This window comes from Sciurus carolinensis, chromosome 1 (genome assembly GCF_902686445.1).
Source record: "Sciurus carolinensis chromosome 1, mSciCar1.2, whole genome shotgun sequence".
In the NCBI taxonomy this organism is placed as follows: domain Eukaryota; kingdom Metazoa; phylum Chordata; class Mammalia; order Rodentia; family Sciuridae; genus Sciurus; species Sciurus carolinensis.
This window is the reverse complement of record NC_062213.1, coordinates 122,746,875-123,035,232: the sequence shown is the minus strand read 5'-3', so window position 1 is coordinate 123,035,232 and position 288,358 is coordinate 122,746,875. Positions and strand designations below refer to the sequence as shown.

The 288,358-nt window shown below is 36.9% G+C and overlaps 4 pseudogenes; 1 reads left to right on the top strand and 3 right to left on the bottom strand.

Annotated features, from left to right (window-relative positions):
- Positions 1-16,550: 16,550 nt before the first annotated feature.
- Positions 16,551-16,923, bottom strand: LOC124982537 (FH1/FH2 domain-containing protein 3-like; annotated as a pseudogene).
- Positions 16,924-53,855: 36,932 nt separating this feature from the next.
- Positions 53,856-161,384, bottom strand: LOC124995060 (NK1 transcription factor-related protein 2-like; annotated as a pseudogene).
- A 12,973-nt stretch (positions 161,385-174,357) lies between these two features.
- LOC124994998 (polyadenylate-binding protein 2-like) lies at positions 174,358-203,256 on the bottom strand (annotated as a pseudogene).
- Positions 203,257-284,129: 80,873 nt separating this feature from the next.
- Positions 284,130-286,064, top strand: LOC124994927 (disintegrin and metalloproteinase domain-containing protein 30-like; annotated as a pseudogene).
- Positions 286,065-288,358: the final 2,294 nt, after the last annotated feature.

Here is a 288,358-nt window from a genome sequence, read left to right as displayed (position 1 = left end):
TCAAAGTATTCCAGAAAATAGAAGAGGAGGGAACTCTCCCAAACTCATTCTATGAAGCCAATATTACCCTGATTCCTAAACCAGACAGAGACACATTGAGGAAAGAAAATTTCAGACCAATATCCTTAATGAACATCGACGCAAAAATTCTCAACAAAATTTTAGCAAATCGCATACAAAAACATATTAAAAAGATAGTGCACCATGATCAAGTGGGTTTCATCCCAGGGATGCAAGGTTGGTTCAACATCAGGAAATCAATAAATGTCATTCACCATATCAATAGACTTAAAGTCAAGAATCACATGATTATTTCGATAGATGCAGAAAAAGCATTTGATAAAATACAGCACCCCTTCATGCTCAAAACACTAGAAAAAATAGGGATAGTGGGAACATTCCTTAACATTGTAAAGGCCATCTATGCTAAACCCATGGCTAATATCATTCTTAATGGTGAAAAACTGAAAGCATTCCCTCTAAAAACTGGAACAAGGCAGGGATGCCCTCTTTCACCACTTCTATTCAATATCGTCCTTGAAACTCTAGCCAGAGCAATTAGACAGACCAAAGAAATTAAAGGGATACGAATAGGAAAAGAAGAACTCAAACTATCCCTATTTGCTGATGATATGATTATATACTTAGAGGAACCAGGAAATTCCACCAGAAAACTTTTAGATCTCATAAGTGAATTCAGTAAAGTAGCGGGATATAAGATCAATGCACATAAATCGAAGGCATTTTTATATATAAGCGATGAATCTTCAGAAAGAGAAATTAGGAAAACTACCCCATTCACAATAGCTTCGAAAAAAATAAAGTATTTGGGAATCAATCTCACAAAAGAGGTGAAAGACCTCTACAATGAGAACTACAGAACACTAAAGAAAGAAATTCAAGAAAACCTTAGAAGATGGAAAGATCTCCCATGTTCTTGGATAGGAAGAATTAATATTGTCAAAATGGCCATACTACCAAAAGTGCTATACAGATTCAATGCAATTCCAATTAAAATCCCAATGATGTACCTTACAGAAATAGAGCAAGCAATTATGAAATTCATCTGGAAGAATAAAAAACCCAGAATAGCTAAAGCAATCCTTGGCAGAAAGAGTGAAGCAGGGGGTATCGCAATACCAGATCTTCAACTCTACTACAAAGCAATAGTAACAAAAACGGCATGGTATTGGTACCAAAATAGAAAGGTGGATCAATGGTACAGAATAGAGGACACGGACACAAACCCAAATAAATACAATTTTCTCATACTAGACAAAGGGGCCGAAAATATGCAATGGAGAAAAGATAGCCTCTTCAACAAATGGTGCTGGGAGAATTGGAAATCCATATGCAACAGAATGAAACTAAACCCATATCTCTCACCATGCACAAAACTAAACTCAAAATGGATTAAGGATCTCGGAATCAGACCAGAGACCTTGCATCTTATAGAAGAAAAAGTAGGTCCAGAGCTTCAACATGTCGGCTTCGGACCAGACTTCCTCAACAGGACTCCCATAGCACAAGAAATAAAAGCAAGAATTAATAACTGGGATAGATTCAAACTAAAAAGCTTTCTCTCAGCAAAGGAAACTATCAGCAATGCAAAGAAAGAGCCTACAGAGTGGGAGAAAATCTTTGCCAATCATACTTCAGATAGAGCGCTAATCTCCAGAATCTATAAAGAACTCAAAAAACTCTACACCAAGAATGTAAATAATCCAATTGACAAATGGGCTAAGGAAATGAACAGACACTTCACAGAAGAAGATGTACAAGCAATCAACAAACATATGGAAAAATGTTCAACATCTCTAGTAATAAGAGAAATGCAAATCAAAACCACCCTAAGATTCCATCTCACCCCAATTAGAATGGCAATTATCAAGAATACAACCAACAACAGGTGTTGGCGAGGATGTGGGGAGAAAGGTACACTCTTACATTGCTGGTGGGGCTGCAAATTAGTGCAGCCACTCTGGAAAGCAGTGTGGAGATTCCTTAGAAAACTTGGAATGGAAGCACCATTTGACCCAGCTATCCCACTCCTTGGCCTATACCCAAAGGACTTAAAATCAGCATATTACAGAGATACAGCCACATCAATGTTCATAGCTGCTCAGTTCACAATAGCCAGATTGTGGAACCAACCTAGATGTCCTTCAATTGATGAATGGATAAAGAAAATGTGGTATATATATACAATGGAATATTACTCAGCCTTAAAGAATGATAAAATTATGGCATTTGCAGGCAAATGGATGAAACTGGAGAATATCATGCTAAGTGAGATAAGCCAATCTCAAAAAACCAAAGGAAGAATGATATCGCTAATAAGTGGATGATGACACATAATGGGGGTGGGAAGGGTTAGTGTTGGGGTTGGAGTTGGATTTAGGGAGGGGGGCAGGAATGGAGGAAGGAAGGACTGTATAGATGGAGGGGAGGGGAAGGGTGGGAGGGGAGGGGGGGAAGGGAAAAAATGGCAGAATGAATCAAACAACATTACCCTATGTAAATTTATGATTACACAAATGGTATGCCTTTACGCCATGTACAGACAGAGAAACAACATGTATCCCATTTGTTTACAATAAAAAGAAAAAAAAAATAAAAAAAAAATAAAATTAAATTAAATTAAAATTATAATGGATTTGTTTATTTATTATGCATTAGGTCACACGATTTCTTGTGAGTTTTATAACTTTGACCATGCTACTTTTCTTAGGTCTTATCATTGCTACTCTTTCAAATGATTTTTAAAAACTTTAGTTAATAAATTAACTTTTTTTTTTGTGGTGCTGAGGATCAAACCCAGTGCCTCACATGTGCTGGGCAAGTGCTCTACCACTGAGACACAACCTCAGCCCCTTCAAATGTTCTTATTAGTGCATTTCAGTTATGAGTATTAGTGGGGTTCATTTTGACCTAAGCATAAATGCATGATATATAATTTACTCCACTTCAGACCTAGTACTTCCTCTTTCTCATCACTCTGCCCTTCCTTCCTCTTTGTCTACTGGTCCTTCTATTTATTAATAATTTCCTTTTAATTTATTGTTCCTACTTTTAATACAATCTTTTAGAAATTATTTTGTGTCCTAAGCCATTGCTTGTGTAGAATACCAATAGCACATCAAGAATTCTTTAATAGGACACCTGATATAGACATAGAATTGAAAACCACAAATACATAAAGGCCGACTTTAATGTTCTGCTCACATCTTTCAAAAAATATCACAGTTAAGCCAAAAAAGGTTATCAAGAGTACTGACTTTTTATCATGGCAAAAAAACTTAGACAAAAGCTTTAGTTTCCTCCTTGAATAAAATTAACATGTCTACCAGCAAAGAAAAAGAAACCAAAGGAAGTAAATAGATATTAATAATGCTGAAAAGGAGATTCTTATCAAAACATGGACTCTAATGATTATTGTACACAATTACCATCACTTTGATATCCTTTAAATAATTATTTCTCATCATTTCTTCAAATAAGAACATGAATTTCAATATGAAGGATCAGAAAATTAGTGCATCCAAACTAAAACCTGCATGTGGTAGCTGCTAGTGGACTGCTTGAGAGGAAAGGTTAAATAATTTGCACCTGTGCACTGTGATACTCAGCATGTGATACTGTTTCTGACTCAAGCAGATGATGTGCTTGTGCCCAGCAGCTCTTAATGATCTTATCTGCCATAGCTAAAACAGAGTAGCCATTTAAAGGTTGAACAGTGAGATGTGCTTCATAATCTTAGACCGAGAACAATTCTATGAATATCTAAGCTTCCTTTCATATATATATGTATATATAAGTTATTGTGAATCTATCACTAAATTGTTTGAGAACAGAAGGGTAATTCAGGAGCACAGAGACAAAAATTGCATTTGTTATAAACTAATGATCATATCATAATTCTACCAGACCCATTATTTTATCTTTGTTTCTCCTAGTCTCCTAAATAACCAAAATATGCAAATAAGCAAGCAATAAAGAATATACAGTTTAACAATTTTGAAGAAAATATTAGTAAGTTCTGCTTAAACATGAAATTATCAACTAAAAGATGTTATATTTTCATAGGTTTATTTCTGTTAGATGCCTCAAGGTTAATGTCTGTTATTTTTACACATATTCTGAGATTTATTTACATTCGCTGCACTGTTAAACGGTGGCTACTATTCTTATGAATTAGTAGTTAAAATTATGAATCTCTTAAAATCGCGATTTGTACAGAAAGGCAAGCTTTGATAATAATTTAGAACACAGTATAAAATCACCTTATACTTTATCTCTGCACTTTCTAAAAATTTTTCTAAATATCTTCCAATAATGATATTTTATATTTGATTAGTGTCTAAATCTGAATAATGAAGAAAAGCTTGACATGCATTATTAATCATCATAAAATGCCCATGAAGGCAAAAATATTAGCCTTTTTTTCAGATTTTGATACTTGACAACCTTTAGAACCTGGTTTAAAGTTAAAATAATGAGACATTTATGGGTATATTTGTCTCTTTATCCACCAAAGTATTTGCCTTATTAAAACATTAATATAAAATACAATAATTATACTTTCCCTTTGTATTAAAATCTATTATTTAATATGAGGTAAAAGTAAAAGTTGATAATCAAGATAAATTTATATATTATTACAACTATCTTTCTGCCATATAAGCCTTTGCAATGTGTGACTAATGAAATAAAAGGAACAAAATGATAAACATTTTTATTTGTATTGTTTATTGACATTACAAATAATATTTTAATCAGAGAGAGAAGAATTGTTGTCTGTTCACTATAGTGTGGTTTTAATGAAATGCAATACTATACTACTTTATGAATTTTCCTTAAAAAGTGCCTCATATTTTCAAACTTATTGGATGAAAATTCTTCATATTTTTTTATTATTATTGTATACAAATGGGATACATGTTGTTTTTCTATTTCTACATGGAGTCAAGGCATACCATTTGTGTAATCATACATTTACATAGGGCAATGATGTTTGATTCATTATTTTTTTTCCCTTCCCCCCCACCCCTCCCACCCCTCTTTTCCCTCTATACAGTCCTTCTTCCCTTCATTCTTACCACACTCCTTATCCTTAACCCTAAACCTAACCCTAACCCTAATGCTAACCCCTCCCACCGCCCAATATATGTTCCTCATCCGCTTATCAGCGAGATCATTCGTCCTTTAGTTTTTTGAGATTGGCTTATCTCACTTAGCATGATATTCTCCAATTTCATCCATTTGCCTGCAAATGCCATAATTTTATCATTCTTCATTGCGGAGTAATATTCCATTGTATATATATGCCACAGTTTCTTTATCCATTCATCAACTGAAGGGCATCTAGGTTGGTTCCAAAATCTGGCTATGGTGAATTGAGCAGCAATGAACATTGATGTGGCTATATCTCTGTAGTATGCTGATTTTAAGTCCTTTGGGAATAGGCCAAGGAGTGGGATAGCTGGGTCAAATGGTGGTTCCATTCCAAGCTTTCTGAGGAATCTCTACACTGCTTTCCAGAGTGGCTGCACTAATCTGCAACCCCACCAGCAATGTATGAGTGTTCCTTTTTCCCCACATCCTCGCCAACACGTATTGTTGCTTGTATTCTTGATGATCATCATTCTAATTGGGATGAGATGAAATCTTTGTGTAGTTTTGATTTGCATTTCCTTTTTACTAGAGATGTTGAACATTTTTTCATATATCTGTTGATTGCTTGTACATCTTCTTCTGTGAAGCATCTGTTCCTATCCTTAGCCCATTTGGTGATTGGATTATTTGTATTCTTGGTGTAGAGTTTTTTGAGTTCTTTATAGATTCTGGAAATTAGTGCTCTATCTGAAGTATGAGTGGCAAAGATATTCTCCCACTCTGTAGGCTCTCTCTTCACATTGCTGATAGTTTCCTTTGCTGAGAGAAAGCTTTTTAGTTTCAATCTATCCCAGTTGTTGATTCTTGCTTTTATTTCTTGTGCTATGGGAGTCCTGTTAAGGAAGTCTGATCCTAAGGCAACGAGTTGAAGATTTGGACCTACTTTTTCTTCTGTAAGATGCAGGGTCTCTGGTCCGATTTTGAGGTCCTTGATCATTTTGAGTTGAGTTTTGTGCATGGTGAGAGATAGGGGTTTAATTTCATTCTGTTGCATATAGTTTTCCAGTTTTCCCAGCACCATTTGTTGAAGAGGCTATCTTTTCTCCATTGCATATTTTTGGACCCTTTGTCTAGTATGAGAAAATTGTATTTATTTGGGTTTGTGTCCATGTCCTCTATTCTGTACCATTGATCTACCTGTCTATTTTGGTACCAATACCATGCCGTTTTTGTTACTATTGCTTTGTAGTAGAGTTGAATATCTGGTATTGCAATACCCCCTGCTTTACTCTTTCTGCTAAGGATTGCTTTAGTTATTCTGGGTTTCTTATTCTTCCAGATGAATTTCAGAATTGCTTGCTCTATTTCTGTAAGGTACATCATTGGGATTTTAATTGGAATTGCAATGAATCTGTATAGCACTTTTGGTAGTATGGCCATTTTGACAATATTAATTCTGCCTATCCAAACATGGGAGATTTTTCCATCTTCTAAGGTTTTCTTTAATTTCTTTCGTTAGTGTTCTGTAGTTCTCATTGTAGAAGTCTTTCACCTCTTTTGTGAGATTGATTCCCAAGTATTTTATTTTTTTTGATGCTATTGTGAATGGGGTAGTTTTCCTAACTTCTCTTTCTGAAGATTCATCACTTATGTATAAAAATGCATTGGATTTATGAGCATTGATCTTGTAACCTGCTACTTTACTGAATTCACTTATGAGTTCTAAAAGTTTTCTGGTGGAATTTCCAGGTTCCTCTAAATATATAATCATGTCATCAGCGAACAGGGATAGTTTGAGTTCTTCTTTTCCTATTCGTATCCCTTTAATTTCTCTGGTTTGTCTAATTGCTCTGGCTAGAGTCTCAAGGATGATGTTGAATAGAAGTGGTGAAAGAGGGCATCCCTGCCTTGTTCCAGTTTTTAGGGGGAATGCTTTCAGTTTTTCACCATTTAGAATGATATTAGCCATGGGCTTAGCATAGATGGCCTTTATAATGTTTAGGAATGTTCCCACTACCCCAATTTTTTCTAGTGTTTTGAGCATGAAGGGATGCTGTATTTTATCAAATGCTTTTTCTGCATCTATTGAAATAATCATGTGATTCTTAACTTTAAGTCTGTTGAGATGGTGAATGACATTTATTGATTTCCGAATGTTGAACCAACCTTGCATCCCTGGGATGAAACCCACTTGATCATGGTGCACTATCTTTTTATATGCGATTTTTTTTTGTATGCAATTTGCTAAAATTTTGTTGAGAATTTTTGCATTGATGTCCATTAAGGATATTGGTCTGAAATTTTCTTTCCTCGATGTGTCTCTGTCTGGTTTAGGCATCAGGGTGATATTGGCTTCATAGAACGAGTTTGGGAGGGTTCCCTCCTCTTCTATTTCATGGAATACTTTGAGGAATATTGGAATGAGCTCTTCATTAAAGGTTTTGTAGAACTCGACTGAGAACCCAACTGGTCCTGGACTTTTCTTTGATGGTAGACTTTTGATGACCTCTTCTATTTCATTGCTTTAAATTGATTTATTTAAGTTGTGTATGTCCTCCTCGTTCAGTTTAGGTAATTCATATGTCTCTAGAAATTTGTTGATGTCTTTGAGGTTTTCTGTTTTGTTGGAGTATAGATTTTCAAAATAACTTCTAATTATGTGTTGTATTTCACTCGTGTCTTGTTTCACTCGTGTTTCCTTGTTCATTCCGAATTTTAGTAATTTGAGTTTTCTCCCTCTTTCTCTTTGTTAGTGTGGCTAAGGGTTTATCAATTTTGTTTATTTTTTCAAAGAACCAACTCTTTATTTTGTTAATATTTCCAATTGTTTCTTTTGTTTCGATTTCGTTGATTTCGGCTCTGATTTTAACTATTTCCTGTCTTCTACTACTTTTGGTGTTGGTCTGCTCTTCTTTTTCTAGTGCTTTGAGCTGTAGTGTTAAGTCGTTTATTTGTTGATTTCTACTCCTTTTGTTGAATGCGCCCCATGAAACAAATCTTCCTCTAAGTACTGCTTTCATAGTGTCCCAGAGATTTTGATATGATGTGTCTTTGTTCTCGTTTACTTCTAAGAATTTTTTTATTTCCCTCCTGATGTCTTCTGTTATCCATTTATCATATAATAGTGTATTATTTAATCTCCAGATATTGGAGAAGTTTCTGTTTTTTATTCTGTCATTTATTTCTAATTTCAATCCATTATGATCTGATAGAGTACAAGGTAATATCTCTATCTTCTTGTATTTGCTAACAGTAGCTTTGTGGCATAAAATATGGTCTATTTTAGAGAAGGATCCATGTGCTGCTGAGAAGAAAGTGTATTCGTTCTTTGTTGGATGGTATATTCTATATATGTTGGTTAAGTCTAAATTGTTGATTGTGTTATTGAGATCTATGGTTTCTTTATTCAATTTTTGTTTGGAAGATCTATCCAGTGGTGAGAGAGGTGTGTTAAAATCGCCTAGTATTATTGTGTTGTGGTCTATTTAATTTTTGGAATTGAGAAGGATTTGTTTGATGTACGTGGATGAGCCAATGTTTGGGGCATAGATATTTATGATTGTTATGTCTTGCTGATTTATGCTTCCCTTAAGCAGCATGTAATGTCCTTCTTTATCCCTTCTGACTAGTTTTGGCTTGAAGTCCACATTATCTGAAATGAGGATGGATACTCCAGCTTTTTTGCTGTGTCCGTGTGCATGATACGTTTCACCTTTAGTGAAACCATCCTTTCACCTTTAGTCTATGGGTATCTCTTTCTATGAGATGAGTCTCTTGCAGGCAGCATATTGTTGGATTTTTGTTTTTAATCCAATCTGTCAGTCTATGTGTTTTGATTGATGAGTTCAGGCCATTAACATTCAGGGTTATTATTGTGATATGATTTGTATTCCCAGTCAATTGACTCATATTTGTTTTTGACATGATTTGGTTTCTCCTTTATTTGGCTATTCCTTTAGGCTAGCGCCTCCTGTTGCTGATTTGCATCGTTGTTTTTCATCTCTTCCTCATGGAATATTTTTCTGAGAATGTTCTGTAATGCTGGCTTTCTTTTTGTAAATTCCTTTAGCTTTTGTTTATCATGGAAGGATCTTATTTCATCGTCAAATTTGAAGGTAAGTTTTGCTGGGTATAAGATTCTTGGTTGGCATCCGTTTTCTTTCAGGGCTTTGTAAATGTTGTTCCAGGCCCTTCTAGCTTTTAGGGTCTGGATTGAAAAATCTGCTGATATTCTTATTGGTTTCCCTCTGAATGTAATTTGATTCTTTTCTCTTGCGGCCTTTAAAATTCTGTCTTTATTTTGTATGTTAGGTATTTTCATAATAATGTGCCTTGGTGTGGGTCTGTTGTAATTTTGTATGTTTGGAGTCCTATAAGCCTCTTGTACTTGGTTTTCCATTTCATTCTTCAGATTTGGGAAATTTTCTGATATTATTTCATTGAATAGATTGTTCATTCCTTTGGTTTGTTTCTCTAAACCTTCCTCAATCCCAATAATTCTTAAATTTGGCCTTTTCATGATATCCCATAATTCTTATAGATTCTGTTCATGATTTCTTACCATCTTCTCTGTGTGTTCAACTTTGTTTTCAAGATTAAATAATTTGTCTTCAATGTCTGAGGTTCTGTCTTCCAGGTGTTCTATTCTATTGGTTATGCTTTCTATGGAGTTTTTAACTTGGTTTATTGTTTCCTTCATTTCAAGTATTTCAGTTTGCTTTTTTTTCAGTATCTCTCTTTATTGAAATGATCTCTTGCTTCCCGTATTTGGTCTTTTAACTGTTGATTGGTGCGATCATTTAATGCCTGCATTTGCTCTTTCATCTCCTCCTTCAATGCCTGCATTTGCTCTTTCATCTCATCATTTGCTTCCCTGATTGTTTTAATTATGTACATTCTGAAGTCCCTTTCTGACATTTCTTCTGCTGTGCTATCATTGGGTTTTATTGATGTAGTATCTAGGTTTGTTTGGGAGAAATCTTCCCTTGTTTTCTCATATTGGTCAGATTTCAGTGGGACCCTGAGATATTGCAGATTTCCTCTTATAGTGTCCCGGTAGATTTCCAGTGTATCACCTCCCAGCCTTCAGTAGCCTGAAGTCTTGGAGGAACTTGATAATGCAGTGCTTCTGACGAAAGCTGCCCCTACCCCCCTACTGGTTCCAGGGCTTGGAGCTGGCTCTGTGCAGAATGGCTCTCACAGGGGGCCTGCACCGTGCGGCTGGCCGTGTGTGAGGAGCCCACCGCCGGAGTGTGGAAGGCTACCTGGGGAAGACTCTAGTTGCCCTGCCCTGCTCTTATAAACCACCCCTATCTGTGCCTGCCGCCCAGGTCAAGTTTCGCCCAGTGGGGGAGACAACCCGTGACTCTATTTTTGTCCAAGTCTCTCAATGCCTCCCCTTCTTGAGTCCTGGTATCTGGAGTGACTGGAGATGCAGTCACCCTCTAGTCCGCCATCTTGGTTCACCCTGTGGAAATAGCCTGCGGCCGGGGTGGGCAGAGCTGCCTGGAGAAGTCTCTGACTGCCCTGCCCTGATCCCAGAGGCTACTTGCGGATGGAAGCTCTCCCTTGGCTCGGGGACTTGTGGCTGGCTCTATGTAGAAAGGCTCTCACTGGGCGGTCTGCTCCGAGAGGCTAGCCTTGAAAGGCACCTCCCTCAGCAGGGCGCCGGGCTGCTTGGGGAAGTCTCTGGCTGCCCTGTCCTGGTCCCTGAAGCCGCTTGCGGGCCAGAGCAAGCCGCGTTGGCTCTGGGACTTGGAGCTTGTTCTGATCAGAAAGGCTCTCACTAGGGGGCCTGCTCCGAGAACCTGGAGAAGCTGGCTGTGTGGGAGGGGCCCACCGCCAGGAGTGCGCAGGGCTGTCTGTGGCAGACTCTAGCTGCCCTGTCCTGCTTCGATAAGCCACCTCTATCTGGGCCTACCACCCGGGCCGAACTTTACCCAGTGGGCAGACTCACCTTGTGGCTCTATTTTAGTCCGAGTCTCTCAATGCCTCCCCTTCTTAACTCCTGGGTTCTGGAGCGACTGGAGATGCAGTCACCCTCTAGTCCGCCATCTTGGATCGCCCCCTTCTTATATTAATCTTTGTGAGGATGCTGAATAATTTGCCCTTGAATAGAGAGACAAATAGCCTCAGAAATGATTTTAGAAAGCCAGTCTGACTAGCTTCATGGTTTCTCGCCACAAGTAACAATTGTATTCAAATAAAATAACTACAAAAATTTTAGTATATTCTTGCTTTCATTATAAATCTTTATACTTTTGTTGAATTAAAAAAGTTGAGAATAATTTGGAGGTTTTATTCTTTTGTTAATTCAACCAAGTACCTCCTATACATCATTCTGAGGGGGAACATGATGAAAGTTGCTAGCCTAAGTGCTTTGGAAGTGAGTCTTTCAGAATAAAAACAACAAGAACAAAAAAACTGTATTTGTGGTCTGTACTATAAAAGATAAAATTTGTTCCCATAAAAGTACCAGTTAATTCTGAAAGCATTTTTCATCCATGCTGGAATCAAACAAATGGACAGAATACAGTCTTGAAAATAGCTTTCTCACTGTGGGAGTGGAAGGTTACACACAAGCAGGGAAGAGGCCCAAATGATCCTTGTAATAATGGATTAATATTGGAGATATCATTATGAACTTGTCTTTACCTAATTCAGATACAGATGATCACATACATTAATATTATAGACATACAAACTAACAAAGGTTAGTTTGTACATCTTTGTTTCCTGCTCTAAGAAGACCCAGAAACAAAAATGTTTGAGTAGCAACAGGTACTCCAAGCATCCAGATCTTGGATTCTTCAATATCATCTAGTTTCCTGTACAAATGGCTAATTCCAGGACTGTGGTAGGCCATTAACAACATACTTTTGCAGTCTATTGCAATACTAAAAATTAAGGAAGTTCTCTCTCTGTCAAACTCCATGTCACACACCACACACACACACACACAGACACACACACACACACACACATGCACACTGATAGGAAATATGTCAAAGGAACACAGGAGCCAAATGAAAAAGTGACTCATAGCCACAGTTGGACAATTACAGCAAAAAAAAAAAAAAAAAAAAAAAAAAAAAAAAACTTCAATTGTAGACCCATGCATAAGATGTATATTCATGAGTCCAAACCAAGATAAATAAAACTTTTAATTAAAGTAGTAATATTGAAGAGTAGACAGCTCTCTTCTTCAGAATAATCTGAAGCATTTTATGTAGGTACACTGCTCTTTAGAATGTAGGATGTAACTATATAGTTGAATATGGTATGGACACAGCATCTTCTTAAAAGCACACAATGATAGAATTTTAAGTATTGGGTAGATCTCCTTCAAGTTGTCAACTGTAAGCTGAAATTGAGAGTTAGCAAGACAGAACAAGGAAATAAGTGGAAGGGAAGATATTCCAGATGGAAGACAGTTATATCTTTGTATCAGTTGAAAAAAGAACCAAAGTTCAAGAGCTCAGTACTTGAAGGAATCAAACAAATCAGAAGTTTGAATCTTTAACAACAACAACAACAACAACAAGTTCAAGAAGGTGCAAAAAGCTGAGCTGAGAAAAGTCCTGTAAGTGCAATGGACATTGAATTTGTTTTACAGTAGCAATATAAGGCCATAAGTGAGTTTGGCACAGGAGAATTCATCTGATACAATTTTAGAAGAGCAGTAACTGGTCTTCACAGTATGAATTGGAGCAGAGCAAGAATGAATGTAATGTCCTACTGTGGGAGGGATCCAGGTGAGTGATAAGGATAATGCAAATGTTTTACTTATCTGTTTGTATACAGCAGTGTTTCTCAAACTTTAATGATCATCAGAAGATGAGCAGAAGCACAAATCACCAGGTACAAGGTCCAGAGTTTTTGATTCAATATATCTGGAATGAGGTCTAAGAGTTTGCGTGTCTCACAATTTCCCTGGGGATGTTGCAAATGTTGTTACTCCAAATGCACCATTTTCAGAACCACTGGCCAAGAGAATAAAAGTGAACTTGCCTTCAATTCACAGGTAACTGAATGATGTATGTTGACCCTTTGTGTTTCTGCTAGTCTTCTGATGCCTACTAAAGTTTGAGAAACACCACTGTATGAGAACAGATAAGTAAAACATTTGAGATATCAGCATCACTCACTTGGATCAGTGCCACAGTGTTACCTTGCATTCACCCTTGCTCCACTCTAGTCCATGCTGTGCAGGGCAGCTAGAGTGTTCCTTTAAAATTACATCAGATGAATTCTGGGTAAAGCCCTATAGTGTGATGTTGCTAGTATAGTAACAATTCAATGCTCATTACACTTGTGAGACTTCTCAGCCCAGTTTCCTGCAAATTCTTGAACTATTCTTACTGTCTTCGTTTTTATCCAAACTTCTACTTTTTTTGTTCAATTAGGAAAAAAAAATATTGCCAGCTATTTTTGAATCTTGGATAAACAAGCAGTACATTTTTAGTCTATGTCTCATGTATTATATGTATATTCTTATGCTGAAACAATTCTTGCTGTGTATTCCATCTTTGAATTTCATTTGGTCCTGTGTTTTATTTGGTTACCCTGCAGTCCTAATGGACCCATGGCCAAGTCTTCTGAAAAGTATACTCGGAGGTGTATTTCACTAAGAACTGCTAAACTGCTTTCCAAACAAATGAATTTATTCCTCCCAGATCAATATGCAAGTATTCTTTTCTGTTATAATCTCAGTGATTCTTTATATCACAAGGTTGGTATTCCTACTGTTGTTTGCTTTTATCAGGCTTTGGCATTTTTTCATTCCCAACCTTTAAATCTATAATTTACATGTAGACATCAATTCAACATTTTTATAACACAAGAACCTTTAATTATGAAGATATTGGTTATATTTTTAAAAGAAATATTGTAATTTCATCCTGTAATATTTAATAAATCATTCTCTAAGCACTCATGTGCCCATGATTAAATTGAGAAAAGTAAGCCTAAGGTACAATTGGTTGACTCTATGCATTCTCTCCCTGGAACAGGACATGCTGTTTGCAGAGTACAACAAGCATTATGGAATCAACGTATTTGCACTGAGCTCATTTATTCTCAAGTCCCACAGAGTAATATGAGATCCCAAATACCAAAAGAAGACCTTTATGTTTATAGGGTTTAATTTTTCATTTAATTTCTCATATCTTTACAGATGAGTATATATTTTCCCATTGTGACAAAGCCTTAAATATATTTATCTACTCAATCTCTTTCGTTGACTCAATTCTAGTTTAAAATATAAATTTCTAATAATATGTGTAGTTTTTTCATCATTCATTTACCATCCTTATATAGCTTCGTATGTATTGTTCAATAATTGATTGATTAATAGTGAAACTTTGAGGACATTTCAAATTTTTTTTTTGTACCAGGGATTGAACCCAGGGGCACTTGGACACTGAACCACATCCCTAGCCCTACCTTTTTTTTTTTTTTTTCCAACCATATCATGTTTATAGCAGCTCAATTCATAAGAGCTAAGCTATGGAACCAAACTAGATTCCATTCAATGGATGAATGGATAAGAAAAATGTGAAATAATGACTTCATGACTTTTGCCAGTAAATAGATGGATCTGGAGACTATCATGCTAAGTGAAATAAACCAATCCCCCCAAAACAAAGGCCAGTGTTCTGATATGCAGATGCTAATATGAAACAAGGGTGGGGGGCAGTGGGAGGGAAGAATAGAAGTTCAGTGGATTAGACAAAAGGGGAATAATGGGAATAGGAAAGACAAGAGAATGAATCACACATAACTTTCTTACGTTCATATATGAATACATGACCAGTGAAACTCCACACCATGTACAACCACAAGAACAGGATCTTAAGTTATACTTCATGCATATATAATATGTCAAAATACACTCTACTGTCATGTGTATCTGAAAAGAACAAATAAAAACAAACAAGGAAAGGAACCTCAACATGGAACTTGCACATTGCATGCCACTCTCAGGCCATGTCCTCCTACTCTCTGGGCAGCAGGTACCCAAAGGCATGGCCTGGTACATGCTCCATGTGACTCCATGAGGGCCAGGTCAAGCTGTGCTACCTCTTGGTAATGGAGATGGTGGAGTATTCCCTCAGAGATGGAGGGGGGCACGTCTTCATGGTAGACTTTCAGAAGTCCATGCAACTCTTCTGAGTTATTTTCTTCTTCACTTTGCTGCTGGGTGACCTGAATTTGTTTCCCAGGAATGTCTCCACAATGGGGGCAAAAGCTCTAGTCAAATGACATAAGCATGCTCCCACCCACCAGCAGCAGGAAGTGAATGGGTCAGTCAGCCCTGCAGACTGGTCCACAAAGCCCATCATACCAGTGAGTGGACAGCAGCTGCTTGGGGGTACACAACTCACCCAGATCCCAGGGATGTGACCATCCTTTCCTACACCCAAGTTTTTCAGAATCACTCTGGCCTTCCACAGATTTGATCAAACTTCAAGTTTTGAACTATGTAACTTCTTACTGGATTTTCAATCTCTTTATTTCTTCCTCCACCTTTCTTGTTCTTTCTCCCAGACCAGATGTGAGGTTCATAAAGACACAGATCACACCACTTCTAATTATGTATCTGCTTGCTTATCTTGACCTGCAGTGGACACTCTATGAAAATGTTTCACTGAATGACAGACTAAATAGAATTCGTGTTTAGTTCATTTACTGAAATATAAAGAAATAGATTTTTTAAACTTACACAGATTTATTCTACTTAAATAAAACAAATTTTGTGTATTGCCACAGGTCTCTCTCGAGTCTATCATTTTACACTTCTGTGGTGGCCTACTGTCTATTTCTAGTCCAAAGTTTAGTGTTTTGGATTCCTTTCCATTTTATAAAACATCTTTTCTGAATGGATATTATCTGAGATATTAAATAATATAAAAACACAGGTGGCTGAAGACAAGGTCACCAAATCTGCACACCACCAGGGCTTGCCTTGCAGGGGGAGTTTCCTGGTGATGGTGGTTTAATGGTAGAGAAAACGCAGGAGGTGGCCAGGGGCTCTTCTGCCTGGTGAGGGCAATGGTAGGCATCTGTGATTCATGGCCTCCCTCCCTCTTTTCTGCGGTACCACTCACCTCTCCCCACCACTGGGTTTAGCTTACTTTTCACAGAGGTCTCACACTTGGTTAGGCTTGAAGACAGCAGCTGACTGGGCACAGGGACTGGTGGGAGCAGACAGTGGGCTCTTGAGGCTCTGTACTGAGTGCCTGCGGCTCTTCTGAGGTCAATGCCCTGGTGCTTGTGTCTCCGCCCCCGGTTACCACCAGAACACACGGTGGCTCTCCTGCCATCCTGGAGCTCACTGGGGGGCGGTTCTGCTGTGTCATCACCATCCTCGTGCCTGAGTGCCACCTAATGAATGTTAAATTGCTCCACTAAGTCCTGGTCAGTTCCGGTCTTGTTCAAGTGCGTCTGGGACACAGCAGCAATGCCCAGCTCCTCCATGCAGTCCACCACCTCGTAGACGGAGTTTTGGTCTGGCAATCCTGACAACGTCTCATTCACTAGAGTCACTGCATAAACCAGCAGCTCCGTGTCTTTTTCTTCCAGGATTTCTGTGATATTTGACCAGGGCTTAATGCCTCTTTTTGTGTCAACAGCAGAGACAGCCCGAATGAGAAGAGGTGCATTGGACTCCGTGTACTCCACAAAGACCAGCAGCAGCTTCAGGGCAGTCCTCACCACCAGGCGGAACTTTGAGTCAACAAGAGTGTCCAGCCACTGAATGGTTCCATTCTGGTTTATTACTCCGTTCATCCCATCCACACACAACATAATCTGGCCCAAAGCCCTCAGGATGCAGTCCTGATAGTTCTGATCGGCCCCAGCTCCCACCTTGATCAAACACCTCAGACCTTCAGCCACGACAAATTCATGCACCAAATCTTTGTCATCCTGAAATACCTGCTTCAAGGAGAAAAGGGTCCTTCTGAAATCTCGTCCAGTAGATTTGTACAGTTTTTCAATGCAGGCATGGACCCTCAGGACAGCTGTGTCCTCGAGATGACGCTGTGCTTCTTGCCCCGCCCAGCGTCATCCTGGAAGCCTTTCAACGCATCCAGCTGCTCTGCCAGTGTGGCCTCCAGGTCCAGGTAGGTGCCCTTGTGGGAGAGCTGCAGCGTACAGTCGTCCACTTGTGCGGCGCCCGCAGCCCCCCAGGTACTCCAGCCTGCTGGGTGCCGAACGGGAGGTTCTCGCAGAATGTGAACAGTGGTGGACCGCTGGGAACAAGGGACCAGGGTCAGTGGGGGTGCGGCCCAGGACGCCTGGTCGCTTGACTTAGGGGAGGTCGCAGCTGCCGATCGCTGACTGATGGGCTCGCAGGCTACAGCGCGCAGGGCTGCAGCCCGGGCTCTGGTTACTGGGGCCCCTGCCCTATTTTGTAATTTATTTAGAGACAGGGCCTCACCGAGTTGCTTAGCCCCTGGCTGTTGCTGAGGCTGGCTTTGAACTCCTGAGATCCTCCTACCCCAGCCTCCTGAGCCACTAGAATCACAAGCCTGCGCCACTACACCTGACCTGTTTCAGTTTTTTTAGTGTGACAACATAGTCAGAAGAATTTTTATAAATGTTGCCTTTTGAGTAATGTCTCTAAAATATGTGCCAAGAAATGATATTGCTTGGTGATAAGGTTTGTTATTTCATTGTTTCCAAATTGTTCTCCAAAGAAAGGTAAAACATTCTTAAAGTCCAGAGTCACATGTTTTCTCTCATCTGTGAAAGCTAGAACAAAATAAGCAGGAAAAGATAGCAGGGGTGGGGAGGTTGAATTTCGTGAAAATAGAAGGGAATTCAGTGGAGCAAAGGAAGGAGGTTAATGAAGAGGGAAGAGGGATGGGAAAGGAGAGGAACTGTAAAATGAATTGACCTAATTATGCTGTGAACATATATGAGTATCAAAAGTGAAGTTCACCTTTATGTATTTCTAAAAAGCACTAATAAAAAAATAAATAAATAGAAGGAAGACCAGTAGAGTAAAGAAAGGGGAATGAGACAGGGAGGAAGGAAGGGCTAGCAGAAGTTCAGGTGACAGAGGTGAACAAATTATATTCCATGCTTGTATAATTATGTCAGAATGAACTCCAATTTTATGTGGAACTATAATGCAATAATAAAACATTTTTTAAAAATAGAAGAATAAAACATTCTTCCTGTTATTAAATTCTGGTCAGTTTCTATCATATAGAACATATTTTGCATAATTTCAATTGTTTGACATTTGTTTAACTGTCAGATGTGTTCTACTTTAGGGAAAAATACTGTGTGCACTTGAAAAGAGTGTGTATCATGCTCATTTGGTGTTGAGTGTTCTATTCATGCCATTGCATACAGTTGGTAAATAAACTTTTAGACTTGCAAAAATTATTTTTCTTTCTCCTTGTGTTGAAATCTATGGCTATCCAGCTAGAATTAAGTTGTAAAATTAATTGTTATTAATAATTAAGCTCTAAAACCTTACCACATATTAGTCCCTTTTTCCTTCCATCTTTCAGTGGTCATTGTCAGATATGTGTCCATGTTTGCTTAAAGTGCATCAGACAATGCTTCAATTATTCTTTCCCTTTCAATAATTATGCATATTTTAAAGAACTTAAATAGGAAAAATATATCTACCCAGAGGTTTACTGTTTCTTCAAACATTTTAAATGTATTTTACTTTACTGTTGTGTCATTAGACTCAACAATTTTTTTTTTTTAAGATTTAGAAGGATTTTTTGCCTTCAAGAGATTCTTACATTGCTGTCTTTATCTTGAATGTTTTTTTTTTTTATTTTTATTTTTTGTGGTACTGGGGATCAAACTCAGGGCCTTGTGTTTGTGAGGCAAGCACTCTACCAGCTGAGCTATCTCCCCAGCCCTTATCTTGAATGTTTTAGTTTCACCTGTAATACGTAGGTCTGCAAATTCTGGAATATTATGATTAATATAATCTTCAAATTAATTTTTGTGCATAGCATCAGTTAAAGGTCTAACTTGACCTTCATGTATGTTCAAACATGTTAGAAAATATTGATGATTCACCTTTACCAATTGTACTAAAATTGTCATCTTCATCATATTTAAGCATCTTACAAATGAACATTTATATGCTTTTCCTTTGTCCATTGATGAAATCATCTTCTAACCCCATACTAGAATTATTCATTACATTTTAATAATCAATCCTGATATTAAATGGAAAGTCTCCAAACTTTCCTACTTCTTCAGGAGTGTTTATATATATGGTTCTTGCACTTCATAATTTCTCAGAATCACATCAAAAGTTTATTCTAAGAACTTTGAAATTTTGGTAAATGTCATTGAATTTGGAGATACATTTTAAGTGCATTGATATTTTACATTATTATCTCTTCTTATCTAAGACCATAATATATATCTTCACTCATTTAGATATTTGTTACTTTAAATATTTTATAATTTTATAAATAAAAATTTTTCATATATTGGTATTTTTGCAGCAGTTGATGACAAAATTTGGATATTTATTCCAACATTAGGTCATTTAAAAAATATTTTATCTTCTTGGATCTTATACATTCCACTATTTTTTTTCTTACTGACACTTATTAGAGCACGTGCTATAATGCTGACTAGAAATTCTGATAGCTGGTATGCGTGTCTTATTTTTTAATTCAATGGGAATATTTCTCCTAAAATATAGTTATAAATTATCTAGATAGGATTTATCAGATTAAGAAAATTCCTCTTTCTCGCTAAGAACTATTGATCTATGGACATAATTGAATACTACCAATTTTTTGGTCACTACTGAAATGACTTGTGCGTGTGTGTGTATGAGTGTATGTGTGTATTTGTGTGTGTGTAGTTATTTAGTTAGATAATATTGGATTTATGTTGATAAGATTTTTGAAAGGTCTCAGATATTTGCCCTACTTACTTGTTAACTGATACAGAGGTGATGGTCAAAGACCATCCTAAGGGTACAGCAAGCATTATGAAAACCATTATGAAAAATCAGTGTATTTGCACTAGTCTCACTTGTTCCCAAGTCCTACAAGGTAATATGAGAGATTCAGAAGAATTCTAACTATGCAAAAGGTTGTGTCACAAATTTAAAGACAGAGAGAGGGCCCAGTCCTTTTTGATAAAGGAGCAAATCTGATGGTAAGTAAAATACAAGCCACTCCTGCCCCCATGGAAGGAGCATTCACATGGTGGCTATGCTGTAATTGCCTTGAACTTATATTGTCTTTGTGTCAGGATAGAACCATTCCTCACTGTAAGTAATTAGAAAAACCTTGGATCCTGCTACATTCAGCAAAATATGTAGAGACACTAGGAAATTATGGTGAACTCTCTTATGTATAGCTTGAACTGCTTATAATGACAAATGATATTGGGTATATTTTTCTAATATGTTGTTCAGATTTTTGCAACTGTGCTAATCACTGAGATTAGCTTTTATCCCCATTTTACTCTTTCATATGGCATAGGTATTAAAATCAAATGTTCTGATTATCCTCATAAAGTGAGTTGAGTTTTAATTTCCCTACTTATATTTCCTGGTAGAAATGACATGAAATTGGACCATATATATATGTATATATATGTTAGGTCAGTGTAACAGCTCTTCTGATTGAAATTCTACATGACAATTTGCTCTTTCTTCTTCCTGTATATTTATTATATTTTAATATTGGTCAATTATAAATAATGTTTGTTAAGAAATATTCATCCTGTTCTTTGTTTAAAAATATCAATCTGAAAGCATAATATATATGCACAAGTAGGGAAAATATGAATTTATAATACAGAAAATATTTTATAAGTTTATAATTTTTTGACAGCAGCTCCCCTAACAAAGTTTACTTTTATTATCTATCTTATTTAGATAATTATTAGAAGGAGCTTTCTTTCAGTTGGATAAATAAAAACATTATATGTAGATTATGTGAAGACTTAATATAATAGAAAACATAATAATACAATTCTTTTACCTCTTAAGTTTTCAGTATTCCACAAAGACAAGGAATGCTTTCTTTGGAAGAGGAAGCCATTTTCAAGAATTATTCCTAAGTTTTCAGAAGTTCATCACAATCATTGGAATATGTTTCATCTGTGCAACTTCTTGATTATCTTGAGAGTTTCTACACTGGCTTAACTGAGCATAGCTAAAAATAAAATGAAAAATCAAAATTATACAAACAACTTGTGTTCATTTTATCTTTCTGGATGAAAAAACACTTTTAATAATACTTTGAGGAAATAATGGCCTATAATGATCAGGCCCATTTTATTTAGATATTCATAATAGTAACTTCAAAAGCACATTGATATCAGTTACACAAAGCAGAAAATCAACTAGATTATTGAATTTCTCCAGATATGTAGATAGTTTTTCCTCTGGACAATTACTAACAGTTTCTGAACCATAAATTCTCATAGAGTGCCAATCAGCATAAGATTTATGGTTAAGATTTACTTCTAATAGTCCTCCATGATATTTATCATATGAGGTAAATACCTTGGGAAGTACTGTATTTTTTCATTTGTTTGCAGCAACACACACACCTGTGCACACACACACCTGTGCATGCACACACACACACATGCAACAGTATGGAGGGAGGAGAACATTATGGTCAGTTTAAAAGTGACCCAGAGCTTGAGAATTACCATAACAATAAATTGATCCCCTGGATTATGTACCCAAGCCTCACAAAACACACAGTAATTATAGACTTCATTTTTTTTACAGCTTTCATAGGGCTGTTTTAGGATTGTACTTGCTAAAGACAACCCTCTAGTTGTATATTCAGATGTGCTGTTAAGGTCATGTACTAATCTCTCTTCATGACAACTTTCCCAAAAGACCACTTGGTTGCACTCCTTGGTGTCATTCTACTTATGATGTAGAGGAAGACAAGGCATCAAGGGTAAGAACAGCTCACCACAGGTGGGGAGGAAGCAGATGTAGGCAATGACAATCAGGGCAGGAGCAGTGAAGTGACCACAACCTCAACATTTAGCGTGAAATTGTCCCATGTCAGCCTCCCCAATCAAAAAAAAACCATGATCCTGGCCAGATTTGAACTTGTCTCAAGATATCTTTCTTCTTAGAGTTACCACATGGTTCCAAAATCTGGAACAGTCATACAATACCACTACTTTAAGCATAAGCTTTTATATTACCAAATACATTGACTCTTCAAAGCCATGCTTAAAGTCCAGGCATAGTGGTAGATGCCTGTTATCCCAGACACTTGGGAGGCTGAGGCTGGAAGGTGGTAATTTCCACTTTGAGGCCAGACTTGGCAAATTAAGTAGACAATGTCTTAAAAATAAAAGAATACATAAATAAAAGTACTAGTGTGTTGCTCAATAGTAATCACCCCTAGGTTCAATTCCCACTATTATAAACAAAAATAAAAACCAAAGTTTCTTTTTATAAATGTCTTTTAATTTTGCTTGTGTCCAAGAAAGTATTTTATATTATCTTTTCCTCCCAATATGTAGAAATCTGTTTGATTACCCACTATGTGGTGAGATTTTAATACATTCCATATATGCTAGTAAAGAATATGCATTCCATAACTGTTCAATAGAATAATCTAGATGTAACCTTCAGAACATACTATTGAATGTATGGTCCCAGAGTCTTATATTTTTTCTGATTTTACTTGCAGGATATTCAGTTACTGTGAGGTAGTAAAATACACATCAGTTTCTCCATGAAGGCATCTCAAATATAGATAATGATAGATAGAGATAGATGGAAAGATAGATGATAGATAATAGAGAAATACATATGTAGATGTATGTATGAATAGTATAGATAGATTCTTTAACTGTTCCATACACTACAGCTGCCTATAAAGAGAAATTTATGCTTAGAATTATTTTTTGGCAGGGATCTAGTGTCCTGAAAACTCAAATGTGCAATAATTGACCTCCAGTAGTAACAAGTTACAAGAAAATTTATACTAATACACATGTCTTCTCCATTCTGTGTTTAAAATTTAATGCAATTTCCTAGTGTACCAGGCTGTTCTCTGCAGGGCAGCAAAGACTCATTTTACTGAAACTAGGCAGACAAACTCTAGCAACTAAATAGGGCAAGATAGCTACTTAGGCTCTTTTTCCCTAAATTTATTTTTCAGATCACAACCCTGAAAACATTATCACTCCAATGAGAAGACCAGAACAAAAATGTGAGGATAATAAGGTAAAAGAAAAATGTTTATATTTTTCTTTTGAAAAATAATAGAAGTTGATGAATCCAATCCTCTAGGTCTTCTCAGAGAGGTGCCCCTTCATATTTGAGTAGGTCCTCATTTTGAACTAATTACTTGGGAGCCCAAGGCTCTAGTGTAATGAATCCCAAGAGTCTGCCACAGAAGAGAATGAGAGGGGCAAGAAATACAAACCGAGTTGGAGAAAACCTTTTCAACACGCACTTCAGATAGAGTACTTATCTCCAAAATTTATAAAGAACTCACAAAACTTTACACCAAAAATGCAAAGAACCCAATCAATAAATGGGCCTAGGAAATGGACAGATATTTTACAGAAGAAGACATACAGGCGATTAATAAATAGATGAAAAAGTGTTCAAACATCTCTAGTAATTAGAGGAATGCAAATTAAAACCAGTCTAAGATTTCATCTTACTCCAATTAGAATGACTATTATCAAGAACACAAACAATAATAGGTGTTGGTGTGGATGTGGGGAAAAAGGCACACTTTGACATTGCTGGTGGAGCTGCAAATTGGTGCAGCCACTCTGGAAAGCAGTGTGGAGAATCCTTAGAAAACTTGGAATGGACCCACATTTTGACCCAGTTATCCCACTCCTTGGTTTACACCCAAAGGACTTAAAATCAGCATACTATAGTAACATGGACACATCAATGTTTATAGCAACTCAGTTCACAATAGCTAGATTGTGGAACCAACCTAGATGCCCTTCAACAGATGAATGGATAAAGAAACTGGTATACATACACAATGGAATTTTACTCAGCCACAAAGAATAATAATATTATGGCATTTGTAAATAAATGGATGGAATTGGAGAATATCATGCTAAGTGAAATAAGCCAAGCCCAAAAAACCAAAGACTGAATGTTTTCCCTGATAAGTGAATGATGATATATAATGGGGGTGGGGGTGTAGGAGGCAAGAGAAGAAAGGAGGAATTTTAGATTATGTAGAGGTAAATGAGAGGGAGAACAGGTGAAGGTATGAAAAATAGAATGAGACAGACAACATTACCCTATGTACATGTATGATTACACAAATGGAATAAATCTACATCATGTACAATCATAGACGAAATGATGTGCCCCATTTGTGTACAATGAATCAAAATGCAGTCTGTAAAAAATTAAAAGATTAAAAAAAAAAAAGAAAGAAAGAAACAGAAACTTGGTCCTGGACCCTGGGCCTCCCCTATTCTGCTACTTCCCTCATCCTAGGAGAAGACACAGGATGGAGGAACCTGGAGCTCCTCCTTGTAGTGGATGTCTGCCACGAAGGAATCGTCTTTAAGTTTATAAGGAAACCATAAGTAAAGGGTTGAATTTCTTTGACTTAGACAATTGTGTCTTGAGGAAACTAAGCATTCAGACTGTGAAATGAAAGTCAAACTAGCCTTATCCATCTTTGAATAGTTTATCTAAATTCAAGCATCTAGCAGAACGTAATACTCTCAGGAAATTCAAATTTATAAACCCAAATCTATAATTAGTACTTGATATCATACATATTATTATCCTGTCTTTCAATTATCATACATATTATTTCTGATTTCTATACTCAACAAGTGATTTGAGCGTTGTCTTTTACAGTAGAGGAACTAATTTTAAAGGTATTTAAACAACCATCTGGAGGTCACAAAAAACAATAAGGATCATAATCAGGATTTAAACTGTGGCATATCTGATTCCAAAGCCCTATGCTCTTTTCTACTATGTCATATGGCTTCCACTAAACTATGACAAATGTCTCAATGTTGAAAATACTGAAAATATATCACTGGTGTTTCATATTTCCACATAGTTATCATTGTTGATGCTGTTACTATTCATGTGAGGATGGTTGAAAGGGGGAAAGATATGAATCACAGTATATACTTCTATTGCTAATGTAGTCACTGTCTCCAGAGTCTGTCACTGTTTATAACTCTGCCACTTTCTTTCACTTACTGTCCAGAGTTTTGCGCAAAATGATCTATTCCATATCTGATTGTAAAATTCCCAAGTTCCTTGTCTGCTCTTTCCCTTCAAGATTCTGCAGTTTCTACTCAGTGCTTCAGGGTGCCCACTGCACGACTGTAAATCTGTTTTGCATAGCCAGCACTGTTTCAGAGGCCACTGTTTGGTGCATTTAAACAGCACTTTGGGCAGAAGAATCAAGGCTACCTCAAAGATTTAATGTTCTAAAAGTGCCTGAAATTATTTGCACAAAAAAAATTTGGCTTGTTCTACAAAAATTCAATCCATGTATTATGGTACAGAAATAAATGCTCTATACATTTAAAACTAATCCTTTAATCCTTAAAAATATTTTCCCCCAGAGTGAGTTCAACAACTAGTGGGAGAGTCACAAATACGGCATGTATGATATGACAATTGAATGCTGCATTGAAGGCTTGAGTAATTATACTTGGTCATGTTCAAAGGTCATTCATTTGATTCTTACAGGGTGAGAAGAGAGGTAATGTGCCATGTGACAGTGCTGGAGGTGGGAGGAGGATTGTTTCTCCCAAATGACCCAGCTCTGTGATTTCTTGAAATTTAAGAGCAAACTCAAGAAAATTGATTCATTTGCATCATTGCACACTGTTTCAACAAGACACAGCTTGTCCTGTTCACTTGCAGTCTCTCGAACTGGAGGTCACATGTTGTCCTTTCCTCATGCATGCTATGCTCAAGTGAGGTCAGGGAGCGGCAGGGCAAAGAGACGTCAGAGAGCTTGGCAAGCCATACCACACCTGTGTGCCTCTGGTGGTAGTTGGTGTTCATCTGAAGCATCTGAACTGGAAGGGAATTAAAGCAGCAGCGCTGCTGGGCCTGGGAAACTTGTAATACTTGCTGTGAGATAGCTCAAACTGTTGAACTCCACTGTTGGTGGCAAAGGCTGCACTTTGCCTGAGTTATAAAAAGAATTGTATTGAGCCTTTTCAAATGCTGGTTTTTATGTGGACTCCTAAGTGTTAGGATTTTGTCAGTCTATCACAGAGTTCATCAAATGCTTCCTTTCTGGGACTTGCTTTGCACAGTGCTGGATGGAAAGATGTGGAGATTGATTTGAACTCTAATGAAAATCAGTTGTGCTGTTTTGTTTCCTGTTGTGATTGTCATCATGGAGGTCAGTGCTAATGATGTGTCAGGCTCTCTTTGACAGTGTGCATACAGTCACAGTTTACTCAGAGCTCAGGAATGCCATTCTCAGAAGATGAGGAGGTATTGAACTGTCACACTAGGACTGCACAGGTGACAGCTGATGCATTATAGATCACCTCCCTAGCAAAGTAAGCAGGATTTTCCTTCTTTCCTCCTCCTAAAATAATTTATTTGATCAAAGTCACTCTCTGTTTATGGTAAACATTGTCACACCAGATTTAAAAAAAAAATCTTCATGAAAAAAGAAAACATAATCATTGAAGAATCCTTTAGAAATTTTGTTTAATAAGTGATGAAATGCAATACTACACTGCAGTTTAATTTTATTAATGCTGCTTGTGAATGTAATTCATTTCTGTGGATATAATTGCTTTAGTTAAAAAAATATAAGTCCATACATATATTAGTAAGAGTGTATGTGTTTGTGAAATAATTCCATATTAATAGATTTTATAATTTGATGTGATTTAGACAAACTTATTTTATAATCCTTTGAATATTTAATAATTTGAAAACAAATACTACTTATGAAGTAGAATTGGGTTTCAGGTCAATTCTTCATGTTACCAAGAAAAATGATATGAAACAACTGAGAAACAATCAGTCACAAACACTTAAGTTTTATGCAATAAACTATCCAGATGGCAACCATTCCTGTTTTATGTACCTTATTTTTTAACCTCTATACATGACTCTCCAGGAGCTTTATTGAGTGATAATACCTTTTATGCACGGATTTCTAATTTAGTGTGTCATCTGAAAAATACTCTTGTGTCATTGGAAAATGAAGGTTTGTTTCTGGACTTTAATAAATAGCATTTCATTAGAGGAAATAGAAAGTCATATTCAGAATACAAACAGTTGTCTTTTAAAATATTTTAATAAGTGTTCATGTGCATACATAAAACTATTTTATGAATTCTATGTGATTTAATTTCTAAAAGATTTTTTAATTTTCATACATTTAATATATATTTGGAATTATTGGAACAGATCTGTGACTTCACAAATTTTATATTAACTAAATTATGAGACAATACACTTCCATTTGGACATAAATGAACATAACAGCATTTATGCTGAAGTCACTTCAATGGTGTTCTCTTTATCTGCAGGGCAGTAGGGAATGCAATACAACTAGAGATGATTGTCATTTTTCCTAATCTCTCTGTCCTTTCCTCATGAAAATGCTTAGCTACTTTTGGGAAGCACAGCTGTTGAACAAAGGACAGGGTCCAAGGCTGTGCCTTTGGGAGGATTAACAGAGTAATTCAGCCAATTGAGAGGCAGGCTAAAAAATGTCAGATCAGATACACCAATCGTCATGAAAAAGGTGACGAACTGAAGAGGTGATAGTGCTAACCTGATGCTCAACTCAATCCATAAAGTGCAATCCTCCAGCTACTGATTTCATTTTTTCCTTCTTTTTGGTATTAAAAGGAATATTTGCAGAAAGTATAAGATGATATATAGAATTCATGCCTTAAAAATGTTGGAAAACTTTCTCTGTGAAATAAAACTGAACATTCTTTTATCATAAGAAACACCTGAGTGCACACATATAAGTGAAAAAAGCTCAACCTTTTTTGTATAATTATTTCTGTGCAAGAAAATGTATTCATGTCATCTCCTGCCTTTAATACAGCAGTTATATCACATTGTCAGGACATAAAAAGATCTTTAACAAAGCGAGTAGAGACTTCTAAAAATATTCGAACATTGCCTTTTAGCCTAGAAGTAGTCACTAATTAATTCCAAATAAGCATTACTGTGCAATAAAGATAAAAATTAAAACACACATAGACACATGACAATGATTATTGGATTAACTAATCAATGTCTAATGAGAAGGTAGATGGATTTACTGCATATTATTAACTGAATTGTTTTGAATTTGCTTTTTCACTCTCATTTCCATTTTTTTTATAATAATCTCCCGTTGGTTTTTTTTGTTGTTGTTTATTTATTTTTAATGTTTACATAGGGTAATGATGTTTATTTTTTCCCCTCCCCCACCCCTCCCACCCCTCTTTTCCCACTATACAGTCCTTCTTTCCTTCATTCTTACCGCTCTCCTTAGCCTAACTCTAAACCTAACCCTAAACCTAATGCTAACCCCTCCCAACCCCCATTATATGTCCTCATCCGCTTATCAGCGAGATCATTCGTCCTTTAGTTTTTTGAGATTGGCTTATCTCACTTAGCATGATATTCTCCAATTTCGTCCATTTGACCATAATTTTATCATTCTTCATTGCGGAGTAATATTCCATTGTATAAATATGCCACAGTTTCTTTATCCATTCATCAACTGAAGGGCATCTAGGTTGGTTCCACAATCTGGCTATGGTGAATTGAGCAGCAATGAACATTGATGTGGCTGTATCTCTGTAGTATGCTGATTTTAAGTCCTTTGGGTATAGGCCAAGGAGTGGAATAGCTGGGTCAAATGGTGTTTCCATTCCAAGCTTTCTGAGGAATCTCCACACTGCTTTCCAGAGTGGCTGCACTAATTTGCAACCCCACCAGCAATGTATGAGTGTTCCTTTTTCACCACATCCTCGCCAACACCTATTGTTGCTTGTGTTCTTGATAATCGCCATTCTAATTGGGGTGAGATGAAATTTTAGGGTAGTTTTGATTTGCATTTCCCTTATTACTAGGGATGTTGAACATTTCTTCATATATCTGTTGATTACTTGTACATCTTCTTCTGTGAAGTGTCTGTTCATTTCCTTAGCCCATTTGTTGATTGGATTATTTGTATTCTTGGTGTAGAGTTTTTTGAGTTCTTTATAGATTCTGGAAATTAGCGCTCTATCTGAGGTATGGTTGGCAAAGATATTCTCCCACTCTGTAGGCTCTCTCTTCACATTGCTGATAGTTTCCTTTGCTGAGAGAAAGCTTTTTAGTTTGAATCTATCCCAGTTGTTGATTCTTGCTTTTATTTCTTGTGCTATGGGAGTCCTGTTAAGGAAGTCTGATCCTAAGCCAACAAGTTGAATATTTGGACCTACATTTTCTTCTATAAGATGCAGGGTCTCTGGTCTGATTCCGAGGTCCTTGATCCATTTTGAGTTGAGTTTTGTGTAGGGTGAGAGATAGGGGTTTAATTTCATTCTATAGCATATGGTTTTCCAGTTTTCCCAGCACCATTTGTTGAAGAGGCTATCTTTTCTCCATTGCATATTTTTGGACCCTTTGTCTAGTATGAGAAAATTGTATTTATTTGGGTTTGTGTCCATGTCCTCTATTCTGTACCATTGATCTACCTGTCTATTTTGGTACCAATACCATGCCGTTTTTGTTACTATTGCTTTGTAGTAGAGTTGAAGATCTGGTATTGCAATACCCCCTGCTTCGCTCTTGCTACTGAGGATTGCTTTAGCTATTCTAGGTTTTTTATTCTCCCAGATGAATTTCATAATTGCTTGCTCTATTTCTGCAAGGTACATCATTGGGATTTTAATTGGAATTGCATTGAATCTGTATAGCACTTTAGGTCGTATAGCCATTTTGACAATATTAATTCTGCCTATCCAGGAACATGGGAGATCTTTCCATCTTCTAAGGTTTTCTTGAATTTCTTTCTTTAGTGTTCTGTAGTTCTCATTGTAGAGGTCTTTCACCTCTTTTCTGAGATTGATTCCCAAGTATTTTATTTTTCTTGATGCTATTGTGAATGGGGTAGTTTTCCTAATTTCTCTTTCTGAAGATTCATCACTTATGTATAAAAATGCATTGGATTTATGAGCATTGATCTTGTAACCTGCTACTTTACTGAATTCACTTATGAGTTCTAAAAGTTTTCTGGTGGAATTTCCAGGTTCCTCTAAATATATAATCATGTCATCAGCGAACAGGGATAGTTTGAGTTCTTCTTTTCCTATTCGTATCCCTTTAATTTCTTTGGTTTGTCTGATTGCTCTGGCTAGAGTCTCAAGGATGATGTTGAATAGAAGCGGTGAAAGAGGGCATCCCTGCCTTGTTCCAGTTTTTAGGGGGAATGCTTTCAGTTTTTCACCATTTAGAATGATATTAGCCATGGGCTTAGCGTAGATTGCCTTTATAATGTTTAGGAATGTTCCCACTACCCCAATTTTTTCTAGTGTTTTGAGCATGAAGGGATGCTGTATTTTATCGAATGCTTTTTCTGCATCTATTGAAATAATCATGTGATTCTTAACTTTAAGTCTATTGATATGGTGAATGACATTTATTGATTTCTGGTTGTTGAACCAACCTTGCATCCCTGGGATAAAACCCACTTGATCGTGGTGCACTATCTTTTTAATATATGTATGTATGCGATTTGCTAAAATTTTGTTGAGAATTTTTGCGTCGATGTTCATTAAGGATATTGGTCTGAAATTTTCTTTCCTCGATGTGTCTCTGTCTGGTTTAGGTATCAGGGTGATATTGGCTTCATAGAACGAGTTTGGTAGGGTTCCCTCCTCTTCTATTTCATGGAATAGTTTGAGGAGTATTGGAATGAGCTCTTCTTTAAAGGTTTTGTAGAACTCGGCTGAGAACTCATCTGGTCCTGGACTTTTCTTTGTTGGTAGGCTTTTGATGACCTCTTCTATTTCATTGCTTGAAATTGGTTTATTTAAATTGTGTATGTCCTCCTCGTTCAGTTTAGGTAATTCATATGTCTCTAGAAATTTGTTGATGTCTTCGAGGTTTTCTTTTTTGTTGGAGTATAGATTTTCAAAATAGCTTCTAATTATGTTTTGTATTTCACTCGTGTCTGTTGTGATGTTTCCTTGTTCATTCCGAATTTTAGTAATTTGAGTTTTCTCCCTCTTTCTCTTTGTTAGTGTGGCTAAGGGTTTATCAATTTTATTTATTTTTTCAAAGAACCAACTCTTTATTTTGTTAATTTTTCCAATTGTTTCTTTTGTTTCGATTTCGTCTCTGATTTTAACTATTTCCTGTCTTCTACTACTTTTGGTATTGGTCTGCTCTTCTTTTTCTAGCGCTTTGAGCTGTAGTGTTAAGTCGTTTATTTGTTGATTTCTACTTCTTTTTTTGAATGCACCTCTTCCTCTAAGTACTGCTTTCATAGTGTCCCAGAGATTTTGATATGATGTGTCTTTGTTCTCGTTTACTTCTAAGAATTTTTTTATTTCCCTCCTGATGTCTTCTGTTATCCATCCATCATATAATAGTGCATTATTTAGTCTCCAGGTATTAGAGAAGTTTCTGTTTTTTATTCTGTCATTTGTTTCTAATTTCAATCCATTATGATCTGATAGAGTACAAGGTAGTATCTCTATCTTCTTGTATTTGCTAACAGTAGCTTTGTGGCATAAAATATGGTCTATTTTAGAGAAGGATCCATGTGCTGCTGAGAAGAAAGTGTATTCGTTCTTTGTTGGATGGTATATTCTATATATGTCTGTTAAGTCTAAATTGCTGATTGTGTTGTTGAGATCTATAGTTTCTTTATTCAATTTTTGCTTGGAAGATCTATCCAGTGGTGAGAGAGGTGTGTTAAAATCGCCTAGTATTATTGTGTTGTGGTCTATTTAATTTTTGGAATTGAGAAGGATTTGTTTGATGTACGTGGATGAGCCAATGTTCGGGGCATAGATATTTATGATTGTTATGTCTTGCTGATTTATGCTTCCCTTAAGCAGCATGTAATGTCCTTCTTTATCCCTTCTGACTAGTTTTGGGTTGAAGTCCACATTATCTGAGATGAGGATGGATACTCCAGCTTTTTTGCTGTGTCCGTGTGCATGGTATGTTTCCCCATCCTTTCACCTTTAGTCTATGGGTGTCTCTTTCTATTAGATGAGTCTCTTGCAGGCAGCATATTGTTGGATTTTTCTTTTTAATCCAATCTGCCAGTCTGTGTCTTTTGATTGATGAATTCAGGCCATTAACATTCAGGGTTATTATTGTGATATGATTTGTATTCCCAGTCAATTGACTCATATTTGTTTTTGACATGATTTGGTTTCTCCTTTATTTGGCTATTCCTTTAGGCTAGCACCTCCTGTTGCTGATTTGCATCATTGTTTTTCATCTCTTCCTCATGGAATATTTTTCTGAGAATGTTCTGTAATGCTGGCTTTCTTTTTGTAAATTCCTTTAGCTTTTGTTTATCATGGAAGGATCTTATTTCATCGTCCAATTTGAAGGTAAGTTTTGCTGGGTATAAGATTCTTGGTTGGCATCCGTTTTCTTTCAGGGCTTGGTATATGTTGTTCCAGGCCCTTCTGGCTTTTAGGGTCTGGATTGAAAAATCTGCTGATATTCTTATTGGTTTCCCTCTGAATGTAATTTGATTCTTTTATCTCACGGCCTTTAAAATTCCGTCTTTATTTTGTATGTTAGGTATTTTCATAATAATGTGCCTTGGTGTGGGTCTGTTGTAATTTTGTATGTTTGGAGTTCTATAAGCCTCTTGTACTTGGTTTTCCATTTCATTCTACAGATTTGGGAAATTTTCTGATATTATTTCATTGAATAGATTGTTCATTCCTTTGGTTTGTTTCTCTAAGCCTTCCTCAATCCCAATAATTCTTAAATTTGGCCTTTTCATGATATCCCATAATTCTTGTAGATTCTGTTCATGATTTCTTACCATCTTTTCTGTTTGGCCAACTTTGCTTTCAAGATTAAATAATTTGTCTTCAGTGTCTGAGGTTCTGTCTTCCAGGTGTTCTATCCTATTGGTTATGCTTTCTATGGAGTTTTTAACTTGGTTTATTGTTTCCTTCATTTCAAGTATTTCAGTTTGTTTTTTTTCAGTATCTCTAACTCTTTATTGAAATGATCTCTTGCATCCCGTATTTGGTGTTTTAACTGTTGATTGGTGCGATCATGTAATGCCTGCATTTGCTCTTTCATCTCCTCCTTCAATGCCTGCATTTGCTCTTTCATCTCCTCATTAGCTTCCCTGATCGTTTTAATTACGTACATTCTGAACTCCCTTTCTGACATTTCTTCTGCTCTGCTGTCATTGGGTTTTATTGATGTAGTATCTAGGTTTGTTTGGGACATTTTCTTCCCTTGTTTTCTCATAATGGTCAGTTGTCAGTGGGACCCTGAGATATTGCAGTTTTCCGCTATTGGCTTATAGTGTCCCGGTAGATTTCCAGTGTATCACCTCCCAGCCTTCAGTAGCCTGATGTCTTGGAGGAATCTGATAAAGCAGCGCATCCGAAGAAAACTGCCCCTAGCCCCCTACTGGTTCCACGGTTTGGAACTGGCTCTGTGCTGTAATGCTCTCACTGTGGGCCTGCACCGTGCAGCTGGCCGTGTGGGAGGAGCCCACTGCCGGAGTGTGGAAGGCTACCTTGGGAAGACTCTAACTGCCCTGCCTGGCTCCAATAAGCCACCTCTATCTGGGCCTGCCACCCAGGCCGAGCTTTACCCAGTGGGCAGACTCACCCGTGGCTCTATTTCAGTCCGAGTCTCTCAATGTCTCCCCTTCTTAACTCCTGGGTTCTGGAGCGACTGGGGGTGCAGTTTCCCTCTAGGCCGCCATCTTGGATCGCCCCGTGAAGAGAGCCTGCAGCTGGAGTGGGCAGAGCCACCTGAAGAGATCTCTGGCTGCCCTGCCCTGATCCCAGAGGCTGCTTGCGGATCGAGGCTCTCCGTTGGTTCGGGGGCTTGTGGCTGGTTCTATGTAGAAAGTCTCTCACTGGGCGGTCAGCTCCGAGAAACTAGCCTTGAACGGCACCTCCCACCGCAGGGGTCCAGAGTACTTGGGGAAGTCTCTGGCTGCCCTATCTGGTCCCTGAATCTGCTTGCGTGCCGGAGTACGCTGCGATGCGCTGGCTCCGGGGACTCGGAGCTTGTTCTGGTCAGAAAGGCTCTCACTAGCGGGCCAGTTCCGTTCCGAGAACCTGAAGAAGCTGGCTGTGTGGGCGGGGCCCACCGCCTGAGTGCGCAGGGCTGCCTGTGGATGACTGTAGCTGCCCTGCACGGCTCCGATAAGCCACCTCTATCTGGGCCTGCCACCCAGGCCGAGTTTTACCCAGTGGGCAGACTCACCCGTGGCTCTATTTCAGTCCGAGTCTCTCAATGCCTCCCCTTCTTAACTCCTGGGTTCTGGAGCGACAGGGGGTGCAGTCTCCCTCTAGGCCGCCATCTTGGATCGCCCTCATTTCCATTTTTTATTTGATTAAAAATACTAGAACTCATTGGTACTTACATTTTCTACTGAATTTACATTTCAATTACATCTTAACATTAGCTGCAAAACATACTTATTTGTAGTGTTACCAACTACACACTTAGTAGGTTATATAATCTGCTGGTTCAACCAGAAATAAATACCATGTGTTTCGATCCCAAGTTGATAAAATTGCAGGATGGGGTGGTGTAGGGGGTCTCTCCATCACATCCTGCGTGGATGAGAAAAGGGTTAACTGCTGGAGAATGGTGTTGGCTGTCAATCAATCAATTACCCATAAACTTATCCAACCAATAAACACACAACAGTCAATACTCTTTTTAAATGTGTGGGGGGGTGAGGGTTTGGCCATACCAGCTTTGGCCTCTAACAACAAGGAGTAGCTCAACTCTTTTTTATTTATAGACACACAGGTAAACGAGGCCAAGACTGGGAGAAGTTTCTTCTGTGAGTGATAGTGCAGGGTGGAGTTAGGGGAGCCATACTTTTAGGGGGAATAAAACAGAAGGAGACAGTGTGTGTGGGTGTGTGTGTGTGTTTACTGTGGGACTTTCCATTTGGGGCTGGTATTAATGACATCTTTCCCTTCCAGCTTTTCTAAACAATATGTTTAACAATTTAGGCTAGGTTTTATTAGTGTCTTTTTATTATCACTCTTGAATATGGAACTCACATTAATCAGTGTCCTTTGAACAATGCTTCATTATCCACCACCTCACTCTACACAATTCTCTGATTCTAAATCAGTATTAATTACAGAAATATTGCCATGAAAATAAACATGGTTCTTCAGTATTTAAAATTTCGGAATATCATGAAAAAAGAATTAACTGAAAATTGCTAAGAATTTAGTTACTGTGTACACATTAGTTTTGAATTTCCTCCTGTTTTCTTGTGTTTGTGATTTTACTATTGTGCACTCATATTTGCTGGAACTTTCTCTACAGAGAGATCCAGGCTTCAAGATGATCTCCACCTTTCCACCTAGGTGATATCATTCACCTCCATGTCTATATTAGAAGACATGTGTCTGATTTTTCCTAGAACACTTGGAAGTATCTCAAAAGGATAGTTTGGGGTGCAAACATTCAGGCCACAAGCACACATGGGGATGTAAATGCCTCTGAAATACTAGGCAGGAAGATCTTATCTGTTTATTAATCCCCTATCTGGTGTCCATAAGACCCTATCTATCCTTTCAGTTAATAATTTTCCTCAAGATATTTCTTATTCCCAGACTATAGGGGAGCAGTTTCTTTTCTGGTTCAGCACATAGCCCAAGTAAGAGATTTAGCCCATAGCCCTTCTCTCTACCTCTTCCTGCATATTTTGTACACAGAAAAGCTAACTAAACCCTCAAACATACTTCCATCAGGGTGTTTTGGCAATCCTCCAACCCCCACTGTCTTGGGGGATTTTCCTACTTTTTTTTGCAGTCTCCTTCACTCTTTAGAATGGTATTTTAATATGTTTTTAGCTTTTATTTTTGAAATTTAAACTACATTTCTATCTCCTTAAACATTTATCATTTCTTTATGGTGAAAATATTAGAAATTCTTCCTCCCAACACTTCTGGTAGCTACCATTCTACCCTTGACTTTTGTACAACTTTTTAGATTTCATGTATGAGTGAAACCATTCAGTGTTTGTCTTTCTGTGCCCAGTTTATTTCACTTAACAGTAATCTCCAGTGTCATCTATAATGCAGAAGGCAAGATTTCATTTTTTATGACTGAATAATATTCCATTATGTATATATGCCCCATTTTTTATCTTCTTAAAAGTTGTGGGCACTTTGGTTTCCACTTTTTGGCTACTCTGAATACTGAGTGCTGTGGTAGCATGGAACAGCAGATATTGCTTTGACATTTTGATTTCACTTCCTTTGGATATATACTGAGTAGTGTCATTGCTAGATCATATGGTGGTCCTATTTATAATTTTTCCATATTTTTATTGGTGTATTATAATTATACGTAATGGTGAAATTTTTATTATAAACGTGTACATGTACATGATTTAACATTATTTGGCCAATATCATACCCCAGTGTTTTCTGTTTTCCTCCCCTCTTCCCTTCCCCTGGTTCTTTTCCTCTACTCTACTGATATTCCTTTGATTTTCAGGATATATCCCCACCTTTCTTTTCCTTTTTCTCCTCTAGCTTCCACATATGATAGAAAGCATATGACCCTTGACTTTATGAATTGGGTTTATTTCGCTTAAACATGTTCTCAAGCTCCATCCATTTTTTTGCAAATGACATAATTTCATTCTTCTTTATAGGTGAATAAAATTTTATTATGCATATATTTCCATGTTCTTTTACCATTCATCCTTTGACAGACACCTATGCTGGTCCCATAATTTGGTTATTTTAAATCATGTTGCTATAAACATAGGTGGGCATGTATCACTATGTTATGTTGCCTTTGATCTTTAGGATAAATACTGAAGAGTGGTACAGGTAGGAGAGTCTAATGGTGGTTCTATTCCTAGTGTTTTGGGGAACCTCTTATACTGATAGCCAGAATAGTTGTACTAGTAGTGTAAAAGTGTTCCTTTATCTCCATGTCCTCTCCAGCATTTATTACTGTTTTTATGCTTAATGTTTCTCATTGTAACTGGTGTGAGATGAAATCTCAATATACTTTTTTTTTTTTTTTTTTTTTGGTGGTGCTGGAGGATTGAACCCAAGGCCTTGTGCTTACAAGGCAAGCACTCTACCAACTGAGCTATATCCCCAGCCCGAAATCTCCGTATACTTTTGATTTACATTTCGCTAACCACTACAGTTGTCGAATATTTTAAAATACATTTTAATATATTTGTTATTCAGTTGTATTTCTCCTTTTGAGGAATGTTCATTTGTCCACTTACTATTGAGTTATTTGTATTTTTTGGTGTTAAATTTTTGAATTATTTATACGTTCTGGATATCTGTCAGAAGAGTAGCTGGCAAAGATTTTCTCCCATTCTGTAGCTTCTTTCTCCACATACTTAATTTGTTATGCAGAAGCTTTTGCATCCAATGCCATTCTATTTATTAATTCTTTGTATTATTTCTTGAGTTTTAGAAGTTCCATTGAAGAAATCATTGTCTGCACCTGCATACTGGAATGTTGACCCTGTGTTTTCCTTATGGAGTTGCATAGTTTGTGGCCTAATTTCTAGGGCTTTGATTAATTTTGAGTTAACTTTTTTTTTTTGCAGGGTGAGAGAGATAAGGATCTAACCTCATTCTTCTAAAAACAGATTACCAGTTTCCCCAGCACCATTTGTTAAAGAGGCTGTCTTTCTCCAATATATGTTTTTGGCACCTTTGTCAGGCACCAGCTGACTAGATGTGTGGATTTGTCTCTGTGACTTTTCTTCTGTCCCATTGATCTAGGTATGTGTTTTTATGCCAGTACCATGCAGTTTTTGTTACCGTAACTGTGTAGTGTAATTTGAAGTGAGCTATTGTGATCCCTCCATCATTGCTTTTTTGGTTTAGAATTGTTTTGGCTTTTCTGGGTCTTTTGTTTTTCCAAATGAATTCCAGACTGCTTTTCTGCAGTTCTGTGAATATCATAATTGGTATTTTGATAGGAATTGCATTGAATTTGTATATTGCTCAAGGTCATATGACCTTTTAACAACATTTCTAATTCTAGTTATTAAAGGAAACTGCACAGTTTTCCATAATGGGTGTATAAATTTACATTTCCACCAACAGTGTGCAAGGACTCTTTTTTCTTCATGTCTTCACCAGCACTGTTACATCTGTCCTTTTGATAAGTCATTTTTATTGGATAATATCTCATTGTGGTTTTGATTTGTATTTCTCTGGTGTTTAATGATACTGAGTACTTTTTCATAGACCTGTTGATCACTTGTACATTTTCTTAGAGAAATATATATTTAGGTCTATTGCCCACTTTTAATCAGTTATTGTTGAGATTTTTAGTGTTTTACCTATTCTGGATATTAACCTCTTGCCATATGTATGTAATACAGTTTGCAAATATTTTCTCTCACTGCATAGTTTCTCTTTAGTGTGTTGGTTTGTCCTTTTACCATGTAGAACATTTTGGTTTGATAAAATTCCACTTTTTTTGTTGTTGATGGTTTTTTTTTTTTTTTTTTTTTTTGTGATGCTGGGGATTGAACTCAGGGCCTTGTGCTTGCAAGGCAAGCACTCTACCAACTGAGCTATCTCTCCAGCCCCAAGAGTTTTTTCTTTTCCTCTGAGGTGTCGGGGATTCGAACCTTGGCCCTTGAGCACCATTTGTCTATTTTTGCTTTTGTTTCCTGTGCTTTTGCTTTGGAGATTTCTTTCCCCCAAATTTCCTTGCTCATTTAATTGTGCTGAAACACTTCCCCATTTTTTCTTTTGTAGTTTCAAGCATTGTGTTTTAGATTTTAATCCATTTTGAGGTGACTTTTTTAACCATGAGAGATAGGAATGGATTCATTCTTCTACACATGGATGTTCAATTATCCCAGCACCTTTTATTAAAAAGACGAGTCTTTTTCCAATGCATCAACTTAGCACCTTTGTTGAAAATCAGTTGGTTGTAGGTAGTTGGATTTATTTTTAGGGTCTCTATTTTCTTATATTGTTTAATTTGTCTGTTTTCATGTCAAGACCATGTAGTTTTTTTTTTTTTTTACTACACCTTTGTAGAATATTTTGAAGTCAAGTAAAAACTCCTGCTTTTTTCTTTCTTTGAAAGATAACTTTGGCTAGTTTTTTTCTGGTTTCATATAGATTTTGTGATTTTTAAAAATTCTTGAATGAATATAATTGGTATTTTGTTAGGAATGACATTGAATTTGTAAATTACTTTGGGTAGAATAGAGAATTTTAACAATATTGGTACTTCCAATCCATATAAATGAGATATTTATCCATATTTTTTTTTCTTTTCAATTTCTTTTATTAACAATTTATAGTTTTCATTGTGGGCATCTTTCAGATGTTTGAATAAATTTATTCCTTTGCACTTTGTTCTACTTAATGTGTTGTAGCTATTTTAAATGAGGTTTTCTTGACATCTATTTCAGATAATTCACTATTGACATATCTCAGTGCTAATCATTCTTACATACTGATATTATGTACTGTTTTGGTGGAGTCTTTGGGGTATTCTAAATATAAAATCAAATTAAGTCATCTTCTAACAAGGACAATGTGATTGACTCTTCCAATTAGGATGCCCTTTATTTTTCTCTCTCTTGCCTACTTGTTTTTGTAGTACTTTCAGTAATATGTTGAATAAAAGTGTCAAAAGTGGGAATGTTTGTCTTCTTGCAGGTCTCAGAAAACTTTCAGGGTTATCTTATACACTTTGATGCTATTTGTTGGTTTATTTTGGCCTTTGTTATGTTGAGGTACATTCCTAGTACACCTAACTTGTTTAGTATTTTTATCAAGAAGGAATGTTGAATTTTATCAAATACCTTTCCTGCAACTATTAAGATGATCATATGATTTTTTTTGTCCTTCATTTGGTTGATGTATTGTATGGCATTTATTGATTTGAATAAGTTTGTGTCATCAAATCTCTGTGATGAATTGAACTTGATCATGATTAATAACCTTTGAAAATATGTTTTTGCATTTTGTCTGCTAGTATTTTATTAAGGATTTTTGCACTTATGTTCATCAAATTTATTGGACTGCAGTTTTTTGTTGTGTCCTTGTCTGGTTTTATTTTTATTTATTTATTTATTTATTTATTTTGCACTGCTGGGGATTGAACCCAGGGCCTTGTGCATGCAAGGCAAGCACTCTATCGACTGAGCTATCTCCCCAACCCTATTTATTTATTTTTAATAAGAATAATGATGACCTCATAGAATGAATTTGAAAGAATCCCTTCCTTTTACTTTCCTTTTTTTGAATAACTAAAAATAACTGGTATTAGTTATTCTTTAAGTGCCTGGCACATCTCAACAATAAAGACCTCATATCCTCAGCTTTTCTTTGATGGACAACTTTTTAAATTACTGATTCAATCTTGTCACTCATTATTTGTCTTTTTGCATTTTCTCTTTTATCATGATTCAATCTTTTTTTTTTTTTTCTTTTTATTGTAAACAAATGGGATACATGTTGTTTTTCTATTTGTACATGGTGTAAAGGCATACCATTTGTGTAATCATAAATTTACATAGGGTAATGTTGTTTGATTCATTCTGCCATTTTTTCCCTTCCCCCCCTCCCCTCCCACCCTTCCCCTCCATCTATACAGTCCTTCCTTCCTCCATTCCTGCCCCCCTCCCTAAACCCAACTCCAACCCCAACACTAACCCTTCCCACCCCCATTATGTGTCATCATCCACTTATTAGCGATATCATTCTTCCTTTGGTTTTTTGAGATTGGCTTATCTCACTTAGCATGATATTCTTCAGTTTCATCCATTTGCCTGCAAATGCCATAATTTTATCATTCTTTATGGCTGAGTAATATTCCATTGTATATATATACCACATTTTCTTTATCCATTCATCAATTGAAGGACATCTAGGTTGGTTCCACAATCTGGCTATTGTGAACTGAGCAGCTATGAACATTGATGTGGCTGTATCTCTGTAATATGCTGATTTTAAGTCCTTTGGGTATAGGCCAAGGAGCGGGATAGCTGGGTCAAATGGTGGGTCCATTCCAAGTTTTCTAAGGAATCTCCACACTGCTTTCCAGAGTGGCTGCACTAATTTGCAGCCCCACCAGCAATGTAAGAGTGTACCTTTCTCCCCACATCCTCGCCAACACCTGTTGTTGGTTGTATTCTTGATAATTGCCATTCTAATTGGGGTGAGATGGAATCTTAGGGTGGTTTTGATTTGCATTTCTCTTATTACTAGAGATGTTGAACATTTTTCCATATGTTTGTTGATTGCTTGTACATCTTCTTCTGTGAAGTGTCTATTCATTTCCTTAGCCCATTTGTCAATTGGATTGTTTACATTCTTGGTGTAGAGTTTTTTGAGTTCTTTATAGATTCTGGAGATTAGCGCTCTATCTGAAGTATGATTGGCAAAGATTTTCTCCCACTCTGTAGGCTCTTTCTTCGCATTGCTGATAGTTTCCTTTGCTGAGAGAAAGCTTTTTAGTTTGAATCTATCCCAGTTGTTTATTCTTGCTTTTATTTCTTGTGCTATGGGAGTCCTGTTGAGGAAGTCTGGTCCGAAGCCGACATGTTGAAGCTCTGGACCTACTTTTTCTTCTATAAGATGCAAGGTCTCTGGTCTGATTCCGAGATCCTTAATCCATTTTGAGTTTAGTTTTGTGCATGGTGAGAGATATGGGTTTAGTTTCATTCTGTTGCATATGGATTTCCAATTCTCCCAGCACCATTTGTTGAAGAGGCTATCTTTTCTCCATTGCATATTTTTGGCCCCTTTGTCTAGTATGAGAAAATTGTATTTATTTGGGTTTGTGTCCGTGTCCTCTATTCTGTACCATTGATCCACCTTTCTATTTTGGTACCAATACCATGCCGTTTTTGTTACTATTGCTTTGTAGTAAAGTTGAAGATCTGGTATTGCGATACCCCCTGCTTCACTCTTTCTGCCAAGGATTGCTTTAGCTATTCTGGGTTTTTTATTCTTCCAGATGAATTTCATAATTGCTTGCTCTATTTCTGTAAGGTACATCATTGGGATTTTAATTGGAATTGCATTGAATCTGTATAGCACTTTTGGTAGTATGGCCATTTTGACAATATTAATTCTTCCTATCCAAGAACATGGGAGATCTTTCCATCTTCTAAGGTTTTCTTGAATTTCTTTCTTTAGTGTTCTGTAGTTCTCATTGTAGAGGTCTTTCACCTCTTTTGTGAGATTGATTCCCAAATACTTTATTTTTTTCGAAGCTATTGTGAATGGGGTAGTTTTCCTAATTTCTCTTTCTGAAGATTCATCGCTTATATATAAAAATGCCTTCGATTTATGTGCATTGATCTTATATCCCGCTACTTTACTGAATTCACTTATGAGATCTAAAAGTTTTCTGGTGGAATTTCCTGGTTCCTCTAAGTATACAATCATATCATCAGCAAATAGGGATAGTTTGAGTTCTTCTTTTCCTATTCGTATCCCTTTAATTTCTTTGGTCTGTCTAATTGCTCTGGCTAGAGTTTCAAGGACGATATTGAATAGAAGTGGTGAAAGAGGGCATCCCTGCCTTGTTCCAGTTTTTAGAGGGAATGCTTTCAGTTTTTCACCATTAAGAATGATATTAGCCATGGGTTTAGCATAGATGGCCTTTACAATGTTAAGGAATGTTCCCACTATCCCTATTTTTTCTAGTGTTTTGAGCATGAAGGGGTGCTGTATTTTATCAAATGCTTTTTCTGCATCTATCGAAATAATCATGTGATTCTTGACTTTAAGTCTATTGATATGGTGAATGACATTTATTGATTTCCTGATGTTGAACCAACCTTGCATCCCTGGGATGAAACCCACTTGATCATGGTGCACTATCTTTTTAATATGTTTTTGTATGCGATTTGCTAAAATTTTGTTGAGAATTTTTGCGTCGATGTTCATTAAGGATATTGGTCTGAAATTTTCTTTCCTCGATGTGTCTCTGTCTGGTTTAGGAATCAGGGTAATATTGGCTTCATAGAATGAGTTTGGGAGAGTTCCCTCCTCTTCTATTTTCTGGAATACTTTGAGAAGTATTGGAATGAGTTCTTCTTTAAAAGTTTTGTAGAACTCGGCTGAGAACCCATCTGGTCCTGGACTTTTCTTTGTTGGAAGGCTTTTGATGACTTCTTCTATTTCATTACTTGAAATTGGTCTATTTAAATTGTGTATGTCCTCCTCGTTCAGTTTAGGCAATTCATATGTCTCTAGAAACCTGTTGATGTCTTCGAAATTTTCTATTTTGTTGGAGTATAGATTTTCAAAATAGCTTCTAATTATGTTTTGTATTTCGGTCGTGTCTGTTGTGATATTTCCTTGTTCATTCCGAATTTTAGTGATTTGGGTTTTCTCTCGTCTTCTCTTTGTTAGTGTGGCTAAAGGTTTATCAATTTTGTTTATTTTTTCGAAGAACCAACTATTTATTTTGTCAATTTTTTGTATTGTTTCTTTCGTTTCAATTTCGTTGATTTCAGCTCTCAGTTTAACTATTTCCTGTCTTCTACTACTTTTGGTGTTGGTCTGTTCTTCTTTTTCTAGGGCTTTGAGCTGTAGTGTTAGGTCATTTATTTTTTGAGTTTTACTTCTTTTATTAAATGCGCTCCATGAAATAAATCTTCCTCTAAGTACCGCTTTCATAGTGTCCCAGAGATTTTGATATGTTGTTTCTTTGTTCTCGTTTACCTCTAAGAATTTTTTAATTTCCTTCCTAATATCTTCTGTTATCCATTCATCATATAGTAGCATATTGTTTAATCTCCAGGTGTTGGAGTAGTTTCTGTTTTTTACTCTTTCATTAATTTGTAACTTCAATCCATTATGATCTGATAGAATACAAGGTAGTGTCTCTATCTTCTTGTATTTGCTGACATTGGCTTTGTGGCATAATATATGGTATATTTTAGAGAAGGATCCATGTGCTGCTGAGAAGAAAGTGTATTCGCTCTTGGTTGGATGGTATATTCTATAAATGTCTGTTAAGTCTAAATTATTGATTGTGTTATTGAGATCTATGGTTTCTTTGTTCAATTTTTGTTTGGAAGATCTGTCCAGTGGTGAAAGAGGCGTGTTAAAATCACCTAGTATTATTGTGTTATGGTCTATTTGGTTTCTAAAATTGAGAAGGATTTGTTTAACATATATGGATGAGCCACTGTTTGGGGCATAGATGTTTATGATTGTTATATCTTGCTGATTTATGCTTCCCTTAAGCAGTATGAAATGTCCTTCTTTATCCCTTCTAACTAACATTGGCTTGAAGTCCACTTTATCTGAAATGAGGATGGATACTCCAGCTTTTTTGCTGAGCCCATGTGCATGGTATGTTTTTCCCCATCCTTTCACCTTTAGTCTATGGGTATCTCTTTCTATGAGGTGAGTCTCTTGCAGGCAACATATTGTTGGATCTTTCTTTTTAATCCAATCTGCCAGTCTATGTCTTTTGATTGATGAATTCAGGCCATTAACATTCAGGGTTATTATTGAGATATGATTTGTATTCCCAGTCATTTGGTTCATATTTAAAATTTTTGACACATCTTGGTTCCTCCTTTATTTGACAGTTCCTTTAGGATAATTCCTCCCTTTGCTGATTTGCTTCTTTGTTTTTTATCTCTTCCTCATGGAATATTTTGCTGAGAATGTTCTGTAATGCTGGCTTTCTTTTTGTAAATTCTTTTAGCTTTTGTTTATCATGGAATGATCTTATTTCATCGTCAAATTTGAAGGTAAGTTTTGCTGGGTATAAGATTCTTGGTTGGCATCCATTTTCTTTCAGAGCTTGAAAAATGTTGTTCCAGGCCCTTCTAGCTTTTAAGGTCTGGATTGAAAAATCTGCTGATATCCGTATTGGCTTCCCCCTGAATGTAATTTGGTTCTTTTCTCTCACAGCCTTTAAAATTCTGTCTTTATTTTGTATGTTAGGTATTTTCATTATAATGTGCCTTGGTGTGGGTCTGTTGTAATTTTGTGTATTTGGAGTCCTATAAGCCTCTTGGACTTGATTTTCCATTTCATTCTTCAGATTTGGGAAATTTTCTGATATTATTTCTTCAAATAGATTGTTCATTCCTTTGGTTTGTTTCTCTAAGCCTTCCTCAATCCCAATAATTCTCAAATTTGGCCTTTTCATGATATCCCATAGTTCTTGGAGATTCTGTTCATGATTTCTCACCATCTTCTCTGTTTGTTCAACTTTGTTTTCGAGGTTAAATATTTTGTCTTCAATATCTGAAGTTCTGTCTTCCAGCTGTTCTATCCTATTGGTTGTGCTTTCTATGGAGTTCTTAATTTGGTTTATTGTTTCCTTCATTTCAAGGATTTCTGTTTGGTTTTTTTTCAATATCTCTAACTCTTTATTGAAATGATCTTTTGCTTCCTGAATTTGCTCTGTTAACTGTCGATTGGTGCGATCGTTCAATGCCTGCATTTGCTCTTTCATCTCATCGTTTGCTTCCCTAATCATTTTAATTATGTACATTCTGAACTCCCTTTCTGTCATTTCTTCTGGCATGCTGTCGTTGGATTTTATTGATGTAACATCTAGATTTGTTTGGGGCATTTTCTTCCCTTGTTTTCTCATATTGTTCAGGGATCAGTGGGTCATTAAGATATTGCAGATTTCCTCTATCAACTTATAATGTCCCTGAAGATTGTTAGTATATCCCCTCTTATCCTTCAGTAGCCTGAAGTCTTGGAGGAGGTTGATAATGCAGAGCTCCACGAAGAAGCTGCCTCTCTAGGGTGGTGACCCTCAGGTGGGGTATATTCCCTGCTAGTGGGCAGAGGTGTCTCCACTTGTTGACCAATGGTCATCCAACGGGGAAGTAGGCTGCGGGCTGAGGCAAGGCCTGTTTGTGCCTATGTCTCTGACTTTACTGTCCCTGTGGGAAAACCTCCCCTGGCCGGGAAGAGTCACTCGGTGTGGACGTCTCGCTAGTCAGTTGCCCTCCTAGAGGTTCCCCTCAATCTACAACTACCCCCTGGGCTGGGCTGTCTTCTTCTGCAACGATCCCAGGGGCCCGGACCTACGTCCTGGGCCTGGGAGCCTCACCCTTCGCAGGCGAGTCTCCTTAGGCTGCCTCTCCCAGAGAGTCTGCCCGCCGCCCTGGAAACTTCGCTCCGCCCCTAGGCGTGTCTCTGTGCGGCTCTTCCAGCAAGCAGCCACCTAGCTCCTGGGACCCTGCTCTGCACCAATCGCCTGGCTATGCAGCCCCTCCCCTGAGCCACCACCTGGAGCCCCGTACAATAGCTCCGAGACACAGAGACCCGCCACACACCTCCTCCTCCGGACAGCCGCCCGGTTTCCGACGCAGTCACTAGGAGTCCAAACAACTCACTTTGGGTCTCCTCCTCCCACCAACCACCCGTAGCCCTAGGCAGTCACTCCAAGTCCAAGTGACCCGCCCTGTTCCTCCTCCTTGGGGTAGCCGCCCGGGTGTTCAGGAGCGGTGGCTCCGAGACCAGGTGACTCACCACGCTCCTTCTCCAGGCAGGCCACCAGTGTTCCGGAGCGGTTGCTTTTAGTCCAATCAGCTCACCACTCGCCTCCTCCTCTGGCAACCGCCTGTGGTTCTGATGCAGTCACTCACAGACTAAGCGTCCCACCGCTCTCCTCCTCCAGGCAGGCCACCAGTGTTCTGGAGCAGCTGCTCCGAGTTCAAACAGCTCGTCACGCAGCTCCCCCTTCGGCAACCGCCCGCAGCTCTGATGCAGTCACTCCCAGGTCAAACAACAAGCCACGCTCCTCCTCCTCCTCCGGGCAACCTCCCGGCACTCAGGAGCGCTAACTCTGAGTTCAAACAGTTCACCACACAACTCCTCCTCTGGCAACCGCCTGTGGTTCTGATGCAGTCATTCCCAGACCAAGCGTCCCGCCGTGCTCCTCCTCCTCCTCCGGGCAGTCCCCCGGCGCTCAGGAGCGCCCACTCTGAGTTCAAACAGCTCACCACGCAGCTCCTCCCCTGGCAACCGCCCGTGGCTCTGATGCAGTCACTCCTAGACCCAAGCGACCCGCCGGGCCTCTCCTCCTCCTCCGGGCAACCCCCCCGGTGTTCGGAAGCGGTCACTCTGGGTCCAAACAGCTCACCACGCAGCTCCTCCCCAGGCAGCCGACCGGAGCCCCAGCGGCTGCTCGAGTCCAAGCGCTATGCTGAGCCGCCTCCTCCACGATGATCCCAGTCGTCCGTGTTTACCGCTCCAGTGGGGGGAGGGGCGTCTCGCCAAGCAACTCCACCTCACAAATTCCCCGCGTTCCGGGGCTACCACCCCACCCGGCAGCTTTGAGTTGGTCCCAAATCTCTCACTATCTCCTCTCTCGAATCCTGCGTCCTGGAGCAGCGCGAAACGCAGCCACCCTCTAGTCCGCCATCTTGGCCCGCTCCGGCAGTGTTCTTTTTCATGATTCAATCTTGATAAGATACATATGTCCAACAATCTGTGCTTTTCTTCTAGGTTGTCAAATTTGTTGCCATATAGCTGCTTATAATGATCTCTGATTTATTTTTATTTCTATTTCTGGGGTGTTAGCATAATGTCCCTTTTCATCTCTGATTTTGTTTTAGTTCTATTTTTACTAGTCTATCTAAATGTTTGCCAATTTCATGTTTTCTAAGAATCATCTCTTTATTTTAAAATAATTTTTGTATTGTTTTTAGTTTCTATTTAATTGATTTCTGCTCTTGTCTTTATTATTTCCTGCATCCTATTATTTTTGGGCTGAGTTTACTCTAATTTGTTCATTCTTTGAGATGCAGTAATAGGAGCTTCATCTGAGCTCTTTCTGCTTTTTTCAAAATAATTACTATAAACTTTCCTTTTAGTACTATTTTGCCATATCTTGTAAATTTTGGTATATTTTATTTCCATTGTCATTTGTTTTTAGAACTTTTATTTTAAATTCCCTTCTTAATTGCTTCCTTAACTTAACTGTTGTTTGAGAGTAAATGTTTAATTTCCATGTGTTTATATAATCCCATTTTTCTTATTTATTTCGAGTTGAATTGCATTGTTGCCAGAGAAGAAATTCAATATAATTTTAATTTTTAAATATTTATTAAACCTTGATTTGTGGTCTATCAAATGATCTAGAGGATGTTCCATGTGATGATGAGAAGAATGCAGATTGTGCAGCTGTTGGATGGAATGCTTTGTAGATACTCATCATGTCCATTTGGTCTAGGGTGCAACTGAACTTTGCCATTTCTTTGTTGATTCTTTTTGGATGCTGAAAAGGTGGCGATAAAGTCCCCAGTTATTATTGTATTGAAATCTATCTTTCCATATAGGTCTACAGAGATTTCAGTGTTCCCTGTGGGTGTGTATGTGTACACTTTTATTTATTTATTTTTTGCTCAATTGAACTCTTTATCATTATATAATAACATGTCTCATCTAATTTTATTGAAGTTAAAGTCTATTTTATGTGAGATATGTATGGCTACCCCCACATTTTTCTATGCCATTGACATAGATGATCTTATTCTACCTCTTCATTTTCAATCTGTGCATATTGTTCAAGGTGAAACAAATACAGTTGAGACTGGAGAAATAAGTTCATTTACATTTAAGGTATTCATCAATAGGTAAAGTCTAGCTATAGCAAATTTGTAACGTAGTTTCTAGTTTATTATAGTCCTTGTTTCCCCCCTTTCTCACTATCTTATAGTCCTCCTTTCTTGGTTAAGTGATTTACTCTGGTCATGCCTTTTTATTCATCACAAAAACATTTTTCAATTTTAACAAGCTATTTTGAAGTAATAGCAATATAACAAGGCCATAAAGATAAGAAAAAAGGAAAACACATTAATAAAAACTGCATAATTACACTGCATTTCTCCCCACATTTTGATTTTTGATGTCACATTTTATTTATATCTCTTTATATTGCTTATCTCTTATTATATAAACATAGTCATTACTTTTAGGTTTTTGGAGTTTTTAGTCTTCTTCCTAAATACATGAATGGTTTACATACTATATTAACATAGAAAAGCTTCTAAATTTTTAGTGAGTTTTATGCCATCCTATCATTTATTACTCAGTAAGGTCTCTCTCTCTCTCTCTCTCTTTTTTTTTTTTTAGTTTGAAGAAATCCCTTTAATTTTGTGTGTGTGTGTGTGTGTGTGTGTGTGTGTGTGTGTATGCATAGGCCTGGTGGAGATACATTCTGTCAGTTCTTGTCTGGGAATGCCCTTTTTCCTCCTTTTCTAAAGGATGGCTTTTCTCAGTATAGTACTATCAGTTGGCCATGTTTTGTCCCTTTCAATGTTTGAAAACCTGATACCACTCTTTTTGGCTTATAAGCTTTTGTTGAGAAGTCTCCTGTCAGGAAAACTGGGAAACCCTTATGTTTATTTGTTCTTTTTATCTTGTAACCTTTTTTACTAGTTTTTTATTGCTGTGACAATAATATCTGAGAAAAACAACTTAAAGGGGAAAAGATTTATTAGGATTCACCGTTTTAGAGGTCTCTGTCCATGTTCAGTTGGCTCAAATGCTTTGGGTCTGGAGCTTTGCCCAGCATCGTGGTGGAAGTATGTGGTAGAGTAAAGCTGCTCACCTCATGGCAGCTAGGAAGCAGAGAGAGGAAGGCCCAGAAGAAAATACCTTTCCAGGCCATGCCCCCAAGGATCCACTTCCTTTAACTTGTTCCATCTTCTATAGTTTCCATGATCTCTCAGTAGTGTCATCAAATTATGAATCTACTAATGTATTAACCCACTAATGAGGTTAAAGTTCTCATGATCCAATCATTTCATAAAGACCCCACCTCTGAACATTACCACATTGGGGTCCACACTGTCAACACACAGCACTTGGGGTCACATTACAGATCCAATCATAAAACCTGGAGAATCTTCTCTTTCACATGTAAGATCTTGATTATAAGATGTCGTAGTTGTACACATGGTTGAGGTAAATCGAACTGGTGACTTTTTTTCTTCATATAATTGAATATTTGTGTTTTTCTCTAGGACTAGGGAGTTTTCTGTTAATCACTTTGAAGAAGCTGTGTATCCTTTGAGCATGCTCCAGTCTCTTGAACCCCAATAATCTGAATATTTGCTTTTAAAACGCTGCTCCAAAGTTCCCATAAACTTTCTTAATTCTTCTTCATTCCTCTTTCTATTTTTTTTCTTTTTTGACTGCATATTTTCACTAGCCTCTCTTCAAGCTCACTAGTTCTCTTTTCTGTTTAGTCTGTTCTGCCATCTTTTTTAATTTTGGTGAGTGCATTTTTCACTTTCAGAATTTCTGTAGTTTAAGATTGCTTTAATCTTTTCATTAAGTTTACCCATTAAAGTATGAAATAATTTCTCTGTGTTTTCTTTAAGCTCATTGAGCTTCCTGTAAAAAAAAAAAGTTTTAAATTCTCCACCGAATTTCATGCATGTTGGTTACTATTAACATGCTGGTTTTGGTGGCTTATTTGACTGTTAGATGAAGTGATGTTTCCCTGTTCTCGATACTTATTGGTGTTTTACTTCATCTGAACATTGAGGGATTAGGTAGTCTAGTCTTTGTAAACTTAGTGTTTGTACCTCTTTTCACAAATTCTAAGCAGGATCCTGATTTTCTCTGAACCTGTAGTCATTTCCACTATTTAAGCACTGAATTGTGGCCTACATCTGGGTTTTCCGAGTCTGCTGTTACTGTATTGCTGTTTCAGCACAAGATGGCAATTCAAGCCCAGGTTGATCACAAATCTGCATTTGCTATTTTGTTGAGCATGAACTAGGGAAGTATCTTAAAGTGTAGTCTGTCCTTACAAGCCTCTCTCCGAAACTCAGTATGCCTCATGCAGTCACCAACCTGTGATGTGAAAAGAATTCTGTTCAGTCATGGGCAAAATTAATTGGGAGTAATCAGTCCCAAGCTCCTATGCCACACTTTTGATTCAAATTGCCATAATGTCAGGTCAAATCCTGAGTCCACTCTCCAAAGAAGCACTGACATGCACTAAGGCCTACACTACTCTGAACTATCTACCACTGAATTTAACTTGTTGCTCGAGACTGATATAACCAGCCACAGGTGATGCTGTCTCTACCTGAGTCTCTGACTGTTCCATAGGCTTCATTCATGGGAACTGACTGGGGAGAGGAAGCTATTAGACCTTTCTAGGTGTCATCAGTCTATCACTGGGTGACAAGGGCTAAGTCATGTGCCTACTACTTTGTGTTATCCCCAGCAAAAGGTGTTTTGCTCTGTACTATGCTGCCAAATTTTAGGAACTATTGGTGAATGCCAGGGTCCAGTCCTAGCAGCAGTCGGGGGTCCGAGGTGGATGGGAGGTGTCAATGCGGTAGAGAAACAGCACCCAGAGACACGAAGTGTTCTGAGGCTGAGTCTGAATCTTTATTGTTTGCTGAGTCTGAATCTTTATTGTTCACAGAGTCTTTTTGTATGTTTTTCTTTGGTATTGATTACATCATTTCATGGTTAATACAAGGAAATGATAAGTAAAAAAATGTTCAAGAGTATAATTAATGATCTTATTTAATAAACATGTTTTTACTGATGATAGCTTAAAAGGAAAAACAGTTCCCAGCAAGGTAGAGGGCATCATGCTCTGTTTAGTTTTAATTTCCCTGAAAGAATACGACATTAAGTTTCTGTAGAAGTTACCCCTTCCAAGAACTCTAATGTTAGTTATTAACAGTGGAATGTTTTTGTTATTACTAACAGAGAATAAAGGAATCAGCTTATAATTAAAATTTATTCTATTTTATGTACTCAATGACGGACTAAAACTCTAAATAGACATAGGAAGAATACAAATTGTACTTATGATTAATCTATTTATTAAGTGGGAAAAATATCCTTAAACTTAATCATTAACACTAAGAAAGTAAAGAAGACCAAACACCACATCAAAGCTCAGAGGAATAGTCTTATATATAACTTTTAGAGAATCTGTATACTAAAAGAAATCACAGGCTCCTTACGAATTTGAGCAAATCATAATTGCTTATTTATAATTTCATCTAAGTATTAATATTAAACTTTATTGTATGTTATGTCCCAGCACCATAAAATCTCCCCAGTATTCTCTATAATCTGATTCTAAGAATATATTAATTATTAGTATTAAAAGCAACTGCACATGGAGATATACCACACCTATGGTGCCCAAGAGGGAGGATGATCTTTCAACAGAACCATGTCAAGTGTCGGAGTAGTAGGAAATAGATGCGGCAGATGAAGACAGTACCTCGGCCACCAAGGCTGATGATCAAGTTTGATTACACCAATGTCATAGCCTCAAAGACCACACAGCCTACAAAGTGCAAGCAGAAAAACATTGTAGCTCTCTGTGTTGCAGGTTGAAATCCAAATCCACCTCATCAGCATGCAGATCTCAACCTGATGCCAGAGATAGTCTAGAGGTTCCATGTTCAAGCACTGTCCTGGGAATAGTAACCTTTGGTTTCTGAAAGATACTGGGTCTCACTGCAGTAAATCGGACATTGAGTTCCTTTGTGGCAGTGTGTTAGCATCCCTGCCCTGGTCTCTAGTGGGTGGAGCATTGTTCCCTCCTCTGCTGCCCAAGATTGGAGTAGGAGTGGTAAAGGTAGCTCTATCTACTTGAAACTAAAGTAGTTCTAGCGGCTCTGTCTGTGAGTGGTGGCCTTGGGACAGGAATTGTGGGGCTCTGCCCGGCTCTGGCTTTCACCTTGCAGGCCTAGTGTTGAATTTCAATTCTGAGACCTGAACTTGCTCCCTTCTTCCTCCTTCAAGCAGGGGACATCTCTCTCCACAACTCCTGCACAACTCTCCCTAGCACTGATTTCTGGCCTGCTTAGAAAAATAAAGTACCCATTCTCCCCAAAATAACCTATGAGAAACAGCAATGTGTCCAAGTCTGAATCTTAAATAAAGACCTAGAGATGTTGTTTCATGCATTTTTTAAACAGACCATTTCACTGCGTCAGTGTGTGCACTATGGGCCCAGCTCTCCAGCTTTGTTCAGGACTTGGGAGACGCTGAATTTGAGCCAATAATCAAGTATCACGAGGAAAACATTGATCTTTAAGAAGGGAAAGCCACTCCTCTCCGAGTGGACTGGATTCTTAGAAGACTATATGTTAGGTGCCAGTAGCTGTTGCACAGGTAGTCTTGACTCCCTCCCATCTCCATCCTGGCACCTTTGTTAGCCCAACTCCAAATACCCTGATTCTTGAAAAAGAGCCCTTGAACGGCATTAAACCTGATGGAAAGTGAAGAACAAGGTCCAGAAACGTAAAGGTTTTAGGACGAGCTCGGTGTCCGGAGGCTTCCACGACCCCTTTGTGGCCCGTGTGTAATCTGGGATCCGCGCAGAGGGAAGGGGCGCTAGAGGGAGCCCACAGGCAGCTTCTCCCCGCTCTCTGGTGGACAGTTCCACAGCTGGAAAGGAAGGGGTACACAGACAACTGTGCACCAGGAGGGGGCGGTCCGTGCACGCCCGCGCCTCTCTGAAGGGGGGGCCACACCACTATGCCAATCGCTCGTGAACCCCTGCCAAGCTGGGGGCCCTGGGAACTACAGGTTCATAGATGCCGGGCCTAGGATGGAGTCAAGTTGGAGGGCCCAAGAAAGGGCGCAAAAGGGGTCCCCGCAGTGGCCCTAAGCCGGAAGCAGGCGGCATGGCTGTGGCCGGGGAAAGGACGTTGGCTGCGGAGTAGGATGTGAAAGCTTGGGAGGGCAGGGTGCCGGGGGCTCGTGGTCCGTGACTCCCTCCCGCCTGCCGCTGTCGCCGCATGTCCCCGCCGCTGCACCAGGCGTCCCAGACTGCCACGCGCCGCCACCCGCTTGCGCCGCGCCCTCGGCGCCCAGGTTCTGTTTCTTCCACTTGATCCCGCGGTTCTGGAACCAGATTTTGACCTGTCTCAAGGAGGCTGAGTGACAGCGCCAGGTTCAGACGCTCGCACACCGAGCGAGCTAAGATAGCGCTTAGCCCAGAACTTGTTCTCCAAGGCCACAAGCGGCTTCTAGGTGAAGGCGGTGTGCGGTCGTCGGGCTCAGCGCGCCAGCGAAGGGACCTCGGGGAGCCGCGCCAGTCGGGCCAGCCGGTGAGACCACCTCCGCCGTCTGCTTTGCTCTCCGGCCGCCAACACCGCCGCCCCGACCTCGGGGGAGCGCCTGGGTCCCACCTGAGCGCGAGCCGGTCCCGAGTCCTCTGCGTCCTCCTCTTCCTCTTGGGCCTCTGAACCCTCCGGTGGGGACGCCGGACCAGCACCGTGGCCCGCAGTAGATTAAGACCTCGAGTGATTTAGTGCAGCGTCTCCCCGGTCCCTAGAATTCTATTTTGATGGGGACTCCAAGGGTCTCCCGGTGTCTGATCAGGTTTCCAGGGCTTGCGACTTCCCAGCCTCCCTTTTCTTGGCTTCCCGCGGAGTGAGGCGCTCGGTGGGGAGCGTAGTGTGGGTGAACTTCTTGGTCCAGGACCAAGAAGGAGACTTTTTTTTTTTTTCACATTTTATCTTATTTTTTATTTTTTTAAATTTATTTTTATCGTAAACAAATGGGATACATGTTGTTTCTGTTTGTACATGGAGTAACAGCATACATTTGCATAATCATACATTTACATAGGGTAATGATGTTTGACTCATTCTGTTATTATTTCCTTCCCCCACACCCCTCCCACCCGTCTTTTCCCACTATACAGTTCCTCCTTCCTCCATTCTTGCACCCCTCCCACTCCCCATTATGTGTCATCATCCGCTTATCAGAGAGATCATTCCTCCTTTGGATTTTAGAGATTGGCTTATTTCACTTAGCATGATGTTCTCCAATTTCATCCATTTACCTGCAAATGCCATAATTTTATTATTCTTTATAGCCAGATAATATTCCATTGTATGTATATACCAGGGTTTCTTTATCCACTCATCAATTGAAGGACATCTAGGTTGGTTCCACAGTCTGGCTATTGTGAATTGAGCAGCTATGAACACTGATGTGGCTGTATCTCTGTAATATGCTGATTTTAAGTCCTTTGGGTATAGGCCAAGGAGTGGGATAGCTGGGTCAAATGGTGGTTCCATTTCAAATTTTCTAAGGAATCTCCACACTGCTTTCCAGAGTGGCTGCACTGATTTGCAACTCCACCAGCAATGTATGAGTGTACCTTTTTCCCCACATCCTGTCCAACACCTATTGTTGCTTGTATTCTTGATAATCGTCATTCTAATTGGGGTGAGATGGAATCTTAGTGTAGTTTTGATTTGCATTTCTCTTCTCACTAAAGATGGTGAACACTTTTTCATATGTTTGTTGATTGCTTGTAGATCTTCTGTGAAGTGTCTGTTCATATCCTCAGCCCATTTGTTGATTGGGTTATTTATATTCTTGGTGTAGAGTTTTTTGAGTTCTTTATATATTCTGGAAATTAGTGCTCTATCTGAAGTATGAGTGGCAAAGATATTCTCCCACTCTGTAGACTCTCTCTTTGCATTGCTGATAGTTTTCTTTGCTGAGAGAAAGCTATTTAGTTTGAATCTATCCCAGTTATTGATTCTTGCTTTTATTTCTTGTGCTATGGGAGTCCTGTTAAGGAAGTCTGATCCTAAGCCAACAAATTGAAGATTTGGACCTACTTTTTCTTCTATAAGACACAGGGTCTCTGGTCTGATTTCAAGGTCCTTGATCCATTGTGAGTTGATTTTTGTGCAGGGTGAGAGATAGGGGTTTAGTTTCATTCTGTTGCATATGGATTTCCAGTTTCCCAGCACCATTTGTTGAAGAGGCTATCTTTTCTCCATTGCATATTTTGTCTAGAAAATTGTATTTTTTGGGTTTGGTCCGTGTCCTCTATTCTGTACCATTGATCTACCTGTCTATTGTGGTGCCAATACCATGCTGTTTTTGTTACTATTGCTTTGTAGTATAGTTGAAGTTCTGGTATTGCAATACCCCCTGTTTCATTCTTCCTGCTAAGGATTGCTTTAGGTATTCTAGGTTTCTTATTCTTCCAGATGAATTTCATGATTGCTTGCTCTATTTCTGTAAGGTACATCATTGTGATTTTATTTGGAATTACATTGAATCTGTAGAGCACTTTTGGTAGTATGGCCATTTTCACAATATTAATTCTGCCTATCCAAGAACATGGGAGATCTTTCCATCTTCTAGGTCTTCCTCAATTTCTTTCTTCAATGTTTTGTAGTTTTCATTGTAGAGATCTTTTACCTCTTTGGTTAGATTGATTCCCAAGTATTTCATTTTTTTTGAGAGTATTGCAAATGGAGTTGTTTTCCTCATTTCCCTTTCAGCTGTTTCGTTGCTTGCATATAAAAATGCTTGAGATTTATGTGTGTTGATTTTATAGCCTGCTATTTTGCTGAATTCATTGATGAGGTCTAGAAGTTTTCTGGAGGAGTTTTTTGGATCCTCTAAATATAGAATCATGTCATCAGTAAATAGTGACAGCTTAAGTTCCTCTTTTCCTATTCATATCCCTTTAATTTCTTCAGTCTGCCTAATTGCTCTGGCTAGAGTTTCGAAGACAATGTTGAATAGAAGTGGTAAAAGAGGACATCCCTGTCTTGTTCCTGTTTTTAAAGGGAATGCTTTCAGTTTTTCTCCATTAAGAATGATGTTGGCCATGGTATGTTCCCACTATCCCTATTTTTTCTAGTGTTTTGAGCATGAAGGGGTGTTGTATTTTGTCAAACGCTTTTTCTGCGTCAATGGAAATAACCATATGATTCTTATCCATAAGTCTATTGATGTGATGGATTACATTTATTGATTTATGGATGTTAAACCATGCTTGCATTCCAGGGATGAACCCCACTAGATCGTGGTGCACAATTTTCTGAATATGTTTTTGGATATGGTTTGCCAATATTTTGTTAAGGATCTTTGCATCTATATTCATCAAGGATATTGGTCTAAAATTTTCTTTCCTTGATGTGTCTTTGCCTGGTTTCGATATGAGGGTGATATTAGCTTCATAGAATGAGTTCAGGAGGGTACCATCCTTTTCTATTTCCTGCAATACTTTGGGAAGTATTGGAATGAGTTCTTCTCTGAAGGTCTTGTAGAACTCGACTGAGAATCCGTCTGGTCCTGGGCTTTTTTTGGATGGTAGATTTTTAATGGCTTCTTCTATTTCATTGCTTGATATTGATCTGTTTAAATTGTGTATGTCCTCCTGGTTCAGTTTGGGAAGAGCATATGTCTCTAGAAATTTGTCAATGTCTTTGGTAGTTTCTATTTTGTTGGAATACAGATTTTCAAAGTAGCTTCTCATTATGTTCTGTATCTCAGTGGTGTCTGCTGTGATATTTCCTTTTTCATCACGAATTTTAGTAATTTGAGTTTTCTCTCTCCTTCTCTTTGTTAGTGTGGCTAAGGGTTTGTCTATTTTGTTTACTTTTCAAAGAACCAACTTTTTGTTTTGTCAATTTTTTGAATTGTTTTTGTTTCAATTTCATTGATTTCAGCTCTGATTTTAATTATTTCCTGTCTTCTACTACTTTTGCTGTTATTCTGTTTTTCTTTTTCTAGGGCTTTGAGCTGTAATGTTAGGTCATTTAGTTGCTGACTTTTCATTCTTTTCTGGAATGTGCTCCATGCAATGAATTTTCCTCTTAGTACTGCTTTCATAGTGTCCCAGAGATTTTGATATGTTGTATCGTCATTCTCATTGACCTCTAAGAAATTTTTTATCTCCTCCCTGATGTTTTCTGTTATCCATGTTTCATTCAACAGCATATTATTTAGTCTCCAGGTATTGGAGTAATTTCTGTTTTTTATTTTGTCATTGATTTCTATTCTCAATCCATTATGATCTGATAGAACACAAGGCAGTATCTCTATTTTTTTTTTTTGCATTTCCTAAGGGCTGCTTTGTGGCATAACATATGGTCTATTTTCGAGAAGGTTCCGTGTGCTGCTGAGAAGAAAGTGAATCCGCTCGTTGATGGACGGAATATTCTATATATGTCTATTAAGTCTAGGTTATTGATTGTGTTATTGAGTTCTATGGTTTCTTTGGTTGGTTTGTTTGGAAGATCTATCTAGTGGTGACAGCGGTGCATTAAAGTCACCCAGAATTATTGTGTTGTGGTCTATGTGATTCCTAAAATTGAGAAGGATTTGTTTGATATACAGAATGCACCAATGTTAGGGGCATAAATATTTACTATCATTATGTCTTCCTGATTTATGATTCCCTTAAGCAGTATGAAATGTCCTTCTTTATCTCTTCTGACTAACTTTGGCTTGAAGTCCACTTTATCTGATATAAGGATGGAAACCCCCGCTTTTTTACTGAGTCCATGTGCATGGTAGGTTTTTTCCCATCCTTTCACCTTTAGTCTGTGGATGTCTTTTTCTATGAGATGAGTCTCTTGCAGGCAGCATATTGTTCGGTCTTTCTTTTTGATCCATTCTGACAGTCTATGTCTTTTGATTGATGAGTTTAGGCCATTAATGTTCAGGGTTATTATTGAGATATGATTTGTATTCCCAGTCATTTGGCTTATTTTTTGTTTTAAAGTTGGCTTGGTTTCTCCTTTGAGTGGTTTTTCTCTAAGGTAGTTCCTCCCTTTGCTGACCTACATTGTTGTTTTTGATTTCCTCCTCATGGAATATTTTGTCGAGAACATTCTATAGTGCAGGCTTTCTATTTGTAAATTCTTTTAACTTTTGTTTATCATGGAAGGATTTTATTTCATCTTCAAATCTGAAGGTAAGTTTTGCTGGGTATAGAATTCTTGGTAGGCAACCATGTTCTTTCAGAGCTTGAAATACGTTGTTCCAGGCCCTTCTAGCTTTTAGAGTCTGGGTTGAGAAGTCTACTGCTATCCATATTGGTTTCCCCCATATGTAATCTGATGCTTTTCTCTTGCGGCCTTCAAAATCCTATCTTTATTTTGAATGTTAGGCATTTTCATTATAATGTGCCTTGGTGTGGACCTGTTGTGATTTTGTGCATTTGGTGTTCTGTAAGCCTCTTGTATTTGATTTTCCATTTCATTCTTCAAGTTTGGGAAATTTTCTGATATTATTTCATTGAATAGGTTGTTCATTCCTTTGGTTTGTATCTCTGTGCCTTCCTCAATCTCAATAATTCTTAAATTTGGTCTTTTCATGATGTCCCATAGTTCTTGGAGATTCTGTTCATGATTTCTTACCATCTTCTCTGTTTGGGCAACTTTATTTTCAAGATTAAATATTTTGTCTTCATTGTCTGAGGTTCTGTCTTTCAAGTGGTCAGTCTTTTGGTGATGCTTTCCCTTGAGTTTTTTTATTTGGTATTGTTTCCTTCATTTCAAGGATTTCCATTTGACTTTTTTAGAATCTCGATCTCTTTGTTGAAATGATCTTTTTCTTCCTGCAGTTGCTCTTTCAGCTTATTAGTATTATCATTCATTGCCTGCATTTGCTCTCTTATCTCATCCTTTGCTTTGCAAATCATCTTAATCATGTATAATCTGAAGTCCTTTTCTGACATTTCTTCTAACATACTGTCATTGGAAAATTTTCTGATGTTCCAAGTTCTCTTCTGTTCTCATTGTCCTTCTATCTGAAATACTTGTTTCAGAAAATATCTTAGAGCAAATCTACAGGTTATGAATCCTCTTAAATTTCTCTTATTTGAAAATGTCATTATTTCACCTTAATTTCAAAAAGATATTACTCCTTTTGTGGATATTGATTATTCCCTAACAATCTTGTTTGAAAAACTTAGTTGCTGGAGTGTCACATGTAAAGTTGTACAGTCTTTGAGAAGTGGGGGTCTAGCGTTAGGGTTTGAATGTGAGGTGTTTCTAAAAGCTCATGATTGAGACAATACAAGAACATTCAGAGGTGAAATAACTGAGTTATGAAAGCCTTAACCCAATTAGTGAATTAATCCCCTACTGGGGGTTAACTGAGTTTTAACTGAAGCAGGTGGGGTGGAATTGGGAGTGTGCCTTTGGGGTATGTATTTTGTTTTTGTCTAGTGGAGTCTCTCTTTCTCCTTCCTGAGTATCATATGAGCTGCTTCCCTCTGCCACACTCTTCCATAATAATGTTATGCCTCACCTCAAGTCCTGAAAAATGGAGCCAGCTGTCTTAGGACTGAGACCTCTGAAACCATGAGCCTTTGAATAAACTTTCCCTCCTTTAAAGTTGTTCTTGTCAAGTCTTTCAGTCACAGCAGCAGAAAAGCTAACTAAAACAGAAAGTTCTGGTGTGCGCTGAAGGAGACTGGGAACTCTGGCCACTTCCTCTTGCTCTTGGCTCTTTGGCTTGAAATGTGAGTGTTTTTTCTTTGTCATGGACTCTTGCCATGATGTCCTAGTCCCACATTAGTCCAAAGCAAGTGATTGTGGACTGAAACTTTCAAACAATAAGCCAAAATAAATCTTTTCTCTTTATAAGGTAATTATCTCAGGTATTGTATTAAAAGGAAAGCTGATTGACACAGTTATTTTTAATTACTATAATAATACTTGGACATTACATTTCTTTGAACACTAGAAAAATGTTATACAATTTTCTTTCCATTTCCATGATTTCTTTTGTCAAATATGTGGTAATTTAAATTACTGAAGGTAATGCACTTTTTGTTTAGTCAATATGATGATTTTTTCCTGTGTCTATAGTTTTTAGTAGCTTAATTTGATGTGACTCAAAATGAATTTCTTTGAATTTTTTCATCTTTGAGGCTCACCAAATTCCTTAAAATAATGTTTTTTTTTTTTCCCAAATTGGAAGGTTTTCAGCCACTATTTCTTTAAATACTTTCTTTACTCCATACTCGTTCTTCTCTTTTAGAACTATTGTTGTTCTTTGTTATTAATTGTACAAATCTCTGAGGCTCTCTATCAATCATTTCCTAAATATACTTTGTATCCCTTTTGTTTATTTTAGATAACTTTTTTGAATTTATTTTTGAATTTCCTTATTTACTTCTCTGTCATCTCCAATGTGCTGTTGAGTCTATCTAGTGAGTTTCTAAATTTTATTTGCATTTTTCAGTTCTGATTTTTCACATGATTGTTTGTATCAACTAGTTCTTTGCTTAGACTTTCTATATTTCTATTTGTTTTAAGAGTGTGATTGCTTACTGGGATATTTTTATAGTAGCAGCTTTAAAGTCTTTGTCAAATAATTCCAATATCTATGCCATCTCAACATTGAAAACTATTGATTATTGTTTTTTCATGTAAACTGAGGATTTTCTCATTCTTTCAATTTTATTCATATTTTTTCAATATTATATTATGAGATTCTAGGTCATTGCTTAAGTCTATAAAGAGTGGGATAGCTTTCTTTTAGGAGACATTTGACCACTTCTCAATCTTTCTTATTCTGCTTACTATTAGGCTTAGGCACACTAATCACAGGGATGAATCCAGGAGTTCACAAACAACTTCACAGAAACGTTTTATGGGTTCTTTCCTTTCTATAGACTCCTTAGAACTTTATGGTCTCCAGGAGTCTCTATTTAGTCCCCTGTTCAGAAATCTAGGGCTTTTATAACCTCACTCCATTGTACGTTTCTTTGAATTTTCTGTAAACAAGCAGCAAGAGGTCAGAAGCAAAACAAAATAATAGGGAAGCACCTGTCTGCTTAGTTCCACAGCTCCCCGAATCAGAGGGAATGAGCGCACTCCCTGGTGTTGGGCTCCTGCAGTGGCCTACTGCAGCCTCTGCCACTGGCTCCCAGCAGACTGCCTGGGCACTGAGAGTGAGTGTGGAGGAAGGCAATGAAATAAAGAATTCCTGTACTCTCTTTAATACTAGGTATTCTTCTTGTGCTCCTCAAACCAGAGTTAGAAGACTGTTGTCTGTGTGTGTGTGAGTGTCCACTGTTCTTCACGCTATACTGAAACCAGGGAACAGATACAGAAGAAAAAAAAAGATGATATTTCAAACACTGGTTTCTTTTTCCTTGTACATTTATATTATTTACTTTCCACATCATCAAACTTCTATTCTTTATATTTTATCATGGATTTATATTTTAATTCAGAAAGAAAGAACACTTGTGTTGCAATATGCTCCTATCAGTCTGCTTCTGACTTCAGTAACTTACCCCTCTTCTCTGAAAAGTTTTTGTCCTGCATTGTTTTTCTCCCTTTTTTCCCATGGGAAAACAAAAGGAACATACTTAACAGTTACTATTCTCTTATTTTGAAAGATTTTCTCAAGATTCGTGCTTTAGACAAAATTTCTGAAGATGAAAGTGTGCCATGTTATCATAGTTAAGTATTTGTTGACCTTTGAGAAAGGGAGCACACAGCAACTGAAATCATCCTGAGCTTTCCATTTGCATTTTTCTTCTTTTTTGCTGTGATTAGACTGGATGATTTCATTAGTTTTCTTTTGTCAACTTGTGTATACTTTCTGAACCTAAGGTGTCAATTACAGAGCTTCTTCCTGTACTCCAAACCCATATTAATGACTTTCTACTTGGAATCCCTACTTGACTATTTAATAGTCATCAATTAAACATACTTCAAGGATCATCTCTTAAATTCCCCAATTTGCCTTCTCCTGAAAATGCTTTACCAAACTTTCCCATTTTAGCAATAGGTACCAAGCTTCATTTACTTACTCAGACCTCAAAATTATAAACAAACCTTGATTTAATACTTCAGTAAAATGGTTTGAACTCATTCACCATATATCTGTCTGTGCTGCTCTCACCATTTTCTCTAAGACACATCATTAACCTCAATTATCTCTGCATTCAAAAGTTTAGGAAATTGATAAAGTTAATTATGGATATTCTAGCTCTTGCTGGAGAAGGCAAAAGCCTGCTAATTCAAGTTCCAACAAGTGATAGTGACGACTTGTGGTAATGAGCATGGTGTTTAAAACAAATTCTAGGTTATATCAGGATATTTCTTTGTATGAATGCCTACATTGCTCAGTTGTGACAAAATACCCAAGATAAAGAAATTAAGGGAGAAAAGGTTCATTTGGACTCATAGTTTCTGAGGCCTTAGACTATGGTCCTTTGGCCATACCACTTTTGGGCCTGTGGCAGCATAGACTATCATGTGGGAGAACATGATATAGGAGTCTACTTGCCTCCTGGCAGGCAGGAATAAAAAGAGGCAAGAAGGGATTGTCATCCCAAGATCCCTTTTAAGTGCAGGCAGATATGGTTCAAATTCCTGTCATTGGACCCTATGTCCTAATGATTCCATCACCTCCTAATAATGCCATAGCATGGATACAAACCTTTAACATATGAACCTTTGAGTGGACATTTCTGATTCAAACTATGACACTCAACCCTTGGTACCCAAAGACTTACATGATCTCACAATTCAAAATCTATTTAGTCCACAGCCAAGAGTCCCTGAAATCCTAATAGTCCAACATTCTTCAAAAGTACAAGTCAAAAGAATTCTCTGAGACTCAAGCAGATTCAGCCTATGAGCTCCCATAAAAATTGAAGAATAAGCTATATAATTACAAAATATGATGGTACAGTGTATATAGTCCCATTACAAAATGGAAGAGTAGGAAAATAATAAGGAGAAATCAGACCACAGCAAAACAATAGTCAGCAAGGCAAATATTAAATCTTACAGGTCTTGTCTGGCACAGTGGCATGACATGAGCTACAAAGGTTTTGGGCAACCCTACTTATATGTCTTGTTGGCATCAGCCCATGTGGCTTATTTTTCAAACTCGCTCTGCTCAGTATCACTGACTTCTCTGGCAGGTATTCCATGTTCCTGACATCTCCAACTTCCTGTCACATCCAATGTAGCTCTGATTTCACTTACCTCTCACATATTACCCTGTTAGTTATTGCTTGTAGGAACTTCAAGCCTGCCATACAGTATGTGGACTCCCAAGAGTTCCTTTGAAATCTTGGTGGAAGCTTCCATGATGGATAAATCTTCTACTTTCCACACATGAAAAATAAGCCCCATGTAGGCAACTTCAAGGCCTGCTTCAAGCTGTACCTAAGCCTGCTTGAGGTGGTACCAGCATCAGAATGGCTTTATGGGATGAAAATTGGGGAAACACTCTTAGGTGGCCATAAAATATCTCAAGGGCTTTCTTCTCAAATTAAAGTCCTTGAAATACATTTGTAACTTGGAACTGTTGATCTTGTAACAGGTAGAGTCATGTTGATATGTCCTTCAGGACTCTTTCTTGTTATACTGATGCAAAGATTTGGATTTTTTTTTTTTAAGAGCACCATCTTTAGTGTGTGATCTTCTTTCTGACCAAACTGCAAATTTTCCCAATAATTCTGCTGTGATGTTTTTATATTCTCTACTTTAAATACGACTAAAATTGACTTGTAATACCAATGCCACTGTCTGAATGCTTTGTAGCCTTAAAATTTTCTTATTCAAATTAATTAGTCCACCAACTTTAAACTCAGAATCCCACAAAGTTTTGGATATGGAGAAAATGTAGATATGTTATTTGCCAGAATGTAACATAAACAGTCTCATTAGTCAGATTTTTTTATCACTGTGACTAAAATACCTTGCATAAACAACTTAAATTAGGAAAGTTTTATTTTGGCTCATGGTTGCAGAAATACTGTCAGCCAGCTCCATTGCTTTGGGCCTTAAGTGAGATAGAACATCATGTTAGAGAAACAGTGCCAAGAAAAACTGTTCACCTCATGGTAGGACACAGGAAGAGAGGAATAAAGTAGGGACAAGATATAGTATCCAAAGCCATGCCCCCAAGGACTTACTCTCTTCTATTAGATTCTGCCTTCAACATTTTTGACCCCTCCCCAGTTGTCCATTCAAATTATGAATGCTTCAGTGGATTAATCCTCTCATGAGGTCATAGCTATAATGATTAATTACTTCCCAGAAGCCCCACCTTTGAACATGGCAGCCCTGGGGACAAGGACTTTGAAGGACATTCCAGAAGAAAACCAGAACAAGCATTTAGTCCAATTCCCAGTAGTCTTCACTTCCTTCTGAAAATTCATTAGGACAGTTTCGTCTATCTACATGCCAGCATTCTGATCTCCTGAGCCATTACTAGATGGTCCATGAAGATTTTCTTATAGAATTCTACTCCTTGTTCTAGCATGTTTCAGCAAACTTTTCCAAATTCCATCTGCAAAACAATTCCAGAAGCTTCTGAATAAGATAGGTATTGTTACATCAATGATCCTTCTTCTTGTTACAAATTTTCTATGTTAATCAGCTTAATATGACTGCAACAAAATATGTAAAATAAACAACTTTAAGGAGAAAAGTTTTCTATTATTTCCTGATTTTATTGGTTTCAGCCCATGGTTCCTTTACTGTGTTGCTTTTGAGTCTGTGTCAGAATAGTATGCCATGGTGGGAGCACATGGTAGAGGATGCTGTTAAACTCACGGTGGCCACAAAGCAAAAAGAGACAGGAAAATCCAGCATTCTAACAACACCTTCAAGGGCATTATCTGAGGTTCTTATCCAGCCCCACTTCTTAAAGGTTCAGTTACCTCCAAATAGGGCCATGGGGCAGGAACTGAAGATCCAACATATGTGCCTCTGGTGAATAGTTCAAATCAGAATGATGACAATAGTCAAATCTATTTGCTGAAAACTTCTAAAGTTGTCACTTGCAAATGCTGGTTATACTTTTGTCACTTATAGCTAACTATATGAAATTAGTTTCAATATTCTCTTTGGTGAAAATCACAGACTATCAATAATTGATTATATATATATATATATATATATATATATATATATATATATAAGCTACATCTCTATGTATCCATGTATATATCTATCTATCCAGAACTTCATCCTCTGAGTACCATATTGCACATTTAAAATCTGGGTTCCTATTATACTGCTTTCCTATCATGCATGATTATTCTAAGGAAGAGAGTTTTTCAAATAAATGAAAAGATTTAGGACCAGACTTCCTTAACAAGACTGCCAAAGCACAAGAAATAAAAGCAGAGGGCTGGGGAGATAGCTCAGCTGGTAGAGTGCTTGCCTTGCAAGCACAAGGCCCAGAGTTTGATCCCCAGTACCGCAAAAAAAAAAAAAAAAAAAAAAAAACCAAAAAAAAAAAAACAAAAAACAAACAAACAAAAAAAACCACAAAGTAGGAATCAATAAATGGGATAAATTCAAAATAAGAAGTTTATTCTCAGCAAAGGAAACAATCAACAATGTGAAGAGAGAGCCTATAGATTGGGAGAAAATCTTTATCACATGAACTTTAGATAGAGCACTAATCTCCACAATTTATAAGTTCCAAAGGACCTAAAATCAGCATAACTACAGTGATGCAGCCACATCAATGTTCATAGCAGCTCAATTCACAATAACTAGATTGTGGAACCAACCTAGATGCCCTTCAACTGACGAATGGATAAAGAAACTGTGGTATATATACACAATAGAATATTACTCAGCCATAAAGAAGAATAAAATTATGGCATTTGCTAGTAAATGGATGAAGTTGGAAAATATCATACTAAGTGAAATAGGCCAAGCCCAAAAAACCAAAGGTCGAATGTTTTCTCTGATAAGTGGATGATGATTCCCAATGTGGGGGAGACGGGGTAAGGGAAGAATGGAGGAAGGATGGATTGTGTAGAGGAAAATGAGGGGTGGGGAGGAGGCAGGGGGAAAGAAAGATAATGGAATGAGGCAAACAGCATTACCCTATGTATATGTATGATTACACAGATGGTGTGACTCTACTTTGTGTACAACCAGAGAAATGAAAATTTGTACCCTAGATGTGTACAATGACTCAAAAAATAATAAAAACATAAATTAATTAATTAAAAAAGAAAGTTTTATGGCCTGAGCCTTCAAACTCTTCTGATTTCTAGGCCTCGGAGACTCTCACTAGGCACTTGCACCTCTAAAGATGTTAATCACGGTGTCTTGTTAATGACTTGCTTTTCAACAGAAGCTCAGTATTCTTTTTTCTATAATCCCTGGTATAATTTTATCAGAGTAGGAATAAATTAGCAAGCATAATGATAAAAAGATACTTGATTGAAATCCTAGTTCTCTATAGTTTCCAACTGTGTTCAGTAGAGCTAGGTAGGATTCATATGTTAATCTAGGTGGACCTCTACTTTATCTACTCATCCCCTAAAAAATAGGGGATACAATCTTATGAAAGCTAATGAACTCAGAGGTCAGAGTGAAATCTAATTTTCAATTCATAAATTCACAGCTTTAGCACAAAGATATTCAAATTTTCCCAATTTAAAGAATTCATAGTATAAGTCTGTGTCACTAGGTCTTGAAGAAATTACTCTCTTTTAAAATTATTGTTACAATTATGATATTCCCAAGTTATCATTTGACTCTCTTCAGTATGTTTAGACCCATAACCACATTACATCGTCAATATAAAGATTCTTTAGTTGTTATGAAAATGAAATTTTTTGCAGAATAATACATTTAATAGCAAGTCTAAGTAGGTACTGTCCCATAGGTAAAGATGTATTAAAATGATTCTAATATATATCACAATATAAACCTAAGGTGGGCATGATGTTACAATCTAAGAAATATAATAAAATAGTACATTAAAAGTAATTTCACACTTACTTGCATTGCTTGAAAAATGTTAGATTAAGAAAAAAATTCTTAAAACTTATTTCTCCCCACCATTTCTGAAAAATATAAACTACCACGGTGCACAATACTGAGTATAGGTTAGCTCCTTCCACCTCTTTCTCAGGACTTTGTCCTTTAACTACAAGTCCTATAGCTTCTTTCAGAAATATTACTGAGCTCACTGGGAAATTTGAGAGAAACTTAAAATGGAACACAATTCCTTATCATTCCTTTGAATTCCATTTCTTTAAGTGAATGAGAAATTATAACAGCAGAAATTTACATGACTGAAAAGTGTTCCTTTAGTTCTTTGGAGAAGTGATTTTATAAAGGGTTGAAATATCTATTGAAAATCTTTCTACTGATCAGTGAAATTACATTTGAAAACATTGTTTCTTTCTCATTCGAGGCAATGATAGAAAATCTAATTAAGCCTTTTGAGATTTTATAGGGAATGAAAAATTTCTCCTAACCAGCCTTAGACTTCTAACTAATAAATAGTGAACATCTGCAACTCATTATGCTTTCATTTATGCTTGCAACTCTAGGAAATGAAGAATTAACTTCTGTTCTTAATTGTAGTGATTATGCTTAACCTATATTTTCTTATAATACTATTGTCCTTTTAAAAGGACTTGCTTTATAAAATGTGACACTTATAGTATGATTTAATTAATGGGATTAGCATATTATAAATATAAGTATGTGTTTTAAAAGTGAATGGAAACAAACAACTTTTTAAAATTTCTATTCACATTTTTTTTTTGACATTCTTCCTCTAACTCCTTATATCTGAAACAGAATGGCATTTAATGAGAATGCTAAATTATTTCATTTTTAGGATATTTTTACATCTCATTTTATGACTAAATCTAAGTACATTCAATAGTTAAGGGATGCAAGTGGCTTTGCAGCTCTTCAGGAAATATTTATTGGCACAGGTAATTCTAAAATATTAAGGTTTAGAAGAAAACATGTCAAACAAAATCTTCCAGACTTACGGTAGATTAGGAGTTTGAGGTATGACACCAAAATTGTGATTCATATTTTAAAAAAGATAAATTGGACTTGATCAAAATTAACAAATTTGTGCTATGAAAACCACTACTGAAGGGATAAAAAGGCAAGTTACATGCTTAAATATAATATTTGCAAAGCATATCCAAAAAGATATTACATATATACCATAGAAAAAATTCTCAAAATTCAACAGTGAAAAAATAAAATTAAAAAAATTTTAAAAGTTATGGGCAGATAATTCACCACAAAATGGATATGGAAAGCAAGTAAGTGTATGAAAATGTGTTTAGTGCCATCAGCTGTTAAATAATGTAAGTTAAAATCACAATTATTTATCACTAAATCCCTTTTAGAACAATAAAAAGAAAAGAAAAATTAATTTATTTAATGAAATTTAAATTAAGAAATAGCAATAATATCAAATGGTGGCAAGGACAAACAGAATCTGCATCTTATTATGTACATTGCTGATGTAAATATAAAATGGTATACTCATTATGGAAAGTCACTTAGCAACTTTTTATAAAACTCAATACACATTTGCTATATGACCCAAAAATCACTGGTACTTAGCCCAGATAAATGAATTTATGTCCACACAAAACCCCATACACAAATATTAATAGGATTTTATTTATAATAATCTAGATCTATAAACAACCCAAATATCCTTTAATAGGTGAATTGTTAAACGGTCTAGTATGGTGGAGCACCATAGGGTAGAATGCTACTCTATGCATTAAAATGCAGTGAACTATTGATGCATTCATCAATCTGAGTGGATCTTAAGAGCATTGCTCAGAAAGTTATAAATAGAATTATTCCTTTAAAAAAATAAGTTTTCAAAATTATAAAACTGAACAAATGATGAGGAGATTAATGCTTAGCAAGGGGTGAGAACGGTGGCTGGATAAGTGAGTGGGTATGAATATAAGCATCACACAAGGTTATGTCTTTGTGGTTGTGATGGTTAATTTTATGTGTGAACTTGGCTATGTCCCAGGTTGCCCAGATATTTGAGCAAACATTATTATGATGAAATGATTATTTGGCCAAAAATTATTATTTTTTGAGGGTGTCCTGGGTGAGATTAACATTTACATTGGTAGAATGAGTAGAATAGATTTCCTTCCCTAATGTAAGTGGACTTCATAAAATTAGTTTAGGGCCTGAAGAGAAAACCGCTGACATTGACAAGCGAGAGACAACTTTTCATTTCCTGACTGTCCTTGCACTAGCACATCCATTTATTTTCCCAATTTGCATTGAAACATCTGTAATGTCCAGATCTTGAGCATGCTAGCCTTTATAGAGAGCAACACTCTCAGCTCTCTTGGTTCCCAGGACTTAGACAGGAACTAAACCATCAGCTATTCTGGGTCTTCAGTTTGTTCACTCATGCTATAAATATTGAAACTTTACCTCTTCCATAACCATGATTTTTCCACTTCCATAATCATAAGAGCAATTCCTTATAATAAAACTCTTTTGAGCAGATATATATACCCTCCTCTTCTCTGGAGCACCCTTATTGATAAGGTGGTAGAACTATACATGATATAAAATTACATAAAACTACACATGTGCATATATACTTTCACATACTTATGAAAGATGTAAAAGTGGTGAAAACTGAGTAGGATCTGTAATCTATTTAATAATGTGGCAACCATGTCATTGTTCTGGTTTTGATACTTTACTATGGTAATAAAAGATATAACCTTTGGGGAAAACTGGGTGAAAGATACACAAGGCTACATACTAGTTTTGTAGTTTCCCATTGCAAAATGAAAAGTTAAGACAAAGATTTTCAAGATTTTCTGGTTTTCCTACAGGCTCATTACAATTCTCACACTTGGATTTTGCAATATTAAATGAGCATGTTGACTAGTTCACTGGACTAAGATGACATTATGGAGAATATCTTTGCAGATCCTGAATGTGGATTATTTGATATTTGTGATAATAAAAACCATTTGTGAATGTTTGTGTAATATAGCCACTGTTCACTTGTGTATATCATATGTCAGTACTCAGATGTTTTAATCTCAAGATCTGATTTCTTCATCTCAGGTAGTAATAAAGATAGTATTAATATGATGCTAAAGATGAGAAAATTGAGGCTTACACATTTTGAGTTATATGACTGAATCACTTATCTAATCGTAGGATTCAAACCTAGCTATTAAAATTGGCTGTACTACCAAAGTATAACACTGATTCAATGCAATTCCTATTAAAAACCCAATGATGTTCTTCATAGAAATAGAAAAAGAAATTATGAAGTTCATTTGGAAAAATAAGAGACCCAGAATAGCCAATGCAATCCTTAGCAAGAAGAGTGAAGCAGGAGGCGTCATAATACCAGACCTTAAACTATACTACAGAACAACAGTAACAAAAAGGGCATGGTATTGGCACCAAAACAGACATGTACACCAATGGTACAGAAAAGAAGACACAGAGATAAACCCACAAAAATACAGTTATCTCACACTAGACAAAAGTACCAAAAATATACATTGGAGAAAAGATAGCCCATTCAACAAATGGTGCTGGGAAAACTGAAAATCCATATGTAACAAAATGAAATTAAATCTCAATTTCTCACCTGGCACAAAAATCAACTCAAAGTGGATCAAAGACTTAGGCACTAGAACAAAGACCCTGCACCTAATAGAAGAAAATGTAGGCCAAACTCTTCATTATGTTGGCTTAGGACCTGACTTCCTAAAGAAGACTCCTACTGCACAAGAAGTAAAATCAAGATCAATAAATGGAATGGATTCAGACTAAAAAGCTTTTTCTCAGCAAAAGAAATAATCAATAACGGGAAGAAAGAGCCTACGAAATGGGAGAAAATCTTTGCCACATGCACCTCAGATAGAGCACTAATCTCCAGAACATATGAAAAATTCAAAAAACTTACCACCCCAAAACCAAATAATCCAGTCAATAAATAGGCTAAGGAACTGAAAAGACACTTCACAGAAAAAGAAATACAATTGATCAACAAATATATGAAAAAATGCTCATCATCTCTTGCAATTAGAGAAATATAAATGAAAACTACTCTAAGATTTTATCTCATTCCAATGGCAATTATCAAGAATATAAGCAATAATTAGTGTTGGCAAAGATGTGGGGGAAAAGGTACACTCATACATTGCTGGTGGGGTTGCAAAATGGTGCAGCCACTCTGGAAAACAGTATGGAGATTCGTTAAGAAAACTTGGAATGGAACCACCATTTGACCCAGTAATCCCACTCCTCGTTTCACACCCAAATAACTTAAAATCAGCATACTACAGTGATACAGTCACATCAATGTTTACAGCAGCTCATTTCACAATAACTAAATTATGGAACCAACCTAGATGCCCTTCAACAGATGAGTGGATAAAGAAAATGTGGTACATATACACAATGGAATATCACTCAGCCTTAAAGAAGAATGAAATGATGGCATTTGCAGGTAAATGAATGGAACTAGAGAATATCATGCTATGTAAAATAAGCCAATTCCAAAAAAAAAGCCAAAGGTTGAATTTTTTCTCTTTCTGATGAGTGGATGCTGATCACAGTGGGAGTTGGGTAGGGAAGAATGAAGGAAATTTGAATCATACAGAGGGGAGTGACGGGAGGAGTGGGGCAGTGGGGATGAGAGGATGGTAGAATGAGACAGACATTATTACCCTATATATATGTATAATTTTTTTAAATAAAAAAAGAATAGCAAGGAGACCTATTAAAAAATTGGCCATTATTGATTTCAGCAACATCCTTCTAAAATTGTCCAAAGGCATATGCAGCAGTAACCAATATTTTTAAGTTGTTCTTTATAACAAATGTACTACTCCTAATACATTTTCTTTTGATGATATCAAAAACTTACAAGACTAAGAGACACTAACTTTCATAAAACTGTATCAATGTTGATCAAAACTATCAAGTTAAATATCTGTAAAAACAGATCAAATGTGAAAATTTGGTTTATTTTGAGATTTTCATTTTTGTTTTAGTTCCTTTAGATGGACAATATAATGATTCAGAGTGGGGATAGATGAGGATTAGTTTGGCTCTGTTTAAATATATTTTTAAGACTTGATTAACTACTGCCCATTTTCTATTGCCCACATCCCAATTCTTTCTGCCACAAAGGAGAAATAATTAACCAAATTATCTATATCCTAATCTCCACATGCAGACATGGATCACTTTCAATAATGTCCCCCAGAAACTTATTTCAATTCTATTCTTCTATTAGGCACATTTACAGTTTGAATCTTAATGACCTTACAAAACCTCATGTGTTGAAGGCTCAGTCCCTGAAACAGCAGTGTTCAGTAGTAGAACCTTTGAGAAGTGACTGAAACATGAAGGCTTTCACCTCATGAATGCATTGATTCATGTATGAATTCATAATTTAATGGATTTGGGAGGAGAGCTTTGTTATAAAATCTCTTTCTGTATGTGTCTTTGTTCCTGGCCATCATAAGGTGAGCAGCTTTGGTCTGCCAAAGTGACTCGTACCCTCAAAGTGACAGGGCCAAACAGACAGGGCCTGAAACCGCTAAACTTTGAGCCAAAATAAATCTTCTTTTTCTTTTTAAGCTTATTTTCTCAAGTGTTTTGAACACAGCTACAGATGGCTAACACAGATACTATTGAATTTGTATAAACTTGGTTCTTAAATTTAACTTGCTAAGTTAGCCGTATATAAAATGTACATTTTTATAAATCATCACCTGCTATCTCTTAAAAGTCTATTTGTTTTCTTGTCAGAAATGTTAGAAATTTTGTTTTAAGAATGATTTTATATGTGTAATCCAGTTTATTTTTTAAAAGTTTCTAAGATATATTCAAAAGCATATACTTTTTATTACATTCATGTTGCTATTTTCTTATAGAGAAATCTTTTTTAAATAAATTCTATATAATGGCCCCAGTTACTATCTATGAATAATATAGAAAACTTTCATTATATAAATTCAAAAAGGTGTTTTATTGCTAAATTGTATTGCAAATATTTATGGTTAATACAAATATAAATTAATCATAAACTTTAGTAGGAGAACGAGGGAAAAGAAATCTGAGCCATCTAAATCAGTCACTGGTGAAAACACCTTTAACATCAGAAGTTGTTAACATATACTGATCGAATCCAAAGCCTTATATTCTAAGGAGAATAACCAAGAGAGCTTATTCTGACAAATTTTCATATCCTTCTGAAGGAAAATTTTTATATTTTGGTTTTATTTGAATTTAGGGTGAATTAAGCTACATGTATATTTGAAACAACTAAATCTACGTGTGTTTTAAAAATAGCAACAGCAATTTCTTTTAATTTGACTAAAATGTTAAATTTGATGGTTTATTATGCTGACATAGTATATTTAAAATAAAGTGATTCATGAGTGATTCATTTAAATAGCTTTGCAATGTTGCATTGGCATCAGGTTGACTATTATTTATTTTTTTCCAGGTGTATAAATGGTTGTACTGGAACATCTTTGAGTGAAGATCTAATGAGAAGGTGTCACTGACACAAGCACTTGATGGACAGGAGATCCATCATGCTAGTTCTGCTTCAGGGACTGTCATTCTCCTACATTTACCTGATTTCCCAGAGCTTCAGGATGTCATGGACCTTTGTCTGAAGGTTCACATTTGAACCACTGCCAGTGAATTGAACAACTTATAAACTATTGGAAGTTCCATGACAAACAGTTTTGTTTCTAGTCCTGGGAAAAAAATCAGAAAAAAAATATAATTTAACATTTCACAAAATTTGGGCATGTGTATACATTTAACATTGACTTGACTGTGTGGGGTCCATTATAATTCAGGAACTGTGTTAGAGATTAGTGACACCAACATCATTACAGCAATAATCTTTCTTCATGTGGGTTTGATTTCTAAAAACAGATCCAGAGAAGTAAATTATTACTACTTATAAGTATTAAGTAAGTTACTACTTATTGTGTGCTTTGATAATTATGAGAAATATTCAGAAAACTACTGTTAGGGTATTGGGCAGAACAGGGAAAAGATGACAAAACCAAGTAAAAATTTTGCCTTTCTTTCTTTCTTTTTTTGTTTTTTATTACAATTTTTGCATACATTATCCTTACTACCTACAACAACACAAGAGAGATTCTGTAAATCCTTTAACATATCAGCAAGTACATCTTCTATTTTCAGTAAACTTATGTGACTTTCATCACATTGAAATACCATTACCCAAAACCAATTTGAAAGTCTTTGTTCAGAAAAACTTTATGTGAAGATGAATTATTTTAAATAAACAAGATCATAGTATATATTTAAGTGTATTTAAAATATATTTAAGCATTCCATATATTGAGTTTCCCAAATTATATGATTGTCTTTATGTTTCTTTCTTCTTTCCCTTTAATTTCAAGGATATTTGTTCCTACATTCTATGTCTGTTTTTGAATATTAAATAGTTAACAGTGTAGGAGGAATGACTGGACACTACATATGAATATATGCTGTGTTCTGCTGTCATTAACTGAATTGGCAGGAGAGGAGTGGATATTCCTCAGGTAGTTGGGCTGTACTACTTAACATCAAAACAGCCAAGGCAGCAGGTCAAGAACATGCAGTTTTATACTTTACCATCTACAATGTGTGCAATGGAAATTTATCAATAAAGTTGGATCGCCAACATAGAAAAATAGAAATTAATTACTTTATACTTAGATTAAAATTAAGGTTAAAGTTAATTTTAGTCACTATATGTAGCTTCTCTGTGGAGTAGTAGGAATAGGAGAGCCTACCAAATAAATTTCATTAAATATGTGGGATTTTATAAAATTAAAGTCCTCTAGTTAAGAACCAAATTACACAAACAGAGGTTGTATGTCATGTGTGGCCTGCTGCATGTTAATAGTGTACCAAAATGCGAATGGGAACTTAGAATTCTTTTCTAAACACTGGGGTGTAAAATCACAATTGAGAAGAGAAAATGATCCACAAAAGAAGGAAATTTATCATACCATTCCATGGTTCCCTGATGAACTTGCCTCTTTTCCTGGAGTTTGACCTTAGTATATAGCAGTCTTCAAATTGCATCCTCAAAAGCAAAATGGTGCTTTTAATAACTCAAATTCTGCTCAGTGTCTGAAATGGAGACACAGAAAGTGGTACCTAGGATCCCACTCTTGTTTTAACCAAAAGATGTGTATCTCATGCATTGTATATATTAAATTCCATGTGAAATGTTATCATACAAACATGCTTCTTTTGATTCTTCTTTTTAAAGATCTCCTCTAGTGTGACTGGAGAGCAAGATTACTTGGGCATTTTGCTGAATGGACACAATAGCAGAATAGCCACAGTTTGTGAAGTTTGCATTAGATCCAATATCAGTCATAAATCTGAAAAAACATAGGTTCTAAATTTACTTTTCTTATCTGGAGGAAACTCTCCAAGCTTGAATAACATTTCCTAAGATCTAGTAATATAAAAAACATTGTTTATTTACCACTAAGAATTATTTACAACCACTTATAAATGTCAGGAAGTTTAACCAAAAGTGTAAATGTTTCAACATTATTGAAACTCTACATATATGAATTCTCATTTTTGCAATTAGACAAGATTACAATTTTTAGAATACATACATTTGTAGTATTTGGCACCATTTCCAGCAGATCATTTATAACTATTAGTTTCATATAGTACAGTTTAGCTTAGATATTTTTCTTTTTCCTCATTCCTTCCCCTCTTCCTCTCTCCTTCCCTCCTTCTTTCTTTCCTTCCTTAGTTCCTTTATTTTCTTTCCTTTCTCTCTTTTTCAATTTTTTGCAATGCCAACCATATTTAAAATTCCAAATCAAAATTGTGTAATAAATATTACAAAAATCACATGGTTTCCCATTTTTGTTTTATGTAAAAAGATTTTTTAATAGCTAAAATTCCCATCCATGTACATAAAGCTCATGTTAAAGACATATAAAAGTGAGTAGCATTAGACTATAACTGAAAAGTCAGAGCACAGAAAATGAGGAAATGCACTTAGTAGAAGTTAATTTTATATTTTTAGAAAATATAAAAGAAACTATCATTCATCAATAATTTGCTTGCACATCATTGTAAGCCCTCAAAGAGTTATTGTGAGAATTTGTCATAGCATTTTATAAATAATAAATATTCTATGTAAACTATTATTAGTTATATTGTAACTGTGTACATATTAAGTACTCAGTAAGTATTGTAACTCTTATTACACAGAAACCAGGCAGGTAAATTAAATAAATGATGTAGACAAGTATAATTAAATAAGTAAAATAATAAGAATGGTATGTTTTTGTATAAAGCATTTCCAAAAGCAACTTTCCATGAACTTGGGACAAATTTTAATTAATGTATACATTTAACGGAAATGTCCTATGCAGATAAAACTTCACAGATACTGTGGATAATACAAGTAACAAAGTATAAAGTAGCTAAGCTTATTAAAGAGCTATCTAAAAGTAACTGTCTTAGAAAAAAGGAAATGATTCACTGAGATAGTTATAATAACAGAAAGATGGCTGTCAAATAAAGTCTCTTTTGGGTTTTCAGAGACAATTTAGTAAGATGTTTTGATGTTAGCCTTAAGCTATTAGTAAGAGTCACTAGAGTTTATTTAGTGTAAAATGCTCAGATCTTTCTAAACAGATGTAAAAAGTCTGAAGAGATATAAATCAAAATGTTCAAACGCAGCATGCTATTTTATTTGGTTATAATAACAGAAAGATGGCAGTCGAATAAAGTCTCTTTTGGGTTTTCAGAGATAATTGAGCAGAATCAAATTTATTTGATAAAGTTATTCAATATTTAGAAGATACATTAGAAAAGAAAAAAAATTAAAAGGTAAGAGATCAGGTAAGAGAGTATTATACTTACCTGGAGGATGAAGAGAAAACCAGGATAACACTGTGAATGTACAAATGCAAAGTCAGTGGTAGCAACCCAGAATTAATGAACATTCAGATGTTGGGATATGAAGTAAACTTTAAGATTGAATCCCAGGACTCCAGTTTCTGAATCAGATGTATGAAAGGCGATGGTATTATGAACAAGACAGAAAATATGAAAAGTAGAGATTTGCACTGAGTTCATCAAGGTAAAGAGTGAAATCACTTAAGGAGTTTGTTTTTTGCTTGTGTTTGGTTTTAGGTATGAACACTAAGATGCAGTTTCCATAATAGACATATATCTACGGACCTTTCATCTTTTACGCAGTTAGGAAAATTGTGGCATTTGTTCCATATGGATGTTGGATGACAGGACTCAGGAAAAATATCCTGAATAATTGGAGAAAGCAGCCTCAAAAAGTCATTTATTCATGTAACTACATTTATAAGCACACATATTTACTTATGTATATATGTATGCATTTGAACTCTGCAGAGTGTTTGCAATAATTCTGATTTTAAGTGTATTTAGGTGGGTAGGATCTGCATTTTCTCATTGTCTAAGGCATCTTGCATCTCTGTTTAGTTATACTTGTCTACATTATTTACTTTATCTGCTTAACTTCCATACAAGAGCTACATTACTTACTAAATATTTACTATGTACCAAACAATATCATGTATTATAATACTAGTTACAGTGAATACTGAATGTTTATTATTTAAGCAACACTGTGATAAATTCTGATAACTCATCAAGGTCTTAAAATAATGTGCAAACAAAATGATACTAAATTTTAGCTACTTTTATGTATTCTGTCAAAAATAAAATTAACTTCTGCTAAAGGCATTTTTACTAAGTATAGTAACTAAGATAATTCTACACTTAGGTTTCTAAGTTTAACCTTTATTATACTAAATGAACCATTGAATATGCTATTTTATTTTTTCAAAGCAATAAGCAAAAGTTAGAAATTTAATAGTTAATAAGGTGGTTTAACCAATATTTTCCCCAGTACTCCATTACTTTTTCCATTTTTCTCTCTGCCTAGAGAGTTTCTTATGCCTTTAAACAGTTTCTGTCCTCTATATGCACAACATAATTTGATTTCAAATAAAGGACTCTCACACAGAAATCTAACGTGGGATATGGTATGTCTGGGTCATTTGAAGTCCAAAGAATAATTTTACACAATGAAGCTATGTCAAAGCAACAAATCAATATTAAGCTATTAAATATCTAATTTTTGAATATTTTGAAATATTAGTTAACTTAAAAAACATGTCAATGAAAAATGCCTTTATATATTATTAAAATATAGCAAATGAGATAATGATAAAGACAGATTAATTTTGTCTTTTTTATCCTTATGTGAAATTACCTAAAATAATTCCATTTCAATATTCTTTCATATAAGCATTGGAAAATAATTCATACTACAAACTAATAAAAATAAAATATGCAAGAGGACTAAAAGAGAAAGACTGATGATCATTTTGAAAATAAGATACTTTTTGACTCTAACATATTGCAAGTAGGTTATTTCATTTTTTATTCCTACTTATTACTTAGCACCATGCCTGAAATGTGACAGGTATTTCAATAAATTCTTTGTTGAATTAAGAAAAGGTAAATGAGAGAATTAGTTATAAATGGGTACATTATGGATCCAGATAGTGCTAGATCTTAACTATTATTCAAATACACAGACAATAACCTCATCATTGTTTGTAACAGCTCAAATCACAATAGCTAAACTATGGAACCAACCTAGGTGCCCTTCAACAGATGAATGGATAAAGAAAGTTTGGTACATGTACACAATGGACTATTACTCATCCATAAAGAAGAATGAAATCATGGCATTTGCCAGTAGTGGATAAAACCAAGACTATCACACTAAGTAAAATAAGCCAATTCCCCCAAACCAAAGACTGAATATTCTCTCTGATATGTGGATGATAACACAGAATAAGGAGGCAGTGGTAGGAAGAATAGAAGTTCATTGTATTAAACAAAGGGGAATGAAGGGAAGGTCAGGGGGATTGGAATAGGAAAGACAGTAGAATGAATCAGAAATAACTTTCCTATGTTTTTATGTGAATACATGACCAGTGTAACTCCACATCATAAATGGAAAGTTATATTCCATGAATATATAATATGTCAAAATACACTGTACTGTCATGTATATCTAAAAAGAACCAATAAAAATTTTGGAAAAAATACACAGAAACTGAAATAAATGTAAGTGTAAGACAAAACATTGGTTTTATGCAATAAATTTGAAAAGCTAGATGGAAAATAGTAGCATGTGGCACATACAGCCTTATGACGTGCAGTCTACTCCATCAGATACAGCATTATTGGGTTTGGGTTGAAACTGAAACTAGTGACACACAATAGGCTACACCCAGGACAAAGTTGATGTAACAAAAGCAATTAACTTTGCATAGTGGATACCTCTTGATTATAGGGACGTCTCAAATTTGTACTACCTGTGGGACAGATGCTCATTTTCCTGAGACACATAAATTGGAGAGTCAAGACAAATTCTTTTAGAAAATCCATCATCTCTGGGGTCTCTTTAGCTTGAATAACTTGCTAGTCAGTTAGTTCTTTCAGTGGTATATAAATATATCCTAGTCTCTAGTTCCACTGTATTCACAAATAAAACTTATTCAGGACTTGAAACAATTTTAAATATGAACTGGGGAATTCATTCCTTTGGAGATTTCCTAATTTGCACTTTTACCCACAAAATCAATGTGTGGCCATTATCAGTCAGAAGCAACACCAAGCCATTTTTAGTATCGATTTTTCTTTTGTATTTTTATTTTAACTAATTGAGGTGCAATTGACATTCCAAAAACTGGTGGTATACGCTATTAAAATCATAACCACAAACTTCACAGGGAACATGTCTTTCACCCCAAAAGTGTCCCTCCCACTTACTTTACAGCCCCATTCAGAGCTAAACAGTGCATTTTAAGTCACTATAGGTTGATATAAAATTTCTAGAATATATATTTAAAGAATTAGAAAGTATATATTTTGTTCTGGTTTATTTCACTCAGCTTAATTATTTTTAAGATTCACCCATATTGTAATATATGCCATTTCTTTTTTAATTCCTGAGTAATATTACAATTTCTAGAAAAAGCAGTTTATTAATTCACTGATTTATATATGGGCAATTGTGTTGTTTTCATTTTGAGGCTATTTGAGGCTGTGAACAGTCTCATTTATCTTAATTTCTCTTAGTTAAATTCATAATCTAAATACATTAAATACCTAGGAGTGTACGGTTGGTTTTTAAAAGTGTTATTTTATTAATTCAATAAAATATCACTCAATGCCAATCATTATTTTTATGTATTGCAGATACAGTGAAGACAATTACATTCTCCTGATAAATACAGATGATAGTGCATTGCACCTTGTTTTACATTATTTATTTAAAAGACAATGAAACTTTCTTAACTATATCTAATAAATTAATATGGAGAGAGAACAGGGTAAAAAGGACAAAAATGGACAAAAGGAAATTTTCACTCAAAAGAAAACTAATTCCAAAAAGAACTAATTAGGACAAGGCTGTGTTTAGTTGTTTGTTTTTGTTGTTGTTTTTTGGTATCTTCATTATTTCTAAGGTGGGATAATACTCAGATAGCATGTAATAAGAAAATTGGAGGACTACATACAACCTAAAATATCTCATGAAAATCCATGTATATGAGAGCAATATCAGTAAAAAGTGGTTTAACATATTCCATATCTGAGGTAAAGAAGTAAATTGTAGTTTGAATACTGCCTAGGCATTTTAAAACTATTAGGATAATGATGTAATTTTAATTTTTTTAATTCAAAGATATTTGTTTTGAGTTCATATATAACATTACTTTACACTCTTAGATGAATTGGTCCTATAACTATACGAACCAAGATGGTACATATTCTTAGTTGCCAAGGATTCTCAATTATATACTATATTTGAAAATTTAAAATCATATCATTTAAAATACATTATTTTAATTTTTTCTTTTATTTCTATTAATCCTTTTTTTGTTTCACTTATTAGGTTTCAATTTCATGATTAATAAAATTATATATTTGTATTCAGAAAATTTTCTTCAAAACTAATTTTGCAAAATTTTAGAAAAATGCATATTTGTTACTATCAGAATTGTTTTCATATTAAACTACTCCATATTTCTTTTGAGGATAAATATTTAATGATAGAGTTAAATGCCACTTCTAAATTTAGTGCATATCTGTAGAGAGGAAAATACAATATTTTGACAGAAATCTTTTTAGAACTAATATGAAAGAACTCCAGGAGATGTTTCTTAAAACTGTGATTGCAACATTCCTAAAGGATCCCATTTCTCACAACACTCTTATTCTACTTCCAACTTCCCTAATTCCACTGGGAAAAGAACACTTCCTTTAATGAAGAATTCCATGGTGTCCAAATGTTTCCACCATCCATTTCTATAACTTTCAGTGGCTGCAAAATACCTTCCCCTGAAGGAATGTGGGAAGCTCACTGCTCTCTAATGTGCTTATGCAGTTCTGTTCTAAAAAGGGCTTCTATCTGCATATTGTTATAGGAAGTTGGAGGTTTATCTTGAGAGCTATTTTCAGTTCAAACTTCACCAGAGGAAGTTCTTCACATTTGCGTGGTGTTAGTTGTCATGTTACTCAACTATATCCTCCAACGTTCAACACCTAAAGAATGATGTAAGAGTGCAATGCCACCTATATGTAACCAGCAGTAGTATTTTTATTAGATAATAAATTAAAATATCTGAAAAACCATATTGTTTCCTTTCTGTAATGACGAGTCAATTTCAAGTATTATTATCTTTCCAAGAAATTTATTTATTGAAAATAATATTGCTCTTTATAAGTATAGATCTTCACCAGAATAAATCTCAACAATGAACAATTTGCAAAGTGGTCTACTTAAATAATTAGATACATTACAGAAAATATCTTATTGTACCAATTTTATATCTAAATATGAGGTACACTCAAAGTAAGGTTAAAAATATAATGAATATACAGTTTTTAATAAATTAATGCAATTTATGTTACTGTCAGCACTGTTAAATATTTACACATTTTAAATTAGAGGTTAAGATTGTAATTGTTAAAAAGACTTGTAAGAGAAAAAATGGATATCTTATGATATCAACATAAAAAGCAAGAAAAGATGAATCAGAATCTGTAGGAAATAAGAAAGCTTATAACTTTCAGTAAATGATAAAACTCACAGGATATATACAAATTTATTCAGAAAATTATTTCAAGTCGAATTAAATAAACTTAAAAATAGAAATATTTTAAATGTTTTTCAGATACTTGGTTAGTTTTATCCCAAAGTATTTTACAGTTTTGAGGTTATTGTGAATGGAATATGTTTATTAATGGAGTACAGGAAAGCTATTGATTTATGGTTGCTGACCTTGTATCCTGCTACTTTACTGAATTTGTTTATCAGCTCTAGAAATTTTCTGGTGGAATTTTTTTTTAGTATTCTAGATATAGGACCTGCTTATTACCAAAAATAGATAATTTGACTTCTTCATTTCCTTTTTGTATTCCTATAATTTCCTCTTCTTGCCTGATTGTTCAAGCTAGAGTTTCAAGAACTATATTGAATAGGAATGGTCAGCATGGACACCCTTGTATTTTTCCTGAGTTTAGATGAAATGCTTTCAATTTTTCTCCATTAAATATGATGTTGGTCTTGAGTTTGTCATATATAACCTTTATAATGTTGAGGTAAGTTCCTTCTCCCCCTAGTTTCTCCAATGTTTTAAACATTGGATTTTCTTGAAGGATTTTTCTGCATCTATTAAAATGATCTTACAATTATTGTTTCTAATTCTACAAAAACTGTAGAGCACTGAAGAAAGAAATTGAAAAAGACCTTAGAAAATGGAAAGACCTCCCCTATTCTTGAATAGGCAGAATTAAGATTGTCAAAATGGCCACACGACTAAAAACATTACACAGATTCAATGCATTCCCCATCAAAATGCCAAGGACATTATTCACAGAACTAGAAAGAGAAAAAAATTTTTGAAGTTCATTTGGAAAAATAAAAGGCCCAGAATAATCAAAGAAATCTTGAACAAGAAGAGTGATGCTAGAGGCATCATAATACCTAATCTCAAATTATACTATAGAGCTATAGTAACAAAAACAGCATGGTATTGGCATTAAAGCAGACATGAAGGCCAATGGCATAGAATAGAAAACAGATTCAGTCTCATAAAAATATGGTCAACTGATACTCAACAAAGGTGTCCAAACCATGTTGAAGAACACATAGTCTTTTAAACAAATGATACTAGTAAAACTACATATCCACATATAGAATAATGAAACCAAGTTCCCATCTTTCACCTTGAACAATTTTAGAAATTCAGGTATTTGAGTGCATTTTAAGTAAAAAAATCTAAGAAATTAATAGAGGTTTGGGTGACTATTTCTATCAGGGAAAGGAAATATGTTAAATAATTATATAGATAATATATGAGGAAAATCTTCTCTCTAAATTTCAATATTTCAGAGACCTCTGATGCTACTATTTATTTCCTACTTATTTATATGTGTATGTATGTCTGGAAAAAAGAGTGCCAGAAAAGCTATGATGGTCAGGCCACTGCAAAATAAATCTATGAATAATCATGATTAAAAAGAAAAAAAAGCAATGAAAGTTTAGAGAATGAATGAATTACTGTAAGAGAATGAGTGAATAGCTATTTTCTTATTCCTGTGTTTTATTTTTTTTTAATAGCTTTTGTATCTGGGACAGTCCAAAGAATATTTTTTGATGTAACTTAAGTAGTTCTTAGTTAGTAAGACATAAAGAGTTTAAGAGGCAGAATATTATCTTTAAATCTAAATATTTTGAATATTTTCATATTTGTTCTTTTGTCTGTTTCACTAACTATTGTATATCCACCAATTAAACATCTCTGGCATAAAATATTCACTTAGTGAGGGAATAACAATTCATCAACTTTTTTTAATTATGGAAATTAATTTGAAATAAAAATTCTTTCCCACTCAAATATAATAGAGATCAGCATGAAAAAATTATGAATGTGAATAGAAAGAGGAAGGAAACAGATACTGTCTGTCCTCCACTTAACTGAGTTAGTTGGGTTACTGTGGAAGACGGGCTATACCGTGACTTCCAGTTCTGCCCATAGTCTGGTTTGATGTAATCCTCTCTCCTTGAATGTGGGTAGTTCTTGTGATTTCCTTCTTATTAAGAAATACAAAAGTCGATGGAATGTTACATTATGAGTGCAACTTATGGCTAGTCAACTGTGTCATCTCTTATCCTCACTGACTGAAAAGAAATAAGATGCCATATATAGAGAGTCAAATGGCATATATAGAGGGTCAAATCTTCAATTTGCACTTTCTCACAGAAAAGTTTCCCACAGAGGCGTGGCCTCTGTTGCAGGACAGCTAGGACCAAAATTCAGTCAATGCTCCCAACATCCTACCAACAACCTTGTGAGCTTGGAAGCAAGTCTCTTCACATATGAGTCTGAGAAGAGACATTTAGATTTGTAGTCTTGTGAGAAATCTTGAAATCATCACATTTCTAATCTATAGAAATTGAAATAATGTGTGCTGCTTTTAGTTGCTAAGTTTACATTAATATTTCGTGAAGAAATACCACAGAAGTACCTTCAGACTCTCTAAGGTTTCAGATTACAAATATGACTCTCAATGACAAATAGCAGTGAGCTATCAAATTTGTTCTAAAAATCAACCATTTAATTTTTAATTTTGTATAGACAAAGCATTGAACAGTTTTGATCCATTCAAGTCTTTTGAAAGTATCAAGGAAATGACAATCATTGGCTATATGTTAAATATACACTTTAAAAAGAATGTCTCTAGTTTCTCTTTGAGAAAAATAATTAATAAAGCAAGTTCATCTTCTATTGGCATTATTTCTTTAAATGAGAGCTAAAATTATTAGAATAATATAGTAGCACATTTGCCTTAAAATAAATGTATGTGTGCATACATGTATAGATTATTGCACATATATGTATGCATTTACATATGTATTCTTATTTTTCCACATATCAAACATAAATCCCAGACATATATAGGAAAATATAGCAGGCATTGCATTATGTCATTAAAAGCTTGCTTTAGGAAAATATCAAGGATATCATACATAGAGAAGGGAAAATGTATTCTAATTTACTTGGGTTTCCTTTCTTATTAATTGATGTCTCTCTTATAAATGTATTACCTATAAAACTATGTTGAATTATGTTTTTAAGTGGGTCACATAGTTTGATTCTGTAAGGTAAAAATCTACATTAGAGTAATAATAGGAAAACTGAGAACTAAATTTTATAATCCCAATAGGGTTTCTTTGTCAGTCAAAACATTGAGCAAAAATATTATAACTACCATAGTAACAGATAATGAAATATATTAGAAAGAGTAGTGTGGGTGATCTATTAAAAGAATAGTTGAAAGAGGCACACATATAAAGCCAGTGTAAGAAAGCATTATGTTCATGTCATTTGCTTAGAAATATTCACTAATTAAGAATCCCCAATTTAATTCTTCTATGTTTTCCTAAGTGTATATAGAATTTACATATTCCCAAAAGATCAGGATATGATACTGAATAATGAACAGGATAATTATTATTTTTTCCTAGAATAGAGTAAGTGAATACTATGAGAAAAGTTTTGCATTTTGTTACTATCTATACTGTTCCCATAGAATGAGGTATCATTATTTTTCCTTAAGAGATATTAGATTTTTAATTTTTAATTTTTTAAAATTTCCATGTAACAGCCTCAGTTATGAAGATGAGACAAATTAATAAAACATTTTATTTACTATTTTTAAATAAATAGTTCCTATTAGGTATTTATGTTTTTAGAATTATATTTTGCAAAATCACAATGTTAAACAGATACATAAGTATTAGCAAATTAAATAGTCAAGTGAAGTCTGTTTTTTATTAAGGAATAATACATAAAATTTCTTGAAAAAATATTTGTAAGTCTGTGTGCTTCATTACTAAATTATTAAGATATGAAAAAATTGACCTGCATATTACTTATTCAATGCTGGATTTATTAAAAATTATTAGACTTTTGAAAAATGCATCTAAACTCATTTTAAATGTGAAAACCAAAATAATTGTTATGATATTTTTGTGAAGCATATTACAAACATTGTGTTCACAGAAACAGACATTAAATAGAAATTAACTTACAATAATGGCAATCAAGTGTTGCTGAAATAATAAATTCATCAGTAAAATCTATCTATTAAATTTAATAGCCTTAGTATGAAAACACACAGAAGGAATTTCATTTTCTGTTTCAAAACTTGGATGAAAAATTAAATTATTTTTTAAATTAATTATTAATTAACATAGATTATTATTCATTGAATGTACAATTGAAAATGTTAATGAGATATTTATATCTTCTTAATTAAGCAACATTTCTTTTAACAAGTGTGTTCACAAAATTTTATAATTTGTTATTCTAATATTTGGTCTATAATGACCTCATGCTCAATAATGACTAAATCTAAAATCTAAGAGAGTTAAACATAATATGAGATTATAGATTGCAGAAGTAAAAAATCATGAATTTGCATATCAGCTAATTATGTCCTTGCTATAAAGTCATTGGTAGTTATCACTCTTCACAGATGTTTCGTTATAAGTCTGAGGTTTTGAAGAGAAAATGCCCAGCTTACATTGTACCCTCTCCCATCTAGACTGCTGCAACATAGCAACATGTTGAGACCTCATCTACTTAAAATCCCAAGAAGTAGCCAGGTGATCCATTCCCTTTGGGCCTGGGTTTCAGAGCCACACCCTGCATCTCCACTGACTAACCAGTCTCACAAATCACTGCTTCCTGGGACACTGAGAAACTCATGGACATTACAGAAATTGATTAGGGGAAAAAAAAAAAAAAACTGCACAAAATCTTCACTTATTTGTTCACCCAAAAAGTAAACCAATATACCTTACCCAATTGACATGGATGGCTGATCTCAAGAGGACAAACTTCCACTACAAAAACTACCCTAAAATATTGGAAGAGTCAACTATAGATATCAGTGAAAGAACACAAGAAATATGAAATATGTAAAAACAATGTTAAAGACTACTTTCAAAGAACACAATAACTCCTTAGCAATGAATTCTATAGAAAAGGGAATCTATGAAATACCTGAGAAAGAATTCAAAATAATGGTTTTATGGAAAGTTAGTAAGATCCAAGAGAACATAGAGACAATTCAATCAGAATCCAATTCAATCAGAAAAACAATTTATGATATTAATGAGAAATTCAATATAAAGATAGATATCATAAAAAAATAAAGAACTAAATGGAAAACTGGAGCTAAAGAATTCAATACAGAAAAATAAACCCAGAGCTTTAACAATAGACAAGATAAGAAGATAGAATTTCTGAACTTGAAACAACTATCTTATAATAACCCAGTCAGATAAGAAAAAGAAAGAGGCGGGGGAGAAGTATTTTAAAAAATTAAGAAAACCTATGAAACTTATGGGATACCATCAAATAAGCAAATGTTCACATTATGTAATTTCCTCTAGTGAGAATAACACTGGGGCTTTGATAAAGTCCTTTCCTTGGAATGTAGACATTTTTATAGATACTATCTGGTCATATTTAACATTGAGTTCTGTTTCTCTTCTTAAACCAAAGGAAGAGGTACAATTTCTTCTTGGACCTTCACTTTTTAAGATGATCAAATTCCGGTAGGCATAGCCCACTTAGTTGTTTCCCCCATTCCCCACCAAGGCTGCAGTCTCTAGGGGTTTCTCATTTTTAGCTATTCTACACTCAATCTCCAGAAGTTTGTCAAAATTACCAAATTGGTCTGCCAGTTTATGTACCTAGTTCTAGGCCAAGTAAGTAGATCTTGTAAGGGATTATCTGAAAGTACTGCTTCTCCCCACATTTCAAAGTGGCCATTTTCCCTAAAAACACTATACTCTGGTAAGTCAAAAAATGTCTTGATTTTCAATTTGTCCATTATTTCTTTGTAATGATCATGGTGAAAACTTTCAAACTCTTTGTAGGACACAACTGAAGCCAAAAGCCCCAAAATTCATGAAGAGTCTTGGAAATATTAATTTTTATGTACTTCACCAAGTTTTTACCAAACTCTAGTATTGATCCTTTTCAAATTTATGAAATGTTTTTAAATGTACAATTTGAAAAACCTACAGAGAAAATATTCTAAGAATAACAATTCCTTTGCGCCCACAAGAATAATAAAGATCATGCTGTACAGGAATTACTACAGCTTAAGGAACTCAGGACTACATGCACAGAAGAATAACAATAGCACTTGTTGAATATAAAATCATATAAAAATTCAACACAGCAAACAATTAACTTCTAATGTGTAATCACAGGAACAGAAAGTTAAAATAAAATATGAACCTAACAGGACAGTGGAAAAGAAATTAAATGTACTTAAAATAATGAAGAAAATAAAAGATAAAATGGACACCATTCTGAAAATACAAAACAAAATTATATAAGAAATAGAAGCTTTGAAAAATAATGCAGAACTAGTAATTCAAATACAGATAGCAACATTTTCCTTCTTGATTCTCCATCTTCTTTCTTTTTTGAAATTATATAAGTCAAATAATTGATCTTCGTGATCTCCCCTCCCCATCTCTTAACTGGAATTTTATTTTGGCTTCATTTTTAATCTTGCTTTCATGCATTCTGAAGACTGCCATTACCTATTTCCTATCTGACCATTTTGCTTTTTCTTCTGTGTTCAATATGTAGTTTAACCCATATTTTGAGTAGGAAAAATATAAATTCAACTACTAAAAAACAGAGATTATCAGAGTGGATTTTTGAAAGAACACCAAATATATACTATCTGTAAGAAGAGTAAAACCTTAAATTTAAAGTCTCAAATTAAAGGTAAAGAAGTAGAGAAAGATCTTTCATGCTAATCCTAACTCAAAAGAATTTGAAACAACTCCATTAATTTCAGACAAAGTGATTCCAGAGCAAGGGAAATTATCAGGAATAAAGAAGGCAGCTTTTCATCAGCATCAAGTCACTGTATGGTGCAAAAATTTTCACTGTATGGTGCAAAAAATAGTTTAAAGTTTCATTAGTTAATTTCATATTATTATGTTATATAATAATATGTTATATACCTTACTAACATATTCATTTGAATTTCCATCCTTATTTCACAAGCATGATTCCATTTTATAAAATTTTAAGTAACTTGTAACATTTAAGAAATTAGAACACAGCTGTCTGGTTCTTGCTTAGATACTCATAATAGTCTCAATCTGGACTTGAAAAACTAAAATTAAAATAGGCAGCTTTACTTGGTAAACTTTCAGATTACACCTTTCCAAATTATACCTATGTCAAATACTGCTGTCATTTTTATTGCCAGTAATCAAGGAAGGAAATATATTTCATTCATTTCCTTTAAAAGAGTCTTACTGACTGCAGACAGGTCTTGCCCTGATACTGACAGAAGAGCCATAAAGGATATGACTCTGAAATAGATCTGAGAGGCCCATCTGCTGCAATAGACACAGAGCTAACTCCTCTCTCTCTGTCTGTCCTTCCAAAAACATTGCATGTGACTAAATTATTGAGTGTCAGCTCATTTTATCAACGACAGTTATATCCAGCCTGCCCTTAGTAACACTTAAATATTACCAAAGTATAAAGAAATATGTATTTACAATCAGGCGCAGTGGCACACTCCCATAATTTCAGCAGCTTTGAAAGCTGAAGCCAGAGGATCTGTAGTTCAAAGTCAGCCTTAGCAAAAGCCAGGCTCTAAGCAACTCAGCAAGATCATGTCTAAATAAAATAAAAGATAGGGCTGGGTGTGTGGCTCAGTGGCCAAGTGTCCCTGAGTTCAATCCCTGGTATTGCCTCTCCCCACCCCGACACCCAAAAAAGAAAAAAGAAACATATATTTACAAGGGAAATAGAAACATTTTAGATGCTTGATATTTTCTCATAGTCAAAGTGAAAAAAATGGAATAAATTAACATAGCTTCAGGGATGAGAGAGAGGCAAATTGAATTAATAAACACCAAATAATTTTGAGGGAGATAAAAATAATTGACTTGTGAACACTAACTGGCCAGAAACAAACAGAATTGTCTACTCCTTTACTCAACCAATGTTTAAATGTCATGGGTTGGAAAACAGTTTATAAAGTAGTTATATATCCTAGAATCAAATATTATAGTTTGTTTATTTTGATAATTCTTTCAAATGCATATTGTGTATTGTCCAACTGAGACTTGACATTAGTGAAAAATATGAATACAAAAATTATTTGATATTATATTCTCTTGTCTTTGAGCTTCAGTTATATTGTTGTGTAAGAAATTTTAAAAAATATATATATTTATGAAGTTTGCATGGTTCATTTTTTTTATTTGTTTTTGATAGTATCAGGATAAAAATAATGAAGAAAAGTTTGAGAACATGTAAGGCACAGGCATTAAGTTAGGTACATGTCATTCTATTTTGTGCTGTATAACAGACCACTTGAGTTTGTGTAATCTACAATGAATAGAAGGTATGATTCAGGGATCTTAAATCTGAGAAGTGCATTATTAACGTGCTGGCATCTGGTGAAGGCCTTCTTGCTATGTCACCCCACTGCAGGTGAGATGGAGAGAGAAAAAGAAAACGGTGGCCATACCCAAACTTTTACAGTGGTACCAATGTTAGGGTGAGGCCCTCAGGGCCTAATTACCTCTGAAAAGTCCCACTCCATAATTCTGTTATAATGACAGAATTTTCAGAATTAATGCTGAAATTTCCATTTTAATTTTGAAACAGACAAACATTCATACTATAGCCGGACTTCAGTTAGTTTTATCAATCTGGTATCAAAACATGTTTTAAAATTTTGAAAATGAGGCATGAAGAATATGTTGAATGCAAACCAAGTAACAAATTGAGAAGCAGGGCCAGGATTTTCATATTTATACTATTATTTAGAATCTATATTAGTCTCTTTTACAAAGAAACAGAATAAATAGGACATATACATATGTTGTGTATGTGTGTGTGCCTGGGTGTAAAGAGAGAGCTTGGTTTTAAGGAATGGACTCATGTAATGGTGGGAGATGGGGACTGACCCAGAGCAGACTGGGAGGCTGGAAATGCAGGTAGCATTGATATTGAGTCTTAAGTCTGAATTACACAAAGCAGCAGGCCTGAAACTCACAGAATTTCTATGTTACTGTCTTGACGTAGGATTTCTTTCTCATCAGGGAACTTCAAACTTTGCTGTTAAGTTCTTCAACAGATGGAATGAAGCCCAGTAACATTATCAAGAGTGAGAGTCTTTGTTTGAAGTCATTTAAATATATTTTTTTAATTTTAATTTTAATTAATTTATTTATTTTATTGTAAACAAATGAGATACATGTTGTTTCTCTGTACATGGAGTAAAGGCATACCATTTGTGTAACCATAAATTTACATAGGGCAATGTTGTTTGATTCATTCTGTTATTTTTTCCCTTCCCCCTCACCACTCCCACCCCTCTTTTCCCTCTATACAGTCCTTCTTTCTTCCATTCTTGCCACCCTCCCTAACCCTAACCCTAAACTTAATCCTAACCCTAACACTAAACCTACCACCCCCCATTATGTGTCATCATCCGCTTATCAGCGAGATCATTTGTCCTTTGGTTCTTTGAGATTGGCTTACCTCACTTAGCATAATATTCTCCAATTTCATCCATTTGCCTGCAAATGCCATAATTTTATCATTCTTTATGACTGAGTAATATTCCATTGTATACATATACCACAGTTTCTTTATCCATTCATCAATTGAAGGACATCTAGGTTGCTTCCACACTCTGGCTAATGTGAATTGAGCTGCTATGAACATTGATGTGGCTTCATCTCTGTAGTATGCAGATTTTAAGTCCTTTGGGTATAGGCCAAGGAGTGGGATAGCTGGATCAAATGGTGGTTCCATTCCAAGCTTTCTGAGGAATCTCCATACTGATTTCCAGAGTGGTTGCACTAATTTGCAACCCCACCAGCACTGTATAAGCGTGCATTTTCCCCACAACCTCGCCAACACCTATTGTTGCTTGTATTCTTGATAATCGCCATTCTAATTGGGGTGAGATGGAATCTTAGTGTACTTTTGATTTGCATTTCTCTTATTAATAGAGATGTTGAACATTTTTTCATATATCTGTTGATTGCTTGTACATCTTCTGTGAAGTGTCTGTTCATTTCCTTAGCCCATTTGGTGATTGGGTTATTTGTATTCTTTGTGTAGTGTTTTTTGAGTTCTTTATATATTCTGGAAATTAGTGCTCTATCTGAAGTATGAGTGGCAGAGATTTTCTCCCATTCTGTAGGCTCTCTCTTCACATTGCTGATAGTTTCCTTTGCTGAGAGAAAGCTATTTAGTTTGAATCTATACCAGTTGTTGATTCTTGCTTTTATTTCTTGTGCTATGGGAGTTATATTAAGGAAGTCTGATCCTAAGCTGACATGTTCAAGATTTGGACCTCCTTTTTCTTCTATAAGATGAAGGGTCTCTGGTCTGATTCTGAGGTCCGTGATCCATTTTGAGTTGAGTCTTGTGCAGAGTGAGAGATAGGGGTTTAATTTCATTCTGTTGCAAATGGATTTCCAGTTTTCCCAGCACCATTTGTTGAAGAGGCTATCTTTACTCCATTGAATATTTTTGGTCCCTTTGTCTGGTATGAGAAAATTGTATTTATTTGGGTTTGTGTCCTTGTCCTCTATTCTGTACCATTGATCTACCTGTCTATTTTGTTACCAATACCATGCCACTTTTGTTACTATTGCTTTGTAGTAGAGTTGAATATCTGCTATTGCAATATCCCTTCCTTTACTCTTTCTGCTAAGGATTGCTTTAGCTATTCTAGGTTTCTTATTCTTCCAGATGAATTTCATGATTGCTTGCTCTATTTCTGTAAGGTACATATTTGGGATTTTAATTGGAATTGCAATGAATCTGTATAGCACTTTTAGTAGTAAGGCCATTTTGACAATATTAATTCTGCCTATCCAAGAACATGGGAAGATCTTTCCATCTTCTAAGGTTTTCTTTAATTTCTTTCGTTAGTGTTCTGTAGTTCTCATTGTAGAAGTCTTTCACCTCTTTTGTGAGATTGATTCCCAAGTATTTTATTTTTTTCGATGCTATTGTGAATGGGGTAGTTTTCCTAACTTCTCTTTCTGAAGATTCATCACATATGTATAAAAATGCATTGGATTTATGAGCATTAATCTTGTAACCTGCTACTTTACTGAATTCACTTATGAGTTTTAAAAGTTTTCTGGTAGAATTTCCAGGTTCCTCTAAATATATAATCATGTCATCAGTGAACAGGGATAGTTTGAGTTCTTCTTTTCCTATTCGTATCCCTTTAATTTCTTTGGTTTGTCTAATTGCTCTCGCTAGAGTTTCAAGGATGATGTTGAATAGAAGTGGTGAAAAAGGGCATCCCTGCCTTGTTCCAGTTATTAGGGGAAATGCTTTCAGTTTTTCACCATTTAGAATGATATTGGCCATGGGCTTAGCATAGATGGCCTTTACAATGTTAAGGAATGTTCCCACTATCCCTATTTTTTCTAGTGTTTTGAGCCTGAGGGGATGCTGTGTTTTATCGAATGCTTTTTCTGCATCTATTGAAATAATCATGTGATTCTTAACTTTAAGTCTGTTGATATGGTGAATGACATTTATTGATTTCCAGATGTTGAACCAACCTTGCATCCCTGGCATAAAACCCACTTGATCGTGGTACACTGTCTTTTTAATATATTTTTGTATGCGATTTGCTAAAATTTTGTTGAGAATTTTTGCATCGATGTTCATTAAGGATATTCATCTGAAATTTTCTTTCCTCGATGTGTCTCTATCTGGTTTAGGTATCAGGATGATATTGGCTTCATAGAATGAGTTTGGGAGGGTTCCCTCCTCTTCTATTTTATGGAATACTTTGAGGAGTATTAGAATGAGCTCTTCTTTAAAAGTTTTTTTTTTTTATTGTAAACAAATGGGATACATGCTGTTTCTCTGTCTGTACATGGCGTAAAGGCATACCATTTGTGTAATCATAAATTTACATAGGGTAATGTTGTTTGATTCATTCTGCCATTTTTTCCCTTCCCCCCTCGCCTACCACCCCTCCCCTCCATCTATACAGTCCTTCCTTCCTCCATTCCTGCCCCCCTCCCTAAACCCAACTCCAACCCCAACACTAACCCTTCCCACCCCCCATTATGTGTCATCATCCACTTATTAGCGATATCATTCTTCCTTTGGTTTTTTGAGATTGGCTTATCTCACTTAGCATGATATTCTCCAGTTTCATCCATTTGCCTGCAAATGCCATAATTTTAACATTCTTTATGGCTAAGTAATATTCCATTGTATATATATATACCACAGTTTCTTTATCCATTCATCAATTGAAGGACATCTAGGTTGGTTCCACAATCTGGCTATTGTGAACTGAGCAGCTATGAACATTGATGTGGCTGTATCTCTGTAATATGCTGATTTTAAGTCCTTTGGGTATAGGCCAAGGAGTGGGATAGCTGGGTCAAATGGTGGGTCCATTCCAAGTTTTCTAAGGAATCTCCACACTGCTTTCCAGAGTGGCTGCACTAATTTGCAGCCCCACCAGCAATGTATGAGTGTACCTTTCTCCCCACATCCTCGCCAACACCTGTTGTTGCTGGTATTCTTGTTAATCGCCATTCTAATTGGGGTGAGATGGAATCTTAGGATGGTTTTGATTTGCATTTCTCTTATTACTAGAGATGTTGAACATTTTTCCATATGTTTGTTGATTGCTTGTAAATCTTCTTCTGTGAAGTGTCTATTCATTTCTTTAGCCCATTTGTCAATTGGATTATTTACATTCTTGGTGTAGAGTTTTTTGAGTTCTTTATAGATTCTGGAGATTAGCGCTCTATCTGAAGTATGATTGGCAAAGATTTTCTCCCACTCTGTAGGCTCTTTCTTCGCATTGCTGATAGTTTCCTTTGCTGAGAGAAAGCTTTTTAGTTTGAATCTATCCCAGTTATTAATTCTTGCTTTTATTTCTTGTGCTATGGGAGTCCTGTTGAGGAAGTCTGGTCCTAAGCCGACATGTTGAAGCTCTGGACCTACTTTTTCTTATATAAGATGCAAGGTCTCTGGTCTGATTCCGAGATCCTTAATCCATTTGAGTTTAGTTTCGTGCATGGTGAGAGATATGGGTTTAGTTTCATTCTGTTGCATATGGATTTCCAATTCTCCCAGCACCATTTGTTGAAGAGGCTATCTTTTCTCCATTGCATATTTTTGGCCCCTTTGTCTAGTATGAGAAAATTGTATTTATTTGGGTTTGTGTCCGTGTCCTCTATTCTGTACCATTGATCCACCTTTCTATTTTGGTACCAATACCATGCCGTTTTTGTTACTATTGCTTTGTAGTAGAGTTGAAGATCTGGTATTGCGATACCCCCTGCTTCACTCTTTCTGCCAAGGATTGCTTTAGCTATTCTGGGTTTTTTATTCTTCCAGATGAATTTCATAATTGCTTGCTCTATTTCTGCAAGGTACATCATTGGGATTTTAATTGGAATTGCATTGAATCTGTATAGCACTTTAGGTCGTATGGCCATTTTGACACTATTAATTCTTCCTATCCAAGAACATGGGAGATCTTTCCATCTTCTAAAGTTTTCTTTAATCTCTTTCTTTAGTGTTCTGTAGTTCTCATTGTAGAGGTCTTTCACCTCTTTTGTGAGATTGATTCCCAAGTATTTATTTTTTTCGAAGCTATTGTGAGTGGGGTAGTATTCCTAATTTCTCTTTCTGAAGATTCATCGCTTATGTATAAAAATGCCTTAGATTTATGTGCATTGATCTTATATCCCGCTACTTTACTGAATTCACTTATGAGATCTAAAAGTTTTCTGGTGGAATTTCCTGGTTCCTCTAAGTATACAATCATATCATCAGCAAATAGGGATAGTTTGAGTTCTTCTTTTCCTATTCATATCCCTTTAATTTCTTTGGTCTGTCTAATTGCTCTGGCTAGAGTTTCAAGGACAATATTGAATAGAAGTGGTGAAAGAGGGCATCCCTGCCTTGTTCCAGTTTTTAGAGGGAACACTTTCAGTTTTTCACCATTTAGAATGATATTAACCATGGGCTTAGCGTAGATGGCCTTTACAATGTTAAGGAATGTTCCCACTATCCCTATTTTTTCTAGTGTTTTGAGCATGAAGGGGTGCTGTATTTTATCGAATGCTTTTTCTGCATCTATCAAAATAATCATGTGATTCTTGACTTTAAGTCTATTGATATGGTGAATGACATTTATTGATTTCCAGATGTTGAACCAACCTTGCATCCCTGGGATGAAACCCACTTGATCATGGTGCACTATCTTTTTAATATGTTTTTGTATGCGATTTGCTAAAATTTTGTTGAGAATTTTTGCATCGATGTTCATTAAGGATATTGGTCTGAAATTTTCTTTCCTCGATGTGTCTCTGTCTGCTTTAGGTATCAGGGTAATATTGGCTTCATAGAATGAGTTTGGGAGTGTTCCCTCCTCTTCTATTTTCTGGAATACTTTGAGAAGTATTGGAATGAGCTCTTCTTTAAAGGTTTTGTAGAACTCGGCTGAGAACCCATCTGGTCCTGGACTTTTCTTTGTTGGAAGGCTTTTGATGACTTCTTCTATTTCATTACTTGAAATTGGTCTATTTAAATTGTGTATGTCCTCTTCGTTCAGTTTAGGCAATTCATATGTCTCTAGAAACCTGTTGATGTCTTCGAAATTTTCTATTTTGTTGGAGTATAGGTTTTCAAAATAGCTTCTAATTATGTTTTGTATTTCAGTCGTGTCTGTTGTGATATTTCCTTGTTCATTCCGAATTTTAGTGATTTGGGTTTTCTCTCATCTTCTCTTTGTTAGTGTGGCGAAAGGTTTATCAATTTTGTTTATTTTTTCGAAGAACCAACTATGTATTTTGTCAATTTTTTGTATTATTTCTTTTGTTTCAATTTCGTTGATTTCAGCTCTCAGTTTAACTATTTCCTGTCTTCTACTACTTTTGGTGTTGGTCTGTTCTTCTTTTTCTAGGGCTTTGAGCTGTAGTGTTAGGTCATTTATTTGTTGAGTTTTACTTCTTTTATTAAATGCACTCCATGAAATAAATCTTCCTCTAAGTACTGCTTTCATAGTGTCCCAGAGATTTTGATATGATGTTTCTTTGTTCTCGTTTACCTCTAAGAACTTTTTAATTTCCTTCCTAATATCTTCTGTTATCCATTCATCATATAGTAGCATATTGTTTAATCTCCAGGTGTTGGAGTCGTTTCTGTTTTTTACTCTTTCATTAATTTGTAACTTCAATCCATTATGATCTGATAGAATACAAGGTAGTGTCTCTATCTTCTTGTATTTGCTGACATTAGTTTGTGGCATAATATATGGTCTATTTAGAGAAGGATCCATGTGCTGCTGAGAAGAAAGTGTATTCGCTCTTGGTTGGATGGTATATTCTATAAATGTCTGTTAAGTCTAAATTATTGATTGTGTTATTGAGATCTATGGTTTCTTTGTTCAATTTTTGTTTGGAAGATCTGTCCAGTGGTGAAAGAGGCGTGTTAAAATCACCTAGTATTATTGTGTTATGGTCTATTTGGTTTCTAAAATTGAGAAGGATTTGTTTAACATACATGGATGAGCCACTGTTTGGGGCATAGATGTTTATGATTGTTATATCTTGCTGATTTATGCTTCCCTTAAGCAGTATGAAATGTCCTTCTTTATCCCTTCTCACTAACATTGGCTTGAAGTCCACATTATCTGAAATGAGGATGGATACTCCAGCTTTTTTGCTGAGTCCATGTGCATGGTATGTTTTTCCCCATCCTTTCATCTTTAGTCTATGGGTATCTCTTTCTATGAGGTGAGTCTCTTGCAGGCAACATATTGTTGGATCTTTCTTTTTAATCCAATCTGCCAGTCTATGTCTTTTGATTGATGAATTCAGGCCATTAACATTCAGGGTTATTATTGAGATATGATTTGTATTCCCGGTCATTTGGTTTATATTTAAAATTTTTGACACATCTTGGTTCCTCCTTTATTTGACAGTTCCTTTAGGATAATTCCTCCCTTTGCTGATTTACTTCTTTGTTTTTTGTCTCTTCCTCATGAAATATTTTGCTGAGAATGTTCTGTAATGCTGGCTTTCTTTTTGTACATTCTTTTAGTTTTTCTTTATCATGGAATGATTTTATTTCATCGTCAAATTTGAAGGTAAGTTTTGCTGGGTATAAGATTCTTGGTTGGTATCCATTTTCTTTCAGAGCTTGAAAAATGTTGTTCCAGGCCCTTCTAGCTTTTAGGGTCTGGATTGAAAAATCTGCTGATATCCGTATTGGCTTCCCCCTGAATGTAATTTGGTTCTTTTCTCTCACAGCCTTTAAAATTCTTTCTTTATTTTGTATGTTAGGTATTTTCATAATAATGTGCCTTGGTGTGGGTCTGTTGTAATTTTGTGTATTTGGAGTCCTATAAGCCTCTTGGACTTGATTTTCCATTTCATTCTTCAGATTTGGGAAATTTTCTGATATTATTTCTTCAAATAGATTGTTCATTCCTTTGGTTTGTTTCTCTAAGCCTTCCTCAATCCCAATAATTCTCAAATTTGGCCATTTCATGATATCCCATAGTTCTTGGAGATTCTGTTCATGATTTCTCACCATCTTCTCTGTTTGTTCAACTTTGTTTTCGAGGTTAAATATTTTGTCTTCAATATCTGAAGTTCTGTCTTCCAGCTGTTCTATCCTATTGGTTATGCTTTCTATTGAGTTTCTAATTTGGTTTATTATTTCCTTCATTTCAAGGATTTCTGTTTGGTTTTTTTTCAATATCTCTAAATCTTTATTGAAATGATCTTTTGCTTCCTGAATTTGCTCTGTTAACTGTCGATTGGTGTGATCGTTCAATGCCTGCATTTGCTCTTTCATCTCATCGTTTGCTTCCCTAATCATTTTAATTATGTACATTCTGAACTCCCTTTCTGTCATTTCTTCTGCCATGCTGTTGTTGGATTTTATTGATGTAACATCTAGATTTGTTTGGGGCATTTTCTTCCCTTGTTTTCTCATATTGTTCAGGAATCAGTGGGTCATTAAGATATTGCAGATTTCCTCTATCAACTTATAATGTCCCTGAAGATTGCTAGTATATCCCCTCTTATCCTTCAGTAGCCTGAAGTCTTGGAGGAGGTTGATAATGCGATGCTCCACAAGGAAGCTGCCTCTCTAGGTGTGGTTTCCCTCAGGTGGGGTATATTCCCTGCTAGTGGGCAGAGGTGCCTCCACTTGTTGACCAATGGTCATCCAATGGGGAACTAGACTGCGGGCTGAGGCAAGGCTTGTTTGTGCCTGTGTCTCTGTTTTTACCGTCCCACGCTCCTCCTCCAGGCAGGCCACCGGTGTTCAGGAGCGGTCGCCTGTAGTCCAATCAACTCACCACTCGCCTCCTCCTCTGGCAACCGCCTGTGGCTCTGATGCAGTCACTCCCAGACCAAGCTTCCCACTGCTCTCCTCCTCCAGGCAGGCCACCAGTGTTCTGGAGCAGTTGTTCTGAGTTCAAACTACTCGCCACGCAGCTCCTCCTCTGGCAACTGCCTGTGGCTCTGATGCAGTCACTCCTAGGTCAAGCAACCCGCCGCGCTCCTCCTCTTCCTCCGGGCAACCTCCCGGTGTTCAGGAGCGCTTGCTCTGAGTTCAAGCAGTTCAACATGCAGCTCCTCCTCTGGCAACCGCCCGCGGCTCTGATGCAGTCACTCCCAGACCAAGCATCCCGCCGCGCTCCTTCTCTTCCTCTGGGCAGTCCCCCGGTGTTCAGAAGCGGTCGCTCTGGGTCCAAACAGCTCGCCACGCAGCCCCTCCTCAGGCAGCCGCCCGGAGCCCCAGTGGTTGCTCGAGTCCAAGCGCTGTGCTGAGCCGCCTCCTCTACGATGATCCCAGTTGTCCGTATTTACCGCTCCAGCGGGGGGGAGGGGCGTCTCGCCGAGCAACTCCACTTCACAAATTCCCTGCTTTCTGGGGCTACCACCCCATCTGGGACGCCTCCCCAACAGGAGAGACTCACCCGGCGGCTTTGAGTTGGTCCCAAGTCTCTCACTATCTCCTCTTTTGAATCTTGCATCCTGGAGCAACGTGAAATGCAGCCGCCCTCTAGTCCGCTATCTTGGCCCGCCTTCTTTAAAGGTTTTATAGAACTCGGCTGAGAACCCATCTGGTTCTGGACTTTTCTTTGTTGGTCGGCTTTTGATGACCTCTTCTATTTCATTGCTTGAAACTGATTTATTTAAGTTGTGTATGTCCTCCTCATTCAGTTTAGGTAATTCATATGTCTCTAGAAACTTGTTGATGTTTTTGAGGTTTTCTGTTTTGTTGGAGTATGGATTTTCAAAATAACTTCTAATTATGTTTTGTATTTCACTCGTGTCTGTTGTGATATTTCCTTGTTCATTCCGAATTTTAGTAATCTGAGTTTTCTCTCTTTCTGTTTGTTACTGTGGCTAAGGGTTTATCTTTTTTGTTTATTTTTTCAAAGAACTGACTGTTTATTTTGTTAATTTTTTCAATTGTTTCTTTTGTTTCAATTTCATTGATTTCAGCTCTGATTTTAACTATTTCCTGTCTTCTACTACTTTTGGTGTTGGTCTGCTCTTCTTTTTTCTAGGTCTTTGAGCTGTAGTGTTGTCATTTATTTGTTGATTTTTACTTCTTTTGTTGAATGTGCTCCATGAAATAAATCTTCCTTTAAGTACTGCTTTCATAGTGTCCCGGAGATTTTGATATGATGTGTCTTTGTTCTTGTTTACTTTGAAGAATTTTTTTATTTCCCTCCTGATGTCTTCTGTTCTGCATTCATCATACAATAGCATATTATTTAATCTCCAGGTATTGGAGAAGTTTCTGCTTTTTATTCTGTCATTTATTTCTAATTTCAATCCATTATGATCTGATAGAGTACAAGGTAGTATCTCTGTCTTCTTGTATTTGCTAACAGTAACTTTGTGGCATAAAATATGGTCTATTTTAGAGAAGGATCCATGTGCTGCTGAGAAGAAAGTGTATTCGTTCTTTGTTGGATGGTATATTCTATATATGTCAATTAAGTCTAAATTGTTGATTGTGTTATTGAGATCTATGGTTTCTTTATTCAATTTTTATTTGGAAGATCTATCCAGTGGCGAGAGAGGTGTGTTAAAATCATCTAGTATTATTGTGTTGTGGTCTATTTGATTTCTGGAATCGAGAAGGATTTGTTTGACATACATGGATGAGCCAATGTTCGGGGCATAGATATTTATGATTGTTATGTCTTGCTGATTTATGCTTCCCTTAAGCAGTATGTAATGTCCTTCTCTATCCCTTCTGACTAGTTTTGGCTTGAAGTCCACATTATCTGAAATGAGGATGGATACTCCAGCATTTTTGCTGTGTCCGTGTGCATGGTATGTTTTTTCCCATCCTTTCACCTTTAGTCTATGGGTGTCTCTTTCTATGAGATGAGTCTCTTGCAGGCAGCATATTGTTGGATTTTTCTTTTTAATCCAATCTGCCAGTCTATGTCTTTTGATTGATGAATTCAGGTCATTAACATTCAGGGTTATTATTGAAATATGATTTGTATTCCCAGTCATTTGACTCATTTTTGTTTTTTGGCATGATTTGGTTTCTCCTTTATTTGGCTATTCCTTTTGACTAGTTCCTCCTGTTGCTGATTTTCATCATTGTTTTTCATCTCTTCCTCATGGAATATTTTGCTGAGAATGTTCTGTAATGCCGGCTTTCTTTTTGTAAATTCTTTTAGCTTTTGTTTATCATGGAAGGGTTTTATTCCATCGTCAAATCTGAAAGTAAGTTTTGCTGGGTATAAGATTCTTGGTTGGGCATCCGTTTTCTTTCAGGGCTTGGTAAATGTTGTTCCAGACCCTTCTAGTTTTTAGGGTCTGGATTGAAAAATCTGCTGCTATTCTTATTGGTTTCCCCCTGAATGTAATTTGATTCTTTTTGCTCCCAGCCTTTACAATTCTGTCTTTATTTTGTATGTTAGGTATTTTCATAATAATGTGCCTTGGTGTGGGTCTGTTGTAATTTTGCATATTTGAAGTCCTATAAGCCTCTTGTACCTGGTTTTTCATTTCATTCTTCAAATTTGGGAAATTTACTGATATTATTTCATTGAATAGATTGTTCATTCCTTTGGTTTGTTTCTTTAAGCCTTCCTCAATCCCAATAATTCTTAAATTTGGCCTTTTCATGATATCCCACAATTCTTGTAGATTCTGTTCATGATTTCTTACCATTTTCTCTGTTTGGTCAATTTTCTTTTCAAGATTAAATATTTTGTCTTCAATGCCTGAGGTTCTGTCTTCCAGGTGTTCTATCCTATTGGTTATGCTTTCTATGGAGTTTTAAACTTGATTTATTGTTTCCTTCATTTCAAGGATTTCTGTTTGTTTGTTTTTTTTTTTTTTTCTTTTCAGTATCTCTAACTCTTTATTGAAATGATCTTTTGCTTCCTGTATTTGCTCTTTTAACTGTTGACTGGTGGGATCATTTAATACCTGCATTTTCTCTTTCATCTCTTCCTTCAATGCCTGCATTTGCTCTTTCATCTCCTCATTTGCTTCTCTGATCATTTAAATTATGTACATTCTGAACTCCTTTTCTGACAAGAAGCAAAATTCTGGTATCTTGATATTCTGTCCTGATTTTCCTAAAAATGGTTTCTGTTTGAATCTTAACATTATAGAACTTTAGAGGACTGAATTTTCAAGATGAATGTGAAAATTTAGGAAACAACATACATTTGCTACTAGTAGTCTAATATAGTTGCCCACCAATTTGGGTTCCATATATGACAATAAATTTTATCTACATATCAGGATCAAACTATGTGACTTAATGAAATATATTCAATGCAATCACATATTACCATGGAAAGTGTTCCTCATCATCTGCAGGGGACATGTTATGAGACACTTAATGGATTTCTGAAACCAAATACAGTACCAAACCCTATATATGCCAATTCATATGTACCTGTGATAAAGTTTAATTAATCTGTTAGGCATAGTAAGAGATTAAAAACAGTAACTAGTAATAAAGCAGAATGATTATAATACTATACGGTTACAAAAGATATGTAAACATGGTGTCTCTCCCTCTCTCAAAATTTCTTATTGTACTGTGAGATATTACAGTGCCTACATGGTGAGATGAGTGGTGCTAAATGATGGAGGCATTGTGACACAGTATTAGGTTAATATTGACCTGTTACTTGAACACGAGAAGTGTGAAATGACACTGGGCTTGATAATGAGAGGGTTACCAAGTGCCCAACAGCTGTAGTGTATTCAGTGGTGAGTGTGCTGGTAAAAGGGATGATTCAAGTTCCAGGCAGGAAGGAACAGAATAGCCAAGATGTCATGACATTATTCCATGTGACATAGAATGTGAAAGTTATGAATGGTTTTTCTATGTATTTGCATCGTTTTTGAACTGCAGTTGACTGCTGATAACTCAAACTCTGGAAAGCAAAACCATGGATAAGGGGTATTATTACTGTATAAGACTTCCTGACACCCTGAAATCTTAAAGACTGAAATGATTTTGATTTATGAAAAATGCATGAATTCAATGATTTTTGAAGCATTCCCAAGGAATGCATTTTACTACAGTTTCATGTAAGATTATTCTTTTCGTATGAATAGACACGTTTTTCTAGCCTATTCTCATTACAGAACTCATTTTTCTAACCTATTCTCATTACAGAACTCATAAAAAAGTATAAAATAATGAAACTTGTGCATTTTATCTTAATCATCAAAATCTGACAGCATTTGACTTTGGAGTCATCATTCAATGAATCTCATTTTTATGTTCTTGGATTTAGAACATCATAGTTACTGATCTTACATTTGTGCTTTTTTATTAAAATAATTCATATGCCTTAAAATGACATAAGATATGTGAATAGACGCTTTTGATATTTTGGCACCAAATATACCACTTGGCTCTATGTCGCCCTTTCCAAGGTCAAGATCAAAAGGAAAATATTTCACTTTAATTAAAAAAAAACTAGAAACCTGTTTATATATATATATCAAAGTGAAAGAAATGTAATTGATACTAGGTGACACTTTTCATAGCCAGGAAAATAAAAATTAAAAAAATTTAAATATTCTCAGAAGACAGAAGAATAGAAATTCAGAAATAGAATATATATACTTTGTGTTTCCAAAGGAAATAATGTAACCCAGCCAAATTCTATTAAATTACCCTTATTCTAAAATGTTTAATGTTTCCTATATATAATAGTTTATTTAAATAAGATAAGATGCTCCTAAAAATATTCATTTTTATCTTTATCCTTTCTTATTATACAAAAGAATTTGGACAATAAAATTGTGGATCAAACAATATATGAATTTTAATCTAGGAAACTGATAATTACCTGGCTGATTATTTCTATCTGTGAGAAAAATTTTAGAAGAAATTTCTGCTTTATCTGCTTTATCCTGATAAATATATAAATATTATATTTGAATAAAATAAAATTGAGAAGGCTTATAATTATATACTTTATAATTTTACAAAATGTTGTAAAGAGTAAAACAAACAAGAAAATCCTTTGTTGAATTTATTAGAAGTTTTTTTATAAAAAGATGGTGTGAGTGTATGCAGAAAGAAATAAACAATGAAAACATTTGAGCTGAAAATGAACATATTTAAATAAGAAGCTTTGAAAGGTGAACATCATTTAGTACATCAAGATTTGTGAATTTAGAACATCATCATTTCTGATCTTACATTTGTGCTCATTTATTAAAATAATTCTTATACCTTTAAATGAAAAGCAGTGTGTAGAGGTATTGAATATTATTACAAAATTTTATTTTGTCCCTGCAGTTTTGTTCTTTCATGTATTTTGCTGTTCCCTTATTAGGTATCTATATATACAATTGGTAAGTGTTCCTAATGAATTGAGATGTTTATCTTTCAAATACTGATAACAATGTTTACCATTATCAAAACTCCCTATTTTTTCCTAAGAATATTTTTTGTGTTAAAGTCTAATGTGCATTTGTGTAGCCACTCCTTTCTTTTGTTTACCACTTGCCTGGTACAGTTAGTGTTTTATCATTATCTTTAATCTGTTTATATGTTTAAAATGTAAAGTATATGTCCTAATAACCAGATATAAATCTTGTTCTTAATCAAGTCTTGCTTAATTATTTTTTGCTTAACAGAGTCTCATAATTTTTGACTTTTGATTGTATGTTTAATTTATGGTCATTTACTGTAGTTATTAGAATGGTTTGATTTTGTTCTTCTTTCTTAAAACGTATGGTTTTTATGTGTTCCTTGTTCTTTCCTATGTGTTAGTTTCTTAATTTTTTTTTTGTTTCCACTGCTTGCTTCAGAAATTACAATATGCATTATAATTTATCACAATCTATCTCAAATTCATAGTGCCTTATTTGCAATTAAAATATAAAGTTTGTAAATATAAACTTTGAAACATTTATTTTCCTATTCTTTGTATTTTTACCATCATGTATACTATTTATTGGTTACATGTAAATATGCAATTATACAATTTAAAATTAATAAATAAGATAAAATTTTTCCATTACAGTTGAATAAAATATTTTCACAATTAAATTAAAAATACATATATATTGCTATATTTTTCCTTTTCCATATGTTCTTTGAAGATTCTATAATATCAATTAAGGCTACAGAATTCTTCAGATATTAAAAGTTAATTCAGATTTTATGGAAGCACAAAAGCAATCAGCATCTATCTTAGTCCATTTTCTGTTGCTGTAACAAAATACCTGAGACTGCATAATTTACAGAAAAATGAGATAAATTTGTTTCATGGTTCTAGAGGCTCAGTAGATGACAATATTTTCTTGGCTTGTGATGAAGGACACATGCTTCTCTATGCTGCTTTTTATACCAAACCACTCTCACACTAAGGAACCTATTCTTTCTCAAGGGACCTACATTAATTCCTTTGTGTAGGTAGGGTCCCATAACCTGGCTACCATACAGTCTCCCCACCTGTAGGCACCATGTATTCACAAAATTCTTAATGTTCATTTTCTGATCTAGTTTAGCAATACTTATAACAGTTGTGAAGTTACTCCTAGTTGCTTAGTAATTTCATTATGTTTATCTCTCATACTGCAGTATTAGTCACAATTACTGAACACAATAAGTATTCAGTTAATCTATAGTAAATTGATGAACCCACATCTTACAATAAAAAAAATGAAAGTGTAGATGGACTCATGTAGTGAGCTATGTGCTTGAAGAGTATTAGAATAGATTGTGTCAAATCATGTTGAAATTTCTGAGTTTATTTAGTTATGTTCTTTACTATGAATGTGGGAGTATCCTTAAGCAGGAAACATGTATTCACATGTACATGCACACACACACACACACACACACACACACACACACATTCATAACTTAATACACTGAGGTCACATGTAAGTATGAGGAGTTTCTTTTTTTTTTAAGAAATTGTTATTCTGTTTTTTTTTCTTTTTATGGTGCTAGAGATTGAACACAGGATTTCACGCATGCTAGCAAAATATTCTAAACCATATCCCCAGTCCCCAAATTGATACCTCTTTCTGTTTTAAATATATAAAGTGGAAATTCTGGATGCCCTTTTTCTTGTGTTTGCATTTTATTTGTTTCATTGCCTTTTAATACATTTTGAAAAAAACAAATAGAACTACTTTGCAATCATCACAAATCTTAAAATTTAATGTTGGTTTATATTGTACACTGAAGATATTTAGAAAACATTTCTGGACCTTTTTTTTTTAGTTACACACAACATTAGGATTCATTTTGACAGCATAAGTATAAAATCAGGGAATATAATTTGTTCTAATTCCATTCCCAGTTCCTCCCCTTTCCCTGCTCCCCCCATTCTCTTTTCTCTGCTCTACTGATATTTCTGCTATTTTCTTATAGATGCATTCTTTAATTAGTGTCTTCTGGATGTGCATGATGGTGAGATTCACTGTGGTAAATTCATATATGTACATAGGAAAGATAGTTCAGATTCACTCCACTGTCTTTCCCTGTCCCATCTTTCTTCCCTCCCCTTTATTCTGCTTTGTCTACTACACTGATATTCTGTTTTTTATCCCCACCACCTAATTTTGAATTAGTTTCCACATACCAAAGAAAACATTCAACTTTTAACTATTTGGAACTGGCTTATTTCACTTTCCATGACAGTCTCTAGTTCCTTTCATTTTCCAGCAATATCATTATGTTATTTTTTTCTCTTTGGCTGAGTAATTCTCCTGTGTACATATATCAAATTTTCTTTATCCATTCACCTGTTGAAGGGTATCTAGGTTGGCTCCGTAGCCTGGCTGTTGTGAATTGTGCAACTACAAACATTGATGTGACTGTGTCACTCTAGGATGCTAATTTTAATTCCTTTGGATGTATACTGAAGTGTGGGAGGCCTGGGTCATATGGGGGGCCTCTATTCTTAATTTTGGATTTTTTTTGGTACTGGGGATTGAACCCAGACAGAGTCATATTCACAGCCCTTTTTTATATTTCATTTAGAGATAGGGTCTTTCTGAGTTAGAGGCATCACTAAGTTGCTGAGGCTGACTTTGAACTCCCAATCCTCTTACCTCAGCCTTCCAAGTCACTGGAATTACAGGCATGCTCCACCATGACCAGCCATTCTTAGTTTTTGAGGAATCTCCATACTGCTTTCCAGAGTAGAGGCATGAATTTGCAGTCCCACCAACAATGTATAAATATACCCTTTTTCCCACACCCTCTCCAATATTTATTGCTACTTGCATCCTTGATAATTGTCGTTCTGACTGGAGTGAGATGAAATCTCAGTGTACTTTCAATTTAAATTCCTCTAATTGCTAGAGATGTTGAAGATTTCTTCAAATATTTGTTAGGCATTTGTATTTCTTCTTTTGAGAAGTGTCAGTTCAGTTCCTTTGCCCATTTATTGATTGGTTTATTTGATTTTTTTTTGGGGGGGTTGCATTTTGGGAATTCTTTGTATATCTTGGAGATTAAGGTCCTATTTGAGGAATAGGTGGCAAAGATTTTCTCCCATTCTGTCGGCTCTTTTTTCATGGTCTTGATTGCATCCTTTGCTGTCAAGAAACTTTTTCATTTGATGCCATTCGTTTATTGGTTTTTAATTTTATTTCTTGTAACCTTATGATTCTTGTTAAGGAAGTCAGTTTCCTGTGCCAACATGTTGGAATGTTGAGCTTATATTTTCTTGTAGCTGTTGCAGTGTTTCTGGTCTCATTCGTAGATCTTTGACCATTTTGAGTTGAGTTTTGTGCAGGGTGAGAGATAGGGGTTCAAATTTCTTTTAGTACATATGGATTTCCAGTTTTCTCAGTAGTATTGGTCAAAGAGGCTATCTTTTCTCCAACGTATGTTTTTAACACTTCTGTCTAGTATGAGATAATTGTATTTATGTGGGTGTATCTCTGTGTCTTCTGTTTTATTCCATTGATTTTCATGCTGGTTTTTGGTTGCAGTACCATTTTTTAAAAAATTATAACTCTGTAGTAAAATTTGAGGTCCAGCATTGTGAGGCCTTCTGCTTCATTTTTCTTGCTAAGAATTGTTTTGGTTTCTATGGGCCTCTTATTTTTCCAAATGAATTTCTTGATAGCTTTTTCTATTTCTGTAAAGAACATCATTGGAATTTTGATGGAAATTGCATGGAATATGCATAGTGCCTTTTAGTGGGGTCATTTTGGCAATAATAATTCTGTCTATCCAAGAACATGGGAAGTCTTTCCATCTTCTAAGGTCTTCTTCAATAGGAATTAGTGTTCTGTAGTTGTTATTATAGAGATCCTTCACCTCTTTTGTTAGATTGATTCCAAGTGTTTTTTTTTTTTTTTATTCTATTGTGAATGGGATAGTTTTCCTAATTTCCTAATTTCAATAGATTCATCATTGGAGTATGATTGATTTATGAGTGTTAATCCTGTATCCTGTTATTTTGCTGAATTCATTTATTAGCTCTAGAATTCTTCTGGTGGGGTTTTTTTGTCTTTAAAATATAAAATTTTTCATAAGCAGATAATTTAAACTATTCTTTTCCAGTCTGTAACCCTTTAATTTTCTTCTCTTGCCCCATTGTTCTGACTACAGTTTCAAGGACTATGGTGAATAGGAGTGGTAAAAGTGAGTGTCCTTGTCTTGTTTCTGTTTTTAGAAGAAATGCTTTCAATACTCCATTCAGTACAATGTTGGCCTTGGGTTTGTTATATACAGCCTTTAAAATGTTGAGGTTTGTTCCTTCTATCCTTTGTTTTTCTAGTGTTTTAAAAATGAATGGGTGCTGTATTTTGTCAAGTGCCTTTTCTGTGTCTATTGAGATAATCACATGTAATTCCTGTCCTTAAGTCTATTTATGTGGTCAATTACATTTATTGATTTCCATATGTTGAACCAACCTTGAATTCCTTGAACAAAACCCACTTTATCATGATGTGCTACTTTTTTAATGTGTTTTCTTTTACGAAGTTTGCCAATATTTTATTAAGATTTTTTGCATGTATCTTCATCAAGGATGTTGGCCTGAAGTTTTCTTTCCATGATGTGTCTTTGTCTAATTTTGGTGTCAGGGTGACAGGGACTTCACAGCATGTGTTTGGCAGTGTTCCCTCCTTTTCTATTTCATGGAATAATTTGAGGAGGATTGGTATCAGTTCTTATTTAAAGATCTGGTAGCAGTCAGCTGAGAATCTATACTGTCTGGGCATTTTTTTTTTGAAAGGCTTTTGAAAACACCTTCAAATTTACTATTAAAATTGGTTTGTTTAAGTATTCTATATCCTATGGTTCAATTTGTAAGACATACATCTCTTAAAATTTGTATCTTCAAATTTCTTTGGCTTATTAGAATATAAGTTTTTAAAATAGTTTCTGATGAGCCCCTAAATTTCAGTAGTGTCTGTGGTGGTATTTCCTTTTTCATCATAAATTTTGTTAATGTGAGTTTTTCCTTCTTTCTTTTGGTTAATTTGGCTAAGGATTTGTCAATTTTGTTTATTCTTTCAAAAAAAAACTGTTTCATTGATTTTTTGAAAAATTTTTTTATTCTAAATTTCATTGATTTTGGCTCTGATTTAATTATTTCCTGTTTTCTACTTATTTTGGGTTTTTTTTTTCTTATTATCTATTCACAAAGCAAATCTTAGCAAATGCAATAAATGGAGATAATGCCTTACATTCAATAAGATCTTAATGAAATGAATTAGAAATCAATGATAACATAAAAAATAGAAACCACTCTAACATATGGAGATTGAATAATGCACTTTGTGATAAACTAATAACAAGAAATCAGAGGAGAAACAAAAAATGCTTAGAAGTAAATGAGAATAGTGAAAAAAAATCACAATCTTTGGAACAGTAGAATGGCAATTCTAAGAGTAAAGTTCACAGTGCTGAGCTTATACATTAAAAGAAAATGAAGATTCCAAATAAATAGTCTAACATTACATCTTAAAGCCCTGGAAAAGAAAACATTATTTTTTATATGAAGTTGATTGATAGATTTATTTATAGAGTACCTATTATTGCTCTGATTTTCTTGTAGATAGAATTCAGTTCCTTTGTTTTCCTTTTACTTCATATATAAAATATTTCTGAAAAGGTCAATTTAATAATTTCAAATCAGCCATTTTGCTCTCAATGAGTTCTAGCCTCTTGTAATTACAAGGAGAAAGGACCTTGCGACTAATGTCTAAGAATTAGCAGTAGTCAAGTATTACTCCTCTAGGATTTACATTTGCATTAAAAGTATGTCATCTTTTATCTTTAGAACTCTGGTTTGTTTCTGAATTTATAATATAAATTTTCAATATCTTCATACTTGTTTCAGGTGCTAAGTTAATTTATTTCATGTATATTTTAGTTTTCTCTAAATTTTCAGTTGGCATTTAAAGATGTTTAACACTTAAATGAATGTACCTCAAAAACTTGACCACCTAAATCTCAAAAAATCTGTTAGCATTATGAAATATATAAGACCTAGAATAAAAAGGAAAGAAACCCAAGTAAGTCATCTCTTTGTTACATGTGTTCTTATCTTTCTCTTCATATCCACAGTGATATATATATCATTGCATGAGAAATAAAGATTATTTAAAACTCACTTTACACACATATGTAGAGAAAGATTATAATATATATACTTATATATATCTTATTAACTCATTCTACTTGAACTGCTATAAAAACATATAATAGGTAGCTTATAAACAACAGAAATTTATTTCTCATAGTTATGTAGGTTGAAAAGTTCAGTTTCAAGGTACTGCTGTCTAGTGAGAGCTTGGTCCTCTTAGATGATTCTTTCTTGCTATGTCCTCAATGGAGGAAAGGACCAGTTAGTATTCCGGGATCTTATAAGAGATGCTAATCCTAATTCATGAAGTTTCTGTCCTCATGAATTAATCACCCTTTAAAGCTCCATTAAATATCACTTTGAATTTGGGATTCCAACATATGATTTTGGAGGGAGACAAATATTCAGATCACAGTAAAAATGTGTGTATGTGTGTGTGTGTGTGTGTGTGTGTGTATACATGTATATCAATTTACACTAATTGCACTAAGCCAGTACCAAAATAGAGGAGAGAGTGAGAGAAGATTAAAAGAGTATAATAAGACACTTTACAACTCATATTATAGAATATGTATGTGTACATGTATACAAATGTCTTTACATTTGATATACACAAGTTTATATTCATAAACTTATGTACTATATGTATTGATCACATACTCCAAATTACTCTGAATCTAAGACCATTATATTGTTAAATCTTAAAACCAAAAACCCGAAAACTTTGCAATTGTTTTTAAGTCACTGTATAAGTTGTCCTATTCATACCTGATGCCAATCTATTGTAAAGCTGATGAAGCCTACTCTCAAGTTTTCTAAACTTACACAGCCCAGTCCTGTGTTCTGAGTATCCTTGGTAATGCATTTACATTTTCACATGCTTTAAAAATTGAAGTTTGCAACATAAAAGTATTTTTAGAGTACTAAGTTAAGACTACTCTCTCTTTTCCTCTGACTTTCCTGCCAAACAACTGTTTCTATTGATGATGTTTTTTCAGTGATTACAGACATTTTTGGAATCTGTTAAAGGAAGTTAACTTAAGAAACTTGTTTGTTGAGCTTTAGAATACCTTTATATACAGTTAAGATGTTACTAGTCATCTCCAGAAGGAATAACATCTGGGGCAATAATATCTACTCACCAAATTGATTACCTAGCACACTAACCCAAGGTCTCATCATCAGATTCCTTGAAACAGAAAAAGGTCCTCTGAACCCTGATAAGGAATATATATGGAGGTTGGAAAAGAAAGAAATGTTAAATGCATGAAACCAGAGCCCTGTTAAGGAAACTGTTTTTGAAGCATTATGCATATACAATAGATCTTGCAAGATTTAATTCCATCAAAGGCCTAGCAAAATTGAAAGCCTCTCTTATCAGAATAAACTGCATTATGTAGGATTTATAACTACAATGGTTCCACAATTGTATGCTTGTTTGTCTAATGTATTTTCACAAAATATACTTTACTCAAGAGGAACTAGTCTTACACATTATTACAAAATGGTTTCTGTGTGAAGTCTCATTATTTCACACATCCAAAATACAGACTTGAATATTAGCATATTTAACTCAATTCTTTGGAATAGAATCTTGTAGTTCTGATGACATGATATGCTAAATTACCACAGATACGGTGAAATTGTATAGAAAAACAAGGTATGAGTGGTGAAACTTCAATGTCTTTTTAGCAAAAAAAAAAAAAAAAGAAATATTATGCAAAAGAAATTTGATTATATAGTTCAGTATAATGTGCATGAAATTTTAAAGGTCTTTGATTATCTTAATTTCATATTGATTTTTACTTTTCACAATTATCATGAATAGCAAAGTTTGCCTATGAAAGGAATTATCTAAGTAGAAGCTAAAAGCATAAGCTGAAAAAATTATTAAACTGAAAGTTATTAAAAACTGCAAAATATCAAAAGACTTTTTTATGATGAAATGGAAGTGAAAATTCTCATGGGTCAAAATCATAAAATGAGAGAAAAACATCACAATAGAAAAGAAACTATAGTTAATGAAATGATAATTGACAAAAGATATAGCAATCAGGGCACACTAAGCTGGAAAATTATAAATAGAAGATGAAAGTAATACAAAGAAATACGTTTTTCGAAGTGATCAACACTCTGAAATGAAAGATTTTTGTATGACCACAGAAATTAGCAAAACATATAAACTGCTTGTTAGTATAAATTTATATCTTACTAATTCTAGAAAGATAGGTAAGAGATTCATTTCTGAAATGAAAATTGTCAGCCCGCAACTTAATTCTACGAATTCATTACCTAGAGAAATATAATGATTCTTTCATATGGTCTCTTATTATGGGCAATGACTTAATGGAGACCATTTTTTTAATGTTAACCCAGAAATATTCACAGAACTAAGTCGATTGCTTAATAAAACAAATATATTTGTCTAAACAGGTGATAATTATGAAACATAAATTTTAATATGAATTAATATGATGTTAAAATAATCAAAAGCCTTGTCTAACAATGAGTTAAAGTCATGAGATTATTACTAGCCTTTATTTATAAAATCATTTCTTTATTGGTATCTCCTTTTCATCAAAGAGATATTAGTAATGAAATTGTACAAGTGGGTTATATATGAAAAAATCCTTGAACATGTTGTGAAGATTCCACAAAACACAGGAAGGGCTACATTATTTGTGTTATATAGAACGATATCTGTGGTATTCTAAACTTTCAAAGTTCATAATATTTCAATGATTTCATACTATTTATTATTCACCTTCTTATGTGATTTGTACTTAATATTGATTATTTTCATAATTTTGCATGAAGACTGCCCCCAAGTTAAAGAACCATTAGACCTTATTATAGTTGGATCCATCGTTCCTTAGCCTTTATCATGCTTTCCTTGATCACTCCACTCCTATTGTGCTAGTTTTCTTGCTTTTCCTTGTCTATGATAATGATACCTGTACATCAGGGAACTTCCCTGTTACCTCCACTGGGTTAGTCAACTAGCAAAGCCTGCCTACCTCACTGCCCACATTAAGATCTGCTCAGGCCTTACCTCTGTAGAGAAGGCTCCTTTTGACATTCCAACCCAATAATAACTTCTATTACTTTCCATATCTTTTCTTGGCATTATTTTTCTTTATAATGCTATTATTGTAGAATATATTATTTATTAATCTCTTAACTATCTTTCTAGAATTAATAAGATATAAATTTATACTAATGAGAAGTTTATATGTTTTGCTAACTTCTGTGATCATACAAAAATCTTTAGTACCCAGTCATTGTTCAATAAGTACTTGCATAACAAATGAACAAATGATTATAGCTATGATATTGTGAAAACAATAAACTGATTGTTAACATAGAGTAACTTGTAATTTAAGAAGCTGCTACATGGTGTAGCCAAAATTCTTTTGGTTCTGAAGATCAGTTTATGACAATAAAACAACTTTTTTAACTTAAAACATATTCTTAAAAAACAGTCTTAAACTTGAAGAATGAAACACATACTTTGTTAAGTTTCTAAGGGTTAACCTTTAATGCTTCAGGATTTAATACTGTAGTATCCTGTAGCAGTAAAGTATCAAAGAATGAAAAAGAAATCTTAAATGAAAGTTGGTTTAGGCTTTTGAAAGGAAAGTATGACTTCATAGTGTAAAGTGGGACATTTGTTACTTAAAATAACCTGTAGCAAAAACTACCCTTTAAAGGCATATTAATTTGCAAAGGCTACTATTAAAAATGTACTGCATATATCGTGTTAAATTTATAATTCATCAAAGTGAACACAGTGAGCAAATGAACTACAGAAAAACTATCTTATTAAAGACAATTAATATCACAATATTAAGTAAATTGTTAAACATATTAAAAGTTAAGATTTTCTAGAAATTAAACACCACATCCTTATGAGTTACCAGCATCTATTAAAAGCAATGTTTACTAACTTTGATCTAGTTCAATCTGACTCATATAATAAATTAAAAAACAAAATTTATCAATGCAGAGCTTATGCAGAAAACACATTTTGAGAAATAGTGTAGCATTAAAAACCAAAGGAAAATATAAAAATAAGAACTATGTCAGAAAATTAATTCTGTTATTATATAGTGAATGAATACTCTAAATCTTCAAGTTGCAAAATTTGTTTTAAATTTGTGTCATAGATATTTGAAATGAAGAAAGAGAAAATATTTCTGGAAGGATCCAGATTCAACCTAGACTTAAAAATATCTGTACAACATAGTTCTTGAAAAAAATGACTAATGTCAGAATAAAAATTTAAGAACTCATACATAAACACAGCACTGTTTATGATAATTAGCCAAACAACAGACACAAAAATTTCAGTTCTTAAGGTTATCAGACAAAATTGTTAAATATTAAATTTATTAAATATTAATTTTAGTGTGATTTTAGAATACTTTCAATCACTGTGACAGAACACCTGATATACCTAACAACATATAGAAAGAAATGTCAAAAAGAGGTTGATAGAAACTTCATTTCTATTTGCTGGAGTGATTCTAAGGCTAAAACTGATATTCTATGTCTCCATCCTCTGCCACCTCTTCTAGATTACTATCTACCTTCACTAGTACTCTTGGTGGTCTAGGTGTTTTGTCTATGGGGTGACTCAGTGTCACACACCCTTCTCAGACTCTGGTTGCTATATTCACCAATTGCCAATTTAGACTGGGCTTGGGTATCACTGAGAGCTACCCTAATGGCTCCTTTGAATTCTAAAGATTCTCCTTAATCATGGTATCAAGTAGTAGTAACCCTACCTCCTCATTATAATAAGAATCAGATAAAACTACCACCTAAGTTATTTCTTTTAATTGTCTGCTTATTTACTGACAAAAGGAAACTTACTAAGAGATGAATATTTAATTTTTGTGTTAATCTTTATGTGTGTGAAGAATAGGAATCTAAAATTGTAGTACCAGGAAGAAAAATCTTCTAATCAGTTGTCTGGAAATGAGGATGAAAGGAGCACCTATATTTCTTCCTCAAGTACCCAGGATTTGTGTATTTTCTCATTCAATCCCACAGCATAGTCATTGCAACTAGCTGTGTAGTGAAAATCGCTGCTATGAGCAGTTTCGTGTAGACATTTGTGTAGGGAAGTTCTCTGAGTGGTGTTAGATCTACTCAGTTCTCCCCTCTTTCTCAATTGCAGTTGCCAAGAGTAACAGAAGTGCTGGGAACGCAGCCTCCTGAGGTAGGGATGAACTGGCAGGACAGCCCGGGCTCTGCTCCAGTCCTGCCAAGGAGCAAGATATCCTTCAATACCCATCTCACATAGTTAGGGAAATTAAGATTTATTCCTGTGTTTTCTTTGACAGTTTCATAGTTTTAACTCTTCTATCCCCAATATCCCTCAGGTAGTGCAAATGTGGTTCATACACAAGAGATTGTATCTGCCCTGAGCAGCTTTTCTGAGCTTTGGAGAACCAGCCCAACATGACTTTTAGACTTCACTGTCCCTTGTTGCCTCTGATTGAGTAGTCAAATTGCTTCACTTAATTTATACTGTCTTACTGGGCTCATGAAAGTAGTAAAGCTTGCAGCCCAACATGCAGTGGGCCTGATGAATTCTACAGCTATATATTACCTACACAGATATATAGATATGATATTTTATATAATTATAGAAAATACAGTTTTCAAATAATTTCTCCCATTCTTTGGGTCATTAGATTTTTTTCACCTTCTCGATAGCATCATTTGAAGCACAAAATTGTAAAGTTTAACATAGTCTGCTTTATCTTTATTATTATTATTGTTTGACTTTAGTGTCATTTCTAAGAAATTATTTTCTAATCTAATGAAATGAAGATTTATTCCTATGCTTCTTTGAACAATTTTTTTTTTACTAGTTTTTAATATTTATAGTTTTGATTCTTATATTTGGATCCTATCCATTTTGAAATATGTCGTGTGTGTAGTGTGCAATACCTGGTCCAACCTAATTCCTTTCTTTAAATATCCAGTTGTCCCAGCACCATCAGCAGAACACATTATTCTTTGTATTCTGAATGATTTTGTTGAAAATTAATTATCCAAAGATATATATTTTCAGAGTTTGATTTATTACTCTTCTTATTTTTGATCTCTTACTCTCCTCTTCGTTCTTTCTTTCTAGACAACAACTCTACAAAATATTCAGGAAAATGTGAGAATTTTAATTATATGAAAAGAGCTCAATTATTTGAAATAAAATAATGTTAGTGTTTTGTCATTGCAATAAATGTTAATTTATGCTAATATAAACTCATTTGGGCCATTGAAACATTTTCTTTTGAAGTAACTAGAAAAAATTTAAAAACATTCTTATATTGGATAATCCTTAACCCCAGTCAGCACAAGTTCTGAATACTGAGTTACAGTTGCACACATAATGGTTCGATTCTAAAATGAATGTGAGGAAAACAGCCAGACAACGAATTTTCAAAATAATACATTTTAGCCCATGTACCACACAGAAGAGCTCTTTTCCCCTCTTCTATGTCAATTTCTAAGTTCAAATCTCCATTAATGAATGAGTTATCGTAGTACTCATCATCAGTTAGCCTTGTGTGTTTTTTTATGTATAATAAATACCTAATAGTATTCTGTCCTAGAATGGTACCAGTGAAAAAATTAAAAATTAGTGTGGTCACAAAATGGACAGATTTAATACATACTACCTTTGGCATCATAGATATATTGGATGCTTTAGTTAAAGTGATCTTTGATGAAATTTAATTTGATTCTCTCATTGAGTCAAAGAAATACATTAGGAGAGACTAATTTCCCCAAGTTCATTTATTGTACTCAAACTAGAACTAGAACTAACTAATTTACTGTAAATACCATTAGACTTCTGACTACTTTTGGTTTTATTTTAAAAACTAGTGATTGACAATACTTTGTGTTAGTATAAGTTTTAATTTTAGTAGTTTAGTATCTCCCATAAAGCTACTTATTTTTAAGTGATATGTACAATACTACTAAAACCAGTATTTACAGGATAATCATGCTTATTAAAAAGTATATTACAATTATTACCAAAGCCTTGATTGGTTTTAAGATGTAGTTCTTCTGTTCTCCTTCCTTCTAGTCAACTATATCACTAACTCAGAAAAGCAGATTATTGTCCTCCATCGGTAATCAAGAAGAACTTGCTGCTTAGAAACAGAGTGGTTATTTTTCAATTATACTTATTTTCTCTAAGAATGATCTGTGTAACACTGTTACTTGGTAAACTACCTGCCATCCCTGAACTGCCTGCTCATGGAGGTTTCCAAGGATAAGATGTTACAAAACCTTACTCAAATTAATAACAATTCAACAAAGAGCCTAAAATTTCCCAGGTCTTTTAAAAATATTCCACTTTGCTATAAGAAATTAAATTTCATTTGATTTTGAAATATCATGTAGAATTTTCTTTTTCAAAGATAAACTTTTCTAGCAACTATGCATTTAATTCATTCTCCCTGTATCATAAAGTAGGAAGCAGTGTGAGAGTGGGGTCAAAGGTGACCATGTTCACTAGTCTGAGCCTTTCTACTGGCATCATCAATTCCAAAGCTAGAAACTTCATGACAGTATGTGCCTTGAACCCATCAGAACTGTTATCACCATGCTCTTAGTAGTCAATTTTGCTCTTTTTTTGTGGGGAGGGGTGTGTACCGGAGAATGATCTCAGGGGCACTCGGTCATTGAGCCACATCCCAGCCCTATTTTGTATTGTATTTAGAGACAGGGTCTCACTGAGTAGCTTAGTGCCTCACTTTTGCTGAGGCTGGCTTTGAACTCACCATCCTCCTGCCTCAGTCTCTAGAGTCACCAAGATTACAGGTGAGCCCCACCACGAGTGGTATCAATTTTGCTCTTACTACTTGATAAATACATGCAATTCCAAAATCTGGCTCATCTTTTATCGTCACACTGCATTCAGATCACTGCAAAGCTTTGCACCCCATACTTAAAAGTGAATCTCTATCTCTAGTCCTTAAAAAATTTACAATTTGTCAGGCTGGGATTATAGCTCAGTTGGTAGAGTGCTCACCTTGCAAGCACAAAGCCCCAGGTTTGATCCCCAGCACCGCAAAAAAAATTTACAATTTGTCAATATCCTATATAATTAACTTCTAGTGTGAATCTTCCCTTAATTTTCTAGCTGTAGTTGCTACCTGGTCTTCCCCATGTGATTCTTCTATAATGCAATTATGCTCCCAGGGGCCATCTAAATAAAGACTGTTTTTCTTCCTATATGTCTATTTCAGTGGAACTGGAGATGTGGTATATATGTATTTTCTCTCCTTATTTTTGCTTTATAATTTTTTCTTTTTTTATTACTAAATTACTCAATTTTTAATCATATATGATTAGATTATATGCTTAGGTACCCTTCATTATTGCTACAACTTCTGGGTCATTCTTCCATATTACTCAGAGGTATTCTTGAATTACTGTCATTCTTCCCAATATTACCCCCATGGAAATTCTTAGTGCTTTCCATCCACATATTTCAGGTGAATTTTATAAATCCCAACTTTCTGTTTCATTACCTCCCCTCCTGCAGTGATCCAGTACCTCCCATTGCAATAGCCTTATCCTTCCACACTCTAGGTATATCTCGTCCTTACCAAAATTCAAATCTCTCTAGAATCCATACTCTATCCTTTGAGAACTATCACCCCACTACATAACTTGCTCCTGTGTTAGTTATCTTTGTGTTACTATGACCAAAATACCAGATATGTACAGAGGTTTAGTCCATGGTTGACTGAGTCCATTGCTCTGGGCCCAACGTGAGGCAGAACATCATGACAGAAGAGTGTGGTGGTAGAGAATAGCAGCTTACCTCATGGTAGCCAGGAAGTGGACAGAGAAAGAGGCATAGGGAAGAAGTACCCTTCTAGGGCACACTTTCAGTGATCTACCACTTCCAAATCACCCCATCTACCTATAGTACACTTTTCACCATCCAATCATTTCACCAGCAAGTATCCATGCAGTAACACAGGAGCCTTTGGAGGACTCATACATAAACAATAACACTCCCTTTACAAACATAACTCAGTATTTCTCCCATCCTGTGGGTACTTCATTATTCTAAGATCTACCATTTTTTCATTATACCACAACCCTTGATATCCTACCTCATTGTTACCAAGTTTTAATTCCATTTTTGATTATTAAAGTCATTCATTTTCATATATTTTTGACTTTCTTGGCCTCCATTCTCTTTCCTTGTGGATATTTGGTAAAACCATAACCCTAGTTAATTCCAATTAACTACCAGCTAAAAAGCAAACAAACAAGTTCTCTGAACAAACCTCCACTAAATACTGACCAATTTTTGTCACTGATTATACTTAGTTTTTAAATCTTTTAATCTTTCTTCATTAATATTCTCAATCAAGATTCTGCCATTATCACTCCAATAAAGCTATACTTGCAAACATAAGAATAATCCACATACACTATGTCTTTCTTATTTCCCTTTGTATTATTTCTCTTATTTAGCACTCCTTAGACCATGATACATTTCCTCCCTTGCCTTGGAAAGTTGGCTGGTCTATTTATTCTGGATTTTTCTATCTTTTACCTTTTTTCCCTCTTTTAGACCTCTTACCTTTACCATTGGAATATATTAAATTCAAAGTCTTTGATCTCTTTTATTTCCACTCATCATCTTGGTGATTTTACACATTCTCATGTTTGTCTATTGGTATTGGAGATTGAACCCAGGTGCAGTTTACCATTGAACTACATTCCCATTCCTATTCTTTTTCTTTTCTTTTATTTATTTTATTTATTTGAGACAGGGCAACTTGCTGAGGTTCCTTTGAAGCTGCAGAGGCTGGCCTCAAACTTGGGATCCTCTTGCTTTAGCCTCCAGAGTCACGGGGATTACAGGTATGTTCTACTATACTTGGCTCATTCTCATGTTGTTTAAATGATACACAGAGTAACATCTCCAGTTGAAACACCTCTTACACATTTCATACTCATATGCTAATCTTTCTGTTTGATATTTCTGCTTGCATATTTTATAGACATCTTCAATTAAATATGTCCAAAACTGAATGGCTGCCCACCACAAAAACCTAACCTAAACTTCTCTGCCTAATGCTACCTTTCCAGTTATCTAGCTAGATAGGGCCAAGCTAATCTGCTTTTTCACATGTAATATGTAGTTATTCAAGAATTATAGTTGAATTTAATTTTAAAATAGATCCAATTCTATCAGATCTTTTGCTTATTGTTATTGGTTTTGATGTACTATTTAAGAAACATTGAATATAGTGGTGATGATAATTTTCTATGTTTACTTGTAGAGTATCTACTGTTTGATCATTTACATTTAGGTCTATGCTCCATTTGGAAATGATTTTAATTTTGTGAAGATGGGTCTACACTTATAATTACTATAAGATTCATCAAGAATTATATTATCATGTTAATTCAAAAGAGCTCCAATCTGGAAATATCCTGGTGGGCAGTGAAAGTTTGTGTTCCCCTAAAATTCACATATTGAAATCCTAAAACCTAATGTTTTAATGGTATTAAGAAGTGGGCCTTTCAGGTAATTCGGTAATTAAGACAGAGCTTCAATGAATGGGCTTAGTGCTTTTATAAAAGTAACCCCAGAGGTCTCCTTGATACTTCCTGAAAACTCAGTGAGAAAATAACTGGCTATGAATCAAGAAGTGACCCCTCTCCAAATACCACTTTGCTAGCACTTTGAATTAGGAAGTTCCAGTTCCTAGAAGTGGGACAAATGGGTGTTTGCTTTTTATAAACCCAATGGCCTATAATAACTTGAGATAGCATCTTCAACAGACTAAGATATATACCCAACACCCTAGATATGAAGAGTAAAGTTGATAATTATGACATACTTATGCAGTGGAATATTGTTCAGTTATGACATGGCTAAATCCAAGATATAAATCTGAATTTAAAAACAGCACAGGGCTGGGAAGATAGCTCAGCTGGTAGAGTGCTTGCCTCACAAGCACAAGGCCCTGAGTTTGATCCCCAGTACCGCAAAAAAAAAAAAAAAAAAAGCACAAACTCATCCATTCTGCACGATTTTATTTATGTGAATTCAAAATATGTAAAATTATTCTATGAAGATAGTATTCAAAATAATTTGTTCTTGAGGACAAGGAGGATCATTTACTGGGGTGGAATGGCTAAGTGGTGTTAAACATATATATTAGAATTAATAAAATATACACTTAAGATGTATACAATTTCTCCATTATTTGCTATGCTTTAATTAAAAAAAAAATCTTTATTCAGGCATCCATCTTCCTGTTGCATACATTTCTACAACTCTGGTCTCATCCACACTTTCCTACTTAACTATACTAATGTTCTGTGTTAGGTGAAATGATGGCCCCCTCAGTAAAGTGCACATTCTAATCCCCCAAACTTGTTAATATGTTCTCTCACTTGGCAAAAGGGAATTTGCAGATATCATTAAGTTTGAGTTCTCAAGATGGAAAGATTATCCTGGATTATGTGGATGGTTCCAGTCTAATCACAAAGATTATTAGCACAGGAAGCAGGAGAACCAGGGTCACAGAAGGAAATGTGAGGAAGGACAAACAGGTCATGTGATGAGCTGATCTGAAAGTGTCCCACAAGTCATGAAATACAAGCAGTCTCTAGTAGACAAGAAAGGCAGGAGACAGATTTGCCTTCAGAGTCTCCACATGGAATGCAATCCTTGTAACATAATGATTTTAGCCTCCAAAAACTTATTTTGAATTTCTGACCCAGAACTTTAAAAAAATTCATTGTTTTGAACAATTCAGTTTTTGTCAATTTATTACTACAGCAATAGAAAATGAATGGTGCTTCTAAGATGGAAACTCACCTTGTATTTCTGTCCCATGAAATTTATTTTCGACCCAAATCTCAATGTACTTTTAACTCGTAGTAAAGACTAGGTCCCTTTTCAGCTGAAATTGCTGCCACAGTTTTGCATTTTACTTAGAGTAGAAGTTCCAATCCTTAACCGTGATGGTCCATTCCCTCCCTTGTTCTCTCTGCTTTAGCTGCTATGGCTCTGGGTCCTTGCTATTCTTAGTCACAATGACACTGGTGATGAGAATCATGGCCGAGTCCCATTTCCCTGATGTGAAGATTGAACACCTGAGAAACAACAAGGCAAGTGTAGAAAGCAAGTTTTATATAAAGGGTAGAACAGAGATAGACTTTTCTGAAGAGAAGGGGCCCCAAATTTGGTTGTCCTGCCCCTTTGATACAATATAGATTTCCTTTTTCTCATGCTTTCTCCTCCCCCTATTCTGCCTATGTGACTAGTGACCGAAAGGTGAGCCAAAAGGTGCAGTGATCCAGAGTGGCCCAGGAGACGTTCATAAACAACTCCTAGGACTCCCTGCAGGAGAAACAATCCCTGGAGGCAGGTTACCTTGGCAACAGGTGGAGGAGTCTGGGGAAGGGCTCTTTTGGATCAGCCCCATCTCCTGACCCAATCACTTATTACCTACACTGACTGTCTTTCTGCCCTCCTCAACCCCTGGGCCTCAACAATAGACATGCTCTTGTGGTCAGTGCTTTTCTCCTTACACTTTGTGAGTAGAATACTTCTCTTCTAGATATATGCATAGGTAAATATATCATCTCCTTCAAATATTTGCTGAATTTTTTACCTTTTCAATGACAACTAGGTAAAATCTACTTTGCCGAACCCATTATCCTTCCCTTATAACTAACTGCCCTAAACTTTGGGTGTTTTAATTTATCACATCATTGCATGACATAACAATATTTATTTATCATGCTTACCATTCATTGTTTGTTAGAATACAAATTAATAAAATTAGTGATCCTTGTCACTTAAGTAATGTAAGTGCTTAAAACACTGTTGGACACATGGTAGGTATTATATAAAATATTTATCCAGAGACTGCTAAGTGGCAGGCTTAACAACATGGATTGAATTTATAACAGCAAATAGAAAAGTACAGTGTCTATCTTCACTGAAGCAAAACCATCAGGAAAATAAAGATAACAATTCAGATGACATACAGTATGATGTGTGAAGTCACATAAATCACATGAACACATAGAATAGCACTTAACTGGCTTGGGGGTACCACTGAAGATCGCCTCGAGGAGGCAACTGCAGTTTGGAAGATAAATGAGTGTGCAATATAAAAGATGAAAGGGTGAGACAAGAATTTATGTTCCTTGTGCTGACTATGGATATGATAAATGATGTCAGTATTTGTAGTTTCCAAAACTCTTCATTTATAGTTACCATCTTCAATAAAACACTAAATTATTAAAGGTACAATAAATAACCGGTATCTACCTTCCTTCCCATTTAAAAAATGGTAAACAAGTTTTAGATAATTTCCTACTAGTTCTGTTCTTTGGAAAGTTAAAATGTCCTAATGGATGAAAGTTTTCAACAAGAATGTACAGTGTTTATATATAAATTATAAGGCAAAGTTTAATTCTTTGAACATTTTGTTTGATTAAATTGATTCCTATGATTTTTTCTTCTGTGACTTTTTAAAAAGAAATTCTATTATGACTAACCTGAAAGTAGAAGTTAAATTTATATCCTATACCATAAGTGCTTTATTCTGCTGAAACAAATAGAACTGATACATTTTTATCTGTTATTCTTTTTCCAGTGGTTCTTTCATTCTATTCAAAAGTAAAATTATGCAATAACTAAATATTATTCTTATTTTTTCTCTAAAGATTTCTCATTTTTTATTTTCTGATACTGAAATCTACTTTTATAAAAGCTTTTCTGACCCATGAGAGAAATGCATAACACCAAAGTTTAGAATACGCAATATTTTATCTAATTTATTTAAACATAAAGAATAAAATAGTCAATTACAAAATAGCAAAAAACAATTAAACCACATAGTATAACTAGCATATTATTACATAGAAAGTTCAACTTATATTTTGGTTTTTTGAATTATTCATTGTGAATACCTTTTAGCTAATGCATTTTTATGTCTTTAAGAAATTTTCTATGGATTTAAAGTAGAAAGTGATCTCTATTATTCTGGTAGAGTTATTAAGAGATCAAAATGAAGTGCAAATATAACACAACACATATAATGAATGTTCTCACACTCAGAAAAGCAGCTCTTTGCTTATTTTAGAAACCACATATCAATAGAGAAATTTTTATTATTAAATCCATGCTTGAAATCTCCCTGAAATAATAACAACATTTTCTTACTTCTGTAATTTTTCAATTTATTGATTTTATTAAAATAATAGTTTATTTCAATCTGCAGAAAAGTTGTTATAAATGTACAAGTCATCCCATTTGTGCATATTTTATAATAAGATGTGAAAACATTTAAATGATAGAAATTTATACTATTAGAGTTTTACCCCCTAGATGTGGTGCTCTTAGCAGTATGCAGTCAACAATTATTTGCAGCATCCTTAGTGTTATATTTAATTATCATGAAAATCTCTTTAAGCAATTAAGAAATAGAGTCATAGAGTAGATATTTCTCACTTAATATAATTAATATGGAATAGGTGTTAAAAATTCTAAGTCCAAAGTGAAATATGAAATTTAGCTATCAAATTAAACCTTGGAAAAAATCATAAAATTATTCTTAGTGGATGTCAGTTTAGAAAAATTAATGAGTTCATATGGACCATGTATTTGGAACACTTAAAATACACACCCATTTGTAAACACACACACACCTATATATGTGATCCACAGTGAACAACACCTTCTGGTATCTACTCTTCTGTATGGTTTCCTATCACATTGATCCTGGGATTGACCAAGATGTTTTGGCTAATGAGACACTAGACACTATGATGAAAGTAGTATTTGATATAAACACACATGAAGGATTTTCATCTTGAAAAAAATGTTTTCTCTGGAAGCCCTCCAACATGCTATTTTTAAAAGTTCAGATTAAATTTCTAAATATGAGTAACTGTATGGAGAGAGGTCCTAGAGAAAGGAAGGTCACCCTGAATGTTCAGCCCCTCACTGAGCTCCCCTCTGAATGCACCTGCATGAGTATCCTCAACTAGTCCATATGGAATGGAAGAACTGCCCAACTGAACCTCCAAATTATAGTCATGATAAATAGGAATCACCACTGTATCCAGCCAATAATCTGAGTGCTTTGTTATTTAGCAATAGGTAACAGAAATTCATACACATTAAAAATAAAGGATTTTTTCTTAGTGAAATTGTACATGTGCTAATTTGGAGGCATTATCTTGTCTGAACTTGTTCAGTGAGTGATAGAGAAATGTGTTCTTCTACTGCGTTCATTCAGTATGCCTAGTAATGGATTTGTTATCTACTATACAAGGTTTTATGGCTCCTTAGAGACTTGTTTAGAAATGAAAAGTCCTGCACGGGTTCCATAGTCAATTGTTTTTTAAAGCATGTGGCTATAAATAGTGAGGAAGAGTAAACCAGCAGTGTGATGAGACTCTTAAGGCATTTTCAAACAATTCCTAAGTAATTTCCCACAGAGATGCACCTGAAATCTACATTTGCAGAGCTGATCAATTGATTAAAGCTTCATCGAATTCTTAAAGGAATAAACAGACTATAGATCTAAAGAAACTAGGAGTTAAAACTTGGATTAAGTGTACGTATTGACTTAAATGGGTTGATAGTTTTCTATTTCAGAAAGAAAAATGCAGGGTTTTTTTTTTGGATCTTGAAGATGCACTTATGTTTTGTGACATTTAAAACAGAGTCCCTTACTACTTAATGTACAGTTTATACATCTTTTTAAAAGCCTCAAAAATCTTCTTTGGTTTATTTATCTTTAGTTGAAATACAGAAAATAAATGCCTGGGTACTGAGCACACAGAAAACATCAGATTATTTCCAGGACTATTGCTTACCACGTGTTAATGTCATTTGTAGATCACATGATTATGATGTGATGTTTTCATCTGAAAAGGTAAAAATTTGTTTTGACCAACTTTTAAAGTTTGCTACTATCTTTCCCTTGATATGGAGAAACATCTTTTTTCTTTTCCATTTTCCAACACTTTATCCCAAAACCAGTGGAATTTATATGAAGCCACAGAGGTCAGAAATTGCTCTAAAACTTGGAAATTGATTAAAATGTGTTTGGTCTTCTACAGGATACCACCAGCCTCCACAATTAATTGCTCAACTAATCTGTGGAGCTCTAAAACCAGCCAATGTTGATGCCAAACTTATGACTCCAGTTCATTATTATCATCTAGAGCATGGCATATATTGAGTGGATATTATTGATTAAAGTCATAATAAAAGATATAGAAAAATGGTAAATGACTGAGATCAAATAAAAATTGAAGGGGGAGCGATCCAAGATGGCGGACTAAAGGGTGACTAAATCTCCAGTCACTCCAGAACCCAGGGTTCAAGAAGGGGAGGCATTGAGAGACTTGGACTAAAATAGAGCCATGGGTGAGTCTCCCCCACCGGGTGAAGCTTGGCCTGGGCGGCAGGCCCGGATAGAGGTGGCTTATCAGAGTAGGGCAGGGCATCTAGAGTCTTACCCAGGCAGCCCTGTGCACTCCAGCAGTGGGCTCCTCCCACACGGCCAGCTTCTCCAGCTTCTCAGAGCAGGCCCCTTGGTGAGAGTCTTTCTGCATAGAACAAGCTCCAAGTCCCAGAGCCAGCGCGGCGAGCTCTAGCCCACAAGCAGCTTCAGGGACTAGGACAGGGCAGCCAGGGACTTCCCCAAGCAGCCCGGCTCCCTGCAGCGGGAGGCGCCTTTCAAAGCTAGCTTCTCGGAGCAGAACGCCCAGTGAGAGCCTTTCTACACAGAGCCAGTCACAAGTCCCCGAGCCAACGGAGAGCTCAGACCCCCAGGCAGTCTCTGGGATCAGGGCAGGGCAGCCAGAGACTTCTCCAGGTGGCCCTGTCCCCTCCGGCCACAGGCTCTTTCAAAGGGGCGATCCAAGATGGCGGACTAGAGGGTGACTGCATCCCCAGTCGCTCCAGAACCCAGGATTCAAGAAGGGGAGGCATTGAGAGACTCAGACTAAAATAGAGCCACGGGGTGAGTCTCCACCACCGGGTGAAGCTCAGCCTGGGCGGCAGGCACGGATAGTGACGGCTTATCAGAGCAGGGCAGGGCAGCTAGAGTCTTCCCCAGGTAGCCCTGCACACTCCGGCGGTGGGCTTCTCCCACAAGGCCAGCTTCTCGGAGCAGGCCCCCCAGTGAGAGCCTTTCCGCACAGAACCAGTTCCAAGCCCTGGAACCAGTAGGGGGCTAGGGGGGAAGCACTGCATTATCAAGTTCCTCCAAGATGTCAGGCTACTGAAGACTGGGAGGTGATACACTGAAAATCTACAGGGACACTATAAACCAATAGAGGAAATCTGCAATATCTCAGAGTCCCACTGAAATCTGACCAATATGAGAAAACAAGGGAAGAAAATGTCCAAAACAAACCTAGATACTATATCAATAAAACCCAAAGACAGCAGAGCAGAAGAAATATCAGAAAGGGAGTTCAGAATGTACATAATTAAAACAATCAGGGAAGCAAACGAGGAGATGAAAGAGAAAATGCAGGCATTGAAGGAGGAGATGAAAGAGCAAATGCAGGCATTACATGATCGCACCAATCAACAGTTAAAAGACCAAATACGGTAAGCAAAAGATCATTTCAATAAAGAATTAGAGATACTGAAAAAAACAAACAAACAGAAATCCTTGAAATGAAGGAAATAATAAACCAAATTAGAAACTCAATAGAAAGCATAACAAATAGGATAGAAACACCTGGAAGACAGAACATCAGACATTGAAGAAAAAATATTTAATCTTGAAAACAAAGTTGAACAAACAGAGAAGATGGTAAGAAATCATGAACAGAATCTACAAGAATTATGGGATATCATGAAAAGGCCAAATTTAAGAATTATTAGGATTGAGGAAGGCTTAGAGAAACAAACCAAAGGAATGAACAATCTATTCAATGTAATAATATCAGAAAATTTCCCAAATCTGAAGAATGAAATGGAAAACCAAGTACAAGAGGCTTATAGAAAATACAAATATACAAAATTACAACAGACCCACACCAAGGTACATTATTATGAAAATACCTACCATACAAAATAAAGACAGAATTGTAAAGGCCGCGAGAGAAAAGGATCAAATTACATTCAGGGGGAAACCAATAAGAATATCAGCAGATTTTTCAATCCAGACCCTAAAAACTAGAAGGGTCTGGAACAACATTTACCAAGCCCTGAAAGAAAACGATGCCAACCAAGAATCTTATACCCAGCAAAACTTACTTTCAGATTTGATGACGAAATAAGATCCTTCCATGATAAACAAAAGCTAAAGGAATTTACAAAGAGAAAGCCAGCATTACAGAACATTCTCAGCAAAATATTCCATGAGGAAGAGATGAAAAACAACGATGCAAATCAGCAATGGGAGGAACTAGCCTAAAGGAGTAGCCAAATTAAGGAGAAACCAAATCATGTCAAAAAACAAAAATGAGTCAAATGACTGGGAATACATATCATATCACAATAATAATCCTGAATGTTAATGGCCTGAACTCATCAATCAAAAGACATAGACTGACAGATTGGATTAAAAAGAAAAATCCAACAATATGCTGCCCGCAAGAGACTCATCTCAGAGAAACAGATACCCATAGACTAAAGGTGAAAGGATGGGAAAAACATCATGCACACGGACACAGCAAAAAAGCTGGAGTATCCATCCTCATTTCAGATAATGTGGACTTCAAGCCAAAACTAGTCAGAGGGATAAAGAAGGACATTACATGCTGCTTAAGGGAAGCATAAATCAGCAAGACATAACAATCATAAATATCTATGCCCCGAACATTGGCTCATCCATGTACGTCAAACAAATCCTTCTCAATTCCAGAAATCAAATAGACCACAACACAATAATACTAGGTGATTTTAACACACCTCTCTCACCACTGGATAGATCTTCCAAACAAAAATTGAATAAAGAAACGATAGATCTCAATAACACAATCAACAATTTAGACTTAACAGACATATATAGAATATACCATCCAACAAAGGATGAATGCACTTTCTTCTCAGCAGCACATGGATCCTTCTCTAAAATAGACCATATTTTATGCCACAAAGCTACTGTTAGCAAGTACAGGAAGATAGAGATACTACCTTGTATTCTATCAGATCATAATGGATTGAAATTAGAAATAAATGACAGAATAAAAAACAGAAACTTCTCCAATACCTGGAGATTAAATAATATGCTATTATATGATGAATTGATAACAGAAGACATCAGGAGGGAAATAAAAAAAATTCTTAGAAGTAAACAAGAACAAAGACACATCATATCAAAATCTCTGGGACACTATGAAAGCAGTACTTAGAGGAAGATTTATTTCATGGGGCACAATCAACAAAAGAAGTAGAAATCAACAAATAAATGACTTAACACTACAGCTCAAAGCCCTAGAAAAAGAAGAGCAGACCAAAACCAAAAGTAGTAGAAGACAGGAAATAGTTAAAATCAGAGCCAAAATCAACAAAATCGAAACAAAAGAAACAATTGGAAAAATTAACAAAATAAAGAGTTGGTTCTTTGAAAAAATAAACAAAATTGATAAACCCTTAGCCACACTAACAAAGAGAAAGAGGGAGAAAACTCAAATTACTAAAATTCGGAATGAACAAGAAAATATCACAACAGACACAAGTGAAATACAAAACATAATTAGAAGCTATTTTGAAAATCTATACTCCAACAAAACAGAAAACCTCAAAAACTTCAACAAGTTTCTAGAGACATATGAATTACCTAAACTGAATGAGGAGGACATACACAACTTAAATAAACCAATTTCAAGCAATGAAATAGAAGAGGTCATCAAAAGCCTACCACCAAAGAAAAGTCCAGGACCAGATGGGTTCCTAGCCAAGTTCTACAAAACCTTTAAAGAAGAGCTCATTCCTATACTCCTCAAAGTATTCCATGAAATAGAAGAGGAGGGAACCCTCCCAAACTCATTCTATGAAGCCAATATCATCCTGATACCTAAACCAGACAGAGACACATCGAGGAAAGAAAATTTCAGACCAATATCCTTAATGAACATCGATGCAAAAATTCTCAACAAAATTTTAGCAAATTGCATACAAAAATATATTAAAAAGATAGTGTACCACGATCAAGTGGGTTTTATCCCAGGGATGCAAGGTTGGTTCAACATCTGGAAACCAATAAATGTCATTCACCATATCAACAGACTTAAAGTTAAGAATCACATGATTATTTCAATAGATGCAGAAAAAGCATTCGATAAAATACAGCATCCCTTCATGCTCAAAACACTAGAAAAAATTGGGGTAGTGGGAACATTCCTTAACATTGTAAAGTCCATCTATGCTAAGCCCATGGCCAATATCATTCTAAATGGTGAAAAACTGAAAGTGTTCCCCCTAATAACTGGAACAAGGCAGGGATGCCCTCTTTCACCACTTCTATTCAACATCATCCTTGAGACTCTAGCCAGAGCAATTAGACAAACCAAAGAAATTAAAGGGATACGAATTGAAAAAGAAGTACTCAAACTATCCCTGTTCGCTGATGACATGATTATATATTTACAAGAAACTGGAAATTCCACCAGAAAACTTTTAGAACTCGTAAGTGAATTCAGTAAAGTTGTAGGTTATAAGATCAATGCTCATAAATCCAATGCATTTTTATACATAAGCGATGAATCTTCAGAAAGAAAAATTAGGAATACTACCCCATTCACAATAGCCTTGAAAAAACTAAAATACTTGGGAATCGATCTCACAAAAGAGGTGTAAGACCTCTACAATGAGAACTACAGAACACTAAAGAAAGAAATTCAAGAAAACCTTAGAAGATGGAAAGATCTCCCATGTTCCTGGATAGGCAGAATTAATATTGTCAAAATGTCCATACTACCAAAAGTGCTATACATATTCAATGCAATTCTGATTAAAATCCCAATGATGTACCTTACAGAAATAGAGCAAGCAACTATGAAATTCATCTGGAAGAATAAAAAAACCCAGAATAGCTAAAGCAATCCTCAGTAGAAAGAGTGAAGCAGAGGGTATCGCAATACCAGATCTTCAACTCTACTACAAAGCAATAGTAACAAAAACGGCATAGTATTGGTACCAAAATAGACAGGTAGATCAAGGGTACAAAATAGAGGACAAGGACACAAACCCAAATAAATACAATTTTCTCATACTAGACAAAGGTGCCAAAAATATGCAATGGAGAAATGGTAGCCTCTTCAACAGATGGTGCTGGGAAAACTGGAAAACCATATGCAACAGAATGAAATTAAATCCCTATCTCTCACCCTACACAAAACTCAACTCAAAATGGATCAAGGACCTCGGAATCAGACCAGAGACCCTGCATCTTATAGAAGAAAAAGTAGGTCCAAATCTTCAACTTGTTGGCTTAGTATCAGACTTCCTTAGCAGGACTCCCATAGCACAAGAAATAAAAGCAAGAATCAATAACTGGGATAGATTCTAACTAAAAAGCTTTCTCTCAGCAAAGGAAACTCTCAGTATTGTGAAGAGAGAGCCTACAGAGTTGGAGAATATCTTTGCCACTCATATTTCAGATAGAGCGCTAATTTCCAGAATCTATAAAGAACTCAAAAACTCTACACCAAGAATACAAATAATCCAATCAACAAATGGGCTAAGGAAATGAACAGACACTTCACAGAAGAAGATATACAAACAATCAACAGATATATGAAAAAATGTTCAACATCTCTAGTAATAAAAGAAATGCAAATCAAAACTACCCTAAGATTTCATCTCACCCCAAATAGAATGGCAATTATCAAGAACACAAGCAACAATAGGTGTTGGCGAGGATGTGGGGAAAAAGGTACAGTCATACATTGCTGGTGGGGTTGCAAATTAATGCAGCCACTCTGGAAAGCAGTGTGGAGATTCCTCAGAAAGCTTGGAATGGAACCACCATTTGACCCAGCTATCCCACTCCTTGGCCTATACCCAAAGGACTTAAAATCAGAATACTACAGAGATACAGCCACATCAATGTTCATTGCTGCTCAATTCACCATAGCCAGATTGTGGAACCAACCTAGATGCCCTTCAGTTGATGAATGGATAAAGAAACTGTGGCATATTTATACAATGGAATATTACTCAGCCATAAAGAATGATAAAATTATGGCATTTGCAGGCAAATGGATGAAATTGGAGAATATCATGCTAAGTGAGATAAGCCAATCTCAAAAAACCAAAGGACAAATGATATCTCTAATAAGTGGATGATGATACATAATGGAGGGTGGGAGGGGTTAGTGTTAGAGTTGGAGTTTGGGTTAGGGAGGGGGGCAGGAATGGAGGAAGGAAGGACTGTATAGAGGGAAAAGAGGGGTGGGAGGGGTGGGGGAAGGGAAAAAATAACAGAATGAATCAAACAACATTACTCTATGTAAATTTATGATTACACAAATGATATACCTTTACGCCATGTACAAACAGAGAAACAACATGTATCCCATTTGTTTACAGTAAAAAAAAAAAAAACCAAAGGACGAATGATCTCGCTGATAAGCAGATGAGGACATATAATGGGAGTTGGAGGGGTTAGCATTAGGGTTAGGATTAGGTTTAGGGTTAGGGATAAGGAGGGTTGTAAGAATGGAGGAAGGAAGGACTGTGTAGAGGGGAAAGAGGGGTGGGAGAGGTGGGGGGGAAGGGAAAAAAAAACAGAATGAATCAAACAACATTGCCCTATGTAAATTTATGATTACACAAATGGTTTGCCTTGACTCCATGTACAAATAGAGAAGCAACATGTATCCCATTTGTTTACAACAATAAAAAAAAAAAAGAAAGAAAATGCATACCAGAAAAAAAAATATTGGAAAAAAAAACCTGGGGATTTAGGTGTTGTGGCTCATGCCTGTCATTCCGATGACTCTGGAGGCTGAGGCAGGAGGATCACAAGTTCAAGTTTCAGCAACTTAGCAAGGCCCTAAGAACTTAGTGAGCCCTGTCTCAAAACAAACAAACAACTGGAAGGAGGTAGTAATAACACGTCTTATAATAAAAACAATGTTCCTCTGTTCCTACCTCCTTGTGGAACGCACTTTCCCAGACAACCACCCACAATTATTCTACTTCCAGAGCATACAATTCAGTACTTAAAAGTAAAAGTGATTATTTGCCTAAAAAAAAAAAAAAAAAAAATTGAAGGGTATGATTATTCAATTTTGGAGAAACTGTGAAGGAGTGAGAAAATGGTCCTTTGAATGAAAAGAAGTGAAACAGGAGTAAGCATACCTGTGGATTGTTTAGCATAATCAAGAGTGTTGGTAGCCAAGGGCACAGAATAATAAAGCCATATTCTTAGATACTATACCCTTCTTTGGACCAGCAATAATACCCTTTTATTTAAAATAATGACATCATATTTCAAACATTTACATTATGAAAAAAAACAATAACTATATAGTCTCATTAGGTTCACTTGTGGAAGGGTCTGTGGAAATGTGTAAGACAGATTTATGCTGCAGACAGAAAATGAGATCAAAAAAGAAGAAAAATACTATGTAATAAAGGGTTAACTTGAAATTTGAGTATTTCTTATATTTGCATCCTCTCAAATATTTACTTTAATTCTGTATTAAATGATAAAGGGGGTGTTGCTGTAACTATATTGAATTGGTTGCTTTTAATCATTTCTACGTAGAAGAAACATTATATACTGAGATGTTGGGACTAATGACACGTTAACTAACTCAGGCTGACTCCTTACTCCCTGGTGGGTGAGCAAGATCAAGGCCTCAAAGGCGGTTTCAAAAGTTAATGACGATAAATCGGGCCATTGTCAGGGATTGGTTAACAACAGTTGCGCGAACACGATCAGCTCGTGCTTGCCATATAGTCCTATGGGACTCTCGCCTGCGTGATCTCCCCCCTCCCTTGCTGACCTTTAAGCTGATTGGTTCCTGTCTAGCCTCCACCCTACATAAAAGCTGTGTGACTTCCTCAATAAACGAGTCCCTGCTGTGACTGGTCTCCCTGATTTTTCTCTGCCCGGAGCTGGGTGCGGGCAGTCAGTCGGCCCTATCTTTCCCAGTCAGGCCTTGTTGGGGAGTGTCCCCTTATCTTGTCACTGGTCGAGAAGAGCAAGGGGGCTAAAGACCCCGATACTGAGATACCTGACTTGGGAGAGGAAAACAAGTTTGATTTCCCTAATGTCCTATATATGGATGTAAGATTCTTCAGTAATATAAGCATCTCGCTCTTTCTTAAAGAAATAAATTTTATTGTGCATATTTGAAGTTTAAGACATAATGTTAAAGGATACATACAGATAATATTATGGTTGCTAGATAAAGCATATTAACATATCTATCTTCTCACATATTTACATTTTTGGTGACAAGAGCAACTGAAATCTATTTATTTAACCAAAATCCCTAATACAATATACTTTTATTAACTGTAGTCTTCATGCTGTACACCCACCCTTCATACATACTAATAGTATCTTTGACAACATACATCTCCCCATTTTCTCTCTCACTCACGCTTACCATAGTAGATACTATTTTCTGTCTTTATATTTGACTTGTTATTTTACATTACATATATAAGTGAAATCATGTAAATTTTTTATTTCTGGGTCTGGCTTACTTTAATTATCATAGTGTCCCCAGGTCCATCTGTGTTGTGTCAAATAGCAAAATTTTCTTCTTTTCTAAAACTGAATAATATTCATATATGTATTTGTATATATCACATATAAAATTTTCTTTATTTAGCTATCATCAATGGACACTTAGGGTGTCTCCATATCTTGGCTACTGTGCATAACGTTGCAATTAGCATGAAAGTGCAGATATCTTTAAGAATAGTGATTTTATTTCCTTCAGGTATATACTCAGAAGAATATGTAGTAAATTTATGTAGTAGTTTTATTTTTAATTTCTTTAAGAACCTCCATACTGTTTGACATTACGCTCATACAAACTTATAATCCCCTAACAATGTGATTCCCTCTTCTCCAAATCTCCACCATCACTTCTTGTCTCATTTTTTTGATAATATTCATGTTAATTGGTGTGTGGTTTTATCTGATACTGGTTTTAATTTGCATTTTTCTAAATAATGGAAAAATCTCATGAGTTCAATATTACATAACTAATAAGTACTATGATTATAAAATTTGTTTTTGTATAACATAATATTGACATTCTCTTCTGTTTTTCAAATTATCTTTGGAAAATCTTAATTTGGAGGCAATGTTAAAAGCAAGGAATCTAATATGGGTCTCAGGAAGTTCTTAATTCTACAAAAGGAAGATAAAAATGCCTATATTATACAGATATTTTAAAAATAAAGGATTCTGGAAAGATGGCTCTGGAGACAGCAGTGTTATTAGTTTCTCCAAAATCACACATAAAAATGGACAGAACAAATAGAACACAAAGCAAAAATAACTAGAGAACAAACTTCCAACAAAACAAAGGAATAAAATACTCTAACAAACCTCAAAATATATGCAGGTGGAAGAATCTGTCCAACAGCCAAAAAATTCTTAATTGTGTCCATGTGGAAGAAAGAAGCAATATGGAAGCATGTATCAGACCCCAGAAAAGGAAATGTTCAAAATAGTCAACAGAGTTTCACTGGAAAATGCAGAAGGCTAATTTGAAAATAGATGTTAAACTTGTAAGAGGTTCCCCTTTCTAACAAGGATAAGGCAAGAGATCAACCAGAAAGGAGGATGAGAACTTCATGTTCTCAAAAGAATTCTTGATTGACATTCAAATACATGTTACAGAGCAATCAATGATCTCTGCCATTAATGTAGTTAATTTTTCATGACAACAGAGCAAATTGCATCTACTATTCTATTTGGATTAACTAAAGTATATGGGTAAAATAAAGATAAACATTTGACGGATTAGACAATGAAATAAACTAATTTGCACGACTAGTTTCTACTTTAATTTTAAAGTCCAGTAAGGATATTTGTCAATGGTGTCTTCAAATTGGCATACAAAATAATGCCAAATAAGACAGTAAAATTATTTGTATTCATAAATCATACTATATTAAATTAGAAGATAAACATATAGCAAAAGATTTAAGAAAGTTCTACTCTGGAACCTTTCAAGACAGAGCAAAATTTGATGACCAGTTTGTGATTTTACTATGTACATTTGGCTCAACTGGATGAGCATGCTAACCAGCATGCTAAAAACCTGACTCTTCTGAGTCACTTTAACAGAACTGGTCTCTACTGTCACAAATAACTAAATAGATCCAACAAAAAAAATAAAAAGAAATCACAGAACTGGATACATTCTTACTTTCTGATAATTTCTCTGAAGGAAGACATGAAACAACAAAAAAATAAAAAGGGTCATACTACTATATATAGCATGCCTCTATTTGTTTCTTCTCATGTTTTAACACATGGATTCCGATTGGATCTATCAGTGGAGATGGTATCATCTAGACACAAATGAAAATGTCTTATATCTTCCATATTTTCTTTTAAAAAGTGATCAATATTTTGACTTGAAATTAGAGTAAGCATTATGACGTTGTCTCTTGGAATGCCCTGTCTCAAATAATGTACATTCGGGAATGTCTAAGAGCTAATGATTTTGCTCAATAATAAAGCAAAAGGTAGATTTTACTATTGATAAGAAATTGGAATGTAATAAGAAAAGTGGCATATACAATGTTAAATACTTCAAATATAAACCAGATATTAAGAAAAACAAATGAGATTTCATATCAAAATATGAAGAAATAAAACATCTACTTAACAAAGTAGAAACCAATATAATCAAGTGACTTACAAAGTATTAACATTTATTTATTCAAAAGACTATTTTGAATTCTGTGGAAACAGTGGCAAACAAACAAAAATATAGAAAGATCTGGCTTCCATACTGTTCAATTTTCTTTTCCTTACCATGGTGCAACCACACGAGGCTCATTCCAAATCCTAGAAAATGAACAGTTATGAACCTAATCCTGGCAATGGACTATCATGTTCCTTCTGCATAAATTGTTCTTCCAAATATTTGTAATTCATACTTCCTAGCTTTTATTAGGACTTGGGTCAAATGTCACATTTCAGAGAATTCTTCCCCAGTTACCCTACTTATTTTTATTTTATCTATATTATCCAAATAAATGTAAACTCTAAACTGAGGTACTTTTTCAGTGGTAAAACTTTGGATTATGCTTTTTAAAGTCATTTAAACAACAAAACCTAGTTTTTTTTTTTTTTTATGTCTTCTAGTTTTCTAAGACAAAAAATTGATTTGGGGAGGAGGACCAAGTACAGAAACAAAGAGACCAACTAATGAAAAATTGTAATGAGCTAGATGAGTAGAGATAGTGGCTTAAAGGAAACTGAAAAGAAAGAGATAGTCAATAATTGTTGGACTCCAGGTATATTTTGAAGATAGAGTTTAAAATATTTGCTGTTTAATTGAGAGCACAGCGTGAGAAAAAGAGGAGCCAAAGACAATTCTATAGACATTTATGTGGTGGGCTGATAAATCTGGTACCATGAGAATGTTATAGGCCAGAATATAAGGGAATTCACTAAACAGACTCCATTTTGCTCTGAGACTACATGTTATGTGGGAGATAAGTTTCCCCCATGGGAACACCTGGGAACACCCCGCCTCTGTGCTCAACATCAGTTACTTACTGTGACATGTTTAATAATATACAATGGTGTTTTTTCAAGATGGCGGATCTAGAGGGTGGCTGCATTTCATGTTGCTCCAGGATGCAGGATTCAAAAGAGGAGATAGTGAGAGACTTGGGACCAACTCAAAGCCACCGGGTGAGTCTCTCCCGTTGGGGATGCGTCCCGGATGGGGTGGTAGCCCCAGAATGCAGGGAACTTTGTGAAGTAGAGTTGCTCGGCGAAACGCCCCTCCCCCCTGCTGGAGTTGTAAACACCGACAACTGGGATCATCGTAGAGGAGGCGGCTCAGCACAGCACTAGGACTCGGAGCAACCCCTGGGGCTCCGGGTGGCTGCCTGAGGAGGAGCTGCGTGGCGAGCTGTTTGGACTCAGAGCGACCGCTTTTGAACACCAGGGGGCTGCCCGGAGGAAGAGGAGAAGAGTAGCGGGTTGCTTGGTCTAGGAGTGACTGCATCAGAGCTACAGGCAGTTGCCAGAGGAGGAGCTGCGTGGCGAGCTGTTTGGACTCAGAACGACCGCTTCTGAACACCGGGGGGTTGCCCGGAGGAAGAGGAGAAGCGCAGCGGTTCGCTTGGTCTAGGAGTGACTGCATCAGAGCCACAGGCGGTTGCCAGAGGAGGAGGCGAGTGGTGAGTTGTTTGGACTCAAAGCGACTGCTACTGAACACCAGTGGCCTGCCTGAAGGAGGAGCGTGGTGGGTTGCTTGTTCTCCGAGCAACCGCTCCTGAACACTGGGGGGGTAACCCCCCAAGGAGGAGGAGGAACAGGGCGGGCCACTTGGACTCGGAGTGACTGCCTAGGGCTACGGGCAGTTGGCGGGAGGAGGAGACGCAAAGTGAGTTTCTTGGACTCCCAGTGACTGCATCGGAAACCGGGTGGCTGTCTGGAGGAAGAGGTGTGTGGCAGGTCTCTGGGTCTCGGAGCTATTGTACAGGGCTCCAGGTGGCAGCTCAGAGGAGGGGCCGCATAGCCAGGCAATTAGGTGCACAGCAGGGTCCCAGGACTGGCTTCTTGGTGGAAGAGCCACACAGAGACACGCCTAGGGCGGAGCAAAGTTTCCAGGACTGCAGGCAGATTCTCTGAGGAGAGGCAGCCTAAGGAGACTCGTCTGTGAAGGGTGAGGCTCCCAGGCCCAGGAGGTAGGTCCAGGCCCCTGGGAACATTGCAGAGGAAGACAGCCCAGCCCAGGCGGTAGTTGTAGATTGAGGGGAACCTCTAGGAGGGGAACTGACCAGCGAAACCTCCCCACCGGGTGAGTCTTCCCCGCTGGGTGAGGTTTTCCCAAAAAGACGGTAAAACCAGAGACACAGGCTCAAACAGGCCTTGCCTCAGCCTGCAGCCTAGTTCCCCTTTGGATGACCATTGGTCAACAAGTGGAGGCACCTCTGCCCACTATCAGGAATATACCCTACCTGAGGGTCACCAACCCTAGACAGGCAGCTTCCTTATGGAGCACCACATTATCAACTTCCTCCAAGACTACAGGCTAATGAAGGATAAGAGGGGATATACTAGCAATCTTCAGGGACATTATAAGTCAATAGAGGAAATCTGCAATATCTTAATGACCCACTGATTCCAGAACAATATGAGAAAACAAGGGAAGAAAATGCTCCCCCAAAATCTAGATGTTACATCAATAAAAACCAACAACAGCATGGCAGAATAAATGACAGAAAGGGAGTTCAGAATGTACATAATTAAAATGATCAGGGAAGCAAATGATGAGATGAAAGAGCAAATGCAGGCATTGAATGATGAGATGAAAGAGCAAATGCAGGCATTGAATGATGAGATGAAAGAGCAAATGCAGGCATTGAATAATGAGATGAAAGAGCAAATGCAGGCATTGAATGATAGCACCAATCAACAGTTCAAAGAGCAAATACAGGAAGCAAAAGATCATTTCAATAAAGAGTTAGAGATATTGAAAAAAAACCAAACAGAAATCCTTGAAATGAAGGAAACAATAAACCAAATTAAGAACTCCATAGAAAGCATAACCAATAGGATAGAACACCTGGAAGACAGAACCTCAGACACTGAAGACAAAATATTTAACCTTGAAAACAAAGTTGAACAAACAGAGAAGATGGTAAGAAATCATGAACAGAATTTGCCAGAACTATGGGATATCATGAAAAGGCCAAATTTGAGAATTATTGGGATTGAGGAAGGCTTAGAGAAATAAGCCAAAGGAATGAACAATCTATTCAATGAAAAAATATCACAAAATTTCCCAAATCTGAAGAATGAAATGGAAAATCAAGTTCAACAGGCTTATAGGACTCCAAATACACAAAATTACAACAGACCCACACCAAGTCACATTATAATGAAAATACCTAACATACAAAATAAAGACAGAATTTTAAAGGCTGTGAGAGAAAAGAACCAAATTACATTCAGGGGGAAACCTATACGGATATCAGCAGATTTTTCAATCCAGACCCTAAAAGCTAGAAGGGTCTGGAACAACATTTTTCAAGCTCTTAAAGAAAATGGATGCCAACCAAGAATCTTATACCCAGCAAAACTTACCTTCAAATTTGACGAAGAAATAAAATCATTCCATGATAAACAAAAGCTAAAAGAATTTACAAAAAGAAAGCCAGCATTACAGAATATTCTCAGCAAAATATTTCATGAGGAGGAGATAAAAAATAAAGAAGCAAATCAGCAAAGGGAGAAATTATCCTAAAGGAACTGTCAAATAAAGGCAGAACCAAGGTGTGTCAAAAAAATAAATAAAGAAATAAATAAAATTTAAAAAATGAACCAAATGACCGGGAATACAAATCATATCTCAATAATAACCCTGAATGTTAATGGCCTGAATTCATCAATCAAAAGACATAGACTGGCAGATTGGATTAAAAAGAAAGATACAACAATATGTTGCCTGCAAGAGACTCACCTCATAGAAAGAGATATGGGTATAGACTAAAGGTGAAAGGATGGGGAAAAACATTCCATGCACATGGACTCAGCAAAAAAGCTGGAATATCCATCCTCATTACAGATAGTGTGGACTTCAAGCCAAAGTTAGTAGAAGGGATAAAGAAGGACATTTCATACTGCTTAAGGGAAGCATAAATCAGCAAGATATAACAATCATAAACATCTATGCCCCAAACAGTGGCTCATCCATGTACGTCAAACAAATCCTTCTCAATTTTAGAAACCAAATAGACCGTAACACAATAATACTAGGTGATTTTAACATGCCTCTCTCACCACTGGACAGATCTTCCAAACAAAAATTGAACAAAGAAACCATAGGTCTCAATAACACAATCAATAATTTAGACTTAACAGACATTTATAGAATATACCATCCAACCAAGAGCGAATACACTTTCTTCTCAGCAGCACATGGATCCTTCTCTAAAATAGACCATATATTATGCCACAAATTAATGTTAGCAAATACAAGAAGAAAGAGACACTACCTTGTATTCTATCAGATCATAATGGATTGAAATTAGAAATAAATGAAAGAGTAAAAAACAGAAACTACTCCAACACCTGGAGATTAAACAATATGCTATTATATGATGAATGGATTACAGAAGATATTAGGAAGGAAATTAAAAAATTCTTAGAGGTAAATGAGAACAAAGAAACATCATATCAAAATCTCTGGGACACTATGAAAGCAGTACTTATAGGAAAATTTATTTCATGGAGCGCATTTAATAAAAGAAGTAAAACTCAACAAATAAATGACCTAACACTACAGCTCAAAGCCCTAGAAAAAGAAGAACAGAACAACACCAAAAGTAGTAGAAGACAGGAAATAGTTAAACTCAGAGCTGAAATCAACGAAATTGAAACAAAAGAAACAACACAAAAAATTGACAAAATAAATAGTTGGTTCTTCGAAAAAATAAACAAAATTGATAAACCTTTAGCCACACTAACAAAGAGAAGACGAGAGAAAACCCAAATCACTAAAATTTGGAATGAACAAGGAAATATCATAACAGACACGACTGAAATACAAAACATAATTAGAAGCTATTTTGAAAATCTATACTCCAACAAAATAGAAAATTTCGAAGACATCAACAGGTTTCTAGAGACATATGAATTGCCTAAACTGAACGAGGAGGACATACACAACTTAAATAAACCAATTTCAAGTAATGAAATAGAAGAAGTCATCAAAAGCCTACCACCAAAGAAAAGTCCAGGACCAGATGGGTTTTCAGCCGAGTTCTACAAAACCTTTAAAGAAGAGCTCATTCCAATACTTCTCAAAGTATTCCATAAAATAAAAGAGGAGGGAACCCTCCCAAACTCATTCTATGAAGCCAATATTACCCTGATACCTAAACCAGATAGAGACACATCGAGAAAAGAAAATTTCAGACCAATATCCTTAATGAACATCGATGCAAAAATTCTCAACAAAATTTTAGCAAATCGCATACAAAAACATATTAAAAAGGTAGTGCACCATGATCAAGTGGGTTTCATCCCAGGGATGCAAGGTTGGTTCAACATCAGGAAATCAATAAATGTAATTCACCATATCAATAGACTTAAAGTCAAGAATCACATGATTATTTCAATAGATGCAGAAAAAGCATTTGATAAAATACAGCACCCCTTCATGCTCGAAACACTAGAAAAAATAGGGATAGTGGGAACATTCCTTAACATTAAAAGGGCCATCTATGCTAAGCCCATGGATAGTATCATTCTAAATGGTGAAAAACTGAAAGCATTCCCCCTAAAAACTGGAACAAGGCAGGGATGCCCTCTTTCACCACTTCTTTTCAATATCGTCCTTGAAACTCTAGCCAGAGCAATTAGACAGACAAAAGAAATTAAAGGGATACGAATAGGAAAAGAAGAACTCAAACTATCACTGTTTGCTGATGATATGATTATATACTTAGAGGAACCAGGAAATTCCACCAGAAAACTTTTAGAACTCATAAGTGAATTCAGTAAAGTAGCAGGATATAAGATCAATGCACATAAATCTAAGGCATTTTTATACATAAGTGATGAATCTTCAGAAAGAGAAATTAGGAAAACTACCCCCATTCACAATAGCATCAAAAAAAATAAAATACTTGGGAATCAATCTCACAAAAGAGGTGAAAGACCTCTACAATGAGAACTACAGAACACTAAAGAAAGAAATTAAAGAAAACCTTAGAAGATGGAAAGATCTCCCATGTTCTTCGATAGGAAGAATCAATATTGTCAAAATGTCCATACTACCAAAAGTGCTATACATATTCAATGCAATTCTGATTAAAATCCCAATGAAGTACCTTACAGAAATAGAGCAAGCAATTATGAAATTCATCTGGAAGAATAAAAAACCCAGAATAGCTAAAGCAATCCTTGGCAGAAAGAGTGAAGCAAGGGGTATCGCAATACCAGATCTTCAACTCTACTACAAAGCAATAGTAACAAAAACGGCATGCTATTGGTACCAAAATAGAAATAAAATAGAATAGCTAAAGCAATCCTTGGCAGAAAGAGTGAAGTAAGGGGTATCGCAATACCAGATCTTCAACTCTACTACAAAGCAGTAGTAACAAAAACGGCATGCTATTGGTACCAAAATAGAAAGGTGGATCAATGGTACAGAATAGAGGACATGGATACAAACCCAAATAAATACAATTTTCTCATACTAGACAAAGGGGCCAAAAATATGCAATGGAGAAAAGATAGCCTCTTCAACAAATGTTGCTGGGAGAATTGGAAATCCATATGCAACAGAATGAAACTAAACCCATATCTCTCACCATGCATGAAACTAAACTCAAAATGGATTAAAGATCTCGGAATCAGACCAGAGACCTTGCATCTTATAGAAGAAAAAGTAGGTCCAGAGCTTCAACATGTTGGCTTAGGACCAGACTTCCTCAACAGGACTCCCATAGCACAAGAAATAAAAGTAAGAATCAATAACTGGGATAGATTCAAACTAAAAAGCTTCTCTCAGCAAAGGAAACTATCAGCAATGCGAACAAGGAGCCTACAGAGTGGGAGAAAATCTTTGCCAATCATACCTCAGATAGAGCACTAATCTCCAGAATCTATAAAGAACTCAAAAAACTCTACACCAAGAATGCAAATGATCCAATCAACAAATGGGCTAAGAAAATAGACACTTCACAGAAGAAGATCTACAAGCAATCAACAAACATATGGAAAAATGTTCAACATCTCTAGTAATAAGAGAAATGCAAATCAAAACCACCCTAAGATTCCATCTCACCCCAATTAGAATGGCGATTATCAAGAATACAAGCAACAACAGGTGTTGGCGAGGATGTGGGGAGAAAGGTACACTCATACATTGCTGGTGGGGCTGCAAACTAGTGCAGTCACTCTGGAAAGCAGTGTGGAGACTCCTTAGAAAACTTGGAATGGAACCACCATTTGACCCAGCTATCCCACTCCTTGGCCTATACCCAAAGGACTTACAATCAGCATACTACAAATATACAGCCACATCAATGTTCATAGCTGCTCAGTTCACAATAGCCAGATTGTGGAACCAACCTAGATGTCCTTCAATTGATGAATGGATAAAGAAACAGTGGAATATATATACAATGGAATATTACTCAGCCATAAAGAATGATAAAATTATGGCATTTGCAGGCAAATGGATGAAATTGGAGAATATCATGCTAAGTGAGATAAGCCAATCTCAAAAAACCAAAGGACGAATGATATTGCTAATAAGTGGATGACACATAATGGGGGGTGGAAGGGGTTAGTGTTAGTTTTAGAGTTAGGTTAGGGAGGGGGGCAAGAATGGAGGAAGGAAGGACTGTATAGAGGGAAAAGAGGGGTGGGAGGGGTGAGAGGGAAGGGGAAAAAATAACAGAATGAATCAAACAACATTACCCTATGTAAATTTATGATTACACAAATGGTATGCCTTACTCCATGTACAAACAGAGAAACAACATGTATCCTATTTGTTTACAATAAAAAAAAAGAAAATAATTATCCAGCATAGTTCAAAAATGTTAAAAATAATAGTTCAAGATTAAATGTTTCTAAATAGATATGGCAAAAAAAAAATAATATAGAATGGCAACTATGTAGTAAAGAATTGCTCTCTTTTGACCTCTATTGCCCTAAACCAATGTACTGTGAAAGCAGTAATCGTGTAGTTATTAGTAATCATTCCTAACTAGTGTACCGTGTAAACGTAATTGTGTGGTTATTAATAATCATTCTTTAGGTTATACCTAGGTGACCCACTCCCTTTTTTGATGATGTCCTGATGTTAGTTTGTAATTTCAAATCTTAGCAACAGACATTTATGATTAATGTAAATTTTGGTATAAGAACCCCTACAACCCTGTGGTCGGGGCTTCTCTCCCAATAGCCATTTTTTTGGGCATTGTGTGAGACAGTCAGTTGGTTGGCTTAATAAAGACTCTCAAATTTGGACTTCTCAGTGGTGATCAGTCTGTTTTTAAGTTGCGCCCCATAACAATTTACCCTGAGAAAACCCTGTAAGTGGAAGTATAATTTACTAAGTCGAAAACACTAGGATCAGAACACATTTTGGGTAGGAAATTTAAAATTCAGTTTAGGACAGATATTGTTTGAGGAGCCTATTTAACATTTTAGTAGAATATGTAAAGGGCATATTAGGATTTTTAAAACTGAAGTTCAGAAACGATGGTAGGATATACTTTGAGGAATCATCAGTACATATTGGCATTCAAATCAATGTGATCATACTGCCCATTTGTTTAGAGAAGTGAAGAAATTAAGAAACAAACTGGAGGTTCACAAAAAATACTCTGGACTTGAAAAGTAGGTGTGGGCAAAAGACTGAGAAAATTTAAGAACTTGGAACCCTGGGAATGTGTGCTAATCAGCAACCTGAGTGAATAAAGTGTTTTAAGAAAGAAAATGACCCACTGTTTCAAAAGTGTGTGGTGTAAATAACTACCAATTCTCTTATTCGGTAGCAGTTGCCAACTCAGTCCCTGTACATGGTTAGCATGAATCTGTACCAGAGCTCTCCCCACATTGCTCACTGCCTTAATCGGACCTGATTTCCTGCCCACCTGAAGTGCCTAGTTTGGCAAAGCCCTGTTTCTCGAGTACTTGGCATAATTAGTGACCCAGAAGAAAAGGGGCCCCTTTCTATTTTTCCTTGAATCTTTATCACAGTTGAGCTTTGCAGTTGCTAATGGTTGTGTTTCTGAGTCCTGTAAACAGCAAGGTTATGACATGATTTGAGGAAGGGAAGAAGTGTAGGCTCTGGCAATACTAAACACTTGTGGCCTGTGGAAATACAGCAGATCTCTGTGTAATCTGTCCCACTTGCCCACAAATGACCTTATGTCCCTATGTACTCAGTGTTCAGTGGTCAATCATGGATGACCTCGTAATGTGGAAACACCTCTTTATCCAACCGGAGTCTGTCTTGTTTTGTTGCACATCAAATGGTAAAAACACTAGGATTTATGAATGGGGCTGCCCCCTTACTCCCAGGGAATCACCACCTGATTTCATCCTAACTCCTTAGCAAATGGCCTTCAAAGCATGCAGAAATATTTCCATTCCCTCAACAAAAACTGGCTTTGTTAATTCTGGGTCCTGTGAAAACCACTCCAGAGTTTTGTGTTATGGCAAATCTTAGTTGCGATAAACACCCTTTGAGGATAGGATTTGCTTTGTATCTTTGGTTTTACTCAGGTCTGTGAAGATGGCAGTGCTTATTCAGGACGTAAAAACTACCCATGCATGTGTTGCCAGATTTTTTTCTTTTTTCTTTTTAAAAATTTTTTTTTAGTTGTAGATGGACACAATACCTTTATTTTACTTATTCATTTTTATGTGGTGCTAAGAATCGAACCCAGTGCCTCCCACATGCTAGGCAAGCACTCTACCACTGAGCCACAACCCCAACCCCAGATTTTTTCTTGAAGGACAACAAAATTGTAGTTTGTAAAACTAACATGCACTGATGTAGGAACACTGGAAGCATGAGGAAGATATGACATTTGGTCTAATTGGATCCCGCCCAGATTAGTGGGAACAATTCACCTGAATAGAGATTGAGAGGGTTCATTTAAGGATGTGAAAGGGCAGCAAGAATAAAATAAATTAAATCTAGTATTTGAGCCAAGATTGCCATCTGTCTCTTAGGATCTTACTGAGACAAGTTCCAGAGTAATAGATTGCCCACGCTGCTGCCAAAAGAAAGCGTTCATGAGTTAATATCTTCGTCCTGTTTGGAGAATTCGACTTCAGCTCAGATAATACTTTCCTTTTAAATCTGTTTCTCTGTATAAACAAAAAGGAAGACATAGGTGATGTTAATGGAAACTGCTATTTGGTCCCTCCTCCTCCTCCTCTGCCCTCCCACACCTGCCCTCGGCAGGTGTGAAGATTCAGATTAATGTACATTTTCTTCCAGAAGACGTCAGATCTGGATTTAAATTAAATGCAATATTTTGCTAACAGTTGTTCTTAGGGAAATCTCCTGGAAAAAAACGTGACAGAGTTCCATGGTTTGAGAGAACAGAAGGGTTGAACATTTAATACAAAGTCCAGCCCATGTGAGCCAGACTCACACGGCTCAACCTTGATGTTTTTTTTAAGTGTAAGACTCAGTAGTTGTAGTAAATTCACCAACTGTTCAACCATCATCCCTAATCCATACTGAAACTTTTTAAAGATAATAAATATCATTTCATGAAAGAATGAAACCACATAGAATTCATAAAATAGTTTTATGTATGCACATGAACACTTATTAAAATATTATAAAAGTCAACAGTTTATATTCTGAATATGACTTTGAATTTCCTCTAATGAAATGTTACTTATTAAAATCCTGAAGCAAACCTTCATTTTCCAATGACACAAGAGTATTTTTCAGATGACACCCTAAATTAGAAATCAGTACATAAAAAGTCTTATCACTCAACACATAGAGTTTCTGGAGATCATGCATAGAGATTAAAAATTAAGGTATACAAAACAGGAATGGATGCCATTTGGATATTTTATTGCATGAAAGGTGAATGTTTGTATATGATTGTTTCTAGTTTGTTTCATATCATTTTTCTTGGTAATCTGAAGTAAGAATTGACCTGAAAAACAATTCTATGTTATAAATCATATTTGTTTTCAAATTATTAAGTATTCAAGGAATATAAAATAAGTTTATTTAAATCACATAAAATTATAAAATCTATTAATATGGAATTATTTCAAAACCAAACACATACACTCTTACTAATATATGTACTGACCTATATTTTTTTAACTAACACAATTGTGTCCACAGAAATGAATTACATTCACAAGCGGCATTAGTATAATGAAGCTTCAATGTAGTGTTGCATTCCATCATTTATTAAATAAAACTTCTAAAAGGTTCTTCAATGTTTATATTTTTTTCCATAAGAATTTTTTTAAAAAAAATCTGGTATGACAATGTTTACCATAAACAGAGAATGACTTTGATCAGATAAATTATTTTAGGAAGAGGAAAGAAGGAAAAGTCTACTCACTTTGTTAGGGAGGTGATCTAAAATGCATCAATGTTCAACTGTGCAGTCCCCTTTGACAATTCAATACTTTCTCACCTTCTGAGAATGGCATTCTTGAGCTCTGAGTAAACTGATTGTATGCACATTGTTAAAGAGAGCCTGACACATCATTAGCACTGACCTCCATGATGACAATCACAACAGGAAACCAAACAGCACAACTAATTTTCATTAGAGTTCAAATTAATCTCCACATCTTTCCATCCAGCACTGGGCAAAGCAAGTCCCAGAACGGAAGCATTTGATGAACTCTGTGATAGACTGACAAAATCCTAACACTTAGGAATCCACATAAAAACTGGCATTTGAAAAGGCTCAATACAATTCTTTTTATAACTCAGGCAAAGTGCGGCCTTTGCCACCAACAGTGGAGTTCAACAGTTTGAGCTATCTCACAGCAAGTATTACAAGTTTCCCAGGCCCAGCAGTGCTGCTGCTTTAATTCCCTTCCAGCTCAGATGCTTCAGATGAACACCAACTGCCACCAGAGGCACACAGGTATGGCATGGCTTGCTAAGCTCTCTGATGTCTCCTTGCCCTGCCGCTCCCTGTCCTCACTTGAGCATGGCATGCATAAGGAAAGGACAACATGTGACCTCCAGTTTGAAAGACTGCAAGTGAACAGGACAAGCTGTGTCTTGTTAAAACAGTGTGCAATGATGCAAATGAATCAATTTTCTGGAGTTTGCTCTTAAATTTCAAGAAATCACAGAGCTGGGTCATTTGGGAGAAACAATCCTCCTCCCACCTCCAGCACTGTCACGATGGCACATTACCTCTCCTCTCACCCTCTAAGAATCAAATGAATGACCTTTGAACATGACCAGGTGTAATTACTCAAGCCTTCAATGCAGCATTCAATTGTCATGTCATACATGCCGTATTTGTGACTCTCCCACTATTTGTTGAGCTCACTCTGATTGAAAATGTTTTTAAAGATTAAAGGATTGGTTTTAAATATGTAAAGTATTTATTTCTCTATCATAATACATGGATTGATTTCTTGCAGAACAAGCTAAATTTTTTCCTGCAAACAATTTCAGGTAGATTTGGAAGAACATTATATCTTTGAGGTAGCCTTGATTCTGCTGCCCAAATTGCTGTTTAAGTGCACCAAACAGTGGTCTCTGTGGTAGCAAATCAGGTCTACGGTGCATTCAGTGGGCACCCTGAAGCACTGAGTGGAAACTGCAGGATCTTGAAGGGGAAGAGCAGCCAAGGAACTTGGGAATTTAGCGATCAGATATGGAATAGCTCATTTTGTGCAAAACTCTGGGGCGCTGGTGAAGGAAAGTGGCAGAGCTACAAATAGTGACAGGCTCTGCAGACTGCGACTACATTAGCAACATGATATGTATACAGTTACTCGTAGTTTTCCCCCTTTCAGCCATCCTCACAGAAATAGTAACAGCATCAATAATAAGAACCATGAGGAAATATGAAGCATCAATGATATATTTTTAATATTCTCAACATTGGGACATTTGTTATAATTTAGTGAAAACTGCATGACATACTAGAAAAGAGCATAGGGTTTCGGAATCAGATGAGCCACAGTTTAAATCCTGATTTTGATCCTTACTGTTTTTGTAACGTTCAAATTGTTGTTCAAAAACCTTTACACTTAGTTCCTCTAGTGTAAAAGATAATGTTCTAATTACTTGATGAGGACAGAAATCAGAAATAATATATATGAAATAATATAAATGAAAAACAGGATCACTGTTATATCAAGTGTTAATTACAGATTTGGGTTTATAATTTTGGATTTCCTGAGAGTATTACATTCTGCCAGATGCTTAAATTTAGATAAACTGTTCATGGGAGGTTAAGGAAAGTTAGACTTTCATTTCGCAGTCTGAATGCTTAGTTTCCTCAAGACACAATTGTCTAAGTCAAAGACAATTCAAACTACTTATGGGTTTCCTTCTCATATACTGGAAGACACTTCCTTCATGGCAGATGCCGACCACAAGGAGGAGCTCCAGGTTTCTCCATCCTAGTGTCTTCTAGGATTGGTGAAGTAGCAGAACAGGGCAGGCCCAGGTTCCAGGACAGAGTTTGTATTTCTTAGAACTCTCATTCTCTTCTGTGGCAGACTCTCTTGGGATTCATTATACTACAGCCTTGGGTTCCCAAGGAATTAGTGCAAAATGAGGACCTACTCAAGTTAGAAGGAGCACCTCTCTGAGAAGAACTAGAGGAGTAGATTCCTCTACTTCTATTTTTTTTTCCAAAAGAAAAAAATAAACATTTTTTTTCTTTATTTCATTATCCTTACATCCTTGTTCTTGTCTCACTGGAGTAATAATGTTTTGAGGGTTGTGATCTGAAAATAGGATTAGGGAAAATGGGCCTAAGTGGCTATCTTGCCCTATTTAGTTGCAAGAATTTTTCTGCCTAGTTTCAGTGAAAGGAGTATTTGCTGCCCTGAGGAGATCAACCTGGTACACAAGAAAATTACATTAAAGTTTAAACACAGAACTGAGAAGACACCTGTATTAGTATAAGCTGCCTTATAACTTGTTACTACAGGAGGTCAATGATTGCATATTTGAGTTCTCAGGACCCTAGATCCCTGCCAAAAAATAATTCTATGCATCAATTTCTTTTTAGAGGCAGCCGTGGTATATGCTCAGAACTAAAGTTTAAATCTGAGCTCTTCCCTTTGTTTGCTAGTTGTTTTAACTTAGGCAGATTTTTTAATCTTTCTGTGCTTTTTCCTGACCTGTAAAATCTAGATTATAAAAAAGCATCCCTCATAAACTCATATATTCATAAAATATTAAGTCCCTGCTACTAAACAGATACTGTTTGCAGGCTCTAGAGAGTAATGCTGAACAACCTATACCCTGTCTTCATACACTGTATTCTACCTGAGGACATTGGGGATGAACAGATAGATACACATCAGTGAAAGTACTAATAACAAAAATAAAAGGAAAAGAATTTGAAGGAAAGCCACCTCTGAAGTAGCAAGCCATGCAAGCCTTAGGGAAAAAGTTTGATTCAGGCAGAGGAAAAATAAGGTATAAAGGCCTTGAAATGGACTATTAAAGGATCAGCAGAAATACCAACGTTGCTGACATGAGATGAGCAAAGAGGAAGGTGAAAGAAGATGTGATTAGAAAGGATCAGGGAACAGATTACATGATGCCCTGCTAGGCATTGAAAGAACTTCAGTTTGTACTAGGCATTTATAAAAATTTTGCTATGCATTATAAAAATTTAACTTTTGTTTTTACTTTTGTTTGTGATAGTGGGAATTGAATCTCAGGGTGCTTACCATTGAGCAACACATTAATCCTATTTACTTGTTTGTTTATTCATTTATTTATTTTTAAGATATTGTCTTTCAATCGTGTCTGTTGTGATATTTCCTTGTTCATTCCGAATTTTAGTGATTTGGGTTTTCTCTCTTCTTCTCTTAGATAGTGTGGCCAAGGGTTTATCAATTTTGTTTATTTTTTCGAAGAACCAACTATTTATTTTGTCAACTTTTTGTATTATTTCTTTTGTTTCAATTTCGTTGATTTCAGCTCTGAGTTTAACTATTTCCTGTCTTCTACTACTTTTGGTGTTGTTCTGTTCTTCTTTTTCTAGGGCTTTGAGCTGTAGTGTTAGTCGTTTATTTGTTGAGTCTTACTTCTTTTATTGAATGCGCTCCATGAAATAAATTTTCCTCTAAGTACTGCTTTCATAGTGTCCCAGAGATTTTGATATGATGTTTCTTTGTTCTCATTGACCTCTAAGAATTTTTTAATTTCCTTCCTAATATCTTCTGTTATTCATTTATCATATAATAGCATATTGTTTAATCTCCAGGTGTTGGAGTAATTTCTGTTTTTTACTGTCTTGCTAAGTTGCCAAATCTGACCTCAAAGTGGAACTCTCCACCCTGCAGCCTCAGCCTCCCAAGTGTCTTGGATAACAGGCATCTACCAATGCCTGACCTTTAAGAATGGCTTTGAAGAGTCAATGTATTTGGTAATATAAAAGTACATGCTTAAAGTAGTGGTGTTGTATGATTGTTCCAGACTTTGGCGCTCTGTAGTAACTCTAAGAAGAAAGATATTTTGAGACAAGTTCAAATCTGGCTAGGATCATAGGTTTTTTTTTTTTTTTTTTTTTTTTTTTTGATTGGGGAGGCTGACATAGGACAATTTCACTCTAAATGTTGACGTTGTGGTCACTTCACTGCTCCTGCTCTGATTGCTGTTGCCTCCGTCTGCTTCCTCCCCATCTGTGGTGAGCTGTTCCTACCCTTGATGCCATTTATTTCTCTGCACCATTAGCAGAATAGCGCCAAGAAGGGCAACCAAGTGGTCTTTTGGGAAAGTTGTCATGAGGAGAGATCAGCACATGACCTTAACTACACATCTGAATATACAACTAGAGGATTGTCCTTAGCCAGTACAACCCTAAAACAGTACTATGAAAGTCATAAAAATGAAGTTTATAAATACTGTGAGTCTCATGAGGTTTGGGTGCATAAGACAAGGGATCAATTTATTGTTATGGTAATTCTCAAGCTTTGGATCATTTTTAAACTTACCATAAACTTCTAAACTTCTCCTCCCTCCATATACTCTGTGTGTGTGTGTGTGCGTGTGTGTGTGTGTGTGTTGCTGCAAACAGATGAAAAGATACAGTGCTCACCAAGGCATTTACCTCATACAACAAATATCATGGAGGACTATTAAGGGTGTTCACCTTAAATCTTATGCTGGTTGGAACTCTAGGAGAATTTATAGTTCAAAAACTGTTAGTAATTGTCCAGAGGGGAAAAAAATATCTACATATCTGGAGAAATTCAAGAATCTAATTGATTTTTCTGATTTGTGTAATTGATATCAATGTCCTCTTGCAATTACTATTAATGAATATCTAAATAAAATGGAACTGAGAATTATAGGCCATTATTCCCTCAAAGAATCATAGGTAAGTATTCCCTCAAAGTGCTTTTTCATCCAGGAAGATATAATAAACACAAGTTTTTTTTTAATTTTGATTTTTCATTTTAATTTTAGCTATGCTCAGTTAAGCAGGTATAGAAACTCTCAAGATAATCAAGAAGTTGCACAGCTGAAACATATTCCAATGATTCCAATAAACTTCTGAAAACTTAGGAATAAATTCTTGAACATGGCTTCCTCTTCCAAGGAAAGCATTCCTTGTCTTTGTGGAATACTGAAAACTTAAAAGGTAAAATGATTTTATTATTATATTTTTTATTATATCTAGTCTTCATATAACCTACATATAAAGTTTTCTTATTTATACAACTGAAAAAAAGCTTCCTTCTATTAATTATCCAAATAAGGTAGATAATAAAAGCAAACTTTGTTAGGGGAGCCACTAGCAAAAAATTGTAAACTTGAATAATATTTTTTGTATTATAAATTCATAATTTCCCTACTTGTGCATATGTATTATACTTTCAGATTAATATTTTCAAACAAGAACGGGATGAATATATTTAACAAACTTTATAATCAATCAATATTAAAATATAATAAATATACAGAAAGAAAAAAGAAAGAACTATTACGTAGAATTTCAATCAGAAGTTAAATATCTTTCCTTAAGAAAGAGCTGTTACACCTACCTAATTTATATATTTATATATGTATACACACACACATATATATGTATACATATGTATATATATATATGTTCCAATTTTATGTCATTTCTACCAGGAAATAGAAATAGGAAAATTAGAACTCAACTCACTTTATGAAGATAATTGTATTCTTTAATTTTAATACCTATACCATACAAAATAGTAAAATGGGGATTAAAAGTGAATCTCAGTGATTAGCAGTGTTGCAAAATCTGAACAATATGTGAGTCAAATACACCCAATATCATTTGTCATAAGCAGTTCAAGTTATACATATTAGGAGAGTTCACCACAACTTCCTAGTGTCTCTACGTATTTTGCTGAATGTAGCAGGATCCAAGTCTTTTCTAATTACTGACAGTGAGAAATTGTTCTATCCTGACACAAAGGCAATAAGATGGTCAAGGCAATTACAGTATGGCCACCATGTGCATGCTCCTTCCATGGGGGCAGGAGTGACTTGCATTCTACTTACCATCAGGTTTGTTCCTTTATCAAAAAGGACTGGGTCCTCTCTCTGCCTTTAAAATTGTGACACAAACCTATTGCATACTTAGCATTCTTCTAGATCTCTCATATTACCTTGTGGGACTTGAAGCAAGGGAGATTAGTACAAATACACTGGTTTTTCATGATGCTTTTCATAAGGCTTGCTGTCCTCTGTGGATGGTCTTTGACCATCACTGCTGCATCAGTAACAAGTAAGTAGGGCAAAAATATGAGACCCTTAAAAAATCTTAACAACATAAATCCAATATTATCTAACTACATGCACACATGCATGCGCACACACAAACACACACACACACACACACACACACACATACACATCATTTCAGTAGTGGCCAAAAATTTGGTAATATTCAAGAATTATTCATAAATCAATAGTTCTTAGCAAGAAAGAGAAATTTTCTCAATTTGAAATATCCTATCTAGATAATTTGTAACCTTATTTCAGGAGAAATATTTCCACTGAATTCAGAAATAAGACATGCATACCAACTATTAGAACTTCTAATCAGCACTACAGCAGAAGTCCTAATGAGTGTCAATAAGAAAAAAAAAATAGGTGGAATGTGTAAGATCCAAGAAGATAAAATATTATTTAAAATGGTATAATTGTTGGAATAAATATTTGAATTTTGTTACCAACTGCTAAAAAAATACCAATATATGAAATAGTTTCATTCAGAAAATTAGAAAGTATTGAAAGTAACAGAAATGTCAAAATGAGTGAAGATTTATATTATGGTCTTAGATAAGAAGAGATAATAATGTAAAAAATCAATGCAATGTATCTCCAAATTCAGTGTATTTTACCAAAGTTGCAAAATTCTTAGAATAAATTTTTGATGTGATTCTGAGAAATTTTTTTTCAGTGCTGGGGATTAAACCCAGGGTCTTATGCTTGACAGACAAACACTCTACAAACTAAGCTATATCCCCAGTCCAATTCTGAGAAATTATGAAGTCTGAGAACCATACATACAAACACTTCTAAAGAAGTAAGCAAGTTTGGAGACTTTCCATTTCATATCAGGATTATTAAATGTAATGAATAGTTCTAGTATGGGGTTATAAGATGATTTGATCAATGGGCAAAGGAACAGCACATAAATTCATTTGTATGGTGCTTATATGCAATGAAGATGATAATTTTAGAACAATTGGTAAAGATGAATCATCAATATTTTTCTAACATATTTGAATATACACAAAGGTCAACTTAGGTCTTTAACTGATGCTATGCACAAAATTAACTTTAAGATTATACTAATTATAATAATTACAAAATTTGTAGACCTACATATTCCAGGTAAAACTAAAACCTTCAAGAATGAGACAATGATGTAAGAATCTCTTGAAAGCAAAAAATCCTTCTAAATCTTAAAAAAAATTGCTGAGTCTAATAATGCTATAGTAAAATGAATATATTTAAAATGTTTGAAGAAACAGTAAACCTCTGGATAGATATTTTTTTCCTATGTAAATTCTTTTACATATGTGTAAATATTGAAAAGAATAAAATAATCGAAGCATTGTCTGATGTACTTTAAGCAAAAGTGGACATATATTTATGAAAACTACCACTGAATGAGGGAAGGAAAAAGAGACTAATATGGTGGTAAGGTTTTCACATTCACTTCAAGAGCTGAATTATTAATTACAATTAGTTTCACAGTTTAATTCTGGCTGGATAGCCACAGAGTTCAACACAAGGAAACAGAAAAATAATTTTTGCAAGTTTAAAAGTTTCTTTACTAACTGTATGCAATGGCATGCAAAGAACACTCAACACCAAATGAGCATGATACACACTCTTTTCAAGTGCACATGGTATTTTCCCCTAAAGTAGAACACATCTGACAGTTTTAAAATGTCAAACAATTGAAATTATGCAAAATATGTTCTATATGATAGAATCTGACCAGAAATTAATAACAGGAAGAATGTTTTACTCTTTTCTTCTTTAAAAAAATGATTTATTATTGCATTATAGTTCTACATAAAATTGGAGTTCATTTTGACATAATTATACATGCATGGAATATAATTTATAAACCTCTGTCACCTGAACTTCCCCTTGCCCTTCCTTCCTCCTTCTCCCATTCCTCTTTAGTTACTCTACTGGTCTTCCTTCTATTTATTTTTAGTTTTTTTAAATTAGTGCTTTTTAGAGATACATAAAGGTGAACTTCACTTTTGGATATTCATATATGTACACAGCATAATGTGGTCAATTTACTGTACAGTCCCTCTCCTTTCCCATACCTCTTCCCTCTTCATTAATCTTCCTTTCCTCCATTGATCTCTGTTCTATTTTCATGAAATCCAACCTCCCCACCCCTAGTATTTTTTCCCCCTTATTTTGTTCTAGTTTTCACATGAGAGAACACATGTGACTCTGGACTTTAAAAATGTTTTACTTTTCTTCGGAGAACAATATGGAAACAATGAAATAACAAACCATATCACCAAGCAGTATCATTTCTTGGCACATATTTTTGAGACACTTTTTTCACCTTATTCAAAATGCAACATTTATAAAAATTCTTCTGATTGTTTTGTCACAGTATAAAAACTGAAACAGGCCTGGCATGGTGGCGTATACCTGTAATCCCAGTGTCTCGGGAGGCTGAGGCAGCAGGATCTCGAGTTCAAAGCCAGCCTCAGCAACAGGGAGGTGCTTAGCAACTCAGTGAGACCCTGTTCCTAATTAAACTACAAAATAGGGCTGGGGATGTGGCTCAGTGTTCAAGTGTCCCTGAGTTCAATCCTGGGTACAAAAAGTAAAAAAGAAAGAAAGAAAGAAAGAAAGAAAGAAAGAAAGAAAGAAAGAAAGAAAGAAAGAAAGAGAGAGAGAGAGAGAAAGAAAGAAAGAAAGAAATGCCCTCGAAGTCTCACAATTAATCAATCAATTATTCAACAGTACACACAAAGATATATAAGGATGAATGATGAGACTCTATACTTATAAATTTATTTTTTAAAGTAAAATTGAGTCAATGAAAGGATTGAGTAGATAAATATATTTAAGACTTCGTCACAATGGGAAAATATATACTCATCTGTAAAGATATGAGAAATTGAACGAAAAATTAAACCCTATAAAGATGAAGGATTTCTTTTGGTATTTTGGCTCTCATATTACCCTATGGGATTTGGGAGCAAATGATTTCGGTGCAAATATGTTGATATCCAAAATGCTTGCTGTACTCTGAAAACAGTATTCTCTGTCCCAGAGAGAGAATACACAGAGTCATCCAACTGTACTTAAGGTTACTTCTCTAATTTCAATCATCAGTACATGAGTGCTTAAGAGAATGATTTATTAAATATTACAGGACAAAATGTGTCATTTGTTTTTAAAATATAACCAATAGATTTATAAATAAAAGTACTTGTCTTATAAAAAATGTTGAATTAATGTCTACATGGAAATTATAGATTTAAATGTTTGGGATGAAAAAATGCCAAGACCTGTTGAAAGCAAACAGCAGTAGGAATACCAGCCTTGTGATATAAAGAATCACTAAGCTTATAACAGAAAAAGAATACTTGTATATGATGACACATAATGGGGGGTGGGAGGGGGGCAAGCATGGAGGAAGGAAGGACTGTATAGAGGGAAAAGAGGGGTGGGAGGGGTGGGGGAAGGGAAAAAATAACAGAATGAATCAAACAACATTACCCTATGTAAATTTATGATTACACAAATGGTATGCCTTTACTTTACTCCTTGTACAAACAGAGGAACAACATGTATCCCATTTGTTTACAATAAAAAAAGAATACTTGCATATTGATCTGGGAGGAATAAATTCTTTTGTTTTGAAAAGCAGTCTAGCAGTTCTTAGTGAAATTCACCTCTGAGTATACTTTTCAGAAGACTTGCCACAGGTTCATCAGTACTGCGGGGTAACCAGATAAAACACAGGATTGTATTAAATTAAAAGATGGAATATGCAACGAGAATTGTTTTAGCATAAGAATAAGAATATACATACAACACATGGGACATAGAATAAAAATGTACTGCTTGTTTCAAAATTCAAAAATAGCTGGCAGTATTTTGTTTCCTAATTGAGCAAAAAAAGTAGAAGTTTGGATAAAAAAAGAAAAGACGTTAAGAATAGTTCAAGAATTTGCAGGAAGCTGGGCTGAGAAAAGTCCTGCAAATGTAATGGACATTGAATGTGTACTAAAGTAGCAACATCATGCTATAAATGGGCTTTACCCAGAATTCATCTGATGTAATTTTAAAGGAACACTCTAGCTGCCCTGCACAGCATGGACTAGAATGGAGCAAGGGTGAATGCAATGTAACACTGTGGCACTGATCCAAGTGAGTGATGCTGATATCTCAGATGTTTTACTTATCTGTTCACAAAAGCAGTGTTTCTCAGACTTTAATAGGTATCAGAAGACTAGCAGAAACACAAAGGGTCAACATACATCATTTAGTCACCTGAGAATTGAAGGTAAGTTCACTTTTATTCTCTTGGCTGGTGGTTCTCATGGGGCATTTGGAATAACAACAGCTGCAACATCCCCAGGGAAATTGTGAGACATGCAAATTTTTAGACCTCATTTCAGATATATTGAATCAAAAACTCTGGACCTTGTACCTGGCGATTTGTGCTTCTGTTCATCTTCTGATGCTCACTAAAGTTTGAGAAACACTGCTGTATGCAAACAGATAAGTAAAACATTTGCATTATCATTATCACTCACCTGGATCCCTGCCACAGTAGGACATTAAATTCATTCTTACTCTGCTCCAATTCATACTGTGCAGCTACTGTTCCTCTAAAATTGTATCAGATGCTTTATATTGCTACGCTAATACAAATTCAATGTCCATTTCACTTATAAGACTTTTCTCAGCTTAGCTTTCTGAATCTTCTTGAACTTATTTTATTTTATTTTTTTTAAAGATCCAAACTTCTGATTTGTTTCATTCCTTCAAGTACTGGCTTTTGAACTTTGATTCTTTTTTCAACTGATACAAAGATATAGCTGTCTTCCATCTGGAGTATCTTCCCTTCCACTTATTTCCTTGTTCTGTCTACTCTCAATTTCAGCTTACAGTTGACTACTTGACGGGGATCTCCCTAGTACCTAAAATTCTATCATTGTATGCTTTTTAGAAGATAGTTGCTGTGTCTATACCATATTCAAGTATATAATTGCATCCCACATTCTAGAGAGAAGAGTACCTACATAAAATGCTTAAAAGTATTCTGAATAAGAGAGCTGTCTTTTCTTCCATATTACTATTTTAGTTAAAATTTTTATTTATCTCAGTATGGACTCATGGATATACACTTTATGCATTGGTCTACAATTCAAAATTTGTTTATTTATTTTGTTGTTAAAATTGTCCATCTCTGGCTATCAGTCACTTTTTCATTTGGCTCCTGTGTTCCTTTGACATATTCCCTTCTGTGTGTGTGTGTGTGTGTGTGTGTGTGTGTGTGTGTGTGTTTGTGTGTGTAGTGTGACATGGAGTGTGACACAGAGAGAACTTCCTTAATTTTTGGTGTTACAACAGGCTGCTCAGGTATGTTGTTAATGTCCTGCCACAGCCCTGAAATTAGCCTTTGTACAGGAAACTAGATAATATTGAAGAAGCAAGATCTGGATGCTTGAAGTACTAGTTTTTACTCAAACATCATTGCTTCTGGACCTCCTTAGAGCAGAAAACAAAGGTGTGCAAACGAGTCTTTGTTTATTTGCATGTCTATAAATATTAATGTATGTAATCATCAGTATCTGAAATAGGTAAACACAAGCTCATAATGATTGGAGATCCAATATTAATCCATTACTACAAGAATCATTTGGGCTTCTTGCCTGCTTATGTGTAACCTTCAATCCCACAGTGAAAAAACCATTTCCAAAACCATTCTCTGTCCACTTATTTAATTCCAACATACATGAAAAATGCTTTCAGAATTAACTGGTAATTTTATGGGAATCAATTTTATCTTTTCTAGTAAAAACCACATATACAGTTTCTTTTGTTTTTATTCTGAAAGACTCACTTCCAAAGCACTTAGGCTAGCACCTTTCATCATTTTCCCCCTCAGAATGATGTATAGAAGTTACTTGGTTAACAAAAGAATGACACCTCCAAGTTATTCTCAACTTTCTTAATTAACAAAAGGATAAAGATTTATAATGGAAGCAAGAATATACTAAAACTTTTGTAATGATTTTGTTTGAATACAGTTGTTACTTGTGGCTAGAAACCATGAAGCTAGACAGATTTGCTTTCTAAAATTATGACTGATGCTATTTGTCTCTCTATTGAAGGGCAAATTATTCAGTATCCTCACACTGATTAATCTAAGGAATATTTGCATCCAATAGATTTGAAAATATTAGGTACTTTTTAAATAATTTATATAAAGTAATATAGCATTGCATTTCATTAAAACCACATGAAGACATATAGTGAATGGACAATATTTCTTCCCTGATTAAAATATTATTTGTAATGTCAATAAACAATACAAATAAAAATGCTTAATTTACCATTTTGTTCCTTTTATTTTATTAGTCACATGTTGCAAAGTTTTATGTGCCAGAAAGCTGTAATAATATATAAATTTATCTTGATTATCAACTTTTACCTCATATAAAATAACAGATTTTCATACAAAAAGAAGGTATAATTTTTGTATTTTATATTACTGTATTTATATTAATGTATTTTATATTAAGGCAAATATTTTTGGTAGATAAAGAGAAATATATCCATAACTATCTCATTATTTTAACTTCAAACCAAGTTCTAAAGGTTGTCAAGAATCAATATCTGAAAACAAGGCTAATATTCTTGACTTCATGGACATTTTATGATGATTAATAATGCATGCCAAGTTTTTTCTATTATCCAGATTTAGACACTAATCAAATATATAATATCATTATCGGTAGATATATAGAAAATTTTTAGAAAGTGCAGAGATAAAGTATAAGGTGATTTTATACTGTGTTCCAAATTATTATCAAATTTTACCCTTCTCCACAGATCACAATTTTGTGATTTGTAATTATAACTACTTGATCATAACAACACTAGCCCCCATGAAATAATGCAGTGAATGTAAATAAATCTCAGAATATGTATTAAAAATAACAGACATAAACCTTGAGGTGGGGGGCGTCTGGAATTCCATCCAGTGCTTGACAAAGATCCTCTGGAGGATGTTTGCAAAGGCTCATCCTAAAAGGAATTGCCCGATGTTTTGCTCCGGAGCATGGTGTTTTTTCTGCTGTGTTTTCCTGATAATATATTACTCATTTCAGTCTGAACGGATTGCTTAAGGGGACGAGGGGAATACAACAAAAATTCCAGAAAATATTACCTACAATGTGTAAAACAATGGGTCTTTACCACTAACAAAATCAAAAATAATTTTGCAACCGTGCAATGAGTCCCTGAAAGCCTCTGGAGAAAATAGTTATAGATCTGCCTTTGTCTCCAACAGGCTGGTTAAATTCTAATGATGGTTTTGTTTATGTGTGGTGGTGAGGTAAGAGAATAAGGTTTCACAACATTCCTTCCTTCCTACAAAGAATATGTCACCCCTATAATAAATGTTGGTACACAATAACCATTGGGACCGCTGCCCTCCTGTAGCCCTTAACTCAGCAATTTAGATATTAACCAGATGGACCTAGTAGAGATGGTCACATGAGATTACTTGTCTATCGCTTTAACCGCGAGAATAATAAGAATAGTCTTAGGTCACATAGAGTTTAGATATTAAGGAAATAAACATTGTATTAGCTCATCGACGTAGTTAGATATTCTTAAAACAATTGTGATTAGGTAAGGATAATCTGTAAGGTTGCTGTTTTCTGCCTATGCTTTGGAAACTTCTTTAATATTAACCACAAGACTGCCATTATAGCCTGAAGAAAAATGTATATAAACCCAGCCTTCCCCAGAATAAAGTGGGAGTGATTGCACCAGAACTAGAGTCTGTGTCTTTCATTCTCCATCCATCGCCAACGCTGTCTCCCTGCGCCCCGTTTACCTGTGTGGAACCCAGGGACTCCTGCTAGGGCTGAACCCCTGCATTGAGGCACCTAACAGAAATAAACGTATGAAAATATGATAACATTTTTTATTGATAAGCAGAATTTACTAATATTTTCTTCCAAATAGTTAAACAGTAAATTCTTTATTGCCTGCTTATTTGCATATTTTGATTATTTAGGAGACCTAGAGAAACAAAGACAAAATATTGAGTCTGATAGAATCATGACATGATCATTAGTTTATAACAAATGTAATTTTTGTCTCTGTGCTCCAGAAAAGCCCTCCTGTTATCAACCAATTTACTGATAGATTCACAATAACTTATATACACATATATGAAAAGAAGCTTAGATACTCATAGAAATCTGTTCAGCCATAAGATTATGAAGCATGTCTATGTGTTCAACCTTTAAATGGCTACTTTCTTTTAGCTATGAGAGATAAGATCATTAAAACAGTAATTAGAAGCTGCTAGGCACAGGCACATGATCTGTTTGAGTCAGGAATAGTATCACATGCTGAATATCACAGTGCACAGGTGCAATTTGTTTAACCTTTCCCCTCAAGCAGCCCACTGGCAACTACCATGTCCAGGTTTTAGTTTGGATGCACTAATTGCCTTATCCTTCATATTGAAATTCATGGTCTTATTTGAAAAGATGAGGAGAAATAATTCTTTAAAGAATATCAAAGTGATGATAGTTGTGTGAAATAATCATTAGAGTCCATGTTTTGATAAACATATCCTTTTCAGCATTATTAATATCTATTTACTTCCTTGGGTTTCTTTTTCTTTGCTGGTAGACATGTTAATTTTATTCAAGGAGGAAACTAAAGCTTTTGTCCAAGTTTGTTTTCCAAGATAAAAATTCAGTACTCTTGATAGACTTTTTTAGCTTAACTGTGATTTTTTTGAATGCTGTGAGTAGAATAATTAAGTCAGCCTTTTTAAAATTGTGGTTTTCAATTCTAAGTCTGTATCAGGTGTCCGTCCTATTAAAGAATTTTTGATGTTCTGCTGGTATTCTACACAAGCAATGGCTTAAGACACAAAATAATTTCTAAAAGATCATATTAAAAGTAGGAAAAAGAAATTAAAAGGAAACTATAAATAAATAGAAGGACCAGTAGAAGAAGAGGAAGGGAAGGGCAGAGGGATGAGAAAGAGGAAGTACTAGGTTTGAAGTGGAGTAGATTATATATCATGCATGTATGCTTATGTCAAAATGAAGCCCACTAATATGCATAACTGAAATGCACTAATAAGAACATTTGAAGGGGCTGAGGTTGTGTCTCAGTGGTAGAGCACTTGCCCAGCCCATGGGTGGCACTGGGTTTGATCCTCAGCACCACATAAAAAAGTTAATTAAATTTCTTAAAAATCATTTGAAAAAGTAGGAATGATAAGACCTAAGAAAAGTAGCATGTTCAAAGTTATAAAACTCACAAGAAATTGTATGACCCAGTGCATAAGAAATAAACAATTCCATTACAATTTTAACCTATTTTAATTAATTAATTTTTAAATATTGTGCAATTATATAGTCTTGGAAGATCAAGGGCAAAAGCAAAAGCTTAAATATTACTCTGCTGACCCAGTTTCTGCATAATATTAAATTATTTTCCACATTGATGGAAATCTCACTAATGAAATCACACAGAAGAGAACAAGCCAGCATGCATAAGAGTCCATATTTAAATGTATTTCTTTAAACTGGATAAAGTAATTGGTACTATTGTTGGCCTCAACATCTTTAAACTAAAGAATAAAATATATAAAGAAAGTACTCTTTAATGAACATGTTTTATGAACACATTTCTTCAATGGTTGAAAATATTTAAGTCTCTGATTATTTACTCTTTATTTCTTAGTATTTAAGAAAAAAACCCTATGTGATTTACAAAAAATAAAGAAGTTGATGAGGATACATGGTGCAAAAAATAGAGCAGTATAATAAAGAGTAGTAAATATATATAACATAACATAGGAATGTTAATTAAACACATGGCAAGGCATACTACATATAAGTTTAAATAAGATTACTTTTCTGAGTAAAATAATTTTCTTTGGTGATTGATGCTTTCCAAAGTCTTTAAAATTTATTTAGGATAACAGTAACTGGAATTTAAATAACTAAAAAAGAAATACATTATTTTTCTAGAACACTCTTTTCAGAATTATAGCATATTAGGTGTATATATATCCCTTCATATTTCATGAAAACCTATAGTGTGATTGTATAAAACAATTATTGTTGATGAAAATACAAATTAGTACAGCCACAGCTGTGCATGGTGGTGCATGCCTGTAATTCCAGTGATTTGGGAAACTGAGGCAGTGGGGTCACAAGTTCAAGGCCAGCCTTAGTAAATGTGCAAGTTCCTAAGCAACTTGAGAACAAGTCTCAAATTTAAAAAAAAAAAAAAAAAAAAAAAAGGTCGTGGCTGTAACTTAGTGGTGAAGTACCCGTGTTCAATCACCAGAAACAAACAAACAAATAAATCTCTACAATCACTATGAGAAGAGCATGGGGGTGAATCTTCAAGAACTTAAAAATAGACCTACCATATGATCCAGCTATCCCACTTCTGGGTCTATATGGAAAGGGAATAATATCAGCATATCAAAGAGGCACAAGCACACCATGGCTATTGTTGCTGTATTCTCCATAACTAAGATGTCAATGCAACCTAGACGCCCATTAGTGGATAAAGGAAACGTGCACATTCACTGTGGAACATCATCCAGCAATAATAAATTATAACCCAGCCGTTCCCGGGAGGGCTGTGGGTGAGCCCAGTGGAGCTGTCGGCTGCGCTTCCCAAGGCGAAGCGCTAGCGCTTCCCCGCTACCCGCACAGCGGGCGGGCTGCGCCCTCGCCCTTGGGAGGAAGGAGCGGCAGGGGTGCTGGAGCCCCAGCAAAGAGCACTGGAGTTGCCTGGACGCCCACGTCAGGACTCGGGCCTCTGCCTGCGCCTCCACAGCTCCTTCGAGGCCGCTGCCGCCAGCAGTGGAGAAAATACTTTGATGAAAGAAGAAACTACTTAAAATTCAAGGAAATATTTGAAGCAGGACAGTTCCAGTCTTCCGAATCAAACACAAATTCCTAGACACTCTTGATTCCTAGACTCTCCTGAACTTTTCACAAAGGATGAAATTATTCTTTGTGGACGTTAAAAAATGCTCTGTCGGTTCTTGCTTTTATTTCTTGTGCTATGGGAGTCCTGTTGAGGAAGTCTGGTCCTAAGCCGACATGTTGAAGCTCTGGACCTACTTTTTCTTCTATAAGATGCAAGGTCTCTGGTCTGATTCCAAGGTCCTTAATCCATTTTGTTTAGTGTCATGCATGGTGAGATATATGGGTTTAGTTTCATTCTGTTGCATGTGGATTTCCAATTCTCCCAGCACCATTTGTTGAAGAGGCTATCTTTTCTCCATTGCATATTTTTGGCCCCTTTGTCTAGTATGAGAAAATTGGATAGATTCAAACTAAAAAGCTTTTTCTCAGCAAATGCAAAGAAAGAGCCTACAGAGTGGGAGAAAATCTTTGCCAATCATACTTCAGATAGAACACTAATCTCCAGAATCTATAAAGAACTCAAAAAACTCTACACCAAGAATGCAAATAATCCAATCGACAAATGGGCTAAGGAAATGAATAGACACTTCACAGAAGAAGATCTACAAGCAATCAACAAACATATGGAAAAATGTTCAACATCTCTAGTAATAAGAGAAATGCAAATCAAAACCACCCTAAGATTCCATCTCACCCCAATTAGAATGGCGATTATCAAGAATACAAGCAACAACAGGTGTTGGCGAGGATGTGGGGAGAAAGGTACACTCATACATTGCTGGTGGGGCTGCAAACTAGTGCAGCCACTCTGGAAAGCAGTGTGGAGATTCCTTAGAAAACTTGGAATGGAACCACCATTTGACCCAGCTATCCCACTCCTTGGCCTATACCCAAAGGACTTAAAATCAGCATATTACAGAGATATAGCCACATCAATGTTCATAGCTGCTCAGTTCACAATAGCCAGATTGTGGAACCAACCTAGATGTCCTTCAATTGATGAATGGATAAAGAAACTGTGGTATACATATACAATGGAATATTACTCAGCCATAAAGAATGATAAAATTATGGCATTTGCAGGCAAATGGATGAAATTGGAGAATATCATGCTAAGTGAGATAAGCCAATCTCAAAAAACCAAAGGACAAATGATATTGCTAATAAGTGGATGATGACACATAATGGGGGGTGGGAGGGGTTAGTGTTAGGGTTAGAGTTAGGGTTAGGGAGGGGGGCAAGAATGGAGGAAGGAAGGACTGTATAGAGGGAAAAGAGGGGTGGGAGGGGTGGGAGGGGTGGGGGGAAGGGAAAAAATAACAGAATGAATCAAACAACATTACCCTATGTAAATTTATGATTACACAAATGGTATGCCTTTATGCCATGTACAAACAGAGAAACAACATGTATCCCATTTGTTTACAATAAAAAAAAATGCTCTGTCGATTCTGTGACAGTAACAGTTTGACATGGCATACGTTAGTACTTGTCCCTTGTGCACAGTACTTCATAACGAAATGGGACGTGTAACAGGTCCACGTTTCAACTAGTAAGACTTGAAGTACAGTGGTTTAAATATGCCTAGTTGTAATTTAGTAAGAAATCTATTTTACGAAACAATTAAAAGCAATTATGAAAACAAAAAGTAAATTACGTCCTATCATTTGCAGCAACATGGATGGAACTGGAGGACATTTCGTTAAGTGAAATAAGTCAAACACAGTAAAAAAATAAATGCCGCATGTTCTCTCTCATGGAATGTTTGAAAAAAATAACTGTTGGGCCTGGTGGGGTGGCACATGCCTGCAGTCCCAGGACTTGTACTGAAGCCTAGGAGTTTGAGACCAGCTTGTACAACATAGTGAGACACTGTCTCAAAAAAAATTGAAATAATAATAGTGGGAAAATAACAGCAATTTGTAGAGACTAGGAAGAGGGGAGGGGAGTTGTGAAAACTTGAATAACAGTACAGTTAGATAGAAGTGACAAGTTCCAGTACAGAACAGTGGGAGAACTGCAGTTCACAATAACTTATCATATATTTTATAAATAACTAGGAATAAAGTGCTCCAAAACAAAGTAATTAGAAGATAGAAATCTTAATTACTCTTATTTGATTAGTAATCATATAAATGAATTGAAATACCACACTTTACCCAATAAATATATTCAATTATTTTGTTAATCAGAAACTTTTAAAAAATAAAAATGGAAATGTTACTTCCTGTGTTGGTGATATAGCTCAGTTGGTAGAGTGCTTGCCTTGCAAGCACAAGGCCATGAGTTCAATCCCCAGCACCGCAAAAAAAAAAAAAATGTTACTTCTCTGATTTATCAACACGTATCAAAATACGTGTTCACTATAAATTTATACAATTAAAACAATAATTTAAAAACAAAGTAAATGAAATATCCAAAGTTAATAAAATAATATAAAATTCTGAATTACCCTATATGTAATTCAGCCATGCATGGTGTCTCACATAATTGTGACATTAATTTCTTTAGGAAAACCATTCAAGTATCTACTTGTTTAGCTCCCCTCAGATTTATAATTTCCCTCCATTATGGATTACTGGTTGCAGCATGTAAAGTAGTAAAGTAAAATATAAACTTTAAAAATCCCACCAACTTGTCCACTAGCTGTTCATGCTTCTTCAGCATAAATTTACATATATATGTTTGTATGTATTTATATCATCTTGAGAGAAATAAATTACAACACCCTAGAAATGTGTTTCCTTTAACCCAATAGTTTTAAATATATCTGTGTCACCCAGACTCTCCTTCAGTTACTTTTTCAACCTAGATGGAGTTCTCCCAATCAGATCTTTCTGTGATTTGAATGGGCATAGTGAAAAGCATGAGGGAGCTGCAATTACTATAGTTCTGCTACCTCTGCAGCCAAGGGTAGTCATGGATGTGCTGCACTTTCCGTACAAATTGATGTTCTTAATGGGAATGTGAAACGGATCATGGGACATTATTTTGATGGGGTGTTGTGACGCTAGAGCCTGCAATTGTGGTGTCAGCTTCCTCAGACATAAGGGGGTCATTGTGGCAGCCCCAAAAGCTCTGGTGATGCAAAAGATCTGTGAAGTCTGTGAACACCATTGCTAAAAACTCAGGATTGATCCTCTTCCCATAGCCCAGTGACTCTATTAATATTATTTACCTGTATTATATCACCTTCTGCTATCTGTAACTTGTTCATATTTGATATACCTTGTCACCTGAGTAGGACAAGTACTCTGATTTTCCTGAATCAGGCAACAGGACCTGAAAAACATAGGAAATTGGCTTTATTGTTTATTCTCTTCCAAGTGAGCTGGGCTTTTCTGAACCATCTTCCTTAGCCAATATTTTCTATTTTTGGCCATCAGACAGCAATGCCTAGATGGTTTGTGCTAATTTTGAAACCGTTTGGGGAAAAATGAAGAAATTGTTTTTTGGTTTTGTTTTGTGTGTTTGTTTTGGGGGCCATGCCATGCGAACTACACCAAGATGGTGCCTGGCAGCCAGCCAGAAGTTGTTTTGATCACATTGGCAGTGAGGAAGTCGGTTAGCATAGACACTTAGGTGCTTTATCATTGACCGTGTTCAAGTCAGTCCACGCACACAATGCGTGCACAAGTGTTCCTGAATGCTCCTGCTAGGGCATGCTCATGCCGACCTTTGCCGTGATAGGGCACCTGGCTCCTCACCTGATCTCAACTGGCGTGACCCCGCCCTCCGCCTCCTGGAAGGAATATAAGCGGGCAGTAGGTAGAAGGAAAATAAGCAGAAATAGATAGCACCTAGTTCACAGGATGCGGGACCTACCTCTAAGAAGAAGTAGCAGAACTCTAAGCAGAAATAGATCTCTGATAAGCGTAGAAGCCTGCCTTTCTCTAAAACTTCCTCTATAAGCAAAGTCTATCTTCCTCTCAAAGCCTCTCTTCCTCTAAAAACTTCCTCTACGCAAAGTCTATCTTCCTGAGCAAAATCTCTCTTCCTCTCAAAGAAGCCTCTCTTTCTCTAAAATCAAGCAAGCTTTTCTTCCTCTATAAGCTAGAGAATAAGCAAGCAAGCAAGGAAGCAGCTAAGGAATAGAAGTAGTTTATTTCCAGTCCACCTCCGATAAATACCGGTGCAATTATTGCTGCAGGTGGTAACAAATATCCGTGGGATTGTTGCCGCAGGCGGCGACAGTTTGTGTGTACGTGTGCTGAGGATTGAACCTAGGATCTCACACATGCTAAGCACTACCACTAAGCTACATCCCCACCCAAAATTTATCTCTTACATAAACTGTGATATCAATTTGGATATTACCTATTACTTATCTATCTATCTATCTGGAAAATACTAAAAATGGAAGAGAACACAGCCAATTTCAGTTTTGAAATTTTATTAAATATTCTGTAAGTTCGTACAGTAAATTTAGAGCAACCCATGAGTACCCGTTTTAATGAAAAAAGAACTTTAATGTAACGTTGATTTATTCAATACACATCAATCAAGCACCTAAACGATTGGCAGTGCTTTATCCTGAAACTCTTACAGAAGAGTCATTAAGGTATTATAATGAAGAAAGTGCTGTGATTAAACCTTCTTTCAGGAAGACTACTCTAGCTATAACTTGGAGAGTTGACTGAGACAGACAAATACTTGGGATAGCAATATTAGTTAAGGAAGTTGGTGACTCAGTCCAGGTTAGAGATCATTAGCACCTGAATTAAGACAATGGCATGACAAAAAGGTGAGATAGATGAATTCATCGGGTAATAAAGAGGTAGAAACCATAAGATGTCAGAAATTACTAGATGTATGGTGGGAATAGAGATGGTGAAGATGAAGAAATTCAGGATTATATCTAGATTACTCCCTGAAGAACGCACCACATGGGTGAGGTTCTAAGAAAATTATCCTAATAAAACACAGGGGCGGGATAATTGAGGTGGTGGGTTACTAGGGATTGAACTCAAGGGCACAATCCCAGCCCTATTTTAGTACTCCAGATCCTCCTGTCTCAGCCTCCCAAGCCACTGGGATGACAGGTATTTGCCACCAAGCCCAGTCAGGATAAATTTTGATAATTTTTAGGCTAAATAATTGTGGCACTGCTTTTTTAAAGTAATATTTATCATAAAATGTTCAGATTTGTCTAAAAGCAGGTAGGATAGCATTTACCACTACTCCCTCCATTAGTAGTATTAATATCTCCATATACCATCATTCAATTTCAGCAAGATTTTGCCACATTTATCTATCCTCTTTAATGATTTTTATGGTACTTTTTTTGCAGTGCTGGGCTTGAACCCCCAAGGCCTTGCACATGCTAGGCAAGCACTCTCACTAAGTTGTGTCCTCAGCTTAGTGAGATTAAACAAATTAGTTTTTAAACAAATTGCAGATTTATCCTTTTACAATGTCATAATTTAGTAAGTAGCTAATACTATAGGCATTTATTTTTGTAAAAATGCAATGCCATTCTCATATATAAAGTTATTGACAGTAATTCTGTCAGAATTAATCTGCTATGCAGAACACAATCATGTATTTAACTGTTTCTAACATTTTATAGAAGTAAATCAATCAGAATAGTATATAAATCCAAATTGTACAGTTCAATGAATTATTGTATATTCACCCCTAAGACTCTCAACTCATATCAAGAAACAATAATTATTATTACCACTTACTACTCTTTAACTCCTACAAATGAGAACTTTTTCCTTTCTCCCTAAAGATGAACACGACCTTGACTTCTTTTAACTTTCAAAACCAACTTTATTTATGATACAGTTAAAAAAAATTCCCACCCCTATAAATGAATTAAAAATATAAACAAACTCCACCTCTCACCTCCCAGTCCCCACTTCCTCCCATTCCCTCCAAATAAAAGGGGAAAAAAGGCAAAGAAAAACAAAACAAAACAAAAACCCTGAAAAAAGGAAAACATCCAAACCACCCCCACGGAAAACAAGGTAGTGCATTTCCCCCAGGGGGAAGGGGAATTTACACTGGAGCCTCTGAAGCAGAATGGAGATCTTCTGGCCACAGAAAACTGCAAAGAAAGACACTCAAAACAGAAAAAGAAACACAAAAGGAAACAAAATAGATCACCAGGCAATCTGGAGGGGCAGGGAGCCAGAAAGAGGGTGGGGTGGGTGGTAGACCTGTAGGAAGGGATTGTGAAGGGCAGGGAGAAGATGGAGGGAAGGTAACAAGCAGAACAGTTTGGTGTCCTTTTAGAGCACGGGTTAAAAAACCCTCCTACCACCCATGCCCGCCCACCCTTGAGCAGCCCCCCAAGGGAGTGAGTGGGGCAGGGAAATATGGGGAGAAGCCTGCACAATTGAGAAATATCCACGGCGTGTTTCCAGAGTGAATGAGCAACCCCCTGCCCCACATCCTGGGCCTTCCCCTACTCCCCAAAGCAGGTTCCTCCTCAGCAGTTAAGTTATGGGATTTACCCCTCTTCCACAGTACATCTTTTTTTTTTTTTTTTAATTTTTTTTTTTTCCATCAAGGTCATCTTTTCCTTCTTTTTCTTTTTTAATTCTTTCTCCCCATTCCTTCCCCTTTTTTTGCTCTCTCTCCTCCTAATACCCATTTTTTCAGTAAGGGGAATACTGTGACGTCGCTCTAGCCCGGCCCCTGTAGGCCAGGCCTGCTGCAGAGCCACTGTAGAATGGAGAGCGGGAACTGCTCCAGTTGGTAGTCTGGGCACTGCAGCGGGCAACCCCGGGCTGTTGTGCTGACGCCTGGTCAGTTGGTTCCTTTTGGAATCGCCTCGATTTGTCCTCCTCTAGGTAAGGACTCATCTGGGGCCAGGGAAGTCCTCGCTGACTCCTTGAGAACTCTCTATGCAAGCCCTTTGGGGTGGCCCCTGTTGTGCCCAAAGGCTTGAGACCCCACAAGGACCACCAGAGACCACGATCAATGCAAGCAGCAAAGAGTCATTTATTAGCGAGTTCGAACCCGGTCCTCTGCGTCCTTAATCAACGACGCTAGGAGAGGCCCCGAGCCCTCGTCAGCAGGGTTTTTATAAGGAAAAGCAAGCAGTTTTACAGTGTTCTTCTAATTGGCTAACATTCGAACAGCTAAACCTCCCCTGGTTGGGTCCGGTCAATCTATTTGATTTTCATTGGGTCCGGCCAGAACTGGACGGTCCTAGAGGAAGAAGGGGGGAGGGAACAGGTGAACTATTCAGGAGCTGAGTCCGGGCTAGGCCCTGCTCTCGTCCTTGACGGATAAGGTCTCCAGGCAACTGCACATTCCTCGGACAAATATCTCTTAACAACCTTGGTAAGCACAGGGGCCCAGCAGTCCTGTTTGTCCTTGAGACAGTTAGCAGCACAGATACCATCCTGCTCTCAACATCCCCCCTTTCCAAGAACATTTAGAGAGCCAATCTTGGGTCTCTACTGTTCTAATTCTTGCTGCTTAATGGGCTGATATTGGGCCTTTAGCACCATTAGCTGTACTGTATTTATTTTATCTTTAACAAAAGCAATTAACTTATTGATTATACAAGGTCCTATAGTTAAAGCTAGTAACAACAATATTAGGGGTCCCACTGTAGTGGACACCAGAGTAGTTAACCAAGGGGAAAAATTGAACCAGGATTCAAACCAGTTCTGACTAGCTTCCCATTCTTTCTTTCTGTTTGTTAGTCCTTCTCTGACTTTTGCCATGGATTCCCTCACTACTCCAGAATGATTAGCATAAAACCAACATTTTTCTCCCAGAGCTGCACATAGACCTCCTTGCTTACAGTCTTTAAAGTCAGGTAAATTTGGTAATTAATGAGCTCCGGAGATCCTTGACATTTTATTCTTCCAGGGGCAGTCTCCAACTTCCAAAGGCAGATGGCTTCATGGCTTCATTTCCTCAGATTGACCCGATTCCCTATTTCTACACTAACTACCTGTCCTTATTCTGACTTCATTTGCCCCTCTAATACTAGGAACTCCTTCACTGCTGTAGGGAAAATGGGCGATGACCAATCTGACTTCTTCGAGCTGGAAGTGGGCAGCGTGGGGCAAGCAGTTTGGAGTTCCCTTTTTAAAATCGGGTCAACTGAGGGGTCCAAGGTAGAAGTCTGGTTGGGGAAGAGCAGGCTGTAAACTCATCTGGGGGTGGGTGCTTCTATGATAGAAGAACAAAAAGACATGAGTACTGAAATGAGATTAGTACAAAGTAAATGTTGCAGCATCTGAAACTTGCCACTGAGTATCATGAAAATGACAGAAGTCAATCTCTCACCAGGAGGTGGAAGAACTGAGAAATTGTTCCCATAACTAGGCCTAGCAAAGGCTGGAGAGGACAAGGCCTTTATTTGGGGACTTTAACATTGTACAAGTTATCAGGAATGTAAACACAATATTTAACTCTTAATGTCATTGAGGTCCCCAGAAAATATAGTTAAGCTACTTAATGTCATCTGATTTTTGTAAAATATCCCTTTATTGGTATAACCTGTGTTTAGTAGAGATCTCTATACTTCTGTTACTTAGGGCTAGGTAATCATACGAGCAAACATAGATCAAGTCTACCTGTATAGCTTAGGAAGGTCTGTAGGCCTTAAACTGACTAAAATCTTCTGACTCTGGCAGTTTCTCTTGATAGTTATCAGGTACATTTGCTGAAGAATCTTTCTTTTGTAGCTTCCACTCTTAATTTTAGTGGGTTAACACAAGTGTACATCTTAAGTTACATTTAACTGTTATTTCTCTTAAATGCCCAAGAATGGTTATATTTTGGTTTTAACTGTTTTGCTGGGTGTCCAAGACCAAGCTGGTCAAGTTGACCTGGTTCCTGTCTTGTTAAAGAGTCAGCTGAGTTTCCACAGGGGCCACTCATAGAGAACTTAAGAGCAGCTTCTTAGCTCCATTAGTGCCATTGGTTAGGCAGGGTCTTGTCGATGAGGTGGCTTTCCTTGAAAGCATTAGGGGTGTCTTCCTTTTTTCCATGACCCTCCTCTGCAGCAGATGCACTGAGCGATTTTCATCCTCTAGTCTCATCAATCTCCTTGATCAAGAGGTTGTGTGACACAGAGTTGCAAAGCTCCTTAGAGAAGTTCTCTTGTTCGTGGGTTCAGGCTGACTGAGGACAAAAGATCCAAATACTGGCCTATCTTGCCTTCTGTATTTAATTCCAATTTCTAAGTTTGATCTTAATCATCCAGCAAGCCAGTTTCACCAGTCATAAAGTAAGAGTACTGGGCTTTAACTTTAATGTCCATAACTTTACAGTTATTTACCCTTTTATCTAACTGGAGTCTGCATTAGTTCTGTAAGTTACCACTATCTGTTCTGGCATCTGTTACCACTATCTGTTAGGTGATGGCTTATTATCACAAGTTACCTAGGTTGCGTGTTCTTGAAGCAGCTACTTCTGCAAAACATTAACAGGTAACAGTTTTACAAAATGAAATTAGCAAGAGTAAAAATATATTCTGCTTATATAATAGCTATCTTGAATTTTGACTGAGAACCACATTATATTTTCTATTTGAGATCATAGTAATTTTACAACAAAAAACCAATCTTTTGATTATAACTTTAAATAAGCTGAAGTCTGACTTATTTTGGAGTCACTCTAACATGCAGTAAGGTGGGAGGCAGAGCCTTATCTCAGGTAAGGCGTGACTCTTTATAGATCTTAAGTGTTCTAATCCTACAACTAATTTTTGCCCCTTTTGCCATGACCAGCATGACCAAATTTTCAAGTTCAGTGAGGGTCAAAGGAGTATTAGAAAATAAAGGTTTATAAACACAGATTTTGAAGATTAAGCTGAGATCAGATGGAGCTCTATTCTCTGATGGAAATGTAGACCTAAAGAGTTATGTTAGCAATCTTTATACATGTCTTATTATTTTAGAGACTATGTAAGCATTATTCTTTGTTTTTAGGAGAGTTACAGAGACTAGACCATCTATGCAACTTTTTCCCACAACTGCAAAGTGCAATGTTAGGATCTCTGTGTAGCTCTCAAAGAAGTCCACTGTCCAAAGTTACTGTAAGGTGGGCAGGAACTAGAGAAGGGAACTGATGAAACACTGGTTATCTAGCAAAACAATTTCTTTCTGCCCAAGAGCTGTGTGCCTGATATCAATGTAAGAGCTGATAGGACTCCTGTACAGAGCCTCCCCAGGGAGGCTACTGCCACAGCAGTTAGGCATCTTGTGCTCCTACACAGGAACACTCCCAGGCACCAGGCATGCTACAGTCATGAAGTCAGGGACCCCAATCTCAGTCATTGTTGTCCCATTTTTGCTATTGAGCATTATACTCTTTCTTAAATGTCATTTTAAGAAGTTTACATATATTGATTTCTGAGTCCCTATGAATATTAGTTAACACAGTCTAACATTATATCCAGAACAGGAATCAATCAAAGAAAGGCTAAGAGAGCTTTTAACTTTTCTTTTGTGTAGCAAAATGCTTTCACCTTCTACAATATGAACCTTTAAACAAGTCAGGCTGTCACTAACTCTTAGATATACATTTACATTTAAATTTTTATCTCAGTGAAATAAGTAACCAATTTTACATATACCTTACTGATAATATGTCCCATAATAGAACATTAAATGATAGAAATAAATCCCCAATAAAATTTACTCTTTAAGTTTAATATTACCAGTACAGACAAGTTTATTCTGGAGAATAGCAGCTTGACAAATTTCCTGCTTTAAAAACTTGTATACCTGGAAAATATGAATACATTTAATATACAAGGAGTGACCATTTCACAGTTACCTTAACACTTTAATCTTACTAAATTCAGTTTTTAAAGAAAAATTTAGACTCTGTAACATAGTACAATACTCTTAACAGTTGTTTAACCATAATTGTATAAACCCCAATTTTTAAGACTAATTGTTTTAAAAAATAAAACTTAATAGACACAAAGTTAAGAGTAAATTAGTGTTTCTAAGAAATCCTTGTTATTTTACCATATATTTTAAACTTTGGCTTATATCAGAACATTAGTATTTCACCTTAGGAAAAACCTTAAATAGCTTTAGCTGTCTCACATACACACAACCAACTTAGTTACACACAGACTTGTTGAAACTTGCCCTTTACTTACACACAGACTTTCTTAGCACTTACTTAGACCCTCATGTATTCCATCACACAGGCACTTTCTTACCCAGAAACATTTTCTTTTCCTTTTTATTAAATATATTTCCAAACCCAGAACCTTTTATTCTCTCTTCCCTACCTGTTGACCCCTTTCTGTTCACATTCTGAAACAACTCTAACTGAAACACAGTGAAAGGGGAGATGGTAGCTCTAAATCCAAGTCTAAGAGCTCCTTGGAGCTTTGCAGAACTGGAGGGGGAGCAGGGGGAAGTGGTAAGGGAGCAGATGGAACACTCACTCTCCGAGTTGAGGTTTTATCTGTTAGAACATAACTCTTAATAACCTTGTTTTTAGTAATGACACAAAGCAATTTTAAACTCTTTTTAATTTACCAACCTATGAAAACACCAATAATGTTTAAGTATGATGCCCCATGGAATTTGAGGGGTTAAGAGTACTTGATGTTATTTAACAATGAGCATTTTAATTTTGCAAATTAATCAGATGTCACCAACAAACACATTTGAGTAATCCCATACATGTTAACTCTAATTCATTTATTTTGTAAAAACCAAGAAAGCAGGCAGGTGTCCTGAACAGTATTTGCTGTCTTTTTCCTGTTGAAGAAAAGTCCTAGAAACAATTGATATTAGACATTGTTTAACATCAACATTCCATTAGTTTGACCACCTAGAGACTTATGAGTTATTTTCAAAGACATTTTACTTTTATTAGTTTACCCAATTTGAATTGAACCTTTAAATCACGTGAATTAAAAGTATTTGGATCCATTTTTAAATTTTAATTTTAGGAGCGCTCAGTTTTGATAAGACCTTGTAACTTTATCTCCATTGCAATGTAACAGATGTTCAAAAACTCTAGTTGAATAAAAAATAGAACTGATCAAAAAAAAATCATTAACCTAGGTATGCAAGATCAAAATTATGAGCTCAAAAATACAGCATTAAAGAAAAACAAAACAAAACAAGAATCCTGGAAAATGAATTAGTTCTGTGTAGCAACCCAGAAGTTTAAAACAGACACCCTTTTGTTTTCTTTCTCTTATCTTCAGGTTACCACCCTTTCCCGCTGAGACTGCTGCAGCCTACATTCCAATGCAGGCTTCAGCAAGGCCAGGCAGGGGGGAGGGAGGATCACCCAGGACTCTTTTAACCCTTTTTTTTTTTCTGGTTGAGAAATCAGGTTAGGTTTGAATGCAGAAAATCACAAAACATTATTTCTTACTACTTTTGAGGAATGGAGCTGCTGAGCTCTCTGCCTAGGGGGATTGGAGTAAATAAATCTCTCAGGAACAAGGAGAAGGACTGCAAAGTACCCTGCAATGAGTATCCCTAAGCCTAAGATTGGATTAACACAATGAAGAATTTAATAGAAGGCAAGAGTAAAGACCATATAGTACAATACACAAACAGACAGACACATAGCATGCTAAATCAAAAATTGGCTAGCTGGTATTTTGTAGTTTCCCAGGTGCCACACAAAGCCCAAATGGGACAAAGAGTTAACCAGATGCGGCCAGTCGTCCGAATGCAATACTGAAGCTGCTCAGAAGCAGCGCAGACGCTGCTCAGAAGTGACAAATTCACCCAGAATGCAGCACAAACTGCTCAGAGTGCAGCACAAACTGCTCAGAAGTGACAAATTCACCCAGAATGCAGCACAAACTGCTCAGAGTGCAGCACAAGCTGCTCAGAAGTGACAAATTCACCCAGAATGCAGCACAAACTGCTCAGAGTGCAGCACAAGCTGCTCAGAAGTGACAAGAATGTTACCAGATGCGACGAATCGCCAGAATGCAGCACCCACTGCTCAGATGTGACAATAATGTCACCAGATGCGACGAATCGCCAGAATGCAGCACCCGCTGCTCAGATGTGACAATAATGTCACCAGATGCGACGAATCTCCAGAATGCAGCACCCGCTGCTCAGATGTGACAATAATGTCACCAGATGCGACGAATCGCCAGAATGCAGCACCCGCTGCTCAGATGTGACAATAATGTCACCAGATGCGACGAATCGCCAGAATGCAGCACCCGCTGCTCAGATGTGACAAATGTCACCAGATGGGTCGAGGGGACGTCTCCCGAGACCCTGCTGGGGTCCTATAGCGCGTCCGCCAGGACTGTGCCAGCCCAGAACCAGAGCCTGCAGGCAATTCAGACCAGAAAACACACGGCAATGCCTTACTCACCGGTGGAAGATGTCACTTATGACTCTATGATCAGGTGTCTGGGTGGGCTTGGGGATCCCGGACGAGCCCCCATATGTTGTGCCCAAAGGCTTGAGACCCCACAAGGACCACCAGAGACCACGATCAATGCAAGCAGCAAAGAGTCATTTATTAGCGAGTTCGAACCCGGTCCTCTGCGTCCTTAATCAACGACGCTAGGAGAGGCCCCGAGCCCTCGTCAGCAGGGTTTTTATAAGGAAAAGCAAGCAGTTTTACAGTGTTCTTCTAATTGGCTAACATTCGAACAGCTAAACCTCCCCTGGTTGGGTCCGGTCAATCTATTTGATTTTCATTGGGTCCGGCCAGAACTGGACGGTCCTAGAGGAAGAAGGGAGGAGGGAAGGGGTGAACTATTCAGGAGCTGAGTTGGGGCTAGGCCCTGCTCTCGTCCTTGATGGATAAGGTCTCCAGGCAACCGCACATTCCTTGGACAAATATCTCTTAACAACCTTGGTAAGCACAGGGGCCCAGCAGTCCTGTTTGTCCTTGAGACAGTTAGCAGCACAGATACCACCCTGCTCTCAACAGCCCCTACATTTGTCACGGAGCATGGTAACACGATCGACTGAACGGCAGCCCTGAAAGTGAGCGTCCAGCTCTTCTGCTGTTGCACCACAGTCCCCATGGCCAGCAGAGGTGGACGGGCGTCGGCCTCCCCTTCTCTTCAGTAGACATGATCACGGCCAGCACTGCCAGGAGGTGGACTCACTCATCTGCTTTTCCACCTCCTTCTGTGGCTCCTTTAGCTTCTCGGCTTCTTCTTCCATCTCCCTGACTACAGCTTTGATAGCTTCAAGCTCCGGGTCCTCGGTGGCGCCTTCCCGGGTCACCCTTACCAGTCCCGGTTCTTCCTGGCTCCTGGCTGCCGGGGCTCCCAAACCAGGCTCACCCGGAGCTCCTCTGGGGAGGGCGGAGGTGCGGGCTGGCGGCTGCTCTTGGGGCTCAGCTGGGGCTCCAGCAGCAGCTCCCCAAGCTCCAGCTCCCCAGGCTCCAGCTCCCCAGGCTCCAGCTCCTCAGACTCCAGGCCGTTCCCTAGACCTCTGCACCCCCCAGAGCCCCCTCCCCGGCCTCCCCACCGGCCCTGGGTACAAGTAGGCGGCACCGCCTGGCCTGAATCCCTCTGGCCCCGCAGACCCTGCTGCTGCTGCTGCCACCACCACCGCCGCTCAGACTCACAAGCTTGACTTTAAAACCATATTTTTGCCTCATATTTTTATGTGTGTTAATATGTTATATATTTCTTCCTATAGTTTTTTGCTCAATTTTATGCTTGCAATATTAACCTATGTTGTGTGTGCATATTTATTTTTACATGATACTGCATGTATACAGTATGAATAAACCATAATTATTTATCTATCATAACACTGACGGTTAGTTTGTTCATTTCTAATGGAAGGTTATCATGAATGATGTTGGTATGAATATTATTCTTATTGCTATTCTGAACATACATATACATTCCCTTGGTTATGCACTTAGTAATACATACCTTAGTGGTCAAAGAACATGTACATATTTAACTATAGCTCATAATTAAGAATAGTTGGCCAAAATATTTGTGGCAGTTCACACTTAGACCAGTAGTCTACTGTAGTTCCAATTGCTCCATTTCATTTGTAACACTCAGATTTTTTTTTAACCATTCTGATTTTTGTTCATTGGCACCTAATTATGGTTTTAATTTTAAATTTTAAGAGACATGAAATTCTTTTCCAAGACTTATTGGTGATTTGGATTAAGTTTTTTGATATTTTTAAATTGTTTATTTCCTTTTTATCAGCTTATGTTATTGATTTTTTTTTCAATTACACTTTAGTAACATTTTTCATCAGATATTTCAAATATTATGAAGACTTTCTAATAATGTTACCTAATAAGTATTGATTTGATTACTGTTCAAAATTCTATCTGTCAACTATCTGGAAGGGATTTGGGGTACAACATTAAGTAGTTATGAAGATTCATATTTCCCATATGCTAGACAAAAGAACTCCAGAATATTCATTAGTAAATTTTCACTAATTATTTTATAAGACATAATTACTTATGAAAGTGTGACCACATCTATCTTGTCTAGAATGATGAGTGATTGCTGGGGGCCATACGGACTACGCCAAGATGGCGCCTGGCAGCCAGCCAGAAGTTGTTTTGATCACATGGGTCGGTGAGGAAGTCAGTTAGCATAAGCACACCCAGGTGATTGGTCATTGGCTGTATTCAATTAAGTCCATGCACACAACACATGCACAGGTGTTCCCAAGTGCTCCTGATCGTGCCTGCTGTTTTGACCTTTACTGTGATTGACAGCTAGCTCCTCGCCTAATCTTCACATAATTGGCGTTAGCCCTACCCTTCACCTCCTGGAGGGGATATAAGCCGGCTCTCCTGGAGTGCCAGGGTCCCTGGGTTTCCTGAATCTACAATAAACCGTTCCGAATTCAAGAGCCTCATTACTCATTTGTCTCCCGCACCAAATTGACTCCGCTAGACGGCATCAAGTGATGTATAAAACACTGTACACTTGCTCACATTTTTTTTCTGTGTAAACCAATCTAGAAATTGTCAAAAAGCAACAAAAAGGCTCCATGCGTTGGCATAGGCCTGTAATCCCAGTGGTCCAGGAGGCTGAGACAGGAGCATCTTAAGTTCGAAGCCAGCCTCAGCAACCACAAACCACAAAGTGAGACACTGTCTCTAAATAAAATACAAAATAGGACTGGGGATGTGCCTTAGCAGTTGAGTGCCCCTGAGTTCAATCCTGGTACCCACAAAACAAAACAAAAGCAACAAACAAAAACACATTAAAAAAAAAACTAACTTGTAATACTACATTTTCATGCCCTAGTGTTACAAATACCCCAGTCATATGTACAATTGCTGAAAATCAACAACTTTCTTTCTTGACTTTTAAGAAACAAAACCACAAATTTTAAGGTAGTGAAAATTATTTATATTTGAACTTGAAGCATGTCTGCTAAGGACTGTACAGCATCCAGGTTGGATGGTAAAAGATTCTGACCAAGGGAGATATGGTTTTGTTGTGTTTTTGTCTCTTTCTTTTGGATATAGCTAGAATGATTGGTAGATAGATGGTAGCTAAAAGAAAGAAAGGAAGGAAGGGAGGGAGGGAAGGAAGGAAGGGATGGAAGGAGGGAAGAAAGGAAGATTTTATTAAAGAACATTGGTTTGGACAGACTGTTTAATAAAATAACAGAAGTTTGTGGTGGTGCACTTAGTGACTAAAAATAGAAGTTTGAAATCTTGGTATATATGACTAATATCTATTCCACCACAAGAACGAGTGTAAGAAAAATAACATTACTCATACATCAAAGCACATACCCACAGATTAGGATCAAGTTAAGAATTCCAATAGAAATTTTATTATATTTCATTAATACAGTTTTCTTGAAATTCTCCAGTGGGAGTAACTGAGAGTTCCAGAGTTTGTATTTTTGCTCTTTAGGAAATTTTTTTCCCCCTTAACTGATTGCAGTATGTTTCGGGACAGACAAAAAAAGAATTTAGAATATAAAATCAGTTCTGTTTTTAAACAAAACCTACATATGTACAAGAAATTAAATAAAGTGCATGATTGGATTACCTATGACAATTTTTCAGCTTTATTTGAAGAGTCTTAATTCATTCCACTGATGAGTACATCCAATGTTCTTTGATTTATTGTTTCTTAAATGTTTTTGTTATAATTAGTCATGACAGTAGAATGTATTTTGACATATTATACATATATGGAGTATAACTTCTCATTCCTCTGGTTGTGCATGATACAGAATTACATTAGTTGTATAATCACATATGCACGTAGGAAAGTAATGTCTGATTCCTCCTCCTTTCCCTTTATTTCCCTCTTTTTAATCCAAAGTACTTCTATTCTTCCTTAAAAACCACCCCCACCTTATTGTGAAGTTAGCATCCACATATCAGAGAAAACATTTGACCTTTGGTTATTGGGATTGGCTTATTTCACTTAGCATGATGTTCTCCATTTCCATCCATTTACTGGCAACTACCACAATTTCATTTTTTTAATGTCTAAGTAGTATTCCATTGTGTGTGTGTGTGTGTATATATATATATATATATATATATATATATACACACATGTATATATATATGCGTGTGTGTGTGTGTGTGTGTGTGTGTGTGAATGATATATATCATTCCTCTGTTAAAGAACACCTAGGTAGATTTCATAGTCTAGCTATTATGACTTGAACTGCTATAAACACTGATGTGACTGCATTACCATACTATGCTGATTTTAAGTCCTTTGGGTACATACAAAGGAATGAATAACTGGGTCAAATGGTGGGTCCATTCCAAGTTTTCTGAGGAATCTCCATATTGCTTTCCATAGCAGTTGCACCAATATGCAGTCCCACCAGCAATGTATGAGTGTTCCTTTTCCTCCACATTCTCACCAACAAGTATTGTTACTTGAATTCTTGATAATTGCCATTCTGACTGGACTGAGATGGAATCTCAGTGTAGTTTTAATTTGCATTTCTTTAATTGCTAGAGATGTTCAGTTTATTCTTACCCCCTCTTGCTCTCCATCTTGTCCCACCCTTAACACTTAAGATCATAGGCAACCTTCAGCCTTCAGAAGACTTACATAGCAAACTTTGTTTTTTTTTCTTATTTTTTGCCTTTTATAATTCACAAAAAGTTCTTTTTATGAACTTTGTACATGATCTAAATATACATATAACAATAATATAATATATAAGAATATATAATCGTACATATTTATTCTCATATTGAATTTGTGATCACAAGATATGTCTAATCTTCAGAAAAGAAATAGGTTAAGTGATTATAACATGAGGGACAAAAAAGTTTGAATTCTGAACAGAGAAATATATTGACATTCATTGGTTGATGGTGCATGTTCTGTCTTTAAGCAAACAAATAAAAAAGTCAAATAAAATTGATTTTAAAATTTGTAACATGTGCAGGAATAAGTAAATAATCTTATTGTGTGCTCCTCATTTATTTTTCATGTAACAAGGAAAACAGGTGAACATCCATCACAGAAAAATGTAGCAGTGTTGAAATAGAGATATGCATAGGTAAATCTGTACACAAAGGAAGACATGTTTCTCCTGGGAGATAAAAATGACTTTAAAGAGGAGACAATGAATACTGAGAAATATTTATAATAGCTACCTGCAATGAATACATATAATGAGATCATCATAAAGACCCTTAAGATGCCACAGAAGAATGTTAAAGGAGAGTTTAATAAAGATTTACTGCTCTATAGGTGAAAAAAGGACTGGCAAGTGTCAGGTTAGAAGAGACTTCCAGCTGCAGTTTTCCCAATTTCTTCTTAGGACACACCTTCAGTATATTTCTAAAGGTCTTGGTTTCAGGACAGTAGAAGAGATTGTCTGTAGCAGGGTATTTTATGCCTCACTGATCATTGTAAGCAAGTCAGGCTATTTAACCAGTGACACCTGGTGTAAGTCATCAATCGACAAGCTGACACCGAGTGTCATCTTTAGACTTACTAAATTTAAACAGTACAATATAAATCATTAATTATTGCAGTCATTTTTATCTTGGCCAAAAGTAAGTACCAGACTTTTGGCATCCCTGGAAATAAACACAGTTATCCCAGTTTAGCTGTAAAACGAATAATGCCACTGCTGAAAGAAAATTTAATTTTCAAATATTTCTCAAAATATGCATACTGTGAAGTAATACAGTCATTCAAATTCACATTTTCCTAGACCATATTAAATATGAAATTCTATGAAAAATTACATTGTACACTGGCTACCTCTAAATCACTTGTACTAAAACTGATTCAGTTTTTACTAATGATAGGAAACAAAAGTAGAGGACAACTTTGTGTGCGGGACCACTCTGCCATGTCCCACTTGGTTGAGAAAAGGGTTAACTGCAGGACAATGTTATTGACTGTATATCGCTCAGTTACCCAAAACCTTATTTACTCAATAAACACAAAAGTGCTAATATTCTTTTTAAATGAGAGGGGCATGACGGGTCTGGCCATACCAGCTCTGGCCTCTTACAACAACTGACCCAACTCTCTTTTATTTATGATATGCAGGTAAAGGGGCAAGGAGTGGGAGGAGCCTCTTCTGTGATGGACAGGATAGGGTGGAGCCTTTCTCTTAGGGGGAATATTCCAGAAGAATACAGGGAACCAATCATTCTATTAATACTTAACTTTCAAAGGCCATAGTATCTTAACTGAAGGAACCATGCCCCCAGATATAATGAATGTGGGAATATAGAAACCTAGAAGAAGACATTAAAATATATATGAGCCAAATTATCATCCAAGAAATAACCGTTAGAATATAAATGTAAATTATTCATCTTTCTAATGTAATATCAATCTGATTGTTAAATACTAATTTGGTCTTTATTACATGGTTACCAGTAGTGCAAAGTAACATCCAAACAATAGGGAATAGTCCAAGTTACATGTAGTTTCAAAAATCAGAATATTGTATATCTAATCTTATTTTTATATTCTGAAAATAGTTTTAAACAACTCAAATATTTACCTAGTTCCTTAGATCTTTCAAAGCATTAAAAACTTAGATTAAAAATGGTTCTTTGTAGATTCTTTTCAAGAAGAAAAAGTGAAACATTTAGTGACAATGTTGCCACATTAGGTCTTTCTGGCTTTGAATCTTTTAGAGGAAAATATTTTGATATAACTGTCTTTCATCAATTTCTTAAGGTCAATCCAAAAATATATCCACCACCTTTAGAGATCATATAAAGCATTGGGAAGATATTTGTATATTTTTTCCATTTAGGGAAAGTATCAAATTCTATCATAAAAAATTAAGACAGAAAGATATTGGTGGCTATTTCATAGAAATGACTGGCTTTATATGAGAAAGTCCCATTCTAATAACTGCTGAACATATAATCCTAAGTTCCAAGGACCAATATAATTGTCTGGTCTAGGTGTATTCCTTATGTTGTCTTTTTCTTAAAGGTTACATCTATACAGTCAGATTCTATCATGCGACCGGCATGATAAGTTTCCATTGCAGTCAGTATAGTTAAATTCAGTCACGTGGATTGGTGTAATATGAATATCTGTAAAACTTCCCATCATATGAACATCATCAGTAAATATTGGGATTGATTCTCTAGTCCACATCGTTGTATGTATTAAAGGTGGATCTGGGAAATGGGCCCAATAGGTCTCCCATATATTTCCCTTACCTGAAAGCGCAACAGAGCTAGCATTTAAATATCGTGGTTGGAGACTTAAGATCTCCTTATTGTGAAAAGTTATGCATTTTACTGCTGTATGTGTCACTCAGCAGTGGTGAAACTCCTACTATCATAATTTTTAGATAATGTTTTTTGAAATTAAGTAGGCTTACATAGGGATCTGTTTCCCCCTTTTTATTTATTTTTTTAAGTGTAGAAAAAGATTGCTATAAATTGGAGCATTGTGAACCTTAAATTGTAGACAATGGTCTAGCATTGTACAAATATTTAAACCATAAGAAATGACTTAATAAATATGTCTATTTGGCCAGGAAGATTAATAAAAATTATCTATTGTTAAAGTCAATGTTCAGTTGGAAATGGCATTACAATAAAAGATGGCCCAGTTTCCATTTAATATAGAATTTGATTTTGTCATAGTGGACTGAGTTACAAAGCTACAAATTGCAGTCAGTACAGACTTTGAAAATTAGTCTCATGACTTGTTTATTTTATAGGTAATGGCCTTATTATTCTAAATTAACTTAAGCTCTTATATTAGAATTGGTAGTATCTGTCAGGATTGTGATTCAATAAATTATTTAAAAATCTTAGAATTTATGTCATCCATCTAGCGATTGTAGTTTAAGGGATTTATGGAAGATAATCTTTGTATAAAGATATATTTGTATGAATATCTTTAATAACCTTGTTATTAAAGTAGTAAAAATAATCCAAATGTGCAACATAGGGTTTTGGATAAATGAACTATATGACAAAAATCTGGCATTAAAAGTAATGTTGTAAAAGAATAATAATTATGTGCAATCTAAAACAATGTTATAAGCTTTAAAATTAAGAATATAATTTTGTATGTACAAAATATGTATATCTCTGGGCTTATGTTTGGAAAGCAGTTTAGAAAATTTAGGAAACATTAATAATAGTTGTTAGAACCTCAAAAAAATTTTATGTATACTTAATTTTTTGTGAGTCTCTTGATGAAATCCAGGGAAGTTACCTTGATCTTGAAACCAACTTAACCTCTTTATCTGAATATTATTTTATAAAACCTCCATATATAACTCTTTGGATTAATATAAATTAAGTAGCATAATATAACATCGCATCTGAAACATGAAAAAGACAAGCCAAGAGTTTCCACCCCCCCTTGTGGGGAAGGTGTCAGAATACTTCTATATATCCCATATTGTTAGTCTTTAAATAAGCCAGTATCTCCTGAATGTCCTTTAAAAATATAGTTGTTTACTTCTTACTGTAGGGTGTAATATAAAAAGTGTACAACTCATATTTATTTAATTTTAAAATATTAAATGACATAATCAATTTTCTAACCAATCTGCTATCATTGCATAAGTTTGCAAGAGACCACCTTTGAAAAAGCTTTAATTTGGGGAGCATCAACTTAGTAAAATATTTCTTTAAATATTATATTTAAAGACTTCTTTATTTGGAAAACAAGGAGCTACTTAACATACTAAGTACTATAATATAAAGCTGCTCCCCCACCCTTTACGCTGCAGCCATTTCTCCCCCTCCCATCTTACAACCTAGATTGTCAGTCTGTGAACATCCTAGCTAGTTATTGGTTCATTAGTCAGCTGCAAACCCCCTTCTCAGCAATTGGCCTGATTGCTGTTAGCCTGTGAAATTCCATTACTTAGAAGAAGCTCCTAGGCCATTCTCTCTCTCTTTTTCTTTCTTTCCCAGCCCCGAGCGGACGCTCTGGTCCTCTGCCTAATAAAATTTCTGGTGTGAGTTCCCGTGTCTGGAGTGGTTTCTGGCTGCTATCGCTGGACCAAGACTCAGACCGGGAACCCTAGAGTGCTTGCTCCCCTGGATTCAAGGATCTGAGCTGCCTTGGGACCCGAAGTGAGCTGCCTTTTTTTTTTTTTTTTTTTTTTTGCAAGCACTAGTTACCATGATTAGTTAAAATACAATCTTTGATGTTTTCATATTAATCAAATTTGACTTTTAAAGAGAAATTTAAAATTTGTAATGGAAGGTAGTATTTTAAAATAAATTATTGTTAAACCAAATTGTATAAACCATAAAGTCTTTGAAAATCATTTCTTGAAATATTAGAAATTCAACAGGAATAAGATATTATTTTAGTAGAATGAGAAATTAATGTTTTAAGTGTTTTTTTTTTTCTTCTGTCCTTTAGTTAGAAGGTTCAATTAATAGAGGTTTGTGAAAAGGTCTTATCAATATTTGTAACTACCCTTTATGATAGAAACTTAGTAGAATTTAAAGAACAAAACTTTTAATATACTTATCTGATTAATAATTTATTTACAGTTTAAAAAATGTTAGAAACAAGGGCTATAGAACTTAAGTATTAAGCAATTTAGCAATTTTATTATTTATTTGACCATGTCAAAAAATATGAATTAAGATTTTTACCTTGAAAAATGTAAGTTAATAAGTATAAATAAGTCTTTTTTTATTTTTAGTTGCTTATCCAACATAAGTTAAATCTCATTAATTCATGTGAATTAGTTATATGGATCAATTTTGTTTTAAATTTTAAAATGTGAGCATACTCTTTGAACTGTAAGTAAAATTTGAAATGTAAATATAGTCATTGTGTGCTCAAATTTATAAATCAGTCAAAAAAAGGAAATTTTTATAATTTATTGTAAGTGAAGTTGATACCGCCGTTTACCAGTGACGAGTCCTATTTCCTCAGGTGTTGAAGTATAACACCCAGAGAAGCACACCAAGGCAAGTGTAGAGTAGAAAGTAAGAAACGTTATTAAAGAAAAGTGAAAACAGACTTCTCCCAGGTGGAAGAAGGGAACCAAAGATGGCATCGGATTGAGCAAATCTTGTCCTTTTTATAGGTTTTATTCTCCCTTTCTTTCCCCCTTATCTCTTTCATCCCTGCCTACATGATTAGGCCTGGTTTTGCATAAAGTGAGAAGTGATGGGCACCAGAAGGGCCCAGGGGGCATCAATTAGCATCTCCTTGTATGTAGTCTCTAACAAGGGCAGGTGAATTTGACTATCAATGGGGTCTGCAGGTCCTTGACATTCCATTCTCCCAGGGAAGACTCCAATTTCCAGAGACAGATAGCTTTCATGGCCCCCATTTCCTCCATCTGACCATATCCCCTATTTCTACACTAACTGCCTGTCCCCAGTTCTGGCTTCAAAGTTACATAGCAATGAACAAACATGCATTAAACATTGATTTAATTTGTCTAAAAATTTAAGATATAAAAAGAAAAACTTCAAAATAATTCAGGTTGCTAGCTTTTGTCCTGATGATTGTTATTTACCTCCAAGGCAAAAAATTAATCCACCAAAAAGCACAACTAGAACATCTCTTATCAACTTCAGGAAAAAAAACATTTTTCCCCTTTTTTTCTTGGGTCTGAGTGGTTTCCTAGTGAGCCTGCAGGCTTCCCCATTTACATTTCAATGTAAACCTTCACTGAGACCTGTAAGGAGCTAAGAGAGAAATTAGTTGTCCCAGTAAAAACATGATGACAAGGGCATTTTAACCATTTCTTATTTTTAGGACAGGTTTGGATGTCAAAGAAAATTATGAACCTTATTGTCCATTACTTTTGAGAATAAAGCTATTATACTATGCTGCTTACTGAGATATGCCATTGTTATTGACCTGATTTGTCCATGACTGTCTGTTCAGCAGTTCTGGGTGAATATTTTTAGGGTACTTTTCTCTCAGTGACAAACAGGTTAAATCTTGTTCCTTAGGTAAGCTGAGAACAGGGCCTTGAAGTAAGGCCCCTTTTTGATAATTTAAAAACCTTTAGTATGTTTTGGTTTTCATATCAGGGCAGTTGTTCCTTGTTGTAGAGTTTTTTAACAAGGCTATAAAGAGGCTTAGTTAATTCCCTATACCCAGGAATCCAAGGCCTGTAGTACCCAGTTATCCCTAGGAAGCCTCTGTAAATGGCCTTTGGATATTCCTCCTGGGTGGAGGCACATAAAGGATGTCCTCTACATATTGGAAAACAATAACAAATATTTTATCTCTGAATTTGTTAAGTCCATAGCTAGGGTGTGTCTGAACAGGTGAAGGTTATCTCCAAATCCTTGAGGCAACACTGTCCAGGTTAGTTGTTCCGATGTCTAAAGATTTTCCTCTTGCTCCTGCCAAATTTGGCTAGAGTTTAGTTTTTTCTCCCTGGGCAGGTAACTCTTTCCATGCTCTTTGTGCATATGCACTTATTTGAGCATAAGTTTTTAAGTCATAAATCACTTGTTCCAAATCAGTAAATTGTCCTGAGCCAGAAAGCATATCCAAGGTAATTTGAACTCCATTCAATTTATTAAGTTCTGCCTCACCTGAACAATTCTCTATCTAATTGGATTACCACATTAAATACTCAACTTCAGAAAGGCAGGAGTTACCTAGACGGAGTCAATCCTTAGGTGGCAAAGCCTCATTAGATGTGGATTGTAACAGACTTAATATAAATGGCATGTTCGCTCTGTTAGGTCGGAAATTAGCCGACTGTAGGGGCCAAAGTTGAGCAGCTGGAACAAAGGAGCTGAGCACCTGGAACAAAGACCAGCCCACCAAAGGTGACCAGAAAGTTCACAGCAAGGTGGATGGAAAGTTTCACTCACCCTTCACACCCACCTGTCACTCAACAGGACCCCCTCCCATCCCAGTCTATAAAAACCCTGGGCAACCAGGGCCACTTGCGATTTTCTCCGGGTCCCTATACCCCGGGGGTCTGGGAATTTTGCCCCAGAGCCAAATTCCAATAAAGCTTGTTCTGGCCACTTTCTGTCCCATTTTATTAGGCTGCTAACTGTGCCCCCCCACCCCAGCCCACAGAGACCCGCCTGAGCTTACAGGCTCCATATATAGAGCATGCAGATTTTAACTTCCTTAATGTTGTAGTAGAAATAGACACATGAGTTCTTTTTGGTCCCTCAGAACTTTGAGAATCATTTTGCTCAAAAATAGGGTTTAACCCAAATTTTGTTAATTCCTTCTCTGCCTTATTAACAGTGGTCAGAATCCTTGATCTCCTGACTTTTCCAGGGGCAAGATGAAGCCCTGAAGCAGGGCCTTTCAAATGTAAATTACAGAAGTCCCATGCTAGGTCATCTTCCTCTACATCTGAATTCCTTCCAGTCCTCTGAATAGAAACTTTGTGCACACTATCAGGTGACCCTATGTCCACAGAAACATGCTTAGGGCTAGTTTGTGAATCCTTTTCTTTTTTATCAACCCACAATTCCCCAGAAGACAAAGAGGTTCTGGAGGATGAGAGCATTTCTGACTCTAAGATCTGAAGCTCTTAACAGCCTTCCTAAGATTCATGCCCAAATCTTCCAAAAACCACAGTCAACAATTTGGTCCAAATAAAAGTAAGTTTCTATTACAGTCCAAACTAAATTCCCATAACCTGCACTCGTGCTTTCAATTTTCATTCTATTTCTCCTCTCATCAAGAAGTTTGGCTCTGAGGGGCTCTTCCTGAGCAGGGAGCAGCCATGTTCTGTAGGCTTCCATTCTTCCCAGGGAGCAGAAACCATGCTGTTTCTGAAGGACTGGAAGCCTTGGTGGGAACACATATATTTAAACTAAGAAAATTGACAAGTAATTTCCCCCTTAAATAGAGATTTTCCCTGAATTCCTGATGTAATGTACAAAGTTGCTCTCCCCACTCTTTCCGTTGCAGCCATTTTCCCGCTTCCCAACTACTGTCAATCTGTGAACACCCTAGCTAGCTATTGGTTCATCGGTCAGCTTGCAAGTATCCTCCGTTATTGGTCCCCTGTTAGCCCGGCGGAATTCAACTGCTTTAGGGTAGCTACTCTTCCACCTTTTCTCTCTTGCTTTTTCTCTCCCCCTGACTCACTTTCTTTTTCCTCCTCGCTTTTCCACTCTCTCTAGCGCACGCCCTTTCTCTTTCCTTTCTCTTTTCTTTCTCTTTTCCTCTCATTTTCTCTCTAACCCTGCAGGGAGACACTCTGTTTGCTTAATAAACTCCCTTATGTGATTTCGCGTGTCTGGTGTGGTTTTTGTGGGATTCCTTACACCTGATTAGGATGTTTTCGTCTCAGGATTCTAAACTTTTGTACCTATCTAAACCAAGTTAGTTCTCAGTCTCATACAGTCACAGAGATGCACACCAACCTGCATGACTGAGTCTGTAGTATATAGAGTGACCAGGTCTCCATTTACATTTCAAGGACTGTAGGAGTTGTTTTCTTTACACTGAATTTTCACTCTGGCTATGTATTGAATATAGATGAATAGATTTATTTTTATTTCTCTCTCTGAAGAGAGTAAATTCCCCAGGCTTAACATCACACAATTAAATTCCCCTTCCTTTCTTACTAACTGTTAGGTTGGAATCTAGGTGACTATAGGGGGCAGAGCAGAGCAGCTGAAACAAAGGCCAGCCCACCAAATGGTGACTGATCAAGTGGGCTAGAAAATTCCACTGATCCTTAACATCTACCTGTCACTCAGCAGGACCCCCTCCCATTCTAGCCTAAAAAGACCCTGGGCAGCCAGGGCCATGGGCAATTTTCTCTGGGTCCCTACTTAAGCTGTACCCCGGGGGTCTGGGAATTTCGCCCGAGAGCCAAGTTCCAATAAAGTTTGCTTCCGTCACTTTCTGTTCCATTTTATTTGGCCGCTAACCATGCCCCCGAACTTACATTTGGTACTGAAAACCAGGAGGTGTTCTTCGGGCTCCCCCCATTGGGTTGAGACCCACCCCCTCTTCAGAAGAACCAGGAGATTCCATTCCATTTCACTCAGCTCTGCTCCATCCATTCTCTTTATCGGGCATCAGTGTAAGTTCCCTAGGTCCCTAGGTTTTTTTTTTTTTTTTCCCATTTGCCCTTCCAATTTCCCTCCGTTCTGCAGGGGGTCTGTCCATTGCCCGCGCCACAGACTCCCCCCTCCTGTTCCATCCCTGGTCACCATGGAGACCACCAGGCCTCCAGTTAGCCAACCCCCCCACTTATTCCATTTCAGACCCCCAAAAATTGAGAGATGTCCTGGCTTTTTGCCCATCCACCGTTTTCCCGGTGTACACAAGCCAGAACTGGGATGCCTTTTCTGCTTCTGTACATCTATCTGGGTAAAATTGGATGGCTAATGGGAAATACCGGGAGCTCATTGGACCCCCAAACTCCTTTGGACTGTCTCTGCCATAATTTTAACTAAACAGGACTTCCCTAAAACTTAAGCCGTAAGCAGGAAGTTTTTTATTCGACTGTGGCCAAGCCTCAGTATGTTTTAGATCTCAAGATGGCCACCAAAGGGTACTCAACAACCATTCGCAAGCTTTCTTTTTGGAATTTGGCACGCGCCCTGCTCCTTCTTCTACCTGTTCCACCTCCCAAGTTCTCCTCCCCAGGGAGGTCCCAAGCTCTGCCCCCCTCAATGCCCTGGCCAGAATTCCACCTCCTCTTCCTGTCCTCCTCTGGTGGAAAACCCACCCCTTCCTCCCGCAGATGCAGCTCCTCCTCCCCTCCACTTCCTTCTCAGAGCCCTCCCACTTCCTCTCCCACCTCCTTCTTCAGAACACCCCTTCACCCAGTCTGTTTTCTCCTCCCTTGTTAGCGCTAACATGTGATTTCATCAGACTGTCCCACTGCCTAACCCAAAGCTTCTTTCTCTTCCAGAGGTAGTTGGTGCAGAGGGCATTGTGCAAATCCAAGTTCCATTCTCATTTAGGGTCTTTCTCTGCTAATTCCTCTTCTTATATTAAGGAATTTAAATATCTTACCCAAACTTATAGTCTCATCTGGCATAATGTTCATGTTATTCTTTCTTCCACTCCCTGTATCCAACAGGCAGCACAGTACCACACTGACCAAGTCCATTTAATGGACATAACTTCACCCAGAGAGGCAGCAGCCATTCCAATAACCGACCAAACTGGAACTATCAGAAAGGCCAGCAAGGTCACTGTTACTGTGCTCAAATGGTCCAATATCTCGTAGCAGGCATGCAAGCAGTCTCCAATAAGGTAGTAAATTTTGATAAACTGAGGGAAATTACCCAGAATCCAGTTGGGAATCTAGCTCTGTTTCTTAACTGCCTTACAGAGGCCCTTACTAGATATACTAAACTGGACCCTGAATCTCTTTCTGGGGCTACAGTGCTAGCAACCTACTTCATTTTTCAATCAGCCCCTGATGTAAGAAAAAAGCTCAAACAAGCTGAGGAGGACCCTCAAACCCCTATCCGAGATCTGGTAAAAATGGCCTTTAAAGTCTATAATGTCCAAGAGGGATCAGACAAATTGACCAGGCAAGTTCATTTACAGAAGAAGGTGACACTCCAATCCCAAGTCTTGGTAGCTGCCCTGCAGCCTGCGACTCCAGTGAGAGCTTCAAAGGCGGACCAGCAATCTTCTCCACCAGGAGCTTGCTTCAAGTGTGGACGTGAAGGTCACTGGGCTGGTCAATATCCAAACCCATGGCCCCCCACCAGGCCGTGTCCCACCTGCAAACAAATAGGACACTGGAAGAGTGACTGCCCTATGGTCGGTCCCTCACCAGCATCTCTACGCAGAGATGTGGCCAGCCAGGCAATCCCTTCCCTCGAGGACCCCCATAATCCTAACTGGGCCCAGGATAAAAGCTCCAGGTAGCAGGTAAGTCCATAACTTTCCTTGTGGACATGGGGCCTACCTATTCTGTCTTGCCTGCCCACTCTGGGCCTTTATTTCCTTCGCAGGCTTCCGTTATGGGAATTGACTCCTTCCCAAGCAGAATAGCTAGATTAACCTGTGCCCTGGAGGGACAAACTTGTACACACTAGTTCCTAGTTATTCCCTCCTGTCCAATCCCCCTCCTAGGAAAAGATGTTCTCCAACCCCTAGGATACACTCTACAGCTTCTTTCCAGGCACAGTGCTAGTGCTCACCTTCTTCTACCTCTGTTTTGTACATTCTTTAATGCCCCCACACTACTTACCCTACCATTGCCCCCAGACCTGGTCAACCACCAAGTCTGGGACACTTCCAAGCCAGTCCTCATCCAACTGAAACCTCAAGCTAAGTTTCCTTCATGTCCCCAGTTTCTAATTTCCCGTACTCACCAGGGAAGGACTTAAACCCATTATAGACCAGTTGCTTACTCAGGAACTCCTTACCCCCACTGACTCCCCTTGTAACACCCCATACTACCAGTACGTAAACCGCCAGAAATGCAGATTACATTCTCTCCTTCCTGGGTTTGACTGGTTTTTCCAGATACTGGGTCCCTAATTTTGCACTCCTTGCCAAACCCCTATATCAGGCAGCAAAGGAGACCCCACATAGGCCCCTCTCCTCCCCCAAGATGATAGCTAACTTTTTTTACAAGCTCAAGGATGCTCTTACGTCCTCCCCTGCTCTCTCTCCCCAACCCTAACTGTCCTTTCCACTCTTCACGGATGAAAAACAGGGTGTTGCCCCTGGCCTCCTAGTGCAACCAACTGGACCTTCTTACAGACCGGTGGTATATCTCTCCAAGTAGCTTGATTCCACAGTTTGTGGGTGGCTACCATGTCTCCAAGCACTGGCGACAGCAGCTGAATTAACTAAGGAAGCTCTAAAACCCACCCTACTTCAACCCATAACTGTGTTTTCCACCCATCAACTGCAGGACCTCTTAAACCATAAATCCCTTCCACTCCCACAGGTGCTAAAGATGTTACATTCACCTCATGAAGCCCTCTTCAATTACCCACTTCCCTCACCTAACCTAACCATTTTTGTAGATGGTAGTTCTGTGCTGGGTCCTGGTGGATGCTGTAGAGCCTCTTTACGCAGTTGTCACCACCGCCTCAGTTCTGGAAGCCAATTGCCTTCCAGAAGGGACCACTTCCCAAAAGGCAGAAATCTTTGCTTTGATCAGGGCTTTAATTTTATCCATAAAAGGTTAACAGGTCAACATCTGTACAGATTCCAAATATACCTTCTTGATTGCTCACTAACATTAGGCTATATGGAAGGAATGTAAATTTTTCACCACAAAGTGCTCACCAGATAGGAAAGAAAAACAGAATGTTCTAAGTATGGGAATATATTCAGTAGAAAGGAGAAGAATGTTTCTGGGTAAGAAAGTTCTTGTGTGATGGAATATATGAGGGTCAAAGTAAGTGCTAAGAAAGTCTGTGTAAGTAAAGGGCAAATTTCAACAAGTTTGCATATAACTAAGTTGGTTATATGTACGTGAGACAGGCTGTGGCCTGGTACCTGGGAAGGTTCCTGTGCAGGGGCACAAGATGCCTGGCTGCTGTGGTAGTACCCTCGCTGGAGAGGCTTTGTGCAGGAATCCTATCAGCGCTGTCAAGCAAACTCCTCAGGATAAAAGGGACTCAGTTTGAATGGGTTAGAGATGCTCTGTAACTCCTCTGTCCTTGAGGTCTGGAGACATTGTGTTATTATAATAACCTTTGGTAGAAGTAGACCCTGAGAAGCAAGCAAGTTATGTGATCTGCACATGTGCAAAACTAACTGTACTATGTAACCTAGGTAACTTGGTATAACTGTGGAGTAGATAATAAACAGGACTGACTTTCCCAAGGAAGTCACTTCTTGCTCTTCACCATCCTATGTACTTGCCTCTTTATTGCTCGCTCCTTAACCCTTATAGCTGGACCCCAAGTAACCTTTATCAGAACCATTCTCTTAAGGGGAAATCTTCCAGAAGAGACAGAGAACCATTCCCACGCAGCACCACATGCTCCTTGGCAATTCCTAGAGACCAGGCATCTGTGTCCCATGGTTCAACCTAGTCTGATTCTGTTAAATATGGATGGTTTCCCACAAGAAGGGACAATTGCAAGCTCCCTGGAAGTCTATCGTTTGGGGTTGTTGCTACAAAAAGGCACATGGCTGTGATCTTGATGTAGTGACTAGTTATTCAGAACCTCCAAAGACAGAAATCAGAGGTAGATATTCAATAGGCCTCATTTAATTGTTTTTTCTAAGAATTGAGTCCTAAATGTACATCAAATATTAACACATACTTATTTTATTCAAAGGCTACAGTGAATTTCATATTGGTTTAAAGAAAGATTTTAATTCACAACTTCCTTCACATTCCCTAAAACGTTGTTCTTTAATAATTTTAATATTAACTGGATATTTACACAGAATTTCATAGTTGTAAAAGCTGTTTCATGAAATTTCTTTTATGCACATGTTATCTTCTTTGATTTTCCCATTACTGAGAAGTAACTAATATGAATATTTACAACCATTCTTCAAGGCAGGAGCTTAAATGAACTTGCCCTGTATCACACAAATGGTGTGTGAAAATTCAAACTCAGCTTTGCTAGCCCTAATTTTTTTTTGCTGTTTTTCCTTGGCAATAATTCATTCCATATCATACACTTTATCATCCAAATGGTGATGCTTTTGAGAGTGAAAAGGATTGCTATTATGTGGAGACAGGCTTAAATCATGATTACCATGCAGGGTCTGGTCACCTTTATTGTCTATTCCCTTGTACTTAAACAAGAGTTGTCATATTATTTGTTTCTCATAGGACAGATAAATATTGTACAATATATTAAATATGCCAACTTCATTAGTGGATAAACCCTAACATTTCAGTAGTTAAAAAAATAAAAATGTATTTCTTCCTGACATAAAATATAGTCAGTTCCCAGTGGAGTAGACAGAGTAGAGGTGGAGACTTAGTTCTTGTCCTTCCGGGGACCAGGCCAAAAGGAGCTCCAACATCTTTCAGTGGGTGGCTCCCATAGTTTCCCTGAGAAAAACATCCAACCAGCAGATGGATTAAGGTAAAGGAAAGACAATGCTCTGGCACTCTTGCAGGTTAAACTAGGAAGTAATATCCATTCCATCTGCTCATATGCCAGGAACCTCACCTAGAAGCAAGCAGGGCTAGACAGCCCTGTTAGCAACTGAGTGAACAGGAGGCGTATGGTCTTTGTTAAAAAGATACTCTACTACATGTAATTAAGTAAACTTTAGGTCATGCACTGAGAATTACTTTCTAAACCTAAAAATTTTAAATAGTTGTTCTTGTTTATGAAGTATAATGCAGACTGATATGCTCAAAAAGCATTAAAATCTTACCTGCATATAGTACATGCCATGTGGTAAAATTTAGTCTTTCCAAGGTATGACAAGCAGAACTGTATCTACAAAATGACACCCAAGCAGCAGAATTACCTTCAGTGAAGAATCATTATTTTAGGTTAATAAAATAACAAAATATACTCCACGTATTTTCAGAAATATTCCAGTAGTTTTAGTCAAGATAAACTATATGAAAATGATGATTTGAGTTATTTTGAAAAGAAGTTACCATTTATGAGAATAGATCTTTTCCAGTTGTCAAAAAAAAAAAAAGGAATTCGGTGAAAACAAATCAGAAAATATAATGTATTTGTGACCATCGCCTACCACTGTATCACCAGTTTGTTTTAATGATTTTTTTCCCATTAATTCCCTCCATTCAAAAATGTCCAAACACCACCAGAAATTATGAAGGAAAAGAAAGCCTTCTGAAAGTATTAAGTAAAAAGCAGTGAGTTTTTTTTTTTTTTTTTTTGTGGTGCCAGGGATTGAGCTCAGGGCCTTGTGAATGTGAGGCCAGCACTCTACCAACTGAGCTACGTCCCCAGCAGCACTGAGTTTTGAGGTGACTCACTCAGTGGATTTTCGAATCTGCACTGTTCAACCAAAGCATTGAAAGCTCATTAAAACAAAGTAATTAAGAGTTGTGATGTCCCTGGCTGATGACCTAACAAGTGCATCTCCATCTATCCCATTTGGTTTGGGTTTCTATTATTCTTCTGCATATGCCATCAGGTATGAATCAGGTATGAATTAGATGCAGTCTGAACATCCAGTGAAGACAGATTTACAGAGGGCCTGGGGTGCGGTGGGAGTACACATTATCATTTTCAACAATGGATTCTATTGCAGAGCCCCTTAAGAAGTGCACAAACCTAATAGGGATTTCTAAGTCATGAAAATCTTGTAGAAAACATCTGAATTATACTCAGGGAACATATTTTCTTAACTTGATAATTTAACAAAGCTTCCACTTGCTAGAATATAAATCAAAGTTACTCCTTCAGCTAATTTGAACATTGTCAACAAAAGCATAAGAAAAGATTTTAATTAGTACATCTTTGGATTTTTAATACCCTTTTAATTGTTCACCATTTTAACTGTCTCTCTCCACTAAGGGAATGTCTAATTTCTAACTGTATGCTTTAAACATCCACTCTTCCAACAGATTTTATATTAAACAGACATTCAAAATAGTTAACTAGTACAAAATGCTATATGTATGCTATGTATGCATGCATACATATATTTTTAAAAACCTATTTATAAGGCTATGAAGGGCCTTGAATAGTGTACAAATGGGTACAAGTGTCACAAATTTGCAGCGAGACGGTATTAAGTACAATTTACTTCTTTTCCTTTATTGTGTGATTAATATAAATATCTTACCATACAAAATCAGTGGTTTGTAGTAATAACATTTTTTTACTTATATGTCATTTTCCCCCAGCAACTGTCTCAAAGAAATTTAAGGTACCTTTTTTCCCCCATGTTTAACATTCATAAATTCAAATGTAAAAGTACAATACAAACCATATGTAGGGTTTGGGATTTGTTGGGTCTTTTAAAAACAAGAATAGGAGAAATGCAACAAAATGATCTTTCCACTTTTTTCAAAAACTTTCAAGGAAAGGTTATCTCATAGGACCATAGAAGATCCACTAACCAAACCCATTTTCTCTGCCTACCAAGTCGTAATACCCATTCCATAGTCTTAATACATATTCCTGAATGAAGTTCTACTGTTCAAAATTTCTTACAAAATCATTTAAAACTCCTTAGCACTAGATGGCTTCCTATAATGCCAAACAATCGTCAACTACTTCAATCTGCATTTTTCTTTTTAAAACAAGGGGGCAGTTACTGGTAGAAAGCAATGGCACATGCCTGCCATTCAAAGGCCTTAACACTCTCATGCTTTCAAAGTGGAATACCTAGCCTAATGTGCATAGAAGCATGAATGGAGAAGTTGAAGATAAGTATTATAGCCATTTTTTATTTATCTGAAGCACAGTAAAAAATATCTGTACACTTTGGAAATTCGGTGGCAGAAGGTACACTGCTATTAACTTGAGGGACATTATACAGTAGAGAAAAAAAAAAAAGGACAGAGGAAAGGACGAAGTTAAAAGAAAAACTTTTTTTTCTCCTTTTGAAACACTGCATTACATAATTTTACCTGCCCAAACAGACCATTTACAAATAAACTGCTAACGTTCATAAAAAGGTAGCTTTCTTACTAAAATGCAAGAATTTTCAAAACTGGCATCCAAATAGGAAAAGGCAAAACCAAACTGGAATGAAAGTCTAGATAGCACATCTAAAATCGGTGCCTTGGCTTGCGGTGGTCGGGCAAGCGGCTTGACGCCTTTGGGGCCGCCCACCTGGTGGGTGTGGTCCGGCCTCCACTGCTCCGGGGCTCAGGCGGAGGCGTCCTGGGCGGGGCCTAGGTGACGTCAGAGGGCGGGGTCTGGCAGGCTCCTGGGGAACCTCGCGCTTGGTCGAGTTTCTATGCCGGGGTGGCTGGTGCCGGTGCGTGGGCGGTGGTTGCTGCTGCTTCTGCCCAGGCGAGATGGGCGGCTTAGGGTCGTCTCACCCGGGCCCATACCGGGCAGCGGAGAGCGGAAAGCGTGGAGGCCGCCCCGGCCACCGCCTCCTCAGCGCCAGTGGAAACCGCACCGCTGCGGCTCCGGAACCGACCCCCAGCCGCGTCCGTGTCCAGGGGCGGTTGAGGCCGGTGCGAGGAAGACGCTCGGGTCCTGGCGACCACCTTGCTTCGCCCAGAATGGCGCACCACCCAGGTTAAGGTAGGTCTCACTGCGTTTTTATAAACGGTCCTCCCGGCGTTCTCCATGGAAGCCAGATGGTCTATTTAATTAATCTCATTTTACAGATGAGTAAATCTAAAATACTGGGTGTTAAAGTGTTGCGAACAGTAAGAGAAGAATCAAGTTTGGTTCCAACGAGTGGATTTTATTCATGCAGTGCACTCTCAGCTTAACATTCCTAATAATAGCAAGTCACAACTACGTTGAAGATTCCCTCCGTTGTTCACCTAGAGTCCAATCCCCCAGCGTCTCTTAGCCAAGAAGTCCGTCAGCAAGACCGAGGGGATTCTTCTCAGCCGTAGCCTCTCTCAGCTCCTCGGATGTCTTGGGCTGCCCTTGGGTGTCCGATAAGCCAAAGACTGGGTGGCAGTCGTTTGGCCTCGTGACAAGGATCGATCAGCAATGGAGTGGACAGCAGCTGGGGCAGTCAAGAGAAAGAGCTACGCGTACTCCTCTGGTCATGGTGCTGCTGACAGTTTGCTCCAAATGTCCAGGGGTTTAAGTAGTGATTTTCAGCCCTATCATGCTCTGGTCTTCACTACTCTACTAGGAGCCCCCACTCAAATCATAGGTAAAGATTCCTATCAGCGTTGTTCAGGAGTGTCGTCCTCCCTCACAGCAAGTTTGTCACCAGGCGCCTTTATTTTAGTTTTACAAGTTCAGGCAAATACCAAATACAGCTTATTATTACTGCATAACACACAACTATAGCAATTCCTATTATTTTCTTGTCTCATTACATAAAGAGAGCATGTTTTCTTGAGGGCATTCTCAGAAATTCCGGCTCCTAGTTTCAGAATTGTTCCTCTTCATTGTACTATCACAGGTGTACCTATAATATGTGGCAATTAAGAAGTCTTTATCCTCATCCTTCACTGTCACCAGTTAATAAGCATTAAAAACAATACTACGTGGGCTATAAAGCACACATTTCAAGTTTTCAGTGATTAAACAGTGCCACTTAAAGTGCCATAAACAAGTGCTAATTAGCAAACTTCTAGGATGGACTGGATTGTGGAACTGATGATCTGTCAGGGAAGTACATGTCCCCACGTAGGATAGAAGGCTTGGGAGATTTGCTGAGTGCTTGTGAAATAGTTTTTTTTGTTTTTTTTAAATTCAGTAACCTAATTTAGTGAAAACAGTGGATAGAGACCGATCTCTTCAGCATCACTGGAAGCGCCTGAACATCATTTGGAGGGGTCTTTTTACGTAGCTCTGACTACTTGTTATTTAATCCCTGTTAACAGCTGAGCAAAATAATAAGTAAAATGCAAAAGCCAAAGCTGTCCTTTAAGTCTGGGGATAATCTGAAAATCACTTGTGAACTGATTTCATCACAATGCTATCCTACTACAAACGTTGGTTCTTTAAACACCACGTGTTTGCTTCTTACCAACACGTATGAAGCTCCACAAGGGACACGGAAACACTGTCCCCACCAATACAAAATATAAAGTAAAATGATGAGGACTATTCTAATTCTGGAGTAAAATCATGAAAATAATATGCAGATAAAGGTCACAAAAGAGGAATAAGATTTGTTTAATAAATGTGTAATGCAGATCAAGTATCCCCCAAATGATAAAGCATTGTTAGTTTACTTAAGGAAGACTTGTCAGGGCAATTCAATTTGGAATAAAATGTGTACCTGTGAAACAACGTATAATAGGAATTGTAAAGTAATACACAATGTAATGCACATATGTAATACACAACATCAAGTGCTACGGGTTTTAAAAAGGGAGACAGTATTATAAAGTTGTTTGAAGAAGTTCATTTAGAAAACATAGGTTTTGAATTTAAGTATTTGTTCCTTTATAGTAAGGACCAAAAATCTGAATGTTGATTTTTGAGAAAATCCTTAGATTCTGTAACTCATCAGTTATTTGAAGTTAAACTAAAATGCAGAACTTGAAATTTTAGCTTCCAGTATTTGTGAATGATGGAGGTTTAGAGTGTAGGCTCTGGACTCGGGCTTCTGTTAGAGTCCCAGTTCTCCATGTGCCAGCCCTGTCACTCTGGATGACTTACTAAAGGTCTCAGTGTCTATAAAGTGGAGATAATGCAATAGATGTTTAGCTTCCTGGAGGTGTCCGTTCTGTATAAGAATAGTATCCTTTGTAGTCTGATCTCCTCATTTATGAGGAGGGAATGGGGCTAGGTGATCTCTAAGTTCCCAGATACCACACAACTATTTTGGTTTGTGTTTTTTCTGTCTGCTCAAGAAATCTTCACCTGCTCTGTGTCCTTTGAAGACAACCTCTGTCTCCTCCTCAGGAATTTTTTTTTCCCCTGTCTTGTTTTGCTTTGCTTTGTTTTACCCTTTACGTTTAGTTTTTAATACTCTGAATTGACTTTTGTGTGGTACATGGTAGTGAACAAGATTCCTTCATCTTCACATGAATATCAGTTCTACATGATTTTGTGAAGAAGTTGTCTTTTTGTTTTCCACCTTCCAGAAATGTCAGTTTGTTCATGATTCAGCAAGGTAGAGAGACAGAAAGACGCATATTCAGGCACATACATGCATATATCTCAATTTACAAATAAGTATATATATGTATACGCCAGAAATATGTTGTTAAAAGTACTGATACTACTATAAATGGTGCTATTTTGGACATAGTTAGTATTCCCTAAGTGGTCATTATTGGTATTACTGATGTACTTTCTGGTCTTCTAAATTTGTATATTAATTTTAACAATGTATTTTAGATATTTTTGAATATTCTATGTGCACAACAGTATCTCTTGCAAATATTGTTGTATTTCTTGTGTTTCTAGATACACATTCTTTCTTGCCCTGTTTCATTTGCCGAGAACCTACAGCTTAATATAAAAGAACCACAGTGGTAGTGGGTATCTTCTTCTCATCACATGAGAAAAGTGCCTATATTTTACTAAAACAACTGTCCATAGGACTTTTTTGTTTTTGGAAACTCTATCTCTAGTTAAGGAAGTTTTATTTTATTCTAGTTAGCTAAACCATTTTTATCCTGAAAATACACTGAATTTTATTCAATACTTTCCCCACAAATATGGAAAGAATTTTTATTTTCCTCTTAATTCTATTAAGGTGATGGCCTACAATGATTGATTTTTGAATGTTAAATAAGTTTTACATGGCTGGAATCAAACTCACAAAGTAGGTTCTTTAAAGTAAATCTCCATGTTCTTAATAAGACTTTGTCCTATAATTTTTTCTTATAAACCATTGCTGGACTTGGAATTGAGAAAATGCTAGCCTGATAAAACAAACTGGAAAATATTTCTTTTTATTTTTCCTATTCTGAGGAAGTATGCACATATGATTGGTGATTTTCTTTCAGTATTTGGAGAACTTATCAATGATGACATTTGAATCTGGAGTATATTATAAAAATATGTTCAATATATATTCAATTTTGTTAATAGACATAGCACTGTTGAGGTTTTTAAAAACGTTTTTCTTGCATCAGTTCTGGAGAAATAAACTTTCCAAGGAATGCACTCACTTGATACACATTTTCAAATGTATTGGCATGAAAATGTTTTTAGTATTTTCTTATATTGTATCGTCATCCTTGTCTGGAAGTGATGCCTTTCCAGTTTTTAATGTAAATGTTGATAATTTCTTCCTCATCCCTTTTTTTAGTGAGATTTGCCATCTATTCAAGAAATCAAATTATGGCACTGTATTTTCTCTCTTGTGTGCTTGTTCTTGTTTCTAAAATTGCCCTGTAATTTTATGTTTTCTTTATGTATTGACAGTTTATAATTGTATGATTTATAAGATACAGAATAATGTTATGATTTATGCATATGGCATGGAAGAATTAAACAAAGCTAGTTAACATATCCATCCCCTCAAATACTTAAGTTTTTTGTTGTTGTTGTGATACCCATATTTGAAATATACTCTCAGGAAGTTTTCAGTGTACAATACTCTATTATTAACTGTATATGCCATGCTTTGCTACAGGTTTTTATTTTTTTTTGTTTTTGTTTTGTTTTTTAAAGAACACAAAACAGATTCTGTATTCTTTGATCATCAACCTCAATGTTCTTCCCACTCCAAGCCTGTATATTATTTCTCTACTTTTTGTGTCACTCTCTTCCTAGCTTTGTGAATGAAGCATTTGAAAAGTGAGTTTCTGCATTTTATATTTTCTAAAAACAATTTAAGTCTGTAGCTTTGTTTGACTTCATCTGCAGCCTCAGCCCTCAAATTCTAGTATGTTTTTAAGATCATTTCATTGGAGCTGCAAATGAATCATTGCTTTAAACTCTATAGTGCTGGACAGTGAAATACCTCTCCTGGGAATCCTTCAGTGCAAGGGCACCAAGGGCATGCCCATTTGTAGATGGCTCTTGTTGATAGTGAGAATTCCATGCTTGTCATGGAATTCACGAGTTCAAAAGTCTTGAATTCAAATTACAGCTGCCCTGAGGTAAAAGAGGTGGGCATAAACTGATAAGTCCCCAGCTTAGCTGTTTTGCTCACAATTTCCTCCTGTTTATATCAAGAAGCCTTTGTACAGTGAATCCCTTTAATGTTTAAAATCTATGAAGTGAGCATGCAGAGCCTCACTCACTGTTAGAACCAGTCCATCAGAACTGGGTCACCTATCAAGTCCTGTTTTCACTTACAATTGAGTCTTTGTCTTTATTTCTTATAGTTTCTTATTTTCTTCATTTTAATTTCTCATTTTCCTAATCCAACTCACTGACTGCACTTGGAGAACTGTTTTGTGCTGCACTGCTTGGATTGTAGCAGATAAACATTTTCTAATTTATTTTGATAATTCTTTGACCTATTAGTTCTTTGGAAGTTTGTTACTGAATTTACAAGTTTTTAAAATTGATTTTAGCTTAATAAACAATTATAATAATTAAATGAATTAAAATGTATTGAGACCTTTTAATTTCAATTTTTGTAAATGTTCCTATAGGCAGTTGACAGTGTATGTATTCTGTTGTTTTGTGTGGTCTTTTTTATGTATCAAGCAACCAAAAATTTCTAATTGATTGGTCCAATTTTATGCATCATTGTTATTATTTTTTTGTTCTTTTTCAGCAGTTATTTAGAAAGGTGAATGATGTTGTAGATTCATCTGCTTAACCTTTTAGTTATTTAAATTTTTGTTTTACATATTTGAGCAATCATTTACTAAATACAAAGTTGGGTTATTGTAGTTTTCCTATGTATTCATACTTTAACTAATATATCTTTTTTTTTTAATTTATTTTTATTGTAAACAAATGGGATACATGTTGTTTCTGTTTGTACATGGAGTAACAGCACACCATTTGCGTAATCATACATTTACATAGGGTAATAATGTTTGATTCATTCTGTTACTGTTTTCCTTCCCCCCCACCCCTCCCACCCCTCTTTTCCAAACCTCTATACACTCCCTCCTTCCTCCATTCTTGTCCCCCTCCAACCCCCATTATGTGACATCATCTGCTTATCAGCGAGATCATTCGTCCTTTGGTTTTTTGAGATTGGCTTATCTCACTTAGCATGATATTCTCCAATTTCATCCATTTGCCTGCAAATGCCATAATTTTATTATTCTTTATAGCTGAGTAATATTCCATTGTATATATATGCCACAGTTTCTTTATCCATTCATCAATTGAAGGACATCTAGGTTGGTTCCACAATCTGGCTATGGTGAATTGAGCAGCAATGAACATTGATCTGGCTGTATCTCTGTAATATGCTGATTTTAAGTCCTTTGGTTAAAGGCCGAGGAGTGGGATAGCTGGGTCAAATGATGGTTCCATTCCAAGTTTTACGAGGAGTCTCCACACTGCTTTCCATAATGGCTGCACTAATTTGCAACCCCACCAGCAATGTATGAGTGTACCTTTTTCCCCACATCCTCACCAACACCTATTGTTGCTTGTGTTCTTGATAATCACCATTCTAATTGGGGTGAGATGGAATATTAGGGTGGTTTTGATTTGCATTTCTCTTATTACTAAAGATGGTGAACAGTTTTTCATATGTTTGTTGATTGCTTGTAGATCTTCTGTGAAGTGTCTGTTCATATCCTTAGCCCATTTGTTGATTGGGTTATTTGTATTCTTGGTGTAGAGTTTTTTTGTTCTTTATGTATTCTGGAAATTAGTGCTCTATCTGAAGTATGAGTGACAAAGATTTTCTCCCACTCTGTAGGTTCTCTCTTTGCATTGCTGATAGTTTTCTTTGCTGAGAGAAAGCTATTTAGTTTGAATCTGTCCCAGTTATTGATTCTTGCTTTTATTTCTTGTGCTATGGGAGTCCTGTTAAGGAAGTCTGATCCTAAGCCAACAAGTTGAAGATTTGGACCTACTTTTCTTTTATAATATGCAGGGTCTCTGGTCTGATTTCAAGATCCTTGATCCATTGTGAGTTGATTTTTGTGTAGGGTGAGAGACAGGGGTTTAGTTTCATTCTCTTGCATATGGATTTCCAGTTTTCCCAGCACCATTTGTTGAAGAGGCTATCTTTTCTCCATTGCATATTTTTGGCCCCTTTGTCTAGTATGAGAAAATTGTATTTATTTGGGTTTGTGTCCATGTCCTCTATTCTGTACCATTGATCTACCTGTCTATTTTGGTGCCAATACCATGCCATTTTTGTTACTATTGCTTTGTAGTATAGTTGAAGTTCTGGTATTGCGATACCGCCGGTTTCATTCTTCCTGCTAAGGATTGCTTTAGCTATTCTGAGTTTCTTATTCTTCCAGATGAATTTCATGATTGCTTGCTCTATTTCTGTAAGGTACATCATTGGGATTTAAAATGGAATTGCATTGAATCTGTATAGCACTTTTGGTACTATGGCCATTTTGACAATATTAATTCTGCCTATCCAAGAACATGGGAGATCTTTCCATCTTCTAAGGTCCTCCTCAATTTCTTTCTTCAGTGTTCTGTAGTTCTCATTGTAGAGGTCTTTCATCTCTTTTGTGAGACTGATTCCCAAGTATTTTATTTTTTCTCGATGCTATTGTGAATGGGATAGTTTTCCTAATTTCTCTTTTTGAAGATTCATCACTTATGTATAAAAATGCATTGGATTTATGAGCATTGATCTTGTAACCTGCTACTTTACTGAATTCACTTACAAGTTCTAAAAGTTTTCTGGTGGAATTTCCAGGTTCCTCTAAATATATAATCATGTCATCAGCGAACAGGGATAGTTTGAGTTCTTCTTTTCCAATTTGTATCCCTTTAATTTCTTTGGTTTGTCTAATTGCTCTGGCTGGAGTCTCAAGGACGATGTTGAATAGAAGTGGTGAAAGAGGGCATCCCTGCCTTGTTCCAGTTTTTAGGGGGAACGCTTTCAGTTTTTCACCATGTAGAATGATATTGTCCATGGGCTTAGCATAGATGGCCTTTATAATGATAAGGAATGTTCCCACTAACCCAAATTTTTCTAGTGTTTTGAGCATGAAGGGATGCTGTATTTTATCGAATGCTTTTTCTGCATCTATTGAAATAATCATGTGATTCTTAACTTTTAAGTCTGTTGATATGGTGAATGACATATATTGACTTCCGGTTGTTGAACCAACCTTGTATCCCTGGGATAAAACCCACTTGATCGTGGTGCACTATCTTTTTAATATATATATGTATGTGATTTGCTAAAATTTTGTTGAGAATTTTTGTGTCGATGTTCATTAAGGATATTGGTCTGAAATTTTCTTTCCTCAATGTGTCTCTGTCTGGTTTAGGTATAGGGTGATATTGGCTTCATAGAATGAGTTTGGGATGGTTCCCTCCTCTTCTATTTCATGGAATAGTTTGAGGAGTATTGGAATGAGCTCTTCTTTAAAGGCTTTATAGAACTCGGCTGAGAACCCATCTGGTCCTGGACTTTTCTTTGTTGGTAGGCTTTTGATGACCTCTTCTATTTCATTGCTTGAAATTGGTTTATTTAAGTTGTGTATGTCCTCCTCGTTCAGTTTAGGTAATTCATATGTCTCTAGAAACTTGTTGATGTCTTCAAGGTTTTCTGTTTTGTTGGAGTATAGATTTTCGAAATAGCTTCTAATTATGTTTTGTATTTCAGTCGTGTCTGTTGTGATGTTTCCTTGTTCATTCCGAATTTTAGTAATTTGAGTTTTCTCCCTCTTTCTCTTTGTTAGTGTGGCTAAGGGTTTATCAATTTTGTTTATTTTTTCAAAGAACCAACTCTTTATTTTGTTAATTTTTCCGATCGTTTCTTTTGTTTCAATTTCATTGACTTCGGCTCTGATTTTAACTATTTCCTGTCTTCTACTACTTTTGGTATTGGTCTGCTCTTCTTTTTCTAGTGCTTTGAGCTGTAGTATTAAGTCGTTTATTTGTTGATTTCTACTTCTTTTGTTGAATGCGCCCCATGAAATAAATCTTCCTCTAAGTACTGCTTTCATATGTCCCAGAGATTTTGATATGATGTGTCTTTGTTCTCGTTTACTTCTAAGAATTTTTTTATTTCCCTTGTGATGTCTTCTCTTATCCATTCATCATACAATAGTGTATTATTTAATCTCCAGGTATTGGAGAAGTTTCTGTTTTTTATTCTGTCATTTATTTCTAATTTCAATCCATTATGATCTGATTGAGTACAAGGTAGTATCTCTGTTTCTTGTATTTGCTAACAATAGCTTTGTGGCATAAAATATGGTCTATTTTAGAGAAGGATCCATGTGCTGCTGAGAAGAAAGTGTATTCGTTCTTTGTTGGATGGTATATTCTATATATGTCTGTTAAGTCTAAATTGTTGATTGTGTTATTGAGATCTATGGTTTCTTTATTCAATTTTTGTTTGGAAGATCTATCAGTGGTGAGAAAGGTGTGTTTAAATCGCCTAGTATTATTGTGTTGTGGTCTATTTGAATTCTGTAATTGAGAAGGATTTGTTTGACGTACGTGGATGAGCCAATGTTCGGGGCATAGATATTTATGATTGTTATGTCTTGCTGATTTATGCTTCCCTTAAGCAGCATGTAATATCCTTCTTTATCCCTCTGAGTAGTTTTGGCTTGAAGTCCACATTATCTGAAATGAGGATGGATACTCCAGCTTTTTTGCTGTGTCCGTGTGCATGGTATGTTTTTCCCCATCCTTTCACCTTTAGTCTATGGGTATCTCTTTCTATGAGATGATTCTCTTGCAGGCAGCATATTGTTGGATTTTTCTTTTTAATCCAGTCTGCCAGTATCTCTTTTGATTGATGAATTCAGGCCATTAACATTCAGGGTTATTATTGTGATATGATTTGTATTCCCAGTCATTTGACTCATTTTTGTTTTTTGACATGATTTGGCTTATCCTTTATTTGGCTATTCCTTTAGGCTAGTTCTTCCCATAGCTGATTTGCATCGTTGTTTTTCATCTCTTCCTCATAGAATATTTTGCTGAGAATGTTCTGTAATGCTGGCTTTCCTTTGTAAATTCCTTTAGCTTTTGTTTATCATAGAGGGATCTTATTTCTTCGTCAAATCTGAAAGTAAGTTTTGCTGGGTATAAGATTCTTGGTTGGCATCCGTTTTCTTTCAGGGCTTGGTAAATGTTGTTCCAGGCCCTTCTAGCTTTTAGGGTCTGGATTAAAAAATCTGCTGATATTGTTATTGGTTTCCCTCTGAATGTTATTTGATTCTTTTCTCTCGCAGCCGTTAAAATTCTGTCTTTATTTTGTATGTTAGGTATTTTCATAATAATGTACCTTGGTGTGGGTCTGTTGTAATTTTGTATATTTGGAGTCCTGTAAGCCTCTTGTACTTGGTTTTCCATTTCGTTCTTCAGATTTCGGAAATTTTCTGATATTATTTCATTGACTAGATTGTTCATTCCTTTGTTTTTTTTCTCTAAGCCTTCCTCAATCCCAATAATTCTTAAATTTGGCCTTTTCATGGTATCCCATAATTCTTGTAGTTTCTGTTCATAATTTCTTACCATCTTCTCTGTTTGGCCAACTTTGTTATCAAGATTAAATATTTTTTCCTCAATATCTGAGGTTCTGTCTTCCAGGTGTTCTATCCTATTGGTTATGCTTTCTATGGAATTTTTAACTTGGTTTATTGTTTCCTTCATTTCAAGGATTTCTGTTTGTTTTGTTTTTTTCAGTATCTCTAACTCTTTATTGAAATGATCTCTTGCTTCCCGTATTTGGTCTTTTAACTGTTGATTGGTGCGATCATTTAATGCCTGCATTTGCTCTTTCATCTCCTCCTTCAGTGCCTGCATTTGCTCTTTCATCTCATTTGCTTCTCTGATTGTTTTAATTATGTACATTCTGAACTCCTTTTCTGACATTTCTTCTGCTGTGCTGTCATTGGGTTTTATTGATATAGTATCTAGGTTTGTTTGGGACATTTTCTTCCCTTGTTTTCTCATATTGATCAGATGTCAGTCGGACCCTGAGATATTGCAGATTTCCTCTATTGGCTTATAGTGTCCCTGTAGATTTCCAGTGTATCACCTCCCAGCCTTCAGTAGCCTGACATCTTGGAGGAATTTGATAATGCAGTGCTTCCGAAGAAAGCTGCCCCTAGACCGCTACTGGTTCCAGTGCTTGGAGCTGGTTCTGTGCGGAAAGGCTCTCACTGGGGGGCCTGCACTGTGCAGCTGGCCGTGTGGGAGGAGCCCACTGCCAGAATGTGCAAGGCTACCTGGGGAAGACTCTAGCTGCCCTGCCCTGCTCCGATAAGCTGCCCCTATCTGTGCCTGCCGCCCAGGCCTTCTTGACTCCTGGGTTCTGGAGCGACTGGAGATGCAGTCACCCTGTAGTCTGCCATCTTGGATCACCCCGTGGAAAGAGCCTTCTGCCGGACGGGGCAGGGCTGCCTGGAGAAGTCTCTGGCTGCCCTGCCCTGATCTCAGAGGCTGCTTGCGGATCGAAGCTCTCCGTTGGCTCGGGGACTTGTGGCTGGCTCTGTGTAGAAAGACTCTCACTGGGTGGTCTTCTCCAAGAAGCTAGTCTTGAACGTCGCCTCCCACCGCAGGGGGCCGGGCTGCTTGGTGAAGTTCTCGCTGCCCTGTCCTGGTCCCTGAAGCTGCTTGCGGGCCTGAGTACGCCATGCTGCCTCCGGGACTTGGAGCTGGTTCTGATCAGAAAGGCTCTCACTGGGGGGCCTGCTCTGAGAAGCTGGAGAAGCTGGAGAAACTGGCCCTGTGGGAGGGACCCACTGCTGGAGTGCGCAGGGCTGCCTGTGGAAGACTCTAGCTGCCCTGCCTTGCTCCGATAAGCCACCTCTATCCAGGCCTGCCACCCAGCCCGAGGTTTACCAGGTGGGCGAGACTCACCCATGGCTCTGTTTTAGTCTGAGTCTCTCAATGCCTCCCCTTCTTGACTCCTGGGTTCTGGAGCGACTGGAGATGCAGTCACTCTCTAGTCTGCCATCTTGGATCGCCCCATGGAAAGTGCCTGCGGCTGGAGGGGACAGGGCCGCCTGGGGAAGTCTCTGGCTGCCCTGCCCTGATCCCAGAGGCTGCTTGCGGATCAAAGCTCTCCGTTGGCTTGGGGACTTGTGGTTGGCTCTGTGTAGAAAGGCTCTCACTGGGCGGTCTGCTCTGAGAAGCTAGCCTTGAAAGGCGCCTCCCGCCACAGGGGGCCGGGCTGCTTGGGGAAGTCCCTGGCGCCCTGTCCTGGTCCCTGAAGCTGCTTGCGGGCCGGAGCACGCCGCACTGGCTCCGGGACTTGGAGCTGATTCTGATCAGCTCTAAGAAATTTTTTATCTCCTCCCTGATGTTTTCTCTTATCCATGTTTCATTCAATAGCATATTATTTAGTCTCCAAGTGTTGGAGTAATTACTGTTTTTCATTTTGTCATTGATTTCTACTCTCAGTCCATTATTATCTGATAGAACACAAGGCAGTATCTCTATTTTTTTGCATTTCCTAAGGGCTGCTTTGATGCATAACATATGGTCTATTTTTGAGAAGGTTCCATGTGCTGCTGAGAAGAAAGTGAATCCGCTCGTTGATGGATGGAATATTCTATATATGTCTATTAAGTCTAGTTTATTGATTGTGTTATTGAGTTCTGTGGTTTCTTTGGTTGGTTTTTGTTTGGAAGATCTATCTAGTGGTGACAGCTCTGCATTAAAGTCACCCAGAATTATTGTGTTGTGATCTGTTTGATTCCTGTAATTGAGAAGGATTTGTTTGATGTAGAGGGATGCACCATTGTTTGAGGCATAAATATTTACTATCGTTATGTCTTCCTGATTTATGGTTCCCTTAAACAGTATGAAATGTCCTTCTTTATCCCTTCTGACTAACTTTGTGTCTTGAAGTCCACTTTATCTGATATAAGTATGGAAACCCCCGCTTTTTTACTGAGTCCATGTGCGTGGTAGGTTTTTTCCCATCCTTTCACCTTTAGTCTGTGGATGTCTTTTTCTATGAGATGAGTCTCTTGTAGGCAATCTATTGTTGGGTCTTTCTTTTTAATCCATTCTGCCAGTCTGTGTCGTTATATTGATGAGTTTAGGCCATTAACGTTCAGGGTTGTTATTGAGATATGATATGTATTCCCAGTCATTTGGGCTTATTTTTGGTTTTTAACCTGGCTTGGTTTCTCCTTTGAGTGGTTTTTCTCTAAGGTAGTTCCTCCCTTTGCTGACCTACATTGTTGTTTTTCATTTCCTCCTCATGGAATATTTTGTTGAGAACATTCTGTAGTGCAGGCTTTCTATTTGTAAATTCTTTTAACTTTTGTTTATCATGGAAGGATTTTATTTCAACTTCAAATCTGAAGGTTTGTTTTGCTGGGATTCTTGGTAGGCAACCATGTTCTTTCAGAGCTTGAAATATGTTGTTCCAGGCCCTTCTAGCTTTTAGAGTCTGGGTTGAACAGTCTTCTGCTATCCGTATTGGTTTCCCCCATATGTAATCTGATGCTTTTCTCTCGCAGCCTTCAAAATCCCGCCTTATTTTGAATGTTAGGCATTTTCATTATAATGTGCCTTGGTGTGAATCTGTTGTGATTTTGTGCATTTGGTGTTCTGTAAGCCTCTTGTATTTATTTTTCCATTTCACTCTTCAGGTTTGGGAAATTTTCTGATATTATTACATTGAACTTAGGTTGTTCATTCCTTTGGTTTGTCTCTCTGTGCCTTGCTCAATTCCAGTAATTCTTAAATTTTGTCTTTTCATGATGTCCCATAGTTCTTGGAGATTCTGTTCATAATTTCTTACCATCTTCTCTGTTTGGGCAACTTTATTTTCAAGATTAAATATTTTGTCTTCATTGTCTGAGGTTCTGTCTTTCAAGTGGTCTAGTCTTTTGGTGATGTTTTCCATTGAGCTTTTTATTTGGTTTATTGTTTCCCTTATTTCAAGGATTTCCATTTGGGTTTTTTTGAGAATTTCTTTGTTAATGATCTTTTGCTTCCTGCAGTTGCTCTTTAAGCTTATTGGTATTATCATTCATTGCCTGCATGTGCTCTCTTATCTCATCCTTTGCTTTGCGAATCATCTTAATCATGTATAATCTGAAGTCCTTTTCTGACATTTCTTCTACTGTACTGTCATTGGATTCTATCAATATAGACTCTAGATTTGTTTGGATCTTTTTCTTCCCTTGTTTTTTCATGTTGTTCATGTATCTTCCCTTCTAGCAGTGCAGATCTGGGGTATTGTATGTTTCCCCCTATAGGCTTTTAGTGGCCCTATTGGTTTCCAAAACCTTTTCTTTAAGGGGAGATCAGTATTAGCAGTGCCCAATTGAGACACTATGCAATCCTAGACCAAATAGCCCCTATGAGGACAATAACAATATTGTCATAATAAACAGAATGAGTTCAAATATTATCTTCAGTAAAACAAAGAGATTTGCAATAAGGTCTGCAGTTTCTAATGGAGGACAAAGAGGATGCAGAGGGATGTAGAATGTAGCTGTTAACGGGATAAGAAAAGAATATACAGAAGTTCTAGATAACAGAAAGTGTGAGAGTGTAATCAAAAGAAATTGGATGTTAGCATGCAAAAAAGGGAGATAGAGACTCTAAGGGAACAGGTAAACAAAAGGAAAAGAGAGCAAGAAAAGTAAAGAAATAGAAACTTAAAATTTTTCAATAAGGAGAAAAAAGAAAATCTACAGTATAACAGTCATATAGTAATGAAACCTCCCAGTCTTCAGTAGCCTGATGCAAGAGAGGTACCTGACAATGAGCTTCAAGTCTCCAGCAGGTGTCTCAGGATGGGATTTGCCCCACCTAAAGATTGGAGCTACGGCTTCCAGGATTATCCAAGATGGCCGCTCTGGCTTCCAAATGTGTTGGCAAATGGGGAGCTGTAGCTCAGGGTGTGAATGTTGTCGTCTGGAGGTCCTGGAGGCAGGGTGTGGTTGGTCAGGCAGGGGTCTTGGAGGTCAGGTGTGTTTTGGGTGGTTGCGGGATCCTGGACGCCGGTTGCAATCAGTCGGTCTGGGGTCCCAGTGATAGGGCGCACTCACTTGGTCTGGGGGTCCTGGCCGCAGGAAGCAGTCAGTCGATGTGAGGGCCCCAGAGGCAGGGAATGATCGGTTGGGCTGAGGGATCCTGGAGATGGGGCTCAGTCAGTCCGGCCTGTGGTCCTACGGGGCCTGGGTGTTGTCTCAAAATGGCTGCAGCCATGTATAATCAAACCTGCAGGTACTGTAATAGTGAACTTCCAGGCAACAGCAGGCAGCTGGTGCTCCACTGGCGGTCGGTGATCAGTTTGCTGACTGTTGTCGGATGATCAGGAGGTGAACCTCGTGCATTGGGTGATGGATAGGTGTAAGGCAGGCGATGGACAGGCGAGAGGCAGGCAAATGGCAGATAACAGGCGCCTGATAGTGAGCAATCTGCACTCAAAAAAGTTGTTGATATGCTGGCAGACTTCAGGTGATCACAGCAGACAAATGGGGTAAACAGCAGGGGATTTATAAGCAGCAAAAACTGCCTCACCAAGAAACAGTTATCCTCTGCTTCCAACCTGAGTTACAGAGCGACAAGGAAGGCAACCTCCCTTTAGTCTGCCATCTTTGATCTCCCCCAACTAATATATCTTTATAACTAGTACCTTTTTTGTCTTAAAACCTTTTTCTATTCTTAATATTGCTGATCTAAGTTCCTGTTGATTAGTGTTTTGGTGCTTTTTTTTTAAATTTTAATTTTGATGATTCCATTTGTTAATACTTAATGCGTGCTTTATGCAACATGTAAGGTTTTCATAATACATTGTGAAAGTCTTTGTCTTTAATCATAATGTCTTCACTTTTAATTATGGGTGTGTTATATCTACATATTTGCTATTTTTCTTTTTTTTTATTGTATACAAATGGGATACATGTTGTTTCTCTATTTGTACATAGAGTCAAGGCATACCATTTGTGTAATCATACGTTTACATAGGGCAATGATGTTTATTATTTATTTCCCTTCTCCCCCACCCCTCCCACCCCCCTTTCCCTCTATACAGTCCTTCTTTCCTTCATTCTTACCGCTCTCCTTATCCCTAACCCTAAACCTAACCCTAAACCTAATGCTAACACCTACCACCCCCCAATTATATGTCCTCATCTGCTTATCAGCGAGATCATTCGTGCTTTAGTTTTTTGAGATTGGCTTATCTCACTTAGCATGATATTCTCCAATTTCGTGCATTTGCCTACAAATGCCATAATTTTATCATTCTTCATTGCGGAGTAATATTCCATTGTATAAATATGCCACAGTTTCTTTATCCATTCATCAACTGAAGGGCATCTAGGTTGGTTCCACAATCTGGCTATGGTGAATTGAGCAGCAATGAACATTGATGTGGCTGTATCTCTGTAGTATGCTGATTTTAAGTCCTTTGGGTATAGGCCAAGGAGTGGAATAGCTGGGTCAAATGGTGTTTCCATTCCAAGCTTTCTGAGGAATCTCCACACTGCTTTCCAGAGTGGCTGCACTAATTTGCAACCCCACCAGCAATGTATGAGTGTTCCTTTTTCACCACATCCTCACCAACACCTATTGTTGCTTGTATTCTTAATAATCGCTATTCTAATTGGGGTGAGATGAAATCTTAGGGTAGTTTTGATTTGCATTTCCCTTATTACTAGGGATGTTGAACATTTCTTCATATATCTGTTGATTACTTGTACATCTTCTTCTGTGAAGTGTCTGTTCATTTCCTTAGCCCATTTGTTGATTGGATTATTTGTATTCTTCGTGTAGAGTTTTTTGAGTTCTTTATAGATTCTGGAAATTAGTGCTCTATCTGAGGTATGCTTGGCAAAGATATTCTCCCACTCTGTAGGCTCTCTCTTCACATTGCTGATAGTTTCCTTTGCTGAGAGAAAGCTTTTTAGTTTGAATCTATCCCAGTTGTTGATTCTTGCTTTTATTTCTTGTGCTATGGGCGTCCTGTTAAGGAAGTCTGATCCTAAGCCAACAAGTTGAAGCTCTGGACCTACTTTTTCTTCTATAAGATGCAGGGTCTCTGGTCTGATTCCGAGGTCCTTGATCCATTTTGAGTTGAGTTTTGTGTAGGGTGAGAGATAGGGTTTTAATTTCATTCTATTGCATATGGTTTTCCAGTTTTCCCAGGACCATTTGTTGAAGAGGCTATCTTTTCTCCATTGCATATTTTTGGCCCCTTTGTCTAGTATGAGAAAATTGTATTTATTTGGGTTTGTGTCCATGTCCTCTATTCTGTACCATTGATCTACCTGTCTATTTTGGTACCAATACCATGCCGTTTTTGTTACTATTGCTTTGTAGTAGAGTTGAAGATCTGGTATTGCAATACCCCCTGCTTCGCTCTTGCTACTGAGGATTGCTTTAGCTATTCGAGGTTTTTTATTCTTCCAGATGAATTTCATAATTGCTTGCTCTATTTCTGCAAGGTACATCATTGGGATTTTAATTGGAATTGCATTGAATCTGTGTAGCACTTTAGGTAGTATAGCCATTTTGGCAATATTCATTCTGCCTATCCAGGAACATGGGAGATCTTTCCATCTTCTAAGGTTTTCTTGAATTTCTTTCTTTAGTGTTCTGTAGTTCTCATTGTAGAGGTCTTTCACCTCTTTTGTGAGATTGATTCCCAAGTATTTTATTTTTTTCGATGCTATTGTGAATGGGGTAGTTTTCCTAATTTCTCTTTCTGAAGATTCATCACTTATGTATAAAAATGCATTGGATTTATGAGCATTGATCTTGTAACCTGCTACTTTACTGAATTCACTTACAAGTTCTAAAAGTTTTCTGGTGGAATTTCCAGGTTCCTCTAAATATATAATCAAGTCATCAGCAAACAGGGATAGTTTGAGTTCTTCTTTTCCTATTCGTATCCCTTTAATTTCTTTGGTTTGTCTAATTGCTCTGGCTAGAGTCTCAAGGACGATGTTGAATAGAAGTGGTGAAAGAGGTCATCCCTGCCTTGTTCCAGTTTTTAGGGGGAACGCTTTCAGTTTTTCACCATGTAGAATGATATTAGCCATGGGCTTAGCGGAGATTGCCTTTATAATTTTAAGGAATGTTCCCACTACCCCAATTTTTTCTAGTGTTTTGAGCATGAATGGATGCTGTATTTTATCGAATGCTTTTTCTGCATCTATTGAAATAATCATGTGATTCTTAACTTTAAGTCTGTTGATATGGTGAATGACATATATTGATTTCCAAATGTTGAACCAACCTTGTATCCCTGGGATAAAACCCACTTGATCGTGGTGCACTATCTTTTTAATATATATATGTATGCGATTTGCTAAAATTTTGTTGAGAATTTTTGCGTCGATGTTCATTAAGGATATTGGTCTGAAATTTTCTTTCCTCGATGTGTCTCTGTCTGGTTTAGGTATCAGGGTGATATTGGCTTCATAGAACGAGTTTGGGATGGTTCCCTCCTCTTCTATTTCATGGAATAGTTTGAGGAGTATTGGAATGAGCTCTTCTTTAAAGGTTTTGTAGAACTCGGCTGAGAACCCATCTGGTCCTGGACTTTTCTTTGTTGGTAGGCTTTTGATGACCTCTTCTATTTCATTGCTTGAAATTGGTTTATTTAAGTTGTGTATGTCCTCCTCGTTCAGTTTAGGTAATTCATATGTCTCTAGAAACTTGTTGATGTCTTCAAGGTTTTCTGTTTTGTTGGAGTATAGATTTTCGAAATAGCTTCTAATTATGTTTTGTATTTCAGTCGTGTCTGTTGTGATGTTTCCTTGTTCATTCCGAATTTTAGTAATTTGAGTTTTCTCCCTCTTTCTCTTTGTTAGTGTGGCTAAGGGTTTATCAATTTTATTTATTTTTTCAAAGAACCAACTATTTATTTTGTTAATTTTTCCAATTGTTTCTTTTGTTTCGATTTCGTTGATTTCGGCTCTGATTTTAACTATTTCCTGTCTTCTACTACTTTTGGTATTGGTCTGCTCTTCTTTTTCTAGTGCTTTGAGCTGTAGTGTTGTCGTTTATTTGTTGATTTCTACTTCTTTTGTTGAATGCGCCCCATGAAATAAATCTTCCTCTAAGTACTGCTTTCATAGTGTCCCAGAGATTTTGATATGATGTGTCTTTGTTCTCGTTTACTTCTAAGAATTTTTTTATTTCCCTCCTGATATCTTCTGTTATCCATTCATCATATAATAGTGTATTATTTAATCTCCAGGTATGGAGAAGTTTCTGCTTTTTATTCTGTCATTTATTTCTAATTTCAATCCATTATGATCTGATAGAGTACAAGGTAGTATCTCTATCTTCTTGTATTTGCTAACAGTAGCTTTGTGGCATAAAATATGGTCTATTTTAGAGAAGGATCCATGTGCTGCTGAGAAGAAAGTGTATTCGTTCTTTGTTGGATGGTATATTCTATATATGTCCGTTAAGTCTAAATTGTTGATTGTATTGTTGAGGTCTATAGTTTCTTTATTCAATTTTTGTTTAGACGATCTATCCAGTGGTGAGAGAGGTGTGTTAAAATCACCTAGTATTATTGTGTTGTGGTGTATTTGATTTCTGGAATTGAGAAGGATTTGTTTGACATACGTGGATGAGCCAATGTTCGGGGCATAGATATTTATGATTGTTATGTCTTGCTGATTTATGCTTCCCTTAAGCAGCATGTAATGTCCTTCTTTATCCCTTCTGACTAGTTTTGGTTTGAAGTCCACGTTATCTGAAATGAGGATGGATACTCCAGCTTTTTTGCTGTGTCCTTGTGCATGGTATGTTTTTCCCCATCCTTTCACCTTTAGTCTATGGGTGTCTCTTTCTATGAGATGAGTCTCTTGCAGGCAGCATATTGTTGGATTTTTCTTTTTAATCCAATCTGCCAGTCTGTGTCTTTTAATTGATGAATTCAGGCCATTAACATTCAGGGTTATTATTGTGATATGATTTGTATTCCCAGTCAATTGACTCATATTTGTTTTTGACATGATTTGTTTCTCCTTTATTTGGCTATTCCTTTAGGCTAGCGCCTCCTGTTGCTGATTTGCATCGTTGTTTTTCATCTCTTCCTCATAGAATATTTTGCTGAGAATGTTCTGTAATGCTGGCTTTCTTTTTTTAAATTCCTTTAGCTTTTGTTTATCATGGAAGGATCTTATTTCATCGTCAAATTTGAAGGTAAGTTTTGCTGGGTATAAGATTCTTGGTTGGCATCCGTTTTCTTTCAGGGCTTGGTATATGTTGTTCCAGGCCCTTCTAGCTTTTAGGGTCTGGATTGAAAAATCTGCTGATATTCTTATTGGTTTCCCTCTGAATGTAATTTGATTCTTTTCTCTCGCGGCCTTTAAAATTCTGTCTTTATTTTGTATGTTAGGTATTTTCATAATAATGTGCCTTGGTGTGGGTCTGTTGTAATTTTGTATGTTTGGAGTTCTATAAGCCTCTTGTACTTGGTTTTCCATTTCATTCTTCAGATTTGGGAAATTTTCTGTTATTATTTCATTGACTAGATTGTTCATTCCTTTGTTTTTTTCTCTAAGCCTTCCTCAATCCCAATAATTCTTAAATTTGGCCTTTTCATGATATCCCATAATTCTTGTAGATTCTGTTCATGATTTCTTACCATCTTTTCTGTTTGGCCAACTTTGCTTTCAAGATTAAATAATTTTTCTTCAATGTCTGAGGTTCTGTTCTATCCTATTGGTTATGCTTTCTATGGAGTTTTTAACTTGGTTTATTGTTTCCTTCATTTCAAGTATTTCAGTGTGGTTTTTTTTTTTCAGTATCTCTAACTCTTTATTGAAATGATCTCTTGCTTCCCGTATTTGGTCTTTTAACTGTTGATTGGTGCGATCATTTAATGCCTGCATTTGCTCTTTCATCTCCTCCTTCAGTGCCTGCATTTGCTCTTTCATCTCCTCATTAGCTTCTCTGATCGTTTTAATTACGTACATTCTGAACTCCCTTTCTGACATTTCTTCTGCTGTGCTGTCATTGGGTTTTATTGATGTAGTATCTAGGTTTGTTTGGGACATTTTCTTCCCTTGTTTTCTCATATTGGTCAGCTGTCAGTGGGATCCTGAGATATTGCAGTTTTCCGCTATTGGCTTATAGTGTCCTGGTAGATTTTCAGTGTATCACCTCCCAGCCTTCAATATCCTGATGTCTTGGAGGAATCTGATAATGCAGCTCATCCGAAGAAAACTGCCCCTAGCCCCCTACTGGTTCCACGGTTTGGAACTGGCTCTGTGCGGAAAGGCTCTCACTGTGGGCCTGCACCGTGCAGCTGGCCGTGTGGGAGGAGCCCACTGCCGGAGTGTGGAAGGCTACCTGGGGAAGACTCTAGCTGCCCTGCCCAGCTCCGATAAGCCACCTCTATCTGGGCCTGCTACCCGGGCTGAGCTTTACCCAGTGGGCAGACTCACCTGTGGCTCTATTTCAGTCCGAGTCTCTCAATGCCTCGCCTACTAAACTCCTGGATTCTGGAGCGACTGGGGGTGCAGTCACTCTCTAGGCCGCCATCTTGGATTGCCCCGTGAAGAGAGCCTTCGACCGGAGTGGGCAGAGCCGCCTGAAGAGGTCTCTGGCTGCCCTGCCCTGATCCCAGAGGCTGCTTGCGAATCGGAGCTCTCCATTGGTTCGGGGACTTGTGGCTGGTTCTATGTAGAAAACCTCTCACTGCGCGATCTGGTCTGAGAAGCTAACCTTGAAAGGCACCTCCCACCGCAGGGGTCCAGGCTACTTGGTGAGGTCTCTGGCTGCCCTATCCTGGTCCCTGAAGCTGCTTGTGTGCCAGAGTACCCTGTACTGCGCTGGCTCCAGGACTCGGAGCTTGTTCTGGTCAGAAAGGCTCTCACTAGCGGCCCGCTCCGGGAACCTGGAGAAGCTGGCTGTGTGGGCGGGGCCCACCGCCGGAGTGTGCAGGGCTGCCTGTGGAAGACTCTAGCTGCCCTGCCCGGCTCCGATAAGCCACCTCTATCTGGGCCTGCCACCCGGGCCGAGCTTTACCCAGTGGGCAGACTCACCTGTGGCTCTATTTCAGTCCGAGTCTCTCAATGCCTCCCCTTCTTAACTCCTGGGTTCTGGAGCGACTGGGGGTGCAGTCATCCTCTAGGCCTCCATCTTGGATCGCCTATTTGCTATTTTTCTATCTGATCTATTTTTGCTCTTTTACCCATTTAAGATTAACTTTCCTTTGTGATATTGTACTTCCCACTCTATTAGTTTGTAACTTATACACCCTTTACTATTATTATATTATTATCCTAAAGAGTATAGCAGGTAGCCTTGATTTATTAATCTGATGCAAATTATATTTCACAGTTCTTTCCTGGTGACCTCAGGTCCCCAAAGCACTCTTCAGTTCATTCATCCTCCTCTCAAGTTTTGTGTTAAAGCTATCATGAACTGAATTTTGAATATCTTTTATTTTTTGATATTTTATTTTGGAGATTCTTAGGCATATCTAAAATGGAAGAGAACGGCATAATTAAATGAGTCTACACATGACCTTGTCTTAGCAATTATAAGGAGCCAACCCTGTTTTTCTATACCTAATCCATTTCCTGCCTAGTCCCTTGATTGTTTTGAAAGAAATCCCAGACTTTACATATTAATCATGTCAGTGTCTTTTTTCATAATTCTCTCTCATAATTTTCCTTTTGTTAATTTCTTTTAAGTGGGATTCATAAAAGTTAGGGATTGAGATTTGTTGATATGTCATTAAGTCTCCCGATTTACAGGTGCTCCCAACATATTCCCAGCTTCCCCTTGCATTTTATCTTGAAGATGCGATTTATCCTGCCCTATGCATTTGTCCTTTGTGGTTTTACAAGGTTTGCAGTTTGATGTTTGCATCCACATGACATCATTTGAGATACTTCTGTGTTCCTTGTATCCTCTGGAAATCATTAGTAATCCCTACAGACTTGCCCATGTTTAGATGGAATTTTTTAAAGCTTTTTTTCACAGTGACTATGAGAACTTTCCTAAGGAGACATGGGTCTGATTTCCTTTCCTTTGTGATACCTACAACAACTGAATATGGTAATCAATACCTATCATTTTCCCTTTGTATATTTTCTAGAAGTATTTATTCTAAAAAGAGAAACTTCTTTTATTACCTATTTGGTTACCTGGAGTTAGGATTTTATAGGGGAGAAAAAAGATAACTGATTCTTTCCCTTCATCCTTGTGTTCAAAGTAGTAAAGTACTTCTGTCTTATTCTCAACCTAAAATTGAGGTCTTAAAAATATTAGTAATTTTATGACATCAAGGATTAAATGCATGGGGCTGGGGAGATAGCTCAGTTGTTAAAGTGCTCGCCTCGCAAGCACAAGACCCTGGGTTCAATCTCCAGCACTACTACCAAAAAAAAAAAAAAAAAAAAGGGTTAAATGGAGTGTTTTTCAATCTCTTATAGTTATCACAATTATGACCAAAATAATCTGGCACCATATTGATGATGGTTTCTGGGTCATCTTGCCATAACTCTATTAGTCTTTGATAGGTGCCTGCATTTTCAAATTATTTGTTCTATTTAGTTATGCATGACAGTGGAATGAATTTTGATTCATTGTACACAAATGGAGTACAACTTTGCATTTCTCTGGTTGTACATGATATAGAGTCACAACATTCGTGTAATCACACATCATGGGGTAATGATATTTGTTTCATTCCACCATCACATCATCTTTCCTTCCCCCCTCTCCCTCCCAATTCCATCTACACAATCCAACATTCCCAACATTCCTCCATTCTTCTCTTACAGCGGTACCCCCTTTAAGTATCAGCATCCACTTATCAGAGAAACACATTCAGCCTTTGGTTTATTGGGATTGGCTTATTTCACTTAGCATGATATTCTCCAACTCCATCCATTTACTTGCAAATATTTTTATTCTTCTTTGTGTCTTTGTTCATTCTTCTGTTAAAGGGCATCTAGGTTGGTTCTACAATCTAGCTATTGTGAATTGAGGTGCTATAAACATTGATGTGACTGCATCACTATAGTATGCTGATTTTAAGTCCTTTGGGTGTAGATGAAGGAGTGGGATAACTGGGTCAAATGTGGTTCCATCCCACGTTTTCTAAGGAATTTCCACACTGCTTTCCAGAGTGGCTACACCAATATTCAATCCCACCAGCTATGTATAAGTGTACCTTTTTTCCCCCATCTTCGCCAATACCTGTTGTTGCTTGTATTCTTGTCATAGCCGTTCTAATTGTAATGAGATGAAATCGTAGGGTAGTTTTGATTTGCATTCCTCTAATTACTAGAGATGTTGAACATATTTTCATATATCTATAAATTCTGGAGATTAGTGCTCTATCTGAAGTGGGTGTGGTAAAGATTTTCTTCCACTCTGTAAGCTCTCTCTTTGAGTTATTATTTTCTTTTCTGAGAAAAAGCTTTTTAGTGTTAATCCACCCCATTTATTGATTCTTGCTTTGATATCTTGCTTGGCAAGATATCCTAAGCTGATATGGTGAATATTTGGGCTTACTTTTTCTTCTATTAGGTGCAGGGTCTCTGGTCTAATTCCTAGTTCCTTGATCCATTTTGAGATCAGTTTTGTGCTGTGTGAGAGATAGGGATTTAATTTCATTTTGCCACATATGAATTTCCAGTTTTCCCAGTACCATTTGTTGAAGAGGCTATCTTTTCTCCAACGTAGGTTTATGATGCCTTTGTCTAGTATGAGATAATTGTATTTATGTGTGTTTATCTCTGTGTCTTTTTTTCTGTACCATTGATCTTTGTGTCTGTTTTGGTGCCAATACCATGCCTATTTGTTACTATGGCTCTGTGTTATACTTTAAGATCTGGTATTGTATGCCTCCTGCTTCACTTTTGTTATTAAGGATTGCTTTGGCTATTCTGCATCTCTTATTTTTCCAAATGAATTTTATGATTGATTTTTCTATTTCTATGATGAATGTCATAGAAATGGCATTAAATGTGTATAATTCTTTTGGTAGTATGGCCATTTTGACAATATTAATTCTTCCTGTCCAAGAACATGGGAAATCTTTCCATCTTCTAAGGTCTTATTCAATATCTTTGTTTACTATTCTGTAGTTTTCATTGTAGAGGTCTTTAATCTCTTTTGTTAGATTGATTCCTAAGGTTTTTTTTTTTTTTGTTTTTGAGGCTATTGTTAATGGGATAGTTTTCCTAGTTTCTCTTTCAGTTCACTGATATATAGGGACATGTTTGATTTGTGGATGTTTATATCCTGCTACTTTGCTGAATTCATTTATTAGTTCTAGAAGTTTTCTGGTGGAATTTTTTGGATCTTCTAAATAGTGAATCACATCATTGGCAAATAGTGATAGCTTGAGTTCTTCTTTACCTAATGGTATACCTTCAATTTCTTTCTTCTAATTTCTCTGGCTAGAGTTTCAAGGACAATGTTGAATAAAATTGTTGAAAGAGGGCATCCTTGTTCCGGTTTTTAGAGGGAATGCTTTCAGTTTTTCCGGTTAGAATTATGTTGGCCTTGGGTTTAGCATAGATAGTTTTTACATGTTGAGTGTGTTCTTACCATTCCTACTTTTTCTAGTGTTTTGAATATGGAGGGGTACTGTATTTTGTCAAATGTTTTCTCTGCATCTATTGAGACAATCATATCATTGTTGTCTTTAAGTCTATTGATGTGATAAATTACATTTATTGATTTCTGTATGTTGAACCATCCTTGCAGCCTTGGGATGAACCCCACTTGATTGTGGTGTATTATCTTTTTAATCTGTTTTTGTATGCAGTTTGTCAGAATTTTAGCATCTATGTTCATTAGTGATATTGGTCTGAAGTTTTCTTTCTTTGATGTGTCTTTGGTTTTAGTATGAGAGTGATACTAGCTTCATAGAATGAGTTTGGAAGGGTTCTCTCCTTTTCTGTTTCATGGAATAACTTGAGGAGTATTGGTGTTAATTCTTCTTTGAAGGTCTTGTAGAAGTGGGCTGAAAATCTGGTAAGCTTTTTATGATGTCTTCTCTTTCAGGGCTTGAAAATAAAAAAATAAAAACTACCTCAATACTTGGAGACTAATAATACACTATTGAATGCTGAATTGATAGCAGAAGAAATCAGGGATGAAATAAAACTATAGGTAAATGAAGGCAGTGCTAAGAGAAGAGTTCATTGCATTGAGCTCATTCATTAAAAGAACAAAAAGTCAATGAATAAATGACTTAATATTACATCTCAAAGCCCTGGTGTGGTTCTTTATGTAACATTTTTTTAAGTTACCTTAGCAGCCTTTGTCAGGCAAAGGATTGTCCCCCACGTTGTCTATGCTGTGTTATTTCCATAGCTTAACTGTTAGTCTTCCTGTTGATTGATGGCCTTCACCTGTATCTTCATGTAGAGGCTGATTTGTCATTCTGTAAACAATACAATATAAAAACAATTTAGATACTATTTATATTGTGTTAGGTATTATGTATAATCTATTGATGATTGAAACCAGGAAGTGTGTCTGTATATGTAGATACTATACCATGTTATTATTTATGGAATTTGAGCATCAGTGCACTTCAGTATCTGAGTAAAAGTTCAGGAACCATTCTCTACAGATCAAGGGACAACCACATATAAAGTGAAGAAATTATTAGATGATTGTTTTGAATAACTGTATATGCAGACAAATCTGCTCATTTTTAATGTAATTGATCAAGATTACACTTATATAATTTCCTTTTTGTAGCTATGTTCTGTGTAATGTCTTTCTTACAGATAGCAGTTGAAAAATTAAGAAAGTGTACTAGAGGTGTTTTGGTTATTACCTAACAGTTCACTTGGTGTAGGCAGATTGTAACTGAAAGATGTGTAAGCTAATATGATTTAAATTCTATTTATTCTTTCAAATGTGAAACAAAAGCGTACAATTCCATCTTTAATAACACAATTTATAAAACAATTTGACTTCATGTTTGAAAACAAATTATACAATGCCATAAAATATAATGCTTGTATATTTGTGTGTGCGTATATATACTCATATATATGTATAAAGGTAAATAGGTAGGTAGATTGATTGATGTAGGAAAAATACCACATTATGACTTCTAATATGAGCCAATTTCCAACAATTTGCTATTTTTTCCCTGCACTTCTTGGTTTTACCAAGTCTTTTTTTATGACTACTACCAAAGTTATTCTCAACTTTAAAGTAACAGAAACACTAAATTCGCCCATTTCTTTGACAAGCATTCCTTTGGGGTGACTGTCCTATGCTGCTCTTCTTTAGTGTAGAAATAATCAAGCTTCACCAAAGTTTTTAAAGTCTACCTCTGCACTCTTGTGTGGAAAAATTGAGGTTGATGTGTATATCTGGTTTATGTGTGGTTGACTGTAGCTTATTGGCAGCAATTTCATATCAAGGAACCAGAAAAAAAAAAAAAGATATCTATTCACAATATGTAGAGAAAGAATCTTAGAATGCACAAAATATCTTGCATTTTGCAATGTCTCAAGAGCATCAACTTCTGATGTATGTAGAAATGGCCACAATTTATAGAAAAGGTTGAGCCACTGTTATGTTGTGTGTATGAGCTGTGGGTCATTGTTGAATGAAGCAGGGATTCTCATCCATAATCCTCAGCTCATTTCTATTCAGTGCATCCTCTATGTTCTGCCATGAAAGCAGCAGCATCCTGCCATTATCCTAGGTGGACCTTTTTTTTTTTCTTAGAAAGTTGTACCCCTGACCTTCTGTGACCACTCCCTTAGGTGTCTTTCATGACCATCTGAGACTCTTGCATCTAATCCTTCTTGGTTTAATCATACACTTTATTGTACCAGTCTGAGCATCGAGGAATAGGAGGAAAAAGAGGAAGTGGAAGAAGCCATGCTGGACTCATTGGATGAGAACCATGAGACATCCTCATCACTCTGAACTGCCTGACATCCACCAACCTCTCTGCACCAGTGTTGACCTGTTGGGTGAGCATGAAGTCTCTTCTCTGGATGCGACTTGTGGGTAGTCCATTAAAAGAGAACTGTACTCCTATCAGTCATATTTCTTGGGGGGTGCAATGAAACTTCAGGATGATGAATACAGGAATAATCAGAGTAGGGTGATTGTGGAGACTACAACAGCCTCACGGGCATGTGTGATGCATGTGTGTAGCAGAGGTCTGCATGATCTCTTTCCTCCAAGCTATAACAGCTGATCTCTCCTATAATGTCCTTGCTAATTTTTGATCCTGAACAGTAAGTCTACTTTGAGATTAGTGATGGTACAAATAGGTTAGTACTCTTGATTGCATCACTGGAGATAGAGTTCACATGGTCTCTCATTAATTAGTGTTTTAGAATTATTCCAGAAGACCTGGACTGGATCCTCTCTCCTTTAATAGAAATTATCCTACTTTCTCAGTACCACAAAAGGTCTTCCCTCATGGAAGTTCTACAGATTCCACACATCATTTCAGTCCCAGTATATAATCTCAAATCTACCAAGAAGCACCAGCTTCTGGTGTAAGGTATGAGTCTTGAAGAAAGTTTTCTAGATACCAGTCTTCAAGCTTTTCTTGATCACTGGGATAATGAATAGGTTTAACTGATCACCAGATTCAGAAAATAGAGTGTGATGCTATTAATTGGCCAAACAAGGATATCTGACCAGTGACTAAGGAAAGGACACCTTTCCATTTTTCTTGAGTGTCCTCCTCAGAGTTTCCTTTTATCCTATAAAGAACATGCTCACCCTGTATTTAAATTGGCCCAGGGTTGGTAATGGGGCATAACGTTAAGTTTTTCTTGGGACCATTGCTGTCTGCATATATTTGTAGAAGTCCAAAGCAATCTGAAGCAAAAGAGCTGGTAGACCCCAGGTAAATGTGAAAATCATTGGTAATGGATATAATGGTGACATCTTGAGATTGCAGGTCTGGGAAAAGTGCCAATGGACTCCAGGTAAATCTGAAAGTCATGGATAGTGGATGTGATGGTAACATCTTGAGATTGCAGGTCTGGGGAAGAGCAGAAAGTTCTGGATGTACTTATTCCACCATTCTAATAACCAGGAAGGGGATCAATCCCTGCCCCACCGCCCCGGTGATTCTTTTCTTGGTTTCTCCTTTCTATTAGTTTTTACCTATAGTAACTTAGAGTCCTTGCAATGGTGTTAAACTAAAGTCAGGTTTCCTTCACTCAGTGAACTACTGCATTCTCCTGTGCATGGTAGTTAGGAATCGCACATTTTCTGCGAGCTTGGCCTGAGTTTGTATGGAATTTCATAGCAAGAAATATGACCAAACCAAACCAAAGTCATATTACATCAAAAGATTAAGGAACAAGGCCTGAATGCCCACCATCTTTTGGAATGAGTAATGCCTTGGGAATCCTTATTTATCAGAACCTTTCAAGGAAAGTGGAGCAAAAGACACTGGGATTGTCCCATCTGTTATGGCTGTCATTGTGGCATGACGTGCCTGAACCACACAGGGAAAGACGAGTCTCCTTCCTGATCAGTCAGTAAACTGAGCACCTCCTGCCCTCTCTCACACTCCACCCTACTTCTCAAACTCCCATGAAAATCACACTGTAAGCAAAGGGGATTGATTTGTTCCTCTGCTTTGAAGGGATAGCTACTTTGCCTTCTGAAGCTTTTTCTTAAAGGTTTGAATCAAGACCAGGTGAGTAGGTGTGAAGTCCAATCTTTCAATGTTTAGCATTCTGCTCTCATTACTTAACAGGGCTCAGCATGGTGCTGCAAGAGGAGGAGGACATAAATGGAAGTGCTGGTGGACTCATTGGATGGGTGTTTTCAGCTCATTCCAGCTGTCCATGCTCAGAGGAGGAGCATGTGTTTTACTCTACTCTGGATGTGGGAAGTGGGTACACCCCTAGAACAAGAAGGCTTCCCAGGTAGCCTCCCTATTCTTTAATTTCAGCCCTCTGAGAGGGTAGGGAGATCTCCTTGCAGTCAGGTCCTGTAGTTACTCATTGGTTTGAGTGAAACACTGGGATCAGGTTTGAAGCATAGACATTGGGTGGGTCAGGTAGTTTCCTACTTGTAGACACACCTGTCTCACCTGGGCACTCACTGGCAAATGGAAGGTATGGAGCAAAGCAGGCAGGGGTGTGGAGAGTGAATGTATCCAAGGAAACTTCAACATACAGATGCCTCATCATTGGTCCAAATGATTGTTTTGCAGTGGGTCATCTTATTTTTCCTCTACTTGTCCTGTTAAATGTAAATTCTCAACGTTGTTCTTTGAGTATTCATGGCTTTCCAAGAAGGTTGGCAAAATCACATCTATTTTTGGAGATGGTACCATGTTTTCTTGGCTCTAAGCAAGAGACATGTGTCTCCTATATGGGTCACTTCATAGCAAAACCCAAACAAACTGAAAAATAAAAAAGTCACGTGCTGTCCTACCATTAAGACTCAGAAGACCTCAGGGCTTCTATAAATGACTCAGGAGCATATTTTCACTGGGCCACAGCTTGTGAAATGTATTGAGAAAAGAAAAAGTTGCAGTTCACAAGAAATGAGCCAGAATAACAATTGGAAAGTGTTAAGAGAGATAGAAATCTCTCAAAGTCCTTATCACCTATTGTTATGCCATTCCCATTCCGAAAATGTCTCTATCCCACCTTAGGATTTATTATTTCCTGATCCAAGTTCAGGAGTAAGGACTGCTTCTGTTGAGCAAGAAGTTACAAGAAGAGAGAGATTCTTCCTTCTACCTAAGTCAGCATCTCAAAGAAATTCCTCACACAAGAAGACTCTGATAGTCATCAGGGGCAGAACATTCAGAAGTAACTGGCTGAGGGCTACAGGCTGGCAGAAAGCCTCGTCCTTAGTTTCAGTGCAAGTCCTGTGGGCTTGATCACACTGAGGTGTGATCTGAAGTCCCTGGTTCACGGGACAGTCCACACCTCTTCCAGTAACATTTCACCAGCTGTTCTAGTTTCTCCATCACAGTCAAGGCCATGGCAGGATGAGTACAGTGTGGGTGGGAACAAAAGGACAACTGTATTGCATTGGAGGTCACAGTATTGCAACTGTCCCTAGTCTCCCTGATGGTGTGTGGCCGCTGGAGCAAGAGGTAGCAACTACCAGTTCTAAAGAACAGAAGGCAGATTCTTAGAGGGCAGAGAGACTGGGCTAGTAAAGAAAGTTCCCCAACTCTTAGACATCTGCGTCATGAGGCTCAAGCTAGTCTGATCTTGCTAAAAAGTCACTTGTTGCTTTGTAAGCACTGATGTGAGAATGATATGAATGACTTCTTTCTGCACTGTTATCGCAAGATCATGATGGCCTGTTCTGCCATAGCAAAATAGCACATACACAAACAGCAACAACATATCATATGATTTCAACTATTGATAGGGAGACCCTAGAAAGCACAAGTTCTCTGCAACTTTCCAAATGCAGGAGGTTGTATTCGATGGATAGGTGGGTATAAAATTCAGCTTTGGTTATGCATAAGGTTGACTCACTCCTATGGTTTTCGCTCTGAACTCTTTCCTGTTCTGCTATTCCCTGTAACGGCCACACTGAAGCAGAGCCAGTACATTGTCCATCTATGATGAAAATCATTTTTTAAACAGATGGCAGTGTCCCTGAAATCCCAGAGTTTATAGACTGCTTTTCCTTCTCTTCCAGCTCTCTAAAATCTGCTTCCTCTTAATTTTGGGAGGCATGGTCTTCATAAATCATTGGTACATGGACACTTTTAGAAAAAGACTAAGTCAATTCTTAAGTGTCTTTTCAGTCAACCTTTAACTTTTATACAAATGAAAAAGTTAAAACTGACCAGAGTCCTGATTACAAACCCTAAGTTACAGTGTGGGTTTATAGGTTCTGAGGAATGTTTGATCTTCAGCACCATATGCACAGTGATGTATCTGGCTCGCATGGACTTATTGAAGGGGTGACTGACTGGAAGGCTTTTGATGACATTGTAGTGGGACTTCATTCTACTAATAGTGGTATGCAACCACTTTTTTGCATTCATTGAGTGGACCCTTGGGTCTCACTGGAAACTATAAATACAGAGATAGATAGAATATTATCTTAACTTTCACAGAGCTGTCAATCTGGTGACCAGCAAATGCAAGAATTGATAGTGGGCTAATTGGTGAATGTAGACAGTGCTGTATCAAAAAATGTTGGTAGTCAAGTTGAGCCTCCTACTGGTCGTTTATAACAGGTCTCTGCATTTAATAATGGGTGACTTCTCAGACTACTACCAACACCTGGTCTCCAGTTTGTCTCATACAAATCCATATTGTCACCATCTGGAGATGATTCTGATGACATCAGTAGCTACTGAGTGTGTTCTGTCCAGCTGGAGAAAGAAAAGAGGCAAGGTACATGAGACATATAAGTTCATCCTTGTGAAAATTATCATGATGTTTTCTCTGGACCTCAGCAGTCTCTATCCACAACAAAACAAATATTGTTCATATCCCTCTACATGCAACTCTTATTTTTTCTCAAAGTCCATTTCAAATGCAGGGAAAGAATTGAAGTAATTTTCAGGTTTGCAGTGCAAATGGAGGAAAGTGGGCCTAAATTCTTGGCTTTCTGACATTCAAGTGAATGACAGTTGATGACTCTTGTGTTCTTAGAATCAACTAACACCCATGCTTTGCTCCTCTGTTTACCTTATCATTTGTATGAACTATAAAATCTCCACTTTTCTAGAGCACTTGCATTTTGAGTGAGTTAAGCTCAATGAATGCATTTGCTGAGTCCCTATGGGTAAAGCATTGTGCTTGTTTCTCTGGGGCATGCTGGGAAGGGTATTCAGCCCTAACTGAAAGGAGCTTAAAATGTCTGCTCCAAATCCAAATTCAGCCATGGTTCTCAGTAAGGTGAAAACATCAGTAGCAGACACCGTAGCCCAACCTGGCGAAGGGAAGATTGCAGTGAAGAGCAGAGTCAGCACTGGCCTCTATCTGCTGAGGGCTTGGTACAAGAGGAATCTGGAAAATCTCTTCCAATGAGTGTCTCATAGTTGAGGCTTCATGGTTCTCCTCCATGTTTCCATTCACAGATCATATTTAGATATTAGCAAAATCAACGGAAGCCACAGAGAGATGGTCTGGAAAGCCTGAATACGTGTTTGTGCAGTGACACTCCAACATGGTCCAGTCCTGCTCAGAAAGAGAAGCCAGAGGAATTCATATATGAGTGGGGTTAGTTGTTCTATAGTGAGAGAATATTCACGCACTTAGCAGCTCCTTGTGACTTTTGGAAAAAATACATTCCTAAGGGACCCAGTTGGTGGCCCTGTACCAAGTAGCAAAGGCTTGTACTGACCTTGCAGAAACTGGAGGCCCCTCATGCACTTAAACAAGCTGGAAGAATGGCTGTGACTCTAGGGCCGAGAAAGGAAAGGCATCCTAGGTAGGACACACGGGAGGAGGGTGGGTTTGTCCACTGGGCAGATGGTAGTGATGAAAAGGACTTTAGGTTTCTGCAAAAGGATGTGGATTGGCTCAGATTAGCATTATTTCTTAGAAAAGGAGTGCAGAACTTTGGACCCAGTGAACACTGAATATGTAGTGTATGATCTGCAACCTTTCTCTACTGAATTCATCCTGTCTTTACCTGAACCAGTAGGAACTTTTCTAATGGAAGTGAGGAATTCCTTTTGGGACTTGTAGTACACCAACAGATGTTCCAGAGAGAGAAAAGAGGCCAAAAAATAAAAAAATAAAATAAAAAAATAACATTGATAAAGTGCAGAAAACAATTTCAAACTGTTTACTTTTTTAGTGTTATAGTGGGATCTTTGTTCTATATTTTTCATGGATTAGAAATAATGCATGGATATTCAGGGAAGAACATCTTAACTGTTTTATGTTGGCAGTTTGCATTTTTCACTTGAGAAAATGGTTTCAGAGCCACTTTAATATTAAAGAAATAATGAGGTGAATATTGGACAGATACTGTGTAGATAATAAAACATTTTAGGAAACCATTTGTGCTTTAAGGATTCTCAACATGAACAGATGAAATGTGAAATATGGTGAGTTTGGTGGGGGGATTGCAAATAGAAGTTGTAATATTGGCATGAGGGTACACAACTGCTGAGACTGGCAGATGAGGGGTGGTCCACACCTCTGGTGACCTTCTGAAGAGACCAGTGGATCAGCCTGCCACTGGAAGGTAGGGGGTTCCTCACATTCTATGACATGTCCCACCTTCTAAATCTGTTAAACTGTTAACCTGGTGCACTCAGCCCTACCTCCTCAGTTCTGTCTAAGTGGGAGCTACAGACAGAGCCTTGTTTGGAGGGTGAAGGACTTTCAGGTGTTGTGGTTTGTTGACTAACCTGTTCTCAACAGTAAGTTAATTATGACTGCTACTGTCGTCCCTTAGTCCTGGCGAATCCTACTTGGTTTCATTTGTTTGTAACCCATGGCATTTTTGGGTTTCTTCTTTGCAGGCCCTGGCTGTGAAGGTACTGCTAAAAACATCATGGCAGTGCCTGTCAGTTCTTCTCCTAATGTAGGGGAAGAAATGGATCTTAAAGAAATCATCCTAGAATTCTCAATAAGAAGCAAGCAGTGTTTCTGGGATCTCAAAGAAAAATTCTCACTTGCAAATGTACAGAGTACTCTCCCTGGTGAACCAGCTCCAGAAGTATCACAAGTTGTAGTTAGGTTTACAGTCACTAAAGTGAACTATGATTGTCTCTTTCCCCTCTGAGAATAAGATTTTCTCCAAAATTTATTCTCCTTTCTTTCTTCAAAATAAATCACATTGTTAGCACATTTCTGCAAGAATAGTTATTGGTATTTTTACCTTCAATTTGCTGACAATGGAATAATGAGGCACAAAGACTACAGCAACTTCTAGTTTACTGTGATGTGTAGGGTGGGAATAGGGTTAATGCCCAGCTAATGATTTCTATTGGAGGCATGGTAATACCTTTTCATCCTCAAGAGTACCTCACACCTTTTTTATTAGGTACCTCTCTGATCTATGTCAGATCCTATAGACATATAGCAACTGTGCTGCTCTAAAGGTCTGGGACTGATGATCCTCTCTTCAGTTCAAGCTTCTGTTGAGTACTAATTGGACAGCACTTTCTGGTTATGCTGGGAACCAGTGTGATAGTGCACAGACCTTCTTTAAGGGAATTGAAGGCAGTCTGCTGCTAAAGGAAACCATGGTATCCAGGAGTGACATCATAGACCAGGGACTCTGTTGGTGAGGAGAAATCCCTGCTTCCAGGGACACAGGCTCTTGTTGGGACTACAGGAGAGACTTCTGCCTGCAGTGCAGTGGAAGGTGTTTCTGGAATATCAGAGAATCCATAGCACACTGTAGATTAAAGTGAGAATAAGGGCAGGTGAGGGGAGACCACTAGCTCCAGGGAAATCCATGTGGTGCTGCAGGGCAGGCTCTCCCCTCCCATATTTAGCCTGGAAATGGAGCCCATTGCCCTTTTCCATAAGTGGGCTTTTGGGACTAAAGGAATCATGGAAACAGGGATATGTATTAATCACTATCCTTAGAAAGACCCTTGCTGTCATTTGGCTCAAATTTTCTTCCTTCACCAACTTTGTTTTCAAAAATAGTGGTACAATTTTTAATGTGGAAGGAATACCAAGAAAGTAAGTATAGAAGCCTGCTAAGGAATTCAAGAAATGAGGTTTGGAATAAGGTAGACCATGTTTTATTAATGTCTGTTTTCAGAATCATAATTGTAGGAAAATATTGATGTTGAAAAAGAAAATTATCCCTCAAGAACCTGTTCAGTTAAATGTGTGTTGCATATGGACCCCAGCCTGTCTCCTGGATAATCATAAAGGGTTTTGTGTTTTCTGCCCCTCAGTGTCCTGCTCTACTTTTGTGGTATACAATTCTGCATCTATGATTTGTAATGTATGAATGTGTTAATTCTCTTCAAGACCTTACATCAGTGCCTGGGACCGAGGAAACACCTATAGTTCCTTGTTCTGTTACCTCTCATTTAAGACAAACTTACTAGTGTTGGACATATTTCTTTCAGACATTTACAGTCTTAAGCCTTACACTTTACCCAAAAGCATCCAGATATAATTTTTTATCTTGGAGATGTTTGCTTTTTCTTGAAATTGTGAGCACAGGGAACCTTCAGCCCTGTAGTCCTTTGGGGCCTTCCTGAGTGTACAAGGAATCAAATGGTTCATTCCCAGCTACTACTTAAGGGACTTTAATTTTGATAATGACAGTTTTCCAGGATTCAGTCAGATGTTACCCTGCCTGTGAAATACGTTGAATCACTTCCATGACAGTTCCTATGTCCTTGAGCTTCTTTCCTCATCTTTAAAGTAAGGATCATCAAATACCATGTATTTGGGGAGATTTCAAGAGGTGGAGGTCCCTGCATAGAGGCTGGGACTGAAGTTCCTGTTGTCCCTGGGGTGGGCCTGCCTCCTCTGAAGGCAGTACCCAGAGTAGCATGTCCAGCTGTCTACTGAGGAAGGCACATCTGTCTCTTCTCAGAATGCAACAAGGACAACGACCTAATTGTTTCTGCGTTGGGGGAGAAGATGCAGTCCCATGACGGGGAACTGGCCGAGAGACTGACAGTAGAAGAGCAGCTAAGGTGAGGGGGCTCTGCACAGTGCAGGCAGGAGGGAAGGTATGTGAGTGTGAATTAGGGCAGCTCAGCTGGGGGGAGTAAGAGCTCATTTCAGCAAGAAGAGCACAGAGTCCCATGGCAGGCGCATGCCGCACAGACATTTATAAAACAATTAGGCAAGAAATAATATGGTACATGGTCTAAAATGGTTATGAAAAGCTTCATTTCCATTATTTCAAAATGCATCGAGCTAATATACTCACCAAATCTGAAATTAGGCAAGTTAAATTGAGCAACCTAGTTGTGTGACCTTGGGGTAGCCACAAGGTTGTGTAAGTGCTGCCTCATTTACTCTTAGTCCCAGTCACCTCCTGACAGGGTAAGGCTCAGTAACCTTTCACTCAGCAGAGATTTCATTCCTTGAATATGTTGATCTCTTCTACTTTCATTGTTCCGTTAACCCCAGCTGCGTTAACCCCAGGATCAGGACACATTTATGTGTGTGGCTTACATCCCATCTAGGCACAATGCACTATGTCTGTTTCCATGAAGGAATGTCCTTGGCCACATGAGTAGTGAAGGGGCATTTTTATGAAGGAGATTCAGGAAGATGTGCCTTTGATGAGAGAATAGTAGATGAGGGCATGTCGCGCAGTCTCAGAGCACTTTCTGGTGACAGGAGTGTGCTTTGTGTACCCCCACCCCACAACTTCACTACAGTCAAGGAGAATTCTGCAAAGAGGACAACTTGGAGATGTTCTCACAGAAATCTGTGTCAAAGTCCATATAATGTATTGTTCAACTCTGTAAGCCTAAATTTTTCTCTCTTCTACCTCAGGGAATCCAGTATCATCGACCATCAAACCCAGGAGCTGTCTGAACTGAGGACCAGATTACGTCATGGGAAAAATGTTTCATTACTCATCAGAGAGCATCTGTGGGAACTCCTCACTCTGCACAGTTCTGACAGCCACAAATTGCATGAACTGCTGGTTTCTGTGTACAAGCTCGCAGATTGCCTCATCCTCAGACTCAGCCCAGGTAGGGTTGGTCTCAGGCCCTGAATACACTGAGCTACATCATGGTTCCTGAATCACTGGAATCTCCACTCCCAAAGTGACATTTTGAAGAGCTCTTTGGTTTTTCATTTCATAGTTAGGGCTTGGTAAAATCAGGGCCGCCTGAGTGGAAACACAGAAGATAATTGTTCCCCAGGAAGTCCTAGCAGTTCAGCTATGTCCTTGTGTTCTGATGGAATGTGACCTCTAGATGAGGCAGCATCCATTACATATTAAAGTAGAGAAGACGGAGGTGACAGGAGGCCAGGAGTATGGAGTTGCCCAACCTCCAGCATGACTGCTTCCCTTAGTAATTGTGGGCCAGGGATGATTTTATTTCTCTTGAATTTCCATTTCTTTATGTCTAAATAAATTCAGGCAGTATTTTAGAGTTATCATGTATGGGAATGAAATATTGAAGAATGCATTTAAAAAAGATACAGAACTTCAGACTTTGGAATTTCTGACCTTGGCATAGTAGCATCTGATGATGGGAATATTACTATATACTTCCAACTCCTCTGCTAGAGAGAATTTCTCCTAGGAACCCAGCATGGGCTCAGTTGTTATGATTGTCATTACTGATAAGGCAGGATTGGTAAGCTACTATTTAAAGGCCTATTGACTTCTTTGGTTCCACTCTAGTTGTACATTCTGTGGGTTTTGGAAAATGTATAATGTCACATATCTTCAACTTGCAGTGCCCCAGAGAATAGTTTCCCTGTACTGTATCCCTCCTTCATAATGAGCAATCCCAAGGCACTCAAGGTCATCTCGGTTAGATTTTCTCCCTCGTCATCTATAGGAGATCTACAAAAATACTTGTATTTTATACCTATGTCTATGAATCATAGTTATTTAAGTTTTGTAAAGAAGTGAAAGCTCTGCAATAACATTGTAGGCAATGTGAACAGATCCAAGAAAATTCAAGTTACATCACAATATTGAAACAAGGCCTAGATTACCCATGATCACTTGGAGTACTTCAAGAAACAACTTACTAGAAGCCTGCATGAAAGTAGAACAAAATGCACCTTGGGCTGTCTTCGTGGGAAAGTGGAGTCTCCTTATCACCATGTTTTCTGGCCAGTGCACTGACCACTTGCTGCCCTCTCTCCAACTCTACCCCTCTTAAGCTTCCATGAAAGTCACATTCTGGCCTAGAGAGAGGGTTAGTTTTGATCCTCCAGTTTGAAGAGATAGCCACTCTTCCTTCTCATGGAGGAACCCAGTCATAACCTGCTGAGCAGTTGTGAAGTCCAGTCTTTTGTTTTTTAACATTGTTTTCTCCTTACATACTTGGACTCAGCATGGAGCTCCAAGAGAGTGGGGAAATGGATGAAGTGCTGCTGGACTCACTGGATGAGATGGATTTGACTCCTTCCAGTTGCCACAACTTGCCTGACTCCCACCAACCTCCCAAGAGTCCATCCTCGCTCTCTGAAGAGCACGTGGATGTGGATAGTAAGTACATCACTTACAAGGAGAATAAGGCTCCTGATGGCTTCCCGGGAAGTCTCCCTCTTCTTTAAGCTCAGCCCTCTCCTCTGTGTGGACAGAGGGATCTCCCTGCAGGCAGGTCCTGTAGTTACTTGTTGGTTTCAGTCAAATGGTAGGAACAGGTTTGAAGCACAGACATCAGGTGGGTCATGCTCCTTGCACTCTTCCTGTTTCCAGCCACACCCCTCCTCCTCGGCACTCACTGGCTAATGCAGGATGTGAAGCAGTGCAGGCTGGGGTGAGGAGAATAAAGGTGCGCTGACAAGCACTGATGGTTCTGCCATATGCAGATGCCATGTCTTCTGTTTAACAGAGACTGTTCTACAGTGGGTCTGCTCCTCCATCTGTCCTTCTAAATGTCAAGTCTGAACACTTTTCCTGGGTCTTTCTGACTGTCCAAGGATAATGGTAATTTCACATGTATTTTGGGAGATGGTATCATGGTGCCTGGGTTCTGGACTCCAGTACCATCCTCTCATACCCTGTGTGTGGAATTTTCCCTGATGGGAATGCTACAGCCTCTGACCTGCAAAATCCATAAATGGTCAAGATATCTATGCCCTGGGGAGCACCAGGTATGCTTTTCCTTGATAGACTGTATATTCTACATAAATCTAATATCAGCATTTATTCTCATTTAAATCAAAGTGTCTAATACTCCACCCTACCAGTAGTAACTTTTCACCAGCTATCCTGGTTTCTACATCACAGTTGAGGCCATCACAAAATGACTAAGTGGAAGTGTTTCAGTTTGTTTCCATTAAAATGCTAGAATCAGGTGGTCGAAATATTGGTTCATACCAGAACAGTTCTCAAAGAGGAATTTCCCTCTAGTACACTGCCAAAGCCAACTTTGAGATCCTTAGATTTCCCCAATATTGAGGGAAACAAGGCTCAGGAATTTTAATCCTCTTCTTAGTGAATGGATCTGTTTCTGTTTGAGAATTGTGAGGGAGCACAGAGCCAGTAAGCTTGGGAATGAACTTTGCAGAAGTAAGGAAAGTTCAGCTAGTGAAATCCAGAAGAAGCTGAACACGTATGCAGGGATTAGGAGACCAAAATGCATTTTGACTCTGACCAGTTAAAATGAAAAACATGCCATAAAAATGTTTTGGGTCTCCACCCTTCACCTTTGAATCAGGCTGTTAACTTCTAAACCACTTTGATTTCATCTGTTGTTCTTTCCTATCTCAGCAGGCTCCACAGTGAACTGCCAGAGGAGAAAGAGAATGACCTCCTGCCAGATGAAAAGTATTTTCCATCCTCTGGTCATCCTGATTCATCTGACTCAACAGAACTTCCTAGAACCTCTGTTCTCCCATCACATGAGAATAAAGTCAGCTCTGCTCTGAATGGAGCCAGTGAGTACTCCTATCATAGCAGATGAATCCAGTTTGTATCCCCAGTAAAGTGATTGCATGTTGGTATCTAACAGGGCATCAGCTTTTCAAACATCTCTCTCCTTTCTAAATTATTTCTTATTTATACTGGCTAGAATATCAAAGTATTATACAATCCCTCACATAAACATACATAATTTTGTGTTCATCAGATGTATCCATCATATGTTAGGCATATATAGTAGTTATTTATTAATAATGCATATATATAAAATAGGTCAGAGTTTTATGCAATATTTAAAATTTTCTAGCAATGATTTTTTCCTTTCATATAGTTCTCCTACTTTGTTTTTGCTTGACTTTTTATAATCTCTTCCCTACTAAAAGGACTTTCTATATCCCTAGTGGTATTGCCTTACATAACTGTGAACTATACACATCTATAACTTCCATATTTCTTGAATATTTTCATAAATTGGAAGCGTGCTTACTTCCTCTCAAGTTTGTCAGTACTCAGTGTGTCAGGGGCTAGAACAAAATGAAAATATCAGTATCTATCCCCTGTACACTGATCCTTGGACTTTGTTGTGCAAGGTTTGCTTTCTTGATTTGGTGACCCTCTTGGGTCAATAGGTGTGTCAGAGAAGGGTCATAGAGAGTATTATTTCCTGTTTGTGGTTTTATTTTTAGAGTTCAATTTGAATGCTTGCATTGAAGTGAAGAACCCTCCCAGGCTCAAGGGTGATGACCTTGAAGGCTCAGCTGTTGAAACACCTGGGTTTCAGGTGCCTGTCCTCATTGATGCCACCACTGTCCTGACTGAGAAGATTACCAAAAGAAAGCTACTCTTGAGAAAGTGGAGAATAGCATGCAGATTCCCTGGCCTTCAAGCTTTGGGTAGAATGGTGATCACTTCTCTGGCTCTGAGAAGCATTTACCCATTTTAGCTCTTTCTGTAAGTATGTCACTCCTACTGTGATTTCTCCTCACCATTAGTGGTTTTCAGCAGCAGCTGAAGACTGTCTGGTCTTACCTCTATTTTTTATGGTCTTTCATCCTGATGGGCCCTTCCATCTCTGTCTCCTGTTAGCATTCTGAGCTCTGTTCTGTTCCCACATCTACTGTTCTGATATTGCCTGTAATGGCAACATGAAAGTCCAGCCAGATAGGGGTCCTAATCCTGGGAAGAGCATCTTTCCAAACCATGCTATCTTCCTTGGAATCGCACACTGTCTAGGCTCTTTGGCCTTCTCTTCCCAGCTTCCTTGCCTCCACTGCCTCTTTCTTCTAGAAACATGACTTTCCCAAGTCACTGGTATATGGCTGCTTCTGGTGCCATGACTACAACAACTAAACTTCATTTGGGCAATAGGTGGCAGTCCCCAACCAATCTGGATTTATTTTGTTTTCACCTCTTGACTCACTCGTTTCAATGACTTTCTTTTTCTACTCATTCCTGACCTACATGGGAATAACTTCCAAAATTTCTTGCAGGTTCTTATTCCTGTCTAGCCAAGGTGACTGAAGAACCCCCATGGGCTCTTGTGTTGAAATGGGTGAAATGGCACTCTGGATGACTTTAATGACGTCTGGATGTTTTTTAATTGTTTGCAGAAAACCATGAAAATAAAGATGATAAAGATCAAGATTCACTGACTTCTAGGTAAAAACAAATAGTCTGGGGATAGTAAGAAAGGGTAACATAAGGGGTAAGGATTATCTTAAAGTATAGACCATGAGGTGAAAAGTAGCCATGTTTCATGATCAGTTGTAAAGAAAGACTGCTGTTTGCAGTGATGATGTTGAGTTAGCACAGTGTGATTGGAGCCCTTTAGCAAGGTTATCTTTTCTCTTTCTGGTACTAATAGAATGAGTCTGACTAAGTGGAACTGTGCAGTCAGCTTGGGCATTTCTGGCTATTAAAGAAATCAGTTGTTTACTTTGTAAGTTCTAAAGTCAGGATTAGAGGCATACCATCTTTTTACACTAATGGCCTGAGATTATTGTGGACAAGTGTGCCTTAGTAAGATATATTGACAGACCAAGAAAACATGGGTGGAAACAGTTCTAGAAGGCACAAGTTCTCTGACACTACAATGTAGCATACTATATTAACTGGCCAGGTATATGAAGGTGTCAACATCAGTCACGCACAAGGTTGGCCCACTGCTATGTTTCTTATTTTGTGTTCCCTCTGTGACTGTATCTTATAGATGGGAGTTGAGCCTCCTTTCCCATCATCTTATCTGGCTAGTACATTGGGCACTGGTGGCTCTCCCTCTCTCTCATACCATGACACCTGAACTATGTCCATCAGATGAGAATGGTTTTCTCAACCATTTTTGAAGGCATTTTTGAAGGCATTTTTGAAAGCCCTTGTCATGAGCCTCCGCCCTTCAGCTTTGAATCAGGATGGAGGGGGAGGCCCTGGCTTCTAAACCATTTTGATTTCATCCATTGGTTTTCTGTATCTCAGCAGTCTCCACAGTGAAGTGCGAGAGGAGATAGGGAATGACTTCCTACCAGATGAAAAGTATTTTCCACCTTCTAGTCATCCTAATTCATCTGACTTGTCTGAACTTCTTTGAATCTCGGTGATCCCATCAGATGGGACCAAAGTCAGTTCTGCTCTAGATGGATTCAGTGAGTACTCCTATCGTAATACAGATGAATCCAACTCAACTCCCCAGTCAAGTGCAAATTTTGCACTCAGCTCCACTCTCCAGGCTGAGATGTGCATGTAGAGCCAGGAAACTTTGTTTGTTTCAGAGCAGGTGCTATTTTCTTTTCATGGTCAGGTTTCTTTCTTCCTGGTCTGTAACATGCCAGCCATAGATTTGCAGGTAGACTGTAGAGCTATCACTGCAACCCCTTCCCAACAGTCCTTCAGACCGAGCTCGAGTTAGGTCAAATGGAATGTCCATGTAGGAAGGCAAGACTTTGCCAAGGGACTTGATAGACATGACCACTTTTTATAACAGATCATATATGAAGGAGAGCCTGCAGGTTTAGACACAGTGAAGACAGATAATGTTCACAATGGTGATTGAGAGAGCCAGCCTTGAAGAGCTGAATGAAGTAGATTAGAGAGCAGATTTTGTTTGTAGTATCATGAGACTATGAAATCATGTAACGGAATGGGTCAGGATGTCAGGGGTTAGACATATAAAAGGAGTTTTCCTGCCCACAAAAAATATCTAATGACAGAATTATTGGTAGTAAGCATGTCCTACAAGATGTGAGAATAAACTCCCTGAGTTACCAAGAGTTCATGAAGAGATTCTTGTGTCAATGGCCACTTTTCAATCCTTTCAAATCTTAACATCCTTCTTCCCTGTGCTTGACCATTATTTTCACAAACCAGTATTTTGGTTTAAGATATTTTACCCTTTAGCCTAAGATCTCTTACAGAATCCTACTGAGTATCTTAAGTGACTTAGGATTAATGAGGTATAAACTGAGATGTGGAGACACATAGCACACAACCAGCAGAACCCCCACCTGTAGCCAACAACCTGAATTCTAGAAGACATCTGATGCTGAGAGTCAGGGAGGAGCTTTGGGATGTGATGTTGCAGAAACTTGTGGGACCAATTAATAGTTCTTCAAAGGCAAGATGAGGAGTTAGAATTATTTATGGAAAATTAGGAATAAAATTTCACAAGCAGAGTGGCAACACGTTATAAGCATGACTTTGAGTGAGAAGACTAGTGAGGTTGGGCTCAGTGGCACACACATGTGGTCCCAGCAGGAGATTCTCTCATGGCTAAGAGGTTGAGAACAGTGTGGGTGATGCAGTGACATGGACCTTAAAAAGTAAGTTTGTTAAGACAGTCGGTGTTTGGGGGACTTCAATTAGAGAAGGTAGTGAGAAGGAGAGTGGATGAATCTAGGCATCAGTGATGAGATCTGAGGTGATGTGTTCCCAGAGAGATGAAGCAGAACAGACACAAGAAAGAAATTTGGAGAAAACTGGAATAGAATGTGGTGAGAATGAGGATGTGTAGAGGAGAGGGAGTGTAGAACACAGCAGTGGGCATCCTGAGCCTGACCTGGGTTGGTATGAGTCTGCTGGAAGCCTTGAGTCAGCTCAGTTTCTATTTATTTCCCTGGTGACACAGAACTCTTTTTTTTTTTTTTTTCCTTCCAAGACTGCACTATGGGATATGGGAAGTGTTATGATTATGGACCTGATATCTCTTTATATTTCCATCCCTTGAGATTCTGTACCATATCTGGCCCCTATATTTCCAATAAGAACCAGCACCTCTGCCTCCTTGCTTACAGTTGCTAGCACCATTCAGATGGAAATAGACTGTATATGTTTATGGATTTGTGGTACATTGACAACAAGGAGTCACAGGCTTCCGAAAACCAGAGAAAGTCCCATTACTTGGAACACTTTATGCAACTTCTTGACTCCTCTTTTCATGGTATCCCTTTCACTGAAAGGGAGGGACATTAGAATTCTGAACATGTGTGTAAATCAAATTGCATACATGTATGATTTTGTCCAAATGAACTCACTACTATGTATAACTGTAAAGCTCTAATTTTAAAACAAATAACATAAGAAAATCACTGTAAAAACTAAAAAGGCAGAAAAAATCTTGAAGTTTGTCTATAAGTGGGAGATACATAATGGCCTTGAGTAAGTTTTTTTCGTTTCATTTATAGTAGAACAGATTTTACTATCTGTTTATTTTACATGATCCAGCTGGAAAAGGGAGGCATTCAGATATTAATAGACAAGCTGGAGTTTACAGGGCTTAGAGACCTAACCAGATGCTTTAATTTTTAGTTGGTCTTCCTTCCACATGACAAGGCTCTGTCTCAGTGTCACCAACCTTCCCACGCTCTCTAGAGTGGCTTCCCTTTCCTTCACTTAGGAAGATCTCAGTTGTGGCAAATGTTCCTGTCCCTAAGGAAACCAGGGCTATGGGAAAGTGCTGGGTGGCAGGCACATTTATTCCACGTGGTAGACATCCACTTCTGCCCCAATCTCTTGCTTGTCTTCAGATAAGCATGTTTACTAGATCTCTCTGGCTCTCTGCAATATCCAGTCTCTTTCTTGCCTCCCTAGTTTTAATTTGAATGTTAACAGAGTCCCCATTCCCCAACCTCTTAACACATTGTTCCACTTCTGTGTCTTCTGTTTTTCCTTTTGGTGCACCATTTAATTCACCCTATCCAATCATCTGCATGGTCATATCCTCACTCACTTCTGCTAAGGTTTCTCTAAGCCTGAACCTTGACATTCTTGTGCCAGATCTTCTTGGGTCATGTTAATCTTTATTTTCTTTGGTTTTGCTGAATACTCATTTATCAGGTAATGATCTCAATTATCAAATGAAAGTGGATAATTTCATGGACTTTTCATTGTGGCCTTAGGTAAGAAACATCTGCGGACTACTAAACAGTGTACCCAGATGGCAGGAACTGGTAGCATACATTAGGCTGTTGCATTCCCTTTTGGAGCTGCCATAGTGGGTGTGGTGTTGAGTCACATCTCCACTTCCCTCTGACAAGGCTTCCCCTGCCACTGTTTTCCCATGCACCAGCTAAATGCAGCCCCATGGCTCCTACACTTCCTCTAGCTCCAGCCCGGAGGCCTGAATTGGAACCTGGCTCTGACCAACTTTTCTCTTACCAGGAACTCTTTTTTTTTTTTTTTTTTTTTTTGATTCTTCACATTTTGATCAACTTTTAAATTATTTTCTTAGTACAGGGGACTTGAACCTGGGTCCTTCTGTGTGCTAAGCAGGCATGTATTGAACTGCACACCAACCCTTGATCAATATTTTAATATATATCTTTATATCTCTGTGTGTATGTGTGTGTGTATACACATATACATATATATATATGATTTTGTGCATATTTAAGTTTTACTACAAGGCATTGTACTAGACAGCATGTAGGAAATCATACTCAGAATTGGTTTATAAAATTATACCTAACAAGTTTTTAAACTGGAAGTTACATTTGTTTGGAATACCTGACTATCAAAGAAATATTTTTTGTTCTGAATAATGGAAACAATATCAGTCTAAGTGATTTTGTTGACTTTGCTTTTTCATGTGATGTATGTATGCTAATGATATGAGAGGGAAGTCCTGCTGCCTCAGATCTTGTGTGGGTGACTAGACTGTGCATGATTTGTGTAGTGTGTTTGAGGTGTCCTGAAAATGGTGATTGTCTTCACTCCTTAGATTCAGTTTCTTCCCCATTTGGTTTGGAATGTTGGCATGAATTCTCCTACTCTGGTCCTCCACAGCTCCTCTTTCTTCTCTCCTGGCTCAGATACTGTCATTGTCACCAGGACAAATGGTAAATGTGACAACTAAAGGGCTTGGACAGCATGAAGGAAAATGATTAATGCAAATAACTGTTGGTCCTCTGTAAGTGTGTTATGTGAATTTAGAAATTTTTTTCTCTGTGCCATAAAGCCTTCAGTCCTATTCATTGAATCTTCTGTGGCTGCCTTTCTTCTCATTCTTCTTACTGCAGTTGTCATATTGCTCTGTTTGCATCATTGCCCTGTAGTCCCTCCATTCTTAAATGTACTCTCTGTCCAGCTGATTTTCTTGTCTGTGCCTTTTCTACCCAGAACATTTTTCATATTTGTAATAATACTTGTCCTAAATAACCTACTTGTCAATAAAGACAAAGTTTGTCTTCTGGCAAGTTTATCATTATGTCAGAAAGATTATAAAGCAAAGGTCTCTCTGGACTTGACCCACCCTGCATTTTTGAAGGCTGCCTTTCTTGATCCTGGGCTCTTTTCACTGTCTTTTTGTATTGGCGGGAACTGAGGATGTTACCATAAATAACAGTAGATCCTATATTATTGTGGTTTTCTTTTTCAGAGCTGGATTTGGATGCTCCTCCAGGAATGAAGAACTCTCCTAAGCTGGAGGGTGACGCTAGTGATGGCTCCTTTGCCATCAAGCATGACCGCCATGTCGTAGGTCACACTGATGACTGTAGTGCTCTAAGAGAGCATATTGGGCAGGTCAAAGAGCTGGTCCAAGAGAGCCTGTCTCTCCTGAGGCCTACATGCAACTTCCTGGGCCTTAAAACTCAGAGCTCAGAGGTAGTCACACCTGCAGTTCTTGAGATCACCCTTTGTGACCTTTTCCTTGATTGTACTTCCTTCTCCTCTGTTTATTTTTGTGAACTGCATCTCCAGTGACAGAGAAAGGATCTTCCAGTTATTCTTACCAGGCCCTTGCTTCTCTATTTTCTGATTCATTCTAAGTTATACTCTATTATAGATAAGGCCAACTAGATATCCCCCCTCAGAGCCAGAGAAAAGTCTGTTCAGCATTGTCATCATTTTCAGTAGACCATTTGTCAAGTGTTGCTGTTCATGTGGTGTTGAAATCAGCACCCTCTGATAGTTTTTTATTTATTGCGGTCATGGTAGCTCCTGTGGTACAGATTAAAGTGAATCATATGGACAGATACTGAGGGATTTGCATCCATAAAGGCCTTGGGTATGGAAGAAAATCCTGGCCACCACAGGATTTCTTTTTTGCCATTAAGCGGTGGGAGGGAAGGAATCTACAGTGTTTCTCAGAGTGCTTCTCTGTTGAGAGATAACAAGGGCCAGTAGCTGTGCTGTCTGAGCCAGCAGAGACCCATGGCTGTATAGACGCAGCCTTGCCTCCAAGGAAAGCCCACCCCAGGGCAAGACACAGATCCCTGTTGATAGACCAACTGAGGGGCCACAAGCCCAATGTGAGAGGTCACGTCTTGTGTTTTGAGTACAATGATGCAGAATGGTCTTTTATTGCAGGCGAGGAAGGTAATCAGTCTGTAGAGGACATGACATGGGAATGAGCTTTGTCAGCCTTATATTGGGTGACCAGGTAGAGGAAGCATTCCAGGTAAAGGGAGCAGCACTTCAGCCCTGAGACCTCAAAGGGATGAGCCCAAGTTTTACAGGTTCAAGCAGGCTTTGCTTTGTGCCTCATTTGCAAAGGAAGTTTGAGTCCTGTGCAGGTCTACAGTGTCCTGATCCCTGGGATGTCTAAGCTTCAGTTATGTCCATGGCTACCTTCCCCCTTTCCGTGGGAACCAGGCAACAAATGTTTACGTGAGCTAAGAAACAGCGCCAGCGCCCTGCCCCACACTCTAGAGGAGTCAACCTCCCTCCTGACCATGTCCTGGTGAGCAGCTTTACCAAGCTTCCTTGACCCTGGGCTGCCTGGCAAAGTGGTAAGAGGCCAGTTCATTTCCTGGAAGAAGCCCTGCTCTTCTGCCCCATAAGATTCTGTGTTCTCAGTTCCAGAGCTTTCTGAGGGTCAGGAGCCCCATGGGTTGTTAGAATGTGCTGGACCTTAGTGGAGCATCCTGAGGGAGACACCTGATCCACGGTGGCTGCTATCATTGAAGTTCTGATTACCTTACTTCCTCCTCACACCCTGACCCCCATGATAATAATTCAAAGAGAAGAAAAAGAAATGGAGAAGCATAGACATAGACACCCTGGTAATCCATAAATGTTGACTTCCAATAATTCTGAAGTTTGAACTGAAATTCAGGGGTCTTTGAAATTTCTCCAGTCCTCAGGACTGCTTGGTCAAGAGATCAGAGGATGTTCCTATGACCTGCAGCTTCTTTTGATCATATCCTAGAATCCCAACACACCTTTGCAATTTTTATGTCGGCCAGTATTGGGGAAACGCAGACCCCCTGAGGAATTGTTCAGATATCAGTCTGGCTTTAATTGCCAGCCCTGGGGTGGACTAGTTTCTAGATCCCGTCCCCAGTTTTGAGTTCCATATTAATGTTGGTGATATGTACTTCAAGGCAGCCCTTGTCCCAGCATAGTATCTCTGAAATTCCAAGTCCTGTATAGATAGGGTGAGATAAAACTTGTGTAAGCACTGAGTTGAAGGTCTTGTTCACAGTTGGGAGTTTCTGATGAACAGAGCCCGCTAAATATACACAGGTATTTCCTGCCTTTTTTTCCCCCACTGTGCCCTCAGTTCCTATAAAAGCTTTCCATTTCACTGAGTCACCAAAGATGGAGATTTGTAAAAGAAAACGTTCTCCTCTATCTTTCTCAATCCCAGGATGGAAAGAAACCTGTATTTCCCTTGCCATCCTGACTCCTGGGTTTTCATGAAACCTGTATTTCCCTTGCCATCCTGACTCCTGGGTTTTAATGCTGCAGAACAAACAGCAAAATATGCCCGTTCCTGTGAAAACTGTGAAGCACATCTAGTTAAAGAATGATTCTGTCATATCTTAGATCAGAAATTTTTACAAAATGGCTAGAGGAAAACTGTAATTTTTTAAACTTAGACTTCAGAATTAATCTATAAGTTTCTTTGTGACAGTTTTATTTTTTCTTTAATTTTTATAATCTTTTTAAAATTTTTGTTTTTAAATTTGTTCTAATTGGTTATACATGTCAGTAGAATGCATTTTGATACATTGTACACAACTGGAGCAACACTTATCATTCCTCTGGCTGTACATGGTGCGGTCACGCTGGTAGTGTAGTCATACATGGATACAGGGTATTAACGTCTAGCTAATGCCACCATCCTTACCACCTCCACACCCCTACCTCCCTCCACTCTACCCATACAATGTTCCTTCATTTTCCCCTAACCCACCTGCTGACCAGTATGATTCAGAATCCACTTATCAGAGAAAACATTTGGCCTTTTTTGGGGTGGGGGGGGGTTTGCCTCATTTTATTTTCTATTCCTAACACTTGTTCTAGGGACTGGCATAGAACTGGGAAACAAGGCTGACAAAAAGAAACTATTTCTCTAAACAACTTTTGCTCTACTAGCCACCAAAAGACTGTTACTCCCTCTCACGCTCCCTGTCCATGAGTGATATTGTCCTTTAACGTATGGCTACAGCAACATGAGTAAATTTCTATCTCACATTTATACACACCTATCCTAGGAGCCCTCTGAATACACAGAGGAGGCTTCAGTACAATCAGGGCCTTTCCCATACCACTAAAAAACAAGTAGAGGGCTTCCTTATGTAGGACATTGCATTGGTTTGGTGTGGGCATCAGTCTCATATTCCTTTGACAGAAGTTAGGATAACAAAATGGGACAACATACTTAATGGAGAAGGCAGTAAAATTTGGGGAATATGTTAATAAAACTCATTTTGCTAGGCTGTGAATGAGAGGGCCTCTTATCAAGTCACCAATTTCCTTCCTGATGTGGACTCAAGGAGCTCAGGCCATTGGTGCAGCCTGGCTTGGGCAAGAGGAGCTACCTGGTCAGGTATGAACCTGTAAAAGGAACTTGCTGAGTTCCACTGACACTGTCCAGCAGTTCACTGCTGCTCACTAGGGTGCTTCTAGAACTGGCAAGGAGATCCGTGTTGGGACTACATGACCCATGTGTAGGAGGCAATTATTTCCCAGCAGTTGATTATCTAAGGAGAGCTGCTGAGGTGAGAACCATGCTGTGGCAGGTGTGCCACTGAAGCGGGCCAGAAGCAGTCTCCCAAGGTTGACCATGCAGTCTTAGGTGTGCTTTGCGTAGTGATGGGCCTGGTATTTGGCTACTGGTATTCCATCACTACCAGGAAGACGTTCTACCTTTCTGCCTGCCCTGGTAGGACACATCTCTAATCACCTCTTTTACAGATGAAGGGGAGCAGCTCACAGAGACAAAGGGGCTAGCCAAAGACATACAACCAGTTAGTGACAAGCCTGGCATTAGAGACCAGATGTCAGGAAGAAGAGAGGGTGGCCTGCACACTGGAGGGATCCCGTGGGAACTGGAGACTGCTGGGTTCACTTGGCAGGGATAGGGTAAGGCTGTACAGAGGCAATCATAAGTGTTGTGCTAAAGAGGCTCAGGAAAGAAAGCAACCCTCAGAGAAGGACCAAAGGAAATTAGAAAACAAGTGCTAGTTAAAACACAGCCTCTCCTTGATCACACTGTCGGGTTCAAGGCTCTCAGCATACAATTTAGGAACGTTCCTAGGAGAATGCTCAACTCCTGTGATGTTTACTTTCTAAATGTAAAGGTTTAATTGTGTTTTCTCAATTATTTTATTTGTTCTAATTGTACATGACAGTAGAATGTATTCAGTTACATTTCAAGTTTTCCTTCAAAGTATTTCTAGTGAATTATTAGCACTAAGCATTTAAGTAAATGTAAGAGACTCTCTGGTGCATATATATTTGAAGTTTTTCCCTTAAAGTTCAGTGTTTTTTTTTCATTATCAATTTCTCTTTTCTATCAAAGAGACTAAGTGGATCTTCCTTCATGTTTTTTAAAGAAAAAATGATGATGCATCAAAATCAAATTGTTAGACTGGGGAAATAGCTCAGTTGGTAGAGTGCTTGCCTTATAAGCACAAGGCCCTGGGTTCAATCCCCAGCACCAAAAAAAAAAAAAAAAAAAAAAAAAAAAAATATTGCTGTTCTTAACCTAATATCGTGCACTGAAGTCAATTTATGGGGCTATGACTTATTTGTTTTTTCAAAAACTAATTCAGGAAGGTTCAGAATGCACAAATGACCTCAGTATCTCTTCATAGATAACTAATTCACAGACAGAATTTCAAAGTTTATTCCCTCAAGGATCAACTGAACTGCATTTCTCCTGTCTCCTTGCTTGACTGCCATCAAGGAGTGAAAATTGGGGTAAAGAGGAGAGATGATGAAAAGGGGAAAGCAAGAGTGGGAGTGGGGAGCTGAGGGGACACGAGGCAAAGGAATGGAATCCTAGGAGGAGGATATCCAGGAGCTGAGACCTGCCTAGTGGACCAGATATTTCCTTTGGAAGGTCAAAGGAGGTCAAGGTCACTTACAGATATGATGACAGACGGTGATTTGTTTGAAGCAGGCTCTGTGATTGTAAAGGGTGCAACTGTTTCCTTACTTTCAGATTGTTCTTAGCTTTTTGGAGAATATCATGTGTTCTGGTGACTGAAACCACAAAAGAGTCCCACAAAGCAGGAATTACCAGTTGGGCCCTAGTTGCTGGACATGTGTTTTATAAAGGATTTTCTTCTGTCCCCTCAGTCATGGTCTCTTGCTGACCCCTCCCTCCCTCCCTCTGCACCCGCAATTACTCGTGGCACAGGAGGGTTGGGTCCAGTGCATCACACTCTCCCCTCCCAACATTCCTGTGCCTCTCTGGCCATCCTTCATCTGCAGCCCAAGACCGCCCTTTCCTCTGCTGCTCCACAGCTCAGGGGCACCTACGCTGAATGACAATGAAGTTCTCCATGGTTTCCTTCTCCTCTTGCATGGACTTCAAGTGCTCCACTGCACTTTGAAGGAGTTTGTCTTGTTGTGACATCTGGGCTCACAGAACAACGAACTCCCCTTCCATTGTTTAACCCTGGGGAAGAGGGACAGGCTCTCAGACAACTTTTGGAGACCGAATGTACCCTGTGCTGTGTGGTTCCTACCAATTGGAACCAGAACTCTACAATCTTCTCAACGTTTCCTAGACCGAGTTTCCTCCTGCAGACCTAAGGCCTTTGGAATTTATAGAGAATCCATGTTCCTCAAATCTTCTCACTGCTGAGGTGAGAGAGGCACTAGTGATGATATTCTATTGCTGCAGTAACAAATTTCCACAAATTTATGGCTGTGAAGAACACAAACCCAAATATGTTAGAGTTATAGATTTGGAGTCCACAGAGGGTCCCACTGGCCTAAAAATCACTGGGGAGCAGGGCTGCCTCACCCAATGGAGGATCTTGGGCACATCCTACTTCCTTGCCTTTTCTGGCTCTAGCAGCCACCCACTCTTGGCTGGTGACTGCTTCCTCCTTTTTCAGAACTGGCAACAGCTGCTACAGTTCCTGGTTAATCACCATGACTTCTTTCTCTGCCTCCTCTTCCATTTTAAAGACCCACGGGATTATTTGGATTTTTGTGGATTACCCTGTGCCATCCAGGATGGTCTCCCTCTCAAAATCCCTTGCTAGATAATGAAGCATGTCCACAAGTTCCAAGGATTGGGAAGAGGATCTCCTGGGGAGGCCATTATTCTGCTTGCTATATACTCTTTATTCATGTGCAAAGTAATATTGGAAGAAAAAAGAAAAAAAAAATTAATTTAAGCCACATTAGTAAAATAAGACAGTACCTCAAAGAATAGTCTTTGAAAGCAACTCATAGTAAGTTTAAATTTAAGCCATATGGAAATTCTTCCTTATTTCTTCCAAAGCTGACTTTAGATGCAGAAATCTCATCTGAGGCTAAGAGTACACAGTGAAGAGAGGAGGTAGTGGCAGATTTGGTTTACCTGGAAGCCTGCTGACTTTGGCTCTGTACACTTGGGGAGGTCTAAATGGAGCAGTTGGATAGTATTCTTTGAGTCTATCCTGGTCTGTCTGCCCTGCTGTTTGCAATTCCTGTAACCATTGAGATCCTGAATGCCCCCTAGGCACCAAGAGTGTCTCCTGGGGAACGTTGTTTGGATTCAAGTTCCTGGAGTAGAGGGCAGGATTTTAGCCAAAAGAAGCAGGAAATTTCCTGACTGCTGGTCACTGCATCCTCAGAGCACTTCCCAGTCCTTGGGGCTGCTGTGGAAGCTTAGCCCTCAGATGCAGTCATCTTCCATGGTCTCCTCAAAGGCAGCTGTTGGCCAGAAAGATGTATTTGTGTGTCTCCTCCAGGTGCAAAATATTCATTTTCATCTGGTATGTGGGCAATCCCTCCCTGTGTTGGCCCACATGGTAGGGCCCACATGAAGCTATGGGGTAGGAGTAGCGAGAATAGGAATGGGGAGTGGGAACAAAAAGATTGGCAGTGAGGACAGGGAGGAGGAGAGGAATGGGTGCACACTGTGTGGAGGAGTTTGAAGTCTCAGTGTTCTATTTTCAGTCCCAGAAGTGTACTAGCCAGTAATATCTCTGGAACTCAGCTGTTGAATGATTGGCTCTCAGCAGCTATTCTTTGGACCATGCTGTTTCAGCCAACTGACTTTCAGAAGTGAGGGGCAAGCACTAACTGACAGGCATGGAGAAATATATTAACTGTGTCAGGCAACCATAACAGACAAGATAAACTCAACCTCACATATTCATATCCTAGTACCTGGATTCTGTGAACATGTTAGTTGACATAGCAAAGGGATACTTGTGATCTAATTCAGGATGTTCAGATTGGGAGATTATCCTAGAGAATCCAGTTCATTTACAATTGTCTATGTAAGTGAAAAAGTCATCAATGTAAGATAATTCTTCTTTAAATGAAATAAATTGATTTTGAGCCACATATTCTGACCATGACTTAGGATCATGAGTTCACCTTACCCTGAATGTGATCTACCACCTCGGAAGAGGATAAATGTACTTTTGTAGCCACAGGACCAAGAAGGTCATAAATCAGTACATTTGCCAAATACATTGATTTTGACATTAGATAGGTGTACTACATCAAAGCACAAAAATCTCTTCTAACAGCCTTGTTATTTTTAGTGTTGGTGGAAGCTAGAGGTCTGCTGAGATTTATGTGTTCTAAAAATTTCATCTAAGAGTCATAAGGATGTTAGGGCAAAAATGTAAAGGTTATTAAAGGAACTGTGATAGCCCAAGATAATGTTGACTCAAAATATTCCATCTCTCCACAATCATGATGTTCTACTCAGTCAAGTCCAAACTGTGCATGATCTTTAGTATAGAGTGAGCCTCTTTAGAGAACTTCAACTCCGCCAAGGATTGAATGTGTCAGTATGATATGACTTGGGAATTACCTGCTGTCATATGACTGGCTTTGAAGTGGGTTGAGGACTATAAGCCAAGGATGATGGGGCAGCCTTTAGAAGTTGGAAAAGGCAAGGATATAGTGGCCCACACAGACTCTAGAAAGGAATGCAAACTTGTCCACAGAACATCAATATAGTGCAGTGAAATTCATTTAGACTTCTGGTCTTTACAACTATAAGATAATTTGTAGGACATTGAGCTTTTGGTGACTTGTTACAGTAGCAACAGGACCCAATAGATTAAGACAAATTAAAACCATTTCTGTTGACTATTTTTTCTCAAATTCAGAACAATTCTTTTTCCTGGAAAATGATTTAAGTTTCCAATTGTTGTAGATAGTTGATAATGGATATTGTAACAACCATTGTCATACAATAAGTCTTCCTCCTATTTTCTCACCCTTTACAAATGTACTGGACAACAGTTGTACACAGGTGTGTATTTGTGGTGTTCTTAGGAAAGCTTATGCACTGGATTCATAATGTTCTCTACAAGGCCACTGGAGTGCTGGGCATATGAAGGTCCTTTATCACATCTGTGTCGTGCCGAATCTGAACTCTCTGCTATGTATGAGGAAACTTTAAGAATCAAATGCTTGCTTCCTTCACATATCTGGTGCTTTGGAAATATACCCAATTCATCATAAACTGTTGGGGTCCTTGGCCACATCCTGTGTGCCGGAGAAAAGCGTTAACTGCAGGAGGAAGATGTTGGCTGTATATCACACAATTTTCCCATAAACATATCTACACAATAAACACATAAGAGACAACGCTCTTTTTAAATGAGAGGGGACATGATGGTTCTAGCCATATCAACTCTGACCTCTTACAACATGGAGTAGCCCAACTCTTATTTATAGACACATAGGTAAAGGGGGCAAAGACTGGAGGAGCTTTTTCTGTGATAGACATGATAGAGTAGACTTAGGGGAGCCATTCTCTTAGGGGGGAAATTCCACAAGCAGATAGGGAACCACTCCCACTCAGTGCCACATGCCTTCAGGCAGTTCCTAGAAGTCAGGCCTCTGTGTCCCATGGCTCAATCTAGTGTGATTCTCCTAAATAAGAATGGATTCCCACATCTCCCCCTTTTTAATATTTTAAAATGGGAATGATGGGCAGTTATGTTGAAGCTTTGTATCTTGATTCTGAGAGCTGCTCCAAGGTCCCAACTCCTGGTTCGGAGGGGATGGTAACCTATTATCACGATACAAAATGAATTAATAGCAAACATATTCCAATACCATTAAATTTAGGAAATATCTGATCAACCAGAAATGCAGAGTCCATGAGATCACTTCTATCTCATGAATATCCTGGATGTGGTGATATGATTTTACAAAATCCAAGCTATTAACTGCTGTGTCAAATGTTCCTTAGATGATTCTTAACTTACCTCTTAGTTTCATTGGGAAGTATATTTAGTTGTAACACACATGCTTACAGTCATTATGGCCTTTAAGCCTTTGTTTAAATTTGAGAGCAAAGGGCTCATCACTGATATTTGTAATAGTAGTTGTTAAAGTATTTAATTTAATCTCAATCATTCTATTATCACTTAACTTTCAGGGCCATGACATCTTAACAGAAGGAACCATGCCCCTAGATATAATGAATGTGGAAGTATATTTAGAAACCTAGAAGAATACATTAAAATATATATGAGCCAAATTATCATCAAAGAAATAACTGTTGGAATAAAAGTGCAAATTATTCATCTTTCTAGTGTAATATTAGTCTGCTGGATTGGTCTCCATTGCGTGGTTACCAGCAGTGCAAAGTAATATCCAAATAATAGGGAATAGTCCAAATTACATGGAGTTTCAAAAATCAGAATGATTGTATATCTAATCTTATTTTTCTGAATATAGTTTCAAACAACTCAATTATTTACGTAGTTCCTTAGTTCTTTCATAGCATTAAAGATTTAGATTAAACATAATTGCTTATAAATTCTTTTCAAGAAGAAAAAATAAAACACATTAGGCCTTTCTGGTTTTGACTCTTCTAGAAGAAAATATTTTGATATAACTGTCTTTCATCAGTTTTTTAAGGTCAATCCAAAAGCATCACTGCCATTAGAGATAATATAAAGCATTGGGAAGACATTTGCATATTTTTTCCATTTAGGAAAAGTATCAAATTCTATCACAAAAAATTAAGGCAGTAAGATACTGGTGAATATTTCATAGAAATGACTGGCTTTATTTGAGAAAGTCCCATTCTAATAACTGTTTGAATATACAATCCTAAGTTCGAAGGACCAATATAATTTTCTGACTTAGGTATTCCTTGTACTGTCTTTTTCTGAAAGGTTTCATCTAGACAGCAAGAGAGTCTCATGGGACCAGCATACAGATAAGTTTCCTACAGGTCTCCCATATATTTTACTTCCTTGAAAGCTCAACAGAGCTAGCATATAAATATTGTGGTTGGAGATTTATGATCTCCTTATTGTAAAATATGTTTCATTCTGTTGTTCCATGTGTCACTCAGTAAGTTTTAGACAATATTTTTTGAAATTAAGTGGGTTTACATATGAATTTGTTTCCCCCTTTTTATTTATTTTCATTTTTAATTGTAGAGGAAGATTGCTATAAATTGGAGCATTGTGAACCTTAAATTGTAGACAATGGCCTAGTATTGTACAAATATTTAAACCACAAGAAGTGACAATATTTCTGTTTGGCCAGGAAGATTAATAAAATTACCTATTATTAAAGTCAATGTTGTTAAGATGAAAAGGGCATTACAATAAAAGAAGTCCCAGTTTCCACCAAGTATATGATCTGATTTTGTCTCTCGTAGTGGGCTGAGCTATAGAGCTATAAAATGCAGTCAGTACAGACATTGTATGATTAGTCTTGTTACCTGTTCGTTTTATAGCTAATGACATTATTATTATAAATTAACTTAAGCAATTATATTAGAATTGGTAGCATCCATCAGGATAATGATTTAATAAATTATTTAAAAATCTTAGAATTTATGTCATTGATCTAGCAATTGTATTTCAAGGGATGTATGGAAATACTATTTATAAAGATACAGTTGTATAAATATCTTTAATCTTGTTTTTAAAGTAGTAAAAATAATCCAAACGTGCAACATAGGGTTTTGGATAAATGAACTATATGACGAAATCTGGCATTAAAAGTAATGTAGAAGTATACTAATTACGCAATCTAAAACAATGTAAAAAGATTTAAAGTGGAGTATAATTAAATACAAAATATGAGATATACAAGATATGTATATCTCTGAACTTACATATGGAAAGCAGTTTAGAAGATTTAGGAATTGTTAATAATATTTGTTGGAATCTCAAAAAAAATTTTTTACATATACTTAATTTTTCATAAGTGAATCTCTTTGACAAAATCTTGAGAAGGTACCCTACTCTGGAAATCATTTTTAGCTTCTTTATTTGAATATTATTTTTTAAAACTTCCATGGATAATACTTTGGATTAATATAAATTAAGTAGCATAATCTAATATCACATCTGAAACGTGAAACAGACAAACCAAGAGGTTGCATCCCCTCTTAGGGGATAGTGTCATAATACTTCTATATCCCATTTTGATAGAGTTTAAATAAGCCAGTATCTCTGGAATGTCCTCTAAAAATATAGCTAAGTTTTACTTCTTAGTGTAGAGCGTAATATAAAAAGTGTACAGATTATATTTTAAAATATTAAATGACATAAGTAATTTATTAATTTGTTATTATTGTATAAGTTTGCAAGAGACCATTATTGAAAAAGCTTTAGTTTGGGGGGCATCAGCTTTATAAAATATTTTTTTAAACCTTATATTTTAAGACTTCTTTGGAAAGCAAGGATATAATCAACATAATAAGTACCAATTGCCATGGTTAAAATATAGCTATTGATGTTTTATATTAACCAAATTTGGCTTTTAAAATAAGTTATTTTAAAATAAGTTATTGTTAAACCAAATTGTATAAACCATAATGTCTTTGAAATTAGCCCTTTTTTAATAATAGAAAGTCAACAGGCATAAGAAATTATCTTAATAGAATGAGAAAATAATGTTTTAAGTATTTTCTTTTTCTTCTGTCCTTTAGTTAGAAGGTTCAATTAATAGGGGTTTGTGAAAAGATCTTATCTATATTCGTAACTACCCTGTATGATAGAAACTTGGTAGAACTTAAAGAATAAAAAACTTTTATTGACCTTAGGTGATTGTGTTAATTATATATAACCAATTTAATTGTATACATAACCAATTATATATAGCCAATTTAATTACATGTAAATCTTTTCAAAACTACTTTGCACAAATTTTGTTTTAATTTATTCAACATGGTATAGCCTTCTATTTTATCCAGTGGGGGAAAAATGTTTTTTAGGTACTTGCATATCACACCTGATAGTTGAAGTGCTAGTATCTTGGTCCTCAATGAGAACATAGAGAATAAAGGAATTTTAGACCTTTTTTATATTAACCAAATTACAAATATGTCTAATGTTTAAATATATTTTAGTTAAGAGTATCTGATGTTTTCATATTTACTAGACGATGTTCCAGTCGGTGTTCTTTTAGCATTCCATCCTTATAAATCAAGTATCTCCTGTAATAAAAGCTTATATAATTAATTTTATTTACCTCACATTAAATTTATTCTTAATTGTAAAAGTCAAGATATCAAATAAATGTAAAAAATATTAATAATTTATTTCCTGTTTAAAAAATATTAGAAACAAGGGATACAGAGCTTAAATATTATCAAATTTACCAATTTTATTAATTATTTGACCACTTGGAAAAATGTGAATTAATTAATAATCCTTTCCCTGGAAAAAAATGTGAATTAATTAGTATGAAGAAGGCTTTTTTATTTTTAGTTGTTTACGCATTATAAATCCCATTAATTCATGTGAATTAACGTTATATGGTTCCATAATTATTTAATTTTAAAATGTGAGCATGCTCCTTGAACTGTAAGTAAAATTTGAAATCATGTAAATATACTCATTGTGTTCACATATTCATAGATCAGTCACAAAAAGGAAATTTTTATAATTTTTTGTAAGTGAAGCTACATAGCAATGAGCAAACATGCATTAAACATTGATTTAATTTGTCTAAAAATTTAAGATATAAAAGAAAAACTTCAAAATAATTTAGGTTGCCAACTTTTGTCCTGATATTTGTTATTTACCTTTAAAATCACCCCTAAAAGGCAAAAAGTTAATCCACTGAAAAGCACAATTAGAACATCTTTTATCAACTTCAGAAGATAAAACATTTTTTGCCCTTTTTAATTTTTTTCTCAGGTCTGAGTGGTTTCCTAGTGAGCCTGCAGGCTTCCCTTTACATTTCAATGTAAGCCTTCACTGAGACCTGTAAGGAGCTAAGAGAGAGAGAGAGATTAGTTGTCCCAGTGAAAACATGATGCCCAGGGCATTTTAACCATTTCTTATTTTTAGGACAGGTTGGATGTCAAAGAAAATTATGAGACCTTATTGTCCATTACTTTTGAGAATAAAGCTACTATGCTATGCTGCTTACTGAAAAATGCCATTGGCTGTTGTCCATGGCTGTCTGTCCAGCAGTTCTGGGTGAATATTTTTAGGGTTATTTTTCTCTCAGTGACAAACAGGTTAAATCTTGTTCCTTAGGTAAGTTGAGAACAGGGCCTTGAAGTAAGGTCCCTTTTCGATATTTTAAAAACCTTAGTATGTTTCGGTTCTCACATCAGGGCAGTTGTTCCTTGGTGTAGAGTTTTTTAAAAAGGCTGTAAAGAGGCTTAGTTAATTCCCTTATACCCAAGAATCCAAGGCCTGCAGTATCCAGTTATCCCTAGGAAGCCTTTGTAAATGGCCTTTGGATATTCCTCCTGGGTGGAGGCACATAAAGGATGTCCTCTACATATTGGAAAACAATAACGAATATTTTACCTCTGAATTTGTTAAGTCCATAGGTAGGGTGTGTCTGAACAGGTGAAGGTTATCTCCAAATCCTTGAGGTAACACTGTCCAGGTTAGTTGTTCCAAAGTCTGAAGATTTTCCTCTTGCCCCTGCTGAATTTGTCTGGAGTTTAGTTTTTCCTCCCTGGGCAGGTAACTCTTTCCATGCTCTTTGTGCATATGCACTTATTTGAGAATAAGTTTTTAAGTCATAAGTCATTTGTCCCAAATCAGTAAATTGTCCTGAGCCAGAAAGCATATCCAAGGTAATTTGAACTCCATTCAATTTATTAAGTTCTGCCTCATCTGAACAATTCTCTATCTAATTGGATTACCACATTAAATACTCAACTTCAGAAAGGCAGGAGTTACCTAGACGGAGTCAATCCTTAGGTGGCAAAGCCTCATTAGATGTGGATTGTAACAGACTTAATATAAATGGCATGTTCGCTCTGTTAGGTCGGAAATTAGCCGACTGTAGGGGCCAAAGTTGAGCAGCTGGAACAAAGAAGCTGAGCACCTGGAACAAAGACCAGCCCACCAAAGGTGACCAGAAAGTTCACAGCAAGGTGGATGGAAAGTTTCACTCACCCTTCACACCCACCTGTCACTCAACAGGACCCCCTCCCATCCCAGTCTATAAAAACCCTGGGCAACCAGGGCCACTTGGGATTTTCTCCGGGTCCCTATACCCCGGGGGTCTGGGAATTTTGCCCCAGAGCCAAATTCCAATAAAGCTTCTTCTGGCCACTTTCTGTCCCATTTTATTAGGCTGCTAACTGTGCCCCCCCCTCCGCCCCCAGCCCACAGAGACCCGCCTGAGCTTACAGGCTCCATATATAGAGCATGCAGATTTTAACTTCCTTAATGTTGTAGTAGAAATAGACACATGAGTTCTTTTTGGTCCCTCAGAACTTTGAGAATCATTTTGCTCAAAAATAGGGTTTAACCCAAATTTTGTTAATTCCTTCTCTGCCTTATTAACAGTGGTCAGAATCCTTGATCTCCTGACTTTTCCAGGGGCAAGGTGAAGCACTGAAGCAGGGCCTTTCAAATGTAAATTACAGAAGTCCCATGCTAGGTCATCTTCCTCTACATCTGAATTCCTTCTAGTCCTCTGAATAGAAACTTTGTGCACACTATCAGGTGACCCTATGTCCACAGAAATATGCTTAAGGCTAGTTTGTGAATCCTTTTCTTTTTTATTAACCCACAATTCCCCAGAAGACAAAGAGGTTCTGGAGGATGAGAGCATTTCTGACTCTAAGATCTGAAGCTCTTAACAGCCTTTCTAAGATTCATGCCCAAATCTTCCAAAAACCATTTTCAACAACTTGGTCCAAATAAAAGTTAAGTTTCTATTACAGTCCAAACTAAATTCCCATAGCCTGCAATTGTGCTTTCAATATTCATTCTATTTCTCCTCTCATCAAGAAGTTTGGCTCTGAGGGGCTCTGCCTGAGCAGGGAGCAGCCATGTTCTGTAGGCTTCCATTCTTCCCAGGGAGCAGAAACCATGCTATTTCTGAAGATCTGGAAGTGTAAGGAAAAATGCAGCTCAGCTCGGGACCCGCAGTGGCTCCAGCTCTTAAATCTGATGGAGCTGGTGTTCTTTACGCCTGGTCTGAGTTGTGCTCCAACAATAGCACCCAGAAATCCACAAAGGACACAGGACCTCATGCAAGAGACTTTATTTTGTGGACGACTAGTGCATCCGTTCCGGGGTTGAAAAGAAGGGCAAGAGAAAGATGGTAGGGATGCTTCTTCCAAATATTGGAATCTCCTGGGCTGGAAGTGATACCGCCGTTTACCGGTAACGATTTCTGCTCCTTCTAGTGTTGAAGATTGAACACTAGAGAAGCACGCCAAGGCAAGCATATTAAGCAGGTTTTATTTAAAGGTAATAATACAGACTTCTCCCGGCAGGAAGAAGAGGGCCATGGCTGATGTTCTCTAAAGGTCCCCAGAAGTGAGCGCACACTACAACTTTTATAGTTTAAAGTCTCTTTTGTTCTCCAGTTCTCTCCCCCCTTCTCTCTCCTTCCTGCCTACGTGACTAGGCCTGGTTTTGCATTAAGTGAGAAGCCATGGGCAGGGGAAGGGCCCAGGTGATTCAGGCAGGCAAGGGCCCAGGGGGCATTAATTAGCAGCCCCTTGTTTGCAGTCCTTGATAAAGGCAGGTAATTTTGGTAATCAATGGGCTCCAGAGGAGATCCTTGACATTCCATTCTTCCAGGGGCAGTCTCCAACTTCCAGAGGCAGATGACTTTATGGCCTCCATTTCCTTTAATTGACCCGATTTCCTATTTCTACACTAACTACCTGTCCTTAATTCTGGCTTCAGAAGGAACCAATAGCAGAAGAGAATACTTGCAAGCTGACTGATGAACCAATGACTAGCTAGGATATTCAGACTGACAAACTTGGATATAACGTGGGAAGCAGGAAATGGCTGTAGCGTAGGCCGGAAATTTTCTGCAATGTAAGGGGTGGGCAGAGCAGCTTTCAGACTGGCAAGTTAGGTTGTGGTGCAATGGAAGGGGCGGGAGATCAGCTTTGTATTACAGGTAGCCTTGGTGGGAATACACATATTTAAACTAGGAAAATTGCCAAGTAATTTCCCCCTTAAATTAGAGATTTTCTCTGAATTCCTGATTAGGATGTTTTCTCAGAATACTAAACTTTTGCACATATCTAAGCCACGTTAGTTCTCAGTCTCATACAGTCACAGAGATGCAGGTAAACCTGCATTGACCTAGTCTGTAGTATACAAAGTGACCAGGTCTCCATTTACATTTCAAGGACTATAGGAGTTGTGTTCTTTTTTTTTTTTTTTTTTTTTTTTAATTGTAAACAAATGGGGTACAACTTGTTTCTCTGGTTGTACATGAAGTAGAGGCGTATCATTTGTGTAATCATACATTTACATAGGGTAATGATGTTTGATTCATTGTTATTTTTCCTTACCCCCACCCCTCCCACCCATCTTTTTCCACTATGTAGTTCATCCTTCCTCCATTCTTGCCTCCCTCCCACTCCCCATTTTGTATCATCATCTGCTTATCAGCTAGATCATTCATCCTTTGGATTTTTGAGATTAACTATCTCACTTAGCATGATATTCTCCAATTTCATCCATTTGCCTGCAAATGCCATAATTTTTTTTACTTATGGCTGAGTAATATTCAATTGTATATATATACCACAATTGCTTTTTCCATTCATCAATTGAAGAACATCTAGGATGGTTCCACAATCTGGTTATTGTGAATTGAGCAGCTATGAACATTGATGTGGCTGCATCACTGTAGTATGTTGATTTTAAGTCCTTTGGGTATAGGCCAAGGAGTGGGATAGCTGGGTCAAATGGTGGTTCCATTCCAAGTTTTCTAAGGAATCTCCACACTGCTTTCCAGAGTGACTGCACTAATTTGCAACCACATCAGCAATGTATGAGTGTACCTTTTTCCCCCACATCCTCCTGAACACCTACTGTTGCTTGTATCCTTGATAATCGACATTCTAATTGGGGTGAGAGGAATTTTAGGGTACTTTTAGTTTGTATTTCTTTTATTACTAGAGATGTTGAACATTTTTTTATATATCTTTTGATTGCTTGTAGATCTTCTGTGAAGTGTCTGTTCATTTCCTTACCCATTTATTGTTTGGGTTATTTGTATTCTTGGTATAAAGTTTTTTGACTTCTTTATAGATACTGGAAATTAGTGCTCCTTCTGAAATATGTGTGGCAAAGATTTTCTCCCACTCTGTAGGCTCTCTCTTCACATTTCTGATAGTTTCCTTTGCTGAGAAAAATCTTTTTAGTTTGAATCTATCCAAGTTATTGATTCTTGCTTTTATTTCTTGTGCTTTGGGAGTCATGTTATGGAAGTCTGATAGTAAGATGACATGTTGAAGATTTGGACCTACTTTTTCTTCTATAAGATGCAGGGTCTCTGGTCTGATTCCAAGATCCTTGATACATTTTGAGTTGAGTTTTGTGCAGGGTGAGAGATAGGGGTTTAGTTTCATTCTGCTGTATATGGACTTCCAGTTTCCCCACACCATTTGTTGAAGAGGCTATCTTTTATCCACAATTTTTTTTAGCACCTTTGTCTAGTATGAGAAAATTGTATTTATTTGGGGTTGTCTATGTGTTCTCTATTCTGTGCCATTGATCTACCTGTCTATATTGGTGCCAATACCATGCTGTTTTTGTTACTATTGCCTTGTAGTATATTTGAAGTTCTGGTATTGTGATACCTCCTGCTTCACTCTTTCTGCTAAGGATTGCTTTAGCTATTCTGGGTCTCTTATTTTTCCAAATGAATTTCATGATTGATTGTTCTATTTCTGTGAGGTACGTCATTGGGATTTTAATTGGGATTGCATTGAATCTGTACAGTACTTTTGGTAGTGTGGCCATTTTGACAATATTAATTCTGCCTATCCAAGAACATGGGAGATCTTTCTATCTTTTAAGGTTTTCTTTCATTTCTTTCTTTAGTGTTCTGTAGTTCTCATTGTAGAGATCTTTCACCTCTTTTGTCAGATTGATTCCCAAGTATTTTCTTTTCTTCGAGGGTGTTGTGAATGGGGTAGTTTTCCTAAATTCTCTTTCTGAGGAATATTCACTTATGAATAAAAATGCAGTACACTTATGAGCAGTGATTTTATATCCTGTTACTTTACTGAATTCATTTATGACATCTAGAGGTTTTCTGATGGAATTTCCTGGTTCCTCTAAATATATAATCATGTCATCAGCAACTAGAGATAGTTTGAGTTCTTCTTTTCCTATTCGTATCCCTTTAACAACTTTGGTCTAATTGCTCTAGCTAGAGTTTCAAATACAATGTTGAATAGAAGTGGTGAACGGGGGCATCCCTGCCTTGTTCCAGTTTTTAGGGGGAATGCTTTCAGTTTTTCACAATTTAGAATGATATTGGCCATGGGCTTAGCATAGATGACCTTTACAATGTTAAGGAATGTTCCCACTATCCCTATTTTTTCTAGTGTTTTGAGCATGAAGGGATGCTGTATTTTATCAAATGCTTTTTCTGCATCTATCACAATAATCATGTAATTCTTGACTTTAAGTCTATTGATATGGTGAATTACATTTATTGATTACCGGATGTTGAAGCAACCTTACATCCCTGTGATAAAACCCACTTGATCATGGTGCACTATCTTTTTAATATGGTTTTGTATGCGATTTGCTAAAATTTTGTTGAGAATTTTTGCATCAATGTTTATTAGGGATATTGGTCTGAAATTTTCTTTCATTGATGTGCCTCTGTTTGGTTTAGGTATCAGGGTGATATTGGCTTCATAATGAGTTTGGAAGGGTTCCCTCCTCTTCTGTTTCATGGAATACTTTGAGGAGTATTGGAATGAGGTTTTCTTTAATGGTTGTGTAGAACTTGGCTGAGAATCCATCTGGTTCCAGGCTTTTCCTTGTTGGTAGACTTTTGATGACTTCTTCTATTTCATTACTTTAAATCGATCTATTTAAATTGTGTATGTCCTCCTGTTTCAGTTTGGGTGAATCATATGTCTCTAGAAACCTGTTGATGTCTTTGAGATTTTCTATTTTGTTGGAATATAGGTTTTCAAAGTAGCTTCTAATTATGTTTTGTATTTCAGTCGTGTCTGTTGTGATATTTCCTTTTTCATCTCAAATTTTAGTAGTTTGGGTTTTCTTTCTCCTTCTTTTGTAGTGTGGCTAAGGGTTTATCAATTTTGTTTATATTTTCAAAGAACCAACTTTTTATTTTGTCAGTTTTAAAAAATTGTTTCTTTTGTTTCAATTTCATTTATTTCAGTTCTGATTTTAACTATTTCCTGTCTTCTACTACTTTTGGTGTTGATCTGTTCTTCTTTTTCTACGGTTTTGAGCTATAGTGTTAGGTCCCTTATTTGTTGATTTTTTCTTTTAATTAATGCGCTCCATGAAATAAATTTTCCTCTAAGTACTGATTTTATAGTGTCCCAGAGATATGTTGTGTCTTTGTTCTCATTTACCTCTAAGAATTTTTTTATTTCCTCCCTGATGTCTTCTGTTAACCATTCATCATTCAAAAGCATATTATTTAATCTCTAGTTGTTGGAGTAGTTTCTGTTTTTTATTTATTTCTAATTTCAATTCATTATGATCTGATAGAATACAAGGTAGTATCTCTGTCTTCTTGTATTTGCTAACTAACTTTGTGGCATAATACATGGTCTATTTTAGAGAAGGATCCCTGGGCTGCTGAGAAGAAAGTGTATTTGCTCTTTTTTGGATGGAATATTCTGTATATATCCATTAAGTCTAAATTATTGATTGTGTTATTGAGGTCTATGGTTTCTTTGTTCAATTTTTGTTTGGAAGATCTGTCCAGTGGTGAGAGATGTGTGTTAAAATCGCCTAGTATTATTGTGTTGTGGTCTATTTGTTTCCTGGAATTGAGAAGGATTTGTTTGACGTACGTGGATGAGCCAATGTTCGGGGCATAGATATTTATGATTGTTATGTCTTGCTGATTTATGCTTCCCTTAAGCAGTATGAAATGTCCTTCTTTATTTTTTCTGAGTTACTTTGGCTTAAAGTCCAAATTATCTGATATAAGGATGGATATCTGACCTTTTTGCTGAGTCTATGTGCATGGTATGTTTTTTCCCATCCTTTCACCTTTAGTCTGTGGGTATCTCTATGAGATGAGTCTTTTGAAGGCAGCATATTGTTAGGTCTTTCTTTTTAATCCAATCTGCCTGTCTATATCTTTTGATTGATGAGTTCAGGCCATTAACACTCAGGGTTATTATTGTGATATGATTTGTATTCCCCGTCATTTGGCTCATGTTTGTTTTTTAACTTGACTTGGTTCCTTCTTTATTTGGCTATTCCTTTAGGGTAGTTCCTCCTTTTGCTGATTTACAACATTGTTTTTCATCTCTTCTTCATGAAATATTTTTCTGAGAATGTTCTGTAGTGCCAGCATTCTATTTGTAAATTCTTTTAGCTTTTGTTTATCATGGAAGGATTTTATTTTGTTGTCATATCTGAAAGAAAGTTTTGTTGGGTATAAGATTCTTGGTTGGCCTCCATTTTCTTTCAGAGCTTGGAAAATGTTCCAGGCCCTTCTTGGTTTTAGGATCTGGATTGAAAAATCTGCTGATATCCATATTGGTTTCTCCCTGAATGTAATTTGATTTTTTTCTCTTGCAGCCTTTAAAATCCTATCTTTATTTGTATGTTAGGTATTTTCATTATAATATGCCTTGGTGTGGGTCTGTTGTAATTTTGTATATTTGGAGTCATATAAACCTCTTGTACTTGTACTTTTCAGTCTTCAGATTTGGGAAATTTTCTAATATTATTTCAGTGAATAGATTTTTCATTCCTTTGTTTTTTTCTCTGTGCCTTCCTCAATCCCAATAATTCTTAAATTTGTCCTTTTCTAATATCCCATAATTCTTATAGATTCTGTTCATGATTTCTTATCAACTTCTCTCCTTGGTCAACTTTGTTTTAAAGATTAAATACTTTGTCTTTAATGTCTGAGGTTCTGTCTTCCAGGTTTTCTATCATATTGGTTATGCTTTCTATAAAGTTCTTAATTTGGTTTATTGTTTTCTTTATTTCAAGGATTTCCATTTGGTTTTTGTTTTTTTCAGAATCTCTAGCTCTTTATTGAAATGATCTTTTGCTTCCCACATTTGCTCTTTTAACTTTTGATTGGTGCAATCATTCAATACCTGTATTTGCTCTTTCATCTCATTGTTTGCTTCTCTGATCATTTTAATTATGTACATTCTGAACTCCCTTTCTGACATTTCTTCTGCCATACTGTCATTGGACTTTATTGATTTACCATCTGGGTTTGTCTGGGACATTTTCTTCTCTTGTTTTCTTATATTACTCAGGTATCTTCCCCTCTAGTAGTGAGAATCTGAGGTATTGCAGTTTTCCCTCTATTGACTTATAGTGTCCTTGTAGGTTTCCAATAACTCACCTCCTAGTCTTCTGTAGCCTGAAGTCTGGGAGGATAATGCAGTGATCCACAAAGGAAGCTGCCCCTCTAGGAGTGGTGGCCTCCAGATGGAGTATATTCCCTACTAGTGGGCATAGTCACCTCAATGTATTGACTGATGGTCAGCCGAAGAGGCACTAGAGTGTGGACTGGGGCCCGGCTGGTCTGGGCCTGGGTCTCTGGTTCTGCTGCCCTGAGGGGGAAGCCTTGCCCAGTGGGGAAGACTCACTTGTTGAGGAAGCCTTGCTGGGCAATTCTCTGTGAAGTTCCCTGCTGTCTGGAACTACTACCCCAGTTTTGCTTCCATGTTCCCCTGTGAAAGCTGCCTTCTTGCATCCCCTAGACACAGCCCCCGAACCAGCTCCAGTTTGGAGCTGCCTACTTCCTGAGTCACCATTTCCTCTAATAAAATGTTTAAAATTCCATTGTACCTCAGTTTGTTTGGTACATTTTCCTCATCCCTCTTTGTTTTCATACCTTTTTTTCACTTTTACCCTTGTATGCTTTTACCTATCAAAATTGCCTTAAAACAGTCTATGTCAGACTATATCAGCAGACTCCATTTCTATTCTTTTTCCTGTTGGTTGCTTTCTCCTCTTTCAAGCTGACAAATGATAATTTTAAATATGTATGAGATATTACTTCATTTCCCATAGTGAGAGAAAAGAAGTAGAATGTGGAGAAGAAGGAGGAGGAGGAAAAGGAAAAGAAGGTGGAAGGAGAAAGAAGGAGGAGAGAAAAATAAGGAACGAAGGAAGGAAGGTAGCATCTTGTCCTTGGAAATCTGCCAGGTGCTCCATTCCCTTTCAGTCTCCTCCATGATTCTAATTAATATAGTCATGTCCCCACTCAATACAATGGCAGCCCTTCAAGATTGAAACAGTTTCAGCACCATGGGTTCCTATTGAAGCAAAAAAACTACAACTCAGTGAAAACAACAAAAGAAACAAGATTAATAATTGACACAATTAACTTGCATCTAGGAACGTTCCACTTTAACCAAATATTTTGTCTTCTTTTATTGGCACCTTAAAAGTTATTTCCCTGGCACCCATTCATTGGAGCTCTAAATCTCTTGCCAACTGAGCTATTAACTGATGAATCAATGCTTCTCCAGATAACTATTTAAAATTTTAATGTCACCAACTTTATCCTTGATTCAAACAGCAAAAACCTCATCTTTGTATTCTTTACGTTAGCACCAACTTTGTTTCCTGAATCTTCATTTCTTACATTCTGTGCAGTAAGGAAAAGAAGAAGAATAAAATGATCCTCAAATACTACCAGAATGGACAAGGAAGGATATGCCTAGAAAACCTGCCATATGGTGCTGTGAGAAATAGTCCTGAATCAGCATATGCACATGAATATTTTGTTTATGGAATATGGTACACCTGGCATGCCCTGTTCTATAGCCTTTGTCTTTGAAAGTTTCAGATTGTTAGAACACTTGAACCTCAAGATTTTCTCCACTTGGTGTATAATCAGGGGAGAAAGGTTAAGAATCCAACCATACAAGTGGGAAAAATTATTTATCTTTGCATTTTTAAGTCATCAGATAATATTTTATACTATTCATGGGACATGTAATAATAATTTAGTACATCTATACAGCATGTAATGATCAAAATCAGGACTATTACCATTTCCATTCCCTAATAAACTTAACTTTTTAAAATACTAATTATGTTTCTTGACCACAAGATTGTGATATAATTAATAACAGATATCCCCATGTATTAGAAAGTCAAGGGCTGGGGAGATAGCTCAGTCAGTAGAGTGCTTGCCTTGCAAGCACGAAGCCTTGGGTTCGATCCCCAGTACTGCAAAAAAAAAAAAAAAAAAAAAAAAAAAAAAAAAGTCAAATAATATCCTCTTAAATACTACAAGTCAAGGAAAAAATCAGAAATTGGAAAATACTTCAACATTAATGACAATGAAAGCAATAAATACTAAAATTTGCAGCTAAAGTGGTACTTAAAGGAAAATACATAACTTCATGTGTATATCAGAGAAGACAGTTTAAAACCAATGATCTTAATTTCTATCTTAAGAATCTAGAAAAATTCAAGCAAATTAAATTAAAATAGGATTAAGAAATCAAAGAGAAGAAATAAATGAAATAGAAAACAGATAAACTACAGAAAAAAATAATTTTGGAAAAGATTAATAAAACTGATAAATACCAAGGAAGACTAATTGAGAAAAATGACAGAAAATACAAATTATCTTTATGTGATATTCATAGATTCTACAGGCAAATGACAGGAAATACAAATCACCTTTAGGTGATATCCATAGATTCTATGAACATTAAAAGTAAGATAATAAAAGAGTCTAATGAACAACATTATGTCCAGAAGTACAACTTAGGTGAAGTTGATAAATCTCTTGACAAATACAATTCTCCAAAACCGAGAAGAAAAAACAGCAAGATTATCCCTCTATGAAAAAAATTGCATTCATAATTTGAAAATTTGGCACAAAGGAAATTCTAAATCTCAGTGATTTCAGATTGAATTCTTTGATTTATTTAAGGAAAAATTATACAAATATTTACAAATTTCAGAAAATAAAAGAAAAATTTCCCAACTCATTTTTTAGGTAGGTATAACCCTGATATCAAAACCAAATGGAATATGCCCAGTACCAAAAGATCTGATAACAACAAAAAAATTATGCACAACTATTTCTCATAAACATATGTGCAAAAAAACTCTACAAAAGCAAGTCAAATATGAGGAAGCCAAATCTAGACATATGTAACATGAAAATAATACATCCCAACCAAGTGTAAAGTTGTTCAACATATGAAAATTAATCAATATAATGAACTTCATTAATAAGGAAAATATACAATAACTTCAATGAAGTTTTAAAAAAGTGACAAAATTGAAACTCATTCCTGATTTATTTTTCTTTTAAACTAGGAATAGAATGAAATTTTTCTCATCTGACAAAATGCATCTATGAAGAAAAAACAACTAATATGGTGAGTTGTGAAATACTGAAGTTTCTCACCTAACCCCTGGAACAAGATGAGGATATCTTCTCTCTACACGTTCAGTTATTATCATGCTGGATATCTTAGTCCATGAAATAAAAAAAAATAAAGACAGGCCAAGAGGAATAAAGTGTGGAAATGAAGATGTGAAACTATTTTATTTGTAAAAAAAAAAAGTATATGTATAAATCCTAAGAAATCTTCTCAAAATTGTTGGTATTAATTTGGGATTTTGACAGGGTCATAATATTCAAAGTTAATGAAAAAACTTTAAAAGTGTTGATACAGGAAGAAATATAGCATGGAGAAAAATTGGAAGACTTCAAGGGTATCAAAAAAGTCATTTTTTTCTTTATATCTGCTGGGTTTCCAGCATTAGTTGAAAAACTTCTCTCCAATGCCAATCTTTTTCAAATACTTTCTTAAATTATCTTGAATTTAATATTTAAGTTTTTTTTCCTTTACAGTTTAAGCTTACATCCATTTAGAAGTTTTTTTTAAGACTGATGAGTCAGTGCTCCAGAATTATTTTCTTCCAGATGGACACCTAATTGTGCCAGAATAGATTTTTTTTTAATAAATTATTTCCTCCACTGATTTGATATAACAGCATATTTGCTTATATGCCGATATCATAGTTTTTAAGTTCATCGATACAATGCCTATGCAGCTAGATATAAATGAATTAATTTGTCATACATTCTTTGCTATCTGACTCCTTTTGCTTAGCATAATATTTCTGAGATTCTTTCATGTTATTAATAGTATCAATAGTTTGTTTTTTTATTGCTGAAGAGTATCCCATGGCAAGGATTATGATAACTCATTTTATGCATGCACTTGTTAAAGAACATTTTGATTGCCTCCATTGGGAACTGCTTTGAGTACAGCAGTTCTGAAGTTCATGTAACATGTCCTTTTGTAGCTTTGTGCTTTTCTCTCTGGTGATAGCATTGATGGGTTACTTGATAAGTGTATTTTCACCTTTATAAGCAGCTTACAGACTGTTTTTCAAAGTGATTGTAACATGTATCCCTGTCACCAACAGTGAATAGAGCTGCAGTTGTTCTAAATCCTTGCCAACCCTTGACATTGTCATTTGAGTATTAGACTTTGTAATGGATGTGAGTTGGTCTTCATTTTCATTTTCCTAATGATTTGTGCTTTTGAGCATCTTTTATGGTACTCACTGATGATTACATTCTCTTCTTTCTGTAGTATCTGTTGAAATATTTGATCCCTCTTTAAGTTGCTGGTCTTATTATTGTCAAATTAGAAAATTTTATATTGCCGTAAGTCTTGTCAGATATCTGAATACTGTTAATCTATGAAATAAAATGTTGTTATTAATATTATAAATATTATATGTGACATGTCTTTTCATTTTCCTGATGGAATATTTCAAACAGCAGAAGTTTAAGATTCCAATGATATTTAACTTATAATTTTTTTTTTTACCTTAATAGTTTGTCCTTTTGGTGTCAACTATAAGAAATCATTGGCAGTATAAAAATCCAAGGCCAGAAATGTTTTCTTATCCAAGGTTAAATCAACTTTTATGTTTAATGGAGAAAATAGAAGGTCATTTAAAAATTGGTATAATTAAGAGTCTCATAAAGATTTGAAAAGTAATTACACTAATTCAATAAGAACAGGCTGCTATGAAAAAGAAGGAATCAGATGTCATGTATGTATTCAACCAAAAGTTCAGGGCTAGGGATGTAGTTCAGTGGTAATGCACTTGCCTAAGATGCCTCAAGGCCTTGGGTTGGATCCACAGTACGGTCAAAATGAACAAAAAGTTCAATAGAAGCACAGCATAGAAATAATATTAAGAAAAGAAATATCTATTGAATACTTACTATGTTCTATTGTCAGTGTTTGTAAAATGTTAATTTATTTTTTGTTTCAGAGCAATTGTTTTAGAAATGTATTGTTGTCTGCATTTCACAGCTGACAAGACTGAAGCATGGAAATGCTAAATAACTTGCCTGAGTCATTCAACCAGTAGTAGTAAGAACTGAGTGGCAAGATGGACATGACTGAATGATGAACTAGCACACTGAGAGAGCATGCTGAAGTCTTTGTCTAAACAGAGTGCAAGGGGTATAACAGCTTCTATAACAAGAAGTTAAAAATGTATAACAGGGCAGTTAAGGTGAATGAGTCCCAATATGAGTTTTAGAAGAAAAAAATGGAGAAAATGGAGGAGAACATATTTAAAAAATAACATAAACACAGAAAAATGTCCTGGTACGTCTTCAGAAACAAAGAACCTATAAAACCTTAAATGAGAGTTAAAACCATACATGCATGCATGCACACACATGCACTAATGCATATCCCAATGGAAATTTATCATTTTAAAGTGTTCTATAAAGAGAGGAGAAAGAGAAAGGGCAGATTTGACAGAAAATTACAGGAATTCACAATAGTAGTACATAAAGAATGATAAACAAAAAGTAAGGGGCTATTGTGTTATAAAATTAATTATAAATAATAAAACTGTGAATTTGATTGCAAATTTTTAAAAAGAGATTCCGCAACCATAGAAATAAAATAATGTACCCCATTTGTGTTCAATGAATCAAAATGCAGTCTGTAAAAAATAAAATAAAAATTATAAAAAAGGGATTCATAAAGTAAAAGCATGAAGTAAAGTATGTTATACTAATCTCTTACAAATTTGCAGATGATACCAACAAAAATCTCAAGGTTTCGGGAAATGCTAATAAATTATTGTAAAACTGTGTTACCCAAGGCAATTTTCACTACCCAAAAAACACACTTCAGCATTGCTGTTAATTCATGTTACTATTTTCATGGCTGGTCTCTAAGATGTGAGTTGGTGAGGCTCTATGTATACAGACCAACATATATATCTCAAAAATATAGACCAAAAAAAAAAACAACTATTTTTTCCCGTCTTCTCATAGTCAGTGCAGAATTACCTTTGGTCACAAAAATGCGTGTGGAGGTTTGTTCCATGAACAGTCAATCAGTTCTCCAGGAGATACCCTCTAGGTGTCCTGTAATTCAATTCTATCATGACACTTCCTAGAGAATAGGTTAGATCCCACAGTTTGAGGATGCACTCTTATGAGGCTGCTCTCCACTTTGAAGGCCAACAGGCTGCGAGCTGTGCTTCTGGATATGTGTGTGGTGTGTGTGTGTGTGTGTGTATGTATATGTGTATATTTATATATCATATGGCTGGTGGGCTATAAATAGGGGTTCCTAATCCCCTCCTTAGGTTTGATTTGTTGCAGCAGCTCACAGAACTCAGGGAAACACTTGTGTTTATAAATTTACTGGTTTATTAATAAAAGATATTACAGAGGAAATTGATGAGAAGGCAGATGAAAGAGAGCACAGGTAAGGGAGAGGAGGTGCAGAGCTTCCATGCCCTCTCCAGGAATGCCACCCTCAGGAGCCTCCCCATGCTCAGCTACTGGAAGTTCATTCAAACCACGCCTTTTGAGTCCTTATGTGTAAAACTGAAAATACTTTAGATGGAAGCATGTAGTGTGTCAATGTCCAGGTCATCCCTTAAATGTGTGGTCATACTGCTCTAATATCTACTCTAAAGAAAAAAAATTGTTCTGTGCTGGGGCAGAGTATCACGAGTCTTTGACAGCCTGTGGATCACCAGATTTGGTCATGTGAGGCAGGGTGCTTGTTGTACTAAAGACCTGATATGTGTTAGGTATGGGTTAAAGTCAGAGCTCTAAATGAACAGTTGGCCTGAGAAGGGTAACTGCCAAGGCGTTTGCAGTAATAGAAAAACTGCCACTGTTTCAGTGAGTGTGTCCTCCTTTCTGTGGGGAGCAGGGATTTGGAGGAAGTAACCACAGTGGCCCTGCAGGAGAGATAAGAGGACCTGTCCAAGAAAGAGCATGTGCTCTCCAGTCTTCCAAGAAAGAGCATGTGCTCTCCAGTCTTTTACTTTTTTACTTTAACTTTCTTTTGCTGTTGCCTGTGATCCTTGTATTTTTTTCAGGGTAAGAATAAGAAAATATCTTCAATCTGTAAAAGATGAGAAAACCAAAAATGATACCCCAAGGTGAAAGTAAAACCAAATCAAAGAGATGTAAAAATAATAAGCTACCCCTATATATTCAGTAACACCAGGTTCTATTCTGAATAGTGTATTATAAGGATGATTTCCTTTGCTCGTCTATTCAACCTCTTGATAATATCAGTGATTGCTGTTTTCTTCAGGCAAAGGATAGTGGAATTTACTTAGGAAATTTGAAAAAATAGCATTCTAAATAAACCATTTGAGATAGTTACTATCAAGACTATCACTCTCTAGTGACTCAACTTAAAGTAATTGTCCTTGAAGCAATCTTTTTTTAGGTGGTACTCCTATAAGTTGGTAATCCACCCAGTAGTTTGATCATGTGGTGTCATTCTAATTCACTTTGGTGTCTTAATTCTTTTAAATGTGATTTTCCCTTATATCTTCATTAGTAACTAACTTTGCTTTTCCTTAGAATCTTTGTCTATCAATTTGAACTTTTTTTCCCCTCTATCCATTTGAATTTTTTAAATCAGCTTGTATTATTCTAAAATCGAAGAAATCCTATTGCTATTTCTATTGAAATTATACTATTTTATGGATCTTTTAGGAAGTCCTGAGAATTTAATGATATTGAGTCTATTCAAGTCTCTTTTTGTGCATAACTTAGCATGTTAAATTATTCTTCCAATAGATCTTGCAGTTTTCTTATGTTTTTCTTTAGTATTTGCTTTGTTGTTGCTATTATGAATGGATTATTTCTTCTTTCATATCTGTGGTAGTTCTTCTATGTGTAGGAGTAGTTATAATAATAGAAAAAAATGTTCCAAGTATTGACCATGAGCAGGGCAATTGTTATAGTATGGATTTAGAAATATTCCCTAAAGAACTCCAGTGTTATACAAGGCAGAAATGTTCAGGAGTGAAACAGTTGGTTTATGAGAACTAGATTAATCCATTTGATTTTGATGAATTACCAATTTGAGTGGACTACTGGTTGGTAACTGTAAGCAGGTGGGACATGACTGGAGGAAGAAGGTCACTGGGGGCATGACCTTGGGCTATCCATGTCCTGGTCCCTTCCTTTCTCTCTGTGCTTCCCAACTGCCATTTGCTCAGCTTCTTTCCTCCATCACGCACTTCCTTCATAATATTTCTGCCTTGGAGCCAGTCCATGATGGTCTGAACCTCTGAAACTGTGAACTAAAATAAATCTTTCCTCCTAAAAGTTGTTATTCTCAGGTATTTTTCATCAAAGCTGTGTGACATGGCAGTACTTTGTTTTAGGTCTATTAACTTAGTATTCACAAATGTAGTCATCAGCAGGTCTTGTATGCAGAGAGTAGAATCCACTCTAGTTACACTAGCAATAAGGAATATATTCAAGATATTTCCATAATTGATAAATTTTCCAGGCAGGACAGAGACCCCTGTTTGGATGTTGCACAGCTAGAAAAAAAATGGAGCTGGGAGAAATGTCCAAACTCACCACAGAAGTGTTCCAGTGGACACTGCCTCTGCCTTGTGCCACTTAACTCCTTCCTGCAGGGAACCCTACTCTAGAGCTTCATCAGGACTTCCTCTGTGTTCACAAGTAATGCAGATTCCCTCCATGCCACTCCTACCCCTCGTCATCCATATGCACATGTAGGTTGGTCTCACTTGGATTCACCTCTTTGCAGAATCTATGCCAATCTGGAACCTTTACTACAAAAGAAGCTAGAAAACATCATAACTTTTCAGTCTATGCAGTATTAGAAGGCATAATAAATGGAGAAAAAGACACCTGCCATAGTAGACATTAGAATCATTGTAGATTCTTCATGGAAATTTATATATTATTCAATCTATTATATTTGAAATATATTAATAGGTCCTTTAATATTTATATATTATTTCATTCCTAGAATCAACATAACTTGTTTGTGGTAATTTTTTTCTAACATATTATTCATTATGGTTGAGAGAGATAGTAGAATATTTGTCTTAATAGTCAGATGACATTAATCTTCTGAAACTTTTTACTTATTTGTCATAATTCTTGAACCAACACTGATACATTATCAACTATAGTCCATGGTTCCCATTAGAGTGTGTCATGTACTTCTATAGGTTTTGACAAATGTATAACAACATATTCCACCATTGCCGTATCATACTGAATGGTTTTAGTGCTTAATTCACTCTTGGGTTTCATCTATTCATCCCTTTCTCCAAAATCTCAAACCTCAGGCAGTCGCTGACCTTTTGGTATCTTTATAGTTTTGTTTTCCCAGTGCCATGTTACTGGATTCATACAGAACATAGCCTTTCAGTTTGGCTTCTTTCAATTAGCAGTATGCCTTCAAGGTTCCTCCAGTATTTTTTGTGAGTGCTAATGCATTTCTTCTTATTACTGAATGACATTCCACTGTTTGATTATACCATCCAAACATTTCTCATTTACCAGTTGAATGATATCTTGATTGTCTCCAAATTTTGGAAATGACAAATAAATCTGGTATAAATATCCATGAGCAAGTTTTTGTGTAGACATGTTTTCAGCTCATTTGAGTAAATAACAAGGAGTGCAATTGCCATATCATATGGTAAGAACATGCTTAGTGTTGTGAAAAACCACCAAGCTGTCTTCCAAAGTGTTTTTCATCCTCACCATTTGTTTACTGGGCATCTGAATTTTCTCTTTTGTGATGTGTCAGTGGAAATATTTTGCTCTTTTTTTCTTTCTGATTATCTTTTTATTATTGATTTATCAGTCATTGATACCATCTGTCAGTTATAGGATTATTCAATGTAATGATTCAATAATAACACAGAAGCATACCTCAGATAGAAAACAGAATTGTATTTCATGGAAAAAAATCATAGACATACTAGAAGGTATTTTAAAAGAACATATTAGGGATACGTTTTTTGCAATATTGTAAGTTGAGGGACACTAGAAAAATGTTATGAAACTCAGAAACCAGAATGACTTAAAATGTTCTGTAAGATTAAATATACTATAAAATTTTTAACAAATAATGTGTTGACAGAATTGATTTGTCACATATAAATAGTTTCAACAAATCAATAAATGCTGAACAAATAATGCAATAAAAGAACAAACAAACAGGTGTGGCAGCACACACCTGTAATGCAGTGACTCCAGAGGCTGAGACAGGAGGATTGCAAATTCAAGGTTAGCCTCAGATTTAGCAAGCCCTCAGCAACATAGTGAGACCCTGTCTCAAAATAAAAAAATAAAGAAGGGCTAGTTATATAGCTCAGTGTATAGCACCGCTGGGTTCAATCCCCAGTATCAAAATAATGATGATAATAATAATGACAATAATAATAATAATTATAAAAAAATTTAAAAGGAATAAACGAAGGATATAAGCAGGCAGATTTAGGAATAACAAACATTTGTTTTCAACTCTCAAGCCCAATGTTGTTAATAATCAGAGAATGCAATTTAAAATGATGAATTACCTTCTTTTCTAATGAATTTAAGATTGTAGGACCATAGACCTTCTATAAATGAGCTTGGTAAATTTAAAATTTTGAAAGTTTAAAATGTAGTCACTCAAGGCATTAGTCAGATTTCTGCTGCTGTGACAAAATACCTTTGAAAAATAAACTTATAAGGAGGAAATGTTTATTTTGGCTCATGGTTTTAGTCCATGATCATTTGTCCTCCTTGCTTTGAACTCATGGCAGTATAACACATCATGGCAGGAGCACATGATAGAAGAGGACTATTCACATCATGGTGGTTTGGAAACAGAGAGAAAGGGGTAGGGATCCCATATTCCCTTAGGACACATCCCCATGACCTACTTTCCTTCCACTAGATTCCACCTCCTAAGTGTTCCACCCCCTCACAAGAGCATTATCCTGGTTACCAAGTCTTAAACACATGGGCCTTTAGGGGACACTCGGAATACAAGTTGTAGCACTCAATCACTCTAGGCACATTTCAACTGCTCATTAGTCTGTAGTGATGAGTAGGTACAGTATTGGACTATATTGCCATTTCCATCACTTCAAAACCATTCTATTAGCTAGTTTTGCTCTGTAGGTAGTAATGTAAAGGAGTGCAAGAATTTTAAAGGACGAATTCAATATGAGCTAAGAATTCTTTTCTGATCTAACAATTTCAATTTGAGAAACCTATCAGCACAGAAATAATTTCTTGGAACAAAAAATGTGTTTTTTTGTGTTTAAATATAAATTTGTACATATACATTGTTGTGAATGCAGCTATATTTCCTAACATATGTAGCTATATATATATGCAGCTATATTTCCTAACATATGATACTGTTTTAAACAACACAAATAAAATTCAAAACACAAGTGTATCATCCATTCATAAGGGAAATAATTAAATACATAATGAGTTGCCTAGTATGGAATTCTATGGATCTATTAAATAAAATGATCTAAATTAATAAAAAACAAAAGATATTTTAATTAAAGAACATAATTATATGCAATAAATGTTAGTGGGGGGAAAAGCAAGTATCAGAATGATATGAAGAGCGTGTGGCTATTTTTAATATACATGTCCTAATTTCTGGAGCTTCATGTCATTCCCTGTCATGCAGTCAGATCCAATGTCCTAAGAAAAACTGAAAATGCAGCCCTTCTATCAGAATCTCTTCCAAGTTACACTATGACTCTGTGATTTGCCCTTTCCATGGAAGCTGTGTCCATCTGAACTCTGGGGTGGGGTCTTCTTACCTTCATAGCCATCCCTCACCCATCACTCAGACTACAAACATAACAGCTATTCACCTGTCTCAGAAAATTCCTGGAATTCCCTCTTTTAGCAAGTCCTTATCTTAGATTCTCCCACCACAGCATAGGGACACTAAAAAATTAGATCTCGCTGATGTCTAGCATCCTAAGGAGGCACAGTAGAAAAAGCCACAAGACAAAATGTGCACAGGAACTACCTCTTGCCTGGGTGTACAATTAAAGCCTCTGGAGCCTCTTTGCAGTCAGGGATCCTTCAGAGGACTGGGGCTGGATGTGGAGACTGCACTCCAGCACTGTGTTTCTCAGTTCCCTTTTCAACTCTTGAGGGTTCTGGTGTTCCTTCTGCTGTAGGACCCCAGTGGGACAGTCAGGCGAGTAGAGTGGCCCAAGAAACATCCAATTTCTACTCATGTTCCAGGGTGCATAAGAATAGACCAAAGGGCGAGGATGTAGCAGGCCTTTAGTGAGCTCTCTTCTGCTCCCCTTATTTCTCCATTCCTTTTCCAGCCCTCAAACTGCTTTCTGCTCCCCTCCAGTACCTATAGCAGTGGTCCATAGAAGTCTGACTCACCAGCCTGGAGTTTCCCTGCAACTGCAGAGGAAGGAACAGACCAAGGAGGGAACAGACTATGGGGTCAGTGCAGACCTTTCTCTGCCAAGGCCACCCACTCCCCATGCTAGTTCTGGCTCTGCTCCTCCTTGATTCTCTGGGTGATGACTTATTTTTTTACCAACTGCAGTTTGACTCAAATGAAATCATCATCCCCAAGAAGCTGAGCTTCTGGTGGGAGGAGTAGGGTGTACCCAGTTTCCTGTCCCACCTCTTGCAGTTAGAAGGTAAGAAGCATATTGTCCACCTGTGGCCCAAGAAACTTCTGTTGCTGCAACATCTGCACATTTTCTCCATCACAGAAATGGGACACAAGCAGGAATGTCACCCTTACATACTCAAGGACTGCAAATATATGGGCTCGGTGGAAGGGTTTTAGGACTCTGAGGCCACTCTTGAGTCCACGCATGGGAGGGTCTCCAAGGCATGCTGACCATATCAATGGCCAAATAGTACTAAATCGAGCCTCTCAAGGCCTTGTCTACTTTTGAACATTTCGGGTATCTCTTGAAGAAAGAGTTTAGCAATCAGATTTATGGTTTGACTGATGATGGAAAAGAAAAGCAAATGACCCAGCAGGAGGACATGACTAGACTAAGGGACTATTCTTGATCCTATAGACACCTAAAGTATTAGGAATTGGTCATGGTCTTTGATCAGATTAGATTTCAATTTGTGAAGTCCAATCTTTCTCTAGCTGTCTTCTAGTTCTACATGATGCCATTCTTTTGACTCAGATTATGGACAGCTACTTTCAAGATGTCAATATGAGGATATATCTAAAAGCTGTTGAAGTATGGACAGATTACAAGAGAATATGTATTGGATAGTCTACTTTAGTTGAAGTATTAGGCAAATTTTTACTATATAGGAGAAGCTAACTAAATCCTTGGCTTTCTGCAGATTGTGTACATTTATATATTAATAGAAACTATAGAGATGCCCTCGAATGATCCTGGGAAAGAGTGTGTAGTAAAGAGTTAGCTGGATCAGCAAGTAGTATTCTAGAGGTAAATGTTCTTGGACCTGCCACTTGGACTGCTCATGAACTGGGTCAATCTGGGGGAATGATACATGATGAAACGTACTGCCAATGTAGAGGTAGGAAGGCTTGCATGATGGGCACAGACGCGGACTGGGTTTAGTAACTGTAGTTATGACTCTTATTTTAAGCACATGTCTGTAGTGGCATAAAGCTTAAATAATATCCCAGGACTAGATTTTGTGATTAGGAGATGTGGAAACAAAATTGTGGGACCAAATGAGGAATGTGATTGTGGTTCAATAGAGGAATGTCATGAAGACTTGTGTTGTGGAACAGATTGTAGATTAAAACCCATAAGGGGTGCTGATCCAGATACACACAGTGCCAAAGCAGTTTAGGACCTGATGCAGAGACTCCTTGTAAGTGCTATGATGTAATTAATTTAAAAGATGATCAATATGGTAACTGTGAGATGCAAAATGTCTCTACCTATGTAAATTGTGAGAAGGCAAATGAGATATGTGTCAGGCTGCAGTATATAAATGTTAAAATGATCCCCGATTTGCCTGACCACACAATTACAATATCCACCCACCTGTGAGAGGACAATCTCATCTTCTGGGGCACAGGCTACCATCTAGCCATGGAACACTTGGAGATACCTGGTGTAGGTGTGATAAATGACATCACATTCTGTGATGAGAACCAGGTATGTTTTATTAAAAATTGTGGCAATAGCTCAGTCCTGAAATCTGACTGTTTACCTGAGAAGTGCAATGGTCTAGGTGGAATTTGGAGGGAACATTTACAGTGGACCCCCGGGGACCACAGAACGATCAGGAGCCCTCAAAGATGCAGGTTATATCTATTTTGCTTTTGTGTCTTATTTTATTTGTCATCTCAGCAATTCTGGTGTTTTTCAGGCAAGTGATAGTAAATGTTTACAACTTAAACAGAACGAACAACTAAATAAGACTATGGCAACAGCTCCTGAGCAAAAAATGAAAAGAAATGAATAAAGGAACCGGGTGATCCTTAGTCATTTGATAACTTAGACTCAGTTTTTTAACAAGCTTATCATTGATCCAAATGTCTTTTCATTCTTCTCCCTAAACTTTTTTACTTAAATTTCACACACAATTTGATGTGGAAAAAAAAATCAATAACAATTTGTGTGGAAAAAAAATCAGTGCCTTTTATTTTCCCAGTATTCACTAGTATTGTCCCTCCATTTGTAATCAAGTTTTGGGTGACCTGAAAAGAATGCCCTAATAACATTTCTGAATAGTAAAGCTCTGAAATTTTCATGTTTTTGTTGATGTTGCTTTGTTTTGTGGTACTGTGGACTGAAGATTGAACCCAGGGCCTGGTGCATGCTAGGCAAGTACTCTACCACTGAGCAACATCTTCAGTCATCCATGGTTTCCAAAGTACATCCCTGTCTTAGAATTCCAGTAAATGAAAAATGATCTGTCTTTCCCTCTGCATTCTATAACTTGCTCACTGCTGAGGGCTGCACCTGAGCCCCATATTGCATGATAAGTGAAGATAACACATGTTATAAATAAATAGCATGAACGAAAAGTCTGTCCCTTCAATAAGCATTTTCTCTGTCGTGGCCTTTCTCCAGTTCTCTCTGGCTCTACAAGGTGAGATCTCTGACATAGTGTTTGGGGTGAGCTTAGCTGGGTTAACCACACTGGTCCATCATAACACCTACGTTGTTCCACGGTCAGTAGATGATTCCCATCTTTAACAATGCCTGACTATGAACAAATTTCTGTTTGGGGCATGTGTTTTCAGGGCAGTCTTTTGTGAGTGTGTGCTGAGGGACACCTGGCCTAGGACTGCCACTCCCAAGTACAACAGAGGAGAAAAGGGATGTCTTTCATGCCCAAGGACCTCCATTTCCCTGTGTCCAAATCTCTGTCCCCTTTGCATGGTTCTTTGGGAGGTGAGGACTGAGTGACTCTTTACAAGGGTTAGGTGCCCACCTCTCACATCTAGGCAGGGGTTGGCCCTCCCAGACCTTTCATCCCAAGGTGATGGGCTTGCAATAGGTTGGGTCTTCCTGCTCTTCTCATCCTACACACTGTTCTCTCCCTCCCTAGCAGCACTGCAGGCCTCTGTGCCTTGCCCCAACCTCCTGTTCCTCAACCACAAGGTTCTTTTGACCAAAGACAAGGTGGAGCAGGTTCACAGTGAAAGCTATTCTACCTGAACTAGTGGGGACTGTTTTCGCTCAGAAGAGAAAATGAAGTAACCAGGTTTTGTACTGTTCATGATTCCAAACATGTATCAGGTTTGGCCTTCACTGGAAAATGTCCTAGAAAACCAAGGACTTTGAGTCATAGCTACATACTGATAGTGATGGCTATCCTTACTGAGTACGCACCATGTGCAAGGCAACGTTCTAAGAGCTTCAAGTACAATAATGTTTATGGACAGCTTACAATAATTCTGTGAGGTTGCTGTTTTTTTTTCCAGATAGAAACTGAGTTACAGCAATGTTAACCTAAGCAGATTTATACAGGTAATAAATAACGACATTATTGAAGAAAAAGTTAAAAGTAATCTAGGAACTGAATTTAGAGAAGAATATTATTAAGAAGGAATAAGGGTATTTATACATTAGCCAATGTTTTTACAGTTTTCATTGGGGTACATAAAAATTTTACCAGTTTTGTGGACAGTTCAGTAGTGTTTAGGAATGTTCACATTGTTGGACAAATAATATCCAGAACTCTTTTCATCTTGCAAAACGGAACCTCTATATCCATTAAACAACTCTCTAGTTTTACCTCTCTCTATCCCTGGTGATTCTTATTTTTCTTTCTGTTCCATAAATCTGACTTTTCTTGATACCTCACATAAGCTGAATCTTATACTACTTTTCTTTCTGTGATTGGTTTACTTAGCACAATGTCTTCAGCAATCATGTATGTTGCAGCATGTGGATAAGAGAAAAATTCTGAGATATCCTGCATTTAATTACAAGGGCTGATGACTGGAGGAGAGAAAACATAAGGAAAGTTAATCAGCTAACAGCTCTAAACCAAACCAACAAAAGGTTATTCCACTTCCTGCCCATATGACTTAAACCCCACATGGTTGATGGTTAGGTGCCATTCATTGCAACCTACTTACAACCTTAACCAATTCAAAAGCAGCAAGTACTCCTATGGACTGTCCTCCTATCCCTAAACTTTTCCCACTTTGTGTTATCCTGTCCCTCTTATCCATAGCCAATGTTGATTCAATTT